General features: G+C 47.1%; 16 protein-coding genes, 1 long non-coding RNA gene and 3 other non-coding genes across 32 annotated transcripts; 9 read left to right on the top strand and 11 right to left on the bottom strand.

Annotated features, from left to right (window-relative positions):
* Positions 1 to 11,051: 11,051 nt before the first annotated feature.
* CRCP (CGRP receptor component) lies at positions 11,052 to 44,800 on the bottom strand. 4 transcript variants are annotated; one of them, XM_074890263.1, is made up of 7 exons: positions 44,633 to 44,797; positions 43,449 to 43,681; positions 40,453 to 40,485; positions 37,005 to 37,103; positions 33,655 to 33,749; positions 20,732 to 20,789; positions 11,052 to 12,358 (listed from the first exon to the last, which is right to left on the bottom strand). In XM_074890263.1, exons 4-7 carry the CDS (start codon positions 37,011 to 37,013, stop codon positions 12,221 to 12,223), a joined length of 300 nt encoding a protein of 99 aa, XP_074746364.1. In that variant the 5' UTR covers positions 37,014 to 37,103; positions 40,453 to 40,485; positions 43,449 to 43,681; positions 44,633 to 44,797; the 3' UTR covers positions 11,052 to 12,220. The 4 variants fall into 4 exon arrangements, with proteins under 4 accessions (XP_074746364.1, XP_074746362.1, XP_074746365.1 ...); XM_074890261.1 differs by lacking the exon at positions 43,449 to 43,681 and having other exon boundaries at positions 40,453 to 40,489; positions 44,633 to 44,800; XM_074890264.1 differs by lacking the exons at positions 43,449 to 43,681; positions 44,633 to 44,797 and adding an exon at positions 41,592 to 41,873 and having other exon boundaries at positions 40,453 to 40,489.
* A 92-nt stretch (positions 44,801 to 44,892) lies between these two features.
* On the bottom strand, positions 44,893 to 44,963 carry TRNAG-GCC (transfer RNA glycine (anticodon GCC)). Its single transcript has one exon. It is a non-coding gene; the product is annotated as a tRNA-Gly (tRNA).
* A 4,402-nt stretch (positions 44,964 to 49,365) lies between these two features.
* On the top strand, positions 49,366 to 57,444 carry LOC141952471 (argininosuccinate lyase). The gene is made up of 17 exons (XM_074889904.1): positions 49,366 to 49,394; positions 49,625 to 49,687; positions 51,033 to 51,227; positions 51,942 to 52,025; positions 52,350 to 52,406; positions 52,677 to 52,774; positions 53,262 to 53,339; positions 53,784 to 53,861; positions 54,006 to 54,058; positions 54,426 to 54,488; positions 54,680 to 54,794; positions 55,264 to 55,348; positions 55,523 to 55,582; positions 55,856 to 55,939; positions 56,137 to 56,217; positions 56,590 to 56,696; positions 57,202 to 57,444. The coding sequence occupies exons 2-17, from the start codon at positions 49,676 to 49,678 to the stop codon at positions 57,350 to 57,352; spliced, it is 1,401 nt and encodes a 466-aa protein (XP_074746005.1). The 5' UTR covers positions 49,366 to 49,394; positions 49,625 to 49,675; the 3' UTR covers positions 57,353 to 57,444.
* A 4,398-nt stretch (positions 57,445 to 61,842) lies between these two features.
* On the top strand, positions 61,843 to 71,327 carry LOC141952451 (argininosuccinate lyase-like). Its single transcript, XM_074889867.1, has 17 exons — positions 61,843 to 61,898; positions 62,031 to 62,093; positions 64,126 to 64,320; positions 65,169 to 65,252; positions 65,577 to 65,633; positions 66,207 to 66,304; positions 66,951 to 67,028; positions 67,333 to 67,410; positions 67,843 to 67,895; positions 68,328 to 68,390; positions 68,606 to 68,720; positions 69,200 to 69,284; positions 69,459 to 69,518; positions 69,792 to 69,875; positions 70,145 to 70,225; positions 70,472 to 70,578; positions 71,084 to 71,327. The coding sequence occupies exons 2-17, from the start codon at positions 62,070 to 62,072 to the stop codon at positions 71,232 to 71,234; spliced, it is 1,413 nt and encodes a 470-aa protein (XP_074745968.1). The 5' UTR covers positions 61,843 to 61,898; positions 62,031 to 62,069; the 3' UTR covers positions 71,235 to 71,327.
* A 1,580-nt stretch (positions 71,328 to 72,907) lies between these two features.
* Positions 72,908 to 84,811, top strand: GUSB (glucuronidase beta). Of its 2 annotated transcripts, XM_074890315.1 has the most exons (12): positions 72,908 to 73,120; positions 74,808 to 74,996; positions 75,445 to 75,626; positions 76,152 to 76,294; positions 76,810 to 76,997; positions 77,926 to 78,078; positions 78,896 to 79,074; positions 79,473 to 79,619; positions 80,803 to 80,887; positions 82,458 to 82,634; positions 83,211 to 83,346; positions 84,591 to 84,811. In XM_074890315.1, exons 1-12 carry the CDS (start codon positions 72,908 to 72,910, stop codon positions 84,746 to 84,748), a joined length of 1,950 nt encoding a protein of 649 aa, XP_074746416.1. In that variant the 3' UTR covers positions 84,749 to 84,811. The 2 variants fall into 2 exon arrangements, with proteins under 2 accessions (XP_074746416.1, XP_074746417.1); XM_074890316.1 differs by lacking the exons at positions 72,908 to 73,120; positions 74,808 to 74,996; positions 76,152 to 76,294 and having other exon boundaries at positions 75,480 to 75,626.
* A 2,266-nt stretch (positions 84,812 to 87,077) lies between these two features.
* On the bottom strand, positions 87,078 to 107,496 carry VKORC1L1 (vitamin K epoxide reductase complex subunit 1 like 1). Its single transcript, XM_074890317.1, has 3 exons — positions 107,278 to 107,496; positions 93,525 to 93,634; positions 87,078 to 92,820 (listed from the first exon to the last, which is right to left on the bottom strand). Exons 1-3 carry the CDS (start codon positions 107,469 to 107,471, stop codon positions 92,594 to 92,596), a joined length of 531 nt encoding a protein of 176 aa, XP_074746418.1. The 5' UTR covers positions 107,472 to 107,496; the 3' UTR covers positions 87,078 to 92,593.
* A 3,508-nt stretch (positions 107,497 to 111,004) lies between these two features.
* CHCHD2 (coiled-coil-helix-coiled-coil-helix domain containing 2) lies at positions 111,005 to 113,496 on the top strand. Its single transcript, XM_074890238.1, has 4 exons — positions 111,005 to 111,185; positions 111,721 to 111,967; positions 112,549 to 112,705; positions 113,179 to 113,496. The coding sequence occupies exons 1-4, from the start codon at positions 111,136 to 111,138 to the stop codon at positions 113,187 to 113,189; spliced, it is 465 nt and encodes a 154-aa protein (XP_074746339.1). The 5' UTR covers positions 111,005 to 111,135; the 3' UTR covers positions 113,190 to 113,496.
* Positions 113,497 to 114,829: 1,333 nt separating this feature from the next.
* Positions 114,830 to 126,505, top strand: PHKG1 (phosphorylase kinase catalytic subunit gamma 1). 3 transcript variants are annotated; one of them, XM_074890312.1, is made up of 11 exons: positions 114,830 to 115,246; positions 117,711 to 117,844; positions 118,134 to 118,309; positions 118,630 to 118,684; positions 119,293 to 119,358; positions 119,586 to 119,749; positions 120,343 to 120,433; positions 121,336 to 121,489; positions 121,587 to 121,712; positions 122,328 to 122,618; positions 124,486 to 126,505. In XM_074890312.1, exons 2-10 carry the CDS (start codon positions 117,762 to 117,764, stop codon positions 122,577 to 122,579), a joined length of 1,167 nt encoding a protein of 388 aa, XP_074746413.1. In that variant the 5' UTR covers positions 114,830 to 115,246; positions 117,711 to 117,761; the 3' UTR covers positions 122,580 to 122,618; positions 124,486 to 126,505. The 3 variants fall into 3 exon arrangements, with proteins under 3 accessions (XP_074746413.1, XP_074746412.1, XP_074746411.1); XM_074890311.1 differs by lacking the exon at positions 124,486 to 126,505 and adding an exon at positions 123,068 to 123,282; XM_074890310.1 differs by having other exon boundaries at positions 114,831 to 115,246; positions 124,489 to 126,505.
* Positions 123,418 to 128,781, bottom strand: SUMF2 (sulfatase modifying factor 2). Of its 2 annotated transcripts, none has more exons than XM_074890314.1 (9): positions 128,518 to 128,781; positions 127,987 to 128,143; positions 126,855 to 126,969; positions 126,198 to 126,242; positions 125,836 to 125,986; positions 125,228 to 125,283; positions 124,706 to 124,790; positions 124,010 to 124,175; positions 123,418 to 123,641 (listed from the first exon to the last, which is right to left on the bottom strand). In XM_074890314.1, exons 1-9 carry the CDS (start codon positions 128,573 to 128,575, stop codon positions 123,536 to 123,538), a joined length of 939 nt encoding a protein of 312 aa, XP_074746415.1. In that variant the 5' UTR covers positions 128,576 to 128,781; the 3' UTR covers positions 123,418 to 123,535. The 2 variants fall into 2 exon arrangements, with proteins under 2 accessions (XP_074746415.1, XP_074746414.1); XM_074890313.1 differs by lacking the exon at positions 128,518 to 128,781 and adding an exon at positions 128,238 to 128,498.
* Positions 128,782 to 129,948: 1,167 nt separating this feature from the next.
* Positions 129,949 to 137,112, bottom strand: CCT6A (chaperonin containing TCP1 subunit 6A). The gene is made up of 14 exons (XM_074890217.1): positions 136,945 to 137,112; positions 136,575 to 136,638; positions 134,955 to 135,089; positions 134,161 to 134,334; positions 133,903 to 134,006; positions 133,280 to 133,390; positions 132,789 to 132,948; positions 132,443 to 132,525; positions 131,933 to 132,029; positions 131,371 to 131,518; positions 130,918 to 131,051; positions 130,701 to 130,803; positions 130,477 to 130,549; positions 129,949 to 130,305 (listed from the first exon to the last, which is right to left on the bottom strand). The coding sequence occupies exons 1-14, from the start codon at positions 137,076 to 137,078 to the stop codon at positions 130,233 to 130,235; spliced, it is 1,593 nt and encodes a 530-aa protein (XP_074746318.1). The 5' UTR covers positions 137,079 to 137,112; the 3' UTR covers positions 129,949 to 130,232.
* On the bottom strand, positions 133,535 to 133,670 carry LOC141952829 (small nucleolar RNA SNORA15). Its single transcript, XR_012631776.1, has one exon. It is a non-coding gene; the product is annotated as a small nucleolar RNA SNORA15 (small nucleolar RNA).
* On the bottom strand, positions 134,467 to 134,598 carry LOC141952830 (small nucleolar RNA SNORA22). Its single transcript, XR_012631777.1, has one exon. It is a non-coding gene; the product is annotated as a small nucleolar RNA SNORA22 (small nucleolar RNA).
* Positions 137,113 to 147,366: 10,254 nt separating the features above from the next.
* On the top strand, positions 147,367 to 152,445 carry PSPH (phosphoserine phosphatase). The gene is made up of 5 exons (XM_074890475.1): positions 147,367 to 147,525; positions 148,207 to 148,341; positions 149,867 to 150,012; positions 150,776 to 150,924; positions 152,259 to 152,445. The coding sequence occupies exons 1-5, from the start codon at positions 147,386 to 147,388 to the stop codon at positions 152,367 to 152,369; spliced, it is 681 nt and encodes a 226-aa protein (XP_074746576.1). The 5' UTR covers positions 147,367 to 147,385; the 3' UTR covers positions 152,370 to 152,445.
* Positions 152,446 to 156,131: 3,686 nt separating this feature from the next.
* On the bottom strand, positions 156,132 to 171,482 carry NIPSNAP2 (nipsnap homolog 2). Its single transcript, XM_074890474.1, has 10 exons — positions 171,354 to 171,482; positions 166,865 to 167,004; positions 166,741 to 166,786; positions 163,844 to 163,938; positions 161,805 to 161,875; positions 161,262 to 161,402; positions 160,807 to 160,838; positions 159,449 to 159,543; positions 158,524 to 158,607; positions 156,132 to 157,725 (listed from the first exon to the last, which is right to left on the bottom strand). Exons 1-10 carry the CDS (start codon positions 171,437 to 171,439, stop codon positions 157,661 to 157,663), a joined length of 855 nt encoding a protein of 284 aa, XP_074746575.1. The 5' UTR covers positions 171,440 to 171,482; the 3' UTR covers positions 156,132 to 157,660.
* Positions 158,621 to 167,963, top strand: LOC141952715 (uncharacterized). Its single transcript, XR_012631709.1, has 2 exons — positions 158,621 to 158,817; positions 167,824 to 167,963. It is a non-coding gene; the product is annotated as an uncharacterized LOC141952715 (long non-coding RNA).
* A 165-nt stretch (positions 171,483 to 171,647) lies between the features above and the next one.
* On the bottom strand, positions 171,648 to 177,201 carry MRPS17 (mitochondrial ribosomal protein S17). The gene is made up of 3 exons (XM_074890476.1): positions 177,124 to 177,201; positions 175,667 to 175,813; positions 171,648 to 174,410 (listed from the first exon to the last, which is right to left on the bottom strand). The coding sequence occupies exons 2-3, from the start codon at positions 175,787 to 175,789 to the stop codon at positions 174,120 to 174,122; spliced, it is 414 nt and encodes a 137-aa protein (XP_074746577.1). The 5' UTR covers positions 175,790 to 175,813; positions 177,124 to 177,201; the 3' UTR covers positions 171,648 to 174,119.
* A 105-nt stretch (positions 177,202 to 177,306) lies between these two features.
* Positions 177,307 to 202,057, top strand: LOC141952646 (merlin-like). 6 transcript variants are annotated; one of them, XM_074890334.1, is made up of 20 exons: positions 177,307 to 177,646; positions 178,595 to 178,702; positions 181,737 to 181,942; positions 183,443 to 183,560; positions 185,246 to 185,371; positions 185,699 to 185,821; positions 189,508 to 189,591; positions 190,393 to 190,461; positions 190,673 to 190,755; positions 191,967 to 192,042; positions 192,480 to 192,617; positions 194,346 to 194,420; positions 195,203 to 195,316; positions 195,764 to 195,886; positions 196,455 to 196,678; positions 197,576 to 197,678; positions 198,406 to 198,533; positions 199,075 to 199,225; positions 199,917 to 200,126; positions 201,140 to 202,057. In XM_074890334.1, the coding sequence occupies exons 3-20, from the start codon at positions 181,935 to 181,937 to the stop codon at positions 201,173 to 201,175; spliced, it is 1,989 nt and encodes a 662-aa protein (XP_074746435.1). In that variant the 5' UTR covers positions 177,307 to 177,646; positions 178,595 to 178,702; positions 181,737 to 181,934; the 3' UTR covers positions 201,176 to 202,057. The 6 variants fall into 6 exon arrangements, with proteins under 6 accessions (XP_074746435.1, XP_074746436.1, XP_074746434.1 ...); XM_074890335.1 differs by having other exon boundaries at positions 181,694 to 181,942; positions 196,455 to 196,672; XM_074890333.1 differs by having other exon boundaries at positions 181,694 to 181,942.
* A 1,398-nt stretch (positions 202,058 to 203,455) lies between these two features.
* Positions 203,456 to 204,850, bottom strand: LOC141952695 (C-C motif chemokine 13-like). Its single transcript, XM_074890434.1, has 3 exons — positions 204,733 to 204,850; positions 204,121 to 204,238; positions 203,456 to 203,719 (listed from the first exon to the last, which is right to left on the bottom strand). Exons 1-3 carry the CDS (start codon positions 204,803 to 204,805, stop codon positions 203,620 to 203,622), a joined length of 291 nt encoding a protein of 96 aa, XP_074746535.1. The 5' UTR covers positions 204,806 to 204,850; the 3' UTR covers positions 203,456 to 203,619.
* An 828-nt stretch (positions 204,851 to 205,678) lies between these two features.
* On the bottom strand, positions 205,679 to 206,787 carry LOC141952578 (C-C motif chemokine 4-like). The gene is made up of 3 exons (XM_074890207.1): positions 206,671 to 206,787; positions 206,374 to 206,488; positions 205,679 to 206,202 (listed from the first exon to the last, which is right to left on the bottom strand). The coding sequence occupies exons 1-3, from the start codon at positions 206,747 to 206,749 to the stop codon at positions 206,097 to 206,099; spliced, it is 300 nt and encodes a 99-aa protein (XP_074746308.1). The 5' UTR covers positions 206,750 to 206,787; the 3' UTR covers positions 205,679 to 206,096.
* Positions 206,788 to 229,701: 22,914 nt separating this feature from the next.
* On the top strand, positions 229,702 to 258,557 carry TMEM132E (transmembrane protein 132E). The gene is made up of 9 exons (XM_074890318.1): positions 229,702 to 230,746; positions 242,976 to 243,873; positions 244,778 to 244,918; positions 248,566 to 248,758; positions 248,991 to 249,134; positions 252,853 to 253,058; positions 253,654 to 253,933; positions 254,015 to 254,206; positions 254,717 to 258,557. The coding sequence occupies exons 1-9, from the start codon at positions 230,674 to 230,676 to the stop codon at positions 255,743 to 255,745; spliced, it is 3,156 nt and encodes a 1,051-aa protein (XP_074746419.1). The 5' UTR covers positions 229,702 to 230,673; the 3' UTR covers positions 255,746 to 258,557.
* The last annotated feature ends 20,412 nt before the right edge of the window (positions 258,558 to 278,969 follow it).

The raw sequence follows: 278,969 nt of genomic DNA, 5'->3' as shown, positions 1-278,969 counted from the left end.
AATCCCTCTCACAGGCTGATCAAAGTCCACTAAAATCCATTTCCATTCATTCGCCCCCTACTCTATTTCCCTTATAGAGCTGCTGCAAAGCCCTGCCAGCGGTGCCTGCTCGGTGCTGCGTGTCCCACAGGATAACTCTGTGATAACACTGCGAATACCATCACATCTCCAAAACTGCAAGCCCAAATGGGGCTTTCATCAAAACCAGCCACTGCCCCGAGTCCAACCCACCTCTTGGAAGAGCATCCCCCTCACCCCCGACCCAAGCGACGCAACCCCCAGCTCACAGCATTGCTGAATTTCACCTTTTTAGTCTTAAATAGGCGATTCTGGTCCCCATCAGCAGGGCCAAGTAGCAGTGAGTGCTGGCTCCAGGCAGACCCCGTCCGTCCCACCGCAGCCACTGACCGCTGAAAGGATCACCAGTATTTGAAGAAGGGCTCAGCTGGGAGCCGGAGCCTGATTTCAGGCAGATTGGGAGGATCTCCACGTGTCGAGAGGCGTCTCAGGACGCACATCGGGTCTTTGGTGATCTCTTCCCGCCAGCTGCTATTTCTTCCCCACCCGCTTTTATAGGAGCCTGATAGCTCCCATTGGCTTGAGGCACATTTATTATAGTGACTACTATGACCCATTTAAATTGCGTTAAATAATTTCTCAGTTCATTGTCCTACAGAGATTAGTTACATATAAGCATATTTTAATGATTAACTATTGGGCTCTGCTGAGGCCCCAGCAAAAATGCAGAATCCGCAGCCTCCCTCCGTCTCTCCCTCCCCTCCTGCCAGCTCCCTGCTTCACCACCAGTCTCACAATATTTATGGTTTTCCTCAGAGCCTCCGCTCCTGGCCTGATACAACCAGCTCAGCTGGCACTAGAGGGAAGGCTCCAGCTCCCGGAGCTGCAGAAAGGCTGGAAAAAGCTCAAAACCCAGAGTCCGAAGAGGAAGAAGCAACATTTGAAGGTTAAATCATGAAGAAGCAGCGTTTGTAGTGTCAATCACAGATTTTAGAATGAATTGCAGGCTTTCTCAGGGCGTTGGGCACTAGAAATGAGCTGGAGCCTGCAGTCAGACCTCGCTCTGCATTGCCCTGATGAAACGCAGCGAAATGCTGTGGACGGTGAAGTTATTTGGGACAGAAGCCGAGGTTCGTGCAGAACCGGCAGCGCCAGCCACGGTCCTTGCCCTTGGCGTTTCTTCCCACACATGGCTGCAGGGCCAGGGCTCCCACAGCAGGGCAATTCAGGGCTGGATTCACCTTTTGAGCCACTCCCAACATCCGTGCACAAGGAAAATACGTAAGAAAGCAGCAACTGCTCATCCTTACTTGCACAGACCCCCATCCAAGCAGCCCCTGCTTCTGCACCCACATCTGCAGAGCAAAGCCTCACCTGGGCAAAGCACATCAAGCCTGTGCAACAAGCCCAAACAGGATAAATCACATTTCACCAGAATAACGTTGGACACTCGTATGCTGCTTACCCCATCTCATCCCACCAAACCTGGTGGATTCCAAAATGGAGAAGCAACGATCCCACTGCAGGCACCCAGCATGGATGAGACAACCCCAGCACCACACAGGGATGAGTTACACACAGATGCCCTCTACCAGCTTTTTGGAGCACCAGAAGCATTTTAGGGCCATTTCCAGTGCAACACCCACAGCGTTTGAGCCGCCTTCTCCTGTTGCTTCAACCACTGGGGTCTCACCCGAAGCGGTGACACACGGGCAGGGGGTCCTGTCCCACTCGGAGCAGCCCCACAGGTCTGGGAAAGAGGCAGCTTTCTGCTGAGCCCACGCCTGGGGGCAGGACATTGCACAGGAAAAGGGAAAATGTTTAAATTGGCCTGAAGCAGCCCGTTTCCACCCCCAGCCCGCTCACGGATGCTGCGGTGTGGGCAGCTGGGAATAGCAGCATTTGGGGGGTTTTATGGACTTTGTGGGGTGATGAAGGAGCAAACCTGCTGGGAGGAAGCTGGGTTGGATCCTGTTAGGTTTCGAGTGGGTGTTTTCTGCACTTCCTTTTCCCTCCCTCACAGCCACCCTCCTGCTGCTGCACGCTGAGGAAGTCTTTAGCGCTGCCTTGCCACAGCATTTTATAAGGAAGTCAATGAACAATACAAAAAGCAAAAAAAACCCTTTTGCAGATGAATTTGAAGAGTATAAAAAAAAGCAATCGTATCTTGAAATGATATGCAGAGGATTGAAATATCTGACAGTGTTAGGTTAATGGTTGGACTAGATGATCTTCAAGGTCTTTTCCAACCTGGATGATTCTGTGATTCTGTGAAATTTAATGCTGAAGCTGGTGAGGCTGGGAAGGGGCTGGTCCGGAGCCGGCCTGGGATGGGGGCACAGGGCTCAGCGAAGTGCCTGGGAGGCACGTTGTGGAGGCACCAACCACTTCCCCCATAGGACAAGGGCCACCAGGTGCCCAGCACATCTGGATGGGGACTGGGATGCCATTTGCCGAGGCATCAAGGGGCTTGTCCTGCGCGTTTCCCCCAAACCCCACCTGCTTTCTGCCCACCCGTGACATTTCAGAGCTCACTGTGTATTGCTGTTCCATCCTGGGGCAGTCAGATAACTGAACACATCTCATTAACAAAAAAAGAGCAACATGAATCAGGCAACGAGCCCTCTTGGCCCAGTGCAAGAGCAGATGCTTGAACCACAGCCACCGATAAAAAACCCCTGGGTTCATCTTGGCTGATGCCCTCCCTCCTTGACAGGCAGCACAGAGAGCAAAAAACTTGAAGGTCCTTTTAGACCTGGCAAAAATATCTCTAGTCCAAGAGAGCACATTTTTAAAGCCTTTAGCATGTCTCCAGGGGTTAACTTTCACTATATATATACACGCATATATAAAGTGCGGGAAGAACTGGGAGAACACCCCCCCACATGCTCACTGCTGAGCTGGATCATTTCAACAGCTCAGACTTTCTATTTTTGGATGCCTTTTTCTCGACAGTGTCTGGTCTGTAACAAAAGGGATTTGCTCCCTGGAACGACATCCCATGATGGAGGAGCCCCAGGGACCGACGTGGGGTGAGACGCGAGGTCAGGGAGCTGGGCTGGCTCTGCCACCCCGAGGTAGCCACCAGTTTTGATGCAGATGAGCGAAGGGCAAGTGCTTGGGGTGAAGGGGTTCATTTATCCTGGAGGAGTCTTGAGGGTGGCACAGGGGTTGTGGATGGGCAGAGCTCTCCTTGGCCAGAGCACAGCTCATCACTGGGGCAGCGGGTTTAATCTCAGGCTTAACGTGCCCTTCTCTGCCCCCGATGCCCTGCAGACCCCACAGCCCACCCCTGGGGGACATGTTGGGTTAATAGAGGCATCACCCACTCAGGGTATGGCTGACCCCGTCCAGCACCCTGACCCGTCATGGAAACCTCTGGGCTAGCAAATCTCTGGGGAAAGCAAACCTTTATCCTTAATTTCACATAAGCAATGCAGGGGTCAGAGACTGAGGCCCAGCGAGAGACTGCTCCTTCCCTGGCTCCTCCACCCTGAGAGCACAGCAGAGCAAATGCTCCAGAGGAGATGCAAAAACACCCCGAGCTCCAGGAGCAGCAGCTGATGTGTATTTTAATTCTGTATCTTTAAAGAGGAAAAAGCCAGCCAGTGCATAAAGAGCAAACCTGGCAGGAGGAATCGTCCTGCTGCAGAATCACAAACATACCAGGTCCCCAATGTGCTGCAGCAACCCAACACCGAGCAAAGCAGTGGTGAAGATGCCCGGCTACTCATTTCCAGCTGGGACTGATGGTTTGAGCTCATCCCTGTCCCCCCTGCGCTGATATCCCTGATTAAAGCCCCACTCCACGGCCTCACTGCTGCCCTGACTCATCACCATCCTGTGGCCGCGTGTGGCTGGGGCATCTGTGACTTTCTGTGGTGAGAGGTGGAGGGCTTTTCAAGAAAACAGATGGGTTTGGTGGGGTTTTTTCTTTTTTTTTCTTTAAAATGAACAATGAAGTTTCTGCCTGGCCCCATAAAAGAAAAGGGCCGGGTGATTCCTGCCAGCTTTTCTCTTGCAGCTCGGCAGGGCACCGAGCAGGAGTCTGATGGGGCCAAACACTAATTGCACACAGCGGGTTGGGTGGGGAAGCTGCCTCTTACAAGGAGGACAAGGAGTGGGATTCACAAACAAGGGCTTTAAACCACAGCAGCACAGTGAGCCCTCGCGCTCAGTGCTGAAGCTCATCTGAGGTGACCGAAGGCACCGGTGCCACCACCGCCACCCTCCTGCACCCAGGCACTGCCTCGCCCGGGGCCTCCACCGCTGGCTGGGTGCTCCCCTGAAGCATCACCCATCTGTCTCCAGAGGCTGGATGTGGCAGAGATGCTGCGAGAGCTGTTTGGAGGGTGCTCTTTAGTCCCCCATGTACCAGCCAGCACAGCTGCAACTCCTACCAGGCTATTTGCAGCATCCCCAGGCCCTCCCAGCAGCTCCTTTCCCAGCTTTGCTATTTGCATCAAGTCCTTCCTGATGATTTTTTGGCTTTCCCATCTTTTTTCAGATGTTCTCTCACCCTGTTTGGCTGGTTCTCAGGCTGGCTTTATTTTAATTATCTTTAAAGTTTAACAGCATCTCAGCTACCTTTGATGGTTGTTTTTATAAACATTAAAGTTAATAAAATAAAGATCCTTAATGCAGAGGGAAATTAATTTAAGCAACATGTGCAGGGACACTCTTGCTCGTGGCAAGCAAAGTTCTTGGGGCTTAACAAATGTTTCCTAAGTGCTCGCTGCATTTTAGTTGTGCTTTGGCCACAGCTCTGATTTTTTCAGCACAAGTTTTTGCTCAATAAAAACTTTGCAGCATGCTTTCTTTCTGTGGGAACAGAAAATATTTTCTCTGTCAACGTCTTCAGCAGCTCCAACCTAAACAACACTGCCATCGACTCCCTCCAGGACACTGGCTGGATCCCAAACTGCGCCTCCACAGCAGCCCTTTGGAAAGGGGGCTAACGTGACCTTCCTCTCTCTGGGAAGGTTATAAAATATCATTCACGGTTTTAAAAGGTACTTTGGGCTTCTTTAGAGAATTCTCTGGGCTCGTCTGGGGGTGTGTAAGGGGGGGTTGGATGCATGCAAGCTGCTGTTGAAATATTTTAAAGAGCTTTAATATCCCAAGGACCACCAGTTCCCTGTCTGCCTTGACCCAACCCCTCTCCCCTTTTACAGGATCTCACGGGGAACAGGGATCCCGGTCCCTGATCTCACATTGTGGTGTGGGGAGTGTTGGGTTACCAAGGTAACTAAGGAACCAGTGTCCTTAGGGCAGGATCTCACAGCCCAGATGAAGGTACCACTCTCACAGGCAAGGAAGAGGTACGATGCTCAGTTTGGTACTCACTACTCCTTCATCTCTTGGGGGCTTTCCAGCCGCCTGTTCCCTGCCCTGCTCTTCCATGTCCCTGCCCATATCCCCAACACCAGCTCTAATGTGGCATTCACTTCATGATTCAAATTAGGTCTTCCCTATCAACACCGACACCTCACCGATGCAGTGACAAAGGCCAGTTTTGGTGTCCCCAAGTCACCCTTTGCAAATTCTCTTGCTGGGATAACTCCAAGCGCTGCCCTCTCCACGTTGTCCTTCAGTCACGGGGTGCTCCGGCACGTGTTGCTGTCACGCCACCGAGGTCAGGAGAGCAACGTCCATGTACGCCAGCTCAGGATCTGCTCCCACAATTGCGTTTTAAACACAAGAGGAACCTGTGTAGTTTAGGTTTCCTGCAAAAACATGATCCTCTGATTGCCATTAAATAAATTAAATGATCCGTGTCTCTGGAAAGCATGACTTTCCCCTGCAGAAGGGGACACGGCGTGGCAGCCCACCCACAAGGGAACGCTTTCCTTTGGCTTCATGGCTCAGCCCCATCCTCAGACTTGATCTTGTGCCTAATTCAAGAGCACAGATGTTTCCATTAGAAAGTCATTTCCTCACACAGTTCAGCTCCCCGTTACCTCTGCTACAAGCGACGGGAACAATGTGCAGCGCGTGCAGAACATGCCTTCGTGGTGGGGTAATTCCCAGGGGCGCAAGGCTGTGATACCTGGCAACTCCTTGCTCTATGAAATTCCTAACTCGACTCCCGGTAACGAACGACCTCCAAGCATTCACCGCAGATACAGAAGTACATGGTCCCGTCGGGACTGCGGCGGGAAGGGGACAGCCCCAGCTGGGAGCAGAGCCCGCAGGCACGGTGGGCACCCCTGTGTCCAGGAGGACGGGACCACGGTCACAGGTGGGTGCAGCTGCCCCGGCACCTCGTCATGGACACCCACGTGGTCTCAAAGCGCTGGGAAAGCGGAGGGCTGCAGCCTCTGCAGCTCCTAGATGTTAGTACAAAAGGCTCCTTTATCTGTCAGGATGCACAAAAATGTTAAACAAACCCTTGGGCAGCACTCCTGGTGACAGCCCTGCCCCTGCCCTGGCTGATCGCTCACCTCAGGGTTCCTAAAATAACAGCCTTTGGCTGAAGAAGAAATCAAGGCAGAGAAAAGAGAAACAACTTCTCCAAGGCCACAGGCTGCTGGCAGAGCTGGGATTTGCTGACTGAGTCGAGCTCCAAAGGCACTATATAACTCTCCTCTCCTTTTGCTGGTTGGGTGGTGTTGGAGACCCAGTGGAGAGTCTCGAGGTGGCCGATGCCGACCCTGCGACGCAGTCTGCTCTCCATCTGCACCTCGCTACCCCGCGCTGCTCCACGCACCCATCCACGGGCATCTCCCACTGCCAGGACAGCCACCACCCGTCCTGCCACGCCGGCTCCCCGCTCCACATCTTCCACCCCAGCACTGCTCATCTGCAGGAAAGAAAATAAATCTCTAAGGACAAAGAACTGACCTCAGGGAACAGCAGGAGCTGAGTATTAGTGCCTGCCTAGTCCCTGTGTCATCCTAAATGGACAATAGTTGTCACTCAGATTTAAACGTAAGGTTTTATTTTTGCGGGTCAGAGCACGAAGAGGCAGCTGCTGCTGCCTGCTGGGTGGTTAACTAGCGAGCATCTCCTGCCTGCGCTGGAGAGGAGTCAACTGAGATATTTCCATGAGCCCTTCTCAATTACCAGGGACATTTCATAACCACAGATGTTTTTATCAGTGAGACAAAGCTCATGGGGTGAGACACTATCTGTTATTTAGACCAGCTGGCACAATAGCATAAAAACAGGCAAGTTTTCAGGCACAAAAGATCTTCTTCATGCTCCTTCTGCAGTACCTCTTTTGAAACAGCCTGGCATCCTCTTTGCTGTGGGAGCTGGTACCAGGAACAGGCTGGAAAAGGGTGGTTATGGCTAGCAGATGGAAAATGAAGAAAGGAAAGTGGGAAAAGCCCTGTCTTGGCCAGGTCGAGGTGTACACAGGCTCCTCCGACTCCCCCCTGCCAAAGCCCAAAGCATTTCAGGAGTCACTTGAACAACAGTAGCTCCCACTTGAGACCAACGCTTTTGAAGCCTGTGTCTAAACTCAGGGAAGCAGATTTCATGCTTAGGAAGCAAACCGAAGCATTTTCTGGGATACAGAACGTGCTGTTCGCACACTGCCATGGCAAAGAGTTGCCACCCCAGGGAGGCAGAGGCAATAAAAAGTTTAGTCATAGAAAATACAATACAGAAGAACTTGTGCATTTCAAAATCGAGATCCAGACACAATAAAAAGTTTAGTCATAGAAAATGCAATACAGAAAAATTTGTGTGTTTCAAAACCAGGATCCAGAATAATCCCCGTTTGGGCTGGGTTAATTCACCCGTGGCTCGACTCGGAGGGGCTGACCACAGCCAGCATGAATGAGTGAATGGTTCTGTATTTCAGGCCAAACTTAAGGCAGTGGAGAGGCACTACAGATTAATTTGGCCCATGGAGCAACATTAAGCAAAACCCAAGAGAAAACTTAAGTGGTTAAGATCACACTGAAACACCATCTTATCCCAGCAGCATCCTGGGACACATCCTTCATACCAGAGGAGCCTTTTTTGGAACAGACTCAACTCACCATCATAGCTGCAATGGGCAGGACACACTGATAATGCAGAGCAACTCCACGAACTCCAATTTCAGCCCCAAGCAACTGATGAAACTGCAAGCACAACACAAAACCCTGCTGTGATCCTTGCAAGACTGACCCCTTCTCTCTTTAACAGCATCCCAGAAATAAAGTATTTGCACTGTGCCAGAGCCCCAGGCACCCACCTGCAAAGGGGCCACGCTGCACCAGGGATGGATGGAAAGGGGAACAAGGGAGAACCCCCCAATCTGCTGCGTCTCAGCTCTTAACGAGAGCAGCCTTTGCCTCTGTGCTGAGCGAGCAAACAAAACATCCCAAGTCCATAGCAGGAGGAAGGGAAAGCAGACTGACAGAAACACTGAGGTTGGACGGGAGCTCTGGAGATCACCTAGTCCAACCCCCCTGACTCAGGCAGGGTCAACCAGGTCTTTCCCCTTCAACTATCAGTTGGGAGAAACACATATTTCCAATGGGACGAAAAGCAAAGTACAAATTACACAGCCGGCAGCTCACCCCGCTCCCTCCGAGCGCAGCCTCCAAGACAGCTCTGGGACCAGCAGGAATTTGCTCCAGGGCACATCCTGACTTCAGTCTGCAACAACTCTGCTGTGTTCTGGTTAAATTTCTTAACTTTATTTCTTCTAAGGTATGACAGTTTCAAAAATATGTCCAGTATAATTATTCTTCATGTTTCAGAGGTCTGCTAGGATTACAGCAGCTGCAGACATCCACCCCGACACCGTACCTTGATGTGACTGGTTAATTATTTTAGGGCATGACTCTCAAACGGCGTAAATCTGCCCGGTTTGGATGACTGAAAGCAATAGCCTGTCTACAACCAGTAGAGATTTTAGTAAGGAAAAAGTTATGTACAGAACTGTTTATGACAGGACCTTTTTATAAACATTTGTATAAACACTTTTAAACCTCAAGAAACTCTGTAGATGTTATTTAACCCTTCCAGCACACTGATGCATTAGGCTTGAATGCCATTTCCATGTACTACTTCAATGTTGTTTAAAGACATGTTTCGGAAGAAAACCAGAAGTCCAAACTTTTTGGGTTTGCTTTTTCTAATTCAGACTACACACCTTTATCTAGTAAATCCGCCACACAAATACAGACAAACAAAGTGCATTTTGCTCCCTGCAAGAAAAGGAGAGCTTGTCAAATTCTGCATTTCAGTGATGGGCAACAGCCTCATACACAGCCCTGCCACGGCGCGACCACCACTAAAGCTGCTCAGCTCATCGGTAGGGATTTCCTCTATCTTCTACAAAATTCCCTGCAGACGTCTGTTTCCAATGTACTTATTTCCCTTTCCCAGCACCAGAGCACAGCCAGGTAGGAGTCACAGCTCCTTCTCTTCCCATAAAACAAACCTTCTTGCTAATAAAACTTCTCCAGAGAGGACTGCCAAACAATCCTAAAGAGAGCTGTCATTCTTGGGCTTAAATTTATGAAAAGAAAAACCCCAGCACCTCACAAACAGCTTGAGACCTCAGGTAAATTCTGGCAGCTCATTCCCCATTTATCCCAGAGGGGCGCTGACAGCACAAGAGCTGCCCTAAGCAGAGCTGTCAATCAGCTAAAGCCCCCCTGATACAAAATAAAAGGGAGGAACACGCAAGAAATTAGAAAGCTAAAAGGAAGATGCACTTCTTAAATATTCAGAAAGGGCTGAGTCCTCTGCCCTTTTCTTCTCAAAATTACAGACCATGCTTTTAAATACTCAATATGCACGTGATGCATCAGAGTGCCACTCTCTTCCTGCCATCTTGTCCCCTTCAAAAGACCTAGCAGAGTACATTTATTGTGTTAGATAACCAAGTGGTTACGAAAACAAAAAGCAGCCCTGGGAGACAGGCACATCTTTTATGTAATACACAGGACACCGGAAAAATGGTATCACATAAGCAAGATGACATTTGCTTTCCATAAACCATTTCTGAGTCTCAGGTTTCCAAAGAACACACCCGAGAGTAAACAACACAACGTGAAACCTGCTCTCAGAGCCAGAGTAATTCCTCACCTGTGCTTACACAGCCAGAGCGCAGACAGTAGATTTAAAAGTGATTTCTTGATGTAATGCAGATGTCAAAATCCCAGATCTCTTCAAATGTTACTCAGTATTGCATTTTTAGGGAAATTATAGTTTACGTATCTTAACTGAGACTGAACAAGTTATTCATGCACTTGCACAAGTTTAAGATATGTATCCATCTGGAATCAATTTTGATAAAAAGGTTAAATATAATAGCAATTGAACGAGTTCTTGTACTTTGTACAATATGCATACAACAGAAGACAACATGGATGCTGGCAAAAATCCATTACGATAACAAATCAGCAATTCCCAAGATGGAACACCCAACTTCAGAGTTCTGTTAAAATATTCTTGCTGGCTAAAGACACTTGCGATCTGGTTCCATCTGCTTTTCCTAAGTTTAAAACATGCTTCAATAACTTAATTTTAGAAAGAGACAGATAAAAATGTAAACACTTGCAGCCCAAGGCCACAGCATGTCAAACAACACCCGTGACTGCTAAGAGTAAAAATGCTAATTTTAAAATTAACTGCATGTCATTCCATAATATGATCTACTTATCTCTCTTGTTTTGTTGCACACTTACAGAAAAAAAATATATATTGATGTATCACAAAAACCACCAAGGATTTTCCCCCTCTTAATATTACACTTACCCCGTCAAAACGTACCTTTAGCCTCCAGCCTTGAATGCATTTAGTAAGATAAATTCTCTTTGCGAGGTAACAAATATATTTTCCAATCATTTCCTTTTCTCTTCAGACATCAAAGAAGCTTAAAATACCATGACAATGCGTATCGTAAATCCCCCAGACACTGGAACTTATCACTCCCTTTCATATATGGCACAACTAAAGCTTAGAAAGCCTAAATTCTTTGCATAAAAATGCAAAATAAAACCATGACAGAAACAGGGGGAAAAAAAAAAAAAAAGTCAGATATTCTGATTCAAAGTCTGACACCTTGTCTATAAGCCTCAAAATTCCCAGGATATACTTCAAACTTTATTTCTATTTCCAGCACATTATAATTGTAAAAGAATGGTCTGCAGTCACAGTATAAAACCAGTGCCATGTGTAACTCATGCCTTTACATATATATATGTATATATACACAAATGATTCATTGTAATCATCAATGCTTTCAACATCAAATACTTGATCCTGAAATTTTTAATCAGACAAAAGCTCAGTACACAGAAAATTCTGCTTCAACCAGGACTGATTCTCATTCTTCTAAACCAGATTAGGACTTCACTTCAGTGTTGACTGATTCATTTATTCCACAGTCGACAGCATGTTCACAAGACTGACTTGTCGATATATAAATACTGGAACAAGCGTTCAAAGGGAAAATACTGGAACAAACGTTCAAAGGGAAAACACGCACCTCATGCCTAAATGTTCTTCCATTTCTATTACTAAGAGCCTTAACATTTGAGTCTGGAGCCTCAACTGCTGTAAACTAGTCCAACTCAGCTAATTTCAGTGGCAATATGTTGATTTAGCTGATGATCTGGATCTCTCTTTTATCAAGTACGGACTGTCAGACACCCTTGAGAACAGTTACCCTACCAACAGATCCTCTCATTTCCATGATGCCAACAGCCTACTTGAAATCGTCTGGCCAGATTCCAAGCAGTTCTTGTACATTACTCTATGTTCTGATCACTGAAAACAGCCCTTTTCACAAACAGCTCCAAAAGTTGGCTTTGTATTGTAGACTGTATTCCGAAAACCAGTTGGGCAATTCAAAAGCATATGAAAGCAATTATAATTATAGTACTGCTGTGATAATTAAAACATTGCCAGCTATATATAAGCCTATTCAAATGTACAGCTGTTACATGGGTAATGGAAAAAATACAAAAGCTTCAGATTCTGTGCCCCATAATTTCTTGGACTGCTGCATTACAAACTCAGTTACTACCATCCCTGTTTATGACAAAATGCTGAAACAATAGTGTCCTTTTCCATGCTTTCTTGTAAACAATTGCTTCCCTCATCACCTCTGAGTAATAAAAATTGTAACATATTTTACAATGATGTCCAATACAAGATTAAACTGGTATCAAGTAAAAAAACAGAAAAATATTAGCTGATTTTCTTCTGCTGACGTTGTTGCCAGCTTTGGTCTAGATGCCTCCTACGCTTAGTCACCTTTGTCTTCGGTTGCCATTGCCGAGTCTCTCTGTTGTTCTTCCGGATCCCCTGGAAGAATACTGGTGACTGTCTGGAGAAGTGACTCAATCTGCTCTTCTGTTAGCCTTTCCTCGCTTTCTTCTACCATCTGCAAGTCAAAAAACAATCTATTGTAATCATTAAATCCATACTTCCTTCCTCAGCTCCACACAGAAGGACTCAACTAACTGGGAAATACTATTCTCAGTGGATGCAAGACATAGTCAGCTCATTACAAAAGCATTTTACAAAGTGGAATTCTTGCAATATTTTAAAAAAGAAAGAAGAGCTCCATTGTTATCCACTACAATTGGCACTCCACAATGAGACCCTGCTTTCTTTACAACACACTCAGAACAGGCTTTCCTCCCTGCTTTCTCCTAACGCCTCTCAACCTACACACCAGTATCCTGAGCAAGGCTTTTCATTTAGCTCATGTGCAGACCTACCTTCCCGACATATATTCCTAAGTTCCTGTGCTTTCATGTGAGAACTGAAATGAGATGACCTGAGAGCAGTTACCTGAACCTTGGTATCTCACCCAGCACCTAGACTATAAGTAATCAGGCCATAAGAGAAGCCACCTAATCCTACAGCAGCTATACTTCATTGGAATTTGCTTGGATTGTGAGATTCCTGAATATAAAGGCATATAAAAGCTCTGTGCAACACAAAACATGCTGTCATGAATCAACAATAAAATTCCGTAAGGTTAATTAGGGACCTACTCTCACTGTGGAGCTGTGGGAACTCTTACATCACTGCTACCCCTAAAAACAACTGCCCTAATTTATAGGCAGCTGTTAAAAGGAAAAGCTTGTCAGAGGACGGGAAAAGCAAGCCAAAAGAACTCTTCAAACGCAAATGAAACCAATTAGGATTGCGGGGTTTGAGATTTTCTTTCTTATACAAAGTCCTTTAAAATGTCCTTTGAAGAGCAGTGATTTATATTAATTATGGTTCCAAGTCAACGCAGGTTTAATCAGTTCTAGCTATAAATTGTCAGCTATTCAGATGAATCTTGCCTTCTAAAAAGCAGAGTGGTATATTCAATTAACTTTTTTTTCCTTCAATGTCCTATGAGCCCTCTTTGCACAATCCGATCATCTTTCATCAGCCATTATCCACAGACCCTTGACGAGAGGAAAGCGAGCACACTAGAATCCACTCATGTAGCAAAAGGCAGACAGCGAATGTCCATTTGCAAATGACTGTTTCTGGGGACATCCTGATCAAAGGATGCAATTCTCTGTGGAGTGGCTTTCCAAGTACAGTTAGTTCAAGAACTATTGTAGGACCCTGGCTTGAAAAACAGCCCTGGCTCTCATTACTGCCAGCTGCTATACTATACACTATGCATTAAAACATACTAAAAATCCTCCTAACGTTACCCTCTGTGTAAGCAACTGCTGCAGCTACTGAAGTGGTGATAATTGCCTGCTAGGCTGCATTTCAGAGGAGATCATCTCAGCAGCTTGACTAGCACACCTTGGAGCATCAACATTATACAATAAGGTATGTTACAGAGCGTACATACACTCTTTGTTGCCAATACTGCCGACAAAGCCATTACTCTACAGATGACCTATGCTATTAAATTTTGTAGAGGATTATCAGACTGGTTTTTGGACTGGATTACATTGTTATTAATTACTGTTACATTGAATTTTAAAGGTGACAGGCCCATAGCAGCAGGAGCCATACAAAGAAAAAGCCCACATCCTTTGGACAGGCAATATCACTTATGGCAGAATGATTTATCTCTCAGTGCTCAATGTCTCCCGCATTCATAATCTCACTGCTTTTCGATCAAATGGCACCTTGCCTAGTTTAATTTGATTTATTGAATCACATGAAGTCCATCCTTGTTCCCCATTTAAATTTTAATCCTTCCCTATATATCTCCTTTCCCTTTCCTCTCCAAACATTTTCTCCTTTAGGTGCCTGCTTCAGGTATCCAGAGTTATACACAAGGATTTGATCAGAACTTACACAGGTAATAGAGAGTGATTTTTGCATCAAGCATCAACTCCTCTCGACTTCTGCATTTAAGGCAGAATATACTTATGTGAGTGACTAATCACTGCTTCTTATGTGCTCCTCAGTGCTGAATGAGGAATGTCCCAGCTCCCAGTACAAACAACCAGGCTGATGCCATTTGTACTGGCTGAACATGGAAGCCTGCAAGACTGACAAACTGCAGATACCACTTGGGACAGTGACAGATGAGCTCTGGTGATTGCTCTGGCAGTTTAAGAAATCACACTTTACCAGAAAGTTGATGAAAGAAAATAGTCTCTCATGTTTCAGATGCTTTGGTGCTGTAACTGATGTCTCATTAAACTGTTAAGAAAAGCATCTTTAAAGAAAGATGCCAGATACTGCACTGAGGAGTGGGTAATGTAGCTCCAAATTCCCTTCTGCTGACAGATCTGTAGTCTCTGCCAGAGGGAAGTGGTAATTCTGTAAACTACTGCAGCAAAACTCATCAAGGGCTCACCTCTCGGTGCCTCCAAGCCACACATCCATTGCCAGCTCCCACACCAGGAACTAGTGATAGACAAAAATCTACATTTGGCAGGATGGACAGGTTATTATTCAAGCTGATGCTTCAGCGCTATTTCACTGTGATACTATTCAAGAGTTCAAAGGATCAAAAGCATAAGCTATAAAAGTCAATTTTTTTCACCTTTCAGGAAAACAGCCTAAGCAGCAACTTATGAAAACATAAGCAATTAGGAAGCAGCAAAGCAGCATGCCAGAAGCAAAAATGCAAAAATGAAGCACAGAGAGCAATGAAACTGTCCTAAAGGAAAACAGATATCAAGGGAAACAGAAGGTCACTCAGAGGCTTATTCTAGATTCAACAGATGTTCACAGTCTTCTGATTTACAACTATGAGACAAAATACCTTTGCTACTGATAGTACTAGGAAATAATGTTATGATGCTCAGAGGAGAAATTATATGTAAGAAAAAGCCTCAGAGGCAAAAAGAAACAACTGTTATTCAAGTACCTACTTTTCCAGCAAGAATTTTACCAATACATGAAAAAATATCTTATCAAAAAGCCTTGCTAACCTCTAACTCGCATTTGGCTGAAACTGCTCAAGCAAGAGATTCAAACCATAAGCAGTCAGGAATGCAAACTTTATACTAAGGAAAACAAAAACGCAAGTGTTTTTAATAAGTGTATGACATAAGATGTTTATGTTGGCAGTGCCACACACACCAAATGGAAATAGATTATCCTCACAGATGATGCCATGTGCAAAGTGTAGGGTATCATCAACCAAAGCTCTGCTGAACTGTGCATTTTCAATATTCAGGGATTTGTGCAAGTAACAGAATTGGACAATGTTATAGTAACACAATTTATAGATAAAAAGCACCCTGATGTGCAGCAAGACAAGCATGTCTCCTTCTTAGGGCTGAGAGCAAGGTTTTTCTTGAAACGAACACAAGAGAAAGGCAGTAAGCATGTCAGCTATGCTACTTCTTGTAATAAACAATTCCCAAGTTGCTACTGCTTTTCAGCATTCAAGTCTATACCGTCCCAAAATAAACTACAGTGGTTTTGCAGCCAATGTTATAGTGTATCAATGCAATTCCTACATATACACACTACATATTTTCTATGACATGCAACTATGTGGTCAAAATCGACTTAGTCAAGTCAGGCCTCAACAATATCTTCTATCTGACTCAAACCACTAACAGTTTTAAATTCTCATCACAATATATTCATACAGTAAGCAATTTTCACATTTCATTTCCCCCCAGGCTAATGCTCTAAATATAATCTACAAGCTGACCAAAGAAGGAATCAAGGAAGGAAGCAGGAAAACTGTATTTGGTAACTTAATTGGCATAAAATTCTTACAGCTAAAAAAAAAAAAAAAAAAAAAGAGGGAGGCATGTTCCCCCTGCAGCTACTATATATTTTTCAAGCCTGAGTACCTAGAGTTGTTTCTTAGTTTAGTGATAAATGTATTGACAAAAACAGACAGATCTTCAGAACTGTGGAATATATACAAAATATTCAGAAGGCAGCTGAAGACACAGTACTGCTCACCTTTGAGAGCAATGCTACCTTTATTTACAAGTCTAATAACTAATTTTTCACCTGCTTAAGCACCTTGAACCTGTAACTGTTAAGCCACAGCTTATGTTTTGACTTAATTCCAAGTACTCGAGAGGTCCAACTAGCTTAACTAGATTTTAAGCTTAAAATTAGGCAAACATTTACTAAATGGAGAATACATCAAAAAACGGATGCCAGTTCAGTTCTGCCTCTCCAGATACACCTTTGCATTGGCTTTCTAACACAGCAAAATGAAACATGCATCCAACATCCATCACTGAATCTTGCTACAAGAGAATGAAAAAGACAAATCGCTCGCCAACTGCAGAATTAAAACGCTGGCAGATGCCTTGCTCAGTAACATAACTGCTACTGGGAACCAGAGCTGTGCTTATTAAACAAATGTGCATGTGGAATATTTTACTACCGTGCAGCCCTTCCCAGCTGCACATTTTAACAGTAGCTTTTTTAAAATGAGCACTACGTATGGATTTCTCAGAGGAACAAAACAACCACAATTACCAAATCAGAACATAATAACAGGATTACATTAAGCCGTAAGTCACATTAAAACCTGCTGATAAATTCTCATGGCAGAAAGTAATTTTCAGAAGCTTTTAAAGATTTTCTTTACCGAGAAGGTAAATCAGAAAATAACAGCTAGCCTGACTATCAAGATAATTTAAAAGATTAAAATGTTTATTCATAAAATAAATGTGCAAACCTGTATGTTCATAGTGCCATGTACACATGTAAGCACAAAATATGAACACAGACACAGGCATACTTGTCTAGATTTTTTTTTTTTTACTTGGTGAAACAAGGACACAGTTTAGGAATGTGTTTTCCCTAATTATAACCATACCTTATATTTTCTGCTTACCCAAGTAAAAGCAAAGTATAAGAGACTTCATCATCCTCACTGTCCTTCTTTTAAGCTTTCAGTGCTAATGTTTATTTCATTTAGCCTCCTAAGACACGACAACACACTGCAAATGTTGAAGAATAAATAAAGCCACACTGAAGAACCCTAAAAAGTTCTGAAAGAACCGAGAAACTCTCTCAAGACTAAGTAATATTTGATGGGTAACAAACCTCAGCATCACAGAACAGAACAACCTGTGTGTTAAAAGCTGTTGTTTATTTGAATAATAAGCTAAGAATTCTATTTTAAAAATAGCCATTAAACTACATTAAAAAAGGAAATAGGGATTCTGATCACTTCCAAAGCTATCAAGCACATAATTTAACTTCAGTGTAGGAGGTACATATTTTATGAGAAAATGACTGCTATTTCCTCCTTTGAGCAGTAATTTGAAATTGTTCAGCACCAACATGCTAATAGAAAAAAGCACATAAAAAAGAAATAAAGACTGAATGATTGGATTAATGTCCCTCAGAGGTAATTAACCAAGTATGCAGAGTGGGAAGCAACCTATATTGTTGAGAAAATAAAATGTTTAAATCCTCCAACATCTTCCATTTTCCAGAAGAATACTTTATTATTTTCTATTCAACAACAAAAGAATCTGCCAGGCTGGTTATGCAGAGCACATGTCACGAGGTACGAAGCTGTCAGAGATGGAAATTTAGTTTTCAAAAGCACAGAATTAAAATCTACTTTTCCATTCAGAGAGAAGAATGTGGAGCAATTTGTTCATTAGAAAAAAAGATGCTTAATCTTCAAACCCATCATGTTCAGCATTAAGTAAAGCTGGGCCACTGTCATGGTTAGATCAACATCACTGTCTTTTTTTTTCCTCCTTTGTGAATCACTGTGCCAGGAACAACATATGTTAAAGATTAAAACAGGAGGTCAAGATAACTGCAATGTGTACAGTGTTTTACCCTGTGGGATATGAATTAGAATTTCATGCTCCTTTTGTTGCTATTGTTGTTTGAAAATAAATCCTGGCACACAGTTCGGAAAAGACAAATATGAACAATTACAGCAATTTATGCATAAAGACTTAAAAAAGAATTTGAGATCAGAAGATCACAACATAAAATTGCTTTTTAGCTTAAATTTTATCAAAATTATTGTTTGCATACAACTAAAGACAAGGAATTTTATACAGGGAAAGTAAAAAACCAAAAAGCTGGAAAGGCAAAAAAGCAACGAGCAGTAGTAAATATAACTATCCTTTCACATCAGCTGTTAAAAGCCTATCAGGTAAATCTGACTCCACTCCACGGACAGGCAGCACTGAGTAAAAGTTGAGACACCAAAACTATTTGAGAAACCGAGAGACAGAGACATGGCTTGTTTGGCATTTTGTTTAAAGCTTTTTAAAAAATAAAATTGATTTGCCTACATTATATGAAGTGGTCAGAAGTTTTCATCATCATTTATTTCTGATTCAATTCCAGGAGTGACCCAAAAGCTTTTGAGTGGCAGGGACAAGTGCAACGAAAGAGAACTGGGGCAATTTTAGACCTAGTATTCACCTCCCTATAGGTTGTGTCTCATCCATCGACTGCAGTGAATTGATCTGCTTGCATAAAATCTGTGTATGGGTAATCTTCTCCCTACCAACATCAACGAAGAAAATGCTGGCAGCCTCTGCTGCTCTGCATTATTTTATACTCAGAGATGCTCAGGGAAGACAGAGGTTTTTTGTGTTCAGAGATGCTGCACTGCTACAGTCTCTTTCCCCTGTCCTCACCAAAACCCAAAATGATTCAAGACAGTAATTGAACAGTAAAATCATTTCCTTGCTATGGCTTCTAGTCTCTGTATTTCACTAACAAAAATGGCCTGCAATTTCCTAGCAGCTACTGAGCTCAAAAGACTTGATGTGCTTTGATGAAAGAATAAATGAACTGCAGTTTTAGGGAGGCTTAATTTAACACAGTGTTAACAATCCCGTCAACTTAGATTACTGTAATACTAGTTTTGGAGAAACTCCTGGGAATTACAGGGGTATCACAATGGAACAGAAGTAACTCCATCCCCAATACTTTCATGACAATACAAATTCAGGCTAGTCCCCAAATGTATTATTATGTTTTTCACAAGTTGCTTTTGATCATAAGAGAAGGGTTACATAGCAATAATGGACCGACACTGAACTCAAATCTCGTATCTGTATTCTGTAAGTTTTAGCAATGAGTTTTCTCTAACTTTGACATTACAAACCTTGGAATATCTAAAGTATGACACTCTACAGAAACCTGACTTCTAACATAGAGGTGCAAATTTCTTACACTTGCCTCCTGGACTTCAAATATGACATAGGAGCAAAATTATTTTCAGTATTTTATGGATAGGTAAGATAATGAGGAACTGGGTAGGACAACAAGGGGAGGAGCGAAAAGACAGATAAAACCACACAGTCACCTGAAAGCAGCACCAGATTACTGCATTTAAAGAAAAAAAGGGAAGAAAAAGACCTTTTGTGGTCTGTAGGGGAATATAGTAAATCTGTGTGTAAGACATGAAGCTAACAAAGATATGAGACAGGCTCTACATCATCGCCTGTGACTAAATTCCTAAGCAAAACTCATAAAGCCTTTAATGCTTTTGGTTGGGTTGATGATTGACACTGATCTCTTCAATCACAAAACACAGTATTAATTCAGCTAGAAGCATTCTTTTACGAGACGCCTTCAGCACTGTAATGTCTACTCCTTGGCTACAAAGGAAAAATAGTCATACTGGTACCTCTTTAACCCGTCTCTTTTTTGCAGCAAAATACAATCCTGTTACTACACAGTTTGGTTTCAGGATAAGATTGTAAACAGATGTTCTTAATGTAAGAGATCTTTTTTAAAATAATATCCTTATTATAATAATCTCTATTACCACAGGATTTTGTATTCCTAAGGAGACACTTCAGAGAATATAACCATCTATTTAGTGACAATCCCTCTTTACATCAGAATTATGCTTAACAGATAGACAATGGCTACTTTCCATCAGAAAGTCTGTTTATATCCATTTCTCACTCTGCACCACTGCTCAAAATTCTGTATCAGTCATTACTCATTCCTTTTTAGCGTGTTTGGTTTCACTATAACATAAAACCCTGCCATCAAAACAACCGTGTCATCACAGCTGTCAAAAAGTGAAGTACTTGATTACAGAGCAGCAGCAAAAAGACTCAGGTTAAATATATTCTTAGATGCAATAGTGTAACTAACCTTTAATGACTGCATTGGACATTTTCAATATGTGACACTGAAGCAAACAGAGGTGGAGAATCTGTCAGAGAAAGATGGGCAAGTCTCTAAGGAGGTCTCAGAGAGGAAGCAGAGCCGATTTCAAACCATGAATGTAAAGATGTGCATAAAGGGATACATTCAATCACTGACCATAAGAAAGCAATTATTCAATTGATCTTCAAGGTTAAAGCTGGTTTCATTTAAGCTTCAAGCAGTCTGGAGTATTGTTACTTACCAGCTGTATTTCAACTGCCGTCACAGGCCTGTGGTTAAGCAACTGAAGCTTTTCTGCCCTGTTTAAAAGCAAAGCGTAAAACAATCCACATTACTATATAATCTGAGGATCACCTCAAATGACTGGTAAGATGCAAATACATTCCTGTTAACTTAGGGATGAAACACCACTGCCAAGAATAATTCTCACTGGGTTTGCAGCGGTGTCTAATCACCATGATAATTTGGGTATTTTAAATACAGTACTTTCTTGTGTGTTTAGACATACTGCTGTTGCCACCTCTACTCTAAGATGGCAAGGTAGAGACCCTTAGATCATTACTGTACAAGCATTAACTAACATGCACTGCTGCTTTGTTAAACGCCGTACAGAAATGCCAAACAACTCAAAGATCACAGACTCCTTTGCTATGAACACACGACCACAAGAATAATTATCATACCTAAGAAGTTACAATCCATCAGCCAAATAGCAATAACTTGTTTATTCTTTTAGTCCATTGCAAATGAGAAGTTAAAAAAAAAAAAAAAAAATCAGCTTGAAACCACTCATCACATGTACTGTCTGCAACCCACATGGTTCAAGCCAGTGCATTTTTTCATACATTATTAGAGTGAGCTGAGGCCATATTTTACACATATATCTTTGGGAAAAGATTCTATCTTCATCTCTGTTCCCATACAAATCTACCTTTCTGTTGTGTTTCTACAACTGTTGGGTACCATGCAGCAAATCAGGTGGGGGACTGAGCTGGGCTGTAAAGATAACCAACCTCTTTTTCCTAGATTGTCTTTGACTTGATTCACTGCACAGTTCCACAAAGACTGGCATGACCATGAGCAGCAAGGTAGCAATAAATATAGAAAATGGCCAAAAACCCACCACTGCCCTCAATTTGTGCCTGAGTTGTAAAGGTATGGTCACTTATTGTGGTTTAAAAGACAAGTGGTAATTCATTAATTTGCAGTAATTCAAACACTTCTGATTGTCCACACTTTAAGGCAAGCAGAAAACAAATCTATGCGTTCAGGTTTGGAGTCCTGTGCCCTCAAGCACAAAAGCACTTCAATCAATATTAGTGTCTCTTGTTTTGATTTTAGATATGAACAATGTCGCATCTGTATTGTTAATAGTTCCAATTCCATTCTCCTCTGCCTACAAGGAGAAGTCAGTAAAACTTGTCTGATGTTGGTACTTAAACACAGAACACTTCAATATTCTGGGAGACAGTTTAGCACCACTGAAGCCAGTGGCAAAATCCCTGATACATTCAGAACCATCATTAAGCTCACCCAGCATCACTGCTTTGCTGGATTCATTTTAACCAAACACTATGAGCTCTACTTTTTCATCAAGAAATCACAACATCTCACAAATATCCATTAAAACACTTGGATCATTAGAAAAGAAAGGGTATGAGGGAGAAAATTTCATTGACATTTAAAAATTTTTTTTTTTTTTGAAGATGTGATCAAACAAGTGTGTTCATTAAATTCAAACCACAACATGTAGGCAATAGCTCTGCAGCCAAAAATTATTAATTTTACACCCTACTTAAATACAAATCATTCTGAAAACAAAGTAAAAACCAGCTGTCATATGCCAGTAATGCATATTTCATTAATTTCAGAAGCTCAAAACATTAAATAGCAGCCTGGCTAATGATCCGAGCCAATCTTTGTGTTTTAGAACAGAAAAGCACAATAATACAACACTCCTAAAGATACAACAGATGTTTAAAAGGGCATATGAAACAGTAACAAATACACTTTTATAAGAAAAGCATACAATTAAAGTATAACACATACGATGAGTAAAAGGAACTTGAATGTACATTTTTTGGGGAAAAAATAAATCTTTAATGATTATTACTTGACACAACAGCCTCTCCTAGCAGCCATCTATGTCTATGCAGCACCTCTTATGCACATTAATGCACTGAGGTGACAGTTAACATACATCATCTTCCAGTTTGTGATACAGTAGTGAACTACTATTTTGGAAGAACTAAAGCTTGGAATTTATTATTATTTAAAGGGCATCTTTAATGCATATTTAAACTAATTCTGAAGAGTTTCCCCCTGGTTTATTGGGCCTGTGGGTGGCTTTCAGGAGAACACAGATGCTGTAACTCACAGCCCCAGCTCTCCCATGCAGGCATTTCCAACCAACAGGTCAATGTCTGTGTGTCTGGAGATACTTCAGAGATACCGACTCATTTCAATCGGCCTCCCACACTGGCCGCCCTTGAAATCTAACACCAGCTAACAGCTTATAACACTGTCAGGCACTTCAATTCTAAATCATTCATGTATGTGCACCGGTACACGGTCAAAGATCAAGGTGCTTATGCTCCTCAGGAGAAGCCTTTCTGGTGTGTACATGCACACACACATATACATGTCAAGAGACTGAATTTACTACTTAATGCAGCAGGCAGCTGACTCCCAAAGAGAATAAGGCTGTTCATTTATCCACCGAACGAGCAGCACTAGCATAAAATTTTCCTGGCTGATGTCTCCTGAAGGAAAAATCCTGTATTACCACAGATTGGATGATATAACAGACCCTCTTCAGCTAAAATGTCCATGATTGCAAGTGACTTAATGATGGGAACAGGACTACAGGAGACTGTGGCTCAGTGAAGACAACAGCTCTGCTGATACCAAACACTGAGCTTCATCATACCAGAGAGTTTTGTGATGTGTATTCACAGCCATAAAGAACAGAAAACAGCTTCAAAGAGATGACACACTGACTGTTGGTTTTAGACCCAGCCTGCTGGTGACAAAACCAAAATGCAAAAAATGAAAAGTTTTTAATTGTTCCATCTAGACCCTGAGCCATTCTGCCATCATTTTTATACAATGCTGGAAAATAATTCTAATCATGACTTCCAACTTCAAAAGAAAAGCTTGCACTTTTTAAATGCAGCATTTGTGAAATATTAACAATTCATAACAGAAAGCTCCAATAAATCCTCCTGTATATTCATTTACCATTAAAAAGCATACACAATTCAACATCTTGCATTTACATTACAAATGTACCCATTTCTTCCCTCTCTAAATTTCAAAATTGGAGAAGAGGATAAGGAACTAAAACTTTATAAAGGAGAAAAAAAGAAGAAAACTCAATTTTAATCAACCACAGAACCGTCCAAAATGTCTGTTTAAAAACCAAGTACAAACATTTTGAGTACCATCCTATCCTTTTAATCTTCTTTTTTACTTCTACAGAACTACATCACATGATTTTTCTCAGTCTTCAGAAAAAGTTTGCAATAAAGTGACATTTGGCACCTGGATAAATGCCAACAAGTGTGGCAGACTTCACATCTATTTCAGATTTCACAGCTAAAATATTATTTTTACTGAAGAACAGGTAGATGTTCTACCTGCACATCAGCATCTGCCCCTCCAAGCAGGGCCATCAACTTACTCCTTAAAAAAGGTGCCTAAATACGTTCCAAAAGCAAATATTTTAACCATAGTTTCAAAGCATTTTCTAAGAAACACCAATTATCAAAGCAGTTCCTTGAGCTTGCCCACACTTATTTGTGTGTCTTGTATGAAGTAGTAAGGATCACTATTCCCATTTTACAGACAGTAAGACTGAAAGGGAACAATTAACCGGTGACTGCTTTAAAGGCATTGGGTTTTGGAGGTGTAAGAATGGGGAAGAGATGTGGCATGGGAGGAGAAAAGGAAAGGCCCTTGAGAGAGCACACTGCAGCAGACATTGCTATAGTCACTGACGGCTCCACTAAATAATGCTGAAAAGGACTGTGTGGTCATGACCCCTGGCCAGACTGCCTCTTTCCTCTTGGAGATTCTGTAGTGCCCTGAAGAGGATCTGTCCTTGTATTCATGAACTGTGAAGTGCATCCAGGCTGCAAAAATACAGGAGGATGCTGGGGAGAAGGTCCTTTGTATCAATTATAGTATAAAACTATTTAAAGGCAATTCCCACTGTAGTGACTATGTTCTCTCTTCCCTCCTGCAGAATACTGTTTACATTTTTCCTCCCTCTCCTGTTAACAACCCCTTGGCAGCACAGGGTTTGGTCTTAAATTCCAACTATTGTGATTTTACAGATGACACAAAGGCATCAGAATTAGTGTGGTTCCCCAGATTTATTAGATTGCTTTGGTTTTGGAGAATCAAGGATGAAAGCCAAATACGTCTCCGTTGGTTGGAAGCAGTGAATACACTTCCTTTGTTTTCCCATGCTAATCACTTATATCTACTTGTCAGCTTGATGTTTACAACATGAGACTATTAAGAGCATGGCTGAATTTAACACTGAACTGAGAGCACCACTGTTGGCTGCTTTATTGTCAAAAAGATAAGGTATTTATAACTGCTGCCCTTTACTACTGTCGTAAGTCATGAAAGGACAAATATAAAACCTTAATATTGATGGGAGACAAGTACTGAAATCCTTTAGACCAAAATTAAAATTGAGAGCAGTCATTTAAGGAATCAGTGAGAGAAAAAACCCACCCTTGTAAAACTGTAGCGAAAGACATGGCTTCCATGGAAGCAGAAGTCCTAACAGAGCTGGGTAAAGAATACTAAATAACACCGTCAGCATACAAAAATCTGGCCAATTCATCTGAACGTGTACAAAAGATTTAGCAGTTTTTCCTCAAGAGCTAGGAAACTGCCTGGTTCTGTGCCTGAAGCACTTGACCGAGGTGCAGAACCTGGCACTCTGGTACTGGCTTTCAGTGTTATTTGCTTTACGGTCTCTGGCCAAGCATGTGTCAGTGCCTCAGTTTCCAGACATCTAGAACAGAGACACCATTTTCAGCTCTCACAGGACAGCGATGAGGAGATCTACTTGTAAAACACTTTCCTCTCCTCCCAAAGCCCTACTTACAAAGATAGATTTTACATTCACTGTTTAATGAATTCATACTTTATACAAGGTTCTCAGATCAGAGCCTTTTCAAACAAGCCTTTCTTCACTTTTGCAACAAGACATATCCCAATCCAATCCTATAGCTCTACCACATCTCCAGACAAAACATGTTATTTGACTTTTACAAAAGAATACATAAGATAAATTTTTCTTACATTCCTGTTTTTCAAAGTAGTATTTTCGCAATTTGTTGCCAACAAAACTTCAGAGCCAAATAAAAAGGATCAAATAGCCAAAGCCATATCATGCCTGTGCTAAAGAATGCAAATCTTATTTATCCAGAGCTATTTTAAAACACGTAGAGCTCCATCATGTTTATCACAGAAAGATTACTGGCAGAGCCAGTAAAAACAGAACTAAATTAAAACCAATTATACATCGTGACTAAAACAATCAATTAGCGAAACTGTTCATGTTTCCTGAAGACTGGAAATACAGGACACAATAAAAAGTCACCTCTCAAAAGACTTTTTGCTTATAAGCCATTAACATTACTATACCTCATTAGGAAATAGATCAAAGTTTTACAGTCAGGACAAACAGATCTCAAAAGCGTTATTTCAGCAAAGATGGTATCATTCAGAGTAGTTGCAGTTTTTAAAATGTGTACAGAAGAATGAGAGATAATTTGCAAGTAAGTCATTAAAGTGTGTTATCTGAAAAATTTCATGCCTGTTTTTGATCTGCAAAGCTCCCTACTGGAAAAATGACTCAGAACATCAAAAAGGAATTAGCAGCAGGAAACAAAACCCCCAAAAGCTACATAAATGACGTATTTCACCTGAAGGTGCTTGTGTACTGTTACAGCGTTTTAGAAATTATGAACACTAATTAACACTAAAAAATAATAATCTTTAGACATGTTAACATTATATAATTATGATGATTTAAGCAATGCATTTGTTTTACTTACACTCAGATCAAATTCAAAGACCCAGAGAAATGCCCAACTATTCAGTAACTGTAATCTGAAAACTGGTACCCAGCCAGTTATTTGCTGATCAACCTAAACATCATTCTGGTAATGAAGATGTAGGTTATTTTATTTTGGCAAAATGTTGCAAGATGGCAAAGGGATAACTGACTGTAATTGAAGACATTTGGACAAATATGTTAATACTAATGTGGGTACACCGCATACTACTATGGGTAGATATGCTCCTCCTGCAACAGAGAACAGTAACATTTTATCTTTCTCTTCTGTTTAGTAAATATCCAGCTGCTAAGATTATTTAAGAAATACCAAGCATGCATGTGTTCAAGACATGAAGTTACCTCTGCTTACTCAAGAGGTCCACATTAGCAGCTCTTCCTCCTGTTTGTGCAGAACACAGACATGCACTCCAAAGCATGTGATCTGAGATTTTTGATGTTTTGGTCCCCTGCGTGCAATTTCGGACCTTCCTACTCTTAACAAATAGAGTGACCAGAAAGTTACTACTCTTGGCATCCCCTTGAAGCAAACACTGACAAAATGGCTCTGAAGTTCAACGTTGCAATAGAAAACTGGATTACTCAGCCCTCAACACTAGCAGTAAGCAGTGTATCACGGCGTGCTCAGTACCCACTGCACTGACTTCTAACACTTCACACCAAAAATTGCCTGTTAGGATCAGAGTCTCCGTGTACCTTGGATTTATGGCCAGCATGTACACAAATTAGAAACTGAATACTCACAATTCCATCAGATATAAGCTTTAAGGAAGGCAAACGCTGCAAGCCTGAACATGCACCAGTATCAGTGCTGACTGCAGTATTCTGCAGGGGCACAGACATAAGCCTGAATTCAGTTCATGCTCCATTACATCAAAAAAATAAAATGAACTTTTTCCAACTCAAATGAACCCATCTTTACACTTTCTACAGAATGCATGTTTATATTCACACTCATTAAATAAAAAGGACAACTGTCCCATTCATCTAAACAGAAGGTGAAGAATATTTTCAGCTTAATTGCCCCAAAAAAGTCCGTCTTAGTATTTTCTCTGGACTGCCTGGATTTCAGTAACACTGTTTGGAACACGAAAGCTGCTTGTTCACGAGAAGAATACATACAAAAGATGAGTGATGGCTGAAAAGCATTTTCTCACATAAAAGCAAGATTCCACTAATCAGAGTTAATCGTCCGTTATGCAGACTCTTAACAGGACCTGCCTAGCGAGAAATCCCAAAATGGCAATTAGTGCTGTTAGGCTGAGCAGTGCCTCCCCACTTCTAGGCCACATCCAGCAGTAGCTGAGACTCAACTAGAGCCAAGATCAGCATTTCCAGCTGAGGGCAAAATGATGTGGAGTGGGCTTTGGAACATATGAAGCTCAGGCTGTGGGAGACAAAAATGTGGGCAGTTATGGGAGAAGGAAGTAGGTCTAAGGTTTGAGTTTGAGGGGAGGGTGTATGTTGTAGGAGGCGAGGATGTAGGATTACAATAGTGTAATCCTTCACAATTGAAAAAAAAATGTTCTCCTAGAAGACAAAAAAAATCACTTGCCTTTTGTTCAAGACCACATTGCATATCTGGGTAGACAGAACAGACAGCATATTGCTATAGTGCATAATAAATTCACAGATTCTAAAAAATAATAAAAAGTTACATACTATTGTGCAAATTAAGACTAAAAGTATCATATTTTGTCAGCAGCGAGCCAAATATTTGCAGCACTTATATTTTAACCAAAACTTCATTTATGTGTCTTGGTATTGCCCATTTTTTAGCTACTGAACTGCTAGACTGTATCTAAATATACATGCACGCACATTTTGCTTTTCTAGTAAGAGATCTATAGGCATGGGTAAGAAAAAAACCAGTATTAGTGCCAAGATACAGCACACAGAGCTAAAAAACCCTAAAACATCTCTGGCTGTGCAAAGGCAAATTTATCCTCAGGAATGTATGTTTTTCAGTTGCTAAGAAAACCATAAAGTAACTGCAGTATACATTACCATGTACTTTATTACTAGCTGAAAATACTTAAGTGAGTCAAACCCTATGGTCTTGAGTCAACCACGGCAACTCATGTAGAATGTTGTCTGAATCAAGATCACAGGACCTGCCTTACAGATGAGCAGTCCCGAGCCAAGGTCTGTGAAATCACAGTACCAGTCTGCGCACGGTCTGTGCAACATACAGCGCTGTGTTCTCCTCAGGGGTTACCACTGGACTTCCATGTCAGTACATTTGTCCAGGATGAAATCTGAGGGCTGGCTGATAATGGTATCTGAATGCAAAAAAAATGAGCAACACTGCTGCAGATGAAAGGGTTAATGTCCAATCAATTCAGCAGGAAACACAATAGTCTTTTTAAAGACTATTAACTGATGCTGTTCTTAAACTAGCACCATTCTGACATTGGTGTTGAATATTCACTTTGAAAGCTCTGGAGGAGACAAAAATTACAAAGTAAATCATTCAGCCTTTAATATTGTAGAGGTTTACATTTGTTGTAATTTTTGGCAGTAATGAGGGAAAATACTTTCTAAAAGTACTGCTGATTTTCAGCTCAACGCTTCCTCGAATGTGTTGATTTAAAGACAAAAAGGCCAATGTTTATGTCCAATTTTAAAAAATTATAATAATAAGCAGTGATTGGAAATTTGATTATTCCAAAATTAGATCCAAGATAGGCTATCAGTAACAGGAAGAAGTACAAGTAGACCCAATTTTCATTTAACTGTAATTACAGAGTGCAAGCTGAATAAATATTCTTTTCATGCAATGCCATTCTCACTACCTTACAAAATATGAAGCCATTCCAGGGACTAAAACTGGAAAATTAACTGCTAGTGGCATCCTGTATTTCCAAGTACAACATGGCTTACTGTACTGTAGAGTTAGCCAAAGCTTGAGGCCTCAACAAGGTAATAATAAAATTCACTATAAAGTCAGTTCAGAGATTTTAATTTAAAAAAAAAAAAAAATCTCAGTTCTACAGTTTCAATTTTACCGAAATAACTGATGACAAGGAAAAAAACTGTGCTTTACCATACTTTACTGACCTCAGCAGTGAAATACATATTTAGATGTTTGAATTTTCTCCATTTACCAAGGCAGCTATCTGGAATGACTCTGAAAGGTTTAAGTTGTTTGTACAAGTTAGTATTCATTTTTAAGATATGCCTTTTAGGAAATCTAATTTTTTTCTGCCTGTAACACTAATGAGAAAAATCCATCACAAAATAGATGGGTAACAGCAGAAGAGATATGTTGGTCTGTTAATCAGTAGTATTTGAGTAGCAAATATCAGCATTAACAAAGAAAAAACTTGAGGCAATTTTACAAGTACTGCACCATTTGCCAGCTCAATGCTAGCAGCTCTCTAACTGAAGCCAGAACATTTCAGAACATCACGTGTAGCCTGACAAGCAATGCATTCTGCATGGTAAGTACTGTAGGGTTGTGGAAGAAGGGCAGGAAAAATGAGAATTCACTTGACTAAAAGCCCTGTTCTTTAAATGAATATGCCTCAATTCTTGATGCTTCGCTGGATGGTGTCTGGTTTTTCTTTACTACCTTGTGATCTCACACGCACTAGCACAACCTAGTGCTTGAGTGCTGCAATAACATGCTGAGTGGGGAAAGTCAGCTCATGACACTACCTCCCTCCATCAGGTTTTTAGATATAGCTGCAAACCCTTCTTTTATTTAAAGCCCTGAAGTCTTTGTATCAGAAAAGAAGCTGCTGAACCTAATTAACAGCATAAACACACTGCTTAATTGTTTCCTCCTTGATTAAAGGCAGAGTCATAACAAGGAATTTAAACCACAGAGGAAGCAGTCTAAAATGACCAGGTGCTTCTGACCGGTTGTGCTTTTTAACCAGATCCTCTATTCTTTTTGCAACGAGAAAACAGAAAACGCTGCTGTGCCCTCATTGAGCACAGACACCAACTAACACACATCTTAAATCAAACCTTCAGAAAACTCTCACCAGCAGAGACAGCATATGACCAGCTAAGAGATTAAGGGAGAGAGAACATCTTTGAATGCCTTACCCAGAAAGGAAGTAGCAGACAGACTCTGGAGTTCATTACTGTTTGTGGGAGGAAAGGTCATTACAGTGAGATCACGTAAGCAAGGTCCTGGAGAGCAAACACTGCAGGTTCTTTCCTCTCAAAGGGGAAGAAAGCTCTCTACCAGATAACTGGAACAAAATCACTAAGTGAAGTCTTTTATACAAATACCACCACCATCCCACAGAATGGAAATGATTAAAGCCTTTAGTTTTTCATTTATTTAACAACAAAGCAGTGCTGAAATGATCTTGGTTATGAACCAAAGGGTAGTACAAAATTTCCTTGGAGGCATTACTATTTTAAGTAGTTTAACATGAAGTGCATTATATAGTAATTGCACACCATATGCTTTCTGTGTTTTGGTGCGAAGAGGCTGACAGATGGGCTCTGATACTTCTACCTTGAAGTGTCTGAAAGGAAAAGATTAGAAGAAAGAAGAAATGCCAAGATCACACTAAGCAATTCTGTTCCTTATATTCTAAAGTACATGGCAAATACAGAGCTGGCAAGTACTTTACCAGATGACAAAGATATTAACAAAGCAAAAATTGTACAGGATGCTCAAGAAACTAAGGTATCACAGTCCAATCTGAGTTCTGGTAAGACATAAATGTGGTAAATTTCTAACCTAAACTAGTGGTTGGCTCTCCACTCTCATCCTTCTGCCATTATGCAGAAGGAAATTACTTGGGAATAATTCTCTTGCTTAACTTAGACTGATTCAGAGAAAATGGAGAAAGAGGATGGTACCTAAAACCAAAAGGTACCTCCTAGCATCCATAAAAAAAATAAAATAGTCAAAAAGATCATTTGAAACTTGTAACTATTTCAACCTTTGCAGCAGTGCTATGTTCAAGCTCACAGAACAAGCAGGCGTGGGAAGGTGAGCATTTGGGTAGATCCTCTACAGAACAGGTAGGCGCTACGGGAGACTGAGAGATTCTGTAGCTACAATTTTCTGTGTTACGACCCAACGTCGTTTAGTACTTCACTCCTGGAGACCCCATACAGGGGAGCAGATGCAGTCAAGATATCTAACATGATAACAGACTCCCCAGCAAGTTTGTAAGAGTTAACCCTGAGGTCCTGGTCAAATTCCACCTGAAAGAAATTTAGAAATGACCTTTAAAACAATAAGAACTCTTTGACTTTTAATGGGACTCTTATATCTAACTCATTCAGTTACTTCTGAAAAATCCTATGCTGCCTTTTTAACTGCCGCTGGCTTTTTGTTGCGATACAGCATTCTTCTGGAGCTTCCCTAAACTGTTGCTCTGTACAGACTGAACAAACTTATTTCACTTCAAACAGCATGACTATTTCACATTACCAGAAATGAAGGATGCTCACTACTTAAGAAATAGTTTGCTGACAATTTGAAGATACTCTCTTTCATTTCCATACTGTCAGCTCTTTACAGTAAAGAGAGCATCTTCTCCATCCTTCAACACCTCCATGTCAGAAAATAATTATGATACCTTGCCCACTACATAGATTAGTATCCTGCTATATAAAATGAGCTATGGGAGGACTAAACACTGACATACTGACCTGGCAAATTTAGTTCTACAGAAGAAAGCACTACAAGCCAAGTTACAATACCCATGACAAAGCTTCCAAGCACCCCTGTGTCTGCAATGACAGCAATACTGTGATCCGAGCTGCTGATATACTGGATGTGAGCATAATTGTTTGTAGAGAGGGGGCACTGGAAGTCTACAAAATAGCCGACAATCTGCTTTCTACTCAACTTACTATACTTTGGACAGGGTAAAAACTTGCCTTGTAGCACTGCACTCTCCAGATGTTCTCACTTTGCATTTCTTTACGTGACACAACCAAATCATTAGTAAGAGTCTCCTTCCCAGAGCATGAACTTCTTGGGAGTCCTTCCAACAGGGAAGAAAAATGCAGTCGATGCCTATACCACATAAACTACTCCTTCATGGTGAAGGAGTCATTTAGAAGAAACTAAATCTTTGTTCTTTCTGCTTTAAAATTCAGATGACTGATTAGAGCTATCCAAGCAAGTAGATAACTGATTCAATTTCTTTTGGGTCTGACTATTTATGACAGGCTTCACTCACACTCTGTAGAGAGGTTTGAGAGGATTATGCATTTCAAGCACTGAGAACAGGCATTCACATCACTGCCAAAGAGGAAAAATGCCCTTTGAATCTTCCTGTAATCGTGAAGGAAATCTTTTATTTTCTATGCAGGACTTCCCAAAATAAGAAGCATAAACTGTATTTTCAGCTTTACTAGAAACTGCAGGGGACAGGAGAAGGTTGACTGACACAATGCTTAGGTAACTGAAATGCACACCTCAGAAATCCTAGTGGATGTATCAGTGGACAAACAGCACAAAAAGAGAAGATGATCGTCTTAGTTTGCTAAATGCCAACCAGAAAGCATAACCCTGAGAGATTATCTCTAGCAGCTGGGGTTCACAGATTCACATAAAACTTAACTTCAGAATAATATTTGTTCCCATACATCTATACCAGAATCTTATTTACTCACTACCTCCCTGCAATACAGCCACCTTTTTTGCTTCTTAGGAATGAATGTATTTTTGCTTAAGGAAGTTCATAAAAATAAGACTGATAATAAACCGTGGTTGGGTTGGGGGTTTTTTGCAGTTCTCTTACTGTGTTCAAAACCCATTTAAATGTCTTCCTCAGAAGACATTTTATGAACTCTACTTTGCACTTGAGACCATGTGAAACCATGCTAAAAAACAACATACTGACAAGAATCTGTTTGAGAAATACATTGGTAAACACAGGCCCACTTAAGGAAATACTCATCCATGTAGGCGTTAATGAGTGCAGGAAAAGATGTTTGGATGAGTATTTAAATAACGGCAGAAAATAATTAAAACACATCGATCAAATCCAGACAGATTATCATACTGTGTACATGGGGATCAGTTTTTCAGCATTGCCACGAGTTTATGCTTTTATCAAAGGCACATGTCTACTTACTTGGTTAGCTTATGGCCTTTCATCGCTATGAGGAAATCTCTCACAGTCTCAGGACTCTGGTATCTACAAGGTGTTTTTGAAATGTACTTCAGTGTCTGCAACAGATAGAAAGTATACATTATTTCACAGTTACTATTTGCTTTACCAGTTGTGTATGAAACTGATTTTGAAAAGTCTCCTCAGTACTACTCATAAAAACTGGAAAAGTCAATTCAGGTTTTAGAGTTTGGCTTTTTACTTTTTTTTTTTTTTTCCCTTAGCAGTGGGAAGTGCTGTCACAGATGACAGATCACCCACATTTTTCAGACTTCAGTAGGACTACACTGGTATTTGCTGAGGGAGTAAGAAACAGGCAATATGTAACTACAACTTTATGTGAAGGAAATTACATTAGTACTTATCCAGAAAGCCCCAGTGAATTCATTCTGTGAGGACATGATCCAGCCAGCTCATTACACATCCAGGTGAGAATTACAGCTTTGACTAGTCCCTCTGTGGCTCTGGATGGCCATTTATCTGATCTGTTGAAAGCCCAAAGTCCTATGTTGAAGAGTACAGGAAAGGAGTGAGTTTTAGCTCTATCTGCTAAAAAAGCACCTGATGTTTATGAAAGACATTTGCTTTCTTGATTTAAAATAATCTCAGGTGATGCTAAGACTGTGATCAAGACATACTTACAGCTATGCTGAACAGTAACACTCATTTACTTTTCCTTGTAAAACCAACATACATTTACAGATTGAAAGATAGTTTAAAAAGATAGGTACCAAGATATGAGGGTTGGGGCGGGGTGTGTGTGTGTGTTTAATTTTTGTTGGTTTATTTTTTGTTTTTTAAAAGCAGTAACACTTCAGAAAAGTTGAATACTATTCATCCTTAAAACCATGTTACCTTCTGCCAAGTTTTCATGTGCTCAGTGCCAGGGATACTCTCACTGCCAACCCATAAATAACTCATTAAGCTCTCCAGTCTATGGTTGTTTTCATCCTTTATATGCATATTTGGCAATGCTTTCTTAAAGTTCATAGAAGCAGGTTAGGTGGGTTGTCATGAAAATCTACAACAATACTGTAGTATTAGAAATGTTTTTCTGACTTGAGATAATTTATCTGTACTCCATTTTTTTACATGTAATACCTACTAATCTCAACTAAATATTGCAGGTGTTACATCCGCTTGCTTTTTTTAACATACCACGACACCTAGCAGACAGATAATACATAATGTAACTTGACCTGAGTTTAAAAAAAAATGTGGATAAAAACCCACACAAATTGCTGTCTTTTCACTGGAAGTAGCTTAAAATCTTCCTGAAAGTTGCTTTTTGCTTTGATTAGACCCCAAAATGAAGAGTGGAAATAATGAGCATTAATGGAAAAGTCAAGGAAATCCTTGCATTGTCTGCATTGTGTGCATCAGCAACTGAAGGATTTAAGAGTATTGTCAGTGCTTGTTCTGAATTAAGGAAGAAAATCTTCATCTGTTCATACTGCATAGCTATACATAAAGCTTAAAAGAATCAATACAACTGACTCATGATGCACTAACTGGATTGCAAATACAGAGATGTGTGGTAGGATATCACATGCACAGATTATCTGTAATAATAATAAAATACCATAAAATTCTATATGATACTCTATATTAGTTTCTTTCTAAGAAAATCTTTAAAATCAGAATTTGTATTTGGAAAGTTAGAAACCAAAAAAGCTGAATCAGTATTCACAGAGCAGAAAACAACAGGTACTGGGAAAAAAAGAGCTGCAAGATCAGTATGGCAAATAAAAACATATGCAAATGTATTTCCAGGGTATTTCCATTAAAATCTGTTATCATTTTTAAATGATAGGTAAAGGAAAACAGATTTCAACAACACAGGATAATTCATCCTACTTAACAGATAGAGTGTTGATGAAATATGAATCACTGGTACTCTTAAGCACTAGTTTCATTGGACTACTGAGAAATATACTTAAAAAGCCCAATAAGGTGTTAGATAACCATCCTTTTTGTTAAGCCCTGTCTGATGTTTTCAGATAAAATGAAGTTGTTATTCACCACTAATGACTGAAATGAAATCATCATATTGTCATGTAATAAAATTATTTAATAGGAGTAACTTCTTTTCCAGTTTAGTCTTTTTTTGGCAATTTTAAATCAATTAAAACACCAGACATACAGCAAAACATAGCTCCAGTTTAGCAAGCTTCACCTAGTTATTTCAGTAGTAACGGATACAAGCCTGCACAGAGCTCATGAAGACATACTCAGCATGATCAAAGACAATCCCATAAGATCAAATTCAGGTTTTCTTTCAAATATAGAGAAAATACACCTAGAGCTTACATCAGCTTCACTCCATGCACAAAAACAAGCATCCTATAGGTATTTAACATATAGCACTATAACAAGACAATTAAAGCTTTAAGGTGCACTCTGACAAAATATACTTACAGGATCTTTCTCAGCTGTTTCAAAGAGGTACAGGAAGACTGTTAGTCTCCGTGCAGATTTGAGTTAGATATTTTGTAAGCCCCTATTTTGTTGAATATGGGGCTTAGGAATTACAACTCTATACCTTTTCAAACAAAGCCAGAACTAAAACAAAAACAAAGCCTAGGCCAAATCTTATTCACATGAGTAGTTCCACTGCTCAACGGGATTACTCATGCAAGCAAGGCAAGCTGCTTTCAACTTGCTGCCAATTGTGGTGCTACTCATGCAGTTCTCCGACACAGACACAACAGGTCATACTGCAAGTCTGTTCTGAAGTTGCTAATTTGAGGTATTTCAAATGTTAATATTTGTATTTTACAATTTTAAAAGTTCTTCCTAGCAATAGATTAAACATTTATTACCAATCTGACATCCAACTGATGTTGCTATCTGTACATGTGATTTTGTTCTTTTGACAAAAAAAAACCCCACTCTATTTTAGTTGGAAATTATCAGTTTAATTCTGTTAATAAAAAAATACCATGTGATCCGTGCCTCAGCTTTGAAATCATGATTACATGGTATCATCAATTCATCAGATGATAGCAAGTTCTGCCCTAGGTTTTAAAAGGATAGAATATTTGGAATAAAAAAATCCCCACAAAACAGTTAGAAACCAGGGCGGTTTTTTTATTCTTTTTGCGACAGATTTTAATAAGAGCAGCTGCACACCTCTCCCCTGACAGCACAGTTAGCCTACAACCTGAATAAACTAACAGAGAAGTGGCATATAAAATATTTTACTGTGTTTTTTAATAGGGGAAATTTGATACAAAATTATTAATACACAGATCTAAGGATGCAAATACTCCAGTTTAGGGTAATTTGCAAAGGAATTTCACAGTGCTACTCACTTCATACATGATTGTGTTCAGATTCTGCTGACCGGAGCTCTGCTTGTTTTTTCCACTCTCTTTGCGCTGCTGCTTAAGATCAGTAAGTAACTGGAACACCTGGGGGGGAAAAATAAAGTGTTTGAGACCATATGACAGTATTTTACCTAAAAATATTACAGCAGGAAAACATAAATGAACAATACAAAATCCTAGCAACCAAGCAACAACAACAAAAAAGCGTGGCTTCTTTGGTGACTGCACCAGCAATTGAAATGAAAAATGTTTTGGCACCAGAATGATGAATAGGTATGTAAATTGTTTTTAAAAACTTGTGACTATTTTAAACAGATTTTCAGCACTTGTTAAATGTTATCCAAGAGCCCCAAAGGAGAAGCTGCCAGGATGAATCTATCCTACTTGTATATCTTATCTCATGTCCTGAACAGAGTTGGGTCATACCCTGCTGTACTGGCACGGGGCTCCCACTTAAATATGAGTGATGCTTGAAGCAAGATGTCACCGAAGTTTATGGCCCTACTGGATTTGTTATGACAGATGTACCTATAATATTAAAATGGATATATATTCTGTCTCACAGAAATGCAATTTTACATTATCTGGAAAAAAAAAAAGTGAACTCTACACCTGTCACACTGCCATGAACTAAATAAAGGTTTGACCTATAGATGCTCCTAAGATTAGTGATCCTATTGTAAACTCCAGTGAAGTTATTCATAACAGTAAACATTACAGTGACCAGCATGGTGTTATGGTATGTTAAGACACAAAGATTAAATTAGCTCCCTATTTCATCACAACAGTGTAATACAAGCAGACATTCCTGAAAAGAATGTAATAAAGTTGTCTTCACATTTATGATGTAGTGAATATTAATGTAGGAGAGAGATTCAGAGGGTAAGTCTGAAGGCAAGGAAGACGTTCCGATTTTTGCAACTGTGCTTTATCAAATCTGTTGCAACACAACATCTTTATTCATCATAGCTAGATAGGCAGCAAAATGTTAAGACAGCATCACAATTACTCTTTTATTATCATATTGAATTACATTAGATTGAAATTTCTTCAGATGTTTTGCTTCAGGCTTTATAGTATATCCAGAGCCAATAACCACAGCAAAGTAACAGACCACTTCTGTTTATTCCCTGATTTTTAGCTAGCTTCGTTCAAGATCCAGATCCAATGGCATTATAAACTGACCACTCCATAGAAATAAAATACAAACATTTCTAGACAGTGAGAAATAAGAACATTACCAGCTACAAATCCTGCAATTACTCTACACTGCATCTTCTATGAAAAAGGAAGACCTTGTGTATCAACCACCAGTAGTAAATCCTCACCTGAAGCAAAAACAGAAGCTATGAATTTTTAGCTAATAAATATTTGAAGAAAATATAGCCAGTGACAACGAGATACAAAATGACAACTCCAAACTCACAGAATAAATGTAGGCATAGGACATACAACATGTCAGTCCTGAATACTCCTTTCAAACACCACTTTTGGTGCAAAATATTACCTCGAGAAAGAGAATGTTAGCTATGCCAGTCAAATTGCAACTGGAAAGCGGAGCAAACAGAAAGGGATCAGTAGTTTTGGGGGAATCAGTACTTTGAAGGGCAGTGAAAAGCCATGCCCCAGAAGCCTATAGCTGCAGACACTGCAAATCCCTTCCTGCAAAGAATCTAAAAGCTGCATGCGTGACAACCGTGCTGTGAAAGGGAAATGAGAAATAAGCACTCGCATCAGTAACTTCATTTTCCACTTCCTTTTGCTCTTTTTCAACACATTGTTGGTACATTCACCAACAAAAACACTCAGCTGAATAAAGTTCTGACTGAAGAGCATGAAGAATGGATCTTGCAATTCTCCCTACTCTGGACCATACCTTTAGGACACCTACAGATTTTACATAATGTGACTGACACCACTACTTGAACCTAGATTCCAACAAATATCCCAGCGAACGAAGAAGGAAGCAGAGATGATTTTGCAATAACTAATCTCTGAAATACTTGCTATTTTCTGTACTGCAATAGTACACGCTTTTAACAAACAGACACTTAATACTAGTTTGGCTGACACAGTATCATCTATTTCTTAGGCAAGACAGTTCTTTCCAAGTACCTCATTAAAGCTCTGCTAAGAGTCACCAGATGGTTGCTCTGCTGTATGCACAGATGCAGCTCAAGAGAAAATATTTCAAGATTTCAGAATAGGATGAAACAGCTGTGCAACTTTCAAGCTTCAGCAATAAAACAATATAAACAAAGCTCAAAACAAAACATTATTAAGACAGCTAAAAAAGTTACATTCATAAACAAAGCGCTGAAATCCTTCCATTACCTGGCTGAAGTTAAACCAACAAGAACACTACATATCTTTTTACCGCTCTAAAAAAATCCCTTTGCTCAGGAGAGGTAAAATGATTCAGAACTTATCTACACCAGAAAATAAGATTGGTTTTTTGTTTGTTATTTGTATGCCAATATTCATCATTTGTTATGACAGGGCACTGTAGCTTCCCCATGACACCAGATCAAGGTATATCACTGGCCTCCAGAACTGTTTATCCTGAGTAACACACCTCAGATCAGCAAACTGCCTCATGCTTACTATAACCTAACCTGCTTTGGAAACACCTCGAGATCTTTAAAAAAATACTGTTAAGCATTCAAGGTGTAAGACTGCATTTCCAGCAGCACTGGCTTTAATAAAACCATGCATTAATGAGTTATAGGTTCTCAGATGATACTGCACATCACAAGGTTAAAGTTAAATACGAAACATTGATTCTAGCAGCAGCCATCTGTGAAAAACGTTTTAATTTTTCTGCAAGAATTTTTATTTGCAGTATTAAAGAGACTCCAGGAATCAGTGTGTCACATAACCATAAGATAAAATTTTAAAAAAAGGTATTTTGGACATTGCTGCCCTGTTAGAGGTGTCAACGTTCCTGATCTGGAATTCGATGCACCATACATCACACAAAGCACCAGTAAATCCAGTGCACTTGCCCAAATACACAAGTGTTTAAAGATGTGGAGAATCAAATCCTAAATAACAAACCACCATACACAAGAGGATTCAAGAAACTAACCACACAGCCACAGCGTAGAAGTGACAAGGCTGAAGTTAAAGTTACTGACATTCCAAGGATCCACTCCTCATCTATTTGAAAAACATATTTATATCAGTTTTTATAGATTCTGGACCAACCAAATAATAATACAGTACCCACTACTAGTGAAAACTAAGAATTTTCTAGAAAACTAGATTTTCTTTAAAAAGCTTTTTTCTTAACAACAAATCAAATGGAAGGGGTGGAAATCACATACAGGTCTTACTGATTGCTGCTGGCAATTTTCAGCTTCCAAAGGAGTATACAAGTGACTGATTACAGCTTTAAACTGCTGGTTTAAAACCAGGAAGCAGATAAACTTACCTCAAAGTTACTCAGCAATGCTGCATTTGCATCCTTTCTAAAATGAAAAATGAAAACAATTAATTTATGCTCCAAATGAAACTGTCTAAAATGTTTCTTTGCAGAGTCACACAGACTCTAAAAGAACAGACACTACTTTCATAAAGTTTAAAAAAAAAATCATCACAAAGTCTATTTTTGGTGATTCTACAACTACCAAGTTGTTGCCGCTTCTGGAAAATATTTTTCCATATTGTTAGTAGAATCATTACATAAATATACAGTATATTTTGCACAATTTGCCCCATAAATCATAATACAGTATATTTTGCACAATTTGCCCCATAAATCATAATACACTTATACAACATAATCTTTTTACTCAGCCACGCTATCTCGTTCACTCACCCAATTTTACAAACTGAAACCAAACTGCCTTGCCTCTTCCTTACAAATATGGGCCTCCAGCTTTATTTGAATAAAGACTGGCAGGAAAAATTCAGATTATACACACTATTTATTTATTAGTCAGTACTACGGAAAAAGAAAATACAATTACTGGTTTTAGTATAATGTACGTACGTGTGTACAGATACAGCGTTGTATTTACACATACTGTACTGAGTTAAAAAAAAACTTATTGCATTTCCTCTTTATTTATTCTCTGAATCTTTATGTGGCTACTCCTTTATTAGCAGGGCAAGGCTGAGTTTCCCCATCTTCCACCAGCAAACACTTCCCCACTAATTCCGTACCAATTAATCAAGAATGGTTATCCACTGCTGGTAGACTCAATGCACTGAGTCGAGCGCATATTTAGACTAATCCTGCCTCTATTACTACCGAATATTGTAATTTTATATTTTTAAGTTTAAAAAGGGGAGAAAAACTGACGCAGAACATCCTATATTCCCCGAACAACACATTCTGCTGAGCAGTCAGTAGCCACAACAACAGAAAGTTTCCATACAAAAGGAAAAAAAAGGCCTTTCTCAGGTCTCTGCAACAGCTTATGAAAAAAAAAAAAAGAAAAAAGGTACAATGTATTGTTGAGCACCATCAACTGTTTGAATAGAACTGTCACGTTCATCACTTTCAAATGATTTAAATGCGTCCACAAACTTCCACAGGTTCTATCATTGTTTTTAAATGAAAAGGACCTTCTAAAATACGCTGAGATGAACTTCAACTTCCATTTCGCTGACTCGAGTGAAACTTCAGCAAGTGAGCTCACACATGCATTAGTTTTCATTCATGTTTTACAAACCATATAGCTTTTGTTGTTAGGTAAATGCAATTCTTCAGAATGTTTGCATTCAAGCTATTGCTACAGAAATCCCTATGGATCAAGGACATTCTTTGTGAGAAATAATAATGCTATAGAAGAATTATATTGGGAATTATTCTGTTAAATAAGTGAAAGGGTCATATAGAGTAAATACATTACTATATAAATGAGTCTGAGAAACCTATCTGAAGTCACATTATTTAAGACAATTGCTTCTTTTTTAATTCAAAACCACTCTGCCATTCAGAAAAATATTTTTTTCTTCTAACAATGGATAGCAAACAAGTCAGTCTCAACTCTTCAACAATTTTTGTTGTGCTGAAACACCAGAAGTATAAACTGATAAACAAGACCAGTTTCAAAAACTGTTGCAGATTTATAAAGCAGAGTACAATTTTCTTCAGTCCTAACTCTCATGAATCAACGATCAATTTTACATTCAGAAAACAAGTAGCTATAAATAATGAATTCTAATATATATTTTTAAATTGTCAACTAAACAGTATGTTTAATTTTTATGAGATTAGGACTTAAACAGAAAAGGAAAAATAGTCACGTTAACACCAATGTATAAACAGTTTTTAGAATCTTTAGATAGGTAATATTTGCCCAAATTTTAGACCAGACCAAAATATTATTGAGGTCTTCTGCATATATCAAAAACTACCTCAGTGTATGGCATCATACCTCTGCAAGTATCACTGACACTTCATGTTTTTAAATCTTCTGCTTAAAATACGTTGCATATTTGAACCACAACGTTTTCTGGAGGGTTCTTTTCTCTAGTAACAGATACTCCTGACATGGTAAGAACTTATAAGAGATTTTCCTAGTTGCAGAGCTTCCCTCTATGAAGGCCATCAGGCAGGAGGTACAAGATTAGGAAGATTAAATTCCAACAGCAATTCAAGTGCAAAATGGACTAAGTTGTTCCACTCCAATGCAAGGGACATCCATCCGTACCTCAGGACTTCAGCCTCCAGGTCTCTACCTCTGATGCACCTTCCTATTGGTACTACAACAGGCAGCACCAGCAAAAGAAGTTGGGCTACTCAAGGTATTAAAAACCAAGTGGATGTATAAGCAGCATCACAGACTTACTAGTCATGGTATCAAAAGCATCTTTCTCAGCAGGGCAAATCCTATCCTTCCTCACAGGCAACAGCAACTTTGAGCCTGTGTATGTGTTTTACAGCGTTTTTCAGTATATAACAGCAAGAACAGCTCATTTCCCTGCAGGCTGCTACTCATGTTAAGGGTAACGTAACACAAACCCATATTGCAGTGGATGCTTCTTATTTGTTACCTGCTTTTGAATTTTACAAATAGAAGACTTAATGATACTATATATATACAACATTATAGAAGATTTAAGGATAATAAAGCATCCATGGATAACATGGACTGCAGTAGCTCAGCTGACCTGGGTGGGTGCTGACAAACGTCCCTCGGGACTGGCATCCTCCATGCCCCCATGCACTAGAAATCAGCGCCACGTACACATACATAACCACACAACGTAAGGGGCTCCACAGAACTCAGGAGAATGAGTTTCAAAGCTTCAAAACAGGTAAAATCCTACTGGTTTGTGCCCAGGTAATGCTTACAAGACAGAAACACGCATAGCGCTGTCAGTGTAGGAAGGCAACAAAACTTGCTGCCTGGGACAGCAGCCTGGGGACTAGCTCATGTTAACTGCCCCAAATTATCAGCTAGCCAAAATTTTGACTTGCCTCTTGTGTTTGCAATTGCTGGTGCACACCCATTAAGTTTTCTCCTTCTTCAGCATATTCAGGTCCTACAATGAGTCATCTACCTGATGCTCACGGGAATAACTCTCCCAGAAGCCACAGCAGAGGATTCATGTTTCACCTCTCCCAGGGAAGAGGGAAGGGAGCACAAGGAGACAGGAGAGCAGGTGAGACGGGGAGGGAAGCTGGGATTCAAGCTGAGCCACGACACCTTTTGTCCAAACAAACACATGCTTCAGCAAGATTTTTAAAGCACACCAACCCCCCCTCAGTTTCTCATCTGAATGCCTGAACACACTGCTGGTTATAGGGATGTTAAAGGTCCAGTATACCCCCCATACAGATATACCCCCACATGGCAGGCAGGTCCATATATACCCCCCACACACACTGCAGGTAGGTCCATAGACATATACCCCCCACACATGTACCACAAGTAGGCCCATACAGATATACCCCCCCCAGACACACACCACAAGTAGGCCCATATAGATATACCCTCCTAGACACACACAAGTAGGCCCATATAGATATACCCCCCCCACAGACACACACAAGTAGGCCCATATAGATATACCCCCCCAGACACACACCACAAGTAGGCCCACACAGATATACCCTCCCCACACACACCACAAGTAGGCCCACACAGATATACCCCCCCCACAGACACACACCACAAGTAGGCCCATATAGATATACCCCCCCAGACACACACCACAAGTAGGCCCACACAGATATACCCCCCCCCACAGACACACACCACAAGTAGGCCCATATAGATATACCCCCCCCACAGACACACACCATAAGTAGGCCCATATAGATATACCCCCCCAGACACACACCACAAGTAGGCCCACACAGATATACCCTCCCCACATACACCACAAGTAGGCCCATATAGATATACCCCCCCCCCCCAGACACACACCACAGGTAGGCCCACACAGATATACTCCCCCCCCACAGACACACACCACAAGTAGGCCCACACAGATGCACCCTACACACACACACACACTGCAGCCAGGCCCATATAGATACACTCCCCACACACCCCCCAGCCCCGGAGCCCCCGCTGCCGCCACAGAAGGGTCGCAGCCGGGGGGGAAGCGGCAGCGGCCCCTTCCCACACCCTCCCTCCCTCCCCGCTCCTTACACCTCCATCTTGCTCGCCCCGGGCGCAGCCGCGCGCTGGAACCGCCCCTGACCGCCGCCTCGCCGAGGAACTGCGCTTTGTACTCAGGACGCCGCCCGGCGAGGGGAGTGCGGGCGAGGCCGGGCTTGAGCTGAAGGAGGTTTTGGCGGCCGGGACGGAAGCGGAAAAGGAAGGAGAAATAAATAAATAAATAAATTTTTATAAAAAAGAACAAAAATAATTAACTGCGTTGGCCGGGAAAGAAAGGAAAAAGAACCAGCTGCATTGGCCGGGAATCGAACCCGGGCCTCCCGCGTGGCAGGCGAGAATTCTACCACTGAACCACCAATGCCGGTGATGGAAGGTGTGTGCCGCCCCCCGGGCTGTAACTGCTGGGGACAGAGCCCATCCGAGTCACCCGCCTGCCAGCCCCTGCTGGGCAGGGCAAGGGGGAAACAGCCTCGCAGAGCTCCTTCCCCTCAAACCTCTAGTCCTGTGCAAACGGAACACGGTGAGGCTGAACTACCTGTGTAACACTCCTGGCGTCTTTTAAAGCACCCTGTACGTACAGGCTCATCACCATCACAGGTCTTTTCCTACCATCACTGTGATTCTTTCCCATTTAATCTATGTGCTATTAAATTTTGCAAGAGCCCTTTTTATTCTCGAGAAAACTTGAAGGCACTTCAGTGAGTGCAAACAGCTGAAAATCCTATTGGCTACAGCAAGGAAAATTGGCTCCGAGACTGAGAGCCAGGAAAACATTAATTATTTTGCCATTATCTCTCGGGAAAAATTTATATGCAAACACAACAATGCTCACTCCCCAAGGAGTCACATACACATACACTTGCTTGTTTGCAGCAGGGCTGTAAGAGCAATCTAGGGAACCAAATGTGTTAGACTTCTTGTGCCCACAATCTCCAGCTCGCAATACTAGCACAAAATCCACCAGCCACTCTTCTCTGCAGAAGCAAGCCAGAAGAAAGTCCACTCTCACTTTGGGACATGAATTCTCCTTGGAGTGTTGCAAATCCTCAAACAATTCTGAATAACATGAGCAAACTGCAGTGCTTCAGGAGCAGTCTTCAGTGCCAGGACAGTGGGCAACAAACAGCCCCGGCCCTAGGAACTATCACCATCAAATACCCAAATGCTGGGCAAAGTTTAAAAGCCTACTGCAAAGCTTTTTTGGCCCTTTTCAGTTGAAAACCCCTAAAAAAGTTTCAGTGGATTTGTGGACCCCATCACACACAGATTGTACTACAGATAGAAATTAATTTATACGCCAGAATCATTTGTCATTGAGTCCTATGGAAAAAGAGCCAGGGGAAAGGTCTTCAAACTGCAGACTGAAAGCCGCTGGTCTGACTCAGTGATAGGATGTAATGGATGCTGTCCTTTTTCATGTCAGGATTAACTGACCTTGTAAGTTGGCCAAAACCGGCACAGCAAATGCTCTGTAACATCTCTGCCATGTTTCAAACCCTGCACATGAAACTGCCAGTACACCAGTTCCCAGGCAGGCTAAAGGGAAGAAGAGAAGGGAAGGAATGTCAGCTTTCATCTGAAAACATGGTATTTCCAGACTATCAAATTTCAAAGTTTTGTTCCAGAAATCTACTAATCCTTGCCTGCCTCTCATCGCTCTCTTTAGATACGCGTTCAGAATCTTCAGCATATTCATTTTATTTCTCCTTTGCATCTCCTCTTTATATCTCTCCCCCAGCACCAATTTATCATATTCATTTTCACTGTTTCTCCAGAAGTTTCATTCCAGACCTTTGCTGATATACTTTTTTACAATCCATGATGACGATGCCTGATCCCAGCAGATGGGATGAATGAACATAATACAAATGCCTCTCTCAACAGCTTTTTTTTTTCCCAATATTCTTCCTAAATATTTTCCAATGAAGACATATAGCCTGTTAGAGTGTGAATACATAAATGGACCAGGTACAGGTCCACTAACACCATGCAAGGGGAAGGGGAATACCTAGGAGAGAACTCTCTACCTTTACGTACAACTTTTCAGGAGATGAGGTGATTAGCTCAATTCATGTTGTTTTTAATTGCTGCACTTTAGGTGTTAGACGGTTATGCTACACCATCCATAGGGAATGCAGACATAGGTTTTTCTAAATGTGCTTAGCATGTCAACATTTTAAGCATTGGTTTGTGATTGTTACCACTAAGGCTTGAAGAGAGAGGGGCCTCGGTATTAACTATTGAAAGCAGGGGGCCTAGTAATTGCTATTGAAAGCAGATCTGCAGGGTATTTGTATTCTTTGTCATGAAAGATGTTTACTGTATTCAGCATTTCGCTGATCACCCTATAGTGTCTTTTTTTCTTTTACATTCAAAATTCATTAAACAAAGTTGGGGGGTTTTTTAACAAAAAATGTCAGCACTGCTTCACATCAGTCTAGCTGACAGTGCGTTTGACTAGCACTTTCAGTCCATAAAGCTTTTTTTTTTCTTTTTCTAAACCAAAATGACAGTTAAAAAAGAATGTTTTTAAAGAAGGCGCATGGTAGCAGTTTAGGCCATCCTTTTTCTTCACCGGACTTAGTTATGAAAATCAGTTCTGTTATGAAAAGTGTATTTTTAGAAACCACTAAAGCACTCCTTCAGAGCTCCACTCCCCAAATATTGCACTCTTCCAACAATAAATGCACTCCGAAAGAAATAGTAACGCTGTGACTGATTACAAAAGCAAGTACAGATAAAGTTCAAACCTTTGAGGACATTAAAATATATTTAATTAAACTTTTCCATGCTGCAAAAAGGGGAACTTCCTCACTAGTATTACCTAATTGTACATCAGCTTGGAAAAAGGTGTAGCTGGGAATATTAACATATGAAGTGTCCCATTTGCTGTGCCAGAAGGGAAAATAAGTGGAAGAGCTTTCTCTCAGACCTTCCTTGGTATTTAACTGTGGGGTGGGGATTTGAGGGCTTAATCTTTCTATTTCACTAAGCAAATAAAATACTGAAAGAAGATGATGGGAAGTGGAGAGCCATCCAAACCAGAACAAATAGAGAAGGTAGTAGTAAGAATATGTTTCAGTGTGCATTAGAAAACCTATTTTGCAATTCTATTTCACTCTTTTCTCCTCAAAAAAGTTCAACTCTTGAGCTCCAAGCATCTTTAAGAAATCCTATTTCTTCAATGTCCTTTTTTATGATAATGACTTCTGCTCGGATTTACAGTTTGACTTCCATTTTTTATTATAAAAATATCGCTCTATAGTCTACATTACTTATTACACAGAAAGGATAGTTATTTCCTGTTTCATCTAAAAAATAGGGAAAGAGAGAATTAATAATCTCCTAGATACAAACTGGGACACAAGTTAAGCAGCATACTACAAGTAAACTAATCCCTATGAAGTTTGCTAAACACACAGTGATACTGCTGACAGATCCAATGTGAAAGCACACGTCCTTGCCACATGTAATATCAGACACAGATTAATAAAATCTTATTGACATAAATTCACTTTGGTTGTAAATTCAGTGCTTACGATTCTCCCAACACATCATCAGCCTCCTCTCAAAGCCCAGAGTAAGGACAAGGACACTCCTAAAGGGTGAACAAGACAAGAAAAGTGGTAAAAATGAGGGATTTCAGAGTAGGGTGGAACATGGTCACAAAATATCAAGGACTGTTTCCTGGTGTAAATGTCCTAGTGTAAAAAAGAAAAGGAGGTGAGTTGCAGAACTGAGAGAACAGTAGAAAAGGACAAGAGGGTTAGTTAAAGGGAAGAAAACAACCCAACAACGTGTGGATGACAAAGCTGGAATATGTTTCCTGAGCACTGTGAAAGGTTTGGACCATGCAAATGGGAAAATATTATACTGTAGCAGCACACTCAGTAAGGGAAACCAGCAAGTGTTCAGCTTTCTGTGGAGTGGCTGCAGAAAAGTGCTCAGTGTCTGAGGAGTTCCTGAGAAAGCGGTGCTGAGCTGTAGCTTTGTGAGTTGCTGCTCCCAAAGCTTGCTTGAGTTTTAAATCAGTTCTTTACTTCCATGATGTTTAGGGTTTGATGAGTTTAAGACACGGGCTATTTGCCAAGGCACAGAGCACAGCCTCACACCCTCACGCCCCACAGCCACAGTCTGAGTCTCACAGGAGCCTCCTTGGCAAGAGTGACCCCATGCTACTGGGGACAGCAGGGAAGCCCCAAAGCTGAAGGTGCAGCATCCTTACAGGTGAGGTGGAAAGTCTCATCCACACAGAAATGGGGAAAAACACCTAGCTCCCATCTATTTTATTCTGTGTGTTTGCTGGGGTGGCAATGGGGACAGAGCAACGATGATGATCCAGCCATCATATATCAATTACATTCATATCAAAGACTACTCATTAGAGGGGTATGACACGGAGTGAAGTGATTCCTTCTGTACAAGAATATCCCAGAAAAGGGGCTGCCTGTCCACACACAAGACCCTCTGGCACTGCAGGAGCACCAACACCTTCACTACCAGGCAACATGAAAGCATCTCTCCCAACCCTCCTCCTTGCAGCGACCCTACCTCCAAAGAAACTTCTCGCCCTGACTTGCTAATCATGCGCTGGTCGAGCAGGGGCTGGAGGCAGGAGAGGGGTGGGAAGAGCGAAGGGGGCTGAGGTGGGGGCCGGGAGCGGGGCCGGCCCCGGGGACACTCCGCCCCGCCGGGGCGGGACGAGCCGCCAGCCCCGCTCCGAGGCGTGTAAAAGCGGGACGGCGGGGCCGGGGAGCAGCGAGCGACCGGCCGGGGCTGCCCTACGGAGCAGGTGAGCGGGGCCGCGGCTCCCGGAGGGGCCGGGCGGGCAGCGGGGACCCCGGCGGGCAGCGGGGACCCCCGTCCTGCTCCGGGGCCGGCACCGGGGCCGGCGGTAGAGCCGAGCATCAACTCACCTCCCCTCACCTCCCCTCACCTCCCCTCACCTCCCCTCACCTCCCCTCACCTCCCCTCACCTCCCCTCACCTCCCCTCCCTCACCCCTCCCCTCGCTGTCCCACAGGTTGCACCAGTTGCCGGGATCGCGGCACCAACCAGCAAAACGTCGTCCGAAATGGCAGCCGAGGTGAGGATGAACTTTTGTTCTCCAGCGTGCTTGGGGTGCTCTGGTAGACACGAGCTTGTCTGCGCGATACCCCCAGCCCTGCAGCCTGCCCTGCTCCTTTGGGTGCTTCTCTCTAATATATTTGTTTTACCGGTGTTTAAATGAAGAAGGGGACAGCAAACCTATTTGCTGCAGTTATTTCTGCCAACCCAACTCTGATTTCGGTGAAAACTCACGGTAGCGGAGATAGATAACTCGAAGTTATACTTTGGTACCTCTTCCCCATCCGAACACTCGGCTCCCAGCACTGGCCTTTCACTCCCCATCCCCTCCACCACTCACCTCAGGGGACTGGTTTCCTAGTGAGAAGCTGCAAAACTTTGCTTTTTTCAACTCCTATTTCCCCGCCGAACTCCCTGCCGCTCCTCCTGACAAACCTGCTTCAAAAAGAGATCTCCAGCACCCACCCCGTGCCTACACCCTGAGCTCCGCAGGCTCTCCCCTGCTCTCCTCTCAGGCACCCTGGGTCACAGAGTCCCTGGGGAAAGGGCTGCTCGGGGCCCCGGCGCTGGCCACCGCCCGCTGTCCATGGTAGCCCGGAGAGCGGCCCGGTAGCCCCGCGCCGCGCTGATCCACAGACCTTCCGCGGGGTGGTTTGGGGTCGTGGGGTTTTCTTTCTTTTCTTTTTCCAGTGAATGTCTGTAATACTGAAAGGTACCCAGCCCTTCCTTTCTGGGGTCTGCACATTAACCAGTTTTATGCTAATTTTATGCCAAAGCTTGCAAGAACATCAGGGACTCCGGAGATGCTTCAAACGGTAAATTCATAGTCACAGGAGTGTTTTAGGGGATGTGGCTTGTGCTGGCTCACAGCTCTTTGTCAACCGAATATTTTCTTATAATCTCCCTAAAAGAATTGATTTTTTTAAAATTATTATTTCGAGTAACAGTAGATAGCTTTCACTATATCCCTGATTCCCTTTTTTTTCCTGTCAGGAGACTAACAAAGGGTTAGTAATCAGCAGCTGCCTTAAAAGACAGATCCATGCTGGTCTTGCACTAGATGCCCTGATATTCGTTTTCATAGACAGGATATAGTCTCTCCAGAGTAAAGTACCTGGAGGATTCCCAAGCCAGACCTGACACCACTAGGGCTAAATTCTAGTGACAATGACACTCCACCTCTTCAGCTACTTGACAAAGGTCTTAAAGTCCAGACATTTGCTGGTCAATGACACAGCAGTGAATAACCATTATTGAGTGTGTCCTCAGTTTTACTTGGATAAGGAGTGGGATGGACATTAACTGATTTTTTAGAGGATTTATTGGTCAGACTTTTGAACATGCCTCAACTTCATTACTTGCAGGGGGATAAAATGATGGGAGGAAGGTTTGTTGGAAGTACGGATCCAGTCATGGAGATGCTCAGCTCTTCCATTACCTATGATCAGAGACTGTCTGAAGTTGATATCCAGGGGAGCATGGCTTATGCCAAAGCCTTGGAGAAAGCCGGTATCCTATCTAAAGCTGAGCTGGAGAAGATCCTGAGTGGCCTGGAAAAGGTATTTATTTTCTTCATATCTGTCCTGTGTGCTGGAACAAATATCTACTTTTCTGACAGCATCTGCAGTAGCCTCCCTGAGTTGCCCTTGGAGACATTCTGGGCAGGGGATGGATGCTCAGATTGCATCCCGCTGAAGGCACCAAAGCCCAACAGTAGGATGTGAACCAGCTGACAAGCCCCCAGGGAGACCCGAAGCCCTGATGAGCACACTCTCAATCCTCATTACGGCAGCCCCAGGCCCTCGGCGAGGTGTGCTCGGTGTGACCTGCCTGCCCATCCTCTTCAGGCTGAACATTCACCAGGAATTGTTTCAGTATGAATTAGGAATATTCTTTTTCTGCTGGCACTTGGGATCCTTTTGAGTCTGGCTGCCCGAGTAAGTAGGAGGCAATGCATAGCATTGTATAGGGGTGAAGAGAAGTCAGCAGCTAAGCGCTTTTTTAAAATATCCATTGTTGTTGCTCACCCACCATGGACAATGGTGACTCTATACAATATTTGTATAGGAAGATCTTTGTGGACAATGCTAAAGCAATCACTGACATGTCAGCTCGCTCTTTCATTGCAATGCTTAAATCCTCCTATAGCCATAACTTCACACTTTGATTTCCACTGGGATGGCAGAAGTTGGTATTTGCTGGGGACACTTACAGCCCCCCCGCGCAGCAGGGTAACCGTGGTGGCTGACTCGTGTTTCTGCTGGTGTTTGTAGATCTCTGAGGAATGGTCTAAAGGAATCTTTGTGGTGACCCAAACTGATGAGGACATCCACACTGCCAACGAACGCAGACTAAAGGTCTGGATCCTCTCACCTCTTGTTCCCATTCCAGCTAGATCTGCCTGACGTTAAGTGCATGTGCCTCTGTCCCTCTCTGAAATTCCTCTGGACCTTGTGGCACTGAAACCCCAGATGCACAAACAAGTGTCTCCAAGACCCCTTTTGTGGAAGAGGCACTGTACAAGCATAGCTCCCAAACTTCTCCTTTTTCCCAGAGGAGATCCCATGGCTACTCACAGATTGCTTGAGCTGAGTCCCTCCCAGGCAGGGGGGAGGTCTGCTCATGTGGAATCTTCTGCTTAGAATATGAGATGCTGACAGAAATCCTCCTCTTGTCCTCAGGAGTTGATTGGAGACATAGCAGGAAAGCTGCACACTGGAAGAAGCAGGAATGATCAGGTATATACAGAGCTTTTTTTTTTCTCCTTTGTATTCCTCCCCAGCCTCACTTCAGGAGACCTCAGACCAGAATGGCTTTTGGCTCTCTTCCTGGACAGCAAGATATAGTGACATTACCACATCAAAATGACCAAATTATGAGAGGAAGATGTCCCTGCCCATCACAAAGATCAAAGAGGGGATAACACTGCCAAGCCTTTCTGGGGAACAGTATTTGGTCACTAAGTATGTCACATTCTGCTTTGTCTGACGGTGGCCAATCTCATACAGGTTGTGACCGACTTGAAGCTGTTCATGAAGAATTCCCTCTCTGTCATCTCCACTCACCTCCTGCAGCTCATTAAGACCCTGGTGGAACGTGCTGCCATGTAAGTCCTTTTCCATATCCATCGCCTTGGCCTTGCAGGGCCAAGAGACTTCTAGGTTTGCTCTTTGACTGGCACCACTCAGGGCAGCAGCAGGACCTTCTGTGGAGGACACTACAGACAGGGTGTGTGGTAGCACAGGGAAAGGCAACAGTCCCCCTTTCTCCACAGTTCACATCACAGAGGCCTTCCTCTTCCCCCCAGCGTGTCCTAGCAAAGGAGTTGAGGTGGGAGGTCCACACAAGACTTCAGAAGGCACCAAATCCATCTGAAGGAGTGGGGAACTTGAACATGTTTCATGTTGTTCTGTAGGAGAAAAGCTGAGCTGTGGTAACTCCCTGCCTAACTCTCCTCCTCACAAACCAGCTTCAGCACAACACAGGCTAAAGATGTTCTCTTTGTGACCTTGGCAGAAAACCCTGGGGTGTGCCTGCCACTGCCTTCTATCCTGACAGCTGCTGCTCACCTCTTTCTCTCCTTTCACATGCAGAGAAATTGATGTTATCTTGCCTGGCTACACCCACCTGCAGAAAGCTCAGCCCATCAGATGGAGCCAGTTCTTGCTCAGGTAACCACCTTTCACATTGGCTGCAGGAAGCCTTCTCCACCCTTGGGGCCCTGCTCAGCTGGAGCCTGGAAGTGCATCATCCTCTGAGGGGGCAGCTGGGAGTGGTGACAAACCAGAGCTAACCCTGCCAACTGGAACAGCAACTCCCCGTGTTCCTGTGGGGCTCTGACCAAGATGGCACCCAAGCACGGAGTGGACAGTGCAGGCTGACACCCTGTACGCTCCATCCTGTGGGCACAGTTACACCTTAACTAATGGGGTAACATGGAGAATCTTGTATGGCTTCTAGCTGTTCCACTTCAAAGAGCCTTAGTGCCTAGGCTCCATTTCAAGCCTCTTCTGTTTGAGAGGGCATCCCAGGCTCCAGGCATGGCAGCATACTTCCTGAGGAGGAACATGACATTTTCTGACTTCAGGTATTTCATCTCTCGTGTCCTTTCCTAGCCATGCTGTTGCTCTGACCCGTGATTCTGAGCGCTTGGGAGAGATAAAGAAGAGGATTAATGTCTTACCTTTGGGAAGGTAAGGTCTATTGTTTGTGTAATCATTGGGCCTTGATTTGCTCTGCAAAGTCTTCAGAGGTGCCTTTTCTGCTTCTTAGAGCTCAGTTTTGGTTGGAGTACACAGGATATCATGCATGACTTCTGTTTCTTTCTCCCCTGGCAGCGGTGCTCTGGCTGGCAACCCACTGGAAATTGATAGAGAGCTTCTGCGTAGTGGTAAATGTTTCCCTGTGACTGAGAGGCACAGGACTACTTGTAATACCTTGGAGGGAGGGAAGCATTGATACATGGCTCCCAATGGCACAGTAATGCACTGTCCTGGAGCCAAAGCCTTTCTTTTATAAGGCTTTTTATTGCAATGAGACAGGGAACGTGTATGAGGTTGCAGCAGGAAGAGCCACCTCTGCTGCACATTGGCTGCCTGGGGCTAATAACAAAGACCCCAGTCAGTGTAACACTTAAGCATGGTTGTTTTCCGGGACTACTCAAGGGCTCACAATCACATGCATGCTGGGGTAACCTGCTGCATTCAAGCTCCAGACATGCCAGGCCTGACCTACTCTGTCCATCACCTTCCTTGCAGAGCTGGACTTTGCCTCCATCAGCCTGAACAGCATGGATGCCGTTAGCGAGAGAGACTTTGTGGGTAAGCACAACCCAATCACATCTTCCCACCACTATTTTAGAAGCAGACTTCTGAGACCTTCCCAGCTGACCTCCTTTAAGGGGACTGAAATCCCTCACTAGGAAGTAATTCCAAAGCTCCAGTCAGAGCTCCCTGGGTTGTCAAGCAAACAAGCACCTTTTTCACCTCGTGATTTCCTGCCTTCTCTGCAGTGGAATTCCTCTCTGTTGCCACCCTGCTGATGATCCACCTTAGCAAGATGGCTGAAGATCTCATCATCTACAGTACCAGCGAGTTTGGCTTTCTGACACTCTCTGATACCTACTGGTAGGTTTCTGGTCTCTGGGGAATAATTTTCCTCAGCTATTCCCCCGTGAGAGAACGAGCCAGTGGTTGGGGTCTCCCTGCTGCACAAGGCTGACACAGCATGAAGATTTTGGCAGAAAGGCAGCCTTAGGGTGAATATTCCTCAGTAACAATCACTTATTTCTGATTCTGGTAACTCAACCAAGTCTGCATTCAGCAGACACTCCTCCCCAGCAGCTGCTGGCAGAGAGAACTTCCTCCTCTGCTGGGAATGCCTGCCAAAGCCCGCCCTTGACTAGCCAGGGTTGCAGTCCTGACAGATTTCCTGTCTCTCAGGGAGGCACAGCCACAGCCCCCCCTCTCTGAGGTCACAGCAGCGGTCCAAAAGCAACACATCAGTTTTGGAGGGCTGGCTCAGTCTGCTGCATGACCTGTGTCTGTGTGGACTGGGGTCTTGCTCACCGTTACACTCCACACACCTTTCTTCCAGCACTGGCAGCAGCCTGATGCCTCAGAAGAAGAATCCTGATAGCCTGGAGCTGATCCGCAGCAAAGCTGGACGAGTGTTTGGACGGGTGAGCCCGCAAAAGAAAGAAGCGGGATGGGGAAGCTGCTCCTACCGGGGCTGAAGAATATTCCTCCTTCTTGCCTCTGTGTAAAGCAGCGTGCCCAGCCCAGGCTCTTAACCTCTGCCAGGGCAGTGTGCTTCTCTTCCTGTAACTAACTGCCTCACCTGTTTCTCTCTGCAGCTGGCTGCTATTCTCATGGTTCTCAAGGGACTTCCAAGCACCTACAACAAGGATCTGCAGGTAAAACAGGTCTCAGTTTTCACACCATCCCTCTGAGCAGACACCGCCATCCTCTGCTCTTGAGCAGTCTTGGAACCACCTTGACCTGCACAGACCCTGCTTGTGTGCAGGATGCAGAGAAGGGGCTGAGGCACAGCGTGCTGCTGTTGACACCCCCACCGAACTAGGAGCCCCTGGATGATGCCTGCTCTGCTGGCTGGGCTGCTCAAGTCAGTGGCCTTTTGGGATGCATCAGGTTGTCTTACGGCAATTTCCATCCCTGTTCTAATGCAGGAGGACAAGGAGGCCGTCTTTGATGTTGTGGACACCCTGAATGCTGTGCTCCAGGTTGCCACTGGAGTGATTTCTACCCTCCAGGTAAGGCTTCAGCCTCTCACTGTTGAACATGGTTGGGGTGCACGTTCTGTGAGTAACACAAATAAAAGTTCTAGACTGGTCCTCAGATGAAGATTCTTCAGTGGCTCACCCATGCTTCTCATTATGACCCCCAATGTCAGCTAATGTGTCCCCAAGGTGGAGCTGATGATGTCTCCCTCTGACCCTCTTTTCTACAGATCAACAAGGAGAACATGGAGAAGGCACTGAGCCCTGAGATCCTGTCATCTGACCTGGCTCTCTACTTGGTTCATAAAGGAGTAAGTATCAGAAGGGAACTTGGAGCTGTGATTCCTCCGGATGCCAAATACTGCTCAGCGAGGGCCTGAGATGAGGCCTTCTGTTCTGTCCCCAGGTGACGGTCAGTCTGGGTCAAAATACATGAAAGCTGGAAACCCATTCTTTACATGTATCCCAAGTAGTGGAACTGCTACCGGGTGGACTTGATAGTAATTTACAGGTGGAGTTTTACCTCCTAACGCCTCCCCTCTTCACACCCCAGAAAACCCGGATTCAGATTTCATTGCCCTAAGTGAAAACAAGCCAACCAAAAAGACAGCACATCCATTTTTTCCTTTGAAAAACACCCCAGTTGCCTGGTCACTGACTGCGGCCTCTGCTTCTCACTGCAGATGCCATTCAGACAAGCCCACGTTGCCTCTGGGAAGGCCGTCCACCTCGCCGAGTCTAAAGGCGTCACCATCAATAATCTCAGCCTGGAGGACCTGAAGAGCATCAGGTTCGTATCACTATTATTGTGCCATCACTTCCCTCAACAGGCAGGTATCGGCCTCCCTTCGTATGGGGCTCCTTTTGGTGCCCCTCCCCAAAATGCCTGGGCCAGACAGCACCCCAAAATCCTCCTGGCCTGAATATCAATGCTGCTACTGCTGGGCCTGAAAGCACAAAGGGGGACAACATCACTACCATCAGCTCCAGCAGGGCCTGGGCACCAGCTCTTGGGAGAGACTGGAAGAAACTCACACCCTGACCTGGAGGCACCAGCCTTCCAGAGTGAGTTGGGCTCCAAACTTCCTCAAGTTTCCCTTGGAGCTGACTCTTTGGTTGGCCACAAGCAGCTACTGTCAGGCACCAGAAGTGCAGAAGCAGGGCTGTAGGAGGCTTTTCCCCTTGGAAAAAGGCTCCGTCTCCACTCCCTCCCCGTCTCTGCAGGCAGTGAGCATGTAAAACCAGCCAACAGCACCCAGCACTCTCACTGACACCTCCTCTCTTTGCCTCCCCAGCCCCCTGATAGGCAGCGACGTCTCCCAGGTCTTCAATGTTGTCAACAGCGTGGAGCAGTACACGGCCATGGGCGGTACCGCCAAGAGCAGCGTGACTGCCCAGATCGAGCAGCTCAGGGAGCTGCTGAAGAAGCTGAAGGAACAAGCCTAGAGTGTGGGGAGATATCCCGTGGATGCAGCGTTTTGTGCCTATCACACTAATCTGAAGTTAATAAACACTGGGGTGTATGTAGTTCACTGAAACTCCTGGTTTGTGTATTTCTTCATAGGGGCAAGATTGAGCTGGGCTTCCTCTGCCCTTGTGAGGCTTGAGGAAATGTTCACTGATGTGTGAAAGAACAGGGTCTTTCTCCTCACTGTCAGTGGAGCTGGGTTATGGGGTGTTCAAGCTCTTGGGGGTTGGTAGGTAGAGAGCAGCATGAGTGTCTTTGTTCAAGAGACCTGAAAAGGTGTCTCTTGGAGGGGAGGGTGTTGGACTAGGAAAGTGATCATCCCTTTGTACTCAGCACTGATGAAACCACAGCTCAAATACTCTGTTCAGTTTTGGGCCCCTCACTACAAGACAGACACTGAGGTGTTGGAGCATGTCCAAAGAAGAACAACGAAGCTGGTGCAGGGTCTGGAGCACACGTCTTGTGAGGAGCAGCTGAGGCAACTGGGGCTGTTTAGTCTGGAGAAAAGGAGGCTCAGGGATGTTGTTATCGCTCTCTACAACTACCTGAAAGGAGGTTATAGTGACGTGGGTGCTGGTCTATTCTCCCACATAACAAGTGCTAGGATGCGAGGAAACATCCTCAAATTGTGCCAGGTGAGGTTTAGATTGGATATTAGGAAAAATGTCTTCACCAAAAGGGTTATCAAGCATTGGAACAGGCTGCCCAGGGAAGTGGTTGAGTCACCATCCCTGGAGGCATTTAAAAGATGGGTAGATGTGGCACTTAGGGACATGGTTTAGCAGTGGACTTGGCAGTCTGGGTTAAGGGTTGGACTCAATGATCTTAAGGGTCTTTTCCAACCTAAATGATTCTGTGATTCTATGCAGCACAAGGCTGGATCTAGCAGCACCAGAGCAGACTACGCAATGTGCTGAGGGAGGCTTGTGGGTGTGCACAAAGTGCACCTAGTACTGCATCTGCAACACATGCCACATCTCCAGCTATCACTGCCCTCCTCCTCATAGGAGGACACTTGCCTGCCTGCCTTCTGGCAGAGGGGATTAAGTGGCCAAAAGAAGGCTCCTCACCCTCTGGCACTGGAACTTGCATAGTCTTAGGCAGAATTTGACCAGCAGGTCAACCCACAGGTCATCCCAGCCCATCATAGAACCACCTTTGGCTCTGGTTCCCTCCAAAGCACAGGGGCTGCACAGCTGCAGGTCAAGCTTTTTCCTCTTTGTGACCCAGGATAAGCTAGCGGGGCAGAATGCTTGAAAAGAGACTGGCATGGCTGGCTGCCTCTTACAAATCTTATACTGTCTTCCTTCTGTCCTTACAAATATATAATCAGAACAAAGACCAGGAAAAAGCCTTACTTGAGGAATGAGAACGCAGCAACCTTGTGTCTTTCATAGGGTGAAAATACTTAATTAAACAAATACTTGAAACATTATTCCCCACTACTGTTCTGCAGTGATTTCTGGGTGGAATGTGCCTGCTACTTGATTCAAAAGGTAGAGAAAGAACAGTTGTCTACAGGGAAGGTAGGGCGATTCTCCTTAAACCAGCTTGAACCTGGAACCCACAGCACAGTAGCGCTGGTTTTGTCATGGACACAATGTCATAGCTTCTAAAGCTGGCGTTTTGCTCAGCACCCTGCCCTCCACGCTGATGCAGCAACACGTTAGTGACTCGGTACTGCTCGACTTTGTAACGCACATAGGTAATGGCAGTAACACAAGTGTTGCCTCACCGTGTTTAGGTTAAGGGCTGCAGCACAGACCGTACAAACTACCATAAGCTAAATCTCCTGTCATTAAGGAAGTACCCCAGGAGACACAAAGCACTTTCACCCCACCTTTGTAGCATTTGTGCTTTAAGCATGTGGGAGAAGAACCAGCAACAGAAAACTTCCCTTTTTTCAACACTTCCCCCCACCCTCAGCCTGCCCTTATTCTGGCCCTAAACCTGATCTATTCTCCTGGCATTTAAAGAACAGCACGTTTCAACCACCAGTCCATAAATCACCTTTGTGTTTGCTCTGTTATTTGCTGCTGTGGAAATAACAGAAGTTTTGGCACTTGTGACTTGTCTCCAGATAGGTTAGCTGTGGCCAGAAAATCACTTATGCATACTTAGCTGATAGGGGAAAGGAGCAAGAGAGAGCTGACCCCAATACCCAACACCTACAGTCAGAAGAAGGGATACCTCCTCATCTCCACCTCACAGTTCTTTTTCCTCCCATAAGCTTTCTTGATCTGTGCCACTCCCCTTTTTTTCCCTATTTGTGTCTTCTAGCTCCTGCTCAGTACCTTCAGAGGCCTCAGCTGAATAGATTTTCTCTCGCTTCCAGCAGCAAATGTCTGGCATTGTTCCTTGTGGCCAATGTTGAGTGACACAGGGCTCTGCCAAACTGAAAGGAAAAGGAAAGTCTTAGGAGATTATCACATCTCAGTCTCCTACTTAAATGAGTACTTCATAATCACTGGCACTTCCCACCCACCCACCCTTTTCTTAAAATTGTGAAATAATTTAGATTGGGAGGGACCTGTGGAGGTCTCTGAAGCTCCACAGACATTACAGGAGTGCATGGTCCACAGTATCTTCAGACTTTCACCATCACCCTACTATGATTCATTGTGATTTGGGTTTTTAAAGCCCTGTCCCTTACCACGGGAAGATCTGTATAGACAGAAGAATCAGTGTCTTGGACACTACTCTGGATTTGGTCTTAAATCCCTGCTCCATTACAGACCGACCACAGGAAGGGACTTAAGCTAAGAATTCATTCAGGCTGATCATGAACTACTGAAACTCTCAGCAGATGGCTATGTAACTCTGATCTGACACCCAAGCTGATAACAAACCTACAAAAGGGCTCTTGAAACATGACAAAAAGTAGCAAACTCTTCTCTGGGTACCCCCAAGGAAAAGATCTCTAACCTCCTTTTACACCCTGGAAAAATCCTGCTGAATATTTTGTCTCCTAAATAAATTGCTGTGCCTGGTCTTTTTATCCCCTAGCTCTCTATTGAAGAAGCTGAGCTAATAACATTTCTCTGCCACCACAAGAGAGTTGTGAGAACAGATGCACTGCATGACAGCAACGTCCCCTGCAGGCACCATGGATGAATTTGAGACAGCAATATCCAAACGTGTCCATCTAGACTGGACTCCTCTTTGCCAGGGGCAACACAAACCAACTTCATTGTGATTCTTCAACCATTTCTACTCCTCACGTTACAGAGAGATGCACATACAGACAAATGGAAAAAATTACAAAAAGGCCTGGAACTAATGGAACAGAAACGGGAGCTTTCACTAGTATATTTAACCATGTAACTGTTTAAATACAGGTAATATTTAGAAATCAAAGCTGTCATGCTGTCATCAAAGCTGTCATCAAAGCACATACATAGGGTTAATGATGTGAAAACACAAATAGCAAAGTAGATACAGGGCAACTCTGAATGTGCCACAGAGATCCCATCTTCCTTTTTCTAGCCCTGTGGGTCACAACTGGTCTCTGAGGGAGACCAATCTCTGAATGGTTGTGCATGTTCCACATGGCCAGTCTTGAGCCTGTATCACAAACACCATGAGGTAAAGCCTCTCCCTGTATATGATTCATCCTGGATGTAAATCTAGTGCTTACTCTTTTCCCAAATCCTCAGCAACCTCCTGTCAAAGCCCAGAATAAGGACATTCATAAAAGATTAACATGACAAGAGAAGCATTAAAAATGAGGGACTTCAGAAGAGGAAGGAACCCAGCAACAGAATGGTTCAAAGAGTGTAGACAGCATGATGCTCTGTGCATCTGCAAGCCTGGAAGTCTGAAAGGGAACAGAGACATCACCCCAGAAAAAAATTATCATATGGGGAAATGTTTGAGAAGCAGTAAATTAATAGCTGGCTGTGAATCCAGATACCGAGTTTGAGCCTTGTTCTGGGCTGATACTGAAGGCAGCACACTGGAAACTCCAGCTGCAAAAGGTACTTTGCTCTTTCAGGCTGGGTAGCCAGCGGCTGCCTGATGCTAGCCATGTCACTCGCCCGGTGTCCTCTCTGCTACAGAACACAGCACGCCCTAATCCTGCGATCCCATTGTGCCCTGGACTTCATCTTCAACTCAGAAAGGGGATGAATAGTAGGACAGAGAAGAATATAGGAAAGACAGCTGGACTAGGTCCCTTCCTACCTGAATTATCCTACGGTCCTGTGACAACAGGGCTGGTTAAAGGGCAGAAAAAGCCGAAAGGGAACAAGAAAACTGGGATGCACTTTCCGCACTCCCTCAAGAGCCTCCGACAGCACACCGAGAAAAACCCACGCCGGAGTAGCACCCTCCCTCCGGCAAAGCAGAAACCCCCAGTGCCGCGGGGCGGGGCGAGGCGGAGGGGCCCGGGAGCGGGGCCGGCCCCGGGGACACTCCGCCCCGCCGGGGCGGGACGAGCCGCCAGCCCCGCTCCGAGGCGTGTAAAAGCGGGACGGCGGGGCCGGGGAGCAGCGAGCGACCGGCCGGGGCTGCCCTACGGAGCAGGTGAGCGGGGCCGCGGCTCCCGGAGGGGCCGGGCGGGCAGCGGGGACCCCGGCGGGCAGCGGGGACCCCCGTCCTGCTCCGGGGCCGGCGGCAGAGCTGAGCATCAACCCTCCTCCCCTCGCTGTCCCACAGGTTGCACCAGTTGCCGGGATCGCGGCACCAACCAGCAAGATGTCGTCCGAAATGGCAGCCGAGGTGAGGATGAACTTTGTTTCTCCGGCGGGTGGTCTCGGGGTGCTCTGGCAGACGCCAGCTCAGCTAAGTTAAACTTTAAGCCCCGGCTGAGCAGCCTGCCGTTGCCTTCAGGTTCTTCCCTCTACCTGGAAGAGACTAATAATCGATGCGGTTCATTCCTCATGACTTGTGTTTAGGCAGGAGACACTTTACAGCAGCTTGTGTAAACACTTCTCCATACAAAAGCTGCATTTTCAGTTTCTGAGGTGAGACGTGACTAGTCATCTTAGTGAGTCACGCTTTCTGCCTTCCAAATGGCTACTACAGCCCTGGCCTCTGCTCTGGGCTACAGACGAGCGTCCATCAGCTGCCAGACTGTACTAGCCACTTCTCCAACCAGAGTCCTGGAGTCAGCTAAAGTTAATCTTTCAGTTTTGATTTCCTGGTTGCAAATGGACGTGTTGCAGTGTTTCTGCTGACCTACTTTGATGGAAACCCATAATACTGAAGTTATACCTAGATATACCTGTTCCCCATTCGAGCGCTTAGCCTCTGGTACTGGCCTCTAATTTAGCATCCCCTATGCCATGCTCCTGTGGGGACCAGATACACGCTGAGGACCTCTAATGCTTTTCTTTTTCAGTTCTGATTCCCACTTCTGCCTTCCCTCAGCTTTCTGACAAAGCTGCCTAAAAGATCTCAAAAAGCACATGCTTATACTCTTACATCTGTAAGCTCCCTCCTGCTGTCCTCTCGGGCACGTTGTTTCAGCAGGGATCGGCAGAGCTGTGGAGACGGTCACTAGGCAAAAAATTTCTAAGGTTACTCAACAGTGCTTTGTGTGACTGATAAAGCCCTGGCACAGATTAGCTGGCAACTGTCCTGTCAGCTTCCTGCTGTCCATGGTAGTTACGGTGTACAGCATCAGAAGAGACTTGATACGGGTGTGTTAAAAAATTAGTAATTATTATCTGCTCTGCAATAGCAGTTGTATTTAGGTTCTTCCTTGAAATGTCCTCAGATTTCTTTTTTGTGCCTGCTAGCACTGGGGAGTTGCTTTTGAAATCTTGGATAAGTTGTAAGGTCTCTGCACAAGTAAAATTCCTACCCATTTCAGTGCAAGTTTGCCAGAGTTAGGGCTTCAGGGGATGTCCTGCCTGTGGTCAAGTGACATACATGGCTCTTAGCAACTTCCTGGATTCACTACCTGAATCACTGGTGAAAAAGGTTTACATGCACCCTGCTGTGAAGCATAGCTGGAATTGTGTACCTGTCTTTGGTCGCCCAGTGAAGTAGTTATGTCCATGACACATTCCAGTGTGTGAGGTCACTATATGAGTCTTAGTTTGGGTGGAAAAACAATTTTTGTTTCCATGTGTCTTAAAACCTTTTTGTTGATTTATTTTTCTGAACATTCCTGATGTTGAAAGGTACCCAGACCTCCCTTTCTGCAGACTCTACCTTAACCAGTTTTAGGCTAATTTTATGCTAAAGCTTTCAAGCACATCATGGACTCTGGAGATGCTTCAAACAGTAACTTCAAACACTTCATAAGGTGGCTTGTGCTGGCCCACAGCTCTTTGTCAGTCAAAGAAAAATCTCTCTGTTAGCAGCACAAAAAGGACTTAGAGGATACCAGCTTTTGTTATATTCCTCGCTGACTGCTTTACTTTTTTTCCCCCTTTAAAAGGCTGTCAAAGGGTTGTTGACCTGCAGCTGCCTCAAAAGAGAAATCCATGCTGGTCTTGCACCATATGCCCTAAAATTAATTTCAAGGCCTCCCTGCAGAGGTAAAATATCTTGGAGGATTCCTGAGCCAGACCTCACAGCTCAAGGGCTAAACACAAGTGACAGTGATATGTTCTCCACCTCTTCAGCTACTTGCCAAAGATCTTAAAGCCCAGGGGCTTTTCTGGTTATTGCTACCTCACTGAAGGGACACAGCGAGCATGGCCTCTATACTGGATAAACAGATCATTGGAAGTTACATAGTGCCTAGGAACTTAACTGAAGTTATTAGGCCTCTTTTAATTTGCTTCTTCCTCTGTTTCAGGGAGATAAACTTTGGGGAGGAAGATTCAGTGGAAGTACAGATCCAGTTATGGAGATGCTCAATGCTTCCATTACCTATGATCAGAGACTGTCTGAAGTTGATATCCAGGGGAGCATGGCTTATGCCAAAGCCTTGGAGAAGGCTGGAATCCTATCTAAAGCTGAGCTGGAGAAGATCCTGAGTGGCCTGGAAAAGGTATTTATTTTCTTCACAAACTGTCATGTGTGCTGGAATAAATGGCTCCTTATCAGACAGCATCTGTAGTAGCCTCCCTGAGTTGCTGTTCTAAAACACATCTTTAAATGTGCTTATTTCCTATTCCTTAGAGCTAGGCATGTGCTGAAGTGCTTTCCTGAAACAGAATGCTGTTCTAAGCCATATACATGACAGGCCCGTGCATATTGCCTTCTGTATGCTTGGAGACATCCTGGGCAGGGGATGGATGCTCAGATTGCATCCCACTGAAGGCACCAAAGCCCAACAGTAGGATGTGAACCAGCTGACAAGCCCCCAGGGAGACCCGAAGCCCTGATGAGCACACTCTCAATCCTCATTACGGCAGCCCCAGGCCCTCGGCGAGGTGTGCTCGGTGTGACCTGCCTGCCCATCCTCTTCAGGCTGAACATTCACCAGGAATTGTTTCAGTATGAATTAGGAATATTCTTTTTCTGCTGGCACTTGGGATCCTTTTGAGTCTGGCTGCCTGAGTAAGTAGGAGGCAATGCATAGCATTGTATAGGGGTGAAGAGAAGTCAGCAGCTAAGCGCTTTTTTAAAATATCCATTGTTGTTGCTCACCCACCATGGACAATGGTGACTCTATACAATATTTGTATAGGAAGATCTTTGTGGACAATGCTAAAGCAATCACTGACATGTCAGCTCGCTCTTTCATTGCAATGCTTAAATCCTCCTATAGCCATAACTTCACACTTTGATTTCCACTGGGATGGCAGAAGTTGGTATTTGCTGGGGACACTTACAGCCCCCCCGCGCAGCAGGGTAACCGTGGTGGCTGACTCGTGTTTCTGCTGGTGTTTGTAGATCTCTGAGGAATGGTCTAAAGGAATCTTTGTCGTGGCTCAAACTGATGAGGACATCCACACTGCCAACGAACGCAGACTAAAGGTCTGGATCCTCTCACCTCTTGTTCCCACTCCAGCTAGATCTGCCTGACATTAAGTGCATGTGCCTCTGTCCCTCTCTGAAATTCCTCTGGACCTTGTGGCACTGAAACCCCAGGTGCACAAACAAGTGTCTCCAAGACCCCTTTTGTGGAAGAGGCACTGTACAAGCATAGCTCCCAAACTTCTCCTTTTTCCCAGAGGAGATCCCATGGCTACTCACAGATTGCTTGAGCTGAGTCCCTCCCAGGCAGGGGGGAGGTCTGCTCATGTGGAATCTTCTGCTTAGAATATGAGATGCTGACAGAAATCCTCCTCTTGTCTTTAGCAGCTGATTGGAGACCTAGCGGGAAAGCTGCACACTGGAAGAAGCAGGAATGATCAGGTATGTACAGAACTGGTTGTTTTTCTTTCTTCTGTATTCATCCTCCATCTCAGTTCCTTAATCAAATTTCTTTATGCCATCTTTCACGTACCATGACACTCTCCAGCATGAAGTCCCTAGGGCTTTAAACTAGTGATGCTGCAGTGTCTCATCTGCACAGGGGAATAGGCTCCACAGGACTGGTTCCTGGCGGTAAAAGGCCAAACTTCCATTGACATTGCATTGAAAGTCTACTGAAACCATGACTTTACTGGCTGGGTGCCATGCATCTTTCAGGATCAGTCCTTCTAATGATGATCGACTTGTGTCGGTTGGGAATTTTCTGATCCAAAGTTGACAAAATCTGAGAAGTCCACTGAAAACAATGGGCTTTGGTTCTGTTCATGGAAATCAAGATACAGCAGCTTTCACAAATCAGTGACTAGGGTAAGGGACATCTGGTAAGAGGAAGATGTCCCTGCCCATCACAAAGATCAAAGAGGGGATAACACTGCCAAGCCTTTCTCAGGAACAGTATTTGGTCACTAAGTATGTCACATTCTGCTTTGTCTGACGGTGGCCAATCTCATACAGGTTGTGACCGACTTGAAGCTGTTCATGAAGAATTCCCTCTCTGTCATCTCCACTCACCTCCTGCAGCTCATTAAGACCCTGGTGGAACGTGCTGCCATGTAAGTCCTTTTCCATATCCATCGCCTTGGCCTTGCAGGGCCAAGAGACTTCTAGGTTTGCTCTTTGACTGGCACCACTCAGGGCAGCAGCAGGACCTTCTGTGGAGGACACTACAGACAGGGTGTGTGGTAGCACAGGGAAAGGCAACAGTCCCCCTTTCTCCACAGTTCACATCACAGAGGCCTTCCTCTCCCCCCAGCGTGTCCTAGCAAAGGAGTTGAGGTGGGAGGTCCACACAAGACTTCAGAAGGCACCAAATCCATCTGAAGGAGTGGGGAACTTGAACATGTTTCAAGTTGTTCTGTAGGAGAAAAGCTGAGCTGTGGTAACTCCCTGCCTAACTCTCCTCACAAACCACACTCCAAACTGGTGGTGGACTGGGGAATCTGCCTACCACAGAGGGATTACCATGTCAGGCAATTTTCCAGGGCAGCCTAGGGCAGACACACCACACTTGAAGATCAGGAGATGTGAATCCAGCTTAGGTTGAAAGGTGAAGAGGTGAGGAAGAGACAGACCAGCTTCAGCACAACACAGGCTAAAGATGTTCTCTTTGTGACCTTGGCAGAAAACCCTGGGGTGTGCCTGCCACTGCCTTCTATCCTGACAGCTGCTGCTCACCTCTTTCTCTCCTTTCACATGCAGAGAAATTGATGTTATCTTGCCTGGCTACACCCACCTGCAGAAAGCTCAGCCCATCAGATGGAGCCAGTTCTTGCTCAGGTAACCACCTTTCACATTGGCTGCAGGAAGCCTTCTCCACCCTTGGGGCCCTGCTCAGCTGGAGCCTGGAAGTGCATCATCCTCTGAGGGGGCAGCTGGGGGTGGTGACAAACCAGAGCTAACCCTGCCAACTGGAACAGCAACTCCCCGTGTTCCTGTGGGGCTCTGACCAAGATGGCACCCAAGCACGGAGTGGGCAGTGCAGGCTGACACCCTGTACGCTCCATCCTTTGGCCACTCCTACCTCTTGGGTCGTGTGACATTTTCTGACTTCAGGTATTTCATCTCTCGTGTCCTTTCCTAGCCATGCTGTTGCTCTGACCCGTGATTCTGAGCGCCTGGGAGAGGTGAAGAGGAGGATCAACGTCTTACCTTTGGGAAGGTAAAGTTTACTTTCTGTGTAATCCTTGGGCTTCACATTGCTCTGCAAAATGGCCAAGAGCCAGATCTTTACATCCCCTGAACCACTGGCATTTGTATACCATATGCACTGCAGAGCTGCAAGGGCACAGGACTTGCTTCTCTCACTAAAGAGAAGAGTTCCAAGGAAAGATTCTCACCACAGAGATACTGTGCTCCTCCCTCCTTGAAATTAAGAGCTACACGACATTCATCAAGCAAATCCTCTTGTTTGGAAGAGCACTGATTTACTCCAGAGTTCGCTTTGCTGAGCCTCAGGCCACACTGTGTGATGCCAAAATGAACTGGGGGAGGGAAATCTTTAGAGAGGTGTCATCACTGCATGCTGGAGCTCAGTTTTGGTTGGAGTACACAGGATATCATGCATGACTTCTGTTTCTTTCTCCCCTGGCAGCGGTGCTCTGGCTGGCAACCCACTGGAAATTGATAGAGAGCTTCTGCGTAGTGGTAAATGTCTCCCTGTGACTGAGAGGCACAGGACTACTCATAACATATGGGAGTTGGGGACGCATTGACACATTATCCTGATTTTATTTTGGATGTGTTACTGCAACTTAAATGGGGGTGGAGGGTAATAAATAAATAAAAAAAAATATGATCTGATGCTCGGTGACACAGGTGGGGGCAGCTCCTAATGACTCGGTAAGCCAGAAAGCTTTTTGCTGCAGTGAGACAGCAGGTGCCTATAAGGTGGCAGCACAAACAGAACCACCTTTGCTGCACACTGGCTGCCTCAGCTAATAATAAAGATCCTGCAAAGCATGTTTGTTTTCCTGGGAAAACAAGGGCTCACAATCACATGCATGCTGGGGTAACCTGCTGCATTCAAGCTCCAGACATGTCAGGCCTGACCTACTCTGTCCATCACCTTCCTTGCAGAGCTGGACTTTGCCTCCATCAGCCTGAACAGCATGGATGCCGTTAGCGAGAGAGACTTTGTGGGTAAGCACAACCCAATCACATCTTCCCACCGCTATTTTAGAAGCAGACTTCTGAGACCTTCCCAGCTGACCTCCTTTAAGGGGGCTGAAATCCCTCACTAGGAAGTAATTATATAGAATCTGGTTTTAATGATGTTTAAACTCCAGTCAGAGCTCCCTGGGTTGTCAAGCAAACAAGCACCTTTTTCACCTCGTGATTTCCTGCCTTCTCTGCAGTGGAATTCCTCTCTGTTGCCACCCTGCTGATGATCCACCTTAGCAAGATGGCTGAAGATCTCATCATCTACAGTACCAGCGAGTTTGGCTTTCTGACACTCTCTGATGCTTTTAGGTTGGTGTCTGGGCAGTGAACCCATCCCTCAGCCTCTCCTCCTCAGCTATCCCCTCCTGAGAGAACGAGCCAGTGGTTGGGGTCTCCCTGCTGCACAAGGCTGACACAGCATGAAGATTTTGGCAGAAAGGCAGCCTTAGGGTGAATATTCCTCAGTAACAATCACTTATTTCTGATTCTGGTAACTCAACCAAGTCTGCATTCAGCAGACACTCCTCCCCAGCAGCTGCTGGCAGAGAGAACTTCCTCCTCTGCTGGGAATGCCTGCCAAAGCCCGCCCTTGACTAGCCAGGGTTGCAGTCCTGACAGATTTCCTGTCTCTCAGGGAGGCACAGCCACAGCCCCCCCTCTCTGAGGTCACAGCAGCGGTCCAAAAGCAACACATCAGTTTTGGAGGGCTGGCTCAGTCTGCTGCATGACCTGTGTCTGTGTGGACTGGGGTCTTGCTCACCGTTACACTCCACACACCTTTCTTCCAGCACTGGCAGCAGCCTGATGCCTCAGAAGAAGAATCCTGATAGCCTGGAGCTGATCCGCAGCAAAGCTGGACGAGTGTTTGGACGGGTGAGCCCGCAAAAGAAAGAAGCGGGATGGGGAAGCTGCTCCTACCGGGGCTGAAGAATATTCCTCCTTCTTGCCTCTGTGTAAAGCAGCGTGCCCAGCCCAGGCTCTTAACCTCTGCCAGGGCAGTGTGCTTCTCTTCCTGTAACTAACTGCCTCACCTGTTTCTCTCTGCAGCTGGCTGCTATTCTCATGGTTCTCAAGGGACTTCCAAGCACCTACAACAAGGATCTGCAGGTAAAACAGGTCTCAGTTTTCACACCATCCCTCTGAGCAGACACCGCCATCCTCTGCTCTTGAGCAGTCTTGGAACCACCTTGACCTGCACAGACCCTGCTTGTGTGCAGGATGCAGAGAAGGGGCTGAGGCACAGCGTGCTGCCGTTGACACCTCAGCCGAAGCAGGAGGCCCTGGATGATGCCTGCTCTGCTGGCTGGGCTGCTCAAGTCGGTGGCCTTTTGGGATGCATCAGGTTGTCTTACGGCAATTTCCATCCCTGTTCTAATGCAGGAGGACAAGGAGGCCGTCTTTGATGTTGTGGACACCCTGAATGCTGTGCTCCAGGTTGCCACTGGAGTGATTTCTACCCTCCAGGTAAGGCTTTAGCCTCTCACTGTTGAACGTGGTTGGGGTGCACATTCTGTGAGTAACACAGGTAAAAGATCTCTAGACTGGTCCTCAGATGAAGACTCTTCAGTGGCTCACCCATGCTTCTCATTATGGCCCCCAATGCGCGCTGTTCAGGGTGTCAGAGTGTCCTTTTAGAGGCAGTTCCCTTCCAGATGAAGCCCCTCACTGTGACCACTAACATGTCCCCAAGGAGAAGCTGATGATAACGTCTCCCCCTGACCCTCCTTCTGCAGATCAACAAGGAGAACATGGAGAAGGCACTGAGCCCTGAGATGCTGTCTACTGACCTGGCTCTCTACTTGGTTCGTAAAGGAGTAAGTATCAGAGGGACATTTGGAGCTGTGATTCCTTTGGATGCAGAATACTGCTCAGCGAGGGCCTGAGATGAGGCCTTCTGTTCTGTCCCCAGGTGATGATCAGTCTGGGTCAACAAACCTGGATACACATGACATTGCCCTAAGTGAAAACAAGCCAACCAAAAAGACAGCACATCCATTTTTTCCTTTGAAAAACACCCCAGTTGCCTGGTCACTGACTGCGGCCTCTGCTTCTCACTGCAGATGCCATTCAGACAAGCCCACGTTGCCTCTGGGAAGGCCGTCCACCTCGCCGAGTCTAAAGGCGTCACCATCAATAATCTCAGCCTGGAGGACCTGAAGAGCATCAGGTTCGTATCACTATTATTGTGCCATCACTTCCCGCAACAGGCAGGTATCGGCCTCCCTTCGTATGGGGCTCCTTTTGGTGCCCCTCCCCAAAATGCCTGGGCCAGACAGCACCCCAAAATCCTCCTGGCCTGAATATCAATGCTGCTACTGCTGGGCCTGAAAGCACAAAGGGGGACAACATCACTACCATCAGCTCCAGCAGGGCCTGGGCACCAGCTCTTGGGAGAGACTGGAAGAAACTCACACCCTGACCTGGAGGCACCAGCCTTCCGGAGTGAGTTGGGCTCCAAACTTCCTCAAGTTTCCCTTGGAGCTGACTCTTTGGTTGGCCACAAGCAGCTACTGTCAGGCACCAGAAGTGCAGAAGCAGGGCTGCAGGAGGCTTTTCCCCTTGGAAAAAGGCTCCGTCTCCACTCCCTCCCCGTCTCTGCAGGCAGTGAGCATGTAAAACCAGCCAACAGCACCCAGCACTCTCACTGACACCTCCTCTCTTTGCCTCCCCAGCCCCCTGATCGGCAGCGACGTCTCCCAGGTCTTCAATGTTGTCAACAGCGTGGAGCAGTACACGGCCATGGGCGGTACCGCCAAGAGCAGCGTGACTGCCCAGATTGAGCAGCTCAGGGAGCTGCTGAAGAGGCTGAAGGAACAAGCCTAGAAAGGAGGGGGGATAGCCCATGGATGCAACACTGCATGCCTATCACACTAATCTGAAGTTAATAAACACTGGGGTGTATGTAGTTCACTGAAACTCCTGGTTTGTGTATTTCTTCATAGGGGCAAGATTGAGCTGGGCTTCGTCAGCCCTTGTGATGCGATGTCAAGTGGTAGGGGCCTAGCAGTTAGAGAGCAGCACGTGTGTCAGTGCATGTGCTGATGGAGGCTTGTGTGTGTCCACAGAGAGACACCCCGTGTAACACACACCACATCCCCGCTCCCACTACCCTTCTCCTAGGCCTATGTTTCCCTGCCTGTCCTCTGACAGGAAAAAAAGTCTCCTCTCCACCTGGCACTAGAACTTGCATAGCTTTAGGCAGGACTTGGCCTGCAGGTCAACCCACAGGTCATCCCCACCCATCACAAAACCACCTTTGTCTCTGGTTTATGGTGAAGCACAGGGTTGCATGTCCCAGGTCGAGCTCTTTCCTCTGTGTGACAGATGCTCTGATTTGTCTCCAAGCTAGCTGGGACAGAGTACTTTAAAAAAAATAATCCCTCTCATTGTATTGCTGTTGCCTCTTACAAAAATCGTGTACAATCTTCCCTTCTGTCCTTATAGACGTAAAATCAGAACAAAGAGCAAGAAGAATCTTACTTGAGCAATGAAGTATCAGGAACTTCATCTTTCTCTGGTTTAGTACATTTGTCTCAGCTTCCAGCTCAGTTAGCTGGGGCAGGGAAATCAATTATGTATGCTTAATGGAGGTGGAGATGTGACAGCAACAGCATGCACCAACAGATGCAGAAGAAAGTATTATCTCCTCCTCCCCAGTTCATGGTTCTTTTTTCTCCTCACATAAGCTTTTTTCCTATTTTCTCATTCCTGTCAGTACCTTCACATGGCTCAGCTGACCAGACTTTCACTGTTCAGCATCTTGGGGCTCAGTGCTGTGTAACGTGGAGGCCTGCTGACTGAAAAGAGAAGGTGGTTTTAGCAGATTGTCACGTCTCAATCTCTCACTGAAATAAACAGTTCATAGTCACTGGGACTCTCCATTTGACCATCGACCTTTCTGGTGTGTGTCACCAAGCCTTTCACTGATCTGCAACGAACTAAGCTGTTATTTCTGTAATTGAATCAGATACAGGAGGACTGACAGCGGCTGATTGTGCATGGAGGTGCATGTTCTCATCCAGGAAACAAACACAGGCTACAAATAAATATACTATAAAATTAAGATCAATCTGATGGCATTTCCTTCCTCCCTTGCCGCTGTGACAGTTTTCTCTGTCCTGCTTTATTCCTAACGAAGTCTGAGGGACGTGGTTTGAATAGGAAATGTTATTATGCTTCACAGAGGAGTCCAGGGGCGGTTTTCTAACGCAGAGATCGTTATCAGCGCTCTTTGCCATTTCCAAAGACTTCTTGCCCTCCCGCTTCAACAAGTGACTCTGAAAATAAATAATGAATGAATGAATAAATAAACAAACAAATAAATACACAAACAAACAAACAAACGCCCCAGCCCTGGAAATCCAGCGATGCCCGGCACAGCCCAGCTCCTGCCAGTGTTTTCCCGGCTCTGAGCACCCGGACCCCCCCCCGGGCTCTGCTCGGCCCCTCCCGTCGCGGCGGGACCTCCCCGCGGCCGGGCACTGCCCACAACCAAGATGGCGGCGGGAGCGTCGGGCGGCGGCATGGCGGGGGGCTGCCGCCTGCTCCTGCTGCTGGCGGCGGGCGCGGCGGGCGGCATGCTCTACCCCCGGGAGAGCCCCTCCCGGGAGCGGAAGGAGCTCGGCGGCCTCTGGAGCTTCCGCGCCGATTTCTCGCCGGGCAGGGACGCCGGCTTCGTACAGCGCTGGTACCGCCAGCCGCTCCGGCAGGTACCGCGGGCCGGGAGGGGGCGCGGGCGGGGGCTGCCGCTTCCCCGGGGCAGGGCGGTGCGGCACGGGGGGCTCTCCCCCGGGAAGGGCTCTCCTGCCAGCCCGGCCTCCCTCCTGTCCCGGGAGCACCGTTTCCCCCTTCCCCCCCCGCCCCAGGCTTGCGGGGCGGCTGCTCTTTGCCCCCCCGGCCCGCGCGAAGCGGCTTCCCGCGATGCAGACGTTTTTCTTCGGAGGCTTCTAATTACCGCGCGGTCTCTGATGATGCCGCTTCTGCCCCAAAGCCCGACAGCGTTCGGATGAGCCGCAGCCGCCTTCAGCTGCGGTGGAAACCCCGGTGCGGCAGAAGCCAGGCTGGCTTTGCACAGCCTTTCCCCACGGCCAGCAGCACGGGAGAAACAAAAACGTGCCTGCAAAGGGCGCTCTTCAGTTAGTTATTCCAAAGTAGCTGAGTGCAGATAAACAAGTTGTAGCGTAACTGAAATCCCTTAGGAAATTAACACCGTTACCTAAAAGGAAGAAGTTATGTATTCTGTGCATAAAATGTTTGTGTCCTTCATCGTTTCTATTTTAGCCCTTTGGCCATTTTTTTGCCAAATTATGGAAGAAGAGCTGCAAGGCACTATGCTGCTAGAAGTTTTGCAAAAAGAGACAGCCAGAGCAGAGGAATCCTGCACTATGCCCCCCGCAAAGGGAGACTTAGATGTGTACGTTCAACCTACTTTAGACATCAGAGAATCCCTCTGAAGGAGACGCACATTATGGCCATCCCAGTCAAAGGTTATCCTGTATCAGAAACTAGAAAATCCACTTCACCATCCAAAGATTTTCCTGCTAGGGTTTTCTGATGTCTAATAAGGGTGCTGAGTTTCTCTGCAGTGCGGGTACGGTTCAGTGCTGAGTCAGCCGCGCGCATGATGCTCGCCCCTGGGTGACCAGACCTTCCTCGTGCCGCTCTCCGTGGAAAGGCTTCCCTAGGAAAGGGGAAGCTGCTGCAGCACTGGTCTGTGCAACATCACGAGCACAGGAGGTGCTAAAAATGAACAGCTCTGTTTTGCAACATCATCCGGTTACCTCAGTGTTAAATGAATTACAACGCTGCTGGCCTCTATTCCTTATATTAAAAATAAGCAAGTGAACTGACTCTATTGTAATCCGAAGGAATCTGTGTTGCTTTCAGGGAGTGGGAAAGGCTGGACTCATCCCAGACAGTCTCCACGGACCTGCCCTGGGGGATCTGGCCCAAAATGTCCATGACTCTTGCCACCCTTCTACTACAGCTCTGACACCACAACACCAAACAGCTAGAGCCGTGCAGGAAAAACTACAGTTTGTGGGAAGTCCCAAGCTGAAACACAATGACCTGGGCATTTAGTTTTTCCCCCCTCACTTTTCTGATTCTGCTATATCAGAGCCATTAATAAAATCAGGAGGGGAAAAAGATATGAGCAGCTTCTTCAGGTAGGAACAGGCAGGTTCCTGGGCCTGGTCTTAAGCAGGACTTGTATAGGACCTGTGACAGACCACACCAGTTTCTAAACAGGTTTTTCCAAGTATTTCCGCTTGGCAAAGGGATTGTAGGACTGTCAGTGGAAGGGGACACCTCCAGCAGTACAGGTTGGACAGCCAAGACATAAAATTGCTTTTTTTAAATGATCTGTTCCCTCCCTTTCTGTGCAATTCCTGCCAGACCGGTCCTGTGATTGACATGCCAGTGCCTGCCAGCTTCAACGATATCACTCAAGACCCCAGCTTGGAGAACTACATCGGCTGGGTTTGGTATGAGAAAGAGGTGCTGCTTCCTCTCCGCTGGCTTCAGGATGACCTCAACACCAGAGTGGTGCTCCGGTTTGGTAGTGCCCATTACTACTCCATTGTGGTATGTCCATGTCTTTCCAAAATCATGCTGCACTAAAATCTGTCCCGTGACTTCTTCAGCAAACACATCTCTGCCTAGATGTTATATCCGGTTGCTATTTTCTTAACGCTTGGCTGGTTTCCTCCAGTCAAGAACTTGGCCATGCTTCCCAAGCCTCTCTTCTCTGAGCCTCCAGTATCAGGACTAGTAACTAAAACATGTCCTTGCTACAGGATCTGCCCAAAACAATGTCTCTCAGTGACACTTGCTTCTATGTGACCCACACCTAGCTCCCAGCAACAGAAGGGCTGCTAGGTTGATCCCTCAAGGAGTAAGAGCCCAGAAGAAGGTTCAGTGTTACTGGGAATCCTGACTGCCCTTTGCTGGGCTCCTTCCCTTCTCCCTGCTCTGCTTGCTACAAAAACCCAGTAATTCTGCTGCTTGGCCTCACGGGTGTCTTCTCTTGCAGTGGGTCAACGGAGTGCAAGTCATGGAGCATGAAGGGGGTCACCTCCCTTTTGAAGCAGATATAAGCAGTGTCATCCAGGGCAGCCCAGGGATCCCCTGCCGCATCACTGTCGCGCTCAACAACACTCTGACACCCCATACTCTGCCTCCGGGGTCAATTCAGTACATGAATGACAAAACAAGGTGAGTTGCTAAAGCGCTGGGCTGCTGAGCTTATCCCAGGGATGAGAGAATGGGAATTTATTCAGCTGCTGGTTCATAAGACCCTCCAAGCAACTTCCAAAAGCATGGGATTGTATTTATGGTGAAACTCATCAGCTGAGCAGGGAGGAGTTCAAGCTTTGGTGTCATGAGGAATCTGCACGGAGTTATTGCGTCTGTTTTATACACAGGACGCTGAGGTTAAGTGATTCGCCAAGTTGAATCAATGGCAGATTTGAGAAGCTTGAATTCAGCTGGAAACTGCAAGTACCAGCTCTCCTAAAGGACCAAACCTCTTCAGGCACTAGATATTTGTCAAGTGGTAGTCCCCTTCAGTGTGGCAGCAGTAGCACTACTGAAAGATAGATCTGTCCTTTTATAAAGACTATTTTACCAGCTGGCATCTATTATTACATGACTATTTTACATTGCTAGCATCCATATGCTGCCTTTAGTCCATGTGTAATGAAACATAATGCAGCCATTTCTCCTGTCTTGCTCACTCAGGTATCCCAAGAACTATTTTGTACAGAACATCAGGTTTGATTTCTTTAATTATGCTGGAATCCATCGCCCGGTTGTGCTTTACACCACTCCTTCTGTCTACATAGATGATATTACTGTGACAACTACTTCATCAGAGAGTGTTGGTAGGTCCAGAACAATTACAGCAGCTACCTCAGGCCCCAAATGGAGATGACAAGGGCAGCAGCAAAAATACCCTGCAAAAGTCTGATTGAATTTGTTTTGTAGTGGCTTTCTCTTCAACCTGAGCTGTTCTGTTGCACAGGTCAGCAGCTGCAAGAATATGGTAAAGAGTTCAGAAGCAATAAGAAAAAAAGTGCTTGCAGGAGACTGCTGTTAAGGTGAAAGGATGATCAGGTGTTTCTCAAAGTAGAATTTCTCAGTAAGGGCAATCTTCCTGCCACTTAAAGCAGGATTATCTCTAAGAAACAGAGTTGTGTGATACACAAATCTTTCTGGAAACTTCTGGACCTCAAGACAGACAGGTCGTGCTTCTTACATTCAATTCATGCCACTCTGTTGTTGTTCTACATCTCCCTCAATTTTTAATGCTGCTGTATGTGAAAACCCTTCAACGTTTCTTGCATATATTTTTCCTTTCGCAGCAGTCTCTGATTGTCTTTTGTTTCCTTTGAACCAGCAATGGTGCAATACCAGGTGTCGGTTGTTGGCAGCACACTCTATTCCTTGTCCCTGAGTTTACGTGACCAAGAGGGGAAGGTGGTTGCTACAGGCGATGGGCCAGCTGGAGAGCTAAAAGTCCTGAACCCAAATCTTTGGTGGCCTTATCTGATGCACGAGAACCCTGGATACCGCTATTCCTTAGAGGTAACAGTGACATTTCTTCCTTTCTGTGTGCATTCCCTCTGATGGTCTAATAGAGTTAAGGAACTGCCATATGGCCCATCTTCCCTACTCATCTTCTCCCACGGATCCTGTTCAGGCAACCAGAGTGGCATTGCTAATCATGCAGTAATCAAATCAAGCTTTGCCAGCTTCCTGGGTGCTGAACTGAAAGGTCTGTCAGCGAGAAGAAAGGCATGCCTGGAGCACGTGCATGCACACCGAGATGCTTGCCCTTCACATTTAGGGTCAATTCATGCCCTGCAAAAGGACTGTTGAGACAATACAGGGGAGGAGGTATCGTGAAAGCTGAGAGTAGAGTCTCTGAGGAGCAGGCTGCTAACCTCTTCCACATGCTTTGCTACACAATGAGCTTTCTTCCTACTCTGCAAGACAAGAGTTCAGCTTCAATAGCACAAGCCTGGAAGACACTGTGCGAGTTAAGGATGAGTAGTGATGTTTAGGTGCAGAAATTAGGGCAGATGAGCTGCTGTGAGTTTCCAGGGGCTCAGGTTCATATCTCTTGTGAGCAGATGACATTTCAGTCATTGCCTGGTATCAAGGTGCAGGGCAGGAGACGTGTACTACTGTCTTGCCTAGGGGGATGAAATGGCATGAATGAATAATGGGAAAAGACACTGAAGCTCTTAGGGTGAACAAGCCCCAGAAGGGTCATCCAGGGTTCATTTCCCATCCTTCAACCTCCCCAGCTTGGATTTGTATTTTCTGTTAAGTCAGACCTTGCTCCTTTCCTGAGGACCACAAGAGGTGGCTGGAGGAGCGGGCTGTGTGCTGAGGCAGGGCTAGGAAATGGATGGGAGGTCAAGGTAGCCCTTACAGACAAGGGGGAGGGAGGACCGGGCATCCTTGCAAAGCCCATCATGTCACTTGTGTCTCCCCCTTGGAAATTCAGGTGAAAATGCAGACACAGGCAAACGGGGCATTGCTGGAGGATGTGTACACGCTCCCGGTCGGCATCCGCACCGTCCATGTCACCAGCACCCAGTTCCTCATCAATGGCAGGCCCTTCTACTTCCATGGCGTCAACAAGCACGAAGACGCAGATGTAAGTGTGTGGCACCTGCAGTGGGGGCACCTAATGGCACCTTGGTTCATGCTGCTGAGGCAGCACCCACTCTTGACTTCCCTCTCCACTCCATGGGGCCATTTCCTCACACCCTTCTCCCAAGCTGGGAGCTGCTGGGGGGAGCTGGGGTGAACTTCTGTCAGCATTAAAGGGGCACCATGCCCAGCCTTGCCGTAGTCGTAACATCCCTCTCAGGGCTCACAGGCAAGCCCATGTTTGCTGGCAGAGGATCTAAAATGACCCTCCGGCCATGGCTTCCAGTCAGAAATAGCAGCTCTCAGGTTCCCCACCCTGGAAAATGCCGGGAACAAAGTCTGTGGCGGGGGAGTCTGAGTGGCGGCGGAGCCGCAGGGCTGAGCCGCTCTGTCCCTGCCCACGCTGCCTGCCAAGCCACTCACCTCAGGAGCGGCGGGCAGGGGCTCTCCTCACGGGCAGAGTCCTGCAGGTCGGGGATCCTCCTTCACCCTGTCCTCCCCAGCCCACCTCATGGGTAACACCAGATGGAGGGAGAGGGAAGTACCTCCCCGAAATGTCAGGCAGCAGCAGCGCCGGCAGCTTGACTGCAACCGCCATCCCCTCTGCTTCTCCAGACAGCCAGGGTCTGAGTGTGCCTGTGGCAGTGCCCCTCAGAAAGGCAGACACTGCTCGGGGAGGTGGAGCAGTCAGCTAGGAAGGGTACCTGAGGCTGGAAACGCTCTGGGAGTGAGCAGGGAAGCGGTGGTGCCCTGCTAACGGGTGAGGAGAAGCCTCAGCCTGGCAGTGTGACAGGGTGCCGTGTCTCTCTCTCCCCCCCCAGATCCGTGGCAAAGGCTTCGACTGGCCCCTGGTCGTGAAAGACTTCAACCTGCTCCGCTGGCTCGGGGCGAACTCTTTCCGCACCAGCCACTACCCCTACGCTGAGGAGATCATGGACCTGTGCGATGCCTACGGCATTGTGGTGATCGACGAGTGCCCAGGAGTGGGCATTAAAATGTCGTAAGCAATTGCTCGAAGGACCCTTCCCCTTCTCTTTATGTTCATCCCTGCCACACAATCCCCCTCCCGTCCCACAGCGCCTGTTGTCCTGATAATGGAAGTACTTTGCTCTTATTTGGAAATCAGCCTGTTGCGCCACGTGTGCCTGGTGAGGTTGGGCAACCGGAGGGCGTTTTGCCACGTGGCCATCATGTCATTCAGTCTGGCTCAATTAATGAGCCCAAACCACAGCCCTGAACTGTGCAGCAGGCTTTGGGGTAGTAGGGCAGAAGCCATATTCAGTGTCAATGCTCAGCTGTGGTTATACACCCCAGAGGCTTGAGTTTTCACAGGGAAAGACAAAGGGGATGGATTTTATACCCTCACCTCACCAGGTCTTGCTTCCTTGTGTCTTTAAGCGAGAGCTTTGGGAACAAGTCCTTGCAGCATCATCTTGTTGTGATGGAGGAGCTGATCCGCAGGGATAAGAACAGGCCATCAGTTGTGATGTGGTCAGTAGCCAACGAGCCGGCATCGGAGCTGCCCCCAGCAGGTTACTACTTCAAGTAAGTGAATCTGCTTTTACAGAGAGCTGAGGCTTGAATCTTGACAAATGATGCATCTTCTTCCTTTGGGATGGCACAGAGAAGTAGTAAAGAGAGGGCAAGCATTTTTTTGGGAACCCTGAAACAGTACCCACAGATACAAACTAAAAGTGTAACTGCTGCATGCATTGAACTGATGCTCAGAACCACACAACACTCTCAACTTGTTTCTGAACCAGTAAGGCTCTGCAAAATTACCATGAGTCCACTTGGTCTGAGCATCTGTTCTTGACCTAAGTAAGGGTCAAGCAAAAGCAGGCCTGATGGGAACAGAATATTCCTTGTTACCAGTGGAAGATGAGTGCAAAATTCTTTGAAAATTGCAGCAAAGCTGTAAAATAATTGGCCTTTAATTCTGAAGATGAGGTTCTTCAGTTAGTGCTAGTTATTTGGTTGGCAGGGGATTGTGACACCTCACTTCAAAGCCACTGCTTCGAGTGCCCACAGACTCCTTGGTTTTATTTTTAAGAGATTTAAGCTTTGGATAGCCAAGAGTCATCTCTCTAATGGGGTAGCAGACTGACACTAGCAGCTGTAAGTGCATTAAGATGTAACTGTGAATTTTCATTCTTCAGAATGATCCATCACCCTCCTGCAATGTCAAGGTAGCAGCAGAGCTTGACCTTCCCATTCTCTCTTATCACTCTCATTTGGAGTTTCCTCAAAAGCAGCCAACCTGTGACTGCTCTGCCTGCTGTGGTGCAGGGCTGGGGCCTTGTGCTTTTGCAGGAACACAGCCCAAGAGTTATTCAGAAACCTCCCATTACCTTTCTTACTCTTTTGTCTTCAAAGTCCCTGTCCCTTTTCCAACATCTAAGCTGCTGGCACCAGCAGACAAATTAACATGTCCCTGTTTGGAATGCTTCCACTCTGGTCCTTTTTCAGGTGGGATAGCAATCAACTTTGTGGCAGATAGTCTCCTTGACAAGATACTTATACTCCTACAGAACTGGCTAGAATTGCCGGCACTTTATAGCAGATGATCACTAAGCATCCTGCAGTATTTACTTAAAAATACTCTGTCTGCTAAATCAAAAGCAGTTCCAACTGTTGAGGGCGGGGGTGGAAGGACAGAGAGATTGGGGAAATGGGGCTGTGCTTCTCCAGAGTGGTGTTGAACTCTTGCTTTACTGTTTGCAAACAGGACAGTGATAGCTCACACTAAAGCCCTCGATCCCTCCAGACCAGTAACCTTTGTGACAGATGCCAATTACGCTCTTGATCATGGTGTAAGTTTACTTTATTTTCTAGCTTTTTTTAAAATTCATACATCAAATTTCTTCTTGTCATTTGTTTTACAGTCCTTTTCCCCCCGCCTCCCCGAGTTTACTGGAGGTATTTAACAGGGAGAGGCAGAAGAAAACTTACATTTTTGTTTCTAGTATAAAGCACCTTGTCCTGTAGTTGTAGTCCAGCTGAAAAAAAACCACCTGTAAGAGAGAACACTGCTTTGTCTTGCATGAAGTATGCAGGATCAGACCCCTGGATTCCATTAACATTGTCATACTTTGCTATTCCATTGGTTGTGTTTACTGATGCTCAGGATTCTCACTTGCAATTAAACCAAAGCTTAAACCTCTTTAAAAATGCTAACGTCCCTTCTGGAAGTCTAAATGAAGGAAGCTTTGCTTTAATTCCTGCTTTAAACTGCTCTAGATCTTATTTGGCAGATGTCTGTTAACACTGAATAATCTAAAAGCTCTTCCAGCTTCATAATTAAAGTCCTAGAGCTGCATAAATAGCCAACATGCACTTTTCTTGCATGTCTGTGCCTTAAGCTGGCCACAGCATGAACCAAGGATCTTTAACACGCATACATTTGTTTTTGGAGTAGTTCCTATGCAATTTCTAATTTTTTTAAGGTGGCTTTACAAGATTTGTCACTACTGTACAACACTTCTAGCAGGCGAGCGTGTAGGTACATGATACCACCCCATCCCTCTTACAGGTTAATTCTTTGTATTTCTTTCAAGCTGTCCTACCCTTGGCAGAAATGGCCTTCTGTAACTGAGAGGTCTGTTCCTCGCCACCCCAGGAAAATAAAACTGCTGGCCTTAGTTTTGAAGGAGCCCAGCAGGGATCTGCTCTTGGATATCGCTGTTTCATCAGGCGCACACACACACACACAGACTCTGACATCCCATCCCCACGAGCGTGTTCTGACTAGCTTGAGGAGACACAGGAAAATAAAACCAAAGAACAGATCTTATACACTGCTGTGATATTAGAACTTTTTTCTTTTATTACAAAACATGTTAAGAGAACATTGAACAAGTTACATACAACATCACTTTATCTTTAGTGGGCTTTGTGCCCTTTTATCATACTGTCCATGTGGTAGAAATGGCATAGAACTTGCAGAATGCTTAGTCTTAGTATTGCACCATCGATGCACAAATTTAGTTGCTAGTCAAAATATTTGACCACTAACTTGGTAATCACATTCCAATACTCAAAAAGTACATCTAAAATGCACCAGCAAGCCAGAGACATCTTGGAAACTCAAAAGCTTCTAATAAACCTGAGGATGAAATGGGTTGATCTTGTCTCTTTGCTGTGACTTCCTAAGTCTGTAAGAAAAATGCCAAATTAATATGCTATTAGCTTATTAAATTTATCCTGCTTTCTTTGTGGGAAAGATGTCATGTTGGGAGGGCCTGAGTGATTGGGGGAAAAGACTTTATTCTATGCGTAATAAAACTGGATTCCATGAAGTGAACCAAAAGGAGGATTTAGCTTTATGAGTGAGTCGTCTACTTTGAGCTCTGTGACAAAACACTTTCACCTTGTTTTTTGTAGGCTCCTTATGTGGATGTAATTTGTGTAAATAGCTACTTCTCCTGGTATCACGACCCAGGCCACCTGGAGGTTATTCCACTACAACTCACAACACAGTTTGAGAACTGGTATAAAACCTACCAAAAACCCATTATCCAGAGTGAATATGGAGCAGACTCGGTTCCTGGACTTCACAGTGTAAGTGTTATAGATGCCCTAGATGGAAAAAAAGCACTGCTCTTCTTACAGAGTCAGCAAAATTTAACTAGAAAGAGATGGGTACCATTAAGCCTGACTTGTGAGTGGCAAAAGACTCCAGAATTGTAATCCTGCTCCACTGAAATCCACTGAAACCTTTGACTAAAAGCACTGAGCCCTCTGAAATCTGTCCCTTGGCATTTATAGAAAATGCTTAATTGGAAGAGAGGACACTGGAGACTAGACATTCATTTCATGATGCTACCCTGCACAGAAGGGGGTGGCACTCCTATACCTGTAGTGACAAAACACCACTAACAAGCCAAACCACAGATTCCCCCCCAGGGGTATCCGGCATTGTGTTCGTATTTTATGTGCATTTCCCCTTGTAATTTCAGTAGTTGCTAATTGTCACTAAATAGCCATTCTTAATGAAGCAGCAATGAAAAGACCCAAGCGACTGTAAAGCTTGTCTTCAGGAAGCAGGTCCCCAGTAAATAGGAAGTTAACATATGGAGCCTTTGCTGAGATTAACTGTCACCTTCATTCAAGGCCACCTCTTTTTTCTGGCTGTAGGATCCACCTCTTATGTTCAGCGAGGAGTATCAGAAAGCTATGCTAAGAGAGTACCATTCTGTTTTTGACAAAAAGAGGAAAGAGTATGTGATTGGGGAGCTTATATGGAATTTTGCTGACTTCATGACTAATCAAGGTAAGCGTATATTCTAAACAACTCTCCATCCTTCTTGAATGGTTTATGACACACAAAGAATACTGTGCTGTAGGGTGGGACAAAAGGGCCCTCTGCTTACCAAGACAGAGCATAGCTGGTTTCTGTGACAAAGTCCAGCATGACCAGAGCCAAGAGGGAATGTCCTGCCTGCACTTAGTGCATCCTCTCTCCCCCACTTGAGCTCCTAGATGTCCCACTAGGACATGAGACAATGTGCCAGGGCAGAATGCAAGGGAAGCTTGTGAGCAAACCCAGATTATTTCTATTTCTTGGCCATCCTCAATTCAGTCAGCTGTTAGGGATGTGTCTCACTTGCTTCATATTTCATCTACAACTGCCCTTAGTAACAAAGCACCTTAAATAATGTATTACTAACTTGGTATAGAGGTTTAGCAATAGAGGACCAGATGCCACACTGGTAGACAACAGTCTATGATGACACTCCATCCACAATTAATAAATCAGTGCATTTGCAAAGTATGGGGCATTACTTAATTTACAGTGCAGACAGTCACACAGAAATTAAATGATTACAACTCAGAAGGAGACCTAGTAAGGAACCAGTTATGCATATGCCACCTGCAGTGAGTTAGGGTGGTGAACAGTCAGTGTTCATTTCAGGCAGAGAAACACCATTCAGAATAATCTGGAGAGCACCAATATAAGCATTAGAAAGCTAAGTCATCGCAGAGAAGCAGTCAGAAAAATAATACCGTTTTCAAATAGGAGGATGGAGAAAATGTAGTAGACAAGTTCATATACACGTATGCTGTTCCATGTCTCTGCATGTTGCAATCATCTCTTCTAGTTTCCTACGAAAACTAAAACAGGCAAAAAGGCTGTAGACACCACTAAAGGACAGTACAGTCAAATAGCTAGCAATCAACATTTTCACCATCAAATTTCAAGGTGGAAGTAATGGCAGAAGGAATATCTGCTCTAAATATAATACTGATCAGGTTAATGGGCACACCTGAAACAACTGTCAACTTACCAGTTGTGAATACAATGAATTGCAGCTATATTGCTCAGTTACATCAATTAATCTTGCCAAGATGACACAAGTTACATCTGCCACGTTCCCCACTGTACCTGACTGTGTAGAAGAAAGTGCATAGGTCTCTTCCTCCTAACCTGATTTAGTACATACATTGTAACAGTTCACAGTAGAGGATATAAGAGCATTTTACATATACTTGCTTTATTTTATAACTTCTCTACAGGGACCACACGTGTTTTGGGGAACAAGAAAGGAATATTTACCCGCCAACGACAGCCCAAATCAGCTGCATTTGTCCTTAGAGAAAGGTACTGGAAGATTGCAAATGAATCAAGCTGTCTTCCTCCTATAATAAAATCACATGCCCTCTTTCTGAAATGAAATCAATAGGTGTAATGGCTGGGTACTATGCTGAACTTGTTCATTAAATTTGTTTAAATAATATTTATGTCTGACTCAAGTCTTGCAAGTCTAATGCAATTTCTAGTCCACCTGAAGTAGTTACTATGATACAAAGCAGATCAGAAACGCTAGTTTCCTATGCTTAGCCATGTCTGTAGGCTTCCTGTCTCCAGGTAGTAAAATGAATATTCAGAGTTTCAAGGAGCTGAAGTTAGAGATCCTGACTGAGGTATCTTTTTATGGCAAAAAAATAAAAATATTACATGATACAAATCAATGCTGAAGACTTAAAAAATCCAACTTACTCTAAATAAACATCACATCCCTCCAATGCAATTGAGGTTTTCCAGTTATACTCCCCTAACAGTTACACTACTCAGATCACAGCAAATTGTCCACAGGATTACCAAACAGCACAATTTTAATAGCTTCTCACGCTGGAGAAGAATGTATGTGGCTGGCTGAGAAATTCTGAGAGCTCACAGCATTCAGGAGGTCTATGAACCACTGCTTCTGTGAGGATACCCAACATACTCCAGTACAGTATGGAATTCATACTACAGCAGCAAGGTGGAATATGTTAGATAGGTAGGTACTACATCAATTTAACTTTGTTTAAAACTATTTATTTTACTCACAGTACCAGAACTGCCGCTATTACATGCGGTTTTACCTTCCAGCATGGAAGGGCTTCCTTCATATTAAATTGTCACTATGCACTACAGTAATAGTAGTCTAGAGGGTTTGTTCTAAACTTTTTTGATATTGGCCTGAAGCGTTCAGGGGTAGGGCAATGTGTAAATTAACGTGCACGCAGTACTTTAGACAGTAATGTGTAGTAACGTCCCTTTCAGGCTGCACACCAGTCTTAAAAGGACACTAAAGGCCAGGCTTTAGCCTGTAATACTCACAGAAGAGTTCAGAACACTTCGTTTGCAAACTTCTTATTGCAACATCCATGGGTTGTCCCAAGAGCAGCGTCACCTGTGGCAGAACCACAAAACTGGAGGCTGCCTACTGAATTTTGGAAGTTGGCACAATTATGTAGCTTCATTATTCGGATTCACAGATACTGTGTGAAACTGTTATGACTATTTTTTCTGCAACTCACTCTTCTGCTAGTATCTCAAGTGACCAAAACATCTGCCAATAGAAAGAAAATATTTGCTTTTATGTTGTGTGGTGGCCAAATTCTCTTTTCTTTAGATGTGGTTTATTACAAGCCAACAACACCTTCCACACTGCCACATGTAGAATAAGGACATACATGTTTACTGCAGACTTCAAAACAATTTTTGAGTTTTTAAGGGAAAGAAGAAACATACTCTCAACATTCCTTACCCTATGTTAGGTCTACAGATTTTCTATGTAACTAAAACCCCAGAATATGAAAGTCTATCCACAGTGAAAAGACACTTGCTCAAATGTACCGTGGTAGAAGAGCAAATACCATATTTAAGCCCACTACCAGTGTTTGAAAGTCATTTCAACTTCTTGATCTAGACATAATTTTTTTAAAAATAATTTTCTTCCCCATTTCAACAGACATGACATACCAACAGCTGCCACATCAAAATACAGATAAAGATCTGACACTGTTAACTCATTAAGAACTAGGGCTCAGATCCCTGTGATAACACACAGGGCTTGTGGTTGCAGAAGAGAAAGCCATTGCTTTCATTCAGTCCAACAAAACAGATGCAAAGTTTAATATCCACATGTATGGTAAGCATGCATTTCAGCATCTTAGTTCCTGCTTGTTCTTAACAGCTCAGTGCAATTGGAAACCCAAGCCGCCTATCCAACCCCTCCACAAAAGCTCCCTCCTTTCCCCCCAATCCAGGAAAACATACAGCAGTTTCCAGACACTTTGTCATCTTGTTGGAGTTAAAGCAGACCTACAGAACCAAGGAAAGCAGGAAGTGATAAAAATAACATACTTAACAGGGGGTTTTTGCATGTTGCTTAAAGAACTGTAAACAGTTAAAGCCTCAAGTCAGTGCTGCTCAACCTTTACACACCCATGTGCACACAACATTCAGCAAGACACAATGAAGCTGCAGAAACTCTATAAACTGGTATCTCTGAGGACCCAAGTGCTTTAACCCTTCTACTGCTAACACACAATGTCTTTGAAAAAAAAAATAATCCCAACTTAATACATTTCTAGAAACAGAATTACAGTACTGACTTTAAAAACAGTTTCTAAGGCTCAGACTGAGTCCAAAAAGGCCTCTGATTGGGTTCATTCAAGCTCTTATGTTTGGACTGCACGAATGCAGCATAAGAATGATTGCAGCAAGACATCCACAGGTAATTTCTACATTTATTTTTTATACCAAAAAGTTATGTGCAACAAATAGAATTCGTACATATTTACATTGTTTTACCTGTTAGCAAAATTGTATCCTAAACCTCCAATAGAGAATCTCTCAACTTATATTGATAAAAGGAACATCTGCCCAGTGACTCCATTTAAATGGATGTTTAATTTGGAGTTTAAAGCACTAGTAATAAATAGTTGATGGAACATACTATACAGAACAAACACCTAATATTTAGGCCATGCTTAATACAGTTTTATGGTAACAGAATACTTCATCTTTTCTGGACCAGTTTTGTCTAGATCACATTTAAACAACATTGGCAGAACCAAAGCTATTAGATCTCTCTTTGACTTTAGCCCATATAAATTAGGAGCATCAAGTGCTGCCTGAAGCACCTCACCCATCATTTTGAACAATCGAGAGACTCTGTACAGCAGAAGACAAACACGTACTACAGTATCATGTTGGGTTTGTGTGGCGGGGTTTTAGGTAATGGGAGAGGGGCTACGGCAGTGGCCACCTGTGAGAAGCTTCTCAAAGCTTCCCCCAGCTCCAAGTCAGACCCACCTCTGGCCAAGGCCGAGCCAATTGGTGATGGTGGCTGCACCTCTGTGATAATGTATTTAAGAAGGGGAACCTGGGAGGAGAGTTTGTGAGGGAAATACCTCTGCAAACACCGAGGTCAGTTGAAGAAAGGGGGTGGTGCGCTGGAGCACAGACTCCCCTCAGCCCATGGGGAGAGGGCAGGCTGTCCCCTGCACCCATGGAGGTCACCAGGGGGAGCAGATGCCCTCCTGCAGCCCGTGGGGGACCCCACGCCAGAGCAGGGGCTGCGCTGGAGGAAGGCTGCGACTGTGAGGGCAACCCGTGCTGGGGTAGTCTGTTCCTGGGAGGGCTGCACCCCACGGCAGGGACCCATTCAGGAAGAGCTGCAGCCCATGGGAAGGACCCACGTCACAGAATTTCATGGAGGACTGTCTCCCGTGGGAGGGAGCCCACACCAGAGCAGGGGAAGATGGTGAGGAGGGAGCAGCAGAAACAATGGGTGACAAACTTGACTGCAACGCCCATCTGGGGAGGAGGTAGAGCAACTGGGAGCAAAGCTGAGCCTGGGAAGAAGGGAGGGGTGGGAGAAAGATGTTTTCAAAACGTGGTTGTACTTCCCACTGTTCTACTCTGTTTTGATTGATAAATTAGTAGTGGTGGTGGTGTTCAAATTAAATTGATGGATATTTTCCCCATATTGAGTCTGTCTTTTGCCCATGACCATAACTGGTGAGTGATCCCTCCCTGTCCTTGTCTCAACTCCCGAGCCTCTTCTCCTCCCAATCCCACCGGGGCAGAGGAGCAAGTGGCTACGTGGTACTTTGTTGCCCGCTGGGCCTAAACCACGACAGTCCTTTTTTTACACCCAGCGTTGGGGCCTGAGGAATTTGAGATAGGGACAATAATTGGAAGAGGTAACGGGCAAAACATGGACTGAACAGTGTTAGCAGAATAATCAGTTCTGCAGGTTCCCCTTCTCAAATACGTCATCACAGAGGTGCTACAACCATCACCAATTGGCCTCGGCCAGAGGCGGGGCCGACTTGGAGCCAGGGAGCTTCAAGCAGCTTCTTACAGGAGCCCCCCCTGTAGCCCCTCTCCTGCTATCAAAAGCCTGCCACACAAATCCAACACAGGTATGCACAAATCTCCTAATAAGAGATTTGTTGTCACTTTAGATATCAAAAGTGGTAGGGAATGTTTAATTGGCCTTAGCATTGCAAACACTTTACAGTAAGAAACTTCCAAGAACATTCATTTCCTAAACGAGACTCGAATTCTTCGTTTGGCGTTAAGAGTAGCAAGTACCTTACAGTAAGAGGATTTCAGGAATGTTTAATTCCTAAGCAGATTTTGGATGAGGATCTTTTGCCTTTCCTATTGGCCCCTCCTGCAGAACTTCTGAGAGCCAAAGAGGGGGAAGGAGGAGCTCAAATTCAGAACCACTGTTTGTATATTATGAATTTTTTCCCCCTCCATTCTCATGGGTATTGAAACCACAGCCAGAATCTGTGTAATGCCCCCCTGTCCCTCTGCCAGGCCAGGTATCATTTACTAGCTTCTTATCCATACTCTTGTATCCTCAGATTTCTCAGAATTTGCCTTCAGATTTGTAAGGGTCAAATTAACGTCAACCACACATTTGCCATGACATTTGTTTTGGCTGGGGGCAGGCAGGGGGGCAGTTGCATGAAGCACTCCTCTGATTTCCATCACATCACTAATTGTAACCTGAGCCATTTTACTGGAAGAAATATGCTGTTTCTATCATTGGGATCAATGAGGAAAGAGTCAAAGAACTGGAAGCAAAAAGGTCCAAATTTCTACTGCTAATATTATTTTGCCCTTTATTCAGGCCAACTGCCTTTCTGAAGCACAAGAGAGAAAGTAGAAGAATTAGGGCCATTTCTAGCAAATCACTTCCAGTAAAAAGTAACCGCAAGAAAAGCACACAAGACAAGAAAGTTCACAATTAAGGATCAGATTTGCAAGTCTGTGCACAAAGTGTAGCTGCAAATTCTTCCAGAGACCAAACTCAATTTCCATTTGATCCCTATGTGCACACAAACAAGGACTGCAGACACAACTGCTGAAAATCTGGCCCTAAACAATTTTACTAAACAAACTGAATTAACAGACTATGCCCACACAGACAAGCACAAGACACAGTGAAGTTAGTCAACACCTATACTTTCAGCTGATGGGGCTTTTTTCCTCCTTTTTTGGTGTGTACTACACCCAAAAATTGGACCAAGTAATCATTGATTATACTTGTCTCCATTGCTGCTTGTTCTGAGATATTAGCACTGCGACTAACCATTTCAGGCAGCACGTGTTCACCTCTTCCTTGGATGAAAAAGATGCCTTAGTGTAGATCACAGGAATGCATCAAAATAAATCTATACAACATATTAAACAGCGATACTGCTTCAAGGCTTGTAAGAGAACAAAGTAAAGCCTTGAGGGACCAGTTTAACATCATTCACCCCCCTCATATCAAAGTTCAAGGCATTTGAGAGACAGAACTAACCATCAAGACAAGCTTTAACTATACTCTGGTCAATACAAAATGCATTTAATGAATTGTTGTCTAAAACTGTTAGACAAGAGGGACAAGTAATTTAGTGTTACATGCAACAGATGTTACTCATACCACAGAACTCTACATAAAAGCAGCTTCCACCTACATCCTTGATACAAAGCAGAAAATTTTTCAGTAGTAATTTAAATACCATTTTGTGAATTCAATCTAAAAATTCTGTTTTCTCTATGGAACACTGCATGTTTCACAGTCAAGTTTATCCTCAGCAACTTAGTGTTTATAATCCACAAGTGTGTCTCTGACATTCATGTTGAAGAAAAAAATCCTAAAATTAGTTAAACTAATTCTTTAAATGGGCAGGGACACCTTCCACTAGGTCAGGTTGCTCAAAGCCCCATCCAACCTGGTCTTGAACACTTCCACAACTTCTCTGGGCAACCTGTCCCAGTCTCTCACAACCCTCACAGTAAAGAATTTCTTCCTTACATCTCATCTAAATCTCTCCTCTTTCAGTTTAAAACTGTTACCCCTTGTCCTTTCCCTACACCCCCTGATAAAGAGTCCCTCCCCTTCTTTCCTGTAGCTCCCTTTATGTACTAGAAGGCCACTCTAAGGTCTCCCTGGAACCTTCTTTTCTCCAGGCTGAACACCCCTAACTCTCTCAGCCTGTCCTCACAGGGGAGGTGCTCCAGTCCCCTGAGCATCTTTGTGGCCTCCTCTGGACCCACTCGAGCAGGTCCGTGTCCTTCTTATGTTGGGGGCCCCAGAGCATAAGTACCATAAATGAGTACACAGTTGGAATTCTTCACCTTTAGAAGCTGACAAGGGCAAAAAGCAGCACAGCACCAATTACAGAAAGTAGTTGAACCTATACATTTTGGTGTCACAGAGTCTTGAAACACAAGTATTTTACTTTTCCGAATCACATCATCAATCTTCTATTGCATTGATTTAAGTTAACTGAAACAATATTGCTACCACTTCTCAGTCTAAAAACTAAGATAGATCTCTTAATACTCTATCCCCAGCAAGTTTGCTGGGAATTTTGTTTGTTTGTTCATTTTTAAAGCAAGGACACTTCTGCCTGCCAAGTTCAACACAAAGTATTTGGTTTAAGATTTTAAGACAGAAGGCACTTCCAACATTCAGCCTTAGAATACTGAGTGCAGAAACAACAGTTACAATTTTGTTCCTTTGTTTAAATCTGCAGTTTAATTTTTTTTTTCCAATTAGTTATTAGAAAGAGCAATGATAGCATTATATCACATTTCATTTTCAGGAGCACATTTACTTACTTATCCCACTAAGCAGATTGCCCTTCCAAGGGATCTTATACATGTCAGGCCTAAAGTTCATTTCCCAATATAGCACAAACCAAAGATCCTGACGAAGATCAATTAAGTAACTGCTTCTTCAGTGCACTACTTGGTTATCCCACTCAGTCAGTGGTTTTCACTGCAAATTGCAATTCTATACTGCAGCATTCATATAACATCAAACATTAGTAACACTGGCTGTCTGACCGCAGTTTAAAAATGAAACAGCTCTGCATGGAAATTAAGTCCTTCCAAAGAACACTCTGATACACCAACCCCCAATCTGCATATAACATCCCAGTGGCAGCTTTCTTTTGACCACATTAAGCTATTTTCATTCTGTACAGAAATTAATGAAGTTGTGGTTTAATGAACATATTTCAGGTTTCAGCTTTAATTCCATTTTCATTACTGGAGACAAAAAAAATATTATATAAAAATGGAACAAAACCCAACCGTCATTCTTGTGAAAGCACTAGCAGTGAGTGCAGCAACACGGTGTTCTCTATAGAGGTCACTTCTTCCATCATGTCAGTCGACTATTAGCTGAACACTGACAGCTCTTAGGCTAACAAAACTGATTGCACAGTGAGTTCTCCAGGGATGAAACCAATATTTCTAATTTTATTTACAGTATAAGTCCTAGTCAAATCTAAGTCCATCAGCTAAAAAAAAAATACATATACTGTAAACATGGCAACATTAAATATGGTAATGCTAGTCTAGAATATTTAATGTCATGACCACATCTTGTTATACCTGAATTTATATACAGGATATTTTATAGCAAGTTTTACCCACTTCACAAGTGGAGGGGGAAGAGAGAGAGTCTGTTTTGCTGTGGCTAAGACTCCTTCAAAGTAAAGTTAAAGCTTGTCTTTGATTGTATTAGAGCTTTCTTTCATAACCACATTTAAATTGAAGATTAGCACAAAAAAAAATTATCTAGGGCCCCTTCAAATTTATAATTTAAAATTCAGTTATGATTCTTGGGGAAAGTGTCTGATATGGAGAATAAAAAATTACTGCAAAATAAACTTAATGGAAGTTTATTTTGGGTCTTCAGACTGTCAGTCAAAAGTTCAAACAGGCATTATTCCTGTTTGGGTTGGAGTTGCTGTTTCCAGGCCTCGTTCAAATAAACTAGTCGTTTGTAGTTGATGATAAAGAGAATGAAGTTCAGCAAATATGTGATGACGCAGACAATGCAAAATTCCTTCAGCACGAAGTACAGAATGTATGCCAAGTACAATGACCCTACTACAGACACTATGGAGGATGTCATGAGGATTAGAGCTGCTACTGCACTTGCTGTCATACCTGCAACAAGAGAGAGAAAGTTACTACCACTGCTCTTGTTCCCCCCTTCCACACAAAGCAAAAAGTCTAAGCACTCTAATTCAAACTGAAGGCTACTCAGCAAGTTTGTATTACATAAAAGTCTGTTTAAAATACCATGAGTTCAAGATGGCTGACAAATCGCTATTTGGAGGGGAGCTTCTAGGTTCTGTACGACAGTCCTTTGATAAGAAGTATGTGTAGTATTTACCATCTTCCGTATTCCTGAGTTATGGGAAAGTTACAGGTTGGTCAAGTTATGTCTATCAATATTAACAGCTTTATAGCAGACCATATAGTTACAAAGAAATATGCATACATTACAATTCATGCACTTTTTTTGCCTGCTATCTCTATTACTCCTGCAAAACTTGTAAATTCCATTTTTATTTCCTCTTTTCTATTGTGCAATCCAATGCTAAATATATTTAAGTGAAAATACCGGTTCAGCAACTGTCCTTACACTTATACTATTAACAGCATAGCAGGAGAAAATGCAATTCTCTTGTTATCAGCTGGGTTTTAAGCCCTTTGGACAGATGTATCATTAGACTGGTACTAAAAAAAAAGGATAAAAATCACATGTGTTTATCTGATCTCTTGCAGATTACTCTATGTATAATGCACTCCTCTTATCACCACTGATCTGTTATATACTTCAGGCTCTAAACTGAATTAATACTTACCAAGTAGCATTTGTAGTATATAAAACACGAGTCCAAAAACACTGTTTGACTGATTTAGTGCACTGTCCTTTCCAAAGATGGAACCCAACAGACCGAATCCTCGACCCCATCTGTAAAACAGTGAAACTAATTAACTTGTATTTGGGCACCTATTGCTTTATGTCAGTATTTTCAATTCATCACTGTTGGGGGAAAAAAAACCCAAACCCACACATATATTCTGACATGACCAGTGCAGTCCTATATGAAGTTCAGGGTTATCTTGGAAAACCAAGCAGCTTGTGACAGCGGGTGCACTAGGTATAACTTTATCCCACACATTGCTGATTAAAGTTATTTGACATACCAGAAACTACGAAGTTCACAGTTGCAACCTCACCAAACACCAAGTCTGCTTCTTAGGGTTGTAGTTTAAAGCTCTTTTGTCAAATAAATACTTCCTTCCTCCAACGATAGCTTTAGCAGTTCTCTCCACCACAGTAAACTGGACACACGCTCACTATAAAATGGTACAACTTGGTAACTAGTTGGTACCAGCACTGCCAGCACTTACCTCGCTGGCATCAGAGCAATCAAATCAGAACATATGTTTACACTTCAGCTGCTCCTGATCAGTCTAACACCTTCAGAGGAACCCAAATCTGTCAAGCAGACAAGCTGGGGATGGTACCATAATAAGAGTCCCAGACCTCATTGTGACATTTGGAACTAGCACCTCAACCACAAAATGACTTTCAACTTTTTAGTGACAAGGTAGAAAGCAGCACAAGCCCTACAAAACTGCTGCTGCAATAAGGGGGATAAAAGATTAAATTAGCAAATGTAATTGTGCTAGAAACCATTAATTTGATGCCCTAAGGCAGACCATGCCATTATTTGTAACAGCAAAGCAAGGACCATATTTATTAGTGTCACTTGAAAATATGAAGAGAAGTTAACACTACTTCAACATGCAACTTAATTCACTTACAAGAGAACATTAGAATATCTGCCAGCACATCCTTGGAGCATCAAGTCAAGCACTACATAAATGTAAGGAGAGGTTCACATTATCAGGTTAACTGTCACATAACTATGTAAAAGCAGCACAAATCCTCGCTGCTGTTGCAGGAAATGCTAGCCTGCTACATTTATGCCAACAGAAGTGCAGTTTCTGAACAGTTTGTTGTGCTAGAGGCAATGGTTCTACTAAACCAACACACAGCATAGGTTTGCTCTTTGCACACTACAGGAACCTTGCTGATAAACTTCATGCATATGAGAGCAGTGAAAGGCTACCACCACCTTACAAGCAGTTTCCTCACAGAAGAAAGGCACCACAATAAGTACAATTTAATACCATCTCCAAAATACTTCATAATCTCACAGCAATATTTTCAAAACCTATTTGGACTAATCATTTTAATTCGAACTTAGTAACTGTCTGCAATTAACTATTATACCCAAGCCTTGTGCTCTTCTCCCCAGATAGCAGAGAATTAGGTACCAATTCCCAGAAAGCATGTTTACTACATAAACAGTAAAAAAAACGTACTTCCAACTAGTTTGGTCTCAAATCTTGTAAGTGACTGAAGTGAAACTTAAGTGCAAGTATAAAGCTTCAAACCAGCATAGAAAAGGCTGACACTTGCTTTACCATGGGGACAACGTCTGGCATCCCAGAGCTGTGAAGGGTCAGAAAGACACAAAGTTAATCGCTGGGAGGAGCAGTGCAATACTGCCTGGGTCCCTGCAGGGCAAGTTTGGGGCCATGCAAACTGCGGGGGCCGAGGCTGGTGACACGCTCCCTGCGGCACATGAAGGCAAACAGTCCCTGTGAGCGTACGGCAGCTTGTGGGCTGAGCAGCCTCAAGGATGGGTACCAAAGATCTGGAAAAGCAGCTGTAGAGAGGCGAGTGCAGCACTTCACAGCTAAGGGAGCCACGCTTCCAAGAGGGAGGGATTTTAAAAATCACCAGACACCGTGCATAAGCAAACATTATAAAGTTCCAAAGAATCTCAGTTATGACAAAGTTTTCCTCACACACATTTAACGTTACCTGCATTTTAAGTGAGAACTGTTTATTTTTTAGTCTTACTTTGATAAGATGGCCACAGCACATGCAATAATTGTCTCATGTTGTCCAGCTACCAAATGCAGTATTAAAGAGCCAGAAAAATATATTAAAGGTATCATAATTTTGCATTTAATAGGCTATTTTTATTTTTCTCTGTTACCACATTTATAGATGCTTCAGCTTACTATCCACAGGCACAATTTATTGTTCTAGTCTCCAAGTAAGAATTCTTTGTTGGGTGACACTAAACTTTATTTGAAGACACTCAGGCTTTCCTTACCAAGAAACTAAACAGCATAACTCAAACTCTGCCTAAGTCTGTGTTTCTACATTAGCCTGGCTCAGAGTAACTGCGGGATGCTAATTCCTACCCTCTCCCTGTCCTAGCTGTATGCTCTCACTTGTTCTGATGCTCACAAGATCCTGTTGTGTTTGAGAGGGAACTGAAGCTTAAAACATCAGAAACTTCAGACTACAGAATCTAACCCTACAGTTATTCTGCAAGTGAATAAAATGTTGCTAATGGAAAGATAACGAGCTCAAGCCCTTCCTGACAGTCAGTGTCCTCATGTAACTTGTTCATAGCTGCAAGGTCAGAGCACGGTGAAAGCTTTTTCCACATGCAACAGTTCATTAAGTATCTTGTTGGCCTTGTAGCAGCTTTAAGTAAATCAAGTATTAAATTTCAGTCTATGCAGCACAGCTCTTGTCTCACATCTTATCCCACACCCTTCAAGACAGCTAAGAAGCCTGTGATTTAAGACAAAGCACTTTTTCCAGCCTTATAAGGTTTGAAGCATGAGGAAGATTTCTGCATCAAACTGAAAAGCAAATTATTTAGACTTTGTGTATTTCTATTTCCACCTGATTTCTCTACTGAAGAAGCTAAATCATCTAATTCTAACAAGGAGGTCCCAAAATGCACTAAAATGCACAACGAACCAAGTAGTTTTGTAAGCAACTGGAGGTGTTGTCCCTCAAACAGGGTGTGTTAGAGGGTGTGCAACAGCCAATCTCACACCCAGAGCCGAGACACCAGTTTATACCATAGTTGCACAAAGAAGGGTGCTGAGGGTAATTCCACAAAGCTGGCAGGCTACACAAAAGAACTTCAAAGTATTTATCACTCCAAACTACACGATTACACATTTGCTATAATGACCATTGGTTAGTTACTTACCACTTCTATCCCTCATTGGTCAGTAACACACTTTGATTTAAAGCTACAGTGGGTTTTTAATTTTCTGAGCAAGCTCAAAAGGTGCATCTTTATTCAGGCAGGGGTCTTTGAAGCAGTGAGTGTGATTTTTACTACTATAATGAGGGTAGTTCTTCCAAAGGACACTCTAATCTCTAAACTGATTTACATTAAACAATTTTAAGGAGCTTCCATGTTCCAGGATGTTTCTCTTCTTCAAGGACGGTAGCTCCTGATTAGAAGTTCCTTACTAATTATTGTTGATGGTTTGAAAAACAGACTGACCCAGCTGATGTGTCTAATCTATCCTTGTATTTGACAAGAAACGTTTGTACGGACAGTAATATGTACTATATATCCTTGGGTGTGATAAGAACCATTTGTGCTGCCTGCAATGTGCGATGAGAAACAGTTGTGCAGCCTACAGAGGAAGGAGGAAGACTGACTATGATAATCTTCCTTTTCGCACCAAAAGCATCCAAATCACACCTGGGTTATAACAACTTTGAAAGTCTAGAAACATATCGCAAACAAATAGCAGGAAGAAAGATTGTAGTCCTAACAATAGCGTCGAAAGTTAAATTTTTAGAACAATGTAGCAATATTATGCTTCGGTCAAGAAAGATGTTCTTTGTCTATGTTAAAGCTAAAGGCATCCCCAATCAGAACAAGTCGATAGTCACCTTTAAGCAAGGACAGCCTGGAGCAATTAGACCTTGAAGAGGGTTCATCACCAACTTGGCAAGCAAACTCAAGGGCCATGTATCCTTCACTGAACTACCCTCCTTATAATCCTAAAAATCACACCTATAGATCAAGAAGACTCTTGCTCAGGTGGAGACCCTTCCCCTGAGCATGCGTAGTAGTAGAAGTATTGTGTCAACAGTATTATAATTGTATGTAAATTACTAACCAATCATCCTAGAGAAGATGGACTTGGAAAATTGCTACCTCTGCAAGTTTTGTGTATAAATGGAAAGTCCCATTGGTGTGCTTGATTTGTGAGAAACTGCTGAGCACCTAGGCTTGTGCAACCCTAAAATAAATAAGCAATATCTGTCCTGAGTGTGTGATTATTGACCTATTGCGCACCGGGAGGCGAATCCGCTTTTCGGACAATAGAATAAATTCCAAGTAATAAAACATCAGTAAAAAGGACTATAAACTGCTCAGAAGTTCTTCACGGAACTTGCCTTTCTTATAAAGAATATAATTTACAAGAACTATTGTTAACTCAGATTAATTTTTTTGATACAGAACACTAAGTAAAATGAACTACATTAAGTAAAGAGTTGTTTGCACAGTGAGATAAAAGCATAATCCAACATCACCAACTTCTTCCTAGCGACTCGTGGCTCCCCATCCATGAAGCAGTCAAATGTTCTGTTGTGAAAATCATGCTGAAATCACCCTGCGTGATTCAGAGCACTATGACAAACACATGTGGCAAGCCCACTTTTGCCACACCCAAGTTTCACTCCTATAAAAAAAAAAAGCAATCTGAACTAACTTCAAGGAAGTTTTAAAATAAATCTTTAAGACATCTTCCTGTATGTTTCAAGTAACTCAAATTCCCTCTGTTCAAGATGACAGCCTGTTTCACTTCTCATTTGCAGGTACAACTTTGAATGTTCTTTGAAAAAGTTTTCAGAATAGTGATTCAAGAAATCCAAGACAAAGTGTTTAGAACTGTTCATGTAGTTTCCTAACATCTAAAAATTAATACTACAGTGGCTTGTAGTCCAGTGTGCACTTCCTTTTATCAAAAGGAGGTCTTGAAAATTATTACCCACCCTCTAAACAGCGTCCCTCTTGGTTTGTGATATTTAACAAAGCTCAGAAGTGTTACATTTTTAGAAATTTAAAGCAGTTTAAAGCATGCACTTGACACTTGTTAACAGGAAGACAAGAAGAACTGAGGTCATTTTGATCCACAAGTGACATATCTCCCACAAAATCTTATACTGTCAAATTATTACCTCTTTTGCCCAATTATGAACATCCTCTTATGTTCCAGAAGAGCGTATTATGGGAGTACACTTTAACTCTAAACACTTCACCATCATTTAGCAGAGACAATACCATTGGCAGAAAGGCAACCAAGAGAACCTCATGCAGGACATTTTAAAGGGCAATGTCGTGGTTTGAGCCCAAGAGGGCAACTGAGCACCAGGCAGCCATTCACTCACCCCTTCCCCCCAGTGCTGGGAAGGAAAAAAAAAAAAAATCAAAAGGCTCAGGAATGGAGATAAGGACAGGGAGGGGTCCCTCACTCATTTAACACAGGCAAAAGTCTGGCTTGTTAGGGGAAGAAAATAAGATCATCACTTTAATTCAAACACTAACAAAACCAACGCTTAACAGACAGAACAGGACAGTGAGAAGCTATCTTAAAACACCTCCCCCACTTCTCCCTTCTTCCTGGGCCCAGTTTTGTTCCCGATATCTCTACCTCCTCCCCCAGCAGCACAGGGGCAGGGGATGGTGGTGCAGTCAGTCCACAGCTTCTTCTTCCAAAGAGGCAGGGAGCACTCTTCTGCATTCTTCCCCCTGTTCCATGTGGGGTCCCTCTCACAGGAGACAGTCCTCCCCAAACTCTCTCTGCCGTGAGTCCTCCCCACGGGATGCATTCTTCTCGAGATGCTCCAGTGTGGGTCACCTCCACAGATTGGAGTCCTCCCAGCCCCAAACTACAACAGTGGGGTCATCTTCTTCCCTCAGGGCCTTGCCCTTCTTTGTGTGCAGCTGCCTGCTCTGGTGTGGGGTCCTTCACAGGCAGGTCTCTGCTCCTCCAGTGACCCCCATGGGTGCAGGGGGGTGGCCCTGCTGTCCCACCATGGGATATAGGGGGGCTCTCTGTTCCAGCACAACTCTCCTCCTTCCTCCCACTGACCTCGGTGTTCACAGAGGTGTCCTCATAACTTGTGCTCAAAGTGCCCCCCTCCCAGGTTCCCCTTCTTAAATACATTATCGCAGAGGTGCAGCCACCATCGCTAATTGGTTTGGCCTTGGCTAGAGGTGGGTCCGACTTGGGAGTCAGGGGAGTTTCAAGAAGCTTCTCACAGGGGAACACTGCTGTAGCCCCCTCCCATACTACCAAAAACCCCACCACACAAACCCAGCACAGACAAGTAAACAACCTCCATGTTTAACAAGTTAAAAGTTGTAAGAGTTACCAGTATCAGCTCAAAAAGCAATGTAATTCTAAGGCTGCTAAACACAGCAAGTCAAACAAACAAACAAGTAGTATGTATTTAGGCAGGAGTCAGATTATCTCATCCACCCTCTGTAAGAAATGTGACACTTTTCTCTAGCCAAGCACCCCAATTCTGACAGTTACCTGCAGATGTTTTTAAGAGCTTTTACAAAGAGATCATTCCACAAGATGCTCTCCTTGACCTCAATTATCATTAAGAATCAGTTTAAGAAACTTCTGAACTGGGGTATTACCCTCATCAACATGCTCAGTAGCCTACCTCAAAGCCTTCCTGAACGTACCTAGATGCTTTCTGAACACATACTTTTGACCTCCACAACATCCTCTGGCGATGATGAATGCCAGAATCACATCACCTCAATTTCACTTGGCAATCCTTAGTTCTCATGTCAAGAAAAGAACTAGTTACTGTATATTCATTTTAACACAAAGATAACCATACTAGATCAGGTTAAGTTCAGCTAGCTTCAGTCCCATGTCCCTGACATCAGCAAATAGCAGATGCCTTGAACAAAGCACACACACTTCCCAGTTCACATTCTAATCTCCTAAATGTCTAGTTGAAAGTGCTCTCAACTCCTTCAGGAGACCAGATTATTATTAAATGGCATGTATGATTCAAAATCTGAGAACACTCTGTATTTGTGCAGCAGCAGGTTTTCCAATACATTTCTCTCAACTTTTAGGTTTGCTGCAATAAAAAGGGCAAACAACAATAATAAAACAGATTATATTTTCAGAGAACTGTAAGTAAAGAACTCAGATTTTGTCTTCCAAGTAGTAGTAGATTAAAACCCCTCATTTCAGTATTGTTTTTCATCCCATAAGCATTATTTTGTTATCAACAGCAAGCACCATTTACCACTTTGTAACCCTGAGGAAACAATAAATATAATTTTCTAAGAAAAGCTTACACTTGACAAGTGATGTGCACTTCTCCTTAAGTGTCATCTGACTTCTGAGATAAATTAGGGTAGAGAATGAAAGTTCTCAGGAGGGAAGTACAGCTGGTCTATGCTCACACATCGCCTCCAGTGAAAAGCTCATACAAAGGTCAAAGGATCTGGAGCATTTCGTTGCAACTTCTTTACAGCTTCACTAGAAGAATTTAGATTAAGCTTAGTTCATGGTTACAATGTTGCTTAGGCCACTTAAACAGTTTTAATAAATTAAGTAAAAGCCTTCAGTTAGAAGCCATGAGAAAGACGAGACTAAAAATTTCCATTTGTAGACTTGCTCAAAAATACTGATACATTTAATTTCATGTTTAAATCTATTAGCAGTATTTACCATAAACAAATGAGATTTTGTTCTATATAGCCTTCAGCTCTACCTCAGAAACAGTCCAAAAAAATCTCATTGTCTAGATCAGCAGTCTCAAGCAGACAGTGGTTAATTATTTTATAGCAGCCTTTACAGAAGCACTGATTATCCAAGCCAACAGCATTGTATTCCTTCTACATAATCTACATAATTGTATTCCTTCTACATAATCTCTTCTATTAAACCATCATAAATGAAGCCCAAATTTGAACTACAGGCACTTTGTTAAATTTACTTTGTATCAGGAAAAATAACTCTCAGCCCTACTGCAAATTCCAGTCAAGCTAAAAATTATATATTTATGAAAAGCAAAACCACACGTTTGTGTATACACTGTAAGGTTGAAAAAACCAAAAAGACTCACGTAGCTAGGGTACTGCTGTATTTTATGAAAGATGTGCCTCAGCCACTACATATGATATCAGTCTGAAGTATTAAGTCATGAATTTTCTGTTAAAAAGATGAGGGGAAAAAAAAAAAAAAAAAAAAAAAATCACTTGAACTATCAGCTTCTGCTGCTTTGGGAACAACTTGCTTTAGAACTAATGAAGCTGGTTTTCTACAAATGTTCCCAAAACACCTTCCTTCCCCAGCACATGGAATAACCTCCAGCTCCCTCGCAGCCCACACCCTCCAGCTCTGCACCCTGTCTCTCCAGTCAAGTCCATTATTTATCAGTCCTGTCTGAGTCCTGTTTGCACATGTGCTGCCTGCCTGGCTGGCAGACCAAACGGGACCAATAACCTTAGCTCACACGGCAGGTTTTTTTCCCTTCAGCACAGGTATTACTCTGAGTCACTCTCCCCTCCCATTTGGCACTGAATCTGTTTCTATAAAACTTTAGTAACCTGTATCCTTTGTTAAAATTTGCCATTAAAAAAATTGAAAAATTATATGTTGTTACACACAAAGGCAAAATCTTCTCCAGAAATCAGGCTAAAAAGCAGAATAATACAACTTTTCTTGGCCTCAAGTTGTTTGTGCTTTTTTGGCCCAGTATCCTTAGCTGTAAAACTTGTATCATACTCATCTATCTACAGCTATGTCAGTTCACCATCATCTTGAACCCCCAGCACTCCAAATCCTGCCGAAGCAAAGTGCTTGATGTACTAGATGGATTCTGCCTACACTGATTTCCCCCTGCCCAATCAACCTTCAAACCTTCCCTCAGCAAAAACAATGAACCCTTGCTACAGAATAACCGAAGCAGCACCCTTACATCTGCTATCTAACAATTTGCAGTCCTCAGAAATGAACAACCACTGATTTTAAATTATAGGACAGATTATAGCTGAGTCTCAGGAGGCAACATTTTCATGTAAACTATTTTGGTAGCCTAAGAACCACAAATACAATTCCTGTTGAATGACCACCAGCTGCTCCACATACAGCAGTTTAATCAAACCCTTTCTACCTTTTTCTATACAGAATCAAAGATGCCTAACAAAAACAATTAACTTGCCTCAGGTTAAAGATGTTACTGACTAGAAAAGAGCAGAGACTTGCAAAACTAGTAAAATTTTTAAAAAAGCACATGGGCCTCATTTGTGTGCACTGGTTCACAAGAAGAGACTAGACAAGCTTTTCCCACTACCTGCATAAAGCTACTTTTACCATCTCCCACCTCACATCAGTCACTAACAACTGCAGCCATCAACCTCAAACATATCTGAATGCTTGCTTGCAGGTACAGCAATTAAAAAAAATGCTGGGACATCAGGAACTTACCATTAATATGAAAGATAACTGCTATATAATGTTCTTAACCTGGAATCAAGCAAACTTGACAGACATCAAGTTTACAGGAACTGCCCCACAACAGAACTGAATGGGAACCTGCAACATAAACATCAGGTTAGGGAGGAGGTCAGAGAAGTTTTCTTCTATGTCCCATTTCCTTAGTTAATGGGGTTGTTCTTGTCAACTTGATCTCTGTTACCGTCTGCACTCTATAAAGATGCACCAGAACAACAGTTCTAGCAAGGTGTGCTTCACTGGAAAACCAGCACTGGTCGAAGTTTCAACTGCAGTATCTTATAGCATAATTGCACGCCCACTCTGCAGAGGAATAAGTTCTACACCAGCGTAATTATACTCACACAACATAGCACTGAAGTACTATGTCACAAGACTAAGCAATTCCAACATCACCTTTACACAGGTTTGAATTCACTGCTTAAAACGATTTATGAAGGTGAGCAGAACAATACAATAATGCTACAGTTGTCACAGGCCACGCTTGGCAAATCCAGTAAAACAACTGCATGTCTGCACAGATCTGCCCACACCACACGCAAAATTTTACAGATGTACATTTCCAAGAACTAGCAGATGATTATTTTGGTGCATCCACTAGAAGGCATAAGGCAGACATGCATATTAGACTTTCTCAGAACAGGCATTTCAGAGCGGCTCAAAGAGAAGATGACAATCCAAGACCTTGCACGTTAGCATAAGGTTCAGAACAGGGAATCCCTAAAATACGTCATCTATCAAATTATATCCAGATGAACACAGATTCTTAAAATCCTATTTTGACTCTAGAACTTCTTCAGTAAGTCAGCTAAAGATGTTAACCTAAATCAATATTGACTATTTCCAAACCTCTTCACTTACGCAGCTGCAAATATTGCTAAAGATATACAGTGACATGTGCCCTTTGGTCGTTCATGACAGCTATCTTAAGTCTGTATTAAAGCTGTTACAGCATTAGCACATGCCAAGCTACAAAACTTTCTTCAAAAAGAGCCATCCAATAATCTGCTCTGCAGGAACCTTAAATTAATCAAGACAGAAAGCAGAAACATATCAGACAACCTGGAATTCTCCCAGAGCACACAAAAGAACAATGTAAAAAGCTCAGGGTCTCTGCATTATTACTCATTTCAAGCCATACCACTATCCATATTACTTGAAACTTGTCTATTAGTTTCATTCCCTCTGTGAAACTATTGTAACAGCAAAAATAAAAGGATTTTTCAGGAACTGCTATTAGCAAGTTTCATTATAAATAAAGCCATTCCTGCCACTTAATTATTCTCAAATATAAGAGAACAATTCACTTAAAACATCTACAGCAATTACCAAATGAAAATGTTAGGCATTTCTCTAATATCTTCCCATATTATACAGGCCTTAGCTGTTTTTCTTTTTCAAATATTTCATGAACTTTCCCCGTGATAAAAGCTTGAAATATGCTGACCATTAATATTTTGAGTAACGGATACTAGGAAGCTATCTTTCCAACATAATCTTCTGGATGAGTCAGTCTCTGATATAAGATTTTCCATGCTCCTCCCTATGCATGCTTTACAACATTTCTCTTCTCACTGCTGTGCTCTAGAAGCCAGTAAAAGCCACGAAGTACAAGTCTGTCACCCAGTTAACTCTGCTAACCAGCTAATCAAATAATTTGTGATTGCCAGTAGCTTAATGAGAAAAGAAACGTGAAAGTTAAATCTGCATTACATGTGTAAACACTGGAACACAATATTTGAATCCCAGTGAAATCTAAATTGTAGTTAAAAGTTCCTTTTAGAAGCCAATTTTCAGAGAAACTTTGGTAGTAATAGCAAGGAATATTCAATTGGAGAGAGGGAAAGAGAATGACCGATGGATAGGGAGCTGTGGCAACATGGAAAATAAGATTAATTTCTTCCAGTGTTATTCTTTCTTCAAAGTTTAATAGCTTGCCCTCTTGTCTTAGTTCTAATGCAATACTCCTTTTTTGTCTGTGTCCTGTACAGCACTGAAAGCACATTCTTCTCCAAATATGGTTTGACTGAACAGAACTCACACACTCCTTTTCCACAAACTCTTTTTACCACCTGCTCTAATTATCATGAGCTATCCTGACATTTGCAATACTTCAGTCTTTAGGCATGATTCTCCCAGCAACTACTAGTGAGACTTTAGTTCACTTTATCCCTAACTGTTCATATTATTATATAGAATTCCTGCAGAAAAGTATCTACAGGTCTTACCATGGTATACTCAACGTTTCAGCTGCAGCATTACTAACGAACACTACAATTATCAAGCATTAGTCCATAATTAGAAATATCTAAAGACATAATTGGAATTATTTCACTTCAAAACATTCAATAAACATGCATTAAAACTATTACTTCAAATTTCCTGTCTCAATAGCAGCATTTGCAGTTGTAATAAAAAGCTAATGAAGGACCAATTCTATGCAAGAACAGACTACTACAGAGCCTACTTAGGTACTTAAATCGCTGTTATTCTCTTTTTACCTCTAGAGCTGTGGTAAGATTTAGATTACTGACAATACTCACACGGTTTAATCTCAGTAGCCTATGCATAATTTTAATTTATAAATTTAAGTTATCTGGCAAGCTTATTGAAGTCTTCCTGTTCAGACTGAAATTTCTCATTCCAGGACACTTCTCAAATAGACATGAACAAGCACCTTCACAAACTAAAGTTTATCTGATGACAGACAGAAAAGCAGAGTTAAAGCCCTCATTCAATCACAAGAGCCTCCTTTCAGACATGAGTAGATACACATCTCTTTGTAACATAACACAATCCCACTTCTGTCACTACAGAAGTGGTTTTAAGAATAAGAGTTGCCTGTATGTTTTGCCTAAACAATTTAACCGGCTTCCACCTTGACAGAATATGGGCATATTCTCCCCCACTGGCTTGTCATGATAATACAGCAAGTACCTTTACAAAAACTGAGACAGCTTTTATGCAGGTTACACTGAGAGGGAAAAAAAAGTCTCAAGTACTCATTCAGCTGAAGGCACTAACAATAAAAACAAAAATCCCATTTTTTTTAAAAAAGAGGAAGAATTTAATAAATACATTTGCTGAAGAACCAAAATCCTCCCCTTCCCAGCTCTTTACTTGTGGATATCTTTGCATATATCTTTATGTGCCTAAATATACACATACACACACATATATATATGCCCAGAGCAGTTTTGAGATTTCTGGACAAATCATCTTATTTCTTTAGTTGAAATATGCTTTTAGGCAAGTTTCTTGGCCAAATTACAGCTGATTTCCTGTACCATGTTTATACTGGTACCTATACAGCAGGTTAAGTTAGCACTTGTAACTATGCAGCAGGTTAAGTCTTTTCATTATTGTGATTCGATCAACTAGTTACTCGACAACAAGTCAAGCTTGCAGATTATTAAAATTTATACATTGACTCTCCTAACAGAAATAATAGCCGTTGGCCTTTAGAAAACAACTGCTAAAGTAATTACTGACAGGAAGCCTGTAAAATAAATCAGGATTTGGACTGGACTTTTGCAGCTGAGGCATACAAATCTCTCTTGAATTAAGCACTTCCTCTGTATCACAAAAGCAATCTTCTGTGCTGCCAGGTGACATAATGAAAACGCAATTCAGATACTCCAATTAAAACAAGCTAAAGCCATTCATCTACAATGGTACACATTTATGTTGGCCTCAATCACTAGTCACACCTACAGCATTTTACTCTAACACGCACTTGCCACTAAAACGCCTATCGCTCTAGTTAACTGCCATTGATTACAACACAGAAATTGCGGGTGCCTCACCCTCCAGCCCGCAGCGATCCCAAAAAAAAGCCGTTCCCACACCAGCGCTCCAGCGAAGGGGCTGCCTAAACCGGGAGCCCTGACAGCCCCCTCCTCGGCCTGCGCACCCTGTGGCCCCCAGCACAGGCCCAGCTGCCCGGCCCGCTCTGTGCCCCAGGCAAGCCCTCCCCGAACGAGCCCCGGCCCACAGCCGCAGGCTCCTGCCGCCCGCACGCTCGGCCAAGCCCTCCCACCGCCCCCCTCAGAGAGCCGGCCCGGACCCTCAGCAGCCCCCGCCGCAGCCCCCGAGACACCGGAATCAGCGCTCCGGGACCCGGTCCCGCCGCTCCCCGAGCCCCCGGCCCCTTCTCCCCGCGGCGGCCTGAGGCGGCGGCGGCGGGTCCCATCCCCGCCTCACCTGGAGGTGATGGCGGCGGAGCAGCGGACCCGCTCACTGAGGTCGCAGAGGGCCTGGTAGTGGAGGTCGCGGCCCTTCTCCCGCTCCAGGTGGCAGGCGTAGAGGGAGAGCAGGATGCCGGCCGCGCACACCGCGAAGCGGGCCACCCGCTCCCAGCGCGGCACCGACACTCGCAGCAGGACGGGCGCCGCCATCTTACTCCCTCCCTCCGCCTCAGCCCGCGACGCGCGCCCGGCGCCAACAACGGCGCACGCGCGCCCACACCCCATTGGCTCGCTGCGCGGGCGCGCCCCCCACGCCCCGCCCCACCGACGGCGCCGGACGTGGCGCTCCGCGACGACGTCACCAGGCCGGAGCGGGGGAGGGGGGCGTGGCTCGGCGGGCTGTGATGGCGCCGCCTGGCGGCCATCTGGGCTGAACTGCAGAGCGCCCCGCCCCCGGCCCGAGCTGCCCCACCCGCCCCCCCCCAATTTCATCAGGAAAATTAGTTTTTCCCCCTTTTTCCTCAGATCTGGGCCGCGAGGGGCGGGATCTGGGCTGCTCCGGGGAGCGCTACGCCACCCGGCACGGCTGACGTGACCCTCAGGGCTGATGTGCCCCTTCACTATGGCTACGGCGATGTGTGTCTCAGGTACTCCGGTGAGTTCTCCAGGTTTTTTCCATGATTTTGGAGAGAACGAGCCAAACTGCCGCAGCCTGCAGACACACAAAGCCTATCTGGTGCCTCCTGGTGCAGAGGGACCTTGCTGAGGGCCTGTTACATTCCCAAAGTTTACCCTGAGCCTTTCTGGGATGCATACTTTGGACAAGTGATGTAAAAAGCGCTTTAAAAGTTTTGTTTTTTCTAGCTCACACCATAGCCTCATGCTTCGCCGGTGGACTCCCCCAAGCCTCGCTCAGCCTCATCTTTGGAAGAATACACTTTGCACTTGAGCAACGGGATTTCATCATCTGTTTCCCAGATCTAGGATCACATTCGTATCACACCTCTAAATATAGCTGGCAGACCTGTGAGTCAACAGCGCTAGTCAGAATTAGACGGACACAACCAAAGGCAATCAGGGCTGGATCGTCTTTCTTTCATATGTCTCCAGTTTCTATCAAAAGAAGCATCGATACCTGTCTGGCAATGGTTTAAGGAACCAGCTATGTCTACCAACACAAAAGTCACCTAGCAGCTGAAGGTAAAATAATCTTTGCTTACTGTAAACACCTACCATAACCACCATTAGTGCTTTATTTTGAGGATGGCCACCGGCTACTTTTTGTTCTTCCCTTCCCCATTTCCTTGCACGCACATTATTGCTGGGCATTAGCAGATGGAAGAGTGAGTCAGTACAAAACGAAGCTCTGCAAGTTTTCCCAAGGAAGGCAGGAGGACAAAACACAATGGCAGCATTCATACCGCCAGTTATGCCATCCGTGCCTTCATTGTTCTGCAGAACAAAACAAATTCAAAGAGAGACGTGTTGCAAAATGACTTCAGCAACCAGAAAGAATCCCTCTGCCAGCAAAAAAGGGAAATTGAAAACTATTAATTAAAAAGAGTTGAAAAAAACATTAATTAAGAAATGAGGTTTTTGAACTCTACCTAGCATATAAACTAAATTAAAAATCTCCTGCTCTCTGCACTGTGCCTTCTGCTATCAGTGGGAACAAGAGAAGAGGGCCAATGGGAAAGGAGCGAAAATGCCCAAGATAGAAGGAGCAACTGAAAAAAATAACAGATTTTAATAACAGCTGCAGGAAAAGAAACCACCCTATCTCATATGTTTATAGCTTGGCCCTTAAGGAAGATGAGGTCTCGTCAAAGCTTTTCCCTTTTGTCAACCAAATGGATGGACACCATGGGATGTTTGGCCCTGGAAGCATCACCCAGGCTCTGCCCTGCCCTGCCCTGCCTGGCTCTGAGCAGTCCTGTCTTACTCCAGGAGCTATCTGTGGGTATCCTGGGCCAACCGCAGGAGAGAAAGCGCCAAATCTGAAGTGAATTACTTACTGTCTGTCTGGAGCGCAAAACTCATAATGCTTTACAGACATTTGACAAAACCCCAAACACAGAGCTGCCGAGGAAGCAGCCAAAATGGAGAGAGGCCAAGAGTAAAAAAAAACAGAGAGAAGATGCGTGCAGAGACAAACTCCTACAGTAACACCAGCAGTCTGAACTTACATGGATGCTGCTGTTCTGAATATGATATACTGTTTATCTCCTAATAATTTTGACATTAACAGCAATGGCTTTTCTGACCGAAGTTGTGCTTTTGGATTACCATTTCCACAATATTCACACTTCCTTCATCAGACAATGGTTACATCCCCTTACACACAAGATGTTGAAATGCCTGGTTTTATGCAGTTACCTCCTTAGAACTGAAGAGTTGTAAACAACCAATTTTTTGTCACAATAATGGCTTTACAATAAAATTATAACGTTGCAGGGCAGCAATCACATTTTGGGGATGAATGTGTGTATATGTACTCTATAGGATAAGAAGGGAGCTGCTTGCTTATAATGGAAAATGGAGTTGTTTGAAATTTCACTGTGTGTTGAGCCCAATTTGAGAGTTTATTAACTCATTAGGTCTAATCCTATGTATGTTAGTTATCTGGACTCTTTTCATTATTTCCAATGGGGTTTTAGATCGAGGAAAAAACCAAACAACTCATGTGCTGTATTAACTGAGTAAACAGGGATCAGATTTTAGCAGCACATTTTTACCTCTGGTATATCTGGACTTACGTAGTAAACTCTAGGGACTATATTGTAATTATATTCCAAGTTATATGACAGAACATGCATCTTTCTCCTTATCCTTATTGAATGATTCATTCTTTTGTAAGATTCTGCTAAGGTTAATAACTCATGGCAGGTTCCAGAAATCATTTGTTTTGCCTAAAGAACTCCCTCTGTAAAGTGCAGTAAGGGCACTTTATTATACGCTCTGGATCTAGTATCATAACTGCACAGTAGAAGACCTGACTTTTATTTATTCTCTTTCATTTGCTTTTATTGTGTTCCCCTCCCTAGGCTATGCGATACATCTTTTCAAACTGTCTTTCACAATCTGTCTCAAACTTCCCAGTCTTTTTTTTTTTTTTTTTTTCCCCCCAAAAAAAGCAGCCACCTTCCAAACCCTGATTCAGGGGTGCAGAACCCTGGGGACAGCTGAGACAGGGTCAAGCCTTGCTGGAGCGACCAGTGACCATGGCACTGTTAATATGTATCCTGTGTTACAACTGCTGTGTATAAAGATAGTAACCTAATTAATACACTAATAAATTAAATTTAAAAGCCATTCCTCAAAATACACACAGTGTCTCAAAACACAAACCCAATGTGCACATGCCAGCCCGTGCAGATGATCTTGTGCATGGGGCTGAGGGGGCAGGAGGAGCCTTGGCTCCTTTTTGGGGTGGATGGCGGTGAACCCCAGCCTTTTGGGTGAAATTCAGCAATTCTGCGGACAGCTGAAGGGCTTTTGGAGGCTCCCTCACGGTGTCTCGCGCGCCGCCTTTGCGCTCCTCCGGAGAGCGCGATTCCCACGGAGCGGACGCACGTTTAAGCGCGGCTGAGGGGTTGTTTGTCACGGAGGGACCCGCCGCCATCGCGCCCTCACGCCACCATCGCGCCCTCACGCCGCCGTTTCCCGCTCCGGGTCAGCGGCTCGAGGCGGGCGGGGCGGGGCCGCCTCAAGCCCCGCCTCCCCGCGCGGCGTGACGGCGTGACGGCAGTGACGCAGGGCGCGCGCGGCGGCTGGCGGGTGACCTTCAGAGGCGGCGGTGGACGGCGCCAGGCCGGGCCTTCTCCCTCCTCACCTCACCTCACTTCACCTCAGCAGTGCCTGCCTGCCCGCCGCGATGCCGAGGGGCGGCCGGAGCCGCACGTCCCGCGTGGCGCCCCCCGCCAGGTGAGGGCCGCTGGGCCCCTTCTTCCCCACCCCCGTATAGGCCGCAGGCGGCAGAGGCCTGTCCGCCATTCCGAGGTTGGGTGACGCGCCGGGGTGGGGGTAACGGACATGGCGGGCGGGGGGGTGCCCGGCTCAAAGCCCCGCTGCTTTGAGCTCGGTTAGCGTAGCGGGGTTAGGCGCGTTGCGGGGATGGAAGTGGATCTCCTCAGCGCTCGCTGAGCGGCGGGGCCCGGCCATTCAGTGCCGGAGGGTTAAGGCCCTATTTAATCAGCCCCTTTTAAGTTAGATCTCATTTCCCGCAAAACAGCGCAGTTCTTTGGGGGGTGGGGGTGCTGTTAGTCTTTAGCCAAAAAAGCAGCCTGTAAACCTGACCTTGTTGTGCAGAAATCACTCGCCAGTCTATTGAATTTACCATTGTGTCTTTGCCATCAATGTGCAGGATGTAACAATAAATGCTCATCCCCTACAACCAGGTGGCCTCTGCCCAGTGTGAGTTTGGAGTGATGATGAGAGGTTTCTCTTTATGTCCTTGCAGTCGGGCACCACAAATGAGAGCTGCATCACCGGCACCTGCTGCTCGGGCACCTGTCCCAGCAGCGGCACCAGCTTCTGCGGTGGCTGCTCCTGCACCGAAGCAGCCTGGTCTGATGGCACAGATGGCTACAACTGCCGCTGGAGTTGCTGTAGGCTCTGCTGTAGGCCATACCATAGGTCATGCGCTTACAGGAGGGTTTGGTGGAGGAAGCAGCTCTGAAGCTGCGAGGCCTGATATTACTTATCAGGTAAGAGAAAGCATAACTGGATGCCAATTAATGAGGTGTAATTAACCTGGGACATAATTTATATATAGGCTGAGGTAATGGCTGTAGATGTAGAGACCACACAAATCATGCCTGGGAAAGCTGGGGTAACTTAGCGACTCAGTCTCCAAGGTAACTACTACAATCACCATGAGGATCTTAAAAGTAGTTCAGAGAGATGCATGAGTGACACGTGTTTGTGGTAGGGTATTAGTGGTGTTTTCTGCTGTAGTGCCCCTCTGATTCAGACAGGACTTCTGTGTTCCAGGTCTGATGATGGTAAGGTCTATTGCAAGATCTTTCTGCTCAAACATTAAAATAATGCTGTTACCTTGCCAGAGTTACCCAAGTGTTTGTAACTTACAAAACTGTTCAGAATGTGTTGTGCCACTGCTGGAAACTTATTTTTTACTTCAGCCCATTATTTGTTTTCCATTTAAAAAGTAACACAACATTCTGACTAAAACACAGGGAGGAAATACACAGCGAGCAGTCCTGGGGTGGTGTGGCTCCATAGGCTGGAGCTGCGGAAAGGGCACTTAGGGAGGTGTCTGCCGTTTCAGGAGCCCCAGGCAGCTCAGCCTGCCTACCAGCAGCAGTCGCAGTTTGCTCCTTGCCAGTATGAAATGAAGCAATTCCTGGAGTGCGCGCAGAACCAGACTGACCTCAAGCTGTGCGAGGGCTTCAGTGAGGTACTGAAGCAGTGCAGGTTTGCTAATGGTAAGTGGACACTACTACATGAGCTAAGTGGTAAAATTATCATGGGAATTTCCTGCTTTTTTTCAATCCATCCAGCAAAGAATGGGGATTGATACAGAGCACTTATACTGGAGTCAGTTAAAACAAGTTGCTGTTTTGTTGGGCTTCCTGTTTTGGTCCTGTACTGTAGCTGGAGGTGACGGGGGTGGAGAGAGCATGAATTGCTGCAGCTTTTGTGCTGGTGCATGGGCTGAAGCCAAGTAGGAGAGGGGTGGCAGCGTGCTTGGAGCATCAGCATGGCATTGCTGGCCTGGAGCAAGCGCCTCTTTGGCTCCTGCCCTGGGAGAAAGGGCTGCGGAACACCGGTGTTGGGGCGGACTGCTGGAGTCTGCAGCTCCGCACATCCCGGCAAATCGATGAGGGGAGGAATAGCACCTGCCAGTTAGGGATCCAGACCTTAGTGCAATTAACTGTGATAACTTCTTACCTCACAGGTTTAGCCTAAGCCTGCACAGAGCAAGGTTGCTGAAGACCATCTTACAAGAACTGACCGATGAATGAAAAAAAGCTTCAGTAATAAAGTCTAAATCTGTCTGATGTCTTGTTAGTTCATATATTCACACTCTTGTCCTTGTGGCTTGATTCCTGCCATCGCCGCTACAGATGTGATACAACTTACAGCAGCAAATTCACTTAGCACAAAATGAAAGAATGACCAATAAAGGAGAACGAGCTAATTTGGGTTGACTGGTTTGCTGATTGTTGTGTTGAATGTAAGTGATAACGGTGTATCAATAAACTCTCTAGAAGTACCTTGCTTTAGTGGACTTTGGAGTTAAGCCTGAAGGGCGAGCAGGGGGGTGCTGCTTTTGGCAGGCTGGTGCCTGAAGGCGCTGGAGCGGCAGGAGTTCGACAGGAGTTGGGGAGCGCTCGTGGCTCAGCGGTTACCTCCGCTCGCCAGCCATCTCCTGCTGGAGCAGTTGAACCCCACGGGCAACTTCTGCCGGTTCAAGTCCGCCAGGGAAGGCTGGGCCTGGCTCCACGCCATTCTGCGTGCAGCAGGGCTCAGTTCCCCAAGGGCATCCTGTCGTACTTTTGAAAACAAGCTCTATATTTGGATTCAAGAGATTCTGAGAAATTCCTTCCCTCTGCTCAGAGGATCTGCCATTACCTGAACAAACCTACGCACCATCAAGCAGCTGGGTGCTTCTAAGATAATACAATCTATAAGACTTGCAGTTCCTGGTAACACAAGCCAAGACTGTAGGTTTTTTTCTTCCTCCATCTTGTGATAGATGTTGTGGACTGAAACAGGAGGAGGTGGCCCGGCTGCCTGTGGGTGGTGTGGCCTTTTCCTCCTCGCACCTGTGTTAGGTGAGTGACAAACCTGCTGCTGCCACACGAATTAAATAAAAAAAACCCCGCCATTTAAAATTTACTGATGCCAAGTGCAAACCTTCCTCTTTTCCATCAGAGGGAGCAGCCAGCTCATGCCCTGCAGAGCGAGCAGCCTCCTGCCTTGTAAACCTGTGCTGCCAAGTGCTTGGGGGTGCCGGGGAGGTGTGTTCACGGGTGGGGGGGTGCTGGGGGATAACCTCACACCCAAACGTGCAATTCCTGTTAAATTTCATAGCATGACCTGGTTTTCCTGAACTGCTTTTGTGCTGTTGGGTATTCTGCCCGTTCCCAATAGCTTTCATCTCTAATCTCCAGTTCCTGGAAGTGAAAAGATAAAATCAGTATTGAAAATGGGGAAGGGTTGCCACAGACGTGGGGGGATGAGGTAACAACTACCTTTCCTGGTGACACGAGAAGCTTTGCTTCTGCTGATCAAGGCTCCAGGGGTTTCACCGTCCTGGAGAAAAAAAAAATAAAACCAATTTGGGCCAGAAACAGCCGTTCTGCAGAGTTTGCAGCCGACATGCCCATGAACGCTGAGCAGGGCGATGCGCTGAGGCTTTGGGGGAAGCACAACGCGGCCGGTAAAACAATTTGCAACTCGCAGTGGTTGCAAAGCAACAACCCACGCAGGAAAGCCGGGGGGAGGAGGAGGAGGAGGAGGGACGCGGCCCAGCGGGGGCCCAGGGCCGCCCCCCCCCGCCCCTCCACAGTCAGCATCGCCGCTTCGGACCCGGATCGAACCGAGCCGGCCCCGCGCAGCGCGGGGGGGGGGATGCGGGGGCGTCCCCGCTCCTCCGCGGCTCTTCCGCTCCCCGCCGCGGCCAGCGCGGCAGCCGCCTTCCCCGAGGGGGGGTGAGGTGTTTGGGGCTCTCCCCCATCACCCACAGCCGCATTACCGCTCCCTTCCAGCCCCGGCCCTACATGCCCGCCCGCCCAGCGGCTCGGCGGGTTATTTTCGGCTCGGGAGCGGCGGGGCCGGGCAGCCCCAGCGAGCGGCCGCTCCCCCGCGCCCAGGCCCGGCCCAGCCCGCCCCGGGCCCCGCCGAGGGTTCGCGGTGCTGCAGCGAGGGGAGGCCGGCGGCCAGCCCGGCCCTGCCGCAACCCGCCGGGGAAGAAACTGCCTTCAGGAGACGGTGCTTTACGGATTTCGGAGCCGGCGGGGGTTTGTAGCGCCGCCGGGAAGCTTGCTTTCAGCATTATTTTAAGCATGATTTTGTTCTGTTTTGTTTATTTCTTATTCGCGAAGCACGCCGGGGCTGCTTCCCCGGGAGCTGCGGTGGCTCCTTCCTCGCTTTTGCTCGCCCAAGCGGGAGGTTTCGGTGCCGGAACACCCTCCCGAGAGGTGGGGGGGGTCTTGCCGGGGGTGCTGCTGCTGCGGGGCCGGGACCCGGGACCCGGCGGGGGTTTGGGGAGGGCGGCGGGGGGGGGGGGGGGGGGGGGGGAGCACTGCCGTGCTGGCCTAAAAACTGACTTTAGCTTGGGCTTTCCAGTTTTATCTCCATAAATATTTGCATGTTATTGAATATTTAGCAAGGCAAACCTTTAAACCCCTGTTTCCCAGCAGCGGGCTGGGCACACGCGATGTCCAGCGCCGGCTCCGTTTGCTTTCCTCCATCTCTGCCTCAAGACAGAAACTTCCCCCCCCCAACTCCCCCGACCCCCTTCCCCCTCCCCCGCACCCCCCCGCCGTCCTATGGAGCTCGTACAGCTCTGATAATAAAACCGCTTTATCCTGTTAGTGCTCTGTACCAGCTACTTACATAAAATCAGGATATTTCAAACAAACTCCTGGGCTCTTTCCTCCCAGGAGGCAGCACACAGACCCCGGGCTTCTCCTGGCGGGGCTCTGCAGATGCTCCCCAGCCCTTCCCTACAACACCAACCCCCAGGACTTTGATTTCAGTTTCAAAAAAATCAAGAGTTGTTGGTTCTCCACCACCTTGGGGATATCTTCTTTTCGCTGCTCCCTCTTCTGCCTCTCATTTATAATTTCAGCCCTGACTTGGTTTGGCATTGCTCACAATATTTCCGACAGCTAAAATTTTATAAATTAAATCAAACTTACAGCTGTTTAGAAATGCTCCAGCCCTCATTAGACATCCCTCCCAGCAGCAGCGACAGACAGACAGACACCTAAAACACAGCATCAGTCCTTATAACCAGGTCAGGACAGATACACTTTGATAATAAGATTTAAATGTACTTAAAGATGCAAACCTGCCTGGGAGCATCCTGGCAGAGTTATTGCCACCTTGGAGAGAAGGGCAAAGGAAAACCCCTGGTACTGGGGCTCTCCTGCCCACCTGCTATCCCTCCCCCAGCAAGAAACTGTTGTCCCAAAGTGACAGTTTTGCTGCCCAAGCTTCTAAGAGCTGCTTTCCACACTGACTGTTTGGTCTCGGTGTACTTTTGTGGACCAGCTGGACCCAAACAATTGGGGTTTCAGCAATGCCAGGTGCAGGAACAAGCTGAGGACATCCAGTTCCCAGGGCTTAAAGGGAAATGCTGGCGAATATTAGGGATCGGGACTACTGATTATTTTTCCCCTCTCTATCACAATATTGTCATACTGCTCCTCCTCCAGCAATGGCAGCACATACCAAAAAGACACCCCAAAACCAAAACACCCAAAAAAAGGAAAAAAGAAATGGGAGAAAAGCCTTTTGGGAGTTCTGGAGGCTGCTGGCAGATGCATGTGTGTGGCCGAGGAAGCTCGCTCACCCTCTGTCCTCAGGCTGGCTTGGCCCTGGCTGACCCCACACAGGGCTGGCTGTCCCCAGACACCCGATTCCAGGCCTGCACCCTGACCCACTGAGCTCCCCACGCCACTTCACCGACCCTTCCCACGCAATTTCCCTTCCTACTCCATTTCCATTCAGTTTAAACATAGTTTTTTTCTCTCCTTGTTCTCAGCCAAACCATTCCGGACAACTTTGTCATCTTAAAAATAATCAGGAAAAAAAAGAAGGAGAAAAAAAAAAAAAAAGGCAAGACAGATTTCAGGGCTTTGCAGGGGTCTTTGGGTGTTGTCAGCATGGGGTGACACTTCTGGAGGCTGCTGTTGCTGCTGGGGACCTTTGTACCTGCTGTGCCAGCACCACCTTGCTACTGCACGCTTTTGGTGCTTTCCCTGCCAGCGCTCTCCCCGGGCTCTCCTGCACAGCCTTGGCAGGAGACTCAAAAAAATTAGTTAAATTGCTTTCCCAGGTGGGAGGAACTGGGAGAAGTGTGTGTAGCCTTAGCACGTGGTAGGGGCAGGAGGACGATGCCCTGCGAGCTGGGTGCAGGTGCTCTGCAGGAAGGGATGAAGTTTTGAGGTGCTGCAGCACTTCCCAAACCCTGGGCCCCAGCCAGGCTGCTTCTGCCCCTGGGGACAGCCAGGCTATGGGGGATCCAGAGGGATTTCTCCTGTTGTCAGTGGGATCTCCACTGCATCCCGAGTGCAAAGCTTTGCTTTTCCAACCAGTGAAATACCCTCTTTGGTCTGTGGTCCAGGATCATCCTCCTTTGCCTCCTCCCTTCTCCAGCTCAATGTTTTCCCCTCTGGGGGCGATCGGGGACGGGGCAGGTCCCTGCTCCTGCCCTGGGTGCAGCAAGCACCCATCCTTGCTCTTCTCTCCTTGCAGCCCCTTTCCGCCGGCAGACGAGCCTAAAGTGCAGCCAGACAGGAGCCAGAGATGACCAAGGAAGAAGACCTACCAGACTGGAACTCATCCAAGGAGTTTTATGAAAAATATGAGCCAAAGGAGGTTTTGGGCAGGTAAAGCTTGGTTTTGGCAAACTGCGGTTTCATGGACTCCAGTACTCGATAGCAACAGTGTCCTCTGGGAATCTGATATGAACGGGTCCCATAACAGCATGGGGTTAAAAATAGCATGAAGCAGCACTTTCCATCAGCTCAAAATCTGTCCCACCAAGACAGGGTCACAGAGTGAGACCCGCTCATGTGTGAAAATACCAACCAGCCCAGGTGCTGATGGCACGGCTGCGAAGTCAGGCTGGACAGGGAGTAATGGAAACCCCCATCTTGTCTGTGTTGTCCCTGGCAGGGGGGTGAGCAGCGTCGTCCGTCGGTGCATTCACAAAACCACCCAGCAAGAGTATGCAGTGAAGATTATTGACATCACGGCAGGTAACATATCCCCTAAGGAGGTGCAGGAACTGCGAGAAGCCACCACTAAAGAGATCGACATTCTCCGGAAAGTCTCAGGCCACCCCAACATCAGTAAGTCAGGCTCTGAGCATCAGGGCAAGGGGATTTTGTGCCCCATTTATTCTTCAAGGTGTCCCTGGGGGGGGGGTTGGGGTGAAAACCCTGGAGGGTCAGACCTCCTAACGCAATGCAGGGCACCTGCTTATAGCATTGTTTTCTCTACGTTGGCACTCGCACCAGCAGTGCCCATGCTGCCCAGGTTGTCTCACAACCAAAACACTAGTGAAGATCAACTCATTAATTCAGTTAGCAATTAGATAAGCAATTTTTAGTCCATTAATGGACAGGAACATGCTATACGCTGTGCTCACAGCCCCTCTGTTTTATTGCAGTCCAGCTGAAGGACAGCTATGAATCCAGCACCTTCTTCTTCTTGGTGTTTGACCTGTAAGTACCAGCTTGCCTGTCACCATCTCCCCAAGCCCATTCCCGCTCTGCAGGTGGCCACCAGCCAACACTTGCCCCAGCTTTTTATGGTCCAAACAGGGCAAAGCAGGGGGACAACCAGCTCTTGCTTAAGGTAGAAACGAGCCTTGATCGCTGTGAGCGAGCTCATTGCAGCCTCACCACCCGCAGTGTTTCCGTCAGCGGCTCAGCACTGCTCAGGTTTCCCCGTAACCTTTGGTGGGAGCCGTCAGGCATCCCTGCGGGTTATTTATATGCCCGGTGGGACCAGGGTGCGCGTGACGCCGCAACTCCTGATGCCCAGGCAGCACGATGGATGTCAGCGGAGGGGGATGGCGTCGGGAGAGCCCTGTCCCATCCAAAACCTGCCCTCTCCAGGGATAGATTTTCCTCCTTCCACCTGATGTTTTGCAGCAAGACAGAGGCATTTTCACCCCTTTTTATTAACAAGCTGGCTTGTCATTTTGTGCAGTGGCTGCCCTGGGCTGTTAAGTGACAGAAACTCCCAAGTGATCCACCGCAGGGGCTCGGGGCCAGTTTGCCATCGCAGCTCAGCCGCTGCCTGCCTCTGTTTTCTGTCTCATGTGCAGGATGAAGAGAGGGGAGCTCTTTGACTACCTCACCGAGAAAGTCACCTTGAGCGAGAAGGAAACCAGGTAAGACCAGCTGCAGATGGCTGAAAATCATGCTGCAAAAGCAGAGCATGGGTTCAGAGGACAACCATGCAGCCGGCACGGCACCCACGGGCAAAAAGCACCCTGGGCTGTGCCCCTGTGCTCAGACGTAGGGGCTGAGCTGCGTGGGCCCCATCCTTGTCCCCATCCCCGGGAGCACGGTGCTGGTGGGTGTTTGGGCTAGGAGAGATGCTGTCACCCATCCCCAGGAAGATCATGCGTGCGCTGCTGGAAGTGATCCAGTACCTCCACTCCATCAACATCGTCCACCGGGACCTGAAGCCAGAGAACATCCTCCTGGATGACAACATGAACATTAAGCTGACAGACTTTGGCTTCTCCTGCCAGCTGCACGAGAATGAGAAGCTCAAAGGTAGGAAGATGCTGAGGTGGGGGTGTTGCCGGGCTGGCCCATGGCCACCCCATTGGTGCAGTGTCCACAGCAAGTCAGTGGAGTCTCTCCAGCCCCGTTGGCTCCTTGGGGCCAGTGTCGCTGCTGTGGGTGCAAACTGGTGCCTGTCGGCTTGGGGTGTCCTCCTGCTTGCACATGAGCCCAGCTCTGCTTGTGCACAGCCTCCACACCGCACTGCTTGCCATGAAGAAATTGCTGCCCCTTAGGAAAACCATTCTATTCTTTCCACTTCTTTTTTCTTCCAGTTGATCCTCATTACCCCATCCATTTACTGCCCAACATTAAGGTTTTATTCTAACTCCTGCCTTGCAGAGAGCCACATATCCAGCAACAGGCATCCCCATCGCTCTCTCCACTCACTTTTTAGCCACTATAATTCACCAAGAAAAGCCACCAGCAAGATGCATATGAGTTGCAGTTCCTCCCTGTGAGCACCATCCCTTCAAAAATCCCACCTGGGATCCAGGCCCCCTTCACGGACGGCTCAGGGGTGGGTGGGGATGGCACAAACCCTCCTGGGTGGCTCAGGGGGATGCTCTGCCCTGTCTTCACAGAGATCTGCGGCACGCCTGGCTACCTGGCCCCCGAGATCCTGCAGTGCTCCATGGATGACGAGCACCAAGGCTACGGGAAGGAGGTTGATATGTGAGTGAGACACCCGCCTTCCCGCCTCACCCCTCGGGCTGCTCCCAGAACGCGTGTGGTTTGAGGCACAGTGAGAGTTGTGCAGATGGGGACTTGTTTTGAGTGTTTAGAAAGAATTAAATGGTGCACTGAAAGACAAGCTCTGGGGCTGCAAGGGGCTGTCTGGGTGACCAGGGGGCTCTGGCACAGAGCTGGGGGAGAAGAAGCCTGGGGACGAGCCCATCTCCCTTCTTTGCCCTGTCAGGGAGGAGGGAAAGCAAGACGTGAACCCAAGGCAGCCCCTGAGAGAGCAGCCAGCTCAGGAAAGTCCCCTGCAGGGACTTTGCCACCATCTCTGGTGGCTTCAGGCTCAGATCTGCAGCGGTCAGAGCTGTGACCAACAACTGGAAACACACCAGAGCATTTCAGCACCTTTTCAGTTTAAATATACCTCTGTTAACTCCTATGCCAGGACACTTTGCATGCCACAGCCTTAGCTGAGACAGCCCAGAGCATCCAGCCTTGCTGGCCCACTGTGTCCCACCATCTCCCTCCCCTAAAGAAACCCAAGAAAAACCAAGAAAGGCAAATATCTCCAACTCACAGCTTCCTCCTGCAGCATCCAGGGGAGCAGCTCCACATCAGCTCAACCCAAAAACCCCAACCCCCCCCCCCAGCAGCAGCAGGGCAGCCCCTGCTCCTTATTCCCCATCAGGGCTAACAAGCCCCAGCAGCAAGCTCAGTGTCTCCTCATCAGACACCACGCAGGGCAGATTCCTCCTGGTTTTCCAGGGAGGCAAAGCCACATGTAGCCCAGCATGTCCTGGTTGGGGGGAGGCACTGAGCCATCCTTGGGGCGTGGGTCTGGCCGGGTGCCCCCAGGGTGCTGCTGGGGGCTGGAGGGTCCGGCTGGGTGCCTGCAGGTGGAGCACCGGGGTGATCATGTACACCTTGCTGGCCGGCTCGCCTCCCTTCTGGCACCGCAAGCAGATGCTGATGCTGCGGATGATCATGAACGGGGACTACCAGTTCAGCTCCCCAGAGTGGGATGACTGCTCGGACACTGTCAAGGACCTGGTAAGTGCTTGAGGATGGGAAAACCTGGGGTAGGGGGGGCAGGGGTGGGTTTGCAGACATCAAGGATACCCCAGGTCGATCATGTGCCCTCCTGCAGATCTCCCGGTTCCTGGTGGTGGACCCGCAGCAGCGGTACACGGCCGGCGAGGCGCTGGCCCACCCCTTCTTCCAGCAGTACGACGTGGAGGAGGTCCGGCACTTCAGCCCCTTCCGGAAATTCAAGGTGAGGTTGGGTATGGGGGTGACTCAGCGCCCCAACCTGGAGGCTGGGAGCTGCAGGAGCAGTGGGCTGGGCTTCCCAGCTGAGCCAGGAGAAACTGAGAGTTCAAGAAGGCTGGTGGACCTGGGCTTCGGCAGGATGCGGCAGCCTGGGTGGAGACCCTTCTCCAAGCACTATTTTGCTTACTTTCTGGTACTTCCTAAGGGCTTTTCCACAGAAGATGATTCAATAAGAAAAGCCTGCCTTCCCTGCAAATCATTAAAAAAAAAAAATCACTTCTAAGGGGAGGTCCATTAGCCTGACACCACATGGGCGCATCAAATGATGCGGAAGTTGATAAAACACAGCAAACCTTTCCTTTCCTTGTAGCCAGCCATTAGGGCAGCTCAGAGGTACCCGCAGCAGTATTAGGTGACACATTTTAGGCTTGACCTGCAGTTTTGATGTTAGGGGCACTTTGAAAAAGCCTGTACTGTCTACATGGGACTCAATACCTGTGCCAAGAGCTGGGCTCTCTCCCGACTCCACACAGCAGCCATGTGGGATGCACTGGGGCCGATCCAGTCCTTTGTAGGACTGGCCATGAATTAATTCCAGCCCGTTTCCCCCGTGCTGCAGGTGATCTGCCTGACCGTCCTGGCATCGGTCCGTATTTACTACCAGTACCGGCTGGTCAAGTCAGTCACCAGGGAGCTGGTGGTGCGGGACCCATACGCCCTGAAGCCCATCCGCAAGCTGATCGACGCCTGCGCCTTCAGGACCTACCGGCACTGGGTGAAGAAGGGGGAGGCACAGAACAGAGCTGCCCTCTTCGAGAACACCTGCAAGGCCATTTTGCTGACCCTGGCAGCCGAGGAAGGGCTGTTTTGATTGCTGCTGCGTAAACCGATGAGCTTGCTCAGAATTAAGGCAAGTAAAATCTTTGAAAACCAACTGGTGATTTTTTTTTTTTTGCTTTTTCTCAGAGATACGGGTGGCCTCAGGTCAGGTGCAAATGCAAATCCAGCAGATGGCTATGATTCTTCCCTGGGCTATGTCGTTCTGTAAGGGATGGGTTTGGAGAAGCTGCCTCTGGATGGCTCACCTGACACTGGAGTGGGACCCTTTTGGGGGAGTTGCAGGTGGAGGAGGGTGAGCAGGGCCCAGAGGGGGTGGTGTCACCCACCCATGTGCTCAGGGCTGCTGGTCCCATCCAGTTTGGTGGCAGAGCTTGTGCACAGCTGTTTTGTAGTCTTTATGCTGGTTATAACCTGGGAGAGGTGGGTTACTGGGTTGTGTTATCTATGCACTTAGAAATGAGCACACTCATCATTTTGCCAGTGCTCAAGGGTCAATAAAGGTGCCTTGTTTTACTTCAGAGAAGGCTCAGCAGATGGTACGAAGCTGGGACTTCCCAAGGAGATGGGGACAGACGTGCAAGTCCCCCTTCCAGGAACGTGCCCCATCGCTCCCCACCAGCAGCCGCCCCTCATGGCAGCCCCATGCCGGTGGTCATGGGCGGGGCTGCTGGTGTTTGCTCGCTCTGGCTGGGGCTGGAGGTCAGAGCAGCTCTGGCCTGGTCCCACACACATGCACATCTCTGCTTATTTCAAATGGACACCAGAAGGAGGGCAGGAATACCTACCACACCAAAAGGACATTAAAGACAAACCCCCCTGCCTGCCATTCCCAGTCACTGCTCATGCCCAGACATCTCAGCACAGAAAGGAGTTTTAGCTGAAAGTATTTAATTTTTAAAACTGTCTGAGTTTAACAAAAGTGACTGCTGGGGGTTACTGTTCATCTCCACAGGAGAAAATGCCTTCAGGTCTTCCCGAGTGACCTCCTCAGAGCTCAGGTTTGGTCCGGCTCTTCTCAGCCAGGACAGGCAGAACGTCGGCAGCGCAGCGGAAGCTGAGGTTGTCAGAGGCAGAGTCTGGTGTGTTCCCCATTCTCATGCGGGGGGGAAAAAAAAAAAAAAAAAAAGACCCAAAATTAGGGATCCTTCCTAATTAACACTTGTATCATTTAATGTGATCCTTTGTAACAGACTAGAAACATCTTCCACTGCCCTTGAGTAACTTCAAGAAAAGCATTTAATTCTAAACACTTGATGGAAAATACACAGGGTTTGAGAAGCAATTAAGAATGTATTTATAGCGGTAAAATTTTTACCAGTATTTGCAATATGTTTTCCTAACTGCTTCTCAGAAAAACTGAGTAGGAAGAGACAAATGTCTTTTACAATAAAACCTGCTCCTTCTACAACCAAGCTAGGAGAAATCGTTGCAAAACAGCGCCTGGGCATTGCCCAGACCTACCTGGTAGTAACACGAGCTTTGTGGTTTGCAGACCCATCTGCAGTGTCGATCCACGAGGCACCTCTCAGGACCTGCATGTTCTGAGCGCGCTGCCTCGATGACAGCCCCGGGGTCAGGTACTCGGACGCGGTCCACTCCCAGGTGTTTCCCAGCAGGTCATAGAGCCCTGACACACGGATGGTTTTGCATCAGGATTAGGAGAGCACATGTGCAAGGACTGCAGAAGCACTTTGGTGTATGGGAGGGGGGTGCAACATTCAAAGCGTCACTGCAAGAGCGTGGTTTAATGGTGAGACTGGGAACCAGGAACTCTTTACTGTATTTCAAACTGGCCCCAGTTTACAACTGGACCTTTAAAGCATCCTGTTGTTTCCCATCTGCATGAGGGCATGGCATCTGCCGCTCTCAAAACCATGTGCTCAGGATTTTCAGGTAAATCACACTGAAGTGCAAAATAACTAACTTCTAATTAAAAGCAGGGGCTGGTTTGATGCATTGAAGAGCACCAGGTGCACATTGGCCAACTTCAGTAACAACCATCAATGCTTTTTGCTGGGCCCAGTTATTCTGTCAAGATGCTGATGTCATCCCACATCATATCTGAAAGTCTGCCACAACTGCCGGATTTTATAATTAGTGTTAATTTAGGAAGCAGATGCCATCCCCAAAACCAGGGTGGGGATGCTCACTCCATACCGTAGTTGTTCTGAGGAGGGAACGCTGCCACCGGCGAGACGCCGTGATAACCATCTTCAGCCGTGTCAACCCTTGGGAAATCGCCCTGTGGGAAGAAAGGTCACTCTGAGCAAAGACCCACCATGGAGACAACACAAAGTCCTGCTCTTCACAGGACCACGTTACACTTAAATAACGGAAATAACTCCCTCTTGTAAATTTAACTTTACGCAGCATTTCTGGCTGCGAGAGGAGATCAACCATCTAAAGTTCTCCCAAGACAACCTCCTTTTCAGACGAACTTATGTATGACTTTTTGGAAGCACTGAAAGCCCAGTTTCCCAGGGAAGCTAGGCTGAGTCTGCTCCCTCTGAGGATATTTTGGATAACCCACCCGGAGCTGAATTTCATACCCTGCAGGTACATCTGCGTTGCTTCCCAGGACCACACAGCCTGCTCAGGCAACCACGCACACTCTGCGGTCGAGTCAAACACCACCCTCAGAAGAGCTCCGTGTAGATGGGATGATTTTTAGGATCTTACCTGCCACAGATTCGTACGGTTCGGCTGAAACTTGTTTCCCCAGGGATACACCCTTTCTGCCAGAGAGGAAGAGACACTCATCACCCCTGTGTCAGTCCAGCCTCTCCATTTGCCTATTTTTAACCAAGCTTTTATGATCATCCTTTTCTGCTCAGCTCAGGACACCGAGAGGGGTTATATGAACAGGACTAGTCAGTCTAATCCCTGCAGACTCTGCCAAGGAGGCGAGGAGAGACAGGAATCAGCAACAGCTTCCCATTTACAAACCATCACTTGTGCCAGAGAGTCCCATGGTCCCCCCAGTGATCCCAGTGACTGCTTTATGCCACCATCAATGGGTGAGGGCAGGTGGATCACTCCTTGCCCCAAACCCAAGAAATGGTATTTTTAGCTAGCAGAAGTGCTTTGTTTAGGAAGGTACGTTGAGACCATAGATAAGCCACTTCTTCCTATGTTGTTATTATTAATTTGGCTCCTAGGCCAAAAAAGGTGGTTCAAGCTCCCCAGATTAACCTCTGAAAACATCCCTGGATGGAGATTTAGATCTGGTAGAACTAACGTTACTCAGTGCCTTGGTTTGGCAAAAGGTCAGAGCTCATGGTACATACGCTCCAGTCCTCCCCTGGCAGCAAATTCCCACTCCTCCTCTGCCAGGAGCCTCTTCCCTTTCCAGGCACAGAACGCCCGCGCGTCATTCCAGCTCACGTGCAGCACCGGGTAATCCAGCCTGTCCTTTATGCTGGAGCCAGGACCTGAGGGCTGGGAGGAATTGCATCAAGCAGATTTTAATTGATTTTATAAACTTTTCAATTAAAAAGGGAAAAAAGGACTGAACAGGCCAAGGCAGGGAACGTGCAGCAACCAGAAGTGCTATTTTTTTTCCCTATTTTCAGTCAATAAGGTTCAGCCCACACCGACACATGCACGCTCCCAGCACACAGAGGACTCGCCGCACCTGATTTTTACTCACCTGTCGCCAAAAAGCCTTCTCGATGGGCAGCCACCAAGGGGCAGACTGGGAAAAGAAGCGACACCAGATTAAAGCTGAACTGGCGACACCCACCCGACACCATCCTACAGCAGTGTGCATAAAGAAGAGCGCTCGTTAGTCTGGAAATGGTGAAATGCTGTAGTTTGAGCTGGGTTATTGTAGGCATTTTGATAGTGCTTTCCAACAGAGTAGAGGCGTCTGCTTTTAAAAGTGAAAATAGATCAAGAGATCCATGCTGTTCAGTTTTTCTATTTTAAGGTTTGATTAATAAAGTACTTTGAAATGCGCTTTGCTCTCTCCCAGCTCACTGGAGCATTCCATGAGTCCATTCTGATAGTGTCTGGAGAGGATGTAAATCAACCCAGGCTCAACCCTGCTGTTAGTTTCAAAAGCAAAACAACCCCAGACTAAAGAAAAAACACTGAGAATGGCCAGGCTCTATGCTGAGAGGTAACTGCTACTCAGTGGAAAAGCAATATCAGCAAGGATCTCCCCTCCTGTTTTGTTTTGTTTTTTTTTTTTTTTTTTTTTTTTTTTTTTTCTTCACTTAAAACAGAGAGGTCAGACAGGGATGTGATCACAAATACCATCTCCATCATCATCACTGAAACTCATCACCATGGGATTTAAATTTACCTCCAGTTTTTGGGTGACTTTTTTTTTCAGCTCTTCAGATACGAAATCCTCAAAGACAAAGCTCCAGCCAAATGCTTCTGCTTCTGTTTTGTATTTCTTTTCTCTAACAAACTCCCTGGCATAAATACAACATGCTCAGGCATCTGGTTAAGAGTTCTTCAAGAGTTTCACCACCACATACAGCAATCTGCACACACAACAAGTTCAGAGCAAGGCAAAATGTACACGACCTACAGACACCCTACATCTGCAGAGAGTCCCAGCTCCTCCCTGACACAGCTCCAGTTGGTTTGATACAGATTTAACAGATAAAACAGTCCTGTTTGCATCTGTACACAGATCTGATAGTTTTTATGTCACCTATGCAGGTAAACTCACCCTGCACTCTGGTCTTCCATAACATGAAAAATTGCACAGATCAAAAGTCCCTTAAAAGCCACTAAAACCTATGGCTGCTGTTAGTTAAATGTCCCCAAAATGCAAAAGAATGTCACATACTGCTGAATAATCTCACCCTGCTTCTGTCCCAGTTGTTTTCCAATTGCCTAACTTCCCATTACTGGGTGTTTCTCGGCAGTTACTGCTGTGTGGAAGTGTTGGCTCTTTTTAACCTACTAGGGCTCAACCAGGCAAATAAAGGCATTTCCATTTCCCCCAGTGCATTTATTAGCACCTGTACAAGGGCTTCTATAAAATACATGGAGTGGCCTGGGGTTTACAAATGGAAATCCAACCTATAGGAACCTGAAATCTGAAGTAGTAGAGCCCTATTAGTAAGAAAAAGACACACACACACAAAAAAGCCTGTTTGCATGGAAAAGAGAAGAAAAGGAGGGGAGGGGGAAGAAAAGGCGGGGAGGGGGAAGAAAAGGCGGGGAGGGGGAAGAAAAGGCGGGGAGGGGGAAGCATGTCTGCAAGCTACACTGGTAAGATGCTTCAACTTGCACCCGTAGTGGTGGTTTATTACTGACAGACATATTTTTTTCTAATGAACGTCCTGGGCACATCCAAGCATTGGCTTTCAGACTCAGAACCAGCCCCAAATACCCGGCACCAACACCCCCGTCCTCCCTGTGCCTGCCCAAGCTACCGAGACCCCACGGGTCAAGGGGGCCCAAACCTTCGCTCTTACCTGAAATCCCTGTTTGTGACGGGGTATTTGTCGACAGCAAAGGGCTTCACCGTCACCTCCCTGACGGGCCCCTCTTCATTCCTCTTCTCCGGGGAACTGAATCCCATCTGAAACGTCCCACCAGCCAGCTGCACCATACTTTCATCCTTTCCAAATGCTAAAAGTGAAGCAATTCAGTATGAGAACTTTCAGTTTTAAACACGACCGCACAGAACAGCGTGCATTATTTGCCAGAAAGTAATTTTATGTACCGGAGGTAGGGTGCAACATAGTCAGCGACTATGATTAGCATTTGTATAGGTCTGCATTTTTCTGATAACAAGCTTTAAATATTTTAAAAAGTCCCATTTTCAGTGTCTCTCTTGGGAAAAGAAGGGCTCCAGTCAGGTGAAATCAGTAAGGCAGCTCCTTTAAATTAACGGTTTGCTGCAATTAGAAGAAAGGGAACCTATGCAGGGAAAAACCGAGTGATTTTTAAGGCCTCCCTGCAACAAGCCAAGGCAGAAGGACCGGCAAAAAGCAGCAGCTCACCCCGCAGGGCGTGGGTGCTGCCCAGCACCCAGCAGCAGGCCAGGAGAACCAGCCCCATGCTCCGGCAGCAGCAGGGGAAGCACCGGCGGACCCGCAGGGCTTTGACCCAGAAGAGCTGCGGGCTCGGGGAAGTGTTTCCGGGCCCTTCGCCCCACGCCCCGCCCGCCCCCACGCGTGGGTGTTCCAGGATTGCGGAGCTCCCGGGTCGGTATTTAGGGACGGGGATGCTGCCGCCATTACCCGTAAAGGTTGAAAAGCATTTCGCCTCCGCACCTGAGGAGCCTCCTGCTACCGGGGCAAACCCCTCCCTTGAGGCAGTTCAGCGTTTCACATGTAAAAGTGTTTTTTTTGGTTTATTTTGTTGGGTTTTTTTTAAAGTTGCTTGTCATCCAGCCAGCCTCCTGGTGTTGAAGGTTAAAACTTTTAGAACAACATTGCAATATTACGCTTAGGTCAAGAAAGATGTTCTTTATGTTCAAGCCAAAGGCATCCCCAATCAGAACAAGTCGATAGTCACCTTTAAGCAAGGACAGCCTGGAGCAATTAGACCTTGAAGAGGGTTCATCACCAACTTGGCAAGCAAACTCAAGGGCCATGTATCCTTCACTGAACTACCCTCCTTATAATCCTAAAAATCACACCTATAGATCAAGGAGACCCTTGCCCAGGTGAAGACCCTTCCCCTGAGCATGCGCAGAAGTATCAGAAGTATTATATGTAAATTACTAACCAATCATCCTAGAGAGGATGGACTTGGAAAATTACTATAAATAAAGTCCCACTGGTGTGTTTGATTGGTGGGAAACCGCCAAGCACCCAGGCTTGAGCAACCCTAAAATAAATACCTGTCCTGAGTGTGTGATTATTGACCTATTGCGCACCGGGAGGCAAATCCACTCTTTGGACAACACTGGGACTAGGGAAGGAGGCTCCTGGCTCTTAACAAAACCCAGCTGGGATTAGGGAACATGATCTAAGACTGCAGGAGCCTGTTCCCCTCCCATAAACCCAACCACCTCTTGGCAGGATGCTTGAGCTAAAGACGCAGTTCTGCCTAAATCTGGTACAGCACCAGTTGTCCATGAATCCTTTAATACAGCAGGAACAGTGTTAAAAAGCTCCCAGGGGGTTACCAACACACACCAAGTCTTTCACCACTTCATTCTGCAGTAAGTTAACTCGTTTTATTTATAAGCAAGTACAAAACGATGAAGCGCTAAGCTTAATCTGGCTTTGTGATGAAGAAATTCCAGGTCTGAGCCCACACCACTCCAGCAGCAGAGCCTGGAGCAGTGTTTTCAGAGCCCTGGCAAGTATTGGAATCGGGAACAAAGTCCAGCAGGCAGAGCTGGGAGCCAGAAAGGGCAACTGGAGGCCTGTCGGCCAGCCCTGCTCCCACAGGAACGGTGTTTTAAATAACTGACACACATAAAGCACAGAACTTAACAGTTTATTGGGTAAAAAGGAAAGCAAATTCAGTTGTACGCATCAGTGAAATTAAAAATAAATAACTGATTTTTAGAGCCAAATATCCAATTAAGCTGCAAATGTTTTGAGTGGCCATGTTTACCGAAGAGGGGCTGCTCGTTACACCAAAGTAACTTGTGTTGCTGCGAAAATCCACCCCAGCTGAGAAAAGAGCACCTGGGGGGATTTCTTCGACATTCCCTGGGGCACTACCAGAGCCAACCACGGTGGACAACAGCAGATCCAACTCAGCCTTTAAGAGAGGACATCCCAGCTCGCATAATTTCATCCACCAAGAGAATGTTGCTAGCGATCACCGTGCTAGAAATGTTAAATAAATATTGTTAGAATATCCATTTTGACATAGTTCATAGATGACTCGGCTTCATTTCTGCCTTTCAAGACAGCTTCTTCTACGTGGGATCCCTCAATTCCACACTATCATCAACAATCAAACACCCATTGCTAAAGTGAAAAGAGTGTAACATTTACCATGAATGAAGCAGCTGCTTTTTGACATTGTAATTATCCCAGACTCCAGCTGCTGCAGCTACCATTGGTTCACCTACAAAACAAGTAAAATAGTCTTTAAAGTAACACTTGCCAAGGCATTCTGCATAGCTTTTTATGAAAACAGGTACAGCTTTCTGCATTCAGAGCCGAGCCACAACAGTTTCCTACTAGAGCATCATCCCGTTATTTTAGAAAGCTCTTACCAGTGTTCAGATCAACTCCGGTGAGCTGTCCCGATTCCGCGTGTTCCGCCTGAACCTTCACCAGAGCTTCCTGGGGATCGTAACCAGAGTTCTGAGCCAGAACCTTGGAGAGAACAGAGACATTGTTTCACGTTGTTTAATTAAAGAGACCTCCAGCAGAAAAAAACATGGGTCTTAGCATGCTTTAAAGCCACTTTTATTCAGGGTCTCCTTATACCTTAGGTATGATGAGCAGAGCGTCAGCAAAAGCTTGAACTCCAAGTTGGGCTCTTCCTTTTACGTTAGGTTTATGCTTAACAAGCGCATTAGCTACTGCCACTTCTAGTGCACCTGCTCCTGGAACCACACACCCTGCAAGGGAAAACTTGATATTGAGACTTCATAATAAGCACCTATTCCCATTTAAACAGTTAATTTTTAATGTAGTTTCATCTCTTCTCTCATCCTTAAAAAGACAGCTTGTATCTGATCAGGTAAGTACTTACACAGTTACCAACTACTTGTAAAATACAAGGTCTAACAACAGTAACTAAAAGCACTTCACACTCAAATATGCTTAGCTGGGTGCCTGACTGCACTGGATATCAAGGAAGCCAATACAAAATTCACTAATTTTGAGAGGAATTTCACCAGAAGATCCTTAACACCACTAAACAGAGTGGAGACTTACCATCCTCAATAGCGTTTTTAACAGCACGCAGACCATCTCTTACTGCATCCTTGATTTGTGTGAGCGTATGCTTATTGGGTCCCCTGATCAACAGGGTAACAGAGCGGGGGTTGTTGCATTTCTCAATAAAGGTGTATTTCTCTTCACCCTGTAAAAAACAGGGTTATGTATTCGTGTCACACATTTGCTTAATCAATGTATGCACATAATAAAAAAAAAGAAATTGAAGAGACACTTTCAGATTCAGTTCTGCACCAACAGTGCTTCAAGAAGTGATGAGAAGCAGGAGAACCTCATTTCCATTTTCTGTTTTACAGATATTAAGAGCACAATAGGTAAACAACCGGAAAATACACTATGACAAGAGCAAATATCCAGGTAGCTGTTCACATACATGAGGACACTGGGATGTGAAATGCCACCAGCCTTTATTCATGCTCCAGTATAGCTCTTAATACACTTAAAAGAAAAATCCCTGCACAGACACATCAAGACAAACGAAAAGCTGGCACCAAGTGAGGCGTATTTAACCTGCCTTCAGCTGGAAGTTGGTTGTACTCACCAGCGTGTACTCATAGACAAGCCCTGCGTGTCCCAGACAGTCAGGAGTGAGATCCTCCACCGAGTTCATGGCAGTACCACCACATGCAAGGGTCAGTCTGAGAGAGAACACACCCAGCTTAGAACCTGCTTTACAGTTAAGTAAAACGTGAAGTCACTAACGTAACAACAGTATTTCAGCATGCAGAACACCACACTTCCTAGGCTTGGAACAGTTTGCTTCTGTTCATGAAAGAGCTCTTCATAAAAATAAACCTGTAGAATTAAGTCTCCTCTATAGGTGTCTACATTTGGAGCACACCGACAGATCAAATTCCTGCACCACCCAGTACACTGAACAGACATTTCTATGCTTTGTACAAACTGCCCTAAGTTACCCCAGGAAGAGCTGGATAGGTTGAAATGGACTTTTTAGTGCGCATCCTTAAAGGTGGATTCAAGCCAGACTTGACTCACTATTCGAGTTTGGAAGAGCAAGTTATTTTACCCTCTCCTCTCCCCAGGAACTGACCTTTCCATGTTCCTCCTTTTAGCTCTCCGCAAAGCAACTATTCCCTCTTTTGCAAGCGCATCCAAGGAAAACGGGTCAATTCCCTAGAAACAAAGAAAGTGACCATCAGGATAAAGAAAAGGCTAAAAACACCCTCTCTCAGTCTGACACTAACGAGTAAGTTCTTCCTCGGGGCTCAGAGAAGATCTCAAGTAAGAACTGTATGCATATATTTAAAAGTACATCAGCCTAAATTTAGCTATTTCTGTCTGAAGAACTGTACAAAGTGACTCAAACAGTAGATGGCTTGCCAAGAAAGCCAGCATTTCAAATTAGTTTTTCTAGTTAGTTATCCCCTTCATCTCACCTTCTGGTTGATCACAATAAATCCTTTATCTGAATCGCCACAGACTCTTCTTTTCAAGTCTATGATTTTGTTCACTCTGTCTTCAGTGAACTTTCTTTCTGCTTTCACTAGCTTCTCTCTCTCTTCAGCACTTTTATAGAAGAATCCAGAGCTCACCTCTCTGAAGGAGAAAAATAAATGAAAAAGCAGTAAGACAACTATCCTCTGTGCATAGAAATAAATGGAGGACTTCCAGCCTTCCTTCAATGAAACAACAAAGTAAAAACTACTATGAGAAGCTCTGCCTCTCAAAGACATTTTCTCAGCCCCCAGCTCCCCTTTTCCAAAAAAGGATTGCAGAAGGAGCATCACCTCTTCCATTCCACCTTCCACACTACCCACCTCACTCTGGAAGTCTACACAGTCTTCTAGTTCTTATTTAAGGACACCTTAAATAAAAGGCTTTAAGACAGGAGCATTTTCTGCTCCTCACCTTGTTGCTGAGTACTTACGTTTTCTCATATTCTAGAGATACATTGCAAGTAAGAACATAAGCATCTTCCACTCTTTTCTTCATGTCAGGATGACGAGCACCATGATCCAAAACCAGCCCTCTAATCAGCCTGAAAGATGAAAAAGCATTTTGTGTGTGAACGTACACATACAGAAGATACACATTTCACAGAAGTGCAGACTAGTCAAGAGAACTGACAGTGCAACTGGTCCAACACGAACTGCCTGTGCACTTGTGTTGGGAGTAAACAACGATATGTATCCCACTTCCAAGGGCATGCCCGTTCTCACAGAAAGAGCATACCGATCAGCATGAAAAAGGAATTTATTCTGGCATAGTGTCTGACTGCATTAGCTACTGAGGAAAGCTAGTGCAGAATTCATCCATGCCACTGAGGTAAATATAAAGCCTATGGAATATCCAACTACACGACTACAATCCAGTTTCCATTTACCAAATGCCATTCTGCACTTGCTGAAATCTGTATTTCTGCCTTATAACTTTTCTAGTGGTAGCTTTAAGACACCCACCCAAGTTCTTCTAAGAAGAGAAGAAAAACCCACAGACTACTCAAATGTCAGGGCACCATTAAACTGAAGCTCCAGGATACTCATTACTTACATTGTGTCCGTTTCTGATTTGTGCTTCATCTCCATGATCTCTACCATGTGGAGGTCAATAGGCTCATCTGGTTTTCTGACTGTCAGAACAGAATCTACTACAGCCTGGAAGAGAGGGGAGGGGAAAAAAGCCCCAAAACAACCATTAGGCTATCACAGTGCAAGTTTACTTGAGTGAGGGGTGGGTGGAAAGATGTGATCACAGCACTTTAAAACCTGGACCTCTTCACACAAGGACAGAAGAGACACATACGCTTACCTCTGTTAGGATGTCAGCCAGCTCAGTATGAACTTTAGTACGGAGGGATGTTCTGGCAACATCTATAAGGGTCTCCCTGTCCATTTCCTTGGTTACTTTGACCTGCTCCAAAACTTCAAGAGCTTTTTCCTTTGCAATCTCAAATCCTTCTGCTACTATCCTAGGGTGCAAGCCCTAATGCAAGGGAAGAAGAGAAGTCATTACACAATAGAAGACAAAATGGTACTTTGTCACAAATAGAACCTAAGGTTTCAACATTCCATGTTAAGTCAAAACATAGGGAATATGCATCCTACAAAGACAAGAAAATGTACTGTCCTTCTGAATACATATAAAAGGAATGCAAATCCTTCCAATGCAGAGGAAAAGTACAGATTATTCTAGCACAGAATTGAAACCAAGGGAACTACAAAGCACACTTGGGTGTTCACTGTGCAGTATGAATGCCTACTCTGTAACTTATCCAAAACACCTATCAGGGAGGATCTCCCTGTTAACATGCAAGTAGGAGCAGCGTTTTAACTCACACAAAACAGGTAGCAGCAGGTATCAGACAAAACCTTATTAAAAGCTAAGGTAGCCACAATAAATGGTTTTGATTTTGAACAAGTCTTAAGTGCTCCTCTCCAGCTTTTCCCCATTCTGCAAGTTCTGTGATGCACTCACGTTAAGCAGAAATATATATTCATGTTCATGTTTGACTTATGAGTATTAAGCATTAAACAAAATGAGTTGAATGGCCTCAGATGAAGCTTTTGACTTGTTCACCTACAAAAGAAATACTGCATACATACCTCAGAAATATAGAGGTCTGCCTGCTTTAGGAGTTCTCCAATGATCAAGACATTTGAAGTGGTACCATCTCCAGTGATGTCATCTTGTGCTGTTGCTACTTTTGCTATCAAGGAGGCTGTGGGGTGTTGTATTTGCTAAACAAAAAGAAGCAGCTGAGCAGTAAGTCTTACTGCACTGGTACAGGAAGCAAGCAATCTAAAATCAGCTAAACAAAGTATTTAAGGACTAGTTGATGTTTTCATGATTCATGTCAATGCTGTTGTTTATTGAAACCTACTGAAATTAACAACAATCACTTTGACAATAATTGAATTAATCCATACACTACTATTCCCCTGCCCCTCAGATTATGCATCTATACACACCAATGTTGAGTGCTAAGAGTCAAACTAGTCCTCAACTCATCATGAGCTTGACAGAGTCCTTTTCTCTTTTAGGCAAAGGATGCACCATCACAACTAGACTGCTGCTGGCACTAAAACCAGCATGTTTAAAGCTAATTTAGGAACCTCTGCATGATCAGTGCTGCACATACCCTAATTGGCTTGCTAGTCCTTTGGCAATTTATTACACTAATTCTTATGAAACTAAAGAACATTAAATCAGTTTGTTTCTTGGCAGTTCCTCTGCTAAGAGCATTTGGTGTTCCAGCTCTGAGCATCAGGCCTGTCTGGCCAAACTTCACAACCACCACACAACCTCAGGTTACTTACAGAAGACAGCCTTTTAATAGAAGGAACACACACATCACTTAGCATCTCCAATGGCTGCCTGAAGAGTATTTTAACATAGGTTGAAGCCTATGAACCTACAGAACAGTATCCACATTTGAAAAGGCTGGTGTTTAGTAACTGTACTAGAGCGAGATGAAATCCAGTGGGACCATTTATACCGTTGTTCAGCTTTTTATGATTATTTTAAGTACTCCTTCTAGTGTGAAAGAACCGATTTAATGATTTTTTTTCCCTGTCTGCCAGATCACTGTGTATATTAACTTCAATACTTGATCTGAATTACAACAGACAGCTAGTGGGGTGTAACACTCCACAAGCACTAACAGGCCATGCTCAGCCCCGGGGATCCCCAAGCACGGGAGAGCCCGTGGGGAGAGCAGTGGGACGGCACCACCCCTCGTATAATCTTCACCCCTAAAGTGGGGAAACTGTGATACAACCCCAAACTCAAAGGGAAAGCGATACAAGCTGCATCCATCACCCAGATTTAAACACTCTCCAGGCCGCGCACCCATGGTGAACGCTGCTGTCTTAGGCCTGCTCAAGTACAAAAAAGCACGCTTTCCATAAACAAAATAGAAGGCGACGGAATGGCCAGTATCATTATTTCAACAGTTCATGTTTCCTTTTAAATAGCAAAGTTAGCACACAAACTTCATTCAGCATCTTCCAAGGTGCGCTTACTTATTTACCTTCCTCCCAAGGGACATTTTGCCCTGAATGCACAAGGGTAAATACCACAGAAATGCGGGCTGGGGGCAGCAGGGGACGTGGTCCCCCGTCAGCCACAGACACTCAAAGGCAATACCAGCAGGCTCCTGCCTCCCTAAGACCCCCCACGGCTCCCCAAACTTCCCACCGCCGCGAGGCCAAGAACCAGCTCACCATTTCCTGCAGCAGCACGTTGCCATCTTTGGTCAGCTTGATGTCTCCAGCTCCCGACACCAGCCTACGGGCGACACAAGGCGGGTGAGCAGCTTCCCCCCGGCCCCGCCACACGTGGCCGGCCAAAGGACCGCACCGCTCCCTCTCCATTCATTCAGCCCCACCCGACCGGGCGGCCTCCGCCTTTGTTCCCCGCCGCATGGCGGCAGCGGGAAAGCCGTCCCGGCCTCACAGGAGGTCCCCCCCCCGCCCTTCTCCTCACGCTTTCCCTCAGGCCCTAACGGCCGCCTGCGCGCTAAGGCGCCTGCCTACACCCCCCCCGCCCCGGCCTTCCCCCAACCCCGACGGGTGCTGCGGGGGGTTCCCTCACATCTTCATGGTGCCCTTGGGGCCCAGGTTGGTCCTCAGCACCTCCTGGAGCCCGCGGGCCGCGCTGATGTTCACCGCCAGCGCGGCCTGGGCACGGGCCACCTCCGCCTTGGGGTTGAGCGCCTTCACCGCCATGGCCGCCGCTCCGCTCCGCGCTGGGCCCGGCCGCGCGCCGGGGCGGGGACGGGGCAGGCCACGCCTCCCCGCCCGCCCCTTCTAGAACACTCCGGGGTACGCGCGCGCCCATTGGCCCACGGCAGTGCTATCCGCATTTCTATTGGCTGCGGCGCCTGTCGCTCCGCCGGCCCGCTCCCGCCCGCCGCCGAGGCGCCGTAGGGGAGCGCCGCCGCGGGGGTTAAGCGGGAGCGCGGCCGCCTGAGGGGGGGCGGCCGCCTGAGAGGGCCCGGCGGTGCCTGTGTGAACGGGGCCTTTGAACGGGCAGGGTCGCTCGGTCGTTAATCCCAGCTACTCATGTGACGGACACCCGCCCGGCAGGTTCGCAGAACCGTGAGAATAAATAATTAAACCCGGTGATTTAACATTAGATCGATAGAATTAATAGTTAAGTGGACCGGATTAATAATCAAAATGATTCTTGGTAAAAATTCAGAGTCGAGGTTAATCAAAACTTGTCTTCTCTTAATACAGAAGCTGCTGCGTGGGCTGCTGGGGCCTGCTTAGCCACCGCAGCACAGCCCTGCACACCCAGGCCTTTCCTGGGCCTGAACCCTTCACAAGGCTTTCAAAGCACAGGGAATTATTTATCCCAAGGCCACACAGAGGTTTCCTGTGAGGCCTGTGGAAGAAAACCAGAAGTATGGTTGAAGTCAAGGCAACCTTGATGGGTGCTGGAAGCGTTTGGCCTACATGGTCTGTAAGGCCCCAGTCCCTGAGGCTGTGAAACATCTGCATCTTACTGGCTTTGGGCTCTGAAATGGAGGACAAGTGACAGTCTCCCTTGAGAGGAGCTTGAGAAGAGAGCTTCTGCCATGGTTTCTTACACACACTGCAGGCGCAGATCGCATCAGGTTTGGCTCCCACGTTGCCCCATCTGGGCTTGTACCCCAACACCCATCTGCTACATCTGAGCAACTGTTGGTATCAGGTGTGACACAACTCTTGTTATTTCATGTTATTTCATAAAGGTGCCTGCCCTCAGAATAATCATGGCCTGTGGCTGCAGAGGTGTGCCAGGGAGATCCAGGACAAGCAGTTTTCGGTGTGCCAGCAGCCTGTCTTCTCTGGAGGGTGCTAACCCCAGCAAACAGGGACAACTGGCCCCAAAGCCAGGATTTTGTCATGGTACAGAGAAGAAAGACAGCCTCCCCCAACGCTCATCCACTGGGTGTGAGGATGGCACAGGGTAAATCTGCCCCATTCCAATCCCACTCTTTGCAGCAGGGAGCCCTGGGTGCAGCGCTGGACGCTGGGCTTCAGCAACCCACTGTAGTGGTGCTGAGCAGCACTGCAATGGGCCCTGCATGGCATCACGCCACTTCGTAAAGTCTAAGCCTGCTGTTGGGTACAATTTTGTTGCACAAGCCTTTTGGGGGAGCTTGACTGAAACAGTGAGTGTCAAGTGTCAGGGCAGACTCACCAGCCTCGCCAGTTTTGGCAGTAGGCTATGGCACCTGCTGGGAATCTGCTCTGCTGCTTTGGGTGAGGATCTCAGGTTTCCGGGCAAAACGCCATGCTGTGCAGAAGGACTCCCATGCATGGCCTGTCAGTCTGACTTGGCAGGTCCGGAGAGGACAGCTGCTAATATGCTTGGGTTTCTGGTTTTTTAAATGTTTTAGATGGAGGTGGTGTTTGAACATAATACAACACAAGTTTGGCGCCCCTCTGTTTAGCTGAGCAGTGCATATGTCTTGTAAAATATTATAATGCTGACTCTTTAGTATAGTGGCTGGGCTTTCTGTTCTGTTACTGTAATCATTAGAAATAAACATTAAACATTGCAAAATGCAGGAAATTACACTTGGCATTTCATAATTGGCTGGGAAACTCTCCTGTTAATGTTTAGTCTTCATTTTTGTTGGGATGCTACTGGCCTGCTGAAACCATAACAAAACACACCAACCCTGCCCTGAGAGGCTGCAGTGCTTCCATGCAGTGCCTGGTTAAAATACCTGAATCCCCAGCTCTGCCCTGGATTCTGTAGCCAACGGGTCACACACAAATATTTTTCCATTCTTGCTTCTCAGGTTTGTAATTTTTTTGCCTCAATCCTCTCTCAGGGCTGTTCTCAGCAGAGGGCGGCCTTGTCAAACCCATACGCGTACCAGTGGGCACATTGTATTTTATGTTTTCCTTGCTGCTGTTCTGTGATCCGTGTGGGTGATGTCCCATGGAAATGCAGGAATTACCTGTCCTAAACACCTGCGACGCGTGGGGCTGGCTGCTGACAGTGATATGGCCATTCCCCAAGGAGGTTCAGGTTTGTGAGGGGAATTATTACTGCAGGAAAACAAAGCAGTCATTCTGGGAAAATTTAGTTTGAAAAAAAAAAAAAAAAGAAAACCATTTTCAAAGATATTCTAGTCCTTCATGTAGGTGGTCTCTGCTTTTTGTACAAATGAAGAGGGTTTGTAGTCACATACAAGAGTTTGGTGCTGTGCTTGTATCGATAGTTACACATGAGCTGTGCTTTTCACTCCTGAACATCCTCTTAAAGCTTCCAGGCAGACCTCTCTCTGTTTCTTTGCTGGATCACATGTCTGAGGATAGTTATTTTATAGTATAGTAACATTTCTCATTAGCATTTTCACATTAAATCTCTATTTTGCAGCATTTTTCAGACATCAGGACAAGCTTTTCTTCATTTTTCAGTCTTAGCTGTAGTTGTTGAACTGTTGTGCATATTTGTTTTTAATGCGTAGTAAAAATACAGGGCAGATGCTTACTAGGCCTTTGAAATCAATGGATTTACAACAACTTACACCAGATTAGAATCAAAATATTTAACTGAATTAAACCAACATGTCTGTTAAACTAAGCCAAATAAAGGGACTATCATGAAATATTCAGCAGTAATTCTCTTAGTCAAATCATGCACTGCTTATCTTGGCAAAAACACCTCTGAGATTCTCAGTAAAAGCCCTTTTCTTTCATCTTTATCGAGATCTGTTTTCTTTTAACCTTATTCACAGAAATGATTTCTAAATCTGTTTTAAAAACATACTGTCCTGCCACGACAAAACTAACAAACAGGACCAGACTGAATGGTGAACCATGTCACCAGTTTTGCAGCAAAGTGGCTCGGTACCAGCTTTTCCTGACACAAGAAGTTACTAATAGATGCTCATGTTGACAAATGGTCAGGTACTGAGAACTTCTGAAAAAACATAAAGGAAGAGATGGGAGCAGCATACAAGGCTATTGATTTTAATTAATGCATGTAATTTTGAGGGGTATTACTGCCAGAATGGCAAAAGAGATCATGCACAGAATGTGACTGGTGCATCCAGTGGTGCAGAACAGTCTTTCAAGCTGGGCAGCAGTCATAAGACTCCTATCACAAGTGAATGAAAGAAGCTAAATCAGCTAAATCAGGTTTTCTTGACCTTGAACCAAGCAACCAGCTTCACAGTTCTGGATTGGCAGTCTCCCGTTTCCTAACCAATGTCCACAGTAACGTCCGAGGGAGCCTCTTCTGTGGGATGCCAAAACACAAGTACGGACAGGTTTTGCAATTTTTCTGTTGCTTTTAACAACACCGCATTTGGGGAAACAAAAGAGAGCTTTCTTGTGAGCAGAAGTTTTAATTTTGCCTTCAAAGCTTTTGATGAATGTTGATTTTTTGTGTCTGTAACACTGCACACTCTGATGCACCGAGTAACGGCTTCAGCCAAAATGCACTATTGCCATCTTGACTCACAAACCCCTTCATCTCATCCACAGTGAAAGAAAAGTGTCCCTGCCTCACCTCTGATTTCACGCCAAGAGAAACTCCTGACTGCTGCTTGTCAGAGCCCCTCCTCGGCTCTCGTCCCTCGCCCTCCCACGCTGGCGCTCGGCGTGGAGCAACGCGAGTTTGACAAGCCCCGTCTTGCTCTCCACGCCTGTGGCACAGGCTGGCGGACGGGCAAGCGAGCTCCCCATCATCTTGTGCGGGGTCTGCTCCCTGCCAAGCCGTGCCTACCCAAGCTGGGAGCGCCCCAAACTGGGCCCGAGCGGCTCCTCCCCCGACGTAGGCAAGGTTACACCTCTCCTCCCTACGCCTGTCAGCGAACAGCTGGACTTCTCTGGTTACATGTGTGCAACCATTTAAAAAAAACATCCAGGCTGGCTTACTCAGCAGATTATAAAAGAGTGATTTACAAAATGCGGCTTTCTTCCAGATCAGCCCGTGCCGTTGTATTTATGTGACTGAAGGTCTCAGCTGATCCCTTCTTTTCTTGTGCAGCCAAGAGGTTTGCAGCAGCAGCAACAGCCACGGCCAGTACAATACTGTAAGTCACCGGGAATGTTTTTTTCTCTCAGTTTGGAAGGGGTTGGCGTTTGGTGTATCAGATCCGTAACACTTTTTCTAGCATAGAAAATGAAGAGTATCTTCTGCTGGGGCTGTGACTGGGCTGCCCTGTAACATGCAGCAGCATGTGGTGCCTCTTTTATAAGAGCAGCATGAATGAATGATGCAATCATGCAGGGGGGAAGCATCATCATTTTGTCAGGACAGGCAAGAGGGGATTGGAGAGTTGGGAGGTGTGTATGTCAACATTCATCAGGTTCCTTCTACTCCTATACAACTACTTTTTAAAAGGTGCTTAAATTCACTGTTAGGCACTGCTGTTCAGATACTAGTGTATAGCTCCAAACAATTTCTCTCTTGACTTGCATACAGGTTTGTATTACTACCTTTAAAAACTGAACAGAAAACCAGGAAGTGTGAAGAAGCTTAGTAAGGTTAAGGACTGAATCTTTCTATTCTCACACTGAAAACCGTAGTTTTCACAGTTATGTGTGGATGGGTTGAACTTTTCAAGGGTAGTACTTGCACAGATATAAACAACAGTCACAATTTGCTTAAATATAACTAATCTGCCTAAATGTATCCCCTTTCCTCTAAAGCTTTCAAAATATATTGCTAATACTGAGAATTAAACCTCAGCATAGAAAAATGGTATCACTCTATTATTCCCATTTTACAGACATAGGACTAGAAACAATGAGGATTAAGTGTTTGTTTAAACTAATACCCTGAAAACACTCCTGTGAACATTTTTGCAAGCAGGACCACTCCTGTAGTGGGAACAGGTCCTGAGAAAAATTTCAAGAACTACTTTCCCCAAATTCCTTAATCTAATCAGCAGTTTCCCTTCAATGCAACAGAAACAATTTAATGTGGTTGCATTTCTGTTAATCTCAGTCCACGTTTAATGCAATGTTATTCTGCTGTCAGGATGTATCTTGGAGTGTGTCTCAGTGAAGTGCTCACTCTCACCTTGCTAAATGGGAAAGTGAATCCGAGTCAGAAACATCAGAAACTCTTTGCAAGCTAGGAGTGATCCGTTTAAAAAGATATTTTAGGTAATATTTCATTAAGGTTCACTTAATCTTCATTTTTTCACAGCAATAAATGTGAACATAATGCAAAGTAGCAACATGGCAGCACTTCTGAAAGCTGAAATATGATAACAAGTGAAGTCTAGTCACAATGAGGATTTTGACATCTCGTCAAGATCTCATCAAAATCTACCAGCTCCAGAGCACCTGGAGTTCCTAGTACCATTTACTTGTTCCTTTTGCATTATATGTAGCAGACACTGCGGATGTTTCAGTTTTTCACAGTGTGGCAAGTGCCCTTCTTTGAAGGGTCAGCAAACAGAAAAGATTTCAGTTGTTTTCCTTTGACATGTGGTCTTACATAATTCCTGTGCTTGCTTCTGTGACTCCACCCTCTCTGTTACAAAACAGAACTATTTCTTGTGGAAATGCCATTTTTTTCCCAAATTGCCTAATGAAGTACTTCGTAGTCTGGAGGCAAGGACATCTCATGGGAATTCAGTTTTCCCTGATTTCCTTTTTCTCCATCTTTATCTCAAGTTTCACCTTACCTCTCTCCCTCTATCACTCTTATGTCTTCACGAGTCACTTCTTTGCCCATTGTTTCTTCTCTTTCCCATTTTCTTCTTTTCAGCATTTCCCCACAACGTTTTACTATCATACCTGTTGAAATGTTTGCTGCTTGGATGCTTTTCCAGCATGCAAATAATAGGATAGGAATAGATTACCTATCTGAAATTCAATGGCAGAAAGATCAGAGATTTTCCACCTGTGTTTTTCATATGGAGACAGAACTCATTATTTGGGAGAATTTCTTTTTTCTTACCATCTAACATTGACGCATTTAAGCAATCAGATGCCCCCTATTTCAGAGTAATTAATCTCTGCCAACTGTAGAGGCCTGTACCACTCTGGAATAAAAAATGGCTGTTCTCTTACTAAAGCTGTTAGAGATTTTCCCATAGAAAGGTTTTTACACAGCTTCAATTCTTTGTGTTCATGTTTCCAAGTACCACCTACCTGTGGACAAACTACTGTGTCTGTCCTTATTTCCTACACCACTTACCCAGAGGTGAATTCCAGGCAGCTTCCTGGTGGATGACATACCAGGATGGCCCAGTGAAAATTCTGAAAACAAGGGAAGGAACAGAACCTCTCCTGCTTGTATTTTCCCCACTGCTGTTGCCCATTACTCAATCACTAATAGCCTTGCCTCACACTCTCATCAACATTTAGTGCTGGGAAAAAAAATTCAAGAGTTACTGAAACTGGCATGTTACCCTTTGGAATGGCATTTGCCAGCCTCTGGAGCTGATGGTGACCCCTGGAGCTCTGCCAACAAGGGCAGAAGAACCTTTTTTCACTTCAAGTGAACCATATTTAACTCCCAAAATTTGCTTTTCCCACCAGCAAGACTCCCTGCAATAGCTGAAGCTTCCTTCATAGGTTCTCCTCTTTGCTCCTGTATGAGCTTCCCTACCTTACAGTTCATCACAAGTTCTCCAACATGTGTGATGATGATACATTAGCCAAAACCAGGTCTGTGTTTTCCAGGACTCAAGTGCCCAGCTACAGCAGAAAGTGGAAAGATTTTAGCAGGTCATAGGCCAGGGGAGATGAGGAACTGCTGATGGTTTCTGCATTTCAAACCACAATTTTTCCCTTCCAACTTGTCATTTTTAGGCACTATAAATCACACCTTGAAACTCTTTTCAGAGTTATTGCATGGAACAGAGGACAGGGTTAATTCCAACCATGGCTCCACATCTGGTATCTGTAATTCTTCCCTAACTTGTCTATTTGTCCATCAAAGTGCAAAGTTCACCACAGCGGTGGCCTCATCTTTGTAAGGAGCATCCAGAAGGGAAAGGAGTATGGGAAATGTGGATACCAGAGAGAAGGAAAAGTTAGTATCTCTTCCTTCTTGCTCCCAATGTGTGTTTCTAGCGATAACATTTTTCTCAGAGAGATTGAAACTTTGAAGACGTGTATCCAGAAATGTATTTCAGGTTCTCACCAAGAAATCACATCACGGTGTGGTGTCCCCACACAGTGACATTGCATCACAATGTGGTAATGTTGCAGCCTCAGGTTAGCATGAGGCAATGGGATGGCTTTGCATAATGAGTCCGTGCTGGAACACCGTGACGCAAATGTAACGCCACAGTGATGCAACAAGTTTGTCCAGTAGAGCAAATCTTCAAAATTGGCACCAAATCCACAGCTGAATTTTCGGTGGACTTTATAATTTCCAGTAGGCTGGAAAAAATTAACACCCTGCCATTTAAAAAATGTTAGTGGATGTTGTTTTTTGTTTTTTTTTTAATTCCACTGCACAAATATATCTAGCCAATGGCTGTCAAAGCCTGCCCTAAAGTCAAAGCCCTCCTGCTCAGAAAATCAAAATCTTCCACTGAAAATACAAACACAGTGCTGTGGAGCCAATGTCAAGTCAAGGCTAATGCAAAGTAAACTTGGAATTCACGTGTCACCTGTCCACCCACTGCTGAGTCTTAACTCAGAACCAGTCTCTGTCAGAGGGAAGTTTTTATGTCTGTGGCCTCTTAAGAGAGAGAGGTTTCTCTCTCAGCTGTGGTGATGGCATCTATTTCTTACATGTACAGTGCAGTCTTTATAGAAAAATATTAAAAAAACATGTGCTGTCTGCAGCCAGTAATTCTTCAGTGAATCTTCTAAGGCTGGAGCAGAGTTTTACAACATGTCCATGCCAGGACAGCTCTGATGTCCCAAGAGCAGAGACCTGCCCAACTATGGTTCAGTCCTTGTTTCTGCCCTTCCCAGCAGTGGAGTTTGTAAAAGCCCTTCTCTGGAATATCTCCTCTTTACTGCGCACCCACTCACCTTTGCTTTCAGGCACGCTGGGGAGGTTGAGCCCAGGCTCTGTCCTACCTTCCCACACCTAAACCGAATGCGCAGGGGGGACGATGGGCTGGGTGATACGTGCTCTGCAATTCTCAAGCACCTGTGAGGCAGAAGAGCCCCGAGGAAGCTACTGTGTCACCTTCCTGGCCTTGTGCAAAAGCCATGAACCCACTCTGATTACTGTAGTAGTGTGTTCACACCAAAAAACTGAAGAATAGCTAGAAAGACCTTCTCAAACAGTACTGTTTCGTGGCTGCCTGTGGATAGCTTTGCCTTTAATGTGACTTGCTCTCTCTGTTTCTTGCTATTCCATAGCTACCTGTTTGTTAAACAGAGATCATCTCTTACAAATACAGCTCTTAGCTGTTCACAACAGGTTTCACCACTTAGGTTTGGTGGCTTCATTTATACAGACTTTTACCTTTCAATGAATGACAATTCTCTTTTATTCTATATACATGAACAGATAAAAGATGAGTGTGTGTTCTATACATTTTTTCAGTGATTACGGTAATTTTTCATAAAGCCTTTTCTATCCCAATATACACCATATGGTTACTAGTCGTGGGAATAAAACCAAAGGTTCCCTTTTCTGCTTTGACTATAACTGTTTAGCTGGGATCTCTTGGTGAGCACACAGAAGTCACCTCAGGAAACAGCACTGGCGCTTACCATGTGTGATCCCTGGATCACTCCTGTCTGGCAGTGAGCTACATCGGTACTGATCAGCTCCTGTAGTTTTCCACAGCAAGGTACATAGCGATCATCATCTCCATCTTCACTGGATGCCTTTTGTATCTGGGGGTGCAAAGTTTATCCAAAAAGGGTGAAAAATAAAAGTTTTGTGGGCATCTGTGTGTGTAAGACCTCTCACCATCAAAATTCACGTGATATATAGGAGAAAAATAAGTTACCTCAGTGAGAGGAAAACAAAAGATGAAGGTATATAACACAATTAATTATATAACATGCTGTTTGACAGTATTTTTTCCTCTATCCCAGAAAAAGAGAGAACATGCTACCCAGATCAATTACACAAGACATGTCCTGAGGGACATCTAAGAGATTAGAAGAGACAACCAAACACCTTTACAAAAATCTGGGAAGTGAGATAGATAGAAAGCTGTTATTTCTGTCTAAATGTACAGATTGGTAAATAGTAAAGTCCACACTGAATTCCCTTATGAAAGGGTGAAGCACAAGATGAGTAAGGTAGAGTAAGAAAATACTTGATTGACACCTCGTGCTTCTGATCTGCCTAAGTACTCAACATATTTAGGTGGACAGATATAAAAGGGAAGAAAATAAACACTCGTCAGGCACTGTTACAGAAAAAGTTGTGTCATGACGTGGTATCTTAAGGGGTTGAGTGAAGTTCTCAAAGCCCAAGACTTTAATGAATTTTATACAAGAATAATTCCCAATGCTAACAGCCAAATCTTCTATGCATTATGAGAATATTTAGTTTATACTAATCAGGACACAGGAAAGGATTTAAACCTTCATGATTTAGGGACAACCACTCACTGATAGGTTTAAGATAGTTATGTCTACTGCAATCAAGGAAATCCTTAAGGGCTGGGTGTCTTTTACCATCTCCTGGAGCAACTTAATTTGACACACTAGACTGGGTCTGATGCGAAATCAAGATCCTTTTGAGCAGTGAGGGCAAGACGAGACAGAGAACTGCAAGTCCCACACAGCAGTTGGCAGTCTGATGGTTCAGCAAATGCCAAGTATTACAACCTTGAACCCCATGTGAACATCAATGGGCCGAGCCTGCAGAGAGCAAATCAGCAACTAACCAAAGCTCCACGGCCCACCTGTAACGTAAATTGGACATCAGTAGGCAGCAACGGCAGAGAGCAAATCAGCAGCCGAGCCAGACCTCCACCACCACTCACACTCTTTGATAAAAGCTGGCTACCAGGCTGTGCTCGTCCCTACTTGCAAGAACCAGATCAGCTGCGCCAATGGCTCAAGACGGAGTGCAGTACTGTCACTCAGACAAAGACTTTATCTTGTCTCCTCACAGTAAGAAGGTTCCTAAAAGGATGGCGTCCCTCTTGGAGATGAAAGAAATCTTCCGCAATGCTGATGCAGTATGCTTTGATGTGGACAGTACAGTTATCAGGGAAGAAGGCATCGATGAACTTGCAAAGTTCTGTGGAGTAGGAGATGCCGTCGCAGAGATGTACGTATACTTCATAAGAATAGTAGTAAAATATAAGCATGGATAAGGTTAATCTGTGACAATGAATTTACAATAAGGATTGATTCAACTCTGTCATAGATTACTGCAGTTTAAAAAGGATTTTAGGAATAGTAAGTGGAATTAATGCATAATGAAGTAACTTCTTTTGGAATTGTGAAGCCACTCAGCAAAACTATACTGACAGAAGTTCTCTAATGTTAAGTTTCTTCGATAGACTAAGATCAGACCTCATCATTAAACTTGGCTAAGCACTAGCAAACCTTACTGAGATGGAGGAGAGGGGTCAACTCTCTAACACTTCTCTGAGGCTGATGTTTCCATTGAAGCTTGTAGCAAGTTCTGTTAATTGCAGAGAACGGCACCTGAGCTGCCCTTTAGGAGTACTGGTCCCAGTGGCTCAGATGCACTCACAGAGGGAATGAAGCCATTTTGCTTTGCCTCACTGGTTCTCACAAGAGCTCTGATCTGTGGAGATCTACCAGTGATTGCTACCAATCTTTTCAGTGTACCATTCTTTGCCTTTACCACGTAGATATGGTATAACCTGCAATCTATGGTCTTTTACCTTGGTCCTTGTCATTCTTCTTTAACTAACTCTTTTCGGGAGAAGCCTCAACTTGCTAAGTGTCACTGATTTGCTTTCTTTGGATCACCATTTAGGACGCGCAGAGCTATGGGTGGCACTGTGACATTCAAAGCAGCTTTAACAGCACGACTAGGGCTCATACGTCCATCCTATGAGCAAGTGCAGAAATTAATATCCGACAACCCACCTCAGCTAACACCAGGAATACGGTAAGAATTTCAAATGATCTAACAAAAAATGTCATCCAAAAGCACATGGCATAAATCAACAAAACTCTGTGACATCAGTGAGGCTGTAAGACTATAGAGCTGGTTCCGATTGCCTTCCTACTCCATTTCCATGTTATTTGTGTGCAAAGCTTGTACGAGGATCTTATAATGGCCTGAGTCCATGTCAAGTGGCTAAGCATCCAGATAAAAAGAAAACAGTCTTGGGTATTAACTGGTGTTTTGGCTGGCAAGCTCAAATTCTGGCTCGAGGATTAAAGGGGCATGGAAAATAATCTATTCAAATCACATGTGGTTTTTGACGGGTGTTGTAACTGAGAGGAGATTTAATATGCAGTATAAACTACTGGCTTGATCTATTCTGCAATTATATCACCTCCCTCTTACACTTCTGTGTGCAGTCACACCCCTGGACATACATATGTGTGCATTCATTCATCCTCGGGTTTGGAATAAACATTAAACATTTAAACTGAAAAGATGGGGTTTTTTTCCTATTCAAATTGTTTCAAACAATTGAAAAGAACTTCTACTAAAAACTTTCCACTACAAAATCTGGCCATAGTTCCAAGCCTAAATATTTTTAGCACATGCAGTAGTTTAAGATGATACTGTGCTTGTATTTTCTTCTTGAAATGAAGCACATGCTCAGCTTTTGCTGTAGAAGGCAAAGCTAGATGTAACTACAAAGAGAACATTGTTTCCTTGTTAGAATCACATGATTTTCCTTTTCATTCCTTCCCTTTCTTCCTCCTTTTCTGTGTAGCCTGCTTTAAGCCTCCACTTTGCTCTTTAGTATTTAGCATTTCTGCTGTTACTGCTACCACTTCTACTGCTCAGCACTGCTGCATGCTGATCTTTCTGCTTCTAAAGCCAAATCCCATAAAACTTTTAGCTGCCTTCAAGCCCCGTTGACAATAACCGGGTCCAAAAACTTCTACTCTTTTTGAATCCTCTTCTGTAGCTAGTCCCCTCTTCTAAAGATGGCAGCGTCTGGGGAACCAACTCCAAATTAGAAAATGTTTGCACTTTGCACGCTTTTCAGCCTGCTTTCACAGTCTGGTGCAGTGGCTTTATCTCTCCCACATTCCCTACTTTTTTTCTGCATTATAGATTAATTTTCTTGCTGTTGTTTTACTTCATATCAGAAAAAAATCTGAACTGGATCTGCTCTCATTTCTTCAAGGAACTAATGTGAACATTATGGAGTGTAAAGAAAACATTTCTGGGGAGCGCTTAATTTTGAACAACTAAATACCTGTTTGTCTCTAGATGTGATGGTTTTGTTCAGCTCTTTTCAAGCAAGGTGTACGCACAAACTTGCAAGGGAAAGAAGGAAAAGCTTTGGGCAGCAGAGGTGGATGGAGCTGGAAAGCAGCACACGTCCTACCTAAGCTAGAGTAGCACAAAGTATGCGTGACCTTGTTTAGGAAAGATGTATTTTAACTTTCCTGTTATCTTAGATGCTTCCAGACACTCACACTTGGTGACTGCTCTTTCTTCTCAGGGAGCTGGTAAGCAGGCTTCATCAGCGAGGGGTCCAGGTCTTTTTGGTCTCTGGAGGGTTTCAGAGCATCGTGGAGCACGTGGCCTCGCAGCTGAACATTCCAACAGCAAATGTCTTTGCCAACAGGCTGAAGTTTTACTTTAATGGTGAGATTCCCTTAAAGTCTCTTTTCTTTCACAATTTTTGGTTCAAACTGTCAAATGTTGGGCTACTGATACTGTCCAGCCTACAAGACCTCATTACCAATCCAGCTAGCTCCACGTAGGAAAACTGCAAGACCTTACCAAAAACATGAGTTCAGGTCATTTTCCAGGCATGAGAAATAGAGCTCTAGCTACTTTAATTGCAAGTTGTGCCAAAGGTAAAACATGTTACAGTTGCTGACAGCAGAGTTTCATTTTCTCTTGCTCCTTCAAGTTAAAAGAGTTTATTACACTTACCTGCTTTCAGAGGCAAACTTCACTTTCAGTGACTTTAAGGTATGTATGGAGACCGATGTACTTTAGTAGAGCTGCTCTGGACTTTAAGCTAGTGTAATCAAGCAGAACTGTAGTTAGTGAGGTTGTTTCTTACTCAGTGTTTCATACACTGTCTATACATCATATTGGATGCTGCTTTTGAACTGTTTACACCAGAATGACTGGTCATGGATTTATAATGCTACCCATACAGGGTTTCTACTTTTGTCTTAGCATTTCAGCTCTTTGCAAATATCCCCACTGAAGACTGGGGTAAAATTCTAGTTTTTATGCTTACCTTCTAATTACTTTTTTGGGATGCTGATACTGTGAGGCTTACAGGACTGCATGTAATTAGCTGTTTTATGAAGTAAAGATCATAGACATATATCTCTCTTCATTTACAAGAAAATATGCTGTGTGTCTAATTTGTCCTTCCACGGTGCTCTAGGAGAATACGCAGGATTTGATGAAACACAACCAACAGCTGAATCAGGGGGGAAAGGAAAGGTTATTACTCATCTGAAGGAACAGTTCCACTTTAAGAAAGTAGTTATGATTGGAGATGGAGCTACAGACATGGAAGCCTGTCCCCCTGCTGTAAGTATTAAAGAACTGGAATTCTAAACTCCTTTTGAGCAAATGCTTTGGGAGGAAAAGAAAAAAAAAAAAAGTGTGGTTTGAATTCTTTATAGGACTTCAGGGAAGATCTGTAGCACTTCCCACAGCCTGAAAGAGATCTGTGTATGTGTGTAGGTAGTTTTCCTCTAGAAAGCCTGCATCATGCAATGGTTGATGCCTCTCAGTAAGGGTGTCACCTCTAAGCCAGGATGCTGGCTGAGTCTAGCAGGACTGTGTGACAGTCTAGCCGTCTGCCTCAATCAAGCTGCTATTATCACCCCTGCTTTTCCCCTCTTATGTCCCCACAGTAAGTGCTCGCTTCTGTGCAGAGGTCTTACCCTGGCCAAGATCCTGGTTCTGAACACTGATTAATGGTGCTCAGCATGAAGGTCTGGCACAGATCTGGTGCACATTTACCCGACACTGACCTAGCAAGAGGGTTCATCTCACTGTACAGTGGTAATACCTTTGAAGAATCAGCCCTGACGGAGTGAAGTAATAAAAAAAATGAATAGACAACTTTTATAAATGGTCATTTCACAAAGGAGAGATCTTAATTCTGTCTCCCCTTTAGCACTTTTCTCTCTATAAAAGTACCCCAATACCCCTTCTTTGCCAATGCAGAGAGACAGATATCCCGGTGCGTGGAACTGCACAGGAACAAACACCGAGAGCTACTGCTGATGCGAGTTATGACAGCTGGCCCCTTACTGTTAAATATGTGCATGACCACAGCCACTGAGTATCTGCTTAATGCTTTCTACCTAAAGGCAAAAAAGAAGCAGTGGAAATTTTAAACCCTGCACTTTCACTGCAGATGGTTTTCTAGGATGTAGAAATGGTGATTGTTCCCGGTTAATGATTGAAGACATGGTTAATGTTTACTTTTGGTATCTATCAAATGAGGTAAACAGAGTTAAGATAAACAGTATAGGGATAATTGTGAGATGCTGCATGCACGTTCAAACATTAACTCATTCTTGAATAGGAAGGCCTTATGTTACCTCACGTTTACATCAGATTTTCAGTAAAATCTCAGATCTGAACAATCTTGAAGTTACGAGACGCTGAGACACAACTGTCCCAGTGGGAACAAAACTCTGATAACCAAAGTGGTGCAAAATTAAATTAGTGAAGTTCCTGTTAATAAATACGAAAAATGAACACACAAAGTAAAATAGGGGAAGAGGCACGGAGGAATACCGTAATTTTAAAATGCAATCTTAAAAAAAAAAAACCCTTAATTGGTGAGAAGCTCCATTCCTTACATGGGACTGCAAGATTACATGTGCCCATTCTTTCTGTTTTGCCAGGACTGCTTCATTGGATTTGGAGGAAATGTTATCAGAAAGCAAGTGAAGGAGAAAGCTAAATGGTACATTACTCACTTTGACGAACTGCTAAAGGAACTGGAAGAACGATAAATTATACAGTAAAATAATATATTTAACAACTATAAATCCATTATACAATGCAATTAAACATATATTTGTTTGCAAAGTTGTGTTCTGGATTTCTTAATGATTCTGGGTGTTGGGTGCCCTCACCTCTGGCCTGAAACTTGTGTTGCAAATGGCACTATTCCACTCAAATATTTTTTTAATGAAAATGTAAGATTTTTTAAACATCTTTTCCAAGGTGGAAGAAGTCAGTTGATTATTCACTCACAAGTGAAGACCAAAGGTAGAAAATTATTAATAAGTTAAAAACACCTTAAAGGATTGGTCCCTGGTCAATATTGCATATCTATTGTTTCAGAATCATTAAAGCTAATACCTCTACTTATTTTGGGTGGCAAAAGAAGAAGGGGGCCACAAATGAGAAGTTTGTCTAAATAATAATATAGTCTAAAAGGTAAATAGTATGGTAAGTACTTTCCATCCCAAAGAATCTCAGAACTAGGTTAAACACTGAACAGATAGATAGAAGACATTACTAAGTATCTCTGATTTCATTAAAATATAGTTACAGGAGAACCTAGGATGTCATCTGTTACTCAACATCACTGTTACTCAACCTGTAGTCTGAAAGACATGAGATACATGCAAATCTGAGATATATGCAATATTCATCAGTGTCCATCCAAGCAGCATATTTTTAAGGCGAGCGATATAGTGGTTCCCATACTTCATTAAAATAAACTCCAAAATGGCAATTTTGTAAAATAGTCACACTGTTTACTTAACTGTTTTATTTATTTAACAATCCACCCCCGTCAACCTATAACTAGATGGAAGCTAATTCATCAACCTTTAAAAAAAATGGTCTACTTATTAAGAAAATACTAAGAAACTTATCTAGCCTCCTCCTCTGCCTCAAGGGTGGATCAACCACCCTTAAACTGTTTGTGCTAGAAATAAGTCTAACCTGTTTTAAGTAAGTACTTCTCTGAGCTTCACCTAACGAATCCTAGTTTCTTAAGGATTTGTCTTTTGTGGCTCCAGTGTCTCATCCAAGAGGGTCCTTATACACAACACAATAAATGCTGCTTTTTTGTCAGCAAGCTCCTGACAGCTCTTATGAGTATGTCTTTTTAACCAGCTTTGCTGACACATCATGGTACTTTTATTTCCCTGACTTATAAAGAATCTCACATCTGATAATGTGAAAAGCTTTGCTGATGTTAAAATCTATGTCACATCTTCCACTTCCTTCCATCCACATAATACCATCACAAGAGAAAGGTGGGTGGATATGACATTTGTCCTGGAAAAAAATCTCTGCAGGCTTTTATCTTCTGGGTGCTTACAAACAGCCCCAGTATTTTTCTGGAAACTGAAGGTTGAGCTGAGTGCACTAATTCTCTTTCATCCCACCACATATTTCCTAGATGGGAAGAGAAACAAGTGATGTGCCTACCTTCCAAAATCTCACACTGTCTCCACAAGATAATCACAGCTTCTCACAACTTGCACTAGATTTCCTTAATTTAATAAGATTAAATCAAGGTGCAGTGAAAGAGCTCCTGTCCAATTGTTTAAGCATCACCAACAATTAAAAAAAAATACCGGTTCTGTCCATTCTGTGACATCATCAGAAAGGATACAGGGGAAAGAGGCATTAACAAAGCCCCAGAGTGATGAACAGCATCTCTCAGTGATGCCATCTAATGTTGTCGGCAAAAAAACCTGAGGCAACAATTGCCTGAAGTTACAACAGCATTTAAATACTAGAGATGTAGGAGGGTTGAAAGAAAAAAAATCCAGAAACAAACTTCTGATGGTTTTTTAGAGAAAGGCAGACATATAAAACAGCTATACTGAATATCTGTACACAGAGTTAAAAAAACTTCACAAAAGCCAAGACAGACAACAGTTGGCAGGCTGCTCACCAGAAATCTTCTGAGAGCATTAAAGATGATCTCTTTTAAATTCTTCCTGAGAAAAATCTCAGCCAGCTCCAAGGCCAGCTCATGTACAATCATGCTTTTGTTCAGTCAAGACTGCATGAGTAGAACAAGTATAAACTCCTGCTCTCATTCAGTGTGTTCCCCTGCAATTCTACAGTTATGAAGCAGAAGTGTTTCTGTTTGCTGGTTTTCTATTAATTAAAAGGCTACTAAAAAAAAAGAAAAAAATAACCTGCTAATCAGCTATAGCTACAGGCCCGGATCCTACAAACACTGTGACATGTGTCACTTCAAGTATATGTAATTTCACTAATGCCACAGTCAGAAGGCGGTGCAGGAGGCTCTGTGCCACAGAGATGTTAACATTCACAGCAGTATCTTCTGTCAGTCTGTGCGCTATGGAAACAAGGCGTCGTGCCAATGATTTCACAACAGCTCTTTAGGTCTGACTGGTTTGAAAAAAAATACCACCCCCCTTCCCCTGGGCAAATATTAAGCCTGACCTCTAGTCCAGAAGGTACCAAAAGGGTTATTTAGCTCAGTGAGTGGCTAAGCTCTTCTGTCTGTAAAATACTGCGAAAAAATACGAGGGAAATAAAGCAGCGTGAGGGAAGTTTCAATGTTACCATCAAGCTAACGATTTACCTGAACATATCCCATCGCAGTAGAGCAAGGTCTGGAGAGTAGCACACATCAGGCAAGTAATACCTGGTCTTCAGGTGGGTCTCCTGACTCAGAGGATGGGGAGGCACACCGCTTCACAGAAAGCTTTGTATTTTAATGGGATTATTTAGTGAGGTAGAATTGCTTTAAGTTATATATTCAATTTGCATGAGGGGACTTCTTTGCAGTTTTTTTTAGGAAGACTACAGGACAACTAAACTTGAGTTTTAATTGTGTCTTCAATACAGTGGAACAAGAGACCCTTCCAGACATTGTTCCCCACTTTCCAACCATTGGAAAGTGACTTCAGTTCTGAACTCTAGAAATTCTGCTCTAAGAAATGTTGAAGTATTGCTAGTCAAAGGAAGAAGGCAGACTTGGCCATGAAATTAAGAGGAAAAAAATCACAACAGTGTTCACAACAAGGCAAAACCAACTTCAGAAAGGGCTCAGGCAAAGGGAAGCAAGAAAAGATTGGCACTGCTTATTTACCTTCTGTGTTATGTTCGGCGAGTTGACATAGTTATCTGTAACTAAAATAACAGGAACCAATCTCTGATGACAGCCAGAGCACGAGTTTGAAGCTTAGAACGACAGGAGGCACATTCATAATACACCACTAGTGGGAATTCATCTTAGGTAGCATTTAAAGACTAAAGAGACTTGTGCCCCATGATGTCACCCTGCAGAACATCCATTTATTCCTTAGATTTCTTCTTCATGCAAAACTTCACGGTCCTTAAACAACGCAACCTCTGCCTGACTGAACTTAATTCCTAGTGATCCTGGCTGGAGGTAAGAAACATGGACTGCATCAGGACCCACAACATCCCATAACTCCAAAAAAGTCTGGCTATGAGGGATAAGTTACAAGGACAATTAAGAACAAGAAATATGGGAGGATACTGGGAGAATTAACAAGGACTGCAAGCTGATATTATGATCCTTTTTTTCCTTTTGCAGCTGAACAGTAGTCCCAAAAGGCTGGAAAAATGACAGCCCCAGATGATAGTACTGCTCGTGATTGATTTACAAGAAGGAACAGCTGAAATTATTTACTTGGTCCACTGAGTAAGCCCACCTGAGAACTTTAAGCTAATATAGTACAGAATTTTCCTCAGTAAATTCCCATAATCAGTTGGCAACAGGGGGAAAATATGAAAACAGACAAGAATCAGATCAAATATTGACTTTGTTCAAGACGAAATTCAAGCAAAGGCAAGAGTGCAGTGTATTTCACATGGGAAGAAAGGAAGAAATCAGACCTGAAAAATCAAGCATAATTTGTGGAGAAAAATCAAAAGGAAAAATATTTTGTATTTATCACAATAGTTATGACCTCTAGAACACTCAGCAAAATGGGATGTAATGGAGATATTGTAAATTCATTTTGGGGAAGGAGAGCAGAATACTGGGGAATGCTGCCCCTGACACAGAGAAGTGATATTGGCTAACTAAGCTGAAATATTCTATGCAATTATTCAAATTTTCCATAATAAACACTTCAAGATGAGAGAAAACACAGGTGGTGCAATACATATAAGGTGCCAGTAAAACGTGAAAATTAAAAGGATTTTACTGACTGGTATGTTCTTCCTGAAACTCGTTGAAATGTACAAACTGGACATTCAGTAACTGATTTGTACATTCAGTATGTTCACACTGATTCTTGTAGCCACTTTAAAGAGAGAATATTATTTTCACATACAGGATGTTCACATAATTGCAGACACCAAAAGTGTTGATACATTCTAGTCTAAGAGTGAAACCAAAATAGAACTGGACATAACAGTACAGCGCTTTCTGCCAATCCTACTGACTCAACATGCACCAGTTTCACACATTGATTTGTAAGCACCTACTGTACAGTTAGTGAAACACCCAACCAAGCATATGTCTGAAGTCATGATTGCTTACTAAATTAAACCCCTTTTCCTAGACTTCCAAGTTGTTTATAGAGATAAATGTATTTAACTGAACTTCATTCCCTGCAGAATGTTCAGACAACCAAGTCTTGTCAGTGTCTCTTCAAAAACTGTATGTCGTACTTCACAGAATTAATTTCAGGTGTAGGTATCTACACAAATGTGTGATTAGTTTCAATGGGCTTCAGAGTCTTTGCAAAACAGAATGCCTTATTCTCCGACTATAAGCTATCACCTGACAAACAGTATTATCCTCAATTAATGACTGCCTATTTGTAAATTAAGAGCTACTTACTGATTTCAGGCCTGCTAGAACAGCTAGGTGTATTTCAGTGCAATCTGAGGGCTTCAGAACTTCTAATTTCAGAACTCCCACATTTGTTTTTAAAAATCTGCAGTCATAATGCTACACAAAGCCCACAGCAACTGTAATGCTCCATTCTGTTGCTGTTACTGAACACTGGGCATTGTCTATGGAGCAGAAGATATTAAATACTGTAGGCCGTACTTAACCTGAGGGGCTGTCTCACAGAGGAACTCATGTGCCTTTGTACTCGTTTTCAATTAACCCACCTTTTATTTACAGCCCTGTATTCCTTTTTCCTCTGGTACAATCCTAAGAGCAAAGGGTCATTAGATTCTGAAGAAAAGAGGTCTCTTTTATAAGCTCAATACAGTACTTTTATATTTCAGACTATGATATACAACGTATACCATATATTAATTTAAGACAAATACTTGTCACTGTATCTATGTAGGCACAAGTAAATAAGTGATTTTACTGAAGCGGAGAAATCTTCAATGGTATCATGATTCTGGACTCCATTTCCTGAATAAGGGGCACTGAAAAAAATGGAGACAGGGTTTAATTTCACTAACAGAGATCATTAGCAGTTCTGCACAGTCAGTTTGAACAGATTATTATTGTCTTCAAATTACTCTCCTAGCTAGTGCACGCCAAGTCATCAGTAACTACCAACATTCCTGTAAGTGAAGCACACTAGTTTTGAGAACAAGTGATTTTTTTAATATAATCTGTCTGCTCCTTTGAAGACAAATATTTCTGTTCCTTTTCACCATAATGAAAGTTATCTTACATTTTTCTGGTATACCTCCTTTGAAATGTACCCTATGGAACCAAAATCTGATGTGCTTTGCATACTTTTGTGAGCTTTGTTATGAAAGCTATCTCTGATCTCAAAGATCTCCCAGCTTCTAGTTCCAAAGTCTAAACTCCCTTTTCAAAGGAATGCATTTAACAAGGCTCCTGTATTTCATGAAATATTAGAGGCAATAATTTTAATATAAATTTCACTATTGGCTCGCTAAAGTTTTGGTCACAAACTTAAGCATTTACACAAATCTGTTCTTCTACAGGAGAGATGCTTGTATAAAACTTTACTATTAATATAGCACCTTTTCAGCAATTAAACAACTTTCCCAAGTCTGTACGATCAATTGCAAAATTCACTTTACAGCTTAGTGAAATGTCCCTCCTTTCCCTTACAGTAGCAAAACTGACATGCAGACACACACACCAGAGATGCAAAACTTTTTATCATTGTGAAATGTACTGAAGAACAAAAATGATGGCATGCACAAGTGTCTACCTCCAGCATTCCAATGAAGTTAATAGGTTACCTGTGTAATAGACTAGTTCATCCCAGCCAGGTTTATGCCATGCAGCGTTCCTTATATCTTCTCTGGTTTGGAGATCTTTGTAAGCTGGTGAGGGAAAACAACAAGCACAAAGCTTAGAAGTAACTCCTTTTCCTTCTACACATGAATAGCTCCCTTAAAAGTATTCTAGTGTGTAATTAGGAGGCTGAAAACACTGGGAAGGAAAAAAAGTCAGAAGTTCTTCTCCACAAAAAGGAAAAGCTCCCAAACCAACGCAAACAGAAGGAACTGGGGAAGAGAATGTCTTAGACACAGGTAAGACATATAATGCAACAGAGTGCAGTTCTACGTGAGTGGTGTCAGATTTCTAATGCTTGAGTATAATATTCTGAATTGTCGAGATATGAAGATAATGCTGTGTATTTTCTAAAATAAGTATTAGACAATGAGTTTCTTCAAGCTGAAACAATCTTTACATGTGAAAAGCAGCTAAGCATTTGTGGAGTCTAACACACAGAGAAAGCCAAAACACCGTGATGCAATAACATAAATAAATGCTTGACTTTCCTTTTGTAGGTGTGATATATGTGATGCTTGAAACTAATCTGTAAAAACCTGACTTCAGCACGAATGGGGATGGAGAAAAGAGACAGCAGGATATGGCTTGTCATGTTTATGTTATTGAAAGCAAACAAGTAGTCCCTAATAAGAAAGGGCCATGAGAAATTGTTGATGGAAACAGAACAAAACAGAAATGTTCACTGCTGCTTGTTTGAAGAATAAAGTTACCTACACAAAAAATTAAGAAAATCAACACTGCTGATGAAAACAAAAACACCCTTTTAAGACATTCCTTTGCCTTTTGTAAAAACCTTGTCTCCTGGGCAAAGTCAACAGTCTGTTGGGGGCTGATTCAGTGAAAAAAAAGCAGAGAACACAAATTTACCCCAAAGGTGATGAACCATATACAGCTGTCCAATTTGTGAGAAAAATCCTCCAACTGCTTCATTATTATCCTGTCGGAAACGAATTGCACGAGCCCTGCAGAAGAGCAAAGCAGCCATTAAAACCAGCAGATCTGGGTAGGAAATAAGGGATAATTGAAAGGAAAACATAGCTGAAAGGAAGCTGAAATGTTAAACAGTATTTGCATAACACTTCATAAATTAAGAAAAAAACCTGCAACACACTGATTTTCAGCACTAAGTAATTAAAATATACCTATATATCTTGTTAGAATGAGTTAAAATTGGAGGCCTACAGTTTCACTAGGCTGTGCATTAATCATTCCTCAATGTTAGATTCAGTATAAAGATAATTGCTGGAACAGTGTAAAGTGGCAAGCTATTTTTATAGCAGGGTCTCCTAAAACTCCCTGAGTTTCACTCTTATTGTCTCTGCCACACTCATTTACCACAGATTTTGTGGTAGTACATGTGGAATACAACTTTTTTATTCACACAGAATAACTATGCAGCTGTCCTATGCAATGCTCCATGATTTGTTGTGCAAAGAAGGTCAATATTTCTCTTAACTATAAATCTGTTATGTCTTCTAAAACAGACTGGCTATAGATATGCCTATTTTATAAAACTTCTAAATTCATTTTACTTTATTCAAATTACTGTAATTGAATAAATTATATCAATGACAATGACGTGCCTAAACAACCAAGTCCTTGCCTTTGTCAAAATAATGGAAAAGACTCCAAATTTTTTAACTATCAACCATTACAATCGCAAGGACAGTGAATGTAAATTGAAAGAAACTTACACTGGTTTTAAATAAGACAAAATCAGAAGCATATACTCAACAGAAGACTGTCTCAAATGCTTTTAACCTATATAATAAAACACAGATGTGCTGCTCGATAGCTTTTCAAGAAGCAACTTGACTTTTAAACATTAAAAGAGCCCAAATTTAGCCCATTTGAACTAAAAGTAAGTCAGCTTCTAGTGGCCTTGAGAAAGATCAACATAGTCTCAAGGAGTTAACCACCACCCTTCACTAAGCAATGCTTTCTGCTGAAAAGAAATGGTTTCTGATATATTACAGCAAAATAAAGGGTTATGTGAAGGAAAGCCAAACCAGAGCCCGCCATGTTGTTTGCACACAGAATTCCTCTTTCTTTCCTCAAAGGATAAATTAAGGGTCAAAGAACTATCTTACAACTTGTGTAAGTACAGAAGCAGGCCATTAACTGGCTGACTGAAATGCTTTGGTACCATTCTGCCACTTCCACTTCATGATTTTTACACATACATCTCTCAAATAGGAGAACACAAGTGCTAAAGCAACACTTACCAGTAATTTCCCCACTCAATCATTGTTCCAGGCTATGAAAACAAAACAGACTGTTAAAACTGTAGTTTAAAGAAAGTTAGAATACTTGGGACAGTTTTCACAACATTACATATGGAAAACACTATGTATTAACAAAATCATTTCCTTCAAGTGATAAGCATACAATAATCATCTCTAATTACTGTTTGCTTACTGGATTGCTTCTTAGTCATTTGCCTGAAGTTTCCTTCAAATGAAAACACAAGGTTTTCAGCCCTGCAGGTATTAGTATCTCGTTGGAGCTTGCCTTTACTTTGGACCCCACACTTTGAGAGCAACAATGACTCAGACATCAGCTTTGATAAGAACCAGATTTTTAAGATGAGGCCTGTTTTCCATCTACATTGTATAAACACGCTTTGAACGTTTTATGACAGCATAGAGCTTAACAAATAAAAAGAAAAATTTAAACTTACTCTAAGTTGATAGGATCTCAGTTCATAAATATTAGGCCCCTCTCTGGGAACAGGTTCATTCCAGAAACTAAACTCCAACAGTAACTGGTTCTTGCGTGAGAGAAGCATGTTACCTCTTTCTTTGCGAAACTCTGTGAATTCCTAAAAAACAATGTGATTGCTGTCAAACTGTGTATTATGCTTCAACAACAAAAAGCAGTAAAACATACGGTGGCTTAGATTTTTTTTAATGCTATCTTGGGGTTTTGGGACACTGACATCCTTTAAACTGTAAAGGCATCTGAACTCCCCTGGCATATTTGAAAATTTCAAGTGGCATGTTTACACAGCACTAAGTGTAAGTGTTTCACAAAGTATTCGGGTATTGAAGCCTGGGTTTTCTGAGTATGAGAATAAACCGTTTTCCAAAGAGGTTTCTAAGTTTATACAGGAAGTGATGAGATACTGAAGTAAAAGCAGGTATCCAAATGTGCAGGTTTTTTGTCTATTCTTTGTTCTCTTCTGAGTAAAATAAGCAATTCTAACAAAATCAATGCATTTTACCTTATTTTGACGGAGTTTACTCATGACCTCATTGAGAGCTGGATAGCCTCCCTCATATCTCCACAGATGAACTGAAACAGAAAAAAGGAAGCTTTTTCAGGAATGTCACAGCCCAGTACTAAATCTTACGGAATATCACAGTATAAAATGCCCTTCATACTACAGAATTAGACAAAAATAGAAATCAGATAACAGGTTTAAAAATAGATTTTCATTAAAGAAAGCACTACACATTTGAACATTTTAAGAATAATGGAATCATCTGCTTTCTGAAAAGCGTTCTCAGAAAATTTTGCAATCTACTCTGAAGATAACAGGGACATTTCTGAAAGGACTTTTTGTTGCCATGCTAGTAAGAGATGATGACTTTACATGACTGTAGTTGAAATTGAGATTCAATTTCAGAGGATGACTTAACTCCAAAAATGTGTTTTATACCAATTTCATCTAAGAACAATAGAGGTGTAGGCTTTTTAGTTCAGTAAATTATTCAAGCACAAAGAGCAACACAATTTCTGCAGGATATGAAAAATGATGCAAATGTTATTTTTGATGTAAACATTACATTAAAAAAAACAGAAGATATCTGAACATGCTACAGTTGTTACATTTGCTAGGATTTTCCCCATAAAAACAATTTCAGAACAGGTATCTACATTTGATTTTTTTCAAAGCACTCTCTCTTTAATAAATCATAATAAATCCCTTCAATAAATCATAACAAGATTTATTTACAGGCACTTAATATAGCAAGGCAACAATATTTCACCTCAGAGTCACAAAAGCTACTTTCTCTCCTCTAAAGCAGTCCTGTGCCTTTTCCAGGAGAGCGAAGTGGAGACTAACGTAAAGCACTTCACTATGATAGCAGATTCATCCAGTGCGCCTGCTTCTGCTGTCTTATCCCCAGGGCAAATTTGATATATCCACCTAATATTAACACAGCCTGGGCACAAGTACTGAACAAGTCAAAACCCCCATAATCTGCTTTATTGCACTGACAGAACTGTTGCATTAACATTTTCAAGGCAGGCTATGGATGCAATTACAGATACAGTCTGTGTTAATACTTTACAAAAGCAATGAATGAGACTTGGCTAAGATGTGGTCACTTCAATTGTCTTCATTCCCCAATTTCCCTTCAACTTTCAGAATTGTTTCTCAGACATTGTTTAGTTTATCTACTGTTATTTCTTTGCATTTGTTCAGTGCCAATACTGCAATATGCTGTGAATGCAGGAAAACTTGTGTTTGCATTTTTCAGTAACAAAGCAATGACACCGATACTAGCACAGCTGTAACAATGGAGCTGCGTCACAAACTACATAACAAATATCAGTACACCACTCTGTATTCGTGGCTTCCCATTCCTTCAATTTCCCAGGGCCTAGGAAATGTTCCAGGTTTTCTCTCTACACTACACTCTTTGTAGTTACCTCTCTAGCAGCTCTTCAGTAATTTCTAGTTCCAATATATTTTCAATCTGCATAGTTAGGTAGTATCCTTACATGAACAGAAATATTTTTACTTTCCTCCAGTAAAGGCCTAGCTTACTGTTGAGTTTACAATGCATCATTTTTTCAGATGGTGTGAATGATTTACATTTCATTATCATACAGCAATTACAGTATGAAAGTCTGAATAAAGCTTTTATACTGGCCAATGCAAGATAAATTCTGTCTTTGTAAGTCTTTGCCTTTACCCTAAATATTCAGGAACATGATCTGTGCCCGCAAAGTATTACAGGACCACATTTTACAAGCATTTCCTAAAACTGTTAATCTACCACCTGGAAAACATGAAACTGTATTAACAATATGACAGGTTTTAGGAATGAATGCTTTACTGTCAAACTCAACAAGACAAAGAGCAAGCACTGTAAATGTTAATATGGCTACTGATAATTTTATGCACACACACCCTCACTGTATACATTGCTAAAGGTTTACTGTCAACAGAGATGATTTAAAGAGAAGAAACCTGCCAAGCACACGTTTCACTTGTATGGTTTTACATTCTGTTGTACTTCTATCTCCTACCAGCCTGATCTTGCTCTCCGTACCACGTGTTCCAAGTCCCCACCAGTGCACATGGGTAGTGTTTTTCTTCATGAATCTTTGGCAGCACCTCTTGACTTGAAAACAAGGAATACAGACACTATTTTGCATCTCCTTCAGGGAGGCTACAGTTGATATGTATAACAAATCACCACACGTTTATCATTATGGTATGAAAATTCACAAGCTCTACTTTTCAGAAGAGAAAGCTGAAATACAAAGATCTCCTACACAGGGGAAAGATAGCTACAACACTGAAAAATTAAGATAAGTGTTACCATTTCTTAGACTGTATGACAAATACACAGCATGGTAGAATTCTTTTGATGGAATACATTATGTCTATCACCCAGAAGGTTACCCAACACATTAGGAAAATAAGTATCAGGATGCCTCACTTACAGAAAATGCAGCCTAACTACATGGGTGATTTGCTTTAGGAAAAGCTTTTCTTTATCAAGGGAGGTATAATACACAAAAAATAGGAAAGGACAGTCTTCTGTACCAATTATAATGCTATTAATTCTGTTGAGCTGAATGAATAAAAACAAGTATTTTCGTAGTATGCGGCAATACTGCTTTCTACAATTTCAGAAAGTGGTCTTAGTTTGAGGCAACTTACCCATTAAAGCACACAGTTAAACTGCCTTAAAAATACCTCCACCACAAAGTTTCTGTTGACTATTTCCAGTATTTCTAACATTTTTTCAAACTTTGAAGTGGCCTAAATTAGCATTAGGAAATTAAGTTTTACCAATTGCTGACTCGGTTAAGACAGCTTTCATTGCACTGTACTTTGATGAACAAGTTAATTAGTCTGGTTGAACTTTGCATTTTAATATTTTTCCCTGAATAACTACCCCTCTTACTCAGTTTGGCTCACGGGCAGTGAGTCTCTGCACAATATTAAATCATAGAGGTAGGCTGGTCTTGGGCTGAGAGATATGAGTTTTCCTCTTGATTCTGCCACTGACTTTCTAGACAGCCTTGAGCAAATCTCATTACCAATTTGCACCTCAAGACTTCTCACTTCTCATAGTATAAATAATATGACAGACTGACTCTCCAAAGATATTTCACCATCAGTTCATTTTTGCAAAGCATAATGAGATCCTAGACAAGCAGCTTTAAACAGGAATGTTAAATTATTACAATAACCCTAAAATATATTTTGTTGCAAATTATAGAAAAAAACCACCCACAGAATACCTTATAAACACCACCTTTTCCTTTTTTAAAAGTAACTGTTCCTAATTCTTCAGAAGAATTAGAACTTCTTAACCACAGTGATTCATGAAGTACTCTCATAATTGTCTTAATTACCTTATTTCTTTATTAACACATGATGACTAATCATTATTCTGATTTGATACAGAGTAAGGAATTAACCTGTTCATCTTTAATTTAGGGAGAGGAAGGAGGGAAGTTCAGAGAGGCTTAGTTTTTTTAATTGCTTCATTCTTAAATTTTCTCCTTTCCTGAAATACTTAAATTTGCTTTGGTGTGGAAAGAATAGATCTAACTACACATACTTCATCTGATTGCTGTCAGCAGTTTCTTTCTTTGCTATTTTCTCTTTCCTTGAAAAGCCTCTGCTTTCACTCCACATTTAGGTAGCTCATGAGATAACATAGAGAAGTGGTTCCCTATCCTGTATAATTGGACATGTTTATATTAAGCTTTTAAACAGCAAGCTGGCCGAATGCCAATTGTCCTTCTCTGTGTATTATTTTTTTAAACAAAAAAGCTAAAAATACCTCATGATTGAATGTTATTCTAGTGGATTTCTATGTTTGTAAAGCAGGGAAAACTGTTTTGGGTTATCTAGCCCCATTTCAAAGATGAACACATGAAGGTATAGAGATGTTAGATGACCTATTCATGGCTGCACAGCCAGCCAGTAACAGAGTTGAGGCCATTAACTGGGAGTTGTGAACTTCTTCCCCACCCTTCAGTCCAGCTGGTATTCTCACCAATACACCACACTTAAAAAATTGGTTGCAGTAGGGTATCTTTATGCTAAGAATGTTTTATTTAACTGACAAGATGATCACTGTCAGTGAGAAAGCACTGCTGTTTCGAAACGTGTGAGGCTCACTACATTTCCAAATTTAAGCATACAGTTCTTGAAAAGGCAGTTGTTCTGGCTTCAGAGGAGTGTTTATGTAGGCAGAATAGGTCTAATATTTCTGCAATTTTGTCCTTAAAGTAGTAAATTTTAAATGTTACTAATTCATACATTTTATAAAGCTGTAACTTTTTGGAAAACCTGTAACAGTATTGCTCCCTTTGGAGGATATCACCCCAATGCAAAGATCCTATCCAAGGATTTGCATAGCTCTTTAAGGGTAGATTTCAGTAACATTACTTTTGTAGAAGGATATAGATGAGCTGAGAGAAAATCAACCACCGGGGTTTTAAAATCTCTTCAGAGTTATGCTTCAATTTAATACTGGCATGTAGTTTTACTTACCAGTGCTCTCTCCCTTTCCTGTATGCAGGAAAATAACCACTACATGGCAGCTGGAGTGGGACATGCTAGCATACCCATCTACCCACACAGACCAGCAATTGTAAGACAACTAGGGGAAGGGGGAGAGCTGTTCCAACAAACATCTCCCATGTTTTCACAAAAGGCATCATCCTACATTGCTGCTTAGGAAAATGACACCTCCATGAGGGAAGGCAGGGGGTGAATTGAGCAAAGTATCTTTTGCCATCTCTCTCCAAGAATAGTGTGATCTATACAACACCATACCCTGAAAGCAAAAGCAGAATTTTTCCACCTCCCCTCTAAATAATTATATTTGTCAATTTTCAGAACAGCTTTGGATCAAATCAACATGTCTAAAAAGTGAAAACATAATACGCACACTTACCAAAGCTTGTTGTAGGCCTCTAGACATTCTGGTTTTACATTGTGAACTGAAACAACAACATTATGTGAGAAATGCAGGAACAAAATAAAGAAATGGTAATGTTAAATATAAAAATATGACTCACTCTGTAGTTTATACAGACTGCTGGTCTCTCTTTTGGCTAGAAGGTTGGAGTGAGCATCTTTCCTTGGATCGACTTTGCGAACAAACAGCGATTTTAACCAACTGTCTTCACGAGGTCTGCTAGCTGAAGATACCAGCCCCCTACATATTAACAAGTACATTATACTGTCACTGAGCATGTCTTGAAAATGCCCACAACGCAGGGGAGATAGGCACAATCAAGTTTAATGCAAACAGTATCATAACACACAGTTACGTACACGTCTGTTACTAAACCTTTCCACTGAGACACTTCCTAGCAAGGCAAAGTTCTTTCCCTGCTGAGATTTACCCCCTCACAAACCGTTTTACTAGAGACAGAGCTGAGCAGTTAACCATACACTATCCACTTTTATTCTTTATGCACGTGGCAGGGAATAGGTGGATGGCTGCTTTTGCTGCCTATTTATCTTCTTTTTAATCAAGCTCAAGAAGGCTGGGTCTGTCCTGACGTACACAGACAAGAGTGAAAAAGAGCAAAAAGACTGTGCATAAGGAAAACTTCGTACAGTGTAAACAGGAAAGTAACTCCCATATGTTCCTATGTTGTTTAAATATAGCTCTAAAAAAGGAAAAGTTAAATAGCACATCTTTCAAGAGAAAAAATATAATGCAAGTCTGACTTGGGAGAAATTATGAGTGATGGGAAACAAACAGCATGCAAGTATCTCAATTCCAAATTCTGGCAACTGTACTACGTAGGGGTATAGATCCACATTCTTTGTTCAACATTCACAATTTCCCTTTCTTTGAAACAGAACAACTTCACCATCTCTTTTTAACTAATCTTTATGCAGTTTCTGCAACTACACTTCCAAAATCATACCACTTCCCTTCACACCACAGAGTACACAAAACATTACAACTGATAACTGTGCTTTTCAAAAATGACGTTAAAGGAATTATTCTTCTCTTTTCCAGCTGACAGAAGACCCCTCAATCACCACAAACTGTGCAGAAGGACAAGAAAGCTGATATATTTAACTGATTCTCTACAATGTATGACAGGGGACCCCAAGCTCAAATGTTTCTTCTTGTTTCTCTTAAGAAGCAATTCCTTCAGTTTGCTTCTTTTTGATATGGGATTTCTGCTGAAATACTAAAATATTTATCTGACATACTAAAAACACAGCACTACGGTTGGAAATTTAAACCTTTTCCTGCCCAGAAGTCGACTTTTCACCCTTAATTACCGATTAGGAGATCCAAAAGATAGCTATCAATCTTCAGCTATAAAACTGTCTTCCAGATCTCAAAAATTTGTGACAATCATTCAAGGAAAAAAAATAGAGAAAGAAAATACCAACTTCCTTTGGGAAAAATATCTTCATGAACATGGCTGTCTGCATTACACAAAAGTAGTTCACGCTAGCAGTGTTTTTCAACAATCAACCTTTTAGGCCCAATGTCTGAAAATAACATAATGAACTGGTTCACCCTGTGGAAGCAGGATGGAGGAAAGGAAAAGTATTTCATAGCAGAAAAACAGTAACAACCACAAAAGCAACTGCAACTAAAATGACCTTCAAAGTTAAGAAGTAATTGGTAAATACCTTATTGGTGTATTTATGGAAAATGGTGCCTTCTTTGGCCCTAGGCAAACACAGAAACATGTTACTGTGCTGAAAGCTAAGCAGCTATTCCTAAGTACAAGCATCTAAAAGGGCATTCCACGATAAGGCTGTTGCTAGAGCAGAGGGTACACAGCTGTCTGGAGTAGACGATCTCTGATCTCAGCTGGGGGAGGCCTGATACTGGTGACTGCACTTGTGTTGTCACATCTACATGAGGTGCCACCAAAACTCAAGCTGTCCCAGATGATAGGGGGTAAACCCCACCTAATAAATCCAAGTTGTTTTAAAAAGCTCCCTTAAAGCAAGCACTAATGCTCACCGGATAGCAAATGGGGCTCTAGGAGACAGAACTCAACCCCAGTACTGCAGTGCTCATTTTTTCAATACAGATCTGTAAGCTATTGCCATTTCCTCCCCTTCATTAAACAGAATTAGCAAACTAATATTCAGAACACTCTTCTAGGAGGATTATTGTTTGCAGCAAATTTTGAAGATGAAAGAGACAAATAATCATGTTGCTTTTTTTTGTGAACCAGCTTTATCAGCAGCAAGAGCAGACTGGAGTTATGGGGATAACACTGACAAGCAAATTCCTTTGCTATTAGGAGAGTCTCGTGACTTGAATGTTAGACTGCACCTAAAACTGGAGGTATATTTAATTTTCAATACAATGAAATGAGTAATACTTTATGTAAAATCTTTTACCCAGCAATTGTAAAGCTCCTCACGAACAATGACTAACAAATCATGACTATCCATCTAAACAGACACTTTATTTATACTAAAGAATGGTAACAGCTGAAGTTTATTAAAACAGATAGTCAGCACACCCAATCTGAGATGCTAGGGTCTTCTTTTCAATCCATATCCTTAGAGAAGTCCTACACTACTGGTGTCATTGTAGACACCCACCAATCAAGAAGCCCTGAACTGAGTACTGGTTCACTTGTGTGGGCAATATGTACCCAAGATCAGCTCTGGAGGAGCAGGGACTAAATTCATGTCTTTGGACTGCCAGTTGTGAGCATCAACCATGAATTAGTTCAAAACTAATCCATCATCCAAAAGATCTACTTTTAAGTAGCTTAACATTACGTCCCACAATATTACAATACCTGCTCCAAGTAAAACAGATATTGGATCCAAATTGTTCCAAACGCCGAACACCACTAATGAAAAGGTGAATATACACATAGAATGAATGTAGATATGCCATATGGAATTACCATCACACACTTCACAATTTTTTATTTTCTGGGAACAATATTTATTAAAGAGAGTCTTCATGCAATCTTTTAGGACACTGATTGACTTTGCTAGCAAGTTCTTATCCTACAAGCATTACCTATGGGCTTAGCTTTCTTGCTACAAAGATTGGGCTGTGAACACGAAATGAGAACACTGAATAGCTTGCTTAGATTAAGAATGATGGTGAAAACACTTCTATCCCACTTAGCTTCTGCTTTAGCACAAAATATAAACTGGGTGGGAGATACCAGGTCAAGTATTTAGACTTTGTAGAAACCCATGTCTGCCTGGAAAAGAAAGAAAAACAACTTGTCTATAACTGACAGTTTTGGATCTGTGGTCTAAACAGATGTCAAAGTTTATTTGAAATTAAAAAAACCCACCAAAACATGCACATAAAATCTCACAACATTTCCTCTACACAACTCTACCCATTCCTGTTTTAAACAGCAGCTTGCAGTGATGCCTTTAGTCTTGCACAGGGGCTGCTGCCCATTCTGAGGCTTGAGACAGCAGCTCTCCCCATTTCAAAGAAAGGGAGGAAAAAATGTGTGTAGACCCATCCCAGCTTGGCTGCTTCTGTGTCTCTAACACCCAGGGAGCGTGTGTGTCTGCTTCCTACACCCAAGACACACGTGTGCACACCTGTGCCCCAAGAGCTGTGTGTGTGTGTGTGTGCACCCCTGCCACCCAGGAGGTGTGCATGTGTCTGACCTTTCACACATCAGACACGTGAGCATGCAAACACCTGCACCCCAAAACCCGACGGATGTGTTTGTGCATGTGCCCGGACCTGGGGGTTGCAGGCACCTGTGCACACGTCCCAGCTGCTACGGGCAGTATGAATACAGGTGCCCTGACACCCCGGGGGGTGCACAGACGTGCTGGGGTCCATGGTAGCTCTGCATCGTGAAGGCAGGAAGATGCTGGTGTGCGCAGCCATGCACCCTGACCCTGGGGGGGAAACCCGGCTGTTGGGCAGGGGGGCACCCAGACGCTGCGAGTGTGGAGTGGCTGCACGTCCTGACAGCGAGGGGGGCGTTGTGTGTGCAGCCACGCACCCCAACACCGGAGGCCACGAGATGCAAGGTGGCCACGCACCCTGTTGCTTGGTGGAGTTGGGATGCGGAGTAGCTGCACGCCCTGATCCTGGAGGGATAGCTGGGTGCTGAGCATCCATACAGCGCAACAGCAGGAACACACGTGTGCGGGGTGACCGTGCACCCCGAAACCCGGCGATGCGTGGCCGTGGGGTGCCTGTGCACCCTGCTGTGTCCGTGCGGCCTAGGCCCGGGGGACAGGCGGCAGCGGGCACCCGGCGCGGCGGGGCAGCGGCGCGGCCGCCATCCCCACGCAGGGGCGGACTTGGGGGAGGGAGGGGAAGGGGCTGGCCTTGGGGCCCATGACCTTGAAGGACATCCCGAGCGGGTCGCGCTCCCCGCCCCACAGGAGGGCCGCGGGCCCGGCCCGTCAGCTGCCCCAGCGAGCGGGGCGCCATTTCCAGTCAGGAGAGGGGTGGGGAGGGGGAAATCTACGCGAAGGGAGGCGCGGGGCGGGTGGGGGCGTCGGCTTCGTCTCCAGCCTCGCTCGGCGGCCCTCTCCCGCCCGCCTCACCCCCTCAGGGCTCACCTGAGGGCCAGGCCGCCGCCGGGCGGGAGACGCGGCACGGCGCTGGCTCCCGCCAGGCTCCGCCGCAGCAACACTCGCGCCGCCATCTTGCTCGGGCCGCCGGGGCCGGGGGGGGAATGGGGCGGTGGTCCCGCAGCCACGCCCCCCGCGAGGACGCGGCCTCAGGGGCGCATGCGCGGACTGCCCCGGCCCAGGACCCCCCCTCCCTCCCGCGGCTGCCCAGCGTCTGGGGGGGACCCCGGCCCTGCTTTAGGGTCTCGCCTGCGAAACACTAAGAAAGAGCGGAAGCATGTGTTGAATCATGTGCAAAAACTTGTTTCTTCTAATAAATTTTTCACGCACGCATAGCTGAAGTGTTTTCTTCACACTGTTCCGGCTACAGTAGTCTTTAATTTGGCTACACTGGTGCTGCGTGCTAGCATCAAATCCTTAAATAACTTTAAATTAATACCAAACTTATAATTAGGTCGAGTTACAGGACAGTTCTAAAAGCAACTAGCCAATAAACATAGAAAACAAGTTAATGAGCAAATCTTGTCTTTCTACATCACACATACAAAGTTTGCATTATCTCACTACGCAGTTTCCATTGCCATTTTATGATTTTTATATCAGCACTCTGCAAGAGTAAATCAGAGGCTAGCACATGCATTGTGCTTTAACATCAGTACTTTGTGGTGCCTCTTTAAAAACCACTTTAACCTATAATTGTCACCCTTTTAAAAACAAGTTATACTTCAGACTACGTATATTTAATCACATTTTGATCTGAGAGCATGTTGAGTTCTCGAGCAACTCTCCAAGAGCCTACCTGTGAACTGAAAAAAACCTGACAACCTTCTGTGATGAATCAACCCTAGAAAAAATAAGACATTTTCACAGCTACTCAAGAAAAATCACAGGAAATAGAGGGAAAGATTTACTTCCCCTGTCAGATGTAGATGCAACACATTACCCAAACAGCAAACTCTTTCTATATCTTATAAACATTTTATGTCTAGTTATTAGAACACTCATATCCCAAGTACTGAGGGTCAAGTTCCTTTATTGCCTGCCCAGATACAAGGCAGGATACAATACATTCCTACAGCCCTGGGTCTGATTTCTCTTAATCTCTGCTAGGGATGAAGTTTCACATTTTACATTCACTCGAGCAGGAGTCGGAGCCCAGGTTTCCTTTCCTTCCACTTTGAGGAGGTCCTTATCAGCCAGCTACAGTTACTAAGTAATTTACATAAACCTAAACCACTTCAACAAACATATCAACAAGAAAAACTTACAGCCATGTATTTAAGACACTTCCTCAAAGTCAGAGACCATGGTGACATTATTGATTTACACAGAGACATCTGAATCAAGCTGTCTTGACACCTCAGCTTATTGATCTGACACACAGGACAATGCTTGAGGCCCAGCATTCAGAGCAGTAATTTTCAGTTCGAAGCACTGAAGAAAATTTTACGTTTTTCATTCTTCCTGGACCAAATAATTTGCTGAGCTCAACTGGACTTTGTTAGGAGTTTGCAGGCAGCTGAAACTGATTTTGTGCAGGTGAAGGAAGTTAAAGGGCACGATTTACACCACTCTGACAATGGAAGGGAATACAACTGATAGCTTACTACTGTAAGCTGGCTCAGTTTCTGAAAGTAAGATATTTTAGGTCAGAGGACCTTTCAGACACACCTCTTTCAGATTCTGATCTTGAACAAAGACCAATGACATAGGTAGACACTTCAAAAAGGAGTTCTCATGACTTTAATATACCACTCTCTCCTCCATATAGGGACAGGGAATGCTGTCCCCACAAATTCTGGGTTTTGAGGCAGATGCCCCTTTAGAGCTGAGTGAAAAGTCAGCAACACAAGGCTGCTGTAACAGCTGCACACTGAGTTTGCTTGATGTTCTGAAGACAGGACACAAGTTCCCCAGAGCTGCAGCAGGATAAAGTAATCTTTAATCATTAACTGCTATGGCCTTCTAGTTTCATAGTAAAGTATGCAGCAAATCAGTACCTGTCTCTCCCATAACATGTTGGTTTTAGCTTTTCTGATGAGTCTAAATCTAACCATCTTTACTTCTACCTTTTTGGCTTTGTATTCTCATCAGCTTCTATTTCCTGCTGGCAGGTCAAAGAGATCCATCTCTCCTAGAACTAAATAGTTCCTTTGGACAGGTTACAAAGGCAACCATGTTAAGCTACCCAAAGTTTTTATTCTCACCTTACTGCCACTATAAATGCAAGTGGCTATGTTTTTATTAGAGATTCTGGAAGTCAGAAGATATTGCAATGTGGTATGACCAAGACTGTAAGAGGAAATAAGGACACATGCAGGTAGCTGGTTTTAAAATTCTACACTTCCTTTCAAAAAGTTTAATAGCATTAACTTAAGTAATCCTACAAACCACGAAAGACTGTCTGAAATACAGATCAAATAATATAAAGATGCTCCCACCAAACTTAAAGATTATATAGTTATATACTTGTCCTTCTCAATACAGAAATCATTCTAACAGCTGGCTTTTGAAACTGTCAAGGCTTGGGGTAAAACTACATGCAACAAGATGAAGTGTTCACACTAAACTCACATTTTCTCTAATTTAAAGATTGGAGGTGCCTATTAATCTGTAACATCTGTTCTTATAAGCAACTATATTTACTATTTATTTTGACTACAAATTTCACTGAAACATTTAACATACAACAGCAGGGCCAAACATCCCTGACAGAGACAAGCTGAAAAGCCCTCTGTTTAAATATTTTCCCTGCTATTTGTCTGTTGAACAAACTTTAAGTTCCTGAAGTTTTTCACTTAGATAGGTAGTATCTGCCTCGGTCAGATTTTCTGAATCTGGCAGATTTTCAAGGAATCTGGTTCCTGCACAGGGCTTTCCTGTTATTGGATCTATGACATTTCCAACCTTGAAAACAATTTCAGCCAGTTCGTGTTTCACATGTTTGCTCCTTCGCTCAGGCAAAGCTTTCAGAAGAACAATGTCTCCAACAACACACTGCTGCAATGGATCATGGGCAAAATAGGTTTTTCGTTTGTTAAAGAACTGTAGAAGGAAAAAAGGAAATCTTGGTGTTAGATTTCAAAATTAAACAATTGGCAAATATATAGTTACTATAAAACAAACTAAATTTCACTAAGCAGAAGTTAAGTCTTATATTTTTTTCTAAATGAGATTTGGTTTGGATCATGAAGAGAAATGCAAGTGTGCACTCTACTGTTTTTCCAAAGAAAGCACAGCACTACACTTCCCTGACAGTCTCTGGTCAGGGTGTTGTTGCCAACTGAGCCTGTAGAAAAGGAGGTGAGGAAGAAAAAGCCAAGTACAAAAAGCTGTTCATAGTGAACATGTGGATACAGGTAACAAACTCTTCACTTAACATAGGTCACCCTTCCTAGCATCACCACTTTCCACTGGCAGAAAGCTGCAGCCAGTGCCACCTTCAAGACAGCTGCCTTGGCTCTTCCAAGTTGAATGACTTTCCTGTGCAGTCCACAGTTTGAGAACTGATATTAATTCTTATTCATCCTAATACATCTAAAGTTCATAAGCCCTGAAATCAGCGTTTTGTAGTTTGTCATTTGAGAGTTTTCTTGCTCAATTCATTTTCTTTCATATAAAAATTCAATATTTATTCTTATTGGAACAGTAGAATTCAGAATCTTTCTTTTAAGAAAGAAGTTAACCAGTTCTTCTACTGCATAAATTATTGGACTGGGATTCACAAGACCCATTATCTAATCCTGACTCTATCCTTAACCTTCTGGTCACCAAAGGCAAGTTATTCCACCTACATGTACCATGGTTCCCCTGTCTAAAAATGGAGAAAATACTAATTTTAACCTCCCTGTTTGAAATGTATTGACAAGAAGTGATAAATACAAAGCTCGTATAGCACAACACAGAATCAAATACTAAGTATGCTTACAGTTACGCATACAGAAAAACTGCTACAAAATTTATTGTCAAGTTTCCAAAACAAAGCATACTCCAAATCAATATGAAAAATTAAATCTAAGGGTGAAACAGCAAGAACTTACCTTCTCAACTGAGATCAAATGAAGTGCATTAACAAAGCACTTCAAAGAAATACATTTAGCAGATAATTTGTAATGAAGTGTCTTCACAACACACTGCTTTGCATCCTTTGTAGTCATCCCCACAGCCAAATCATTATGCAAGTTCCTTAAGGAGTTTGCATTGTAAAGAGCTATCAAAAATTCTAAGAGTCAAATCAATAAAACATTCCTCCACAAAGTACAAAAATCACCATGCAGGACAAGATGTTAATCAGCTTTTACCTTTAGTAAGTAAGGATCTAGCACAAGCCTTGTCACTCTCACTTTGGCAGTTTTCTGCATTTTGGTTCCTATTACTTTCCCTACTATCCATTTTGCATGGACAGCTCCACGTGGTACAGACATTGTTTAGTTATGGTCATCCAGTGCCTGGCAACAAGCAAGCAGACATGTTATTTTAACAAAAAAAACATAACCAGTTTCTGATCAATACCAAAATATGATTTCCATTTCAGACTAACAGCTTAATGAGGTCATTTTGTTGGAAAAACAGGGCAGATAGGAGCAGTTCAAGACTCCATTTATTGCACTACCTCAGCCTTGTTTTACAATATAAGAAGGGGTATGAACATGGTCCCATTACCAGGGAAATGTAATTCAGGATGGCAGTGAGGATGAGATCTTCAGCCACAAAGTCCACGAAGTTCCTTTGAGTCATACCAACTGTCACATATACAATAAGAAATGTGTAGCTGTGGAAGTTATTATGAATTTAACTCATACTCCAGCAGCTGTTTCTGCTGGAGACCTGTTAATCAGTTCTGTTTATGACCAGAGCTAGCCCAAACAGGGAGCAGGCTGTAACTTTTATTCAGAAAGTCATTTGCTTCTGTGTATCTCATTATTAGCTGAGCTGATGAAACTTAAGTAAGGCAATAAGCTTCTCAAAGCGCAAATGACATATCACAGATTTGTCTGACCTACAGTAAGCATAATCACTTTTGAGTTAGTTCTTTCCTGTAAGTAATTATACTCCCTTACTTGTTTAATTAGGGAAAGGTTTCCATACCACTCTTACAAGAGTCATGGGCAAAATAGATAGCCAAACATTAGAAGACTTGAACCAATATTAAAACTGATGAAGACCAATAACCTTTTCCTCTCCCACCCAGCTATGTACTGTTAAGCACAACTGACACTTGTTGAATTCTCCACCTATCCATTTTGTAAGATTAAATGACAGTTGCTTTAACGTTGCAACACCTCAAAAGAAAAATTTAGGGATACAGAGGCACATCCATAGGGTGAAATGCTTCAAGCAGCAATGCTTAGGGTTGCTTTTACCATCCCTGACTCAGCTGTATGACCCGCAGGGCTGCAGGAGGGAGTCAGTGTGAGGCCCTCCTGTAAAACAGGGCTAACCACCACCAACTACACAGTGACCAGGTCGGGGAGAGGCAAACGTGTACAAAATAAGCACAAGGGAGCTACCAGGAAGACAGGAGGCAGACAGCTAGGCTGGGTGTCTCTCACAGCAAAGAGGAAGCTCAGAGAGATTAGAAGCCTTCCGCCCGCCCCACCCGGGTCTCCACAGCCCTCCACGCCAGGCCCAGCCTCGGCAACCACCCCGCCAGCAGGGCCGAAGGGGAAGGCCCTATCTCGCAAGCACCAGGCCTCAGCACAGCACCTTAGCCACAAGTGCCCCCGGCCCCACCGCGGCCGCCCCCGGCCCCTCTCACCAGCAACGCCGCCGCCGCGCCTCAGGGGCCTTAAGGAAAGGGAGCCGGAAGGGGCGGGGCCGAGGCCGGAAGAGCCGCGCGGCAGCGGGGCGGGGCCGGCTGCGGGGGGAGGAGCCTGGGGGGTTTTAAAGGCGCAGGCAGCCGCCCTCGCGCCTTTAGAAGCGGGTGAGGGAGGGTCGGAGGCGGGTGGTGGCTGAGGCCGCTTCAGCGTGCAGGAAGAGACCAAACCCTGTGGGAATGAGGCTTTTTTCCTTGCTCAGGAGACAGGGGGTCCTACCTGGGCCTGCAACTAGGGAAGACTGGAGAGTGGATGCTGGCTGTGAGCCTGGGCCGTGTTTCCTTAGGGAGGCACCATCTGAGGGGAGACTTGTGCTACCTCTGGTGCCTGAGGGCTCACATAGCCAAATTCACCCTGATTTTTGGTATAAGTAACTGATGAGGTGGTGCTGTGTTCAGCAGCAAGATGTGCTGTGGGGCTGGACACAATCTGTAGCAGGCCTCAGTCTGGCAGTGCTGGAAGAAGGTGAGGCAGAGGTGTGAGAGCTGAGGGACTGTTTTATGCCCTGAATTCCAGGGGATGAAGCTGACTGTCAGCACAGTCTTTGGCTGTGGGGTATTGTGAAATGTGCTCTTCCACCTGCTGTTACATAAATGAGTCAAATCTTGAAGGATTTCCATGTAAATTTTAAATAATTATAACCTGTGTGAAGTGAGAGCTGGCCTGTTGCATTTGCTTATCTATACTCTGGTAGAAATTCAGTTTCTGTAAATATGTTTCTAAAATGGAGTGTTGAAAAAAACCTTACAAACTGAATAATGTCAAAAAAAGTCTTGACTTTGCTGTTGCTTTTGAGGTACACTGGGTAGAAGAACTCAGATTTTGGGACAGCACTGGCAGCTCATGGAGCTTGTGGTTTCTGTTCCTGTGACTTCAGGCTGAGGCCATCCCTGTCTCATTTAAAGGTGTTCATTTATCTTCTGCTGGCATGTATTTTGGCAGCTGCCCACTTTTCAGGCTTGTTCTCTAGGCATTATTGTCCCATCATCTTTCACCACAGGAAGAAGGCAGGTATGGAATTGTATTTACTTAATAGGACAACACTGTGCAGCTTCCCTTTTTAAGGTGGCTGGGTATGGTGAGAACAAGCTATTCTTTGTGTGGCTGGAGAACTGCTGAAACAGTTTGATCAAATGCTATCAGAGAAGTTATTTGGAAGTTCATTATCAGGTCTTACAGACATCCAAGTCAAGATTCATGGGTTTCTCTTATGTTAGTGCCTTATTGCTTGAATTACAGTGGAGAGAAGTTGGGAGGAGTCTTGCTGGCACAGGCAGGAAATGGTTAAGAGCCTTTCATATCACCTGGGAAAGCAATTCTTTGATTTTTCAGAGGGCGCTAACATGCTGCAGTTCATAGGAAACAAAGGAAAGGGGATCAAGTATAAAAGTTGTTCTTGAATTTTGTTTTCAGTGGCAGAACTTATGAGGGCTGGATATTGATGTCAGCTGAAAAATATGGATTTTTGGATTAAAAATAATTTTTTTTCTTCTCATCTTCATCCAGAAAATGATCTGTGAGGTAAGTCTTGATACCAACTAGTGACTTTAGATAACTTCTTTTTAGATTGAGAGGTAAGAAAAACCTTTGTATTGCTGACCCATTTTAAAGCTGTGAATTCTTTGCTTAAATTGTTACTTGGGCAGGGAGTACAGGCAGAAGTGTGAGTCAACAACTGTAAAAAGCCCACAACGCTTTCCTGTATTGTCTGCATTCAAATTGCTTGCATTAATTTCTGAGCTGAAGTATAAAAATTCAAGAGCCAGGAGAAAGATAATGAATCAAGGGAATTTGCAATTAAGAGTTGCAGTAAATATTTCAGCAATGACAGGAGACTTTCAAATTGTAGTAGTGTCTATGTTAATATACTTTTGCAGTTGATGCTTCAAGCATCTTCTATTGGTGGCTCTTAAAGTACTTCCCAAACCTTGTTTCTTTAAACCGTGCTGCATTCCCAGGGGTTTTATGTTTCCAGCTTGTGTAAGGACTTTGCTAGTAGATGGTACAGTTGCTGATCCTTAAAGGCAGACTGCTTTTGGGGGGGTATAAGAGAGGGGTCTCACCTTAAAATGTGCTGCTGGCTTTTTGTGTGTGTGAAAACAGATGCTTTTTCACTTGGGTGTGATTAGATGGTAATAGCTCACGCACAGTTGTCACTGTGAGCAAGTGCCATGTGAAGGGAAATCTTTATATCCTATGGAGAGCCCTGCAAACCATCTATTCACCTCGGAAACGCTAAACTGAAAGTAAATTGTACTCTCACTCCTGGGAAGGTTAATTGCAGCTTGTTCATTTATGTATTTCTGTGCCTGTCTTGATGTACTGGATTCTGGTGGATTTATTGAGTTTTTTGGGGGAATGCTGATTTTATTTTCTTTGGCTTTGTACTTTTCAGTTGATACAGTAAGTGGTATCTGAGGTGTGAGTATATCCCATTTCAATAGTGTGCAGCGCAGTGGTGTAACGCGACTGCCCATCTGGTGCTGTGGTACAGATAAGCATCAGTCCTTGCAAGAGTCACCTTGCCAGTTCTTCTTGCTATTGCCTGTTGTTCCCAGTTTCCCTTGCACCCCCATGTTTTGCTCAGGCACTAATTTCTCGTTGTCAAGAAGGGAGAGGACTATAATCCAGTCAGAGCTGGTGGATGTCAGTTCTTTCGTCTTGGACATGAACACCCTAAAAGGCAGTCAGGACCATTTAGTTCTTGCAAATTATATTCCTCATCCGTGCATTTCTGTTCCCCTCATCAAGCAAAGCTTTTGTCATCTTTCTGTTGGTTTTCCTAAGGTGCAGGAGAAGCTGTGGACATTCACAGCTTCTGAACTACCTGTTCCCAGATTTGGGCTGGATGGGAATCTTTTATCACCCCACCCTATTTTGGATTAATGTGTTATTTGGTAAGGTTATGACATGCTCTGATCTATTGCATTTTGCCGCTTCTGAGTCTTGAGCTTACATCCCTGTGGCAACTGCAGAAATAAATCACTGGAGCTCAGTGACAGAAACTCTATCTCGAAACACGTTGCACATGATTCACAGTTAAATGTTGTTATTAGGGATCTAGAGAGTGGATTGCTTTTGCATTTAAACAAAAGATTGCAAACCCAGATTGTCTTATTCTGTAAGATTTCTCTTATTTGGAAAAGTTATTTTTCTAAAAACTTGACTGTTAAGTGCTTTTGCTTATGTTGTCAGTATCTGACATTCATTTAAGCTATTCAGTGTGAAAACCTCTTCTATTTCTTTACCAGTGCTATTGATTAAAATGCAGTTTACATTTCTTGGGAAAATTCGATATTCAAAAATGTCTTTTCACTGTGAGTCAGAATGTACTTTTCCATGGAATAAAAATTCTGGAAAGGAAAAAAAAATGCTATTGGAAATGTTGAACAAATTATATTGTCATTTCAAGCAGGTTATACAAGAAAAAAGAAAGCACTTCAAAGTCAAAATGAAGGGCTCTGGTGTTTTTGACATATTTTGAGAAAATTAGTACATTCTTCTGCAGTTGTTCAATTTTATCTGTTCAGCGTTTTCCATATGAAACTCTTTGAGAATGTTCTGTACTGGCCTTAACTCCAAGTTCCTGTTTAATTCAATTGGCTGTTTCAAATTACATATTAGAAATGAATTATGAAGCTTTTTTCTCCTTTGTCTTCAGCCATTGGTGTTTCTTCTAGAACTAATAGAAGTGGTTGTTTCCAGAATTTTATAGTAGTTTGCAGTTCTCATGCTTTAACTGCTGTATCCAGTGGTACAATTATTTACAGTAAATCTCTGGTTTTGAAGAAAACTGGACAGGAAAGACCTTTGGAATGTAACAGGTTAAAATATAATTTTGCTGTTAGCTGTGTTGCAGCTTGCAGATTAGAAATCAAAACATTACTGGAATAATTACTGCTGTGGTCATTTTTTGGTTTTAAATATTCCTTTCCCCTTAATTGAAAACACTTTTCTATGCTAAATAGAAAGGACCTGAGCTCTCCTCAGCAGTGTGCACTGAGGTGTTGCCTAAATTATAGAGAAAACACACTTTGTGGCAAGATCTGTTTTTTCACTTCTCTAAAACAATAGTCCCTGAGGACAAGGGGGTGTGCTGGGGGTGATGGGACTTGGGCTCTGGACATGCCTATCCCTGAAGCACCCTGGCTGACACTGATTCTCGGTAGTGCGGACTGGCCTCTCCTAGGACTGGTGGCAGGTACCAACAGAAGGACCAGCTTGGGGAGAGAGTGTTGAGGGCATGTGGTTCCCTCCAGTCTTGAGGAGGGAGGAGATACTGTTACCCTGTTTGGGGTAGAAGTTCAGAAAGATAGAAATTTCATACTATGCTTTTCCAGCATCATAATGTTCTTATTGTTAGTGAATTTTTCTCAGTGTGCAACCTGTTTGCAGTTTAATTAAGCCTATTATTCCTTGTCCTAACCATTGTGGTCACAAAGAGCAGATGTTATAATGTCTCATCACACTTGTCACTTCTCTGTACTAACCAGTACTTTGATTTTACCACAGATGATTTTCTAACCCTTGGACATCTCCTTTGGATTCTCTCCAGTTAGCCCATTATCTTTCCTGGAGTGTGTTGCCCCAAACCGAACAAGACTTCAGCAGAAGCTTTACCAGAGCCAACTGGAGGGAGAGGGCTCCTCAGCTGGTCTCAGTGGTGTCAGAAAGATGAATTTCCTCCTGAGCTGTTCTTCCCCACTCTGAGTTGTCTCAAGTACTTGTTCTCAACTCTGCTGCTGATGTCCATATGATTTGGTATATAACTCATATGTTCTCTGCTTCAACTTCCCTACAATTTGAAAAGAAAAATTTCCATATACATGTTACCTCTTATTTAGCTAGCTTGAAATTTTTGGATGAGGGGCATATACAAAGTAAGTGGAAAATAATTAGTATGTTTGCAAGCCAATTTAGAGCTCAGCAGAAGCAAAGAAGGGGACAAGATACTTTATAAAATCCTGGAAGGTTCAGACAAATGGAACTTTTCAGTTGAAACTAGAACTTTATTTTGGAATTCCTTAAGGAGAGATTGGAAGTCTGCCACACTGTAATAGTTTTATATTGTAGGAAACCGAGAACGCCTCAGTCTCTTGTTGACCTATATAGTTCACAGATACTAACTAGATTGTGCAAGTCTGAGCTGTTCATTTTATAAAGAAAAAGAAGAAGAAAAATTTACAGGCTGATTTTCTGTGTTCAGGAATAAACATCTGAGAACTGCATAGTGCAGATTCACACTATCATTTAACCCCAACTTTCAACATTTGGTTTGAATGGTATCCACAAAACCCTTGTGGCTGTGGAAACAGCATGTCTCATCGGTTTTCTTGGTGGCATTCAGTTGATTACATTTAGAACAGAAGATCTGTAAAGGAATTTTCTGTAGGCTTCTGTAAAATTAAATTCAATTCACAAGAACGCTTCTGGGAAAATTTCTGTTCTAAATAACATTCATCATTGTGAATTAGTATGCTGAAGAGAACATGGTAAATCCAACTTAATTTCATTGCATATGCTTTTGTCATTTGTATCGGTTCAGGGAGGTAAGATCTCCTGTAAAGAAACTCAATAGGTTAGTTGCCCAAGGAGCCATAACTGATGGAGGAGGATTGAGCTGGATTTGGTACTGTAAAGTGTTGCTCTGCGTGATGTAGTGCTCTACTGTGCATTTTACAAGTGGGGCTTCCACTGATGCATTTGGTGTTGGTGCATGCCACGGAGACCTTTGAGAAAGGAAATTTTGCTTGGATCTGTCAAAGGGATGAGGAATGTCATATTTCTGTTGGCATTATTCAAAAGCCAGGTATTACTTCTATGAAACTGTAAAGATTCATCCGTTGCAGAGTTTTGCTGCAAGAGACTGCTGAATTGCGGGGGCATGGGTGATTGTGTGGAGCATGAGGGCTGGGTTGGAGCTTCCCTAGGTGTCCTCAGCTGTAGTGACAGGCAGGCCCCTGGACCTTGCAATATAAGGTCTGGATGATGTTCCTTCTAGTGCTGTAGGAACCCAGTGTTTGCCGAGGTCCGAGGAAAGACAGGAATGACATCTTCCGGCAATTTATTTTAAGGAGCAAACTAAATTTAAAGGTTAAACTAATTTTTTTGTTTCAACATCCTTTCTTATTGTCTTGGACACAAAAATGTATATTTAAAGGCAACTTTATTCTGCAAGTTTGGACTCATCCTACTTTGGAATCTAGCCAAGAAAATGTTACTAAATTTCCAGCCTTAAATGTAACACCTATTTAATTTCAGGTGTGGCTATCCCCATAAACTAAAAAATATGTCCATCAGAGGCCTGAAGAAGAAACAACCGAAGACTTTTAAAGTCAAAATTATAACAGTGGATGCTGAAATGGAGTTCAGCTGTGAGGTAAGTCCTCAGCAGAATGCTAGAAAGATGGAGACTGACCTTTATATTAGAAAGATATAAATTCTGAAAGTTCAGATTATCAGTTCATGGATGGTCTTAAAACTGATCTATTATTTTTATAAACATTGGATTACTTACTCTCAGATAACCATCCAGAATTTAAAGCTGTTTCTGTGAAATCCATTTGACTGACACAGCTAAATTAACAATAGGCCTACTTTCTTCATAAGAATTCCAGCACATGATGCAGGGCTTGTTTGTAAGTATACCTACTTCTTAACAAAATTATTTTTTCAGAAGTGACACAACTCTTTAAGACACTGCTAGCTTGGATAAAGAAGCCTGGTCAGAGCTGGTCCTAAGATGTTGCTTATAAAATAATTTCTAAAATGATGCTTTTCTGCTCAGTTGATCTGGGACATTCTCTTCAAATTTGCCATTTGTAAACTCCAGTTTATTTCTTTACTACAATGGCTGGTTTTTATCTCTGGACAGAAAAGATAAATTGGGTAGAGAAATCATGACTGCAGAAAAATATGGAAGAAAACAAAAATAGCAAGTGATCAATTGCTAAATGAATTGGGCTGCACTACTGAGGAGACAGAACTGTGCCTGATTAATTCCTAATCATCCAGCAAAAGCAAAAAAAGACAGTTACTTTGGGAAGAGGAGTTAGAAAACCAAAGTGCCAGTGGGACTGGCAATTCTAATGAGAGACTTGACTGTCCTGTGGGGCATTTATTACTTCATTTATTAGGTCCCTTAGACAGAATAGATTAGTCACAAGCAGTGCTCTTCTGTGACTTACTGATCTAAAGTACTTACAGGCAGAGCTGTGAAAATAAAGAATTTAGAAAAATTGATTTAGAGATCAGAGTCCTTGTTAACAAATTCAGCTTAATGTGTTCCTTCCTTTGCTCTCTCCCTTCTCACCAAATATTGCTCTCTTGCTGGGATGATTATTGCCTAGAAGTTTTTTTTTTCCTGCCATTAAGTTTTTAGTGGCTGACCCAAGCAATTAGACAAAATCATCTTTTTAACATGTAGCTAAATAGAAGAAACAGATGTGCAGCCACTTCAGTGAAAAAATGAGGCAAGATATGTGTGAATTTCAGGACCTTTAATCAAAGTTTGCTCTCTGTGGAGCCAGGCTACTAAATGATTCTAGAAGACAGGTTCCTGTTCGTTTAAATCAGAGTAGCATAAAAGCTTCACTTGGTGCCACTGAAATAGCTGAGGTATGTGAAAGATGGATTTGCTTTCATTGTTTGGCATTTCTACACTGTGCCCTGACACTCCTTTTATTTCCCCTGTCCTTCTCTGTCTCTCTAATTGTATAAGCTATTGAATAAGTTTTTTACAAGTATTAATAAAGCCTTGCCCTGTTCTGGGAAATCAATAGTACAGTCATCATTCCCTGTGCTCATGAAGTGCTTGATGCTGTGCTTAAATGACTACAGCTGCTCTGTGAGTGTTCCCCCAGAGGAGAGGAAGAGGAGGTAGAGCATTGTCACTATTGCACCTTTGCTGTAGACAGCAGTAGACATATTTCATTGAAAAGCTAAAGGTGAAATAAGAGTTCATAGGAGAGAGAAAGGCAAATGGTAGCCTAGTTTGCTTGACTGAAATGTAGCAAATTCATTCAAGACATACCTGTTTTTCTTAATTTTCTCTTTCCCCTTTAGATGAAGTGGAAGGGGAAGGACTTGTTTGACCTGGTGTGCCGAGCACTTGGTTTAAGGGAGACTTGGTTCTTTGGCTTGCAGTACACAATAAAAGGAATGTGCACCTGGTTGAAGATGGACAAAAAGGTATAGGAAACAAAAAATAAGTGTGGCAGTTTTCCACTTAAGGAAAGATTTACTTTTAGCACAGGAGCTAAAGGAATGTTGCATGACAACTCATAATTTTAGATGGTATAATTTTTTTAACACTGAAGTTCGTTGTGTTATTTGCTTCTATCACATTTGGCCTGAAGTATCACACACCAATTGCCACTATATGCACGGATTGCTATTAGATTAAAGCTCAGGATTGTCCTTCCTTCTAAAAGGCTGGTTTCTGATTTTCCTCTGGAATATTATTTCGAGATACTTATGTACTATTTTTGCTGCTGATTTTATTTTATCTGTAAACAGGTTTTAGATCAAGAAATCCCCAAAGAAGATCCCATTAGCTTTCATTTTTTGGCTAAATTCTACCCAGAGAAGGTAGAAGAGGAACTATTACAGGAAATTACCCAGCATTTATTCTTCCTTCAGGTCAGGAACAGTTTTTAACCATGAATTCCTTCTGTATTTACCCCAGTCCTTTTGTGTTGTCTTTGATCTTGTTGGCAGCTGTTAGTCTCAGAACAATTCTGCTGGCTTCAGTTGTATCAGTGTCTCTGTAAAGATCTCATTTTTATGAAATACAAACTTCTCTCCTGACTGCTGTGGTTTTGTGTACTAGTAGGCTGAATGTTGTTTGCTTTCTGCATGTTTTTGTTCTCTTGATGACTTCTCTTACTGCTTGTGCTAGGAAAGGGAGCTAAATTGCTGAGACCTGTAGTTTCATGTAAAATGACTTTTACACCTAGCAGTTTGGGTGATAATTCCATATCTGGGTATTCCAGACTTGTTTTGCTCCTATAGTATGTGTTAAAAAATAAAAAAATCCATGCAAGGCTGTCACTGCCTGAAGAACTGTGAGGCTTTTGCCCTAACTGGTCAGTGCTGGGAAGGATGAAGTGAAGCCATCATTTTTATCAGCTTCAGAAGCTGTCTTGAGGACTGTCATCTGGTCTGCTCTGGCTGCAGCTAAATTGGATGAAGAGAGTCTCAACAGCTGCTTGTCATCGTTGTCTTAGACCTGCTGGTGTAACCTCTTGTGTAACCATTCCCTAACCTAGTTCTTTCAAAATGAGCAGAATTAGAAGAGACCTGTTATTAGATGTACGTGCTGTGCATGGGAGTGACTACGCAAGCAATTATGGTTGCAGTTGTGAAGGTGGAGAAGAGGGAAGGAATGGTGATAAGCAGTTGGGGACAATAAGCTTTTTCACCCGTATCAGCTGCAGATGGAACAAGACCTGTGACTACGGCCTATCCCTGAAACTAAAACTTGCAAGTTCCTAAAAATAGTCCGGGTGGTTACTGGGAGATCTTGTTGTGTATGACTGTAGAAGGCACAGTCACTAGAAAACAAGAATTCCCTAACCTGTCCTTAAATCTTCATTTTGGATTGTAGGGAAAAAAGATCATAGAATTTGATAGCCATTCTGAAATACAGGCTTGTTCATCTAGCGAGTTTCAAAAGGAGTGGAGCAGCATGCACAGCTATGACTCAAACAGAAAACTCACCACAATGTGTGATTCTTTTAAAGACAAAGTCTGGAGGCATCATCATGTTGTCTGATAGGCCCTGGATGAGAAGTGCTGTTCTCTTGGTGTGGTGATGGTAGTCTTCTGAAATGTCCAGACTTGTGCATACTGACTTCTGCCAGTCAAATTAGCCAGTTTGAGTTCTCTTCCCTACCCCATTGAACTGGGTGCCTGCTTCTCATGCTAGCAGAATAAATTCCCAGCCCTGACAAATCCTTGTTACAGATAACAGAACCCATTTCAGCTCTGCCATAGGAGCTGCAGGACAGCAGTACTATGCTCAAGAGCACAGTTGTTAGCTGAGTGAACACAGCTTGGTCTGTACACCATGGTGGTTCTTACAAATTTACAAGTTTCCATGAGATGGAAGCCAGTAAAAGAAATAAAGTTAACTCCACACATGCATGTTCTAGTAGCTTTGCAGAGGTAGCTTTCTTATTTGCCACTTGTTTTTCTTTTGTCCCAGAAATTGTTAGGGTTCTCTTAGCCCCATTTAAAATGTAGATAAAGGAGCAGATTCTTGGAGTACAGTGTTTCTTAATCAAAATAAAGATGTGTCAATCAGGAATAGCCATGCTGTGGCTCCATAGCTGCAGCAACAGGCTGTAGCTGTAGTAAAAGGTACAGAAGCATTGAGTTTTGGATGGTCACTTGTTGGTCAGCTCTTTGTTCCAATGTCTGTGACATCCAGCTTCTCTTCAGAGTTGCTGTGGAGTGCTCTGCAAGTTACAGCCTTCTGGTGTGTTGCTTTATCCTGGTAGCTTTCAGCAGTATGTGTCTGTGCAAGTAGGTTGGATGTATGAAATAAATTCATTCTGCATCTGTAAACAAACACAGTAAATACACTTGTTCTCTGAGGAGGATGTGTTAATGAAGTAATGGGAAAATGCTGTTGTTCCAAGGGTTAATATACTAACTAGAACTTCATCCAGAACCCTTAACCACTTGGCAGTTTGATTTGTAAGCTAATTTTGGAAAGGAATGAGAGGGACTCTTTTCCTAGTCTTTTAATCCTGATTTTTTTCACTTTTTCTTTTCTCCTTGAACCTGCCTTGACTAGCAGATACGCAATTAGCAAATTCTTCTCATTCCAAAGTAGAAAACCAAGACTGAAACAAATTTGAACTTGCAAAGTTTCCTGACTATAAGAACTTAAGATCACACCTGGATGCTAATAGGAAAAACATGTACGGACATCTGGATGCCTACAGATTTCAGCTCTACTGACTGTTCAGACCTTCACAAACTAATGTGACATAACAGCTTTTTGAAAAATGTGTGAATAAATGTAAATGACTAAAGCTTAATGTTGTCCGTTTAAAGATTAGGTAATTTGCTCCTTCACAAAGAAGTATAACCAAATGTCCTTGTGAGAACTGATCAGAAAAAAAACCCTAGACACTTATGGGGGATTTATCTTAAGTTGTTCTAAATTCCGAAACACATGATTTGCACCATGGAGTATGAAAGCTGGAGCTTTCCAATTTGGAAGTCTTGTCTTTTCATTCTTTCCATTTTATCAGCTTAGAAAGAATTTTCCCTGTACTATAACTCAGGTTCATATATCGTACTCACCAGAGACTAAATTTAAAAGAAAAACTTTCTTGATGGTTCATTTCAGTTCAGAGTACCTACAGTGCCAAAGTGTATTTGTAAAGATAGCTCAGTGCTATCTCAACTAATTTTTTTTTTGGAAATGTTTAAGACTGTGCATTATGCAAAATTTTTTTGTCTTGTGCTTGTTAGTAGGCTAAACACATTACACCTGAGAGGAGGATTTGTGAAGATTAATTTCCCCTTCCCTCTTTAGGTTTTCAAGTAAAAATTATGCAAATGATTTAAAATCAAGCAACATTTTACAGATTATTACACCTCTGATCTTGGTAGCACCATGAGTGTTAAAAGAATCTTTACCAATTATACTAGGCTTTTATTTTTAATAAGCCCCTGTGTTTTTGTTTTGTTTAGAGCACTGTAACTGAATAAATTAAGTGCTCTATTAGTCAGCTTTCCTTTGTGGGGTCTCCTTTATTCTCTCATTCTGGAAAGTTTAAGAACATACTGTTATGGTTTTCAGTATGTCTCTGTCTTTGGCAATATCAGTCAGCTGGATAGACCTGAGCAATCAGGTCTAATTGGACCTGCTTTGACTAGATAACCTCTAGAGGTCCCTTCCAACCTAAAATTCGGTGTTTTAAAGCTAACTTTTCCAAAGCAAGAAGAAAAAGAAGAATTGTTAAAAGGAATGAAGTACAGACAATAAAAATCATGTTTTATAACACATTCTTTTTCAGGACTTCTTATATAAATGTGTGGAGACAGCTGACTGGCATTTCTATGAACTTAGAATTAAGACACTTTAACTTTCAAAAGTTGGTTTGTTGTCTCTTTTTTTTCCATTAAATGTAATGCTAAGTAAAGGCTTCCTGTGTTTCTGAATGCCATTTTATTGTTGATGTTATTCATTCATAATGATGATGTTTGGTGCCAAGTTATAGTCTGGGCATGTCTAGTTTCATTTCAAGCCTGACATAAGCCCTGATTTTTGAGCTTCTTTAACTTGCTCCCTTTTTCTCTTGATTTAGGTTAAGAAACAAATACTGAATGAGGAAATCTATTGTTCTCCAGAAGCAACAGTTTTACTGGCTTCTTATGCTGTTCAGGCCAAGGTTTGTGCATAGAAGTACTCCTTTTTATTTATTTTTCTTTTTTAAGCAACATACATGGTGATGTGTAAAACAGCAGTGTTAAAATTTGCTATTAAAGTAGGTCATCCTGGGAGGTACAGGCACAGCTAGAAAAATAAACATTAGATGCCACTACATGGATTTTGGTATTCTATGCTTTTGCAGCTTAGGGGATTTTTTTTGACCTAGCATTTTAATGTAATCTTTTTCCCAGCTAGAATTATTTCCTGTTGTTTTAAAAAATGTCCATGGATACAGCAGGTGCTGATACCAGAGCTCACAATGGAAGGACCTCATGTTTTTTTTAGTATCTCTCAGAACATAGTTCACTTCATGCCACTGAGAGCCAAACTTATACACTGGCAGGAGGTGAACACAAGTTCTTAGCAGGGCTGGCCCTCTGCAGCAGCCCAGCCTATATGCAGTAGGCTATAGGAGTAGGGGAGCTTACACTCCTGAACGTAGCCTGTGATTCAGAGGAGGGTATGAAGTCGTGGGAGATTCCTTCAGATCTGCTGCTACTGAGAACTGCAGGCTAGGACTGGAGTCTAAGGTTATAGGCCACCTTAGTGGCTCTATTGGAGCCACACGCATAGCACAAAGGCTGGAAGTAACTTCCATGGACAGTTCAGATGGGGAGAACCTGTTTATTATGTGTTACCCTTTATATGAGAGAACCAAAGCAAAATCTGTCTCAAGCAATCGTATCAAACTACGTAAGCAACAAGTTCTTCAGCGTCCTGCATCTAACAAACTGAAGTATCTTTTCTTTTCTTGGGACAGTATGGTGACTACGACCCAAATTTTCATGAGCCGGGCTTTCTAGCCCATGATGAACTTTTACCCAAAAGGGTAAGTCTTTATTCTGTATAAAACCAAATCTTTGAATCTACTCTTTGCAACACAGATACTGCTGTGGGATTAATGAGAGCATTAGATATTGTTGCTTCTACCCTGAACTTGACAAAATGACTGAGCTGTGAACTGCATTCACATTGTTTGGGAGAAGCAGCACATGTATTTGTATCTTCAAAGGAAACCAAACTCCATCCTTTCTCTGTAGGTCCTCAGGCAGTACCAGCTGACAGCAGAGATGTGGGAAGAAAAGATTACTGCTTGGTATGCTGAACACAGGGGTATCGCCAGGTATTGAAATAATTTAATTCTTCGGAAATCTCATACATTTCAGTAACTGGTTATTCACTGTCTTCAGTGAAATTTGGCTTTTGTAGGGTGAGCAAAAAAATACTGGTTTGCAAGATGTGATGTTAATAGATTAATTTATAACTAAGAATACAAACATGCACTCCTCTGGGGTAAAAAGTGTCTTGAGTAGGGCTCCAAGTGCTTGTAAACTGGACTTGCTTTGAAGTGAACAGAAAAGCTGAGGGCTCTTGCAGAGCTTCGTGACCTAACATATCTAAACCAGGAGTCCTGTCTCATCAGATGCCAGCAGAGAGAAGTTCCTGTAGAAAGTCTGAGTTGTGTTGAATTTGCAGTTAGTCCTGAGAGTTCAGCCTTTTAATTTAAGGCTGTTAGCTACCTGGGAGTTACTGGCATGTCTGACCTGTGGAGCAGCTGCCTTTCTGGAGCCATACTACACCAGTCTCCCCCTAGAATAAAATGAATGAATCTGATATATTTTATACCTTGTGAAAATCATGGCACAAAAGGGTGTCAGCGTACCTAGCAAGGGACCAAACCAGTAAAGATATGCCATCATAGTTCCAGGACTGACTTTTGGTGCTAGTCCATGTGGACATTCAGCATGTATGGAAATGCAATTAAACAAGAAGTAGGAGCTGTTGGCACCCAGAGGCAGCCTTTCCTAATATTTCAGTTCAATTTCTCTTTGGCTGTTCTAGATGCTTTTTAGCACTATTTTTACTGAATATTTTCCTCAGGACTTTTATGCCTCACCTTGAAGGGAGAAGAACAGTGGGTGGAGATTCTCATCCTTCTTTGGCCTCTGCCCAAAGCTCTGTTTAGAATTTGTTCAGGACTCATTTCTCAACGAACTCTATTTCCTGAAAGAAATATCCTCAAGTCATGGAAAACAATGGTAGGGTAGGTCTCCAAGACATAATATGATGGAGTGGTAAAACTAACACAAGGATAAGACTGGACTTGAATTTTAATAAAGATTACACTATACATGATTCAAAATAGGTACAGCTTTACTGTCTTTATTCTGTAGAGATGCTGTTTTTATTATCCTTTTTCTATTGTTGAGAGTAAGACGGCAAAATTAAGATACAAGGGACCAGATAGTCTGTTCTAAGTGGGAAATGTAGAGTCAGCTAGGAGAGAAAGGTTGGAAAGGAATCTCCAAGTATAACCATGGCTTTATTCTCTAGGGATGAAGCTGAGATGAACTACCTGAAAATTGCCCAAGACTTGGAAATGTATGGTGTCAACTATTTCCCAATTGCTGTAAGTCCTTTATTTTAGCAGTTTTCAATTGCAGTAGATGATGGTACTGTCCTGTTAAAATCCTCCAGGGAGTTTGGAACTGGGACTCCTGACTGCTGCTTTTCTCTGCTGCTGGTGGGCTGTGGACTGATTGTCCTGACTTTTACTTGCCTGCTAAATAACTAGGTGAATAAAACAGTTAATCTTAATGTTTGACCATCTGACAAAGGTCTTGAGTAGCTCTGGGTATGTAATAGGAAGAAAGAAAAATAGTCTAAGTTTGAGCTGCTATAGTCAACCTAGAGGACTGGGTTTATTAGCTAGCAGTGACAACATTCATAGTATTTTGCGGAAACATCAATTTCCTAAAAATACAGAAAAATATCAATGTGTTAGAATTGTGTGTGGTTGTTTAATGTCACCATAAATGGCATTTACTGATATCTATTGTTTTTTAGCAAAATAAAAACCATACAGATCTCCTACTTGGAGTTGATGCCAAGGGTATTCATGTCTACAGCATTAATAACAGGTTCTCTCCGAATAAGTCGTTTGAGTGGAGTGCTATCAGAAACATTTCCTATAGCGAGAAAGAGGTATGATGGCTTTGATATGTTGTTATTTTTATATGGGCATGGGTGTGGACTGGGATTCTTGGAACAGGCTGAAAGCTGTCTCTGTTTAAATAATTTGGGGGTGAAGGGGAAAATCATAGGGAGCTTTGTTACAAAAAATAAAAATAACAGACCTGCCTTTCAGATGTGCTGCATAACCTCAGTTCCTCTAGGAGCCAGAGGCTCCTCTGAGCTCTCTATAAACTTTTGGAGCCCTCTATTCTGGTTACTTCCCTGCTGCTTGTCCTTTGCAAAACAAGTGTGTTGATCTCTGAAAAACATAGATATTATGAATACCACCGTGACTAGCTTCTTCAGTTATCTCAGCAGGAAGTAGATGACCCATAAACACTTAATGCCATTTTCACATGCAGAAACAGTCCTTGTAGCTGAGGTTTGAAGCACAGTGGCAAGGGGAGACATGGAGGAGACATACATGTTTTTCTGCCTAAATTCTGCCAGTTTGTCAGTGCATGATTTCAGTCTTCAGCACAACCCTATCACTGCAATTTCACTTGTGATTTCAGAGCCCATCTTTTAATTGTAGAAAACACTGTGGGGAGTGGATGAAATTTAGTCTTATTACAAATCATGTGGCTACATGGAAAACTATAATCAGAAGAACAAACCCAGAAAAACTACATTGGTACTGGAATACGTGGAATTTGTCAGCCAAAGGACAGCACAGCCTGTTCCATTTTCTGTGGGCCTTTTGAAAAACATTGAGGATGAGATTTGATGTCTGGAGGTAGATGTGCATACATTAAATCAGGCAGGGCAGCCTACAGGAGTTCTTTGCATGTCTTTGCATGACATTAAACTTCCCCTCTGGTCTGTGAATAAACTGCTTTAACTCCCTGTTAGTGGGAAATTGGGCAGCCCTATATTAAAGCTCCACTGTATTGAGTGACACATTCACAGCCCTGCTCCTCACAAGGCAATGCATCCAACCAGTTGTTACCTACGGGGTGAAATGAGCTGTAGGACATTATGCTCTTGGTGACTCAGATGGCCTGAAATTATACATTACATCGCAAATGAATTATAGGAATAGTGTTAGCTAACCCATGAGTCATGGAAAACAGGATCTTAAAGAATGGAGCTGTATTTTGTTATACAGCCAAACTGAGCACAACATTTGAAGTGAAACAGTGTGTACTGACCTGGCAGCATCAAAGCCCTTCGTGTCCTCTGGAAAGAAATCAGGAGCTCCAGGACTGTTATCTGCTGGTCAGAAGAACAAGTCCTTCAGGTCCTTGATACATTTTGGTTGCACCTCCAATGATTGGTATTCAGAGAGGTGTTTGACATCTCCCTGACTTTAAGAATATGACTTCTGAGGATTAGTAAGGTATTCTGTTTTCTGGATAACCAGTACTTGTTTCAGTCTTCTTAGTATAGTGTGCAATGCACAGGTGGTATTGTTACAGAAACCACCATCCAAACTGGCACCAGGGTGGGTCTGTGGGAGGCTTTATCTCCTAACGTAGCCTGCTATGGGAGCAGATGAGGAACTTGTGTAACAGCAGCCCTGATTCTGATTCTTTTGAGCAAAACATTTTTGCATCACTCTGCCCACATTTGTGGCCTAAATCACTGCTTCCCTGGAGAGAAATGGAGATAGGCTAAAGTTTGCATTAGCATTAATAGTTTCAGCTTTGTTTTTGTCTTTCTCACTGTTTCCTTTCTTTTTTTCTTTTGCCTGTATAGTTAACTATTAAACCTCTTGACAAAAAAGCAGAAGTCTTCAAGTTCTTTTCCTCTCAACTCAAAGTGAACAAATTGGTAAGTGTCCTGCTTTCCTTTTTTAAAACTGAGCCTGGTAATACTGGTATCTGACTAAAAAATATTGTTTGTAAAACCTATGGAGAGGCCAGGGAACATTGAGTTTCTGCATGTGTTTTCTTGAGGATTGCTCTGCCTGGGAAGTCAGGGTGCATATGTTTGTCCTCTCTGGAAAGGGGAGATGATGGGTGGAAAGCCAGATGTGAAAGACAGCCCAAATCACAAATGGAAATCCAGGTGCTGGGAGAGGAGGATGTAGCATATGGGAAGGTGCAAAGCCACTGCAGCATCTGTCTGTCTGGCTACTGTGGGTTCTCAATCAGCTACTATCTCTCCTCTTCTTGGAGAAGCAACAAGGAAGGGACCTAATCAGCTGGCTAATTGTATCATCATTGATTGCTTCCTAACACAACCACCACAGGGGTTGGGTCACTTCTCAATAAGCTTGTGGAAGGGCTATCACAGGTAACCGTTCCCACAGCTACATCTTGTGTACTCTTGGCCTAGATCTATTGCCTGTTCTTATTCAGGAAAATGGAACCAGAGGGGGATAAAGGACAGAAGGAACCACTCATTCTATTATGAATTTTTCTAAACTATTATGTACGTGGGTATGAGCCTGTCCTGGGTGCTGATTTTCTCAGAAGAGAAGCAACTGCCAGCACTTGTGCTGAAGTCAAGATTGTCAGTGTCTCTCCTGTGAGGCCAGTGTGGGGTTCTTTGTTCCTCTGGCTGGGGCACAAGTACATCAAAATCACATTTGCTTTGCTATTCCTATCCAGATTTTGCAGTTGTGCATTGGAAACCATGACCTATTTATGAGGAGAAGAAAAGTGGACTCAATAGAGATCCAGCAAATGAAAGCACAAGCCAAGGAAGAAAAAGCTAGAAAAAAGGTAGATTCTTTCTGCTCGTCTGTTGTTGGAAACACAGATTATTATTCCAGCTGGTGCCCTTGCTGTCCATGCATTGCATCAATATGCATGTGTGGGAGGTGAGAAAGTGCAGCAGGATGGAATGTGGGAACAGCTCTAGTGTGTATGCAGCATCGGAGGATGTAAGTGATGTTTGTGAAACTGAATAGGTGATTGCAAAGATTTGGGGTACATAACAGATCAATCCAACTGCTCTCCCAGCAGTGTGAAATAACCAGTATTAACTGTTAGAGGAGTGCAGAGCTGCAAAGTGCAAGCAGCTTCAGCACTGCATCTCTGGTAAATAGCAGTCCACCAGCTAGAGAGCAGTCCATTCTTCATTAGATTCATTTGTGGCGCTGCCTCAGGCCCAGATGAGATTCTGCTGCAAACTGACAAATAGAATGATATTGCTCATTCTATTTCCAGATGGAGAATCAAAGGCTGGCCAGGGAGAAGCAGCTCCGAGAAGAAGCTGAGCGAGCCAAAGAAGAGCTGGAAAGGCGTCTTTTCCAGCTGGAAGATGAAGCCAGGCAGGCCAACGAGGCCCTGGTGAGTAGCGTGTTAGTCTGAATGTTCTTGTGCTTGATGGGCTTTCTTGGTTTAGAAGCTTTTATTTTTTTCTTATGGCTCCTGTGAGACATGAATTATGACTCAGACAAGGCTGAAGAGTTTCTGACCACTGGTGGAGAGGGCATGCGGGAATACCTGTGAAAACTCCTATCTGCCATAACCTTCATTTGCTGTGATCCATTTGCTTCCTGTATTTGGTTTACAGTAATTTCTTCAGGCAAAGAGGGAAGAAAGGAAGCAACCTTGGAGCTGAAATTGGGAGAAAGGGACATGGTGCACTGGGAACTGAAGGGGCCAACTTCAATTTTTGGTTGATGTCTTTGTCCAACTCTAACCAAATGAGTTTCCTTGCTTTGTAGAGGTGAGAGGCGGGAAGTTAGGGAATTTGAAGCAGAGGAGGAACACCAGATCCTGCAATTGTTTACTATACTTTTTATTTTAAGGAATAATATTTTATCATTTGATCTTTTGAGGAAGGATTTCCTCTTCCTGACTGTCTGCAGGGGTGATTTTTGCAGGGTAATTAAGGAAAATTGTTTCCTCTTAGCTCCGATCCCAGGAAGCAGCTGAGTTGCTGGCTGAGAAAGCTCAGATTGCAGAGGAAGAGGCAAAATTGTTGGCCCAGAATGCTGCAGAAGCTGAGCAAGAACGACAGAGGCTGGAGATCACAGCTCTGAAAACCAAGGAGGAGAAACGCCTGATGGAGCAGAAGATGCGGGAGGCAGAGCTGATAGCGGTGAAGCTGGTGAAGGAGTCTGACCGGAGGTTAGAGTTGCTTGAGTGGGGTTGTATGGTCCCTAGTGGGATGCCTGGGTGGAGAGTGCTGCTTTTCTCAGAGCTAAGCCCATGAGGGAGGGATTGTTCCCAAAGCAACACTTCAGAGTGACTAAGCCTTCTTGTGTCTTGTCTGTTCCACCTGGTACCAGTGGTTATGATGCAGGTCAAGAATTTTACAGAGGATCAGATGCAAGGCTTTAGAGATGTTTAGTGTTAAAGATCCAGAATACAGAAGCAGTTTCTATTTAGTGTTATCAAAAGAGCACTGGCTACCTAGCTATCTAAATTTGCCCATCTGTATATCCTGTGAGTTGGGAGGCTGTTTTCATTCATCAATGCCAAGTGATGGTCTCTTTTGTCCCTTTCAGTTTTTTGAGAAGTGTAAACCAGGTAAGCTCATGTGGAATATAAACCACTCTAAGTGTTTGCATGTTCCATAACACTGTGCTGTCTGAAGATGCAGAGCAGACCAGACCAGTGTTAACAAAGGATGTTTAACCTTGCTATTAAGGGCCTTCTGCTTGTTTTAGGATACTGCCAAAAAGCTTGTCAAAATAAAGAGCAGTTATGTTCCACCTCTCCCTACCTCAGGGAGGATCTCTGACAGCCTGGAGAATCTGTATCAGCAGGTCGTAACTGAGCCCATGGAAATTAGGAGTAGGAAAAACATGTTAATTCAGCCAGTTTGTGCAGGATTTCTTTGAAAGCATGTGTCATGCTCTGTCCAGTTAGTTCTCTATGTGACCATCCTACCATGAGTGTCTTTGGGTAAAGGAATCACAGTAAGGGATCTTGTTCTCTGGAAGCTAATGAAGTGCATAGCTTTGAAATCCATGTGTTGCTTTATACTGGAAATCATCAACCATTCATGTCAGGTTATTTGTCTTACAGAGCCAAGGAAGCAGAGCATCTGAAACAAGATCTGCATGAAGCCAGAGAGGCTGAACGGAAAGCAAAGCAGAAACTCTTAGACATAACCAGGCTTAATTATCCTGTAAGTTTCTACTCTGCTGGGCACCACTCCATCTTCAGAGATAGTCAGATGTTGATTGCATTTTTGTAGTCCCCATCAAGCTGAGTAGTGGCATGTCTGCATCCAGCTGGGGGACAAACACCTATGGAACCAACTGGTGCCTGAACACAGTGTAGCTAGGGTGGAAGTTGTATTTGTTTGGAGCAGTGAGTCAGGATCTTAAGAAAGGCAAAACAAAAGTTAAAAACAGGACTGGTGTTAGGACTTAAGGAGCAGAGATTCTTTCCTGCATTCATGCCTAATACTGACTCTGTGCTGTCTCAGGTGGTACTTTGTGGAGGTGGCTGTGCTGAGCCAGCTGTGTTGTCCTGGCATGTGAATTGTCCATGAGTGTCTTTAAGGCAAAGCAGCAGATGAAGCTGTCTCCAGCAAGAAGGCAGAGCCAAAGCTGTGTGCCCCAACTCCCTCTTCTGCTCCAGTTTTGCTGAGAATGGATTTCCATTCTCTGTTGAAATAGGAACATTGCAGCCAGGATACTACTCTACCTTTGGATATGTGGGATGTGGACTTCAGCAGTTCATCTGGGGCCACTCAGGTAGAGGGGAAGGGCTGCAGGAGCATCTGTGTGTTTCAGAATCCATAGGTAACTTATGAAATGCTCAGTATGGCATTCTTGCAGAAGCTGGGGAGATAAACCCAAATTCAAATGATCAGATTTTTCTGACAGTGCTTGTGTTGTCTCTTTCAGCACATGGTCAAGTACCCACAATATTCGCCAGCTGACACCAGAGATGCCAACTTTGACAAAGGATCTATAAAACTGGATTTGAAGGACATTGACCTAAAGAGACTGTCCTTTGAGATAGAGAGAGAGAGGTATCAGTATTCTTGTGGTGTAAATAAATGAAAATGTGAATAATGGAAAGTACAGAAAGGAAAAAAATATCTACGAATCAGAGTTCATCCTTTTAACAACTCAGGATGACTTCCTACTTGTACATACGGCTGGAGACCTTTTACTGAGCTGGTGTGGATTATGTCTGTGTAAAACTAGCTATTTACACAGAGGAGGAGTGTTCTGGTGGCATCGAGCATTATGTCAGGGGCAAAGTGCTTTGCCAGAGTAGCAGCATGTTAGAGGACAGAAGCTTCCCTCTAGTGTTGAAGTGTGGTATTGCTTTCATCTAATACATGAGAGGGTTTTCCTCTCGGTCTGGAAGGAAATGCTTGGTAAAATGTTAGTGTGTGAATGCTGAAGGGTGGAAGTGAACCCCACTGAGAACGTGTGCCAGACTTCATTTTCCCTATCAAAAAACTAAAATGAAGCAAAGAACTTCCTCTCTCCTCCCTCCACGCACACCTGTTCTTGAGCTATGTCATGCCTATAAGTTTTTTGTCTCCAATGTGTGGACTACAGGCTAGACTACTTAGAAAAGAGCAGAAAATTCGAAGATCGACTGAAAGAACTGAAGTCTGAAATTCATGCTTTGAAACTAGAAGAAAAACAGTCTGGGCTTTACTCTCATTGGAATGAAGTCCTGGGATCCTTGGATCGCTCTTTAGGAAATGTATGTACCCTAAACACCTGCCTGACACACTTTTCAGCATGAACCATAAAAACGAATAATGTGGGTGTGCCAAAGGTAGTCGCTGTATTTCAGTTCAAGGCATGTGCTTTAGTACACTTGATAGTAAAATATTAAAAGTGTGAACATAGACAACGAAAATTCATGTCAAAGCAAAATCTAAGAAGTCTTTCCTGGGTGGGATACTGGTATCATAAGCAAAAAATAATCATCTTATTTTACAGGTTATGATATCACAGTAAGGGTTTAAGGTTTTGGAGCAAACTAAATTGTTGTAACTTAATAATACATTTAAATGTATTTCCTCATAGTTTGCATCACATTCTCATTCACATGCTTAGTGGTTGCTAAAAATCATAAAAGTCTTGGTGTATTTTTTTTAAGGCATTGAGGAGCTAAACCCAGATTTTCATCATAAGTTTCTTGTTATGTATATAAACACTCCAGCTTCTTCCTGAACCAGTGGAAGAATAGGGCTGGTTTTGTCTTTCCAGGTTGTTCCACATGCAAAAATGGCTCTGAGCCAACAGTTTTGGAGAGAGAAGGGAGGCTTGGAAGAATTATGAGGGAGGATGGCCTTTATTTTCAGACTATGCATCTGATGTTCTTTTTGGCTTAATGAGTGTTGATATAGAGAGGGCATTAAACTTCCATGTGTTCTTTTCTTTTGAAGACCCCATCATGGATGAAAACCTTTGAAACTGGAGATTCATTGGATATAAATCTTCAAAGACCTTTCACTGCTTACTCGTTAAATACTGCAAGCAGCTGGCCTTGTACCAACAAAATTCAACACACAGTGCCAGTGGAAAAGTCATCTTTTCAAGCAAATTCCATGGTTGCTAACAGTGTGGGCACAGGAACCAGAAAACAGATTATAAAGGTAATCAGATTTGTAAGTAAATTCCCAAATGTTGACTAAAAGTTGAGAGGTAAGGAATGTCTGGCTTCAGGGACCTGTTTTGTCTGGCTCTGTCACAGCCTCTCAGATGAGGAGACAATGCATGGCTGTTGCATGAGTTTGAGGACTAGGCATTGGCACACCCTTTGGGACTGTTTATAACTCGGTTGCCTGTTTTTTCTCACTTATGATCTAAGCTGGAATGCAAAGCTGTAAGCCTTAGTAAATGAAACAGATGCCCGCACACAGTAGGAAGATCTGTGTTACATTTTATTTGTATCAGCCAGGCTTGGAAATAAGAATGTGGTCCCATGTGTAGAGAGCTTAAAACATACTGTACCTGTCTCCTGGTTTTAAGGGGCAGGGAGTAAGATACCAATAAGTGCCTAGACTTCCAACAGTTCAGTTCTCTTCTAGTGTGTTCCCTGTCAGAGTCCCAAAGAGCTAATGAGCTGGGTCTTATGAAAAAACAACCTGCTTTTAAATACCACTAGAATGGAGAATCTAATACGCATTCAAGAAAAACTGTAAGGGCATGGCGGTCTTGAACAGTGGGAAGGAAATCAGCTTTCTCTTGGTGATGCTAATTGTGCGAGGTATTGGAAGTAAAGGAAGCTTGATGTATTTGCTGCTGGTTTATATGAAGAAAACTGAGGGTTTTTAGGATCAATTAGAGGCTCTGGTATATAACATTGAAGACTTGAATCTTCAGGGGTTTGTGCTTAGAACTAGAAGGAACACAACTGAGTGTAACAACAGATGAGGAAGCAGCTCTTTCTAATGCAAGTAACAAGCAACTTTTATGACTAACTTAATCCAAATAGCAGGGGTGAAGCAAATATGCTTGTTTTAAGAAGAAAGAAAAAGCTATTGCAGAGAATCTTGCAAAAGGCTATGGAGTCAGAGGTAAAGGAAGAACTGGACCAAAGGGAGTTACTTTGCTTTAAGTAGGAGTTCAGGGCAAAACTGATTCTTCCCATTTGATTTACCTGTAGGTTCAGCAGCATGACTCGGATGTGATCTACATTTGAAGCGTCTCATTTCCTTACCAGACTGGTAGAACCTGCTGGCCATCTTTTTGGCTGCTGCAAAATGCACCTATACGAGGACGCTTGTGCAGCTCTGTCTGACGGGCATCGGCATAAGAGACATGGTACTATAGTCAGAGCAGTGCTGTTCAGCTTCTGAGCAGCTAACGTAAGCTGGGAGCACTAAAACTGCCAGTCTCAAATGGCTGGTGTCTTTGGGTACAATGGTAAACATACAAACCCAGAGGAGTGTTGTTTACTACTTATGCACTTTTGAGGAAACACTTTATACTTTGCTAAACCTTCCTCCCTCAGGTGTTTTTACACACTGACTTATCAATATGGTACTCTACTTTTATAGAAAGAATGCTAGGCAGCAAGTGTCCAGGAGGTGTTTGGGATGAGAAAGAAACTGTAAGTGATCTTGGTGTTTACCTACACGATAGACTAATTATGGTTTTGGTTTGGTCCATGGGACATGACTCCCACAGAGCTGCTCAACATTTTAGTGTTTGCCTGCCAAATATTTTCCTTTTCCTCACCAAACATTTCTTGGTTTAATTGATTTGCATTTCTCTGTGAGAAATCTCAGTTTTTAATTCCAGATGTAGAAGTGGACATCTTGAAATACCTCCTCATTCCTGGGGGAATCCTTTGTTTGGAAAAGCTTCTGTTCTCTCTACAGTTTCTGACTAGATCAAGCGCTTTTGCCACTCCAGCAAACTTTGCATACGTTAACTTGTTTCCCAGTCCTGTGTTATACAGCTTCCAAATTCGAAAAAGACAAAAGATGCTTTTGGTGTCTGCTAAAGTTGGACTTCTCATGGAGAGGTGCATGCAGCAAAATGCCTGCCTCATTAGTAAAACCTACTTGCATTTTCTGGTTTTGTGTGTGTTTGTGTCTGTTTCACCATAAATCTTCAGTCTGAGGACTTCTGGGGAAGCAGCCAATGTGCAGCTGTAGCTAAAGTAGTAGCAGAGTTGAGTGTGTGACGTGATACAAAAATGAATGTTAATGTTAAATATCTTGTTCTAAAGGCTAAGATTAAGAAAAATACATTTGATAAAAAGCTTCGATTTCCACTTGCTAGTAACTGCTTTGAACTGAATCCTATGTCAATATGACAACATTAACAAGACAAGTTCTAAGGACAAACACCCACATCTCCTCTGTACCCAGCTGCAAGAGCCAGAGCCCGGTGGGGCAGCATCTGTGGCCAGCTCTGCGCTCAGACCTCCACCAGTCGTGACAGTTACAGGGCAAAATGCATGTAACAACGACTGGCAGAGCTGTCTCAGCCTTGAGAGCAGTTGCTCCCTCTGCTGTGCAGAGGGAGGGGAGGGTGTTAATTCTCTTCACACCTCATGTGTAGGGAAAACCCTCCCACAGCCTTTAGAGCCCACCCATCCACTGTGGCAATGGGGATGGGGAAAAAGGCAATGGGACCACAACAGGCCTGTTACTTCTGTGAAGTTTCTTGAAAATGAGAAGTAATTGAAAAGCCAAATGCTTTTGGGCAGGTTTGAGCAGCCTTCATCCACCTGGTTGCCATCAAGGCTCAATCTGTCTCAGGGCCAGCTCTCCCTGTCTGAGGCCCATCTTGCCTTGCACTGGTGCTTGGGGTTCCTCAGGGAACAGCCCCGGGGAGCACGTGGTGATGCCGGACTTGCTGAGATGGGCCTTGGACAGGGAGATGCTGGCCCTGAGACAGACTGGGTTTTCAATTTCTTCTCATCTTATAAGAAAATAAACTTGACATGGGTGACAGGCCTGCTCCGCTCCCATTGCCTTCCTTTGCCATCCTCATTGCTGCTGTGGTGGGGGGATGGGCTCTAGGGGCTGTGGGAGGGTTTGCCCCACGACATGAGGTGTTTCCTGGCACAAGCAGGGTCACTCCCCTGGGTGCCATTCTCTGGGGTGTGGGTGGGGCTGAAGGACTCTGTTAAATGTCCCAGCACCTCTCCTCCTGCAGCCAGTCCCTTGATCTCTCTGGGAAAATGCCAAATCAAACCCCCCAGACCCAACCGAGCTCCCGCTGCCAGCCTGCACCTGCTTTATCCCTCCTCCATCCGTCCCCCCTGGCGGGCAGCTGCCCAGGGCATCCTTCAACCCCAGGCCTGGGCTGCTGCCTCTTGGCAAGGAGCTGGGGGCATCAGCCTTGGCCCTTCAGGTTTCCCTGCCCTCCCAGGGACTCCTGGGCCATTCCTGGGTCCCCACGGGGAGGCTGAGCCCTGAGGTGACCCCGCTTCTCTCCCCCGGGATTTACATAATCTCACTCCAGATGGAGGTCAGGACAGGGTGTTTTATTAAACCTGCTGAGGGATGTACAGTAGTGGACGGAGGGGGTGGCAGGGGAGGGGATGGAGCCAGCTCCATAACTTAACAACATGAGAACATACAGATAATTATGGGATGGGAACAAATAGAGCTGATGTGGAAGGCAGATTCACGTAGAGGTGCCATTCAACTCCTTCCGCTGGAGGTAGTCCTGGAACCATTTCTTCTTCGGGTCCACGCAGAACTTCTGCCCCTTCAGCGTCTCCACGCTGCGGAGGAGAGGGGCTGTGTTAGCTGGGGGGATGCGGGGTCCAGCCATACCCTGGGGGTCCCCCACCAGCCAGGGGATGCCTGCAGGAGCTGCCCCCCACGTCCCTCCAAAGTGCTGACTTTTAGTAATCTCTGAAACCTTGGCTTCCTTCCTGTTTTTCTGGCTGGCAGCTGAAATGAGGGGTTTTGGGGCTATTTGGGATAAAGCAGTGAGGAGGGATGTGCGTGTGAAGAGGCAGTGCAGGGCACCCCCAGGCACGGTGCCCTTTGCTGGGGTGCGGGGGCTTGTTTGGAGGAAATCCCCAAAGGCAGAACAACCTGCAGGGACGGTGGGCGAGCGAGGGCAAGGAGCGGAGTGCTGAGGAGGGAGGAAGGCTGGCTGGGGGCTGGGGGTACTCACCGCACAGCCCTGTAGGAGCAGTGGGAAGGTGTCTCCTGGTAGCTCTTGATGCGGTTGTCCGGGATTTTGTTCTCCAAGAACATCTTCTTGTAGCAGCAAGTGCCATAGAGGCTGCGGACTGGGAGGAGGGGAGAGGGGTTGGTTCTCTCCCACACCTGGCGTGAGGGGGGGTGGGTGATGCCCCGAGGGGGGTGGCTGCTCCCTTGGGGACTTTCCTACTCCCTCCCACTACAAGGGGTCCCCTCTCGGGGGGATGCTCCCTGCTTTATCCGAAATAGCCCCAATATTTAAGGGAGGCTCCTCCATCCCCTGTCACATCCCTGGTGGTGCTGCTGAGCCCCACGCTCCCCTGCCTGCAGGGGTTATTGCTCAGCTCCCCAGCCAGGGTGCAGGGACCAAAGCCATCCCCAGGACAATTTTTGCTCATTTTGAGCAAGACTAGGGCAGCCTCATGCTCAGGCAGCTGGCGATGCCCCTCAGCCCCCCCAAACCCATGGCAGGAGCAGGAATTGAAGCTCTTGCCCCCCTCCCCACCCCCCCGAACCCTGTCAGTGCAGGAGCTGAGGACAGTGCTGGGGCAGCTGTGGGGAAGAGTTCAGAGTTGGTACTCACAGGAGGCGCCCCAGCTCTCTGTCCAGAGAGCTGCCAGCAGCAGGGTGAGCAGGGCCAAGGTGGAGACCTTCATGTCTGTCCCAGGGCTCGGTCAAGGTCAGCAGCTCTTGCTGACCCAAGGTCACCGAGAGCTATCTGCCTCTCCTGCCTGCACCTTGGTGTGATATACCCCACCCAGCCACGCTTTCCATGACGGCTCCGGACTCCCCCCAGGAAAGAACTGCCTGGAGACATTGATAAAGGGCAACCAGTGAATGGAAATTCCTTCTCCGAGCTCCTTCAGCCCCTGCAGTACCCTGGGGCTGCTGGAAAGTGTGGCGAGCAGCTCCACGTCGCTGGTGATGCGCTGGGGCCGGCAGTCTATTTTGGGTTTGGTTGCTGCCGCTGGCAAACCACACAGGATGATGCTCGCGCTTGCAAAGCCTTGGGCGAGTTTATTTTCAACAAATACTCATCAGCTCAGCTGCGATGCATCTCTTGCAATTTTGCAGCAGGACGAGTGGCTCAGCAGTGGCCAGGCTTGCCCCAGCCCACCCTGAGACCCACTGTGGTGGCGGTGCCTGTCACTGCAGCAGCAGTGCCCATCATGTCTCCTTGTGGCATCCCAGGAGCGCGGGCTGCCAGTGAGGCCTGACCAGGTACCCCCAAGGGGCAGCTCTGATTGAACTTGGGCTGGGGGTCTCCACTCGCTGGGGTGGCTGATGGGAAGCCCCCTCCTCAGAGGCTGTGCCTGCCTCCTGCTCCTCTCACTGGTGGCTTCCCTAAAGTCCACATGGACACGGTTTGGCCCCATGCACCCTCCAAGCCCCCTCGCAGAGACATCGTTAGGGCTTTGGCTCTTCCCAGCCCCTTACTGACCCCGGCACGTTCAGATGTTGTTGAACACCTGGGTAGGAAAGCCGGCGGCAGGATCTGCTCACTCCCAAGACACTTGCACAGCCAGATGTTTGCATGCATGAGAGCACGTTTAATTCTGTTCAGTGTGTTGTACAAAAATAACTGTAGAGGAGCTGCCCCTTAACCCCTCTGCTGCTGCCAGGCTGGCCAGGGCAGACTGCGAAGGGTACAGGCAGCTGCCTGCGTGCAAAGCAGGGCTGAGAGCATGGGGACTGGCAGGGGGTCTGGACCTCAGCACCCCATGGAGTGGGGACACCCCATCCTGGGTGGGTGCTGGGGACGGCAAAGGCCCTTGGCCTGCGGGGGGGGTGGTGAGGGTCATTGCAGCGTGATGGGGAGGATGTTCCCGGTGAGCTGCCGTATCCCGATGAGGTGTCCCCACAGCTGCCTCTGCAAAGGGGTCACCATCATGGTGTGTGTGTCCCCCGCCGTGGAGGGGACTCCCCGCGCTGCCTCTGACTGCCCGGCTAGCTGGGGAGGGAGAAGGAGCTGACTTGGAAGCTCTGCTGGTACTTCTTCACCCAGGCCCTGGTCGCCTGGGTGCAGATCTCCTTCCCGTTCTTCAACCTGAAGCTGGGGCAGAGAAGAGACGGGGTTAGCAGGGTGCTGGTATGGGATCCCCCTGCTGAGCTTCCGAGGGGCTTGGTGGCACAGAGGATCAGGATTGGGCCCACTGAAACAAGACACAGAGTCCATCAGGGTCTAGAGGGGCTTTACCCCCACGGCTGGGTTTGGGGTACTCACATCACAGCCTGGTGCGGGCACTCGGGGCTGGTGAGGTAGCAGGTGATGATGTTGTCCCTCTTGATCTTCCTCACCCGGAAGCTGAAGCAACACTTGTCCGGCACAGCTGGGGCTCCTGGGGGAGAAGCACAAGCTCGGCTTAGCCTGGAGACCTCCACCTCCCACCTCAGCCCTCCTGCCATGGGCACAGCGGCTCTTTGAGGGGAGCTCCCCTGCACCCCATGCACAAAGCAACCCCATCCCCGTGGGGGACGCCCCGCTGGGGGCTGTCCCTGACCCCTCAGCCATGGTGCTCACTCTGGGCCAGGCTCAGGCAGCACAGTGCAACGAGGAGGAAGAGGAGGAGGATGCAGACCACCCCAGCTGCTTTCGCCATGCCGGGCTGCGGGAGGGCTGCTCAGTGTTGTGAGACAGAGCTGCTGTCTGCAGGGTCAGGGCCGCGGGGCTGCTTTTATGGGGGAGCAGCGGGGCTGCCTTCCCCCAGGGTCATCAGTTGCATGGGCCGGAGGAGGACCTGGTCCCCCGCCACCTCCCAAAGCACAGAGGTTGAGTAATACTCATCCTCTCTCAGCACAGCCCTGGAAAGGGAAAAACCTGCTCCTGGGCCACGCCTTTGGACCCCAGGGGGCTTAGGATTTTTCCCGAGCTTCTGCCTTCAGCATTAGGGCTGGTGGCTGGGTCGCTCCCAAAGCTTGGCTCTGCATCTTTGTCCCTCCAGCAGGCCAAGTGCCCCATGGTGGGAGCCCCAGGGCAGGCGAGGAGGTCTGGGGACCTCCCTTGGGTGGGATCAGGGCCAGGTTCAGCACCCTGCAGGGTCCCCAGGAGCCACACATGCTCCTGACGGTCCATGTCCTCCCCCTGCACTGCAGAGTTTTGCATCCTATCTCTTTTCATCCTGCCCGCCTGGTTTTGGGGTGTTTGGGGCCCATTGGGGCCGGGAGAGGCTGGGCAGGTGCTTCCGCTTCCCTCCCCAGGGCGCCAAAGCAGCAGCTCATGTTCTTGGCTGTACTGAGCTGGGAAAGGCAGAGGCCTGTTTGGGCCTTCCCCAGTGGATTTTGCCTCATTGCAGCTGGACAAAAAGCCCCCTCTCCCCCCAGCCCCGGCGCATCCCAGCCCTGGACAGCTGGCGGATCATGGGAAGCAGCGGGGAGATGCCGAGGCACGACACACATCCCCACGCATGTCCCCATGCACGTCCCTGCTAGCTGGGCTGTGTGGGCAGCCGCATCCCGGCACGCTGGGCTGGGGACACTGATGGCACCCCCACGAGTGTTTGGGCCACCCTGGGCTGGTGGGGCAGAGCACCCCCATCATCACCCCACTCCCATGTAATCTCCTTGGGGAGACACTGGGAGCGGAGGAAAGTGAATGCCTCTGGTCCTGGTCCAGTGCAGCTGCCTGGCTCAATTTTCCCTTCCTGGAACCATCCTTTCCCTCCTGTCCCAATTCTTACCCCCACACACCAAGGAGTTCCTGGGGTAAATGTGGCCTCCTAAGGGTAGAAAATACTCCCGGCAATAAGAAAATGAAACAGAAACACAAGAAAAACAAAAGAGCGTTTATTAGACTGGGAAAGGCCCCTTTTAAAGCTCCCATGCAAAATGCTGGGATACGTCAGGCTGGGGAATTCCAGGGGTGACATTCCCAGTACCCACAGCATCCATCTGACCCATCTGTCCACCCCATGGGGCAAGTGGACCCTGCAGATGGGGGATTTTGGAGTACAGGGGACTTTCAGCCCTGGTTGGGTCCCTGGAGCTGTTGACGTCTGAGCACCCCCGTGTCCCCAGGGCTCACCTGATTCTCAGGAGGAACATCCCCCTCTCCCCTCCCCACATGGACCAGGACGGGGCTGTACTGGGTGTGCACAGACCTGGCACTGGGGCTGAGGACATCCATGGGGCTCAGAGGGAAAAGCAGGTGCTCCTGTGTCTCTTGGTGAATTTATGAGAAACTAGTCTTCACTCCCTTTCAACTCATCAGCCTTCCCGTGTGGGATGCAGAGAAGGGCACAGGATGTGGGCAGACCCACTGCTGTGATGAGCAGATCCAGTCTCTGCTCTGGGGTGGCCCCCAAGGTCCCCTGTTCCCGCATGTGGTCTGGGCTGAAAAATGCCCTTTCCCTCCCTTTCTCTCCCTGTTTCATGGGGAGCTCCTTGCAGCACTCACAGCTCTGGCCTCAGACTTGGCTGCAGAGCATGGTGAGGAGCAGAGCTGCTGGTGACAGACCATGGGCCTCTGCCTCTGCCTGTCCTCTCTCCCAGGGCCGCAGTGTGGGGTCCTGAGGCTCTGCCAGCCCTGGCTTTATTGTCCTGCCTCGCCAGGAGCTCCCATGGCTGGGGAAATCTTGCCAGGAAATAGGGGAGCTACAGGTGGGGGACCCCAGAAAAGTCTGCCTCATCCCCACATCCCTCCTGCTGCTCCTGGCGTGGTGGGAGTATTGGGGGGACAAGGGCTGAGCCCCGTGGTGGGGAGTGGGAGGTGCTGGCACCTGCAAAACTTGCGGGACAGATCGTGCTCCTGCTGCCAAGAGGCACAGGGGAAGGCGGCAAATCTGGGGGCTGGCAGAGGCACTTGGGACATCGCTGGGGGCTGAGCTCTCAGTGCTTTCTCCAGAAAATTTGCAGAGACTCCAAATCTCCCACTGCTGGGGGGGAAAAGGATGTCCTGATCCAACCGACCCCACGCGCATGTTGCTCCCTATGGCTACTCCGCATCCCTGGACAGAGAGCAGAAGCAGCTTCTGGGAAAACCTCTGCCTCTGCCAGGAGTGTGTCGGTGCTCAGAGCAGCCCCAGCCTCATCTCGCAGCGTGCTGCATGGCTGGGGCTGCCGGAGAGCTGCCGGGCACGTCAGGACACCTCAGCCACCCTGGAAATGCAGCTCGCCCCTGGGTGAGCGTTGCTTTTCCAGCCCTGTTCACAGATGCTTTATTGATGCTGAAGCACTTCTCCTCATTTCAGCTGATCGATAACCCCGGGGGAGGAAGATCTAAGTGCAGCGCCAGTGGGATGGGACTGCAGCTCAGCTGGGGCAGCCAAAGCCATGAACATGATCAAAGCAGCTTTGCCAGGTCAGGACTGTTTTCTATAAAGGATTTGTTTGTTTGACATATTCTTCTCCCTTTTAGATCTCTGTCTTGGTCAGATCAGCTTTTCCATTACCTTGCTGGGGCTGATGGTGAGATAACCACTAAATGCACACACTGCATGTCCTGTTACTTTTTTTAAGGTCCTTGCCCTGCCCTGGCCATATGGGACTTTCCCAGCTGCTTGCAGAGGTGGTTTCTATCAAGACGGGCCCACCCTCGCCTGTCCCCAGGAAGAGGTGGCTCATACCTCCCACCCCCGCCACCCCTCGCCCCCGCGGAGCCCGGCTGGCTCCTGCCCAGACACCGCAGGGAAAGGCCGGCAGCGATGCTGCACTGTGGGCAGTGATGCTCCCTGACTGCAGGAACCTGGTGAAACAAATGGCATCGTGTGGCTTTGATGGAGATCTCTGGGGTTTTGGGGCTGTCTTTTGATTTTGGAGTCTGTGCCCTGCTCCTGGCTGGTGGCAGCCCCCCCTTTCCTGGCTGCTGATGCCAGGCAGTGGGATGGGGGTCACCCTATGGCCCGCCGGCCCCATAACAGGGAAAGCAGCCCTAAAGGGAAAGTTTTCAACCCAAATCGGTGGGTGGGGACCTCAAGTCGCCCATGGCAGAGCTGATCCCAAAGGCAAAAAGCTTTCCTCCGGTTGATGGTCCTTCCCTGCATCACCTGGAGGAGGGACTCTCGTGTGCTCAGGCTGCTCATCCCCCGGCGGCGTTTCATCCTCTCGCATCTGCCCTGGGCTGAACCCTCCCTCTTCCCCGGCGTTCCCCACCGTGTGCTGCCTGACTCATTTCCCGCATCCTTGGCCCCCGCATCCCAGCTGCCTCCGCATGGGGACTGGCCCTGACTGAAAAGCTGATTTCACACCAAGCTCCTCAGCTTGAGATTAAAATCATGGCTGGACTGCTCGAGTGATCTTCTCCCCCTGCTCCCCAACCTTGGTGTGAGCCACTGAAGGAGTCGCTCTCCACAGGGAGAGCCTCAAGCACAAATTGTGGTCTTTGTGGTTGGTCTAAGGAATGAATTATCTGCTGAGGGAAGCGCAGAGTGTATCAGAGGGTGCACGGCTCCGCTCCCTCGCAGTCCTGTAGCCAAATTCCCCAGATAAGCCTTGAAGGGGGAGACTAGACTGAGTAAAACCACATGCTTGGGTTACTGCCTACACTAATTTATGACTATAGCCTCGAGGAAGAGCTAAAAGGCTTATAAGAGAGAAAACGACCAACACCAGAGGGAGCCAAAGGCTGGATAATTGCCCAAGAAACAAAAGCTTAGGAAAAGGTAAAGGCGGCAAGGGGAGATGGCAACCACCAACTCAATTGGACAAAAAGTGAATGCACCCCATTCCCCCGCAACGCACACTCAGAACCCCTGCTCCACCTTTTCCCTGTCTCTCATGCAAATGAGTTCATGGAATACCTGCCTCTCTTGGTCTAGTATGCAAATCAGCTGATAAAATGAACTTAAAAGGTGACAGAAAAGTTGCTGGGTGTGAACCCACCACCCGAGATTACCAGACCTGAGACAAGGCTGGAACCTGGGGTGATGATCCGGATCCTTTGACTCTCTTTCTCTCCCTTCCTTTCCTTTCTTTCTTATAGACTTACCAACAAGAGGCCACGTCGCTTACTATCCTTTTCCAAGTTTAAGCCATTTCTACCACAAGTAAAACATTTTAACTGGTTGTTTGATGTCATTTCACCTTAAATTAACCTGAGGGGATCAGGAGACCTTTACAGCTCCCTGGGCTCCCAGACTGGGTCATAACACTTGGCCTTTGAAAACCCAGAGTTTAAAACTAAAGTAAACGCAAAGCACTGTCTGCCTCCTTATCTGCACCCTGATTTCTGCAGATTGCATGTGCTTCATGATTTCCCAGCAATCCAAAAGGCAAGAAGCAGCATTTAATGGTGGAAAAAAAAGAAGAAATCCCAAAAGAGCAAGTAAGAATCTCATAAGATCCTCTGTGCCCTGGAGCCGGGGTCAAAAATAACCACAAAGTTCATACTAGGGACTTGCTGGGTTCTCTGGATTTTCTCCAGGCACAAGACCTGGGCAGCGCCGGCGGGATGTGGGAGGCAGCGATGGGCCGCAGGGATCAGCATCGCCGGGACGTGAGGGGCTCTGCTGCACCACCCCAATCCCCCCACAACCTGGCCGAGGGTCCCCATGTTTTTTTTCCCCAGGCTGCATCTCTCAGCAACTACACTCGACTTTTGCAGCATTCGTGACTGTTCTTTTTCACACATATTTTCTGAAACCACCTGTCCAGGGAGGAAAAGCTGCCCACCAGAAGGCGAATTCCCTTCCCCCGGGATCACCCTGGGGTGTTTCCTTGTGCACCCTTCCAGCACCCGTCTGAGGTGGGGGAACAGGGATCAGCGTGGCCGTGCAGCTGCCCTGGAACAGCCGCCCTTTCCCCTCCGTGTGAGTCACTGTTGGAAAGTTCCCTAAAATACTTTGGCAAATATTTCCTGGGTCGGCCGTGGGAAAGACCTTCCTCCCTGCCTTCCCGCTGAGTTTGCTGTAGGGAAAACTAAAAGTGAGAAGCACTGGAGGTGGCACTGGTGGTGGGGATGAGCACTGGGGGTGCGGGGCTCTCTCGGGGCTCATGGCCATGGCCAGACTACGACCCAGACAAGGTGCTGGCCCATGGGAGCCCTTTGGCCCCGCTGGACGGCTGCCCTGGCTCTGCCGGGCTGTGGGGGGAAGCAGGGTTTGGGGTACCGGCCTGGGGCACAGCCACAGTGGAGGGGGTTCTGCATCCCTCCAGACCTTGGCTGATGTTTTTCCTCCGTTTGGCACAAGATGTCGGTGCTGCCCCAGGAACAGCCGCTGGTGCTGTCCATCGCAAGGCCTGGCCAGGCCCTGGTGCTCCTTCTCCATCCCCTGGGGTCCCCAGCCAGGACTGGGTGCTGCCTGGGCACTCACAGGTCTCAGGTGTGGTTTCCCCCAGCAGGGACCCACCGGGGCTTCTCCCGACCGACGGGGAGGCACTGAGAGCAGCAAGGCCTCAGCCGGCCCTGCGGCCTGAGGTCCTTCTCTTTTGGAGACACCTTGAGGCTCTCAAACACCCCCAGCCCATGGGAGTCATCTGGGGAGAAATCCAGGAGCCTGGAAGAAGAACGTGGAGGGGGATCAGCCCCATCCCCACATCCCATGGCACAGCCATGGCTGCTGCTGGCCGTCCTCCCCCTCCCCGCAGTGTGCAGGGGATGGGGAGCATCCTGGGGCCGTCATCCCTCAGGGGGAGCTCAGATGCTCCATGCTGGAAAAAAAAAATAGAAAAGGGGATGCAGAGGGAAAAGAAGCTGGGAATGAAAGAACTAAAACCCTCCACCAGCCACACAGGGAAAAGGGGGAAAAAACCCCCTCAAAAGAATGTTGACAAGTCTGGAGGCTTCTAAGACCTTGGGTGACCAGAAAAATAACACATCAAAGACCTCACGTATGCCTGAAGACAGATAAAAACTCCGAGCCAAAATGTTCTATGAATATTTAACTACCATCAATATTTAATTAGCAGATAGAGAGAGATTAAGAGCAAAGGGATCCATCCTCTGCGTGTGCTCCAGCCCTGCTCTTGTGGGTATGTGGGGGCTGGTGGCAGTGGCGGGGGGACAGTTCTCAGTGCCAAGATGACTGGGGCACAGGCACCCCAAAGGAAGGGAAGGAGCCCCCCAAAAGGAGGTTCTCCTAGCCCCCCACTGTGGGGCTGGGTGGAAGAGGGAAGGGATAACTCGTGCATGACCTGGGTGCTGCATCTCCAAAACAGCCATCCAACAAAAATCTGCAAAAAATGTCTTTCTGGAGATTCAGGATGCTCCAAAAAGAGCATCTTTGCCCACCAGCACCATGGGCCCCCCACTTTCTGATGAATTGGCTGCCAAGGGTGGCAAGCAGAGTTGGGGAACTTCTGTAGAGAGGGCTGGGATCCAAGCTTTCTTGGGGGGCACTCAGAGCCAAGCTGGGGAGCTGCGGGGGTCTGCTCAGCCTGGGGTGCTCTGTGGGACCTGGGGCCGGTGGGGGATGCTGGAGGTGACTTCTCCCACTGCCCTGGGTCCATTCAGCCTTGGGTCCATGCTCACCCTCCTCCGGGCTTGAAATCCCCCTCCTGCCCTGGTGCCTGTGAAGCCCTCTGCCTCTTGGCTGCAGTCAGGGGGGTATAAAGGTGCCTGCCTGCCCCCCAACCTGCCCCCCAGGCTGCCCACGCTGCTCGACTGGGTGCTAAGGCTTCACCCTCAGTGCCTAAACCATGTGTGTCTGAGTGTCTAATCCGCTATTAATCCCTAATTACTTTTATGTGACAGCAATAGCTGGGGCGTGGCAGCAAGGGGGGTGGGTGGGCACTGTGGTCCCCTCCCAGACCGTGTCCCCATGTTCCCGCTGTCGCTGTCGGGGGACATCTCAGCAGCTCCCCCCCCGCCCCCCGCCCCAGCTCCCACCCTTCGAGGGAGGCTGGACCCGGCACGGGGGTGCGTGCTGGGAGAGAGTGGAGTATGGGGCAGTCTCACCTTGGCCATCCTTTGGGCTGGGGGGAGATCTGGGGGGTCCCACCACAGCTGAGCCCTGGGCTTTGGGCCCCCTTCTCTCATGCTTTGAGGTTGTTTCTCGCTCTGGGAGCTGCCTTAGCTGGAGGAAGACTGGAGAGGGCAGTAAAAGCCAAGCCGTGATGGATTTTTCTTGCCTGCTTGGCCAGGCACAGGCAGGACCTGGGGGATGCGGGACACACGCATTTGCAGCACGCTTGCAGCCCCCCAAACGCCCCAAATGCTCTCCCCAACCCCTTCTTAGCCAAACTCTTGCTTGTGCAAGAAAAGCACCTCGTGGGCATCACAACCGTGAGGGTGTGTGGATCCAGGTGTCTGGTCTGGCCCGGGTCTCAGAGATGAGGATGTGGGGCTGGGGGCTGGGGTTGGGACAGTGCCAGGGACCCCCCCCACTGCCTCGTCCCCTCTCTCCATCCCAACGCTGGTCCCTCCAGCCCACGCCAGCCGGCCGGCGAGCCATGGTGCCACCTCCTCTTGCAGCCAGGGACATCCTGGCCACTTTTCTCTCCCAGCCGGGGTTTTGTGGCTGACCTCAAGCATCTTCTGAGCCCTGGATGCTGCAAAATGGGGGCATATTTCAGTGCACAGCCAGCAAACTGCTTTGCCAAACGCTTTCCCACCAGCTGTGGAGGGGTTTTATTTTCCCCTCTTGTTTTTGCTGTATTTGAAGCAAAAGCCCTTGATGCCTTCTCTCCCCGCAGCAGCAGCCGGGGCAGAGCTGGAGCCCAGGCAAGTAGTGGGAGCCAGCCAGGCTGGGATCGGGCACGGGGTGGTCCCCATCCTCCATCCGCCCTGATGAGGCAGGAGCCTGAGGAGTACCTGGAGAATAAAGCCAGCCTTGCAAAGCCCAGCACGGTGTCTTTAATCACCAGCAAAGCTGAGCCCAGCCAGCACAGGACCCAACACTCCTGCACCCCCCACAGCAGTGCTGTCACCCTGCGGCAGTCCCTGGCCCCAGAGGATGGGAATTGGCTCACTCATGTATAAAATTGCTCTTGGTTTGGCGAGGAGCCCGTCGGCCGGGGAAGCCATGGTGGGCTCTGCTTGCCACCTCGGCACGGAGACCCGCCAGGCCCTGTGCCCACAGCGAGGCGGCGGCGGCTGCAGTTGCCGTATCTGGGCCATTCACCACTCGAGACTTTTAGCGCCCGGAGCAACAGCGTGTACTGCTGATGAGTTCTTTCTGCTCCAGTAATTACAGTGAGGAATTTGTCAGAACGAGCTTTTTAAAACCTTCTTGTCTTGTTCTGATTTTACCTGGAGTGTAAAAAGTCATTAGTACGGTAAAATGGAGGCTGTGCTAAGCCAGCAAGCCATCCAGATAACGCAGTTTACATCCACTACACACTCAATATGCACAAAAAAAAAAGAAAAAAAAAATTGCTGGCTTTCTATTTTACCCAGATGGAGTTTTCTGTGATTGAAATGAGCAGGATGAGAAGGCAAGCGGAGAAGGTGGCAGGCCTGTGGGCTGGGCACGGCGAGATGCGCCGGCTGCCGACGCCTCGTCTTCCCTCCGGCAGCTGCATTTCTGGCTGAGGAGGCATGGAGCACCCCAGCCGCCAGTCCCCTCAGTGCTGGGCCAGCCGTGCTGTTGGGGGAAATTTGGGTTTCACCCACAACCCTTCTCTCAGAAGATTCCCTCCTGCCTGCACACACAAGCCCAGGTTTGTTGGGTACACGCGTTGTGGTTTGGAGTGGCTCCTGCCAACCCCGAGCCCCAGCCTGCGATGGGGCCACGCTGTCCCCAGACAAACAAGCCGGTGGAAAACTCACCTGGATAATGGTCCAGATCCCCAGAGCATCCTGCTGCGAGGCACCGAGCCCAGGGCAGGGAAAGCCCCTCCTGATCCCGTCATGGCCTGAAAATAGCATCACTTGTGGTTTCAAAGCATCCCAGAGCCTTCGGGCTCCGGTTTCAGGGATATTAGCAGATGTCAGGGGGCATCTGGGGAACTCAGGCTTGAAATGAGCCAGGAAAAAAATCATATCAATAAGAAAAAAAAGGAGCTGAGGTCAGGAGAAGTTGCGAAGCTGGTGTCAGCACCCTCCCTGCTGTTTTTGGCAGGGAGACGCAGCCCCTGTTTGCCACCAGCTGGAGCGGGACTCTGCCCACAGAGGGTCACCAACCCCGCCAGGGAAGGTGGGTAGATGTGATAAGACCCGGGTCTTTTTTTTTAAACTTTCCAGCCAAAAAATAATCGAAATTTAGCAAAATGTATAATGTGGCGAAGAGGATTTCACCTTACAGACCTCTCCTCAACCTCCCTCTAGGGGATGCTGCCTGGCTGGGTACCACATCCACCCCTGATGCTGCTTCATCACTGTTCTGCCTGAAACACGGCAGGAACTCCCACCCCCCGCGGCCTTTGGTGGTTTTTTGTTAATAGAAAGGCTTAAAAAAAAAGAGACGCTTCTGTCTTAGGCTCTAATCAAAGCATTTTGGTTTGGATTTAATTAAATGATAAGTTTCTTGGGGTTGAAATGAAACTTTTTGATGGGGACTGCTTGGATTTCAGGGTGTTGCCAGCACCCCCGAAGGCCACGTCACAGAGCAGCAATTGCCAGGCACAGCGGCTCTCTCTGCCCATGCAAACCCCAACCCTTCCCATTTCCCCCTTCTCATTTACTTTCATGAGCAACTTGGCAAAGTTCGATCAAGTTTGGAAATGTTTTTAGTGTCACCAGATCTCGTTTTGTGGCCCAGAAATCCTGGGGAATAGGAGAACATTGCACCCCCGGTGTTATTTCCTGGAGACACAGTGACTCCCAGGTGCCAGGCAGGTATTTGGTGCTTAAACAGGTACGTGGGGAATGGTGTTTATAAGCAGGGCAGCAGATTAATCCCTGTGCACAACAAAGCTTGGCTTCTGCTTTTCCCCTTCCTTTTCATCCCTTGAGCTATTTTGGGGTGCAAAGACCTATTTTTCCTTTACTGCACCCCAACTCTGAATGCCTGAAGTGCCCTGGTGTGCGATGTACAGCACCTCTGGTTAGGCCCCGAACAGGGTGTCAGAAGCATTAAAGGGATGGATTCGGGAGAGTAGTGGTGATGGGAAGGGTCTGGGTGATTTGCTTTTCCCCCCAGGCTCCCTTTCCACCGCTTCCTGGGTGTCCCCCAGCCAGATGTGGGTGTCCCCAAATGACACTTGCAAATTCGCCCCCCCGAGCCTGGGTGTCACCCTGCGGTGGTGGCAGTTTGGGGTGTTTGGGGTGCCAGTAAAGCTGCCTTTGGTTCCAGTGTTGGAGAAGAGCAGCACTCATCTGGCTACTATTTTTATTTTGCTGAAAAAACGGCAGTTTTGGGTTGGCAGAGGGAAATGAGACACCAGTTCAAGGTCAAGCTCCAGCAGCTTTGGCCAAAAAAACAGAAAAATAACCCCATGCGGGTGATTCAAAGCATCTGACCTCACGGTCCCAGAGGGGATTTTCTTTCATCGCTGCCCAAACCTAGAGCCAGAAGCTGCAGTCATGGAGAAGCTCGTGGCCAGGGCACTGGCTGCCCCATGCTCGTGGCTCCCCACAGCTCCAGCTTGGCCCTTGGCTGGTTTTTCTGCCCATTTTTCAAGCCCCATCCAATTTCCAGCATTTTGGCTCTTGCTCTGCTCTGCAGTGCTGCCCTTGACCCTCCTCTTCCTCCCTCCATCACCAGGATGAGGAGGGTCTGAGGATGCTGCAGGATGGAGCATCCCTTGGGACAGCTGGAGGACTGGTCCTAGTCATTGATTTAACACGTGCGCCGCAGTTTACTCACTAAAAGAGGAACAGATATCGCCCGTCAAGTGCATAACCCAGGATTTGCTCAGGAGGAAAGGGAGTTCAATCATTTGCCAGAGGATATTCCCCATTGCTCAAAAACTGCCCCAGTGGGACGCACCCATCCCATCCCTGTGCCACCCAAACATGCCCTCACCCCCTGCCGACTCTTTGGCATCCCCAGATGAAGCACTGGGGATGGGAGAACAGAGTTAAAGTGGCTGGAAAAATGCTTTTAACAAGCCTTAAAGCCACTTTGCCTCCTCACGTTGTTTCCAGTAATAAAGTCACGTTATTACAAAAATCTATTACCATCAAAACCTGCTGATAAACCTCCAATCCATCCGCTGTGAGGTTTAATATTCCTCCTGGAGAGCTTTTCCTTTTCTGTGGCACTGGGCCCTTATCTGCCATCACCCACCTGGGGCGGCTGTGCCGCAATCAGATTGTGTTTGCCATTTGGGTGGGGGGTTTGATCTCTAATCTGCAGGATTTTCGTGTTGGTGTGCTGGAGCTGTTGGACCCTGCTGGGTTGCAAAGGACCCACAGGGGTGGGGGGCAGGCAGGGAGGCCCCGGTGGTGCTGCAGGGCTCAAACATGTGAGCTGGGACAACCTCTCCCCAAAAACCCCCACATTGTATATGGAGATTTTATTAGTAGCAAAGTTATCTGCCAGCGGATGAAATGCAGAGCCCTGGTGTGTGCACCAGGATCCAAGGGCTGTTGCAAAGAGCAGCAGCTTTTGCGGGGGGCTATGCTGCACCCCTGAGATGGGCTGGTGACAGAGTGATGGGAAATGGGATTTTTCCCCAAGTTTCTGGCAGTTTTATAAAGGGGAGAGGAGAAATCTACTTTAGGATGGTTGGAAGCTACTGCTTCTCCCCCCTCCCCAAATTATGGTCAGATGGAAACGTGGAGGAATAAGGAAATGAATAAGAAATAAAGAAATAAGGAATTAAGGAATAAGGAATAAAGACTAAGGAAATAAGGAATAAAGACTAGGACAGGGTCCATTCCTGGCCCCAAGAGAGCTCAGCCCCATGGACTGGGACCATCCTGCTGCCGCAGACCCTGAACATCAAAGCATCCTCCCTGTAGCCAGGATTTGGGGCTGCTCATGCAGGGGATGCTGCCGGAGCTGCCGCTCCCTTCCCGCCTGGGTAAGTGGGAGTCCAGGATGGAGACTTAAGTGACAAATTGCCTGCTTTTTAGTGGGGTTAAAAATAGACAGCGGGTTCCTGAGATGGCACTAACGCTCTGGCGGATCTGGCTTGTGGTCAGGCTGATAACGCCGGCGCCGGAGTGTTTTCCAGAGAGCTCTGGGGAGGCAGACGGGGAGACGGCGAGCCCCGCAGTCCCGGGGGGAGCAGGGCTCACCGCGGCGGGGAGACGAGCCTCAGCCCAGCACCAGCACTGATCAGGGGTTGCCGTTATTTGCTATTAAAGACGCAGTGCCTTGGGGGGCTGCTCAGGTCCCAGCCTGGGGGGCTATAGCCCACAGGGCTGGTTGGGTCCTTTCTGCTCTCTCTGGGCTCTGCTTTGGGGGTGGGAAGGATTTTCCTCTGGGTTTACCCAGGACTGGCACAGCCGCAGGGACCCAGCACCCCAATCATGGCTCTGAACTGGGGAGAGGCTCATTTAGGGGTCCCTCTGCTTGTTTTGGGGTCCTTCTGCTCGTTTTGGGGTCTCTCTGCTCAGCCACAGCCCTTGGTGCTGCCCAAGGGTTTCAGAGGCATGTAACTAAGAGCAGGTAGTGCAAGAGCTGGATAAATAACTAAGGTCACTAGTGGCTGGAGTGGGGCTGGGCAGGCGGTCGCACCCCTGCCAGCCTGGCTCTTCCCATGGGGATCAGCCAGCTGGGTGCACTCCTGCCTCCTCCTGCCCGGGGCGGGGGCCGTTCAGCACCAGCCCTGGCACTGAGCACCTCCATGGAGCCTGCACACTCTCGTTGGCTTCTGGAGGGGGAACATAAATCTTTCAAGGCTGCAAATGTCTTTTTTCTTCTATTCTGGGTGAAGAAATGGATTTTTTTTTTGCAACTCTCTTCAATGTCACTAGTATGAAGAGACGAGAGTGGATGCTGTTTGTGCACTGCAGACCCCTCCCTGCACAGCCAAGCAGAAACTTGCTGCCCTCCCTTTCCTGCCTTTTGCATAGTCTTATTTTTCTCACTGCCTGGTTCTTTTGGGAGAGTTTTGTGTATGCCAGGACAATGCCCGATGAGACGGAGAGGGACCTGTGCAGCTGGGGTGCTGCGGCATCCCAGGGGCCAGTCTGGGGTCCCCCTGTGCTGCACCCTATGGGCACCCTCCGGAGGGTGAGCACAGATCTTCTGAGGGCTGAGATCTGTGCTAAAAGGATGTTGGGACAGTAAAATTAAATCACCAGCTTGCAGGGTCAAAACTCCCAGAGATGCCAGAGGAAGGGCAGAGGCAAGCCTGCAAAGGGTGTTCAGCCCCTTGTGCCATCCATGCTCCGAGGCATGGGGTGCTCGGGCATCCTCCCTCGGAGAGGATGGGGAAGTGCTTTACCACAGGAGCAAAGAGCCTGGTTGCTTGAGGGGTGTGTCCCAGGGGGGACATGTTGGTCGGGGCAGTTTGTAACAAATCCCAGTGCTTTGTGGAGTCCTGGCTCTCATGAAATCCTAAATCAGTGCTGCTCCCCCAAAATTCACCTTCAGGCAGGGCTGGGACCAGGGCTGGGAGGAGTGAGCGGAGAAGCGGGAGAGTGGGAAGCCCCAGGGGGCAGGAGGACTGGTGGGGGGCTGCAGTGGAACCCCCAGCCTTGCTCGTTAACGTGCTGGATGCAGTGGCAAGGCACCCCCCTCTTTGCTGCCCTTTTGTGGCCTCTGGAAATGACCTGAAATGCAAAAGTGTTTTGACCTGTGCACAGGGGTGAGTGATGGTGAGGTGAAGGGAGGTGACAAAGGACACCCTGTGAGTTGGTGGCAGAGGCTCAGCCCTTTAGCCCACCTCTTGCAGAGCCCTCAAAGGCCGTTTGACTTTGCAAAGCATAATCCCAGGCTGGGGAAATGCAGCCCACGCCCTGGCAGCCCCTGGGTGAGTGGGGGACCCTCACCCTCCATGTCCGGCTCTGGGACAGGAAGATGAGGCTGAGGAAGGATGTGATTGTCCATCAGACCCGACCAAGAAGGTCCAAAAAGGCTGCAGACATCAGAAAAACCATTCCCCATTAGCAGGATCGATGTAAAGGATACATCAGATACGTCACCGAAGACGTCAGGGGCTTTAATTGAGATGTGGCCACCTGTAGCCAAACACTGAATCATCTTTGGCCAGATACCATCGAGGTCAGGAGCGTTTCATTCAAAAACACACTGATATCTAATTGAAATTGTTGCTATAAGACTTAAACACCAGCTTTGGCCACAAAATTGTGATCCTTTCCCTGTCTGCCCCTGAGACAGCCCAGCAGCTATCCCGCTGGAAAATCCTCCCTCTGTCCTGACCCTTCCCCATCCTTCCCTTCCATGTCTGGACTTTCCAGGGGCTTTATTGTATTTTAAACAGCTGCTGCATATTGAGCAGAGAAATGACGTTGAAGGAGGCTCTTTCGACCCCGGCACTATAATTATTCCAGACTCCAGCAATGCATGTGGTTCAAACGCGACTTTCCCTGACAGCTCCCAGCCCTGGCTGGCAGCTCCTTTCCGTTGGATACAGGATTGCCCGTGGTCCTGGAGGCTCAGCGCAGGTGATGGGGGATGCAGGCAAAGCCCTTTGCATGGGTTTCCCAGCAGGTTTTTGCATCCTGCGAAGGCCCAGGTGTGAAATGAGGGGTTTTCCTGCTGGTTTCAGGGATATTTTGGGTGAGTCCCAATTTCTGCTGCCTCTGAGGCTGCTGCTGCCCACTCCCTGCCAGCTTGAATCTGTGCTGGCCATGACACTGGTCCTCCTGGTGCAGGCAGCAGGTTGCTGTCAGCCCTGGAGAGCAAAGCGAGGGGCCAAGCCCAGCCCCTACTCCTGCCTCTGCCTTCCCCCCGCGTTCCCCCTCGCAGTTACGGCAGCCCATTCCCACTTGGGATCTGCCTCCACCATCCTCGCCCCGGAGCTGCTGAAGGGGTTAATCCACTTTGCACAAAACCAGATGGGAAAATGTTTGCTGATAAATGAACTCCTGAAAAATTCATGGTCCTAAATGGTCTTCCAGGGGTTCTTCCCCCCAAGAGGGATGGGAGCAGCCCAAATCCCAGCTGGGAGCTGCTAATGGCAGGAAGGAAAGGGCTTTGCTGGGCCCTGCTCCAGATGGGATCCCGCACCCTCGGGACACCCTGCCATTACCAGGGTGGCCATGAGGCAGTGCTGGGGCTGACCCAGATCAATTAGCAGCTGCTCCATCATTATCCCACCAGACACGCCAGCCGGGCAGGCGCTGGGGATGGGGCTCTGAGCTCCAGGATTAAAGCCAGGCTCTGGTCCGCCTCCCAAGGCCATCAGGCAGGGGCGGTTTCTGCTTGCTGGTGTGGGCAGACCCCCATGTGCCCACAGCGGAGCCCAACAAGCTGTTCAGGAGCCTCGGAGGGGATAAGGGCTGTGTTTGATGACTCCTTGATTGCAATTAGCTGCTCCAGCATCGGTTGCCAGCCCTGGAGGGAGATCTGCTGGAGGGGTGTCTGCTGGTGTGGAACTGCCCTGTGGGAGGAGGCACAGAGGGGGCATGAGATAACTCCCCCTCCTGCTGCTGGGGTCTGACATTTTGGAGGCGCTTGGCAGAGGGGTGCCCAGCTTGGGGCCACTCTGCAGTGGGTGTCCTGTAGGAGATGCTGGTGGTGGTGGGACCCTGGAGCTGCCACCACTCCACGCTCAGGAGCAAACTCAGCCCGGTGCTCCGCGGTGCCTCTGAAGACAAGGCTGGATGGGCTGCAGGATGCTCAGCTGACCCCAGTCCTTCTCCCAGTGCCTCCCCCCACTGCCATCTCCGTCCTTGACAAGTGTTGTTGTGACGGGTCCAGCGAAGGGGAAAGGGAGGCCCCACTCACTGCCGGGGCCTCTCGCCTCTGGGCTGGCAGCAGCCCTCAGCCCTGGCTGTGCGGTGTGAGGGAAGGGGGTGTCAGGACCCCACTGTGGGGGTGTGGAGCTGTTGGTACACGGGTCCCCACCTGGAAAGGTCACAGTGGCCATGGGAAGTGAAAGGACCTGAGATGAGGAACATCTGGGGAAGGAGGCAGAGAGGGGGTGTGGGATGGGTGGAGGGAGGGAGGGAAGGAAGGATGGATGGATGGATGGATGGATGGATGGATGGATGGATGGATGGACAGATGGGCAGACAGAGGGCACATAGGGATGGATGCATGGATGTGTGGGTAGGTAGATGGAGGGACAGGGAGAGGGTATACAGGGAGGAATAGCTGCTGGCTGGACAGCCCAGCCTCTCTCCATTGCCCACAAATTGCCCAGGATCGGCTCAAGCCCAGAGCATCCCAGCTGGGCAGATAGAGAAAGCAACTCGAATCCTGCCCACCAAGCACATGTGCACAGGAGGGGGCTTGTATTTGGCGTGATGGAAGGGATCCCAGGGCCACATCGGGGCTGTGGGAAGGCTGTGCCCTGCGGTGAGCTCATCCCTGCAGCACAATTAAGGGCTGCACAGCCCTGAATCCTTTCCCTGCCACAGCCCCTTATCTGATTAGGGACCGGGGGAGGCCTAAAAGCCTCCGGAAAATCAAACTGCCTGAACCAAGCCAAGCGAGAGGGTGACTGGAGAACCAAAGCAAATGGGCTTTTCTCCTCCTTTTAAGTGCTTTTCCTTGTCTTTCTGTCTTGGCTGGAGAGGCAGGGAAGGGGGAGGGAGACGGGGGTGGACAGGTGAGTTGGGGCAGTCGGGTGTTCTCCAGGGAGAGTGTGGGGATGCTGATGGGGACCTGTCCCGGAGACATGGCCACCACACTCTCTCCTGCATCCCTGAAAGGTCCCAGGCAGCACCATATGTGGAGCGAGGCTGGAAAAGAAAAGATTCTGCATTTAGTTTTTATGTCTTGTGTATGTATAGGTGGTGGTGAGATTTGGGTGGAGGGTGACAGTAACTCCCCGAGGAGTGGGGTCTCTTTGCAGGCAAGGGCTTGCAGGCCCTGCCTCCTACCTGCCTTCCTGCTGCCCTCCGGCCTTCCCAAGGTCTCGAAATAAATGGTTGTGGCTCTGGAGCCATCTGGAGGTGTTGAATGTCCCTCCTCGCCCCTTCGAGCCCCTGGCTGCCCCTTCAGGCTCATCAGAGAAATCAGCTGCAAACTCATCAGCCTTGCAAGAGGGAGCTGGGCTGGGGGCAAGGCTCACCCTGCCTGCTCCTGCCTGCCAGCCTGCTGCCCACCCTGCCATGTGCCCTGTTCCTGGACGGTGTAAATCCATAGGGTCTATAGGGTCTGTGTCCTGGGCATTGAGTTTTCCTCTCAGCCCTCCTGCACCCCCAGGCACAGTGGGGGCTCTGGTAATCGGCAGGTTGGGATCCAACTGTCGCCAAAACCCTGAGGTCAGGATGCAAAACGTGCTTTTGCTTAAGGCAGAACTTGTTGCCTTTGATTTCCCAGCATCTGCCAATACCTCCCTTGCCTCTTGTCTGTTGAGGGCTTGGTATTGCATTTAGGTGCTGCAAATTCCTCCTCCCTCTCCAAAACAACAACAGAATAACAGAGGCTGGTCCTTATCACGCTGCTCCCCACGTCTAACAGCACCCGGCACTGGCTGCTCGTGGCCTCAGTGCTGCCATCAGTCCACTGCTGATTTTGGAGGAGCTGCTTTTGAGCTCACCCAAGTGGCTAAATCCTCCTCCGAATCTACACAGGTTTTTTTATTCTTTTGGGGAAAGAAAATACTAAAGCAAACAGCAAGGCAAGAAAAGAAATGCTATTGCTGGCCTCCCTGACTGCCAAGATAACCACCCCCTCCTAACGAGCTGCTGTAATTAGGTGCCTTGAATCCCCAGCGCTGGAGAAATGTGGTGTTTATCAATTTTCTATGAGGATGCCGGGGTGCTGTTTTAATACGGGGTGTTTTGGCACATGGTGGATTCTCCCATGTGCACGTGGAGCACAGCCCGGCACCCAGCTGTGGGATTTACACCACTGGTCCTGCCCTGCGAGGGAAACCCAAGCTTTGGCATTTCCTCAGAAATACAGCAAAAAATGGGAATAGAGAAATTTCTCCATGGGGTAAAAATTTTTGGAAGGACAGGGGAAAAGGATCACTGCTGGTCTATTGAGATGGTCCCCTCTGAACCGCTGAGTCCGCAGGGTTTCCTACTCTTGGGGCCATTTCGTTCCCACCATTCCCCCGTGCTGAGCCCCAACAACTTTGATAATGTTGACTAGTTATATCAGATGAAATATTAAAGGCTTATGGTATAGACTGAAATGAATATTTTAATAGAATGTAAAAGTTGAGGCAAAGATGAATCCAAACAGTAAAATTAAAATGAAACATTTTTATCTCACAAGAAGGAAAGGGCTTGGTGCTACTGCTTTGATTCGCCCTTCCATTACTTTTATATGCTATTAAAATATTAATTTTATTATTATAAATATTGCATTCAACATCTAACGCATCGTTACACTGTTTGGGGCACGCAAAAGTCAAAACAGTTTGCTGGCTGTGGGTGCCATGGGGTGTGCTCAGGACCTGCAGCATCTCGATGGTGAAATATCTCAGCCCATTTCTTGCTTCTCCCACCCATTTCCAAGCCTTGCCCTTGGTGCAGCCACGCTGGCTGCCTCGAATCCCCTCCCTGGCCTCCGTGAGCCTCAGCACAGCTTCCAGGAGGATCCACTCCATGACCTTCCCCGGCACAGAGTGAGGCTGACCCATTGGTGGTTCCCAGGTTCCTCTTTTCTACCCTTTTTGAAAATGGGTGCAGTGTTTCCCTTTTTCCAGTCTCCAGGGTCTTCCCCTGACTGCCACAGCTTTTCGAATATCCTGGAGAGTGGCTTTGCGACTCCTTCAGCCACTTCCCTTGGGACTCTGGGGTGCATCTGTCAGGTCCCATAGACTTAGGTATGTTCATGTTCCTCAGGGGGTCCTGAACCTGACCTGCTCTTACCATGGGGGGGACTTTGCCCCCCAGGTCCCGTCTGGAGGTTCATCCACCCAAGAGGTGTGGGAAGAGAGGTTGCCAGTGAAGACTGAGACAAAAAAATTGTTGTACCTCAGCCTCAGCTGTTGTTAGCAGTTTGCCAGCTTTGCTCGTTGAGGGGGGTACATGTTCTTTGCTCTTCCTTTTCTGGCTGATGTACCTGTAGAAGCCCTTCTTATTGTTTTCTGCCTCCCTTGCCAAGTTCAGCTCCAGCCACGCCTTGGCCTTCCTGGCCCCATCCCTACACAACCGGGCAACGTCCCTCTGCTCTTCCCAGGGTACCTGTCCCCGCTCCCACTGCCTGTGCGCTTCCTTCCTGCCCTTTAGTTTGACTCGCAGGTCTCCAGTCAGCCACCCCAGTCTCTTGCCTTCCTTGCCTGATTTCTTACACCCAGGGATGGAGCTTTCCTGATAATATAAAATTAATTTATGGCAATTATGGGCTTTCTATATTTATCATAGAGTCACAGAATCATTTAGTTTGGAAAACACTTTTAAGACCATCAAGTCCAGCTGTTAACCCTGCACTGCCAAGGCCACCACTAAACCCTGCCCCTAAGCCCCACAACTACCCGTCTTTTAAACACCTCCAGGGGTGGTGCCTCAACCCTGGGCAGCCAGTTCCAGTGCTCTACAACCCTTTCAGTGAAGACATTTTTCCTAATATCCAATCTAAACCTCCCCTGTCATTATCAGAACTACATAAGAAAAGGCAGATGATATAAATGTATTTTGGCGCTGCTTTGAAGGGGAGGGAGTTGATATATATTTTTAATCACGTTCCTGGATCAGCCACTCAACTCCCGCACAGAATTAGCTGTCGGGCCGGGGTGTGAGCGCTCCAGCTGCAAACAAGGCAGCCACCATCAGAGAGAGCTGCTTGCAGGCAAGGAACCTCCCCGCCTGCATTAATCTTTATTGGAAAATAGTGGGAAAACTGGAGGCTTGGGCTGAAGCTTTCACTATCCTGGGGTGTGCCCTGGGCCTTTTTTTATTTTAATTCTTTCTGGTTTACAGGTGATTTATTGGCTTTGGAGGGTCCTTGGGGTCACAGTGTGAAAAATAACAACCCAGGGTGTCCCCCCAGGTGCGAACCACCAGCCCTGGCTCTTGGCTTTTTGTGTAAAGCCCCCCCAAAAAGTGAGGTTGCTGTGTTTGCCCACACCACTGTGTCTGGGGGGGGGGGGTTGCACCCCATGGGTCCTTCCCACCACTGGTTCATGCCTTTCACAGCCCCATTCTTGTATTACCAGCAGAGCCAGAAGGGCTCAGACGTGCCCTGGGGGGCATCATCCCTGTGGATGCCTCAGTTTCCCCATGTGAAGAGAAAGGGGTGTCCCCCCCAGACCCACCACCCGGGGGGCCCTCCGCAGCACCCCTGCACCCGCTGCTGCAGCTTGGCTCTGCCGCAGCACCCCCACAGCAGCTCCCACAGGGATTAGGGCTGGATTCAGTGACTGGGGGGTTATCCCAGGAATCAGCGCTGCCAGGGGTTCCTGACCAGGGATTACAGGGGAGGGACCGGGCTATCCCGGCACTGTTTGACCTGGCACAGGCACTTTGCTTGGGGTTTGCTCCCACAACCGGGATTTATCCACACGGAGGCTGATAGTGGCTCCGAAGTGCCTCCAGCCCACAAAGTCCTTCCCTGGGCAGGACCTCAAGGGGCTGCTGCGGCCAGGGAGGACGCGATGCCATAGTGAGTGAAGCCAATGCCACCGGGATGAGTGGGATGCATGCTGGGAGGTCACTGGTGCCAGCTGGTGTCCCCAGGCTGCCTGGGGGTGATGTGGGAAGCCAGATCCAGCCCTGTCTGGACATCCCTCAATGTTTTTTTGGGGTAACTCCTTGGAAAATCCATCCTTGGGCTTTCCAGTGCGTCGTATGTCTGAAAGAACAGGAGATGCTCAGGTGCGTCCCCACAAAGACGGATGGGACCCTGCGCCGGTGTCACATTTTGACCTTCCCTGCCTTGGCTCCTGCTAAAATAACGATTCATCTCTGGCACCTCCCCGGTACAAGCAGCAGCCCCGCCGGCACGCTGGCTTCAGTCCTCGCTCGGGAAAGAGAGATCACAGCCGCCCACTCTTGCCCACCCCGGCCCCTCCGCCTGCCAAAGCCGGAGCCATAAATAAAATCCAACTGGGGTAAAAATACTTATTTCTGTAACAGTTGAAAAATATCCCAGCGGCAGTGCCAAGAACCTGCCAGAGGCGCCACGGGAAGCGGGAGGGATGGCACCCAAACACCGCGCTTTAAAAGCCTGCATCCATCAGCAGGAAAAGGCTCCCACGATGGGGTAGGACACGGCACAGCCCAGTTGCTGCCCCCAGTTCCTCAACCCTGAGGCCCATTTCGGAGCGGGGAAACTGAGGCTTTGCCCCACTGCCCTCCAGGCAGGCTGGGGAGGGACAAATCATGGCCAGGCCACTGCTTCGCTCTGTCTGCTGCTTTGCCATCCCTGGGGATTCAGGCCCATGAGTCAGCCCTCCCCTCCCCAAAGCAATCGGGAGATTGGCTTATAAATCATGGGGGTTTTATGAAAACAAGCGGCAGTCGCCTGGGCGGTGGCGTGAGGCTGCTCGTCGCAGCAGCCGGGCCTTCTTCGGTCACCAAAAATGATGCTCTGGCCTTCCCACAGTGCTCCAGGTGGTGGGTTTCTGAGCAGACCCCATCTCCCTCCTCTTCCTCACCCTGATCCCTCTGCTATCCCCCAGTGTCATTTGCAAAGACCCGCCAGCAGCACCCAAAGGTGCTGGGGATGCACAGGGGCTCAGCCCGGGGTCTCTCCTCCCCCCTCGGCACTGCCAGGCTGCCGCTTCTTGGGGGCATCTTCAGCTTCTGTCACTGCTCAAGGTCAATCCCATTAATTGCTGTGAATTATTTTGGCATTAATGGAGATGTCTTATGCACTTCCACTGTAAATGAGGCTGCCAGGAGGAACGTGCTGGCCAATATTTCCTGGTGAAGGGAGATGGGGAAACACACAGCAGCAGAGCGGGGAGGGCGAAGGCAGCCGGGGTGCTCACGGGGCTGGTGAAGGCAGGAAAACCCACCCTGGAGAGGGTCCCCGGGTGTGCGGTGTGGAGGGGACCTGGCAGCCCACAAGTGACAGGGCAAGGCGGTGCTCGGTCCCCCATCCCCAGGGGGGCACAGGGGGTCCCCAGCCACCCGCGGCCACGCATGGGGGCTGCAGCCAGGCCCAGCCTGTGTGCACAGTGCTGCAGGGTGACGAGGTGACAAGGCTGATCTGCCCTGGGTGGCCCTCGCAGAGGGGCTGGGGGGGGGCAGGGGACACTCCAGCCACAGTGGGAGTGGGGAAGGGGCCAGAAACACCCCCCCCCATCACCTCTCCATCCTAGGGGTGACAAGGGGTGCGCTCCCCAGTGCTCCGCACCTCTTTGCTCCCCCCCCAAGTCCCATTTTTTCTTCTCCCCTTGCATCGCAGGGGGGGCGGTGCCTGGCACGCAGGGGGGGGGCAGGGCCGGCCGTGCAGCCCCCCCCCCCCCGCCGCACCCGGGGTTCTGGGGCGAGGGGATCGGCTGGGAACCCGCTTGGGGGAGGTCGGGAAGCGGGGGGTGGGTGCTGCATCGCATCGCACCGCACCGGCGGGGAGCGGGGCTGAGCTCGGCCCGAGAGGAGGGGGAGGGGACGGGAGGGGGGGAAAGAGGAGGAGGAGGAGGAGGAGGAGGAGGAAGGCGCCTCCCCCCGCCGCCCTCCCCTCCTGGCACCCACCGGAGCCCGATGCGGCTCGGGCCAGGCGAGCGGCCCCGGGAGCGCTCAGCGGCGGGGCCCCCCCGGCGGCGGGCACGGCCCCGGCTGCAGACGGGGGGGGCCCGGAGGGGAGCAAGGGGCAGAACCCCCCAAACTCGCCGCTTTCCCCGAGGCTCCTGCACCCCCTCTTTAATTATACTTGCGAGCAGGAGGGGGTGCACCCCCCCTCTTTAATCCGAGGGGGGGGACAAAGGAGGGGGGGACCCCCCTCCTTTCCATGCTCATGGCCGGGTTTCCCCGCTTCCAGCCCCCGCAGGGGGGCAGCGGGTGAGCCCCGACCCCCCCGCGGCTGCGGGGCGGCCGCTCCCCGGCCCCGCTCCCCCCAAACTTTGCCTTCGGATGCGGGGACTCCGCCGCCGAGCTGCTCCTGATTAATTGCATCTGCCTGGGATTAATTATTCACCTGCTTTGGGTTGTGTTTTTTTGTTACGGTTATTTTCTTTTTTCCTGGGGGAGCGCTTTAATTCAGCTTGCTTTTTTTTTTTTTTTAAGAACAGCGCTTGGAAGTCTTATTTTTATTCTTATGCATGGGGGGGCTGGCGACCTGCTAGCCCTGCAGCATCATCCTTCATCAGCACATTTTTTTTCTTTTTCTTTTTTTTTTTTTTTTTCCTCGGGAGGGGGTTACACGTGCTCTTCTCCCTTTCCCCCCGCCCCCCCTCAGGGGCTCCTGAGGAGGAAGAGGAAGAGGAGGGGGACCCGCCCCCGCCGGCTGGGCGCTCTCCCGGTCGCCTGCAGGCACCGGGGGTGTGGGGGGCTGTTTGCGGCAGGTTTGGGGTGCTGGGTGGGGGGCCGGAGATGGGGTGCTCTGCTCGCTGAGCTGGGGGGGGGGGGGGCAAAGCCAAGCCCCCCTCTAACCTGAGCCGTGTCCCCCCCCCTCCCCAAATTCCGCCGTTGGCTGCTGCTCTCGGTTCGCACGTGGTTGGATTTAGGGGATTTCTGCGGGTTTTTTGGTGCTTGGTTTGGATTTTATTTTTTTTTTTTTTTTGCCACGGGGGTGGCTCCGGGCCCACCCGGTCCCCCGGCTTTCTGGGTGCCCCCCACCTTGCAATGGCCTCTCCGGAGAAGGTGCCCCCCGGGCCGGCCGCCCTGCTCTGCTGCCTCTGCTCCCTGCTGCTCCCCGGTAAGTGCTGCTGCGTCTGCAGTAGGGGGGGCGGGGGGTTGCACCCATCTCCCCCCATGTCTCCCCTCCAGCCCCATCTGTCTCCCCCGGCGCAGCCCCTGCCCCTCTGTGCCTGTCTGGGACCCCCCCTCCCACAGCCGCCACCTCCCCTGGTCCTCTGTCGTCGTGTCGTGTGTGTGTCGTGTCGTGTCCCCCCCCGCGAAATGGGTAAAGATTAGAGTTTATTCCCGGCTTAATAAAATGACAGCTTATGCTTGCTAGCGCTTGCAGCGGGTTGTTTCCCCGGGCAGGGAGCGGGGTGGCGGGGGGGACACAGGGTGAGGGGGCTTCGGTCCCCCCCCCACCCCCATCCTCTTGTCTTCTTAATGCAGAGCTGCTTTAGCGGGAGAATCGGGGGGGGGGGTTATCCGCGATTATCCAATCCCTTATCCCCCAGACCCGCACCCAGGCACTTTCCCAGCCTGTGCTGGGTCACAGGGCGAGCATTGCTGAGGGGGCATCATTTTGGGGTGTGGGGTTGGGGGTGCAGCCTCTACCATCCCTCTGTTTTTTTTTCTGGTCCCCCCCATGGGGTTTGGGGCTGGCCTGGGCAGAGGGGCCCCCGCTGCCGGGGCTCACTTGCCCCGAGTTACCATGGCCGAGCTGTGATGACGCCCCGGCCTGCCCCGAGGACAGCCCTGGGGGTGCCGGGGGCTTTTTTTGGTGAGCGAGGCCAAAGAGGGGTCCCTCACCCTGGGGGACAGGGGGCTGTTTCCTCCGGATGGCTTTTCCGGCTGGTTTCCAGGTAAATCCCAGCCCCACAGATGCTCCAGCTGAAGCGGCTCTCCCCAGCATCTGGCTTGACCAAGCGGAAAGTGGGGGCCTGCTTTCAGTTTGGGGGGAGCCACTCGGGCCCCTCCTGTCAGCCCAGCATGTCCCAGGGGCTGGGGGCTGCGCTGCCCAGCTCGGCTGACCCCCCCGGAGCCGGAGGGGATCCCTGGACCATGCCCGGCTCCATTTCGCACCAGCAGCCTGTGGCTGAGGCACTTCTGGGGCTCGGGCTTGGGCATCCGCAGCCCCCTGAGGCTCTTTGAGGGGCTCGGGGAGCTGCTCACCCCCAGGGGTGACATGAGGAGGCGGGAGGACGCTGGCTGCATTGCAGGGAGCTGGCAGGGGGTTTCCATCCTTAAAAAAAAACTCTGACCCCAACAGTGAGCAGAGATGCCGCAGGCTGGCGAGCACCACAGCTTTACAAAGCATCCTTTGGGGTGGCAGGTGCTGCCCCCCTGTACCCCGAGACTGGGTGTTCCCTGGGCAGAGCTCCCATCCTCGGTCGGGGGGTTTGCTGGCAGCAGGGAAGCGCGATCTCCTTCCACTGGTGAGACTCCGGGATCTGGGCCGGGTGCGCTGCCGAAGGCGACGGGAAACATCCATCCCTGTGCGGGTGATCCATCGGGAATCGCCGCCGGTGCGGGGGCTGGATGCGGCTCCCCGCTCCCCATCGCCTCCTGGGCGTTTCCAAGCCCCCCTGTTGCTGCTGGGACACCAACAGCCCGGTGGATCAGGCCTCAGGTTTACACCGGGGCAGAATCTGGCCCCTGGAATGGGGGACGTGGGATGGAGGGGTGGTCCCCGTGGTGGTGACCGGTGTGAAGTGGATGAGGGGGGCCTGTGCCAGATGCGGGGCTGGGGCTCGCTGCGCTGCCGTGGGGGGATGCCTGAGCTGGCGGAGAGAGAAGCCGCTGCCAGGAGTTTTTAGGCTCTTTCCAGGATGCACAGCTGCCCTCGCTGCCGCTTCAGCCTTTCCTGGACAAATAAAGGTCCTGGAGGGAGCCAGAAAAAGAGGCTGAGAGCTCCTAGTTCTCCCAGCCTTTCTCAGAAATCGCTCAGGCTGGTGGCGGGGGTCAGCCAGCGGAGAAGCAGCACCCTGCTCTCCTGCCCAGGGTTTTTGATTCTCTTTTCCTTTGTTTTTTATTTAAGAGCAGCCCTCAGCACCAGCCTCTCGTCTCTGCACTCCCCTGCCAGCCCTGGGAGCTGCTTGGCTGCTGGCCCCGGATCAGCTGCTTCCAGAAAGGGGTTTTGTGGCACCTCCGGGATGGGATGGCCCCCGGGTGGGTGGCCCTGGGGCTTGCGAGAGGGGCCCCGGGGTGCTGGTGGTTTGTGCTCAGCGCGGTTGTGCTGCGAAGCTGTGAGGGACCTGTTGGGATGCGGCACGGGGGAGGATTTACACACCGGTTTACGAAATAACTTGGGCTGTCTGTGGGGTTGAACCTGGACTTCGGTGTCTTTTCTCTGCTGCCTGCTGAGCCTTGTCCCTGCAGCGTGCCTCAGTTTCCCCTTTCTCCGAGGCAGCACTCACCCAGAGGCAGTGGTCTAGGGGTGCTGGGGTTATCCGGCATCTGTCCCGGCATGCGAGGCAGGCTCGGGGTCCTGTGCTGGATCCTACAGCCGCAGCACCTCCATCCTGCTGCCCATGGGGACAGGGCCGTGCCACTCCCCCTCTATCTCCCACCATTCGTTCCTACCATGGGCAAGTCCCAGGCCTGGGGCTGGGGGTGAAGGATGATGCTGTGGCCCATGGCTCCATCCCTGTTGGGGGGCTCCAGCCAGCACACCCCAACCCCGGCAGGGGGGATGCAGACCACCCCCCATCCCCGTTTCAGCTCAGAGTGTCTCCTGGCTGGGGGTTTCCAGACCAGCAGGTGGAGATGTGCAGTAACTCGCAGCCAAATAGGGAACGTGCACCCCGCATTTGCTCATTTAACGCCCGAACAGGGAGCGCACACCTGGCGTTTGCTCATTTAACAGCCCCCACCCTGGCCGTGCCAATGGGCTCAGGGCGGCCGAGCACCCTCAGCTGCAGCTGGAAGCCCAGAAGAGGCAATAGGATCCTTCCTTGACCTGGCAGGTGGGTGAGAGGACAGGATCTGGCCTCTGAGCTGGATTAAACCTGGCACAAGTTTTACCTTTGGTGCCGCAGAAAAGGGGATCATGCAAGGGTCCACTCCATCTCCCCCCAACCCCAATATCTTAAATCCCAGCAGGATGCTTGTGCTAGGATGTGGGGGTGTGAAATTGGACACCCCACTGGGAAATTGCATTTTCTTCTACCCCTTTTGACCTCTTCGTGATGTTGAGGAAAGAGAAGAGGTTGGGGCATGCCACTGGTGGCATGATGGAAGTCCTCTGAGCAATGATTTTGGTGAGCATCAGTTGTGGGGTTTGGCCCCGGGGGTTTTGAGATGCCCGAGGTGCCTTGCTTCTCTCGGCCAGAACCATCCTTCCGTGTGTTCACAGTGCTGCACCCTGGGCTCAGCCCTCCTGCATTGCTGGGGGAAACCGAGGCAGGGCACTGGGTGGCAAAAACACCCTGGCTGGGGATTGCTCAGCTGGTTTTAGAAACCTGGCTATTTCGGGATTTTTGTAAGTGCTACTATTTAATTCACCCCACCGTGACCAGCTGCTGAGGTCCCTCCTTGCCCAGCCTCTCTGCATCCTAAAAAGGGGAGGAAAGGATAAACTAATGCAGCCAGGTCCCTGCAGAACATCCCTGATCTTGCACCAGCACGTCCCAGCTCCATCTCCTCCCATAGCTCTAACAGGGAGGTGGAGCAGGACGTGGCCTCATCCCGGGAGGTGCAGGGGGATGATGGGTGAGGGAGGGGTGCTTACATGGCATAATCTGATTTTTTTTTTTCGGCTCTTGCAATTGCCTGGCCAGAAGAGCCCACGATGGGCGTGTGGGGGCATCAGCAAGCTGCCGGCGCGTTCCCCTCCTGCGCGGCGCCCGTCACTGCCGCTGTGTGAGCATCCCATCCATCTGGAAAAGGTCACTCTCGCTAATCTAATCAGAGTCTTTTATTATTAAATACACGGCTCTGCTAACGAGCAGCCCCCTGGGGAGGGAGGCAGCTGCTCCTGGGGTGGGGTGGGGCCGGGGACCCCACTGGTGCCTTTGGGAGTGGGGTCCCACCCAGGGAGTTTGTGGCTCTCCTGGGCACTGGTCCCTTCATTTTTCTTAAGCTGTTGCATGACCCGTTGCCGCTCCCAGCTGGGTACATGTCCCTTGCTGCTGGCTGGGGGCTGAGCCCCTCGCATGCTGCTCTGGCCTCCCAGGAGGATACCACAATCAAGGCAATTCACAATCTTCTGATGAGGCCACTGTCTCCTGCCGGTGAGCATTTTCCCATCACTTGGACAATATTTGCCATCCTTGATTTTTCAATAGCTCTTCTAAAAGCCCGAACGGGTGCTGCTGGGGTGGCTTTGCCCCCCCTTACAGGTGCTGTCACCTCCCGCCTCCTGCAAGAGTCAGCGGGGCAGGTTTGGCCCTGATTAAACAGGCTTGGCCTGGCTGGGCTCTTCCCCAGGACTGGCAAAAGTTGAGAGTTAATTCATTTTTAATTTATTGTTCTTTAAGGAAAAGCTATGTTTTCCCTCTTGAAGATAAATAAGATTGAAAACGCGCTACCCGCCCCTGCCAGCTCGGTGTGGCTGCTGGGTGCACTCCTCCTGGGTACCAGCTAAATTCAAAAAGGAAGGGGATGTGTCAGAGCTGTGTGGGTTTGGTGCTGGGGCTGCTTTGCTGGGTGGCAAAGTGCTGAGCTGGTGAAGTCCCCAGACCCACGTGTGCCCCCAGCCCTGCTCCTGGGGCGGATGGGGGACCCCAGCCCTGGTTCTGGGGTCTGGGATTGGGTTTATCTCTGGTTCCTCGTGTTCCTTGGGTGCCTCTGGAATTGAATCCCGCTCTGGCTCTGAACACAGTCTGACACACATCACCGGGGGGGAAATTAATCGGCATCTTATCAGTCTGAAACGTGTCCCTTGGCACAGCCCAGGCTGGCGGTTGCAGCGGGGTGGCGGGGGGCACAGCCAGGTGGGCATGTTTGGTGTCAGATTTGGAGGGTGCTGGGAGGATGTTCCTGCTCCTGGCCATGGTGGGAGGGGACAGGGGGTTCTGAGCAGGACATGACTTTGGGGGAGTCGTTGCATCGCCTCTGCCCCCACACCGTGATGCTGGGGGCTTCTCCCTCAGGAGCTGCTGTCCTGTCCCTGCTTCCTCAGGGGTTCGGGGCTCTCCCCTGCTGCCTGTCCTCTCACTTCTGGTCCCCAAGGGAGTTATTTGGGGAAACCATCCATGCCCACCTGCTGCTGGGGGGCTGTTCCCAGCTCCTGACATGGAGGAGACCCAGTATGGGGGAGGCCCCAGCCCAGGAACCCCCACAGCATGTGCTGGGGGCCAGGGGCTGCCAGCTTTATCCCAAGGCTGCTCTCCACTCCCCCACTACCTTTGGAGCCTCTGGGCATCCCTATGGACATTCATGGTCAGGCACTTCCTCATCCCTTTCCCCCACGCCCCTGTTTAATTAATTTCTTCATTTTTCTTCCTCCTCCGTAAAGGTCCTCTCCTCCTGTCCCCTGGCCTGTCCCTTGCCGTGATTTGTGGAAATTGCTCTAAAGTAGCTGCCGCGTAAAAGCCTTGGCTGCTCTAGGAATTTATGGCAGGCTGCGCCTCTGCACAGCACATCCCATTTAGGCCGTGTTTATTTATTCCTTTAGGTTCCTTGCTATTTTTTTTTCCCCCTACTTTTTAATAATTTCCTGGGGGAAATGCAGAGCTCAGCACCACAGTCTGGTGTGGTGCTGGGATGGTTCCCTTTCGCTTAGTGCTGCCAGCCCCGAAATACAGGCTGTGTGCTGGCCTGGAGCTGAATCTCACCAGCATTTCTTATTTTATTGCTTCTGCTGATGAAGCTGGGCTGGACTTTTTGGAGAGGGAGAAGTCTCAAGGACCTAAAGGAAAGGAGAATCCAGCAGTGCCCACCAGGCATAAGCACAACCCTGCACTAGGCACTAGAGAATCCACTCTTGAGCCAGTGCTGCTGCTCACAGGAAGACTTGATTTGCCTTTCCTGACCAGCACCCACTCAGTTCCTATCTAGATCTGGGAAGCCTGGACCAGTTTAACCTCCTGGGCCCTTGGTACCACGGGCCTTCCCAGCCCTGTCACCCCGTCACCGCTGCAGCTGTGGGCAGAGCTGGGGGCCAGGAGCTCCCTGCGCCTCCCTCTTCCTTGTGTCCGCAGCCGGGGTGTCTCACCGCCACACGCCGAGGGAAGGTAATTTTACATTTGTAACAATTACTCACTTAATTGAGTTCCAATTAGCTGGGATTGGAGGTGGAGGCTCTCAGCGCGTCAGCGGGAAGGGAGAGCTTGTTGTCTTTTATGTTGTTGAAAACAATTTTCGAGGCTCCGACTGCTGGGAAACATTTTGGAGGTTTCCACGAGGGGCCCACCTGTATTTTCTAATTTCAGTTTGTGTTTTATGACTGGCTGTTTTTTTCCCTGGAAGTGTGGAGTGGAATGGGGCTCGTGTTAGGGCTGACTGAGTTTTGAGTGGAGGCTGAGGCGTGGAGGCCTTTGTTTCCCTTTTTTGTTGTTTTTTACGGTGTTTGGAGGTGCTGACCTGACTTGGGTGGGAGTATAATATGTTGGAAATCTGAAAGGGCTGGGTGGGGAGATGGCCTGCAAGCCTGGCCCTTCCCTGGGAGCTGGGACTGCCTCTAGCTGGAGCATCCAGCTGTTGGGTCATCCAGCTGTGGGAGCTGCAGGTGTGGGACATCTCTGGGAGCTCCAGATGTGGGACATACCCAGCGTTTGGGGCCATTGTTGCCTGTGTTTCCCTTTTGTGCTTGGCTCTGATAGCTGTGGGTGCAAAACCTGGACCACCAGGTGCTGGGGTGCTGAAGCCTCGGCTGGGGACCTGCAGGCTGCTTGGGGGAGCGCGGTGGCTTTAGGTTGGCTTAAATGAAACAGGGGTTGGGACATTCATGCTGGTGGCCTGGTGGGGAACAACCAGGCTGGACATCCTCCTCAGGGGCTGTGGGGTTTTGCTATGGTCCCCCGGCTCTCTGCCTTGGGTGGACTCGTGACCCCATCACCTTATCTGGACACTGGCCCATGTGGGGAAATGGGGGCAGCGGTGTGTCCTGCCCTTGTCTCCCTGGTTCAGCCCAGCTGTGGGGTGGGATGCGGGGGCATGGGAGCAGTAGCAGTTTCGGCGTGGCTGGTGGTCCCAGCAGTCCTGTGGGAGGGATGCTGTTGTGTGACAAGGAGAAGCATCCCCTGCGTTTGCAGAGAGCTGGAGGCAATAGCTGTGCCCCAGGCTGCTGCACCTTACAGGGTCCTGGAGCCTTGGACCACTGATGGAATCCCATGGGCCTTTTCATCCTGTGGCCAGGCTGGTGGCCAAATCCCAGTGACCACTAAAACTCCTCCAAAGGAGTCCCAAGCTGGGCTTGAAGCCAGCGTGAAGCCCTCTGTGAGGGACAGTAACACAGCTCCCTGCCGCGGCCCCCCCATCACTCCCTGTGTATTTAGTGTGGGTTTCACCATTGTGTCAGCTCAAGTCATCACTTCAGGGATGACTTTCCCAGCTTTTTCCATGGTGGGATGGGGGCTGGGGGGCCAGGCAGGCCCACCACGGGCTGTGGCCATGGTGTGTGGTGGTGGCCTAGCAGGAGGTGGGGTGGCCAGGGCTGGTGTCCCATGTCACTGGTATTTCAGCATCTCCCTGGAGCTGAGTTTGGTGCCCACTGATGCACCAAGCCCCCCGCACCCCCCATTAACACCACGAGAGATTTTTAACCCTCCTGGCGTGACCTCAAACCTCCCCTCTGTTGTCTGCTTCTCCAGAGCTTTTTCCTATATGCTCTTCCCCTGCTAAGTGGGGATATACATGCTGAGAACCCCCCACCACGTCCCATGGGATAAGCCGGGATAAAGGTCCCCCCCCGGAGTGTGGCTAAAGTGATCCCTATGGCAGACAGCTGGGGCTAAGCTGGAGCTCAGCGCTCAGTGCTGGATAAGGGGAAGAGGAGGAGGCTCTTCAGCCTCGGGATGGTGGGTGGGAGCAGGGATGGGGCTGGTGAGGCTGCAGCAGGAGCAGGATGGAGGGGCCAAGCCACAATCCCCCCATGCCCTGTTTGCTGGGGGTTTGGGGCAAGAAGGGAGGGTGAAGGAGCCAGCATCCCCCACCAGCTGTAGCTACGTCCAGTCTGTCCGTCAGCCTCTTTTCCCATATGTCCATCTGTCTGACCCCAGCATCCCCAAGCAGGGGGGACAGAGCAGGAGGGTGGCCAGTGTTGACTGAAACCCCATGGTGGGGCCCCCTCAAGGCAGGGACATGAAGGGGCTTTTGGTGCTGCAGATCCCCAGAGGCATCAAGACCCCTTGGCCGGTGGGGGGTTGTCTTGATTTTAAGGCACGGCTGGAGGATGCTGCCACTGTCCCCACGTGCCCTTATGGACGGGGGGAGCGGCTTGGCCCATCTGGCCACATGGCTGCAGCTGGTGCGGAGCACATCTGGCTGGACAGATGTGGGGGCTCGGTGAGGGGGTCACCAGCAATTGTGCGTTTCCATCTCCCTCTCTTCCCCCCTCTCGCCGCCGTGGGTCAGTCACCCAGCTCCCTGTGGGCTGCCTTGGGATGGGAACAAGGTGACACACAGGAGACCCGTCCCATCCCACTGTGGGGCTGGGGTGGTTCCTCAGCCCGGGGGGGGCCAGGCAGCCCCCAGGCCAGTCGGAGTCTGGCCAGGCACAGAGATCTGCTGTTTTGCTTGCAGTGCTGAGCTGCGAGGGTGGAAGGACCATACGGTCCCCTCTGCGCCGGCCTAATAAACCCAGGAATGCAGGTCAGGCTCTGCAAATCCCGTTAACTGCATCGGGCTGCAGAGCAGAGCCAGCGACCTGGGCTTAACCCTTCTGTCCTCCCAAACCCAGCCAGAGGTGGGGGCATGGGAGCCACCTTCCCTCCTGGGGGCTGCTAGAAACCAGGGCAGGGCTGGGGACAGGAGTGTGGGGACTGAAGTCTCCTGAGCTATTTCGCTTGTCTGCCCATCTTTCCACCTGTCTTCTTCCACCTCCTGAGCTGTTGTGCTGTCCATCCTTCCTTCCATGCTTCCTTCCATCCCCTGAGCCATCGTGCTGTCCTTCCATCTTTCCATCCATTGCCTCCTCTTCCTCTCCCTAGAGCTATGGTCTTGCTGTCCAGCTGTTTCCAGTCTGCCCGTCTCCTGTCCGTCCATCCATCCATGCACCCTCTGTTCTCTCTGCTGGTTCCTCTGTCCTTATCCACCCTTTCTTCCCCGCTGCCTAGCCAGCAGCCATGCATCCACAGAACCGTGCATCTCCTTCCTCCCTTCTCCTTCCCTCCCCACCCTCTGTCCCTCCATGGGGCAGAGGCTCGGGCTGGGCTGTGACCCACCCTCCTGGTGCCCACCCGGGCTGGATACAGCTGGGTTAGACCCTCTCCCAGCAGGATTAGTTTATGGCCAAGGAATGGAGGCGCCGGTTCTGTCCCCCTCCTGGCGACAGATTATAGCATCATTTAAATGCATTTTGTCTGTGGAAGGAAATAGCTTCTCTGGGTGCGGGCAATCCGCCTGCGCTGAACTAATCGTGACCGTGGCGTTAATCTCCGTCTGTGCTCCCTCCTTCCCCCTGTCCGGCGTGGCCAGGGTGCAGGTCTGTGCGTGGGCTCGGTGCCAGGGCCAGCCTGGGTGTCCCCACCATAGCAGGGCTTGGCCACACTGAGTTGCCAATTGCCGTGGTGGCTTATCTGAGTTGCGCAGGGTCCCCAGCAGACATCTCCTCTGCCTGGCTGCAGGGAGGAGAGGGGCTTTCCTTGCCCCCCCCCCCCCCCCCGCCCCCGCCCGGCGTACAACCCTTATTTGCCATCAGAGAATTCCCACCACAAGGAGGAATGAGTGAGATGGTTGCTGGGGGCTCGGACTGAGGGTTTCTGCCACGAGCCGGGGCTGGGTGCCAAATTGCAGACAAAAAACTTGCTGTTTTTGCCCTCCCAGCGCAGTGGGTGGTGGCGGGTGCCCCTCGCCGGGTGCTTGCCGGGGTGGCACAGGGGCTCTCCCCTCCCCCACCGAGGGACAAGCGGTGACACCAGCCGTTTTGCACTGTCCCAAGGTTGGGTTTTGCTTGGAGCTGTGCTGGGCACTGAGTCGGGTGTTTTTTGGGTGTATTTTCTTTGTGAAATGATCTGAACCTTCCCCAAACCCCAGAGGTTTTTAAGGGATAAAAACTGCCGCTGTTTCAATGAGTCAGTTAAGACCCTCTTTCTCGGGCTGCCGGCGCCTCCCTCGTCCTGCCGGTATCTCACCCAAGCGGTCAGGCTCATGTCGCTCCAGCTGGTGGATCCTTTTCCTCAAATAATCTCATGCTTTGCAAAAAATCCCCTTTCCTAATTGCTGGGGATGGCAGGAGCAGCAATGGCTGTGTCAGCCGGGCTGCGGGGAGGATGCGAACCTTCATGTTTCTCAGCAGAAATCAATCTCCGTGAGCTGGGGGAGCAGAAAGCCCCTCGCTGGTGGTTATTTCTGAGCAGAGTGGCACCCATGGGTGCTTCCTGGGGCTCAGCACCTCTCCTCCAGCTCCTGGCTCTCTATGGGGTGGGGAAGCAGAGCGGGACAGGCTCAGCAGCTGACAGGAGGAGGGTTAGCGGGGCAGGCGCTGGAGCTATGCCCATGGCGGTGGGGGCACAGTGACCCCACTGGTGATGCCGGCAGCATGTCCCCAGCCTCCACCAGCTCTGGGGAACGCTCTGCCTGGCTCCCAGATGAGTTTCATCCCAGGCAGTGGAGCTGCGGACGCTGCCTGTCCCTGTATTGGGTGCTAATCCTTTTATGAGCCCTCTAAGCTGCTCAACTCCCCGGTGCTCCACAGCAGGGAAGTCCTCAGGTGGGTTGTGGGGTCCTGCTCCCCCTTCAGCCGCGGGGGTCCCAGCCAAGACCATGCTCCCACCTGGGGAAAGCCCCAGGGTCCCAGCACACTTCAAAGCCCCCGCTGGGGAGAGGGCTGAGCCGTCACATCAGCGCCTTTCGCTGCCGTTTGACACGAGTAATTTGGGCTCTCCTGCTCCGGAGCCGCTTGGGAGCAGTTGCAATCAGCACCGGGAACGAGGGATGCGGGGGGCTGGTAGAGAGCCGAGGGGGGTGGCGGGGGGGACCCAGGCCTCCTGGGAATTGCTGGCAGCCGCTGGCGGATGCGAAGACCTTGAGATGTCTTCCAGGCTCCCGCAGCTGCCGGCGCAGCACGTGCCGTCGGCCTGGCTCCGCACCGACCCCCTCTCACAGCATCTGCTTTAGCAGAAAGATTTTCGTGGGGTTTCTCTTTGCTTGCTGGTCGCAGCAGGGGGGTAGCCAGCTCCCTCTGAGGGTCTCGGCCGGCTCCAGCCCCTGGGAGCATGTGGCCAGCAGGCATTGTGTGCTGCCTGCACAGGGGCTGCCTGCTCTGCCTGTGTGGTGTTTATTTTTTTTTAAGGCAAAATGGTCAAAATGAAGGACAAAAGGGATTTCCTAAGGGCCACCAGACCTGGGCGCTGCTTGGGTTTGAACAAGGTGGCACCAACATCATCTTTATCACTTTTCCACCAGATCGTGTGCGTGCCTGGAAAAATTAGGGATGGGCCAGGTTTGGAGCGCAGGGGCACCATGTGGGTGGCACCACTGGGTGGGTGATGGGTGACAGACTGGCTGTGGCACTGCCTTTACAGGTAGCTCCTGGCACAGAGCAGATCTGGGGCAAAGGAGCTGATTTAGCCACCTTCCCCTTGTGATCTGGAAGCTAAAAGCAGGAGGCAAGCCTCGATCATAGATACTTGGTGGGATATGCCAGCCAAAAATTAGCCTGGGCCTGACTAATTTTTGGTAAGAAGCCTCTGGAGAAACTCAGCATCCTTTTCTCCACGCATTTGGAAGCAGGGATGTAGCCAGTTATGCCGTATTTCTACAAGTGGGTCTGTGCTGTTTCAGCCGGTCCCTTGGCATGGGTGCTGGGGTGGGTGACCAGTGCGTCGGGCTCCCCAGGGGCAATGCCAAGCTTGGATGTGGCTTCAACATGCCCTGGCCCAGCCTTGGGCAGCCCCTGAGCATCCCTCCTTGCTGGGTGGCTCATCCCATGCTGAGGGTGGGTTTGGTGAGGCTGGAGCCACCCGCAGGGAATCACAACGATGCCCGAGGTCCCGGGGAGGTCTTCTGTGGTTTTGGTTTGCAGGAGAGAAACCCAGCCAGACTCTCGCTGCCCTTGCGAGGGGTCTGGAGGCTGAAGCACCAGCTCCCCCTTGCCACGGGGCTGGTCTGCTCCTGCCTGGGTCTGTTCTCCCTGCTCTGGGACTCTTGAGATGCTTTGGAGGGGGATGCCCCACACTTACCCATGCTCTCCGTCCCCTTCACAGCCCACGCCAAGGGGCCAGCCCCCAGCCCCGAGCCCGCTGAGCTCCCTGGTGCTGTCACGCTGCCTGTGAGCTACCGCCTGTCCAACACCCGCTTGGCCTTCTTCCTCAAGGAGGTGGGAGCCAGCCCAGTGGGCAACAGCAGCACCCCCCTGCAACGTGCTGAGCCCTTCGTCGTCTTCCAGACCAAGGAGCTGCCCGTCCTCAACGTCAGCCTGGGGCCCTTCAGCACGGGGCTTGTGCTCCCCAAGGAGCAGCTGCAGCCCTCCAGCACCCTGGAGGTCCCTGACCGCCTCACCGTCAACTGGAAGGTGCGCGCCTTCATCATCCAGCCCCGGCTGCTGGCTAACCAGCCCGTGGTCCAAGTGCTCTTCTACGTAGCCGGCCGGGATTGGGATGACTTTGACGTCACTGACCGGCTGCCCTGCGTGCAGCTCCACGCTTTCCGTGATGCCCGTGAGATCAAGAGCTCGTGTCGCCTGCGGGGCAGTCTGGCCATGTGCCTGGTGCAGGCAGAGCTGCCCCATGCCTGGTTCGGCCCCGCGGCTGTGCCGCTGGGCAGGCGGAAGAGCCCTGAGAGCCTGGAGGTGCCAGGCGAGAGCCAGCAAGCCGAGTTGTACTACACCCTGCATGCCCCCGATGGGGCGGGCCAGTGCCTTGGGGAGACGGTCCCCCGCCGTGGGGCTGGGGGGGCCAGGACCGAGGGTCCCACGCAGCACCCGCTGCTGCGCATCGGCAGCGTCAGCCTCCTGCAGCCCCTCCTCGGGCAGCCCATGCAGGAGCACCGGCTGGATGGCAACGTCTTCATCCGCCTGCCCGACAAGCCCCTCAAGCCCGGTGAGGTGCTGAGCATCCTCCTCTACCTGATGTCCAACTCCACCGTGGAGCATTTCACGCTCAGGTGAGGTCCCGGGCTGCCCCTGCTCTGTTGAACACCTTTTGAGGGGGTGGGTGTTTTGGCTGGGAGGGGAAGGTGGGGGGGGTGTTGTGTTTATGGGACCTGCTGGGGGCTGGACCGGGTCTGGTGGGGCTTTGGGAAGGTGAGAGAGGCCAGAGGAGCAGCTGCCACGTGGTTTTGCAACATTTTGAGGCCTTGCAGCTTCTTGGAGGGAAGGGCAGGGCAGGGTTGTCCATTCAGGGTTTCTGTTTCTGCATCGCCACTATGGACTGCTGCCTTTGCCCTCCCAGTGCTCCCAGTTGCACTGGGTTTAGGGCCCTGCCAGCAGATGTGGGTTTGTTCACAGCCACTCTGGGGATGAGGTGCAGTATAGCTGTGGGGCTGCTGCAGAGTGAGTGGGGGCTCCCCATGTCCCCCCCGCATCCTGCCCCAGAGCCGGGGTGAGAGCAGGATGGGGCAGCGGGCAGGAGGCGCTGAGCACCCCAGTACTGGGAATTGTGCGTGGGGACCCTCTTTGCTGCATGACCCTAAGGATGGGGGGACAAGCCCTGGCCCCGTCTCTTCAAAGGGCATTTACAAGTGTCCCTGTGGCCACCAGGCCAGCAGTGAGCCCCTGGCATGAGGATGTGGCACTTGAGGGTCTCCCCTCCTTTGCCCCAGGGTTGCCCAGCCCCACAGGGGTGTTACTGTCCTGGGGGGCAGCACTGGGGCTGGGGGACCAAAATTCTGCTGGAGGGGTGATGGGGAAGGGGGACAAAATCCCATAGAAAACAGGACCTGGGGTGAGATTGCTCCAGCCAGGAGGGGTTGGGAACAAAAAATCTCCCTGCAGCCTTGGCAGGGGGCTGCACGGGGGCCCAGGGGTGCCTGGGGGTGAGGGTCTGGCCCTGATTGTTGCTCTCCACAGGGTGAAGGCCAAGAAAGGTGTCAACCTGCTCAGCACCAAGTCGAGGAGCGGGCAGTGGCTGGTGAGCTCAGAGCTGCTGACGGGCGGCAAACACTCCACTGCCACTGTTGACGTGGCCAGAGTGGACGGTGATGGGCCCAGGTAAGGGGCCCCCTTCTCCCCCTCCCTCAGCCCTGGGGGTGTTGTGGAAATTGCTGGGGTTTGGCCTGAAGGGCTCTCCCTTCATCCCCATCCTGGGTGCCTGGTTGGCTGCAGTGCCACGTGGGTGCTGGCAGGGGAAACTGAGGCACGGGAGTGCACAGTCCAGACTGTGGGACTTGAGCAATTTTGGGGTCAAACTCTCAGTCCATCTGAGGCTGGGGTAACTCCCGCGCTGATGCGGGAAGGGGCTTAATTTTGTGTGTGTTTTTTAACCTCGTCTGGCACCGTGCAGCTGGCTAAATAAAGGGTGAGTGAAGGTGGGTTTTGTGGCCCGAGGTGGGCAGGTTGTGGTCAGGCAGGCAGCTGTGTGAGGTGCTGAGTTCAGGTGGAATCTGCTCTGTGGTCAGCACAGGTGACCAAGTTGGGGCTTGAGCAAAGTGCTTGTAAGTCATCGGTACCATTTAGTGGCTGCACCCCTGGCTCTGAGCTGGGATTGTTTGGCCCCGCTGGATGCTCGTGGGCACACGTGGTGAATTGTGGGGCTGAATTGTGAAGCCATGGAGAATCTCCCAGTTTGGGGTGGAAGTATTTTAATTTTTTAAGAAGTTTTAATACCATGATAGTCAGCTGTTTGCTGGTGTCTCCTCTGGGAAGGAAGGGGAGTGGTTCCCAGGCAAGGTCCTGTCTGGCCCCTGAGGTGATGGATGAGTGTTGGATAGAGAGCACGAACGAAGGTAGCACCCGAGATGGGCAGAGCCCTGCTCGACACAAGGATGATGCCCATTCCTAGGGCTCCAGGAAAGGCTTGGGTCAGTTGAGGAGAGTCCAGAGGGTAGAAATGAGAATGATCTAAAGGGGCGAGGACGCGCAAAGCTGAGTTAAAGACCCAGAGGCTGCTCAGCCTGGAGAAGGGAAGACGCTGTGGCCTGTGAGCACATGGGGGCTGCAAGGGTGAGGGGCAGCTTTACTCCTTGCACCCATGTGGGCAGGACATGGCGAGCAAGGGCAGAGGATGGGCGCGGGGTCAAAACCACCAACAGCAAAGACTCTGAAGTGCTGGCAAGCAGTTGTTCCCAGGCTGTGGTGTTGCCGTCACTGTGTCTTTGGGCAAGGGGTGACAAGTGTCTCCAGGAGCTGGGTTAAAGTGAGTTGATGTGCTTGAGCCATTCCTGCCCTCTGCATTGGACATCTCCCCATATCTCTGCCTTCCACCCCAAAACTGAGTGAAGCTGGGGACGAGCTCTTACAGAAAGGAGATCATCCTCAGCTCTGACTGCTTTGAACGTGAGCTCAAAAGCTATCTGCAGAAAACCCCTCCAAAAGGCTTACCTGGAGGGTGGATTTTCCTTTACCCCACACCAGTGCTTCGACACAAAATGCAGCCGCAGCATCCAAGCCTGCAGCCCTGTGGCTGACATCAGAGTGTCCCCAGGGCCACAAGCCAACCACCCTCTGCACGGCCACCCCAGCATCCCTGCTTGCGGCTGCCAGACCTGCCGGCAGCGAGATTCTCTCCTCTCCCCCTTCCCCCTCTCCCTGTCTGCTGCTGCCGCTTCAAATCAGCTTGGAAAGGTTAGAGACGGAGAATGAATTTAAAGTGATTACAATCACCTTTTAGACAAACAACTCCATCAAATATTAACGGCATGGAAGGTATGAATGACTCAAAGCTGTGTTGCCCTCCAGGCTGTGCAGCCGGAGGAGTTTACTTCGCCAGGGCTCTGGGGGCTTTTGGCAGTGCTGGCTGTGCAGGGAGAGGGCGAGGGCCCTGAGCTTTGGGGTGATAATGGCCAATTTTGGATGTTTTGCCCCCCAGCAGCTGCATCCTAAATTATTCCCCCAATCTGGGCAGCCCACTCTTGTGTCTGCCGTGGCTGAGAGCAGACGATGCTCGGGGAGGATAGAAGATGGTGCCTGGCCCCTGACAGGGCTCCTTGGATGCCTGGGGGCACCCCACAGTGAGGAGTCCCAGCATCAAACTGCCTCTGGCATGAAGATGCAGCTCTGGATCATCTTTGAACCTGGCTCTTCGCAGCTGTATTTAATACTTCTGCGTTGGAAGAGGCACCGAGCAGCCAAATCCCCTTCTTCAGTCCAGATGGCCTTTGGCAATTCCCCTTGCACCCCCATAGCTGCCTTGGGGGCACAAAGTCCCAGCAGGACCCCACCAGCCATCGTGCAGCAGCTCTGCTGCAAAGCCCCACTGTGGGAATAGGGCTTGCCATGGCCTGGAGCAGCCCTGGCTTCTTGCTCTCCTCTTCCTCTGCTCCCTTTCACTCATTATATATTTATCAGAGAGAAACCCGACTGTATCCTGCACTCCCAGATCGATGGGATGTTCTCAGTGGCTGCTATACTGCGAGATGAGAGCAGATCCAGTCCTGGCTCCCCCTCCGTAGGGATTTTACCTTTCCTCGCTCCCCTCCCTCCTTCTGTTCCGGGAGGGCTTTTGCTGGCTTGGTGGTTGGCGGGGGCTCTAGGATGTCCCCTGGGGATGCTCTGTTTTTGGGGAGCATTGGAGAAGTTTGACTTGGCAGGGGGTTGAACCTTGAGTCCCCCCAAGGGATTTTTCAGGTTGGATGCAGAGATGGGAGGGCAGGATTGCATCTGGGGAGGTTTGCTCATAGGGATGGGGTGTAAGAGTGATCTATGCTGCTGCTGTCAGACTGTGTCCAGGACGTGACACAGAGGACAAGGGACACCAGCTGCTGAGTCCCCGCGTCCCCTTAGACTGGCACTATGTGCCAGATTTGGCAGCGCACAGCCTCTCCATCCCATCCTGCCTCAGGGATGCCCCAGAGTTCACTACCTGTCCGTTAGCTCTGGGTCCCGCTGTCCTCAGCAGCAGCATTAAATGCGTGGGGTTTTGGGGTCCTGTCTACCTCCCTCATCCCCTGCCCATCCACCCCGTACATCCCATGGCTGCCCGTGCAGGCTGGGGGCAGCCCTGCCCTGAGTCCCAGCTCAGTGCTGTCCCATCTACTGTCTGTGGTTGAACCTCTTTCTCCCGTGCCTCAGTTTCCTCACGTGATCCCCTTGGAAGGGTCTGTAGAGTCAACAGCTTGGGCTGGACTCTTGTAGAGGGACTTACTTGCCGTCCCTGAGCATTCTGCCCTCCTGGGTGTGGGACACTTGGGGTTTGATGTGCATGAGATGAGCATGCTGGTGGGAGCAGCCCGGGGTGGTAAATCTGGCGGCACTGCCGGGAAGACGGAGCTGAGGAGACGAGGGCAGCACCTGCAGCCACCCACTGTCCCCTGGGGCTGTGGCCACACACTGACCCTGTGATAATCAGTCACCCAGCAGCCTTGGGAGAGTGCCTGCCTGAGCCGCTGAGGTTTTTCTCCTGCTGGGGAGAGGCAGTGAAATGCAGTTCTCTCCCACGGGGAGGATTCCCACGGGAATCTGCAGGCTCCCACTGGAACAGCCCCTGGTAGAGTTGGGGATCGGGGCTGCTGTGTTTGGGAGCAAGCATCATGGTGGCACCCACAGCACAGTCCCCCTGGCAGGCGTGGGGGCAACCGAAAAGAGACCTGCCAGGGATGCTCTGCATCACTGGAGGGGACCTGCCTGGTGCTGATCCTCGGGGCACCTGCAGGACCCGGGGCACCCAGCTCACCGCCTTCCCCGCCCGTCCCCCTGCCCAGGGATGGGGACTCCTCCTCTGAGATCATGCAGCTGGATTTCGAGATGGAGAACTTCACCAGCCAGTCGGTGACGCGCCGCATCATGTGGCACATTGACTACCGGGGCCGCAACCCCCCGCCTGACCTGGAGAAGGTGGTGACAGAGCTGACAGTCATCCAGAGGGACATCAGGGCCATCGTGCCCCTGGCCATGGTGAGCGGGCTCATGCCCTCTGCTTAGCTTATCTGCTTTGATGTTGGGGATTGGGTTGGGTTCCCCTGAGGGATTTTCCACCAGCCCATCTGCCCTGTAGCACCTATACACCCCTACCTCCCACCCACCCACAGGTCCTTCTCTGCCCCAGGGCTGGAGCAAGAGAGGGGCCAGCCAGGATCGGGGACCAGCTGCCTCTGACCTGACGGTCCCCTTTCCACCCCCTTCCCAGGACACAGAAATCATCAACACGGCCATCCTGACAGGGCGGACAGTGGCCATTCCCGTAAAGGTCATTGCCATTGAGCTGAGCGGTGTCGTCGTGGATGTCTCGGCTATGGTTGAGTGCAAGTCCAACAATGAAGACATCATCAAGGTGGGTGTTGGAGGGGGCTTTTGTGGCCCCAGCAAGGGGCTGAGCTTCTTCCAGGGGCGCTGACCCCAATAGTTTCCCAACCTGGAGCCTGATGAGCTGGGGCTGGTGGATGAGCTGATGTGCTGCACAGGCCCACCCCATCCCAAGCATCATTATGCCCTCAGTGGCTTCAGTCCACGTGTTCCTCTCCCTGGAATCTGTTGGTAGAAGGACAAGACTCTTTGTCACTGTCCCCAGAGAGGCTGCGGGATGCTCCAGCGCTGTGCAGGCTGGCACCAGACAGCAGCAATAACTATGGGTTATCACGGCACTTAGTAGCGTTAAGGTGAAATATTGTGACCTCGCAATGTGAGCTGCACGTTTCCATCAGTGGCTTCGCTCGTGTCTCTGGGTGATGTTTATCTCCCTCTTGGATCAGATGCCAGGCGGAGCTCAGGCTGGGGCTGGGGGCTGGCCCCAGCGAGGCGTGGGAGGACGAGCTGGGCAGTTGGGAACAACAGAGGGAAAAAGGGGGCTGAGGGAGAGGAGCAAGATGGGCTGCATGGGAGAGATGCTAATCAGGCAAATGCAAAAGGCTCTCTGTTGCAGCAGCAGCGACTGCCCCCGCATCCACCTCAGCTGCTGAGGCAGCAGTCGGTCCTCAAATCCAGCCATGACTTTTCCATGACCAGACCTATTCATCCATATACATTTTTCTATCCCTGTATGTATCCATCCACCTGCCTATGTTATTCTAGCATCGTTTCCATGCCCCCACCCGTCCATCCACCCCTAGACATTGTTACCTTCTCCCAGATGCCTCCCACCCCTCTCCCTTCATGCCCCCACCCAGCCCACCCTCTCCTGTCCCTGCTGCGTCGGGCAGGGGCAGCGAGCCATGCTGCGGGGCTGGGCTGTCCCATGTCCCCCCGGCTGGGGGACACCCCCTTCTCCCCTTCTTTGTCAGGAGCCACCGGCTGCTCCCCCAGCTGAGCCAAGGGTGATGGGCAGAGCCCCAGCCCCGCTGGGACTCACTCTTCCCAGTGGTCTGTGGGTGTCACAAACTGTTTACCCAAGTTCTTGACTCAAACTCCGATCTGTGCGATTTACAGCACCGGGTCTAATTTATGGAGACTGGTCCTCCGCAGTGTGATAAAACACTGGAGCAATAATACACTTCAGGATGGACTCCAAGACACTTAAACTGTTTAATGTGCTGCCTTTCTACTCATAAATCTATTTACATGCTGTCCCCAGACCTGGGGGGGAGCAGACACATGCACACGAGCTGGGATGAATAATGCATGGAGCAGCCCTCCGGCCCCAGCTCACCTCCTGCTCGCATCCCACTCGCCGCTCGGAGCCCCGTGCAATTTCTTGCTGAGTTATTTTGTGTTTGTGCCGGAGCTTCATTTCCGAGGGAGCTCTCAGTTACCTGCTGAGATTGGGGAGTATGATTACGGTGTCAGGGCTATAAACCTGTTACATAAATCAAAGCTTACATAGTGGGATGTGCTCTCTGTTACTGTAAATAATTTAACAGGAAGGAGGGCTGGGGAGCTGCTTCTCCCCACGCTGCCTGTGCCTCAGTGGTGGTCGCTGTTTTGTGTAACGTGGAGGGAATGCGTCCTGGACCCGGTGTAGACACAGCTGTGGAGGTGCCAGGGCCACCCGTGAAGGATGGTGGGAGAGCACGGGTGGGAGTTGTCCACCCGCTTCTGTGGTGACACAGAGTGACTGCCTGTGCTTAGCCCAGAGAGGAGGACCTCGTCACTCAAGGTAGTGTAGAAATAATCCCTCTTTCCTGCCCATGTGGTGGCCTTGGGGGCTGTGTCTGTGTTGAGGGACACGCAGGGAGTGGAAGGGCCACCTCTGCTGCCAGGGACGCTCAGTGGGGGATGCTCACCCTCACCTGCTCTGTGAACCTTTCTCAAGAGCCCCCCGTCCACATCTGCCTGAGGACCCACCAGGCACAAGTCGGCTCAGTGGGACTGAACCTCAGGGACCCTGGTTGCCCACAGCCGCGGCCAGGACCCCTGGCTGGCCAACATGGGGTGTCACCAGCCACGGTAGCTCTTCCCACTCCCGAGGGCCTTGGAGTAGTTGTGTCGGCTTGATCCCATGCTTGAGGCCGTGCCAAGGGGGGAGCTCCTGGCCACAGAAGCGGAGCCAGCGGTGCATTGGCTCGGAGCCCGGGCAGACTTCAGCCTCTCGCTTCCCGATGCCTTGCTGCAAATCCGGGAAGTTTCTCCGAACAAGCGTGCACTTTATTTAAAAGCTAATCTGCAGTCACTCCATCATCAGGACAGGCCTGATGTGCTGGGATTTTTTTGTTGTCATAGTTTCAACCCCCCCAGTTGCAAAGCAAGTGGTCCACAGAAGATGATGCTGGGGGGATTTATTAGCTAAGGTAACGCAAGCAGCATCCCATCATATTTATTGTGATAAATGGCACAATATCCAGAGCACTCCTTTGCTGGAAGATTTGCCCAGGAGCTCATCTTTATTCAGACGCCGCCCTGCCAGAGATGAGGTGGTCATTTCAGATGTGCTGAGCCTCCTCCACTGGCCCTGGGGACCACCGGCACCTTGCAGTGGGCTCCTGCCACAAAAACATGGAGCTCTTGTAGAACTCAGGCCCTGCTTTTGGGCTCAGAAACACAAAGTTCCTGCAGCTGAATGACCACAGATGCCCAAAGATAAGATGGGGAGAGAGACAGTGACGCTATCACCTCCGCTGTCAGCTACCGTGCAGCATGGACTCAACTCCTTATCGGCCATCAGAGTATCCATGTGGGAGAGCAGCTTCTTGGAAATAAGCCCTTCTGTGCTGCTGAGGTGCTTGGTGTGTCTGAGGGCGACTGCGCTGCTGGCTGAGCAAACAGGTTTTATTTTTCCCTGTCAGCACACAACACAGATGCAATTCCTGATGGCGTAGGGTGGGGGAGAGGGGGTCAGGGTTGGGCCATGGGGCCACTGCAGATGAGAGGTTGGAGCTGCCCCAGCCTGGTTGTCTCCTCCCCCCTTGTTGGGAAGGAGAAGTTGCTGTTGACTCTGATGGCCTAAGCCAAAACACAGGCGATGCTGCAGTTGCATCCTCTTAGCTCCTTAATTGGCTCGGTTCGGTCGGTAATAAGTGGCCCCCGCAGGATGTATTTGTTTTATAGCAAATTTAACTAATGGCATTTGCATAAATGGGAGTTAAAAGAGAAAGAGCGAGAAGATGAACGTGAGGATTCAGGTGGACTCTAGGAAGCTCTTCCTGGGGTTCACAGGAGGGATGGGGACAAGGCACTGGTGGGTACCTGCGCATGGGCACGGGGCTGGTCTGTGCTGGCTGCCTGTGCCCTCTGGGTGTGGGTGGAGGAGATTTTGGGGCAAATGTCCAGGATGAGCAATTTGCAACCTCTGTGAAGCACCCATGGGTGCCTTTAGCTTGAGCAATTTGGTGGGGGGGCCAAGGAAGCTGAAGCACCAAATGAAGGTGCCTGCAAGGACTGGCAGAGGAGCTGGATTGGAGGGAAATACATGTTATGGCCACAGTGTGTGTGGGCCCACACATCTGAGCAGGGACCCTGAGGAGAAGAGGGCATCCACGCTCCTGGGCCACCTTTAACCGGGTATGTGCCAGGTAATATTCTGCCCCTCTGGCATTTCCCGTCCTCCAGGCAGCCTCCTGCCAGGATCTCTGGTGTGTCTGCAGGAGCATTGCAACCCCTCATCCTCCCTCCTCCTCCAGGTCTCCAGCAGCTGCGACTACGTCTTCGTCAGTGGGAAGGAGTCGCTGGGCTCCATGAGCGCCCGGGTAACCTTCACCTACGAGCACCTCTCTGCCCCACTGGAGATGACGGTATGGGTGCCCAAACTGCCACTGCACATCGAGCTCTCGGATGCCCGGTTGAGCCAAGTGAAGGGCTGGAGGGTGCCCATCCTGCCGGACAGGAGGTGGGTGCTGCGGAACCACTGTGCTTGGGGTCTGTCCAGCCTGGAGAAGGCGAGGTGGAGGTGGTGGTGGTCTCATTGCCTTGTTCAGTTACTTAATGGGGGAGTTTTAAAGGTGATGCAACCAGAGTCATCTCAGGGGTCCTCAGTGGAAAGGTGGGAGATCATGGACACAGGTTGTACGTTTGTATGGAAGGAGGAAAGTTTCACAATGAGGTTGGTCAAATGCTGGAGCTGGTGGGGAACATCCATTCTTGGCAGTGGTCAGAACTTCCCTGGATGAGGCCAGGAGCAGCCAAGCTCCAAAGTTAGCCCTGCTTTGAGGTCAAGAGACCTTCAGGTGTCCATCCCAGCCCAAGATATCTTGTCCTCTCAGCTGATTAGGGGGCAGAGATGCTGGTGACCCTGTTACCAGGTGCTGCTAAAGCTCTTGGAGACCTCATGGGCAACAGGCATCTTTTGGCCAGGAGCCACCATTTTTTTTTGGTGACCTTGTCTTTCTCCCTGCCTGGACACCCCTCTTCTTTCCTGTGGGGATGGAAGAGCCGTGGCAGTGGGGAGCTTGGTAGCACTGCCCACCCACTGCCCCATCCCACAGGTCAGTGCGGGACAGCGAGCACGAGGAGGAGGAAGAGGAGCGGAAGCAGAGCCGGGGCTGTGCCCTGCAGTACCAGCACGCCACGCTGCAGGTCTTCACCCAGTTCCACACCACGGCAGCAGAAGGCACAGGCCAGGTGGTCACTATGCTGGGGCCCGACTGGCTGGTGGAGGTCACTGACCTGGTCAGCGACTTCATGCGTGTGGATGACCCGCGGGTGGCCCGCATGGTGGACAGCTTCACGCTGGCTGGGAGGGAGCCAGGCACCACGCTCTTCAAGGTACCCCCAGGCCGCCTTTCTGCCCCTCTGCCAGCCTGGCTGGTGGTGGCAGGCGGTGGCAGGCACCCTCGTCCTCTGCAGGTCGTGTCTCCGCTCGTGGAGGCAGTGCTGGGTGAGACGCTGGTGACGGTGGCGGAGGAGAAGGTCAGCATCACGGACCTGAAGGCCCAGGTGGTCTCCAGCCTCTCGCTGTCCCTCCACCCCAGCCCTGGCAATAGCCACACCATCGTTGCCCGCACATCTGTGCAGCAGACCCTCAGCTTCTTCAAGCAGGTGAGGCCGGGGGGTGCATTTGGGCTTGGGGGGCCCAATGGGGAACTTAGGGTGGGGTGAGGGCTCCATCTGCAAAACCACCCTCCCAAATCCTGCCCAGAGTCATCCCAGGCCTCCACAGCACCCGCTGTCCTCCAGACACCCTGGTGACCCCAAAGCACCCCAGAAAACTTCACATAGACCTATGAACCAACGCGGCCCGGCCTGGGGACAGGACACAACCATGGGCACAAAGGGGTCTGGAAGAAATCCTGTACTGTTCCCAGCCCAGCTCTGGTGGCCACATCTGGCAGCTCTGGGGCTGGGATTTCAGGTGGGCCTGGGGAACATTGAGGGAAGAACAGGCAAAAGGGAAAAACTAGGAAGGAACGGGATGGATGATGGAGGGATAACAGGTGAACTGGGTGGAGAGAAGGATGCAGAGGAGGAGGGTGGATGGAGGGATGGACAAGCAGGTGCAGATGGGACTGGCATCGTGCTGGGCAACCGGTGCCTGTGTTGGTCCCACAGGAAGCGCTCCTGAGCCTGTGGATTTCCTACAGTGATGGCACCACAGCCCCCCTCTCCCTCTACGACCCCAAGGACTACAACCTGGTGGTGAGCAGCCTGGACGAGAAGGTGGTCTCGGTGACCCAGGACCGGGCGTTCCCCTTGGTGGTGGCGGAGAGCGAGGGTGCGGGGGAGCTGCTACGGGCTGAGCTGGTCATCTGCGAGAGCTGCCAGAAGACCAAGCGCAAGAGTGTGCTCTTCACAGCCTTGGCCAGCGTGCGGGTCCACTTTGGGTCTGAGGAGGACCCAACCTATGACTATGACCATGTGCCCAGCAAGCCAGGGCTGGCAGAGACGGGGGCAAGCACCACCCTGCGGGCAGAGGTGGAGAGGAAAGCAGAGCCGAGTGAGGACGGTAGGATGTCCAGTGCGTCTCACCCCACTGAGGACTTCCCCACCATCCCCACTGGCTTTGTCCAGGTGACCAGGGGGCTGACGGACCTGGAGATAGGCATGTATGCCCTCCTGGGTGTCTTCTGCCTGGCCATCTTGGTCTTCCTCATCAACTGCATTGTCTTTGTGCTGAAATATCGGCACAAACGCATCCCGCCTGAAGGCCAGACCAACATGGACCATTCCCACCATTGGGTCTTCTTGGGCAACGGGCAGCCCTTGCGGGCTCACAATGACCTCTCCCCCCAGCCCGAGAGCCCTGGGAACCCCCTGGAAAATGTCCAGACCTGCTGCCATGGGGACCACCACAGCAGCGGGAGCTCGCAGACCAGTGTGCAGAGCCAGGTCCATGGTCGTGGGGACGGTTCTTCAGGGGGCTCCACGCGGGACCAGAGCGAGGACCCGCTCAACTCACCCACCTCCAAACGGAAGCGGGTGAAGTTCACCACCTTTGCCACGCTGCCCTCCGAGGAGCTGGCCTACAACTCCATCCCCATCGCCGATGAGGAGGACTTGGAGTGGGTCTGCCAGGACATGGGGCTGCAAGACCCCGAAGAGCTTCACAACTACATCCGCAGAATCAAAGAGATCGCTTAACACAGGGGCAGAGGGGACGGGGCGGGAGGGAAGGGGCTGCCACGCCATGCCACGCCGTGCCACGTCACGCCATGCCACACCACGCCGGCTGCTTCCCTGGGGCTGGAGACCTAAATCTGGCTCTCCTGTTCATTCCCTGTTCCGCACATCTCACGTCCTCGCCCTGTCGGAAGGCACCTCGGTGGTCTTGCTCGTTTCTTGCCCTTTACTGTCAGGCCCATGGCAAGGGGGGCAAGCCCTGTGGCAGAGGTGGATGAGGTCAAAACCTTGGGGGGTGTGTGCGTGTCTGGTGGTGAACGGGGCAGGATGATGCTGTGGGTCCTGCTGTGCAGGGGGTGGAAGAGGAGAGATGTCCCGTCCCTGCCGCCAGGAGCACAGGGGGAAGGTGGTGGGTGGGGACTTCCTGAAGGCAACCCCCTTTGCTGCACTCGGTTGCACAATTTTGGAGGTGAGTGCTGGTTCAGGGATTTGCCGCCCCATGGATTTTGGGGTGTTGGGGGGAGCCCCAAACCTAGAGCCCTCTGCTGCACTCTGCGGGTGATGCTGGGTGAGGCAGGAAGGGAGGGTGGCTGCTGCAGGGCTTGGAGCCCCATGACCACGAGCCTGGGGCACTGCTGTGCCCATCATCTGCTGTCCCCCAGCCCACCCCGTACCAGGCGTGGGCCCTGGGGGATGGTGACAGTAATGTCTGCCACACAAGCATCCCTTAGGGACCATGGACGGTTGCCTCTGCTCCCTCCTTTGGTGCCTGGGAAGGGCTGTGGCCCCTGGGCAGGGGCAGTTTGGGGGTGGCCAGCAAGCTTGCTGCCTGTGAGCTTGCCTGCCCTTGCCTCTCCCTCTGCTCCCAGCTGGGGGGCCAGTGCTGGGCCCCTCCACCCAACAGCCCTGCTGGGACCTCCAGGACCAGCCCCTGGTTTCTGCTCCCCCTCCCCAGTGCTACCATGTGGCTCTGGAGGTGGTGACTGGGGCTTCCCAGTGCCCCGGGGGGGCCAAGCCTGGGTGGGGACACCCACAACCAGACATGGCCCGAGTCTCCCAGTGCCAGCCCAGTGGGATGCCTGGAGCCAGGCTCAGCCTCCCTGGTGCCTTCTGACTGCCATAAGCCAATGCCTCCCTGGTCACCCCACGCTGGTGCTGGCTCCCAGCCCCTCCAGTTCACCCTAAAGGTCCCCCCAGCCCAGAGCCACCCCATCTCCCAGCCCAGGTTAACCCTGTGGGGACCCCGGCTACCAGGGCTGGGAGTCCCGGGCTGTGGTGCAGTCATACCTGTGGGCACCAAGCACCTGGGGACGGGGATTCCCCCCCAGCATCACCCGGTGGAGTGGGGAGGCGGAGGCTGGCAGCGGATTATTTCTGGATCGGAAGTTACCCACCACTGTGTCTCTTTTTTTTTTTTTTTTTCTTAAATAAAAGACCAGAAAAGAAAAAAACAAAACAAAAAGCCGAAACCAAAAGGCATTGCAGCACTGTGATGGGCCGTGTCTCTGCCGTGGTGCCCGGGGCGGGTGCTCCCAGGGGTTTGGGGATCAGCCCTGGCGGGTACGGGATCTGCTGGTGGGGGGGACATATGCTGCCAGTGTCCTGGGGGCATGGCTTGGCTTTGACCCCCACCTAGGCTCTGGGCAGTTTTCAGGTCAAAGCTGTGGATTTGGGGCTCCCCCCTCCAAAATCCTCTGCTCTTTTGGGCAGCCTGATCAGAGACCGGCGGTCAGGGACCAGGCAGTGCTGCAGCCCCATCCTTGCTGGTCCCTGTGCCTCAGTTTCCCTGGCAGGCAAGCAGCAGCACGTGGTGGTGTGCGGTGTTTCAAAAGCCTCTTTAAAGAGTTTATCAATTTTGAGCTATGAAAATTTCTCCCCTGAGTGGCCTTAAAACTTACCTGATAGCTCTATGCTGATTTTATATATACATATACATATATATATATGGGGGAATTGAGATGTGCTCAAAGGCCAGGCGTGTGATGCAGTTAGTTAGGTTTTACCGTGCCCCGTTATCTAAAAGACCCAGGTCTGGCTGAATGAGCTGCTGAGCTGATAGCGGCTCCGAGCAGTAAAATTAATACAGCCGACTTCCCTGCTTGGAGCTGCCAAACCTCCTCATTAAATTAACATATATGAATATTTGTTAAAAAAAAAAGAAAAAGAAGAAAAGGAGGGGGAAAAGGTAAGAAAAGTGTATAATAAAATTTTATAATTGTAATAAGACACAGCAGCACCCGACTCCTGGTCCGTGAGCATGTCCCTGGGGCTGCAAAGGTGGAAGGAGGTGGGGGGGACACAGACCTGTGGGCTCAGGGATGAGGAAGCTCAGCTGGGCTTGGCTTGGGGTGTCCCCACAGCTGAGCCTCCCCCAGGTTTTGCACCCCTTCTGGCTGCTTTCCACCCACCCCCCCAAACAGTGCTGGCTGCTCACCTGCTGCCTCCTCCCGGCGCTTGGCGGCTGTAGCAGGGCCCAAGGTCTGTCACCAAGCATCAGCGGTGGTTTTCCAGGGAAAATCAGGGAGCCAGAGCTGTTTGCTGATGACGCTCTCATGCCCACACACCCCCCAGCTCATGTCCTACCTGGGGCTCCTGCCACCCAGGCACTCCCAGCCTGGTACTGCCTCCCTGCAGCGAGTGGGGACGGTGCGGTGCTGGGTGAGGGGCAGTGGGGAGGGTGAGAGACCTGCTTAGGGTGGCTTTGCTTTTGAATGAACACAACAAAATCTTCTATAGAGCTGTATAGCTAGCTATTTATTGGTATAGAAATATGTATATATTTATAATTCATACATATGTATATATTTATACTTCATACATATGTATATATGCATATCTAATGTGTGTGTGCATATATATTTTATATATATATTTTATATATATATATATATAAAGGATGTATGTGTGTAGTCCAACCACTGGGGACAAACCCCAGGAAAATGGAAACACTGTGAAGGCTCCGGTGGAGTCTGACTGTGCCTGGTCCCTTCCCCAGCTGATCCTCTTCACTCCTACTACTGCAATTTTATTTTTTTCCCATCAGGAATGATCAACTGGGACATGGAATAAAAAAAAAAAACAAACAACCCAAGACCCAAGACAGCAGTTGGAGATGGTGAGATTTAGGCTGCAACCACCCTCGCTCCAGGGGCTGGTGGCACCCGCTGGGACAGGCCACTGGCCACCTGCGCCCCAGCACCCAGCTAGTCCGAAACTGGCACCTTCCCCCTTTATTGCTTCAGATCCCGTTAAACAACCCCCCACCAAACAGCCAAATCTCAGTGAAGGAAAAAGAAAGAGGAAAAATAATTAAAAAGAAGCCTCTATTCCAGCTCCCTCTCGCGCTGCCCTCTGTTTATTCTCCGCTGCCTCTTTCCTGTTTAGCGTTTTACTATCTGCTCCCAGCAGGCAGGGACAAATTTGCATTTTAATGTGGTGTTGTGAGGCTGCACAAACCACCTGTGAGGAGGAGGCAGAACTGGGGACAGGCACCCTTGCACCCCGATGCCCCCCACCTCCCAGAGAGATGCTTGGTCCTCCCTGATCCTGCCTTAAAAATCCCTTTAAAAAATGATACACTTAAAAAAAACCCCAAACAAACCTCATGAAGCATCCAACCCCTTCATGCAACAGAGAGCAGGGAGCAAAGGAGGGTGAAAAACAGGAATTTTCCTCCACTGAGGCCAGCCCCAGCCATGCCTCAGTCTTCAGCCGCCTTCTCCTCCATCCACACCCCCCATCACCTCCCCCATCATTTTCTCATACCTTGAGTTTTCTCTGAACCAACAGCAGCTACCAGGTCCCCTTTTCCCCAGTCCCAGACCAGCACATCCCTGCTGTGCTCCCCTTGAGATGCTTCCAGCCACATCCCCTCCACCTATGGCTCTGTCCCCGCAGTGGAACTTTTCAGACAGGGACAGGGACCACAAAGCCCAAGTGGCTGTGGAGGACCCAATTGCTTTTCCATCCTCGCTCTCACCCCACGATGCCACCTCCACCGCCCTGGTCCTGCGCATGGAGCCGCCGCACATCACAGGGGATGAAGGGGTACTCCTGACACCGGGAGGCATTTATTTTCTGGGAATACAAGCGATAACAAGAACATCTCCACAGTCATCTCCTCTGACTGGCTGGGGAAAGTTTAATTAAGGCAGGACCCAAGCACTGCCCTCCCCCCCCCCACCACTGTTGACATTAACTGGGCAGGATTTGCACAGCAGCCAGGATAATTACTTTGGTAATTGCACCATTATTTCTGGGGACTCTCGGCTGTGTTTTTGCCTGGATCAGCAAAGATATCTCCCTGAGGTAAGAGGAGGGATGGTCTCTTCTCTGGAGAAGGAGCTGGAGCTGAGGACAGGCTTCCCAAGTAGCTCCATGGAGTAGGAATATGAAAGCCCACCAGGTCCCAAACTTCTGGGGCTCCTCCTCTGCGCTGGGAAGCTGTTCCCCTCCAGCCAACTGTGGGTCCTTCCGTGCTGCCAAAATATTCCCCTGGGCAAGGGCTGCCAGTGCAGGGTGAGGAGCTGGAGTTGGACCCAGCCCCGTGGCCGACAGCCCTGGGGTGGGGAGCAGGCTGCAGATACCTGAAACTCTTGGTCTTGGTAGCACTGGGGAGCATCTACAAGGTTTTAGGACCCTGCTATGAATTTCCCCCTGTTTTCTGTGAATTCCCCAGCAATTTCCAGGGACTGGAGCCTGTCTAGGAGGTTTGCAGGCCTTGCTGGGAACTTTTGTTGCTCTCCAGGACTCCCCTTGGCTTGCCGGGAACTCCAGGGCCCTTCTGGGGTTTCTCTGTTCTTTCCAGGAATTTCCATTAGCTTCTCATAAATTCCCAGATCCAGAGCTGGTTTGCAAACCCTTGGCTGCACACCTTGGATAACAGCTTCAGCAAATCAATAGCCAGATCAGTAGTGCTTCAAAACACCACAGCACCCAGGCCAAAAGAAAGAGGAAAAGAGGGTTTGATTTTCCAGGAGTGCCTCAGTTTCCCCAGCTGTCCTGGCCCCAAGGCACCAGCTGCCTCCTGAAGGCTGTCAGTGAGCAGCCACAGAATGCTCTGCCTTGGCTGACATCATGCAATCGCTGCATGTCCAGAAATTCCCCCTAAACAAAATCAAAGCACCTTTGGGTGATGGGAGGCTGGAGCTCACGGATGGAGCCACATGGGCCATGCTGGGGTGCTCCACCATGGCTGGGTCCTATGGCATTAGGACCACATGGGGCACAGAGCACTGTGATCCAGATCCTGCAGCTGTTCCCCCAAACCTGCTCTGGGCTTTCATTCAAGTGTGCCAGTAAAGATATTATCAAGATAGCATCAGGAGAGGCAGATCCTTTTTAACTGCCATTGCATTTTAAATTAGCTTCACTTCTTCCCGTAAGGTAAAATGCTCATTTTCATTTCACCGACTCAGCACTGGGGGGAAATAATTTCCTGCAGTTCGCTCCTGCCCTGCCAATGGGATCGTGCCTGGCTCAGGGCAGCCTTAGTGGGGTGACCCAGGTGTCCTGGACGGCCCCTGCCCACACAGCAGAGCCAGGCAGGGCAGGCAGCGGATGCTGCTGGCAGTCCCAGCAATGCGGCCAAAGAAAGACCCCCGTTTCATTAGTTCATGGATTTAAAGGTCATGAAAGAGCATCTTGTCTGACCCCCCATGACATGGCTCAGCAAATGGCACCCAATCACCTGCCTGTTGAGGCTCTGCGTTATGTCTGATTAAAGGGTTTCTCCTGGCCATGATTGAAAACAAGGCTGAGAGGGCCCACGCGTGGCTGGGTCGCTTCGGTTTCCCCATGGGAGGGTGCCTGCTGTGGCAGAAAGCACCTCCCAGTTATTCAGCTTTTGAGGGAAGCTGAGCACTTGGGGTCTCAGCACTTCCAGGTCCAAAACCGAGTGGGTTTTGGTGCCAGTCCAGGGAAAATGAAGCCTTTAGGCCATGCAGGAGAAAATCATGGACTTTCTTTACTTGCAAATTAGTTGGTTTATGGCTTTTTTTTTGTTGTTACTCTCTTTCTTCATTGGAAATCCAAAGAAGGGACTGCTCCGCAGGATGGGGACCTCCGTGGTGGGAGAAACCAGCTCAGACTTGAGGGAAAAATCCCAGAGTGGGGATGAAAACAGCATCTCTGTCACAATCCCACACGACAGGGACAGGACACACAGCCCCAGTTCCTCAAAGCTCCCCTTGGCAGCCCTGTGAAATAGCTTCATCCATCTATGCCTCAGTTTACCTTGACACTAATATGTCCTTACTCCACTGGGAAGCCTGTGACTATGTAGGCTCAGGCCTGCAGTCTCAGATGCTGCCTAATTAATGAAATAATAATTCACCACTAAATAATTAATCACAGCCGATTTTCACACCCTCTCTGTCCCTCCCCCTGGATTTATAGTCTAATTCTGTCCTTCGCAAGATGCCATTTAGGACAGTTAAAACTACACCCACCTTAGAGCAAATAAAATCCTTCCTCGGCCCAAAGTTCCACCCAGCTCCAGCTCCAGCTTTGTCAGCGCTGTTTACCAGGGAGCCGATGTCCCAACACACCAGGACAATTTTGCCCACTCCAACCTTGCAGGGGTTCAGCTCTTTTGGCTCCCTGTCCCTGTTGAAAGCAGCAGGTGCCCAGCTGGAGCCGAGCAAAGAGTAATTGGAGGCAGCACAGATCACACTAACGATGGCAAATCCAATTAGCCAAGGGTTAAGCACTCCGCTGATGAAAACCAGGGGTTCAAACTGCTGAGCCAGCAAAAGCTCTGCACCGATCAATGCCATGTAAATAATATTGCTTGTTCTTGGGAGCCCATTTCTTTCTCTTTCAATGGTGAAATACATTTCCCCTGGCAGGACCCTGCTGAGCAGATTAATAAACATCATCCTGGTGTAGGTCTGGGGGGTACATATTGCTGCTGCCTTTCCTGGCTCTCCCGCACACACAGTTGAACAAAATGAGGAATAATTGCTGCTCATGTCATGCTGGCGGCTGCTATCAAATGGTTCTGGGATTAGTTAGTGAATGAGGAGGATTCTCTGAGTTGTCTCTGCAGTGGAAGGGGAAAAAATGCTGTTTCTAGATCAGTGTAAACTGACCACCACTTTATAGAGCCAGAGTCCTCTGGGGAGCTCAGGAGAGGGACCATGAGCTGGGAGACACAGAGAAGCACCCAGCAAGAGCTGGCCCCAGCTCACCTGCACCCATCAACACCTCTGCAAGGTCCATGAACGGGTCTGTGTCCCACTGTAGCTTCTCTAGTGGCTACTAAGCGTTGTGTCTCTTCTCCGTTCCCCCCCCATATTGCTGATCCTAATTCCTGCACCACTCTGACCAGGAGGTTCAGAAACATCTAAAAGCAGAGGCAGCTCCATGGGGCATCAGAGCAGTCCTGTAAGCTAACTCTCCCCACCCCAGGTGCCTACAGGGACCTGCTGAACATGGCTGCTTCTTGGAATTGGGCTCAGTGAACACTGCTAGATAAATAAGCAGGGGAAAAAAGAAAACCACAACAATAAAAAACCCCCAAATGAAAGTGCAGGCAGTGGGAGAGATGCCTGCCCTAGCAGGTTCCTTGGTCTCAGCTGTTCGGAAAGGGTTCCTTGCCACTCCTGACTGGTTGCTGGATACTGCTCGCCTCGGTGACATTCAAACCCCAAAGGGTGACAGCTTCCAAGTAATGATGCACAAAACTGGTCTGGAGGTGTGAGGAGCTGAAAGCTGCCCAGTGAATGCTCCCTGGAGGGCCAGAGGGGCCAGGGGCCAGCGGGGACTGTGGTGGTGTCAACCCAAGTGTCCCAGGCTGAGTGCAGGGGCGTGAGGCTGAGGCTGCCCCAGCCAAATCACCTGCTCCAGTGAGGCTTTTCCTTAGCACGGCCAGCCTGCTGTGTGATTCCAGCTTCCCAAGACACATCCTGTAGTGTTAGATAAATGGGTAGGACCAGTCGGTGGCAGAGATGCTGCTGGGAGCTGGGTAAAGCCTCTCCTTGGCTGTTTTGGGAGCGATGGGCATGTTGCATCCCGGGAGTTTGCTCTGAGTCTCTCGGATTTGTCCCTGCTTTTCCTGATTGCTTGTGGCTGAAACATCAAGACACTCCAGGAGAAAAAGGACAGAAAAAACGCATTCAAAAATAAAAATATTTCCTTTTGACATGTTTTCTTGGCTTGCAATAAGCTGCTTCGATCTTTTGATCTGAAGTGTCTTCCCCCCCGACACATTCTTTGATTGCATTTATTTATTTTTTGCCTTAAAAAGTTGGAAATCAACCCAAGCCCTTTTGATTTTGACTGGAACGGAGCAGGAGCACAGATGATGTCTCTGGAAAGTGATTTTTTTTCTGAACTGCTCCAGAACTGAGAAGAAGAAAAACCCCAAATAAATCTGTTGTTGGCACAGCTGAGAAGGAGATACTGAGAGTGTGGAGGTCTGTGGGGCGGGGTGGCCTTGGCTCAGCTCTACCAACAGCTGGAGATGACAAAATGCCTCCAACAAAAGCTGGAGGGAGAGCTGGGGGAATGCAGGAGCAGGGTCCCAGGGTGCTTGGCAGAGGGAGGATGGAGGAGCATCCCCGAAGCCAGAATGAAACCCTCCAGCATGGAAATGATCCCATCCGGGGGAGAGTTCAAGGATTCGGTCTGTCAGCCTGGCTCGGAGGGATGGAGAGGCAATGGGGCCTGCAGCACGGGGAAAGCTGCCTGCTCCGGCTCATCACGGAATAACATGGTGTTGAGCTCTTCCTCTTCCCCTTCCGCCCAGAAAAATTGCACCTTTGGGGATATTTTTAACTTGCAAGTTTACTTCTGCTGAGATATTTCCTTCGGGTACTTTGGTGGGTTTTGGCTGGCCTCCAGCCCTCTCGGCTAGCTGAGATTGCACAGGACACAGCGGGGGGTAACCACACAGACCAGGCACCGTTTGCCTGGGTGAGTATGAGCCCACATAAGAAGCATCATAGATCATCTCCGTTTCAGCTAGGCTAAGCAGAAGTCAAGGGCTTGGAAAGCGTTAGAAGTATGAGAGAGACAAGCCAGGACTTTCTGGGAGTGGCAGCAACAAGTTCAGTGCCATTTCACCAAGAAACATAATTTCTGGTCTCACCACAGCTGATGGCATCGCCTTGCCTGGATGAAGGGTCTGCACACCGTGAATGCAAACAGGGCACAAGCACCCTCCTGCAGGTCTCTGCCCCCATACAGCAATTCCCAAACCCTCTTGAAAGCAGTTGAATCATTTCATTAGTGTGTTTTTAGAGCCATCTTTACTGTGGTTCTCAGGTAGCTGTTTTATAACCAGTTTATTTTCTCTCCACACTCAAAACGTTCACAATACCTTTGAAATCATTGCAGTGCACACATTTGCCAGGTCCTCCCTCTATTATCTGATTCTGTGTTTAGGCTTTGCATTGCGGGTTATGATCGGGAGAGAGCTCTCCATCTGTTAGCATGGAAGCAAAGTCTCGCTGGAGCAGCTTCCCTGGGCTCTTAGTATTTGATTCCCAGCTCATTGCTGTGGTTGAAAAGATACAGGTATCTTAAACCCTGCCCTCCTTGTGCTTTTGGGTCTGGAGCATCTCTAACTGAAGACCTGAGCTCCCTACTGGGGGATTATGAAGTTACTGGAACCTATTGCTAAAAACTATAGCCCACAGCCTGTGGTGCTGGGATGCTTTATCCTCCTCCTCGATGGCCCTGCAAATTGCTATTTGCCTAACATAGTCAGGGAGCATTTTGTTTCACAGCTCACTGATGCAGAGATGGCAAATTTCCCCTGTAATCAGGTTGTGATTTCATTTTCCTTTCTCCCCAAAAACTTCAGTGTTTCAAAAAAAGGTGTTTTTCCAAAGCACATGGTAGAAGACACAGGAGGCAAAGCCAGCCAGGAGGGGAAGTGGCATCCTGGGCTACAAACTTTCCTTCCCAGCAGAGAGAGGAGAAAACTTTGAACCCAAGTTGAAAAAGAAATGACACTGCTGGTGCACGAGGGCTGCGTTACACTTTCCACAAGTCCCCATGTCCGTGATTGTGGGTGTTGTAAATCAGTGATGGAAAAATCCAGCTCCTTACCCATTTCTGACCCTCAGGACCCACCTTGGGTCTTCCCTGCCCCACAGGCTCTGCAGATGCCATGCCTGCCCACCTGCAAAGCCCCTGGGTCCCAGCCTGAGCTCAGGTTCTTTGTGTCGGTAAATCTGGGTTGAATCCTAACAAAGGGAGCAAAGACCCCCTTCCCCCTCCTGGACCATAACACACAAACCACTGCCCGACCTCCACGGGGCTCAGAGACATCTAATGCAATTCAGGATGGATCCAGGCTGGCTGTGGGGAGCTCCAGTCATTTTTCTCTTATTTTTCCTCTCCTTCCCCCTTTCCCCCCACTCCCAACACCATGTGATCTATAGCAAGATAACAGCTTCAATTGCTCCAAATTGCTTACTGAGGAGTCTGTGGTAAATCAATGATTTTAAATGGGATCACAGCATAGCAATCCCAACAACAGCAGAATAAAAAAATGATGCCAGTCGGTAGCAAGGAGAGGTAAAGCGACTGGGCTGATTGCATTCAGGCTCTGCTGCTGGTGATGGGCACCAGAGCCACCAGCGTGGGATACAGAGGACAGGATCTGGCCGACCCATTTGGAAACTTGCCTGGGTAAAGCCAAGTGAGGGGCAAGCTTGTGAAGGTCTGAGTGAGCTCCCCTTGCTCCTTTGTCTTGGGTGCTGCAAGTAAAATTGGGATCAGCTCTTCAGCATCACACCTGGGACAGGATCCGTGGTGCTGGACTCCCAGATGTGGCATGCAACTGTCCCCACAGGTCCTGAACTTCCTTGCACAGGGCAGGGAAACTGAGGCACAGGTGCATGGACCCTCTTGGCTCTGACCATTGCGCCCCATGGCCACAAAGCAAGCTAAATCCCACCATGTGTGTGTGGGGGTCCCTGTGCATGGTCCATGTCCCAGCACATGATTGCAGACAAGGTATAGACAAGGCCAAGTTCCCACCGAAGCCGTTACTCATCCCCTCCAAATTTAATTTCTGGGTGAAAATATCCCCAGTCCTCTCAGAACAAACAGCTTGTTGGTCGCTACCAAAGAACGAGAGTTATCATGTCCTTAAATAGCCATTTTCTTGCTTTTAAGTGCTCAGGTTCTCGCAGTGAGTTAGTGAGAGTAGAAATGCTGTCACTTAGCAACCTCCCCAGTATGGAGGATACGAAGGGAGGTGGTGATGGGGGATTTTTGTCTTTCATCCACTGGAATTTTGGTCCTGAAATTTCTGCGCGTGTCTGCGAGGCAAGACAAAAATGAAGATGCTGGCAAACAAAAGCACCTTTAGACATGTCAGTAAGTGGATGAATGAACACTCTTCCCTTCAGGTCTTTCCCTCCCCCTTGAATGAATTTCATTCACTGCATTAGCAACCGTACCTTCATCTGCATGGTCAAGGCAAGAAGTGGCCCTGCCTCAGCGCAGGCCAAATAGACCGAGATGCAATGGATGGAGGGATGGACAGATGGGCTTTTTGTAGGCATGGTGCTGCTTACCATGTCCCATCGGGCAGAAAACACACCAGTTTGGTGGGCACGCCTCATGCTTTTCAGGGATGAGATGAAAGGAGACCTACAAATCACAGGACAAATTTTCTGTCGCTCTCTGTGGTCATTTCCTATCTCTGCCACCCAGCTCTGGAGCATTTCAGTCCATACAAGGCTATTGTAAAATGGCTGAAGAGGGACAGTTGGGCACAACATGTCAAAACCCAAGAGCAGGCTCTGGAGAAGGTCATGGTCGTTCTGGGGCTGTGTGCGTAAATTAACTTCAATTAGCTGCAGGGTGGTATAAAAAGTAGGTTATACAAAGCATTTAGAGAGTCAGTCTTGCGTGGGCACGGAGTAGGTTTGGGATGGATTTCACCCAAGGAAAGAGAAGCTGGATGGAGTTTGAGACCCTTGGCTCTGGGATGAACTGTTTCATGGGGTTCATGGGGTTCGGGTTAAAAGCGAGTGGAGACAAATGTCCCCAAGAGTCAAGGCTGAGGATGACATTGCAGCCCCCAGGTGGGACACAGTGGCTCTGCTACACCCCTCCTGCCCGAGTATCCTCAGACATGGGACAGCTGGAGTCATCGACCTGAGTAGCCCAGGAGTGTGTGAGAAGGGACTGGGGAGGGGGATGACGATGCTTCTGCCAGGGTGTACACAGAGCAGGGGCAGCAGGGATCCCCCTGTGCATTTAAAGAGAAGAAGCAGGCAAGCAGAAACGGTGCGGATCCACCTCATTTGCAGGGCACGGGGTAAACGGGAAGAGCTGCTGGCCAGTGATGCTCATGGCAAGGGGTCCCATCACTTCTACCCTTCCCGCTCTGGTCCCCCTTGGGTTTCTGGCTGCTGTGTGGGTCCCAGTCCAACCCACCCCCATGGGAGAGGGCTCAGCCCCGCTTGAAATGAAGTGTCTGAAACACAGCCCCCATTCTACTTTAATAGACCACTGATTACATACAGCGAGCAAAACGTCACCGACCTTGCAAATACAGCTGGAACAGGCACCACCACAGAGCACCATCGGTGTCAATTATGCCACTGCTAAAGAACGTTCCTAATAATTAATTGTTCGTTATTTCGGAGGCGAGGAGTTGCCCATTACACACAATGTGCAATTAGCTATATATAAAAAGCTCTCTGCAGGGCTCGATTCAGAAAACTTGGCCCACCCCAAAGAGCAGTTGAGCACATGTTTAACTTTAAGCAGGTCCTTTAGTCTCACTGACTCCAGATTAAGCATATGCCTAACTCTGTTGCTTATTCTGCACTTGATTTATTGTCTGATTTATTTAAAAACATAACATAGCATTGCTGACAGCTTAAGCTTCAGAGACCTGTCCAAGAATAATTTTTATGAACAGAGATGGAGGCAAAATCTAACTCAGTTGTAAACTGACATTAGAGCTCTGCAGTTTTCATGGGGCGGCAGCGTGCGAAGTGTGGGCATGCACGTGCTGCCTTGTGTAGCATCACAACCTGATTTGCAGTTTTCCTCATCTGCAGATGGTTTTCCCCTCCAGGAACCTGATGCTGGACCTTAAAGAGGGGACTGGAGGGCTAGTGGAGATCAGAGAGCACCCTTGCAAGGAGCTGTCCCCACAGGAAATTCAATTCCAGCCCCAAAGGAAGATCAGGGATGGGAGGATTTAAGGACCAGCAATGCCATAGATCCTGCCAAGGCTCGAGATTTTGCTGGTAGTGGAACAGGTTCCTTGACAGTGAGCAGGATGGGTCCCACCATGGATCCCTCTGAGTCACGAGGGGAGAAGCCCCATCTGCCACCCCTGAGCTGCTGCCCATGTCGGGGACAAACTGAGCAAAGTCTCTTCTCACTTTACTGCTCTTCCCGTCTGTAAATACTTAGCGATAGCAGCCATAAAAGTACCTTAGAGAGAAGGCAGCAGTAAAATTACATCAAGCCTAGGGGCTTAAACTGATTGAAGGATACATTTTCCAAGCTGATACAGCTAAAGCAGCAGCAGAGTGCTCCTGCACCGAGCAGCTGGTGGAGTCTGACCATTTTTTTCCCTTCTAACTGGCCAGACAGCTGGAAAAAAGCCCCAGGAATATTTTGGGAACATTTTCAGGAGGAGAAGTGCAGTGATGGGGGGAATGCATTAGCCAGAGGCAAAAGTCTCTGAGATTTTTCTGTGCAAAAAAACTGTTGCTGAAAAAAAATAGGGACAGTGTTAATCTTGGTGTGGGGCTGCAGCCTGTGTGGTCTTCTGGCTCTTTTGGAGGCTTCTGCATCAGGTTGTGAAAGGTGATGGTGGTTCTGGAGCTGCTGCTGTTGGGACAGAAAGGGAGAGGGAGACAGTGACTGTCCTGGCAAGGATACAGCTCGAATATGTGTGATAACTTTAAAAAAAAAAAAAAAGACTTCTGCACACCTTCTTCCCATTAATTTCCAGCCTCCCTGCCTTCTCTCTGCCCCTTCCCGGGGCGCTACACCATGTCCCCCAGCCCCAGCCCCCCGCAGAGCAGCCTGACCTGGGGCACGGAGGGGCTCAGCCCCGCGGGACCTCGATTCAACAACCGAGATGAGGTCGGGTATATTTGCTCTGACCTGCCCTGGCACCTCTAATTATGATTAATGGCTGTGACGGTTATCTGGTTGACTTTTACTCTGCACCCTGGCCAGCGCTGGGGGCGCAGATGCCTGACCTGCCCCGGCGCGTGGGGCCAGCGCTGACACCAAGAATCGATCATGACGGCTGCGGCTATTGCGATTGCCGGGAGCAGGGAAGAGAGAGAGCTCAGGGAGGGAGGGCTGGCTTTGCTCTGCAGTGGGAATTTCCCTGGGGGGCACGAGTATATGTGCCAAAAACGTCCTTAAGCCTCTTCAATTACCCCTGTTGCACCTCCCCTGGGCTTGATGAAGGTTGGGAGGGAGGGGACAGGACAGGGGGGGCTTTTGACCCCAAACCTAAAGGCCAAAATCTTAAGTGATTTGTGTCAGTAAAGCCTCCGAACCTTCTCGCCCCCCCAGCCATGGAAACCTGGCTGTCAAAGGGATTAAACATCCACTTTCCCCCTGCAAGAGATGGCAGGCGGGGGAAACAGGATGCAACCTCACATCCCCTTACCCAGGGCAGAGCCTGCCACAGCCTGACTCCCCAACACCCTTCTTCTGCCCGACCCTTCACAAGGACAGTGTTTGAGCTGCTTTGTGCCCGGCTCCAATAGACATCCTTGGGGAGTAAAAGCTGCCTGAGTGCCTGTGCCATCCCGTCCCGAGATTGCCCCATCACTCCTGATGGCACAAGGGAAGGGAAGGCAAGAAGAGAGCAGAGGCAGGCAGGGCAAAGGGCAAAATTACCTCTTTTGGCAGCAAGGAGCGACTTAAAACAGCATTAGGCAGTTTCTGCTTATCTCAGTGTCACATTCCAGGGAGAAGGAAGCAGCTGGGGAAGGGGAGCCTGGACCTGGCACCCGGGTGGGACGACACTGTGACCCACTCGTGCCGGGGAGACAATAAGACGCAGCCCCAGGGGGAGCTGGTGGGGATAATCAGATGCACGAGACTGTGCTGGCCACACCACCGTGATTTCAGCTTTGTCTAGATGCTGGGGGGGCGAATATGAGCTATGAATTGGCTGGCTGCAGCTGAATTTCATTGTGGGCATGGTGCTAGCAAGACGCTACCGTGGTACCCAGAAGGGCTTTAATGATCTGGGAGGAAAATCAAGGCAGGCGTCCTGATCGCAGCTCACTGCTCTCCAGGACTGCAGCTCATTTCTGAAATACTTTCTGGCTTTGTAATGAAGTACAAGGTTATGTTGGACTTTGACAAACAACACAGACATGGCAATATGCTAATAAATGCTGATTTAAATTTGATGGAAGCTGGGAAGAATTATCCCAGAATGTATTAATTAGTGTGATTATGAGGTGTTTGAAAAATGAAAATGCAAAGCAGAGGCTATAAGGAGGAAAAGTATTGAAGGAGGGAGAGCCTTTGAAGCTCTTCTCAGGGGGATGTGCCTGGATTCCCACACCGAGGCGGGTCGTCTCTCTGGGACTCATTGTGGCACCTTCCCTGTGACCACCCCGAGCCGAAGCCCTGGCCATGCTCCCGGCTCAAAGCCCCAGGCACTACCCACAGGCCTGCACGTTTGTCAAGGTGCAGTGGGGCTGTGGGAGCAGGGATTGCTGGCCCAGCTCTCCTCCCCAAGTGATTCAGCGCTGCACAACTCCGCTTTACTATAAACACACAGGCAGCTCTTGAAATCACAGACTTCCCTGCCCAAATGCCTCCTCCAGGGAGCATGACGCTGCCTCTCACAGAGCAGCGAGCCGGGGTCGGCTGCCGGCGGGGCAGGCACGTGTTTCCCCTGAAGGGGAATAGGTTTTCAAAGTGAATCTTAAATCAGCAAGCTGACGGGCAGCCCTGGCTGATTTCCTTCTTGCTCTCTTTTCGTTATTGATGTTATTTTACCCCCAATAATCCTAGCTGCCATTTTCTTCACCACCCTCCCCCCTGCAATTCCCCAAATCACAAAATGTGCATCAAACTCATTCTTCAACCACCAAGCCAGGGTTGGTGCTTCCTCTGTGCTGCAGAAACCTTCCCAGTGCCTTCCCTGAAGGATGGCAGCTCTCAGAGGAGAAGGGCAAACTGCCGCTCTGCCATCGAGACTGCAAGCATCCCCCTGGGATGGAGCAAACCTGGGCTTCCCCCTGCACAGCACCAGCACTGAGTGCTGTAATCAGGTGCGATACTCCAGACAGCTTTAAAACAACATCCCTGAGCTCCTTTGATGCAGATCTGAGCAAGGAAATGATGCTCAGCAGTGCTCATATGCCCAGTAAGGGCCATCTTGCCCTTTGCTGAAGGTTAAGTGACCATCCCAAAGCAGATGTCTGTCTCTTTTGCTGTGTTTCAGCAGAGTAAGTGACAATTGTGTCAGTGCAGTTTCCCATTAAGAAATGCTGCAGGGCAGTGACAGTCCCAGGATCAGGCTGAGATCCCACCTCTGCTCAGTGTCAATCCATGATCCATTCACCAGCCCCATTCCCAGTGAGAGTGGCTGGATGGACGGAGGGGTGTGAGATTGTCTGGAGGAGGCTGGGAAGCGCATATGGGCATGGGTACATGGTGCTTTTCTGGGGGTGGGCAGCTAGCTACACAGCCCGACTTGAAAGATTTCCCTCTCCTGTGATGGCACAGATTTCTCCACTCCTACCTTTCATCATCAAAGCAGAGGCGTGCTCTGCAGTATCCCCCAGCTGCCAGCCCTCCTGCGCAGCCGCCCCAGCAGGGGCACAGCCGAGACAGGCCAGGCTTTCCCTCAGCTGCGTTCAGCTGCTCCTTGATGCACGCTTGCATGCATTTCTCGATCGCAGCAACCCCGCTTAGCTGCGACCCTGCAGCTCCTCGCATCAGCACCACGGTCCTCCCAGTCTCCCCATCAAAGCTCAGGACTGAGCATCAGCTGAGAACATAAAGACCCTCCCAACTCCAGCTGCCCTGTTTGCAGTGATGAATGCTCAGCCATAGCCCGAGCTGTCGCGGCTCCAGACTAAAGTGTGGGGGAAAAGACTCTGAAGCCACTTCCCTTGATCTGTCACAAGGCAGGAATTTAGCTAACGGGTTATCATCATCACGCAGCAGTTTGTCCTTTCATATCTGCCCCTGCTCTCCCGCAGAGCAGAGCTGAAGGAGGTTTCATGCCAGCAAGGCTCACACCCATCCCCAGTGGGAGCGAGAAGCGCTGGTAAAACTCTTTACATTTGTTGTAGGGAGCAAGTTCAGCGCTGGGGAGAAGGGCTGGAGGGGACAAACACACAAGGGAGAGCCCCAACCCCCAGCTGGGCTCACGGTGGGTGATGCTACCCGGGCATGATGCTGATGTGCACCCTGCGGAGTGACACCCCAGCTGGGTGGAGGGGGTGCTGGCAGCAGCGAGCTGGCTGGCTATGGTGGGAGAGGCGGCCAGGTCTGGGATTTTTTTCCAGAAGCATCAGGGTTTTAGGTATTCAGATTTATAGACATTTGCTTAATGCAGAGGCTGGGGAGGAGGTAATGGAAGTGGAAATTAATGGATAGATAAACGGCTCTATAGGAGAGGGCAGATGGGTGGGATTTTCCACTTAGAAAGCCCTACCTACCTTTCTGCATCTGGCTTTTAAGAGCACCGTTACCCTGATTTTCACTGACAGGCTCTGCAGGAAGTTCAGAAACACCCACCACTCCAAGCTGGCATCCTTCATGCCAGACCTGCCCCAGCCCCAGGCATTGCCTTCCTGTCCTTTTCCTCCAAAAGGATTTAAAGAAAAAATCAAATGTTCCCAAGCTGTCACCTTTTTGGAAGAAGAGGATGGAGGTTAAAAATATTCTACTGAAAAGAAAAAAAAACCCCTATAGATAAGAAAAACCAAGCCAAAGCAAACTGAACCCATCTACAAACCTTCAAGTCTCCAATCCCATCTTCAAAGCTGAACGCATCAAGGGTGCCTTTCCCCAGTAAATCCTTACACTTCCTGTGAAGTTCTCCATGTACAATTTATACTTATTCCCCACCACCACCATGTTTTTTCCCCTTATTTTCAGGCAATGTCTACAACAGCAGAGCTTCTATTGCTGGCCAACTCATCGCCAGCTCATGCATGTGGTGACAAATCGGCTTGGGGAGCTTTGGTGGTCAGTGCAGTCCCTCATCCCTCCTGGAGCTGTGACCAGCCCCCTCCTGGTGGGCGATGGAGCTGTGGGGCTAATGTGGGGACTGAAGTCACCTGTGTGAACTGAGATCTGAAAGAGTTTTCCAAGACTGAAGTGACCACAAAGCTCCAGGTCTGGGTGTCCCCTGTAGTGGCGTCAGCACTGGCGCCCTGCCTGGGTTTGGACAAGGTGAGGTGATGAATCCTCAGGTCCCCACTGGCTAGAGAAAGCATTCGCATTAAAAAAAAGCAACTCTTGTTCTTTGAATATCAAACAGAGAAACACACCTTCCTCAAAGCCCAGGGCCACTGGCTGCCCCAGGGTCCCACCAGCCACCATGGGAGGGCACCCAGGGGTTTCACCCTGCTTTGCCCAAGTTGCATCCTGAAGAAGTTCAAAATGAAACAGTCAAAATCTCCCCAAACCACACTGGCCCATTCGGAAGGGAAAGATTTTGATTCAAAGTGACTCCTCCTTTGGAAATTTCCTCCCACTGAAGGAGAAGCATGAACAAAACCCCTTTTCTTCGGGAAAAAAACAGGGAAACCAAGCTCAGATCAGAAGGGAAAGCCATAATGGGAGCAGACACCGTCCCCCACCATGGCTGAATTGACCACTGAAAAATCATTTCAGGTCAGTGCAGAACAACACAGGCTCTTGGAGCCAGAGAGGCTGTGATGGAAAAGCAACACACCAATTAATTTGGACTAGGGCAACCCGCCCAGGCTGCAAAGCCAGGCTCAGCTCGCTGCAGGGCTGAGCCTGGGGATGGGGCCATGCTGGCTGCCCTGAGGTGTGAATCTGGCCGCGTTCGCGAGGTATTGGCACACCGTGGCCTCTGCTGCTGCTGCTTTGGGGTTGATGGAGCGGAGAAATGGCATTTGCTACCCAGGTCACCCACCTGTTCAAGGTTGTGTGGTTTTGGAGCTCAAGGAGGACCTGGATGGTGAGCAGGGGGTTGCCTTTATGCTCTGGGACAGCAGCAACAGCACAACTCACGTCCAGGCAGGGGATGGACGTGTATTCCCCCTTGCCAGCACACACAGGGGTGATGGTGCAGGGAAAGAGTTCGCAACACCTGGGTCTCTCTGTAAGAAGGGCTTAATGCAGGACAGCATGTGAGCACATGTGATGGCTGTGGGCATCCCACGGGATGTGAGTGTCGCTGGGGACTCCCCGTCCAGGTGCGTGCAGAGGAGGGTGATGAAGGGATGAAGCTTTCCTGGACCCTCAATCCCTCACTGCCTCCTCTTGCTGGGCTCCAGGAGTCTCAGGGCAGTTCAGCCCTGGATGAAGTTGCAATGGGTGGTGCGGGGAAAGAAAAAAAGAGAGGGTGTTAGCTGACGGAGATGCTGGGGTGATGGCAGAGCTTTGGCAGTCCCATCACCTCCCAGAGCTGAGCATGGTAACCCTGGATATCGCAAGCAGAAAGCTTTTCCCCTTCAAAAGCAGACCTGGTGCAACACTGTCCCCATACCGGGAGGCTGAGCATGGGTGGGGGTAGAGCCTGCAGTGGGATTAAATAAAAATCCCACCAACACTCGGGGACTGAGCCCTGCTGGAGGGGGCCTGGGGTCCAGCACTCCCGGCTGCACCCACCTCCCATCCTGGTGGGTGATTCCCTTGAACTCAGCTAAAAGCCGCTGCTGGGTATTTAAGGGGAGCAGGAAAAGAGGCCAAGCAGGTCCGAGGTGTCTGCCCCAAGCGAGTCGGGGGAGTCTGGTGAGCCCATGTCAGGCGGATGCTCAGGTGGGGGCACACGGCCGAGCAGGGGGTAGAGCTGTACCCGGAGGCAGGGAACTCAGTAATCTATCAGGCATCCCAGCGCAGGCTCTGCAGCAAGACTTTAATAGACTTATCTTTACCACAATAATGTATTTTATTTTTCCAGTGCACATTCATTATTCACACACTTATTTCCCCATGGATTATGTATGCTGCCTGAGCTCTGTTCTCCTGCCTTATTTTCACAATGTCGGCTCTGGTACCTACTTATTTTTACAGCATTGTCACCTGCAAACGGGTTTCTATTTAATCGCCAAAACTAATAATACGGCTCAGTGGAGATGTCAGAGGTAGGATGCGCGTTCCCTTCCGAAGTCCCTCGTCTGAAAAAGACCAGCTGTTGGCACCGAAGCATCCTGTGTGCAATGAGTTTGGGGACTCTCAGACCACCTCCTGTGCGGATCCCTCCACCACGGTAGGTGGATCTTGTGTCTGCAGCATCCAAAGCCCCGAGATGGAGTTTGCTGGAGGAAAAGTGAGGGATATACCACACATCAACCCTGCTGCTTCATCCCAGGTTTAAAAGGGACTTTAAAAGGCTCCCAAACCCCACCTCTGGGTCAGTCACTGGACCGGAGCTCCCCAGCGCCACATGGCACAGCAAAACCCTTTGACTTATGCTGGGCTACACAGTCCGTGAATATTTCTGAATCACTCAGATCTGGGATGACCCACAGCACAAGGGGAAAAAGTACGAAGTAGCAGCTCGTTAAGCAGGGACATCTGTGAAGCAGGTGAGTGCTGCTGTAGTGGTCTGAGCAACATCTGCTCGGAGGCACTGAGCTCGGTCTGCAAGGCTTCTGCACAGAGCAGCTGCATCAACTGCACCTTGGCAGCCCAATTTCCAGCATTTCTGGCTTTCCAACCTCTTGGCATGTTAAAGAGAAGAGTGGTCCCTTACCATGGGTAAGCCCAACACTCACCCACAGTTACCAAGGGCACACAGGCACATCCAAATACGCGTGCACACAAAGCTACCATGCCGTGCAGACACACACACACCGCAATATCAAACCACCTAACACCCTGATGATCTATTTCTGAGCTGGATCTTAGCTGGTTTTGGCATTCTGGTGTTTTGTGGAGGATGATGATTTAATTTTATTGCTTTCCTTCCCCGGGAGAGGGAGGTTACTTTACACCAGAGGAAGCGAGAGCTTGTGTTTGCATGCATGCCTTTCTGTGTCAGGGGGAAACAGCACAAAACTTCTGCAAGCTGTGAAGCACTCTGAAAGAAAGAGATACGTCTGTTTTTTTCCCCTGAAATGGCTTCTAGCGTTTAGATTAGCAGCACACTGGGTTTGGGGCTGGGTCCTCAGGTAGCAGAGGGGAGGTCAGCACCTGCATCCCAACCATCTCCCTTCTTCCTTTGTTCAACTTCAGCCTTGCAACCCAGACAGCGAGGATGGGCCAAGAAAAGCGAAGCCTCCAAGCACTCAGGGAGAGAGTTTTCCTTGCAGTTGCTTTGTCAGTCCCTCCACAGGGGCTGAGCAGCCTGTACGCGGTGTCCTCCCAGACAGGTAAGCACAGATCGGTGCTCAGCCTTCCCCTGCCCGTGGGGTGCCCCGGCACTGTGCAGGATGCTCCAGCTCATGCTCTTGTCCCCAGGCACAGCCCGACCAAGGTTCTGTTGGCTCAGCTGCCTGTGGGGTCTTGCCCTGCCTCCCTGCTCTCAGCCTGCACCCAGCTGCTGGCCCTCATCCATCACTGGATCTCTGTTTTCTCTTCAAGCCTTTTACATTATAACTTCTGAGCCATGCTTTGTCCTGAGCACGGGTGCTCTCCATCCAGGGTGGGTCCCTGTCCCCACGCTGCTCCCCCCAGCACAGCCCTGGCTTCACTGCAAGAAGTTATTCTCACCCGTAATTCCTCTCCCCACCTTTAACCAGTGCATTATTCTGCCCACGTCCCTGCGCTCACTCCCTGTCTTCAATGAGAGTCATAAATAAGGCATAAGGCACACTAAAAAGGGAGAGAAAACATTTAATCTTTTATTCTAGTTTGTTGCAGAGTTGAGATGGATCTGGCTGCTCAGGATCCCTCCTCCGGCCCCAGCCAGACACTCCAGCCCTCCCCAACATTCACTTGCAGAGACAGGAAGGCAACAAAGGATGGACGCTGTTCCCCTGGGGTTAACCTCATAAAGCAATTTTTCTCATGTTTTTTCTGCAGATGGCAAGTGCCAAACTACACATGAGCAGGAACATCAGTGCATCCCAGGGAAGGGACGGAGATGTCCCATTAACTGATTTGTGAGCCCTTAAAATAGAGGTGCTCCTGGTCCCTGAAAGTACTGAGCTCTGCACCCCGCAGAGGTTATATGGGGAAAAAAAGGAAATTATCCTATAGCTAAAACCCATTTAACCCCCTGGTGTGACATCCCAAGGCAGAGGGCATCACCCACCGTGATGCGCACCATGTGCTTCCAGCTCAGTGAAAAATTCAGGGCTGGGTTGGGTCAGGAGATTTTCCTGTGACTCAAGGACAGGCCATTTGTCATGGGCTCTGCTGGGAGGGGTTTTTGGCAGCGCTCCGAGGAGCCGAGGCCATGGGCGAGCACCCCCGGAGGGAACAGTCCCTGGATGCTGCTGCCTGCCGGAGAGCTGCCACAGTGGCTGCGTTGCTGCCATCCCTCAGCGATACCGGGATGAATGTGCTGAGCTCCAGAGGAAAAAAAAAAAAAAAGGGTATTTTGGTTTCTGTAAGCCTGGTTTCCCAAGGAAAAGCGGTTTATGCAATCACACTCCCTGTGCCTGAGACAGCCGGCACGTCTTCCCTCGTCATTTTATACCTGACGAGGCAATTTGAACCAAATTTGACAGTAATAATAGGAATCTGAAGAGAATTATGTTCTGACAGGCTTGGTGAGGATCTGCAGCCTGGCAGAGGAGTGCAAGACATAATTAATGGTCCCTCTGAGGAAAAGGCCACGTTGTGAGTGTTTTCCTTACTAGACATCAGAGACGCTCCAGGCAATTAAGAGCAGCCCCTGGGGGAAAGCCTTGGTCAGCATTTGCATTAACCAGCGGGGGAGCCACCAGTAAGGAAACCCCAGCTGGCAGCAGGTACTCTGGGGTCTGCTGGGACGAGCTGGGCAGAGAAAGTTTCTCCCCATTTGGGACATCACACTGTTGCTGTCTTGTGTGGATTCTCTGGTGTCTACTACATGGTTGTGCTACTTGGCAGCCTTCTCAGCCACCCGGTCCCCTCCTGTCCCACACTCATGGCTGTGGCACTGGGAGGAAGAAGGAGCTTCAGCCAGACACAA

Source organism: Strix uralensis, chromosome 20 (assembly GCF_047716275.1).
Source record: "Strix uralensis isolate ZFMK-TIS-50842 chromosome 20, bStrUra1, whole genome shotgun sequence".
NCBI classification, from domain to species: domain Eukaryota; kingdom Metazoa; phylum Chordata; class Aves; order Strigiformes; family Strigidae; genus Strix; species Strix uralensis.
The sequence above is the reverse complement of the archived record's forward strand: the minus strand, read 5'-3'. Positions and strand labels throughout refer to the sequence as shown.

Excerpts from the sequence above, each read along its gene's own strand:
- VKORC1L1 (XM_074890317.1), bottom strand. The coding sequence starts at position 107,471 with ATGGCGGCGCCCGTCCTGCTGCGAGTGTCGGTGCCGCGCTGGGAGCGG. Across the intron at positions 93,635-107,277 it reads TCCGCCGCCATCACCTCCAG|ATGGGGTCGAGGATTCGGTC; the intron begins GTGAGGCGGGGA and ends ACTGTTTTACAG. Across the intron at positions 92,821-93,524 it reads TATACTACAAATGCTACTTG|GTATGACAGCAAGTGCAGTA; the intron begins GTAAGTATTAAT and ends CTCTTGTTGCAG.
- CRCP (XM_074890264.1), bottom strand. The coding sequence starts at position 41,683 with ATGAAAACTAATGCATGTGTGAGCTCACTTGCTGAAGTTTCACTCGAG. Across the intron at positions 20,790-33,654 it reads AAAGGCCATAAGCTAACCAA|GGCAGAAAAGCTTCAGTTGC; the intron begins GTAAGTAGACAT and ends GCTTTTAAACAG. Across the intron at positions 12,359-20,731 it reads CGGCAGTTGAAATACAGCTG|ATGGTAGAAGAAAGCGAGGA; the intron begins GTAAGTAACAAT and ends TTTGACTTGCAG.
- LOC141952695 (XM_074890434.1), bottom strand. The coding sequence starts at position 204,805 with ATGAAGGTCTCCACCTTGGCCCTGCTCACCCTGCTGCTGGCAGCTCTC. Across the intron at positions 204,239-204,732 it reads AGAGAGCTGGGGCGCCTCCT|TCCGCAGCCTCTATGGCACT; the intron begins GTGAGTACCAAC and ends CCCTCCTCCCAG. Across the intron at positions 203,720-204,120 it reads TGCTCCTACAGGGCTGTGCG|CGTGGAGACGCTGAAGGGGC; the intron begins GTGAGTACCCCC and ends TCTCCTCCGCAG.
- PHKG1 (XM_074890312.1), top strand. The coding sequence starts at position 117,762 with ATGACCAAGGAAGAAGACCTACCAGACTGGAACTCATCCAAGGAGTTT. Across the intron at positions 119,750-120,342 it reads CGAGAATGAGAAGCTCAAAG|AGATCTGCGGCACGCCTGGC; the intron begins GTAGGAAGATGC and ends CTGTCTTCACAG. Across the intron at positions 121,490-121,586 it reads CGGACACTGTCAAGGACCTG|ATCTCCCGGTTCCTGGTGGT; the intron begins GTAAGTGCTTGA and ends GCCCTCCTGCAG.
- CCT6A (XM_074890217.1), bottom strand. The coding sequence starts at position 137,078 with ATGGCGGTGAAGGCGCTCAACCCCAAGGCGGAGGTGGCCCGTGCCCAG. Across the intron at positions 134,335-134,954 it reads CAGACCTCTATATTTCTGAG|GGCTTGCACCCTAGGATAGT; the intron begins GTATGTATGCAG and ends CCCTTGCATTAG. Across the intron at positions 133,391-133,902 it reads AAATCAGAAACGGACACAAT|GCTGATTAGAGGGCTGGTTT; the intron begins GTAAGTAATGAG and ends TTCATCTTTCAG.
- SUMF2 (XM_074890314.1), bottom strand. The coding sequence starts at position 128,575 with ATGGGGCTGGTTCTCCTGGCCTGCTGCTGGGTGCTGGGCAGCACCCAC. Across the intron at positions 128,144-128,517 it reads CAGCACCCACGCCCTGCGGG|CATTTGGAAAGGATGAAAGT; the intron begins GTGAGCTGCTGC and ends CTTCACTTTTAG. Across the intron at positions 124,176-124,705 it reads CCCTCCTCAGAACAACTACG|GGCTCTATGACCTGCTGGGA; the intron begins GTATGGAGTGAG and ends TCCGTGTGTCAG.
- MRPS17 (XM_074890476.1), bottom strand. The coding sequence starts at position 175,789 with ATGTCTGTACCACGTGGAGCTGTCCATGCAAAATGGATAGTAGGGAAA. Across the intron at positions 174,411-175,666 it reads TAGATCCTTACTTACTAAAG|TTCTTTAACAAACGAAAAAC; the intron begins GTAAAAGCTGAT and ends TTCCTTCTACAG.
- LOC141952471 (XM_074889904.1), top strand. Across the intron at positions 52,407-52,676 it reads GAAGAAGCAGGAATGATCAG|GTTGTGACCGACTTGAAGCT; the intron begins GTATATACAGAG and ends AATCTCATACAG. Across the intron at positions 56,697-57,201 it reads GAGGACCTGAAGAGCATCAG|CCCCCTGATAGGCAGCGACG; the intron begins GTTCGTATCACT and ends TTGCCTCCCCAG.
- LOC141952451 (XM_074889867.1), top strand. The coding sequence starts at position 62,070 with ATGTCGTCCGAAATGGCAGCCGAG. Across the intron at positions 65,634-66,206 it reads GAAGAAGCAGGAATGATCAG|GTTGTGACCGACTTGAAGCT; the intron begins GTATGTACAGAA and ends AATCTCATACAG. Across the intron at positions 66,305-66,950 it reads CTGGTGGAACGTGCTGCCAT|AGAAATTGATGTTATCTTGC; the intron begins GTAAGTCCTTTT and ends TTTCACATGCAG.
- LOC141952578 (XM_074890207.1), bottom strand. The coding sequence starts at position 206,749 with ATGGCGAAAGCAGCTGGGGTGGTCTGCATCCTCCTCCTCTTCCTCCTC. Across the intron at positions 206,489-206,670 it reads CTGCCTGAGCCTGGCCCAGA|GAGCCCCAGCTGTGCCGGAC; the intron begins GTGAGCACCATG and ends CTTCTCCCCCAG. Across the intron at positions 206,203-206,373 it reads TGCCCGCACCAGGCTGTGAT|CTTCAGGTTGAAGAACGGGA; the intron begins GTGAGTACCCCA and ends TCTCTGCCCCAG.
- GUSB (XM_074890315.1), top strand. The coding sequence starts at position 72,908 with ATGGCGGCGGGAGCGTCGGGCGGCGGCATGGCGGGGGGCTGCCGCCTG. Across the intron at positions 80,888-82,457 it reads ATTACGCTCTTGATCATGGT|GCTCCTTATGTGGATGTAAT; the intron begins GTAAGTTTACTT and ends TGTTTTTTGTAG. Across the intron at positions 83,347-84,590 it reads TGACTTCATGACTAATCAAG|GGACCACACGTGTTTTGGGG; the intron begins GTAAGCGTATAT and ends ACTTCTCTACAG.
- TMEM132E (XM_074890318.1), top strand. The coding sequence starts at position 230,674 with ATGGCCTCTCCGGAGAAGGTGCCCCCCGGGCCGGCCGCCCTGCTCTGC. Across the intron at positions 243,874-244,777 it reads GTGGAGCATTTCACGCTCAG|GGTGAAGGCCAAGAAAGGTG; the intron begins GTGAGGTCCCGG and ends TGCTCTCCACAG. Across the intron at positions 253,059-253,653 it reads CCCATCCTGCCGGACAGGAG|GTCAGTGCGGGACAGCGAGC; the intron begins GTGGGTGCTGCG and ends CCCATCCCACAG.
- NIPSNAP2 (XM_074890474.1), bottom strand. The coding sequence starts at position 171,439 with ATGGCGGCGCGAGTGTTGCTGCGGCGGAGCCTGGCGGGAGCCAGCGCC. Across the intron at positions 167,005-171,353 it reads GGCGGCGGCCTGGCCCTCAG|GGGGCTGGTATCTTCAGCTA; the intron begins GTGAGCCCTGAG and ends GTTAATATGTAG. Across the intron at positions 160,839-161,261 it reads TGAGATCCTATCAACTTAGA|CCTGGAACAATGATTGAGTG; the intron begins GTAAGTTTAAAT and ends TTGTTTTCATAG.
- LOC141952646 (XM_074890334.1), top strand. Across the intron at positions 192,043-192,479 it reads TCAACTATTTCCCAATTGCT|CAAAATAAAAACCATACAGA; the intron begins GTAAGTCCTTTA and ends ATTGTTTTTTAG. Across the intron at positions 197,679-198,405 it reads TAACCAGGCTTAATTATCCT|CACATGGTCAAGTACCCACA; the intron begins GTAAGTTTCTAC and ends TGTCTCTTTCAG.
- CHCHD2 (XM_074890238.1), top strand. The coding sequence starts at position 111,136 with ATGCCGAGGGGCGGCCGGAGCCGCACGTCCCGCGTGGCGCCCCCCGCC. Across the intron at positions 111,186-111,720 it reads CGCGTGGCGCCCCCCGCCAG|TCGGGCACCACAAATGAGAG; the intron begins GTGAGGGCCGCT and ends ATGTCCTTGCAG. Across the intron at positions 111,968-112,548 it reads GGCCTGATATTACTTATCAG|GAGCCCCAGGCAGCTCAGCC; the intron begins GTAAGAGAAAGC and ends CTGCCGTTTCAG.
- PSPH (XM_074890475.1), top strand. The coding sequence starts at position 147,386 with ATGGCGTCCCTCTTGGAGATGAAAGAAATCTTCCGCAATGCTGATGCA. Across the intron at positions 147,526-148,206 it reads GGAGATGCCGTCGCAGAGAT|GACGCGCAGAGCTATGGGTG; the intron begins GTACGTATACTT and ends ATCACCATTTAG. Across the intron at positions 150,013-150,775 it reads GCTGAAGTTTTACTTTAATG|GAGAATACGCAGGATTTGAT; the intron begins GTGAGATTCCCT and ends ACGGTGCTCTAG.